The sequence below is a fragment of the Microcaecilia unicolor genome, chromosome 6 (genome assembly GCF_901765095.1).
Source record: "Microcaecilia unicolor chromosome 6, aMicUni1.1, whole genome shotgun sequence".
NCBI lineage: Eukaryota > Metazoa > Chordata > Amphibia > Gymnophiona > Siphonopidae > Microcaecilia > Microcaecilia unicolor.
Genome location: NC_044036.1, coordinates 147239091 through 147479438, shown reverse-complemented (window position 1 = coordinate 147479438; position 240348 = coordinate 147239091). Strand labels below are relative to the sequence as shown.

General features: G+C 44.1%; 4 protein-coding genes across 11 annotated transcripts; 1 reads left to right on the top strand and 3 right to left on the bottom strand.

Moving 5' to 3' along the window:
* Window positions 1-32544: 32544 nt before the first annotated feature.
* EOGT (EGF domain specific O-linked N-acetylglucosamine transferase) lies at window positions 32545-87672 on the bottom strand. Of its 3 annotated transcripts, XM_030206206.1 has the most exons (16): window positions 87594-87672; window positions 86844-87074; window positions 75190-75290; window positions 71429-71537; window positions 66288-66382; window positions 65076-65180; window positions 64717-64823; window positions 58722-58825; window positions 52834-52926; window positions 50972-51043; window positions 46804-46890; window positions 43961-44029; window positions 41557-41618; window positions 38011-38130; window positions 36704-36806; window positions 32545-33329 (listed from the first exon to the last, which is right to left on the bottom strand). In XM_030206206.1, the coding sequence occupies exons 2-16, from the start codon at window positions 87051-87053 to the stop codon at window positions 33183-33185; spliced, it is 1584 nt and encodes a 527-aa protein (XP_030062066.1). In that variant the 5' UTR covers window positions 87054-87074; window positions 87594-87672; the 3' UTR covers window positions 32545-33182. The 3 variants fall into 3 exon arrangements, with proteins under 3 accessions (XP_030062066.1, XP_030062067.1, XP_030062068.1); XM_030206207.1 differs by lacking the exon at window positions 65076-65180; XM_030206208.1 differs by lacking the exons at window positions 86844-87074; window positions 87594-87672 and having other exon boundaries at window positions 71429-71566; window positions 75190-75275.
* Window positions 87673-100676: 13004 nt separating this feature from the next.
* Window positions 100677-145347, bottom strand: TMF1 (TATA element modulatory factor 1). The gene is made up of 17 exons (XM_030208596.1): window positions 144954-145347; window positions 138625-139874; window positions 133757-133860; window positions 126033-126159; window positions 121092-121197; window positions 118566-118708; window positions 117180-117346; window positions 116522-116678; window positions 115712-115804; window positions 114164-114320; window positions 113038-113230; window positions 111847-111916; window positions 111669-111761; window positions 110452-110571; window positions 109664-109804; window positions 107223-107348; window positions 100677-101092 (listed from the first exon to the last, which is right to left on the bottom strand). Exons 1-17 carry the CDS (start codon window positions 145093-145095, stop codon window positions 100949-100951), a joined length of 3333 nt encoding a protein of 1110 aa, XP_030064456.1. The 5' UTR covers window positions 145096-145347; the 3' UTR covers window positions 100677-100948.
* A 12257-nt stretch (window positions 145348-157604) lies between these two features.
* On the bottom strand, window positions 157605-218624 carry UBA3 (ubiquitin like modifier activating enzyme 3). 6 transcript variants are annotated; one of them, XM_030205232.1, is made up of 19 exons: window positions 218550-218590; window positions 218365-218403; window positions 216975-217091; window positions 213423-213543; window positions 212087-212167; window positions 197329-197411; window positions 189140-189220; window positions 187525-187568; window positions 186720-186784; window positions 179610-179765; window positions 179421-179523; window positions 177286-177399; window positions 171906-171959; window positions 169909-169945; window positions 169737-169818; window positions 161948-162048; window positions 161007-161070; window positions 160859-160913; window positions 157605-158376 (listed from the first exon to the last, which is right to left on the bottom strand). In XM_030205232.1, exons 4-19 carry the CDS (start codon window positions 213540-213542, stop codon window positions 158288-158290), a joined length of 1329 nt encoding a protein of 442 aa, XP_030061092.1. In that variant the 5' UTR covers window position 213543; window positions 216975-217091; window positions 218365-218403; window positions 218550-218590; the 3' UTR covers window positions 157605-158287. The 6 variants fall into 6 exon arrangements, with proteins under 6 accessions (XP_030061092.1, XP_030061090.1, XP_030061093.1 ...); XM_030205230.1 differs by lacking the exon at window positions 216975-217091 and having other exon boundaries at window positions 218550-218613; XM_030205233.1 differs by lacking the exon at window positions 218365-218403 and having other exon boundaries at window positions 218550-218607.
* A 2802-nt stretch (window positions 218625-221426) lies between these two features.
* Window positions 221427-238478, top strand: ARL6IP5 (ADP ribosylation factor like GTPase 6 interacting protein 5). Its single transcript, XM_030206713.1, has 3 exons — window positions 221427-221746; window positions 235547-235764; window positions 236957-238478. Exons 1-3 carry the CDS (start codon window positions 221571-221573, stop codon window positions 237127-237129), a joined length of 567 nt encoding a protein of 188 aa, XP_030062573.1. The 5' UTR covers window positions 221427-221570; the 3' UTR covers window positions 237130-238478.
* The last annotated feature ends 1870 nt before the right edge of the window (window positions 238479-240348 follow it).

The following is a 240348-nucleotide window of genomic DNA, read 5'->3' as shown; positions in this document are numbered from 1 at the left end:
TACATACAAACAATTTGGACACAATCTGCTGGGTTCTATATATCGCATCTTGATTTCCGTGCGGAAATCCAAGTGTATTAAGTGTACAACTTGCTAAGCCTAGTCTATAATGTGGTGCGTGTAAATTCTAAGTTGTTTAGTTGAAAAGGGGGCATGGCCATGGGCATTTCTAAAATCTATGTGCGTTGTTATAGAATATACCTGCTCTGCACCTAATTTAGGCGTCGGGATTTGCATAAATGGCCGTGACTAAATTTGGTCGCGTGGAGAGGCACTCGGCGAATGGAAATTTAAGCCTATTCTATAAACTTTAGGAGTACTTTAGCGAATAAGCCTAGGTGTATTTTTTTCTGCATGGAATTTTCAGGTGCCATATATAGAATCCAGCCCTATATGTATATTTTTGATCCCGTTTCATGGTCGTCCTATTATTAGGTTTCAATTTGCTGTTTTCAAGTTTGCTTCATTTAATGTATTTATGTTTATACTTGCTCATTTTACGACTGTTACACTGTTAACAAAATTGTAAGTTTTATGTTAAACTTGTGAATCTCTTTGTTAAATTTGTATCCCACATTTTTGCAGGCTCAATGTGGCTTACATAGTACCGGAATTTACTGTTTCCGGTGTGAACAAATACATTGTGCTGTTGTGGTAAGATGAAGTTTATATGGCAAAGCCACAGAATAGTCGTAATGCGGAAGAGTAGAGTTATGATCATACGTGCTTTGGTTTTCTTGTGTAGCCTAGGTTAGTCTTTTATGTTGGATCGGGATGATATGCCTTAAATCCCCATTTTATAAAGTCAGGATATGCACATATGAAACTCAAATGGCAAGGGGCGTGGTCTGGGCACGTTCACAGACATTTATTCCCCACTAAACATCTACAGGTGAGAACGTAAGAACTCATAATGGCAGTTAATAAATCCCAATCAATCAATAAATACATCTGAATTCCTACGTCACAAAAGGAAACATAAAAAGCACACTCTGGATAATTCATTGTGTGAATTTGCGCGCCATATTTTTAATTCCGGTGTTAAATTAAGTTATCATATTAAGATATGACACAGACACTGCTACTTGAAGAAGGCTATTAAAACGTTACATTTAATTTGAGCATCCGCCTTTCCGCAAAGTGCACAAGACAAACATCCTGGTCATTTATTTTTCATTAGTCTGTTGCTTGATTTTGTTAATTGCTCTTTTATTGCTGCCTTCTTTCTTTTTCACGATACAAAACAATTAGAATGTTTGTTCTCTGCATAAATGGAATGCTTATATTTTCAATCTAACACCTTTCACAGAGGGCACATTCCCCAATAATTAATTTCAACCCATAGAGCTATAAAAATATACATTATTAATAGCAGTTACTGTACTGGGAAGATAACCTGGACCACTCAAATTTTGCTGATCTCTGCCTTGTCTTCATCTTGCTTCCAGAATAATTCTCCCTCCAGCAGAAATACTAGTATAGATTTTAAGAAGAAAGGCTTTTATTTGGCAATGCCTAGTAGATTCATACACTTTGAAACCATTATCTACTCTGAGAGCTGGCTGGTAAATGTACTTTAGATGTATTACTTAATAATACTTGCCCACAAAATGTGCCTAAAACCCTTCAGTTTTTGGAAAGATAAATCTAAATCTAATAAGTACACATGATTTTAATATCAGATAAGATATTGCATACAGATTGTGTTATGCTATAGATCCAGGAGGCTGTGGAAAGGTTTTGCAGCAGCCATCACTGCCCATTTTGTTTTTCACATTAAATCCCACAAAGAGATTTAATTGCAACATTAAAACCTTTTCATGCTCTCTGGCTAGACTTTTAACTATTAAAATATTCATCACATTCACTAAGACCCACTGCCAAGTCTTTTACAACCTTTTAAAGAAGAGGTTCTTTAAAAATAACCTTCAGACATAGATGTCAGTCCTGCACAGACTCCGAGAGAAACCAAGTTCATTGTAAACTTCTAATGGGACAAACCAGATTAGTCACAAGACAAAAAAAAAAAAAGAAGAAAAACATCAAGGGTGAATTTGGTAAACTAGATATGAAAAAAAAACAGAGCATTCCGCTTTAAAATTAAGGCGGGGCAACCGTTGTTGAGCTGTAATGAAGGTGAAATTCATGCAATATTTGGAAAACAGAAACCACCTACAGAGCGCTATGATAAATGGATGTCTCTAGTGTTTAGAACACGCTTATTTTTAGCGTGCACTGATAACAGTAGCGTGAAAGGGGTCCAAGTTTCTATAAAAGTGCCTAAGTGCAGTCCTGGTCCTATCACATATTGACTACTGCAGTGGTATTTATGGTGGTTGCCAAAATTTCATTCTGAAGAAACTCCACACTGCTCAAAACACGGTTGCAAGGCTAATATTAGGCAAATCACGCTTTGATCATGCTCAACCTCTTCGTTATAAACTACACTGGCTCCAGTGGCGTTCCTAGGGGGGGGCGGTGGGTGCACCCGGTGGGGGGTTCCTTCGCGGGGGTGTCCTTTCGCCAGGGGGGTCTGTGCTGCATCGGGGGGGCGCTGCACCCGGGGGGCGGGGCGCATCGGCAATCCGCCCCGGGTGCCAGCCCCCCCAGGAACGCCACTGACTGGCTCCCCATTATAGACCGTATTACCTTCAAAATCTGCTCATTGACTCACAAGATAATAATATGGGGAAGCCCCTGCCTACATGCTAGATTTGATAGATCTTCCATCGCAAAATGCTTCGGAGACGGCTCGATCCTATATTACCCAAGCTGCACGTCTGTTAAATACAAATTGCTCTTTTCATCTTCTTTCTCCTATGTCAACCCAAAGTCTTGGAACGTCCTACCAAGGCATCTAAAAGTGATTGACGACCATCAGCTATTCAAGAAATCCTTAAAAACATTTTTATTCAAGAAAGCATATCCCCCCCAATTAACGCTCAGTCTTCACCTTCCCCATATTATCTATACCCGTTTAGCCAACGTGTATTGCCCTCATGCTCTTTCCCGTCCTTCTGACTTTTGTGTCATTACCCTCTTTATATTGTAACCTTTTGTAACATTGTAAGCCACATTGTGCTCGCTCTAGTGAGAAAATGTGAGGTATAAATGTACCAAAAATAAATAAATAAACTACAAAATAGTGCCAATCAGAACACTAATTAACTTAAGGGTTCTTATTGGTGAGGCCAGTTGGTGCCTAATTTATTTATTTATTTGTTTCATTTGTATCCCACATTTTTCCACCTATTTGCTAGGCTCAATGTGGCTTACATTAGTACCACAATGGCGTTCACCAGTTGCGGTATGAACAAATACAGGTGTTATTGTGGTAAAAGAAGGTTCATGTTTGTAGTGTTTCCACAAGAGTGGATGTACGCTAAATCCCACGAGCGAAGATGCAAGAAAATAAAGTGGGAAGTGGACCAATGACTTCAGGACATAGAGATTGAGATGATATTCACGAAGTAAACTTTATTGTAGACTCGACACAGTACTATGTTTCGGCCACAGGCCTGCCTCAGGAGTCTTTAACTGTGTAAAAATGTTGTTTGAAAGGTTGTCCGTCTTGGGTAATGCACCAAGAGGATTAACACAGAAATGTCCAATGCTTTTTTGTCCCAACTCTCTTCTATTCTGGTCCTGGAACATTACCCAAGACGGACAACCTTTCAAGCAACATTTTTACACAGTTAAAGATTCCTGAGGCAGGCCTGTGGCCGAAACACAGTACTGTGTCGAGTCTACAATAAAGTTTACTTTGTGAATATCATCTCAGTCTCTATGTCCTGAAGTCATTGGTCCACTTCCCACTTTATTTTCTTTCATGTTTGGTAGATACATTAGGGAAGTTAGGGAGGGGGGATGAGGGTTAAGGTATGTCCATTACAGTCTTTGGTTTTGCAGTGTCGCAGGAACTTAGGTTTTTATGTTGGGTCGGTGGGGTATGCCTTTTTGAACAGGTTTGTTTTTAGTTCTTTCCGGAAACTTAGGTTGTCATTCGTTGTTTTAACAATGAAAGGCCCCTTTTTCCAAGCTGTGATAAAAGAGGCCCTGAGGTGGTGTCGGCTCATGGATTTGCTGTGCACTGAGGCCACCTTTTGCCACAGTGGATAAAAGGCTTATTTTAAAAAAAAAAACAAAAGGAAATGGCTATGCGGTAAGCTAAACACTTCCTGGGGGAGTCCTCTCTGCCACCTATTTAGGAGGTGGTAAAGGCTCCCATGCTAGCCCAGTTGTAACCAGTCAGCGTGTGGCACTGCCCAATTACTGCTGGGTAAGTCCCTGGTGCTAAAAATAGAAAAATATTTTTTAAGCACCGGAAATGGTGCATGGAGGGGGCAGAACTACTGCTGGGTTGCTGCAGTAGCTCAGCGGTAGTGCTGAATTGGTACACGGCCAGCCCATGGTAGGCTTGCAGGTCCTTTGTAAAACAGCCCCTAACTTAGGCATACAACTAACATTATCCTATAAATTGCATTCACAAATTTGCACAATAGTCTGAAATTTGAGCCTGCAACTTTATAGAAACCAGGGCTTAGTGCACGCAGTTTTGGAATACACTGCCGCGCAACTAAGAACGATCCACGACCAAGCTTCCTTCCGCAGATTACTGAAGACCCATCTTTTTGAAAAAATTTACAGAAAGAGCCAAAACACATAAAATCCACACTTACTGTTTATTAATGCACTATAAATCCACTTCTGAACTCTCATCCCCCGTAATCCCGCATCACTCATACCTTTACTCACAGAAATATGTATACCATATGTCTTTATGCCTTAGTATTGCCCTTTAAGCTCCCATTGTCTCCTTCCAATGTTCAATGTTTGTGTTCCATTGTTGCACTCCTTAACGACACTTCGATTGTCTCGCATAATTCTGCACAATGTAATCCATAACCAATCTGTAACAAATTGTACTTCCATCATTCATTTCTTATTGTAAGCCACACTGAACCCGCAAAAATGTGGGAAAATGTGGGATACAAATGCAATAAATAAATAAATAGTGTGTATGAAATCATTCTAGTTCACATTAACCTACGAATTAGCATACATGCAATACATTTTTATATGTAAAAAGAAATCTAATTTTTGTTTTAAAATACTTATTAAAATAAATGTTTGAAGCAAACTGAAAAAAATGCCCTGAGAGTGGGGGAAAGAAAACCAAACCATAAATGTTTGCTGTGCACATCCCTTGTAAATGGAAAATGTCTTGGGCTAAATGCTGACATTTCAGTAACGGTTTTGGGCATGTACCACTGAAGTGTAGAGTACCTCCATCAGTAGCCCGCATAGCCTGCATTGCTGAATGTACCTTTTAATTCCAGGAGAATCTAGATGACGCATTTCCCTTTAATAACCTATTCATCCTTCAAAATGCAAATAATTCAAGACGTTCCACTCAGGCCCATTCTGTTGATACCAGTATTTTCAGTGTCTCTTTTTTTCCTAACACATCAGTCATTCATATTGTTGATGTGGAAAATGGGGTACAAAAACGTATGATGGATGCTGGTCCTTCAAAAGAAAGCCATGTACTCAACGTCCTCTGCAGTATTTCATTACTACATTTGACAAGTATGTTCCCAGTGTCAGCTCAGAATGTACGGTGGAGTAACTGGATTTTTTTTTCAGTTCTGTTCAGTGGTTATCTCCAAATCTCTCTGACTAGGTACCTCTCAAACCTGTCCTGGGGGATCCCCACCCAGTCAGGTTGCCCAGATATCTCACAATGAATAATTATGAAAAAAAATGTACATGCAAATCTCTCTCATAGTTTTTTCCCCCACCCTAGATCTGACCCTGTTGCCCCCCCCCCCCCCGGACCCACGTAACTACGCCACTGGTTGTTAGCACCCAGTTATTGATGCTTCCAAGCTCATTAGTCAATTTATTTGCACACACATCTCTGATGCTCACACAAAGTTGGGTACATAAATTTGGGCGCAATATATGGAATCCAGCAGTATGCCATTTACACTCACCTTTACAGAATAGCACTTGGTGCTTTGCTGACACTTCTTACCTGCAAAAGTGACAGTATTCTGTCCACTTGCAGTACGTACTCAAGTAGAGCGTAAATGTGTACGCCCGTTTATAGAATTGCCTTTTATACCTAGGGAAAGGCCTCAGGAGGACCTACAAAAGAAAGCAGGAAAATTGAGAGTTGCAAGGGAGATGCTGCCTATTTGTCAGCCCAAAAGGCTACCTATTACTGTGAAGAGTAGCTACCTAATGCCTAAGCTTGTAGGGTGTGTAAATCTCTAGCGCCACCTTATGGCAGGGCTAAATAATTGCACAGTCATTTGAAGACTCAACTTAGTATACCATTGTATCTTTCCCTTCACACATGCATTTCTCATCTCTCCTCCCATGATTAGGAGTGTACATATTCTCCCCCCCCCCCCCTTCAGTTTTTGCAGCCCCTCCCAACAATGCCTTGACAATCTTTTGCTAGGGGCCATAAATTGCAGCTTCCTCCAGAAGCAAGCCAATGTGAATCATTAGTCTGATGATAGTCTAATAGCAAGTATGGTGGAGGGACCTTGGTTTGATTTACAGGCTAAGCTGACATTGGGATGGAGGGAGGGATATTTGGGAAACAGAGTTGATAGCTATCATTCAAAGGCAACACCTAATGATAACTGTGACTCCCCTTCCCCACCAGAGGGTCAATGAACTCTATCTCTACAGAATCCTCCAGACTTAACCTGCCTAAGGAAGACGAGCCCAGGCTGGGAATGAAACCCAGGTTCTTCTTCAGTGCTAACAGATCTGTCCTCCAAAACATTGTCCAAACTGTTTTTTAAAATTCAGCTATATCACTGTCCTTGACATAAATTCATAAGCATTGTCATACTGGGACAGATCAAAGGTCCATCTGCCCAGTATCCTATTTCCAACAGTGACCAATCTAGGTTGGAAGTATCTGATGAGATCCCGGAAGAGTAAAATAGCTTCCATTCTGCTTATCCCAAGTCCACCTTAATAATAGTTTATGGACTTTTTCTCCAGGAAGCAACCAACATTTTTTTAACCCTTGCTACTCTAACCGCTTTTACCATATTCTCTGGCAATGAATTTTTAAATTTTGGCACCAAATTCAACAGCTTAATTTTGCACTAACTGGAAAAAAATAGTATAAGCCTGCTACAATTTAGTTTTAGAGTTGTACCCTGCTCATAAAATGTATTTAAATGGATAAATAATTGTTCCACGAAAGTAGTTTGCTGAACCTGCAAGAATGTTTTCATTTATAACATTAAATTGGTGAAATTGTTCACAAAAAAGATAGATAGATAGATAGATAGATAGATAGATAGATAGATAGATAGATAGATAGATAGATAGATAGATAGATAGATAGATAGATAGAAAGCAGATTCATCAAAATGGTGAATGTCCATCTGATTTGTGGGGTTCACAGTTGTTCAGTTCAGTTTAGAATCTGACACGTTGGATTTGCCCCTAACTTTGTTGGGAAACATTTCAACAAACTTACCAAGAAAATATGAAGCAAATCCAGAAATTCTGTCAGCCCTGAAATTCTCCTAATTTGAATGTGGTGCTGAGTAGTTCACACATCCCTCCTTTATAATGTTGTTCAGGAAGTTCAAATACTTCAAATTCCTTATAGTTTACACTATGTAGTGGATGCCAACCTAAACCTTATAGCTACTTCTTAAATATTTATTTCACCTCATAACTTTGTGATCCCTAAATCTCATTCATTGTTATACAATTTTCTTATGTATGTAAGCCACATTGAACTGAAAGGACCAATAAATAAATAAATCTCTATTCTAAAGGAACAATTGAAATGACGGAAAGATGTGGTAATGTAGATACTTGTATAATTAAACTTTGGAATTCATTGCCAGAGAATGTGGTAAAAGCAGTTAGCATAGCGGGGTTTAAAAAAGGTTTTTGGATAATTTCCTAAAAGTCTATAAGCCATTATTAATACAGACTTGGGGAAATCCACAGCATATTCTAGGATAAGCAGCATAAAATCTGTTATACTGTTCTGGGATCTTGCCAAGTACTTGTGACCTGGATTGGCCACTACTGGAAACATGATACTGGGCTTGATGAACCTTCAGTCTGTCCCAGTACGTCAACACTTATGTTTTATATTCTTATGAAAACAAGTGGTGTACTGTATATGGTGTAGCCATTCTATTATCAAAAAGAAACTAGTCACAAACAGCAGCAGACAAAATCATTATCTAATGTTTGTATTTCAGAAAACTCAAATGCAAAAGACATTATGTCTAGCTGGGAACTGAGTCAGCAGAACCTCAGATCTGCTCCAATACCAGCCTAAGTTGGAGCCGCTCAAAGATCAAACTTCTGGAGGATTTGTGGGCACATGGATTTTCTGTTATTGCTGCTCAAGAGATAATATTTTTTTACACAGCTAATATGAAAAGCTGGTTCAGATCTAATCGATATGGCACAGATTACATCAACTGACGAAGAGCACTCTCAGTTTTTTTAAAAACCTATAATCAAGGATGTCAATGATCAAGAAAAGGCGTTAACATTGTTAAATAAATAGTGAGTGATGTATTACAAAGCATTCATAAATATTTTCTTTGAAGCACAGTGAAGTGGCCTGATATGACCAATGTTTCTGAAGGCTAGATGGTAAAATGAATACTATGTAGGTATTATTAAGAACCAGAAGTTATAAAGGACCTTTCACCTAAACGAGATCACTATAATGTAATACTTCAGAATAACATCAAGAGGAATGTTATAAAGCCAAGGGCATTGGGAAGGGCAGCTGGAACATCTGTGGCCCCTTTTTTAATGGAGAAGTTATCCTGGTGCATTAGCGGTTCTTCATAGATTTTTCCACCAAAGCAGTGTAGGGCAGTGGTTCTCTAAGGGGACCATCAACCAATCAGGTTTTCAGGATATCCACAATGAATATTCATGAGATAGATACTGCAAACTTTATATGCAAGTTTCAGTTATGCATTTTCATTGGGGATATCCTCAAAACCCAACTGGCTGGTGGTCCAGGAGGAAGAAGAGAAGGACAAGGTAAGGAAGACCTGCAACAGTTTACATGTTTTGAGGCTCTGTGGCCTGCACTGTTGCGAAGACTAGAGAGCATTTTTATTTATTTGGATTTTGCTCAAGGTGAGTTACATTCAGGTACACTGAGTGTTTCCCTGTCCCTGGAGGGCTCACATTCTACGTTTGTAAAGGTAATGAAGCGTTAAGTGACTTGCTCAAGATCACAAGGAGCCAGTGGTGAACCTAGGTCGACTGCCACCCGGGGCGGCTCAACACTGCGCCCCCCCCTCCCCCCCGGGTGCAGCGGCGTCCGTCCCCCCCTGAGTACAGCATGACACTCCCCCGGCGTATCAAGCCCCCCTCCCAGGTGCATTCTTGGCTGCTGGAGGGTGCAGAGAGCAGCCGCGCGCCTATCGGCTCCACTGGCTCCAGCGGAGCCGATAGGCGCGCAGCGGCTCTCTGCACCCTCCAGCAGCGTGCACCCGGGGTGCACTGCCCCCACTGCCACGCCCTTCCTACGCCACTGCAAGGAGCAGCAGTGGGATTTGAACTGGCCACCTCTGGATGTCAAGACTGGTGCTCTAACCACTAGGCCACTCCTCCTGAAGAAGCATTCTGCTCCACTTCCTCCTATGCCTGCTTGACCTACCTCAGTCCTTTGGGCTTCTTAACTGAGGCATATGGTGGGGCCCCGGTGCAGCTGCCCCCTAATACCTGGGCACTTCAGGATAAAAGAAGGAATCTGGCTCTGCACTGTACTGTGCCCCTTAGACAGCGGCAATCTCTGCATACCCTATTGCTTGTTGACAAACACCATCCTATCTAACCAGATGCACCCCCAGATTCTATAAGCGACACTAAAGATTGAATGGGGTCATTTACACACATAACTAAATTAGTTAATTGGCAGTACATTGGTACTAAGCAGTGGCGTAGCTATGTGGGGCCTGGGCCCCCATAGATTTGGCCCTGGACCCCCTGCCAATAACTCACCTGACCCCCCTCCCGCTGCCAACCTGCCATCGCCTGCCTTTGCTGGCGGGGGACCCCAACCCCCGCCAGCCAAGGTCCTCTTCTTCTCGCAAAAGGCTTCCTTCTGTTTCTGACGTCCTGCGGGTACAACGTGCAGGACGTCAGACTCACAGAATGAAGCCTTGCAGATCAGCTGATCTGTAATGCTTCATTTTGTGAGTCTGACGTCCTGCACGACGTCAGAAACAGAAGGAAGCCTTTTGCAAGAAGAAGAAGAAGACCTCGGCTGGCAGGGGTTGGGGTCCCCCGCCAGCAAAGACAGGCGACAGCAGGTTGGCGGGGGCAGGGGGGGTCGAGAGGGTCGGCGGCAGGGGGGGCTAAAATGTGCCCCCTCACCTCGGGCTCTGGACCCCCCTCCCGCCAAAGTCTGGCTACGCCCCTGGTACTAAGTGCCAATTTGTAATTACACACGTAAATGACTTACAGCCCTATTCTATAAACTTAATACCTAATTTCTAAGGCACACAATTGCAAGGGAGTATGGTCATGGGAGGGGCATCAGAGGCGTAGCTAGGTGGGTCACCAGGGGAGTGGCTTCTCCCCCAAACAGACTTACGACAGCGCCAGCACCTATTTTTCACGCAATCTGACACATTTAAAATACGCACCATCATCTGTCCGCTCCTCCCGCACCCTCACCCTGGCTATGCTACTGAGGGGCATGGGTGGGTAGGGGCACGCCAAGCAACTAGGCACTCAGTTATAGAATACTGTCAGTTACACACGTAACTGACAGAATTTGGGTTTGTGCATTGACACCAGCCAATCCTATGGTGTAACTGCTCACATCTAGAGTGATGCGCCACAACGCAGACTTACGCTAATATTCTGTAATGGCATTGTGTTATAGAATTGCGATTAGCACTCATATTTTTGGCACCAAAGGATTACTGCCCTTTATAGAACTGACCCCTACATGCATCAAATATTAAGTGATCACATCTCATGGAATGCTTAAGATTAGCATCATACTTGCACAAATTTACATGGGAAGGTTAAAGTACTCATGAAAGGTGCTCTTGGACCTTGTTTAGTATATGTGACCTAAATGTGCAATCCCTATGTTCAAATGCATGGCCATGGAGAACAGATTTTACTAGGACCCTCCTGTTTATCAACTTCTAAAGAAAGATGTCTGGTTACATCGACAAAGACAGAATGATAGGCATAAAACATAATTCATTACCCTCTCAAGCATCTGGCATGCATTTGGTAGAGAGAGAAAAAAATTGTGATCTATGTCAAGAACAATACACGGGCTTTTCATTGATGGATATGCCCAATCGGTGATTGAATAATGAATGATGCCCGCCAACTCTCATTGCTACTCTGTATCTTGGAAGCATGCACCCAGCCGGTCATTGACAATACTGTTTCAGAAGTCCTGAAACTAGATTGTTGGGTAGCCATGTGAAGGTCTTTGGGATTAGTGCCAAATAAATCAAGCCCAGTGTATGCTTTGATCTTTTCGGGCCACATGCAGAGCTGCTGCAATAACATTTTCCAGTAATACTACTTTAGTGCAGTAATGTATTACAAATGGCTGCACAATGTGTCCACCAGCAATTTGCAGAATATACAGGCATCATAAGACTAGTGCTGTAGGTGATTGCTTAATCTGATATACAAATTATTTCATCTAATTAACATGACAGTATATTGCACTCATATAGCACATTCAGATTAACACAAGCATGGCTTTTATGAGATGCAATTAAGCATTTTTAATCTGCCATAAATGTGCTATCAAAATATACAATACCACTATTTTCTAAGTGAATTCAGAGCCCCCCCCCCCCCCCCCCCCAGACAACACCTTTAAAAATTTAAAGGCTCCTTTATGGTATGGAATTGTAGCTTCTTAGGATGTGGTATTAGAGAATTTAAAAGAATTGTTTTCCAAGATCCTGGCTTCAATGGAAGACTACATCATCCATCAGGACAAAGGGATGCCCTTTACTGAAGTTTACCAAAATGTATACAGTTTGTGATTGTAAACGCAATCAAATGGCAAATCAGCAGCATACAGTATTCACTGCAAAAAGTGTGTGCATTTGTGTAGAAGTAATAATTTAAAACATGAACAAAAAACTAAAAGGGTTACAGAGTCTTCACTTTTAACAAAATTATACTTAGGAAAGCTTTCTTCTTATAGCAGTTCAGTGATTTCTATTATAATTATGTCTTAATGGACATTTTTAATTGGTCCCAGAGGTGTTTACTTGAGGGAAAGGAAAAGCATTTTTTTCCTCTCTAAAATTTGAGACATCTGCTCTGTTGCTCTAGGTATTCCATCGTGTATTTAATGTTAAAAGAGGAGAAAGACTCCAGTCATTTTGAGAACAATTTTTAAAGTGATTTATAAAAAGGTAAAAAGTACATTTATTCACTGGCAAAAGCTGCCCTCCCTTATTGTAGTTTGTTCACACCCTTCTTCCCAACATGCTTACCTTTTGACGCATTGAGTGGAGATGTTCCTGGGAGTGTGTTTAGAGCAGGGGAGAAAAAGAGCATGCATAGGTGACATTTTCAAAATGTTCACTCACTTTATTTTGAGGTTGATTTTGTACCTCATGGAGGGGCATTTTCGATATGACATCTAAGTCGGACTTTGGACGTTCTATGCTAAACTTCCCAAATCTGAATAGCAAATGTAATCATTTTGAAAAAAAAAGAAAAAAAAGTCTATTTTTGGTTTTGAAAATACCATTTTAAACAAGGTTTTGTGTTGGTGCATTTATCTTTTTAGGCCATTTTCGTTAAAAAAAGCACATGTTAAAAACACACAAAATCAAGTCACTGGGAATGTAAGGAGGGCGGCATTTTTAGTAGACTGGTCCCCCACACATCCCAGGAGAGCAATGGGGCACCCAAGGGGCCACTGCTGTGGACTTTATATAAATGCTCCCAGGTACACATCTCACCATTGCTCCCTTATCTTGTCTGCTGAGCCACCCTAAACCCACCCAAAACCTACTTACCCAACTGTACACCACTACTATAGCCCTTATGAGGAAAGGGGGCACCTATATGTGGGTACAGTGGGTTTCTGGTGAGTTTTGGAGGGATCACAGTTTCCACCACAAGTGTAACAGGTAGAAAGAGTCCACCTGTCTGCAGAGCACTGCACCCATCACTAGACTACTCCAGAGATCTGCATGCTGCTCTATTGGACCTGGCTGTAATATCTGAGGCTGTCATAGAGGCTGGTGAGCACTTTATTTATTCACATTTTTGGGGATGGGTAGAATCACTGACCACTAGGGGAGTAAGGGAGGGGTCATCCCTGAATCCTCCCAGTGGTCATTTAGGAAAATAGGTCTAGACCAAAACATTGAAGTTTTTGCTCTAGATGTTTTGGTTTTGTTCCATTATGGCTGTAAAACAGTCAAGTGTTACGCACACCCTATTCCCACCTTAACCCCCCCCCCCCCCCCCCCAACATGGCCCTCTTGTGATTTGGATGAAATGCATAAATAAACATCTACAAAATAGGCTTCAAAAACACCAATTTAGATGTTTTGAGAAGCAATTCATCCAAATACTGCTTTATGACATTTTTTGGATGTTTTTCTCTTTTGAAAATGAGCCAACAAAACTCTGTCTATACCAGGGATTCTCAACCCAGTTTTCTAGACACGATGAATATGTATGAGCTAGATTTGCATAGAATAAATTCATTGTGGATATCCTGAAAACCTGACTGGCTCAGTGTGTCCCATGGACTGGGTTAAGAACTCCAGTCTACATACATCTGTTCAAACCAAATGCATCAAACAATATTTTCACTCCTGTCCTCTAGAGGGCGCACTGTCCTCCATAGAGCTGTTTGGCAGCTTATTATCTGTATCACAACCTCCAGGGAGAGGTCCCTGCTTTTGGGAAAGCCATTCACAGTTATTTTCATGCAGATTTGTTAATCCAAAGTTTGCTCTGATTCAGGCCACTACTATAACACTTGTGGAGATATACTACCCTCAAAGAGGAACATATAATATTTTCTTCTCAATCATTTATTCACAGTTCCTATGTTACTTTTTTATGCTAATCTTGTGGGTGGAAACTTCAAGACTCTGACCTGCTTCTCTCCCTTCACCATCCAAGCAACTGCTCTCTTTCTTTCTCAGAACAAAACTCACTTTCCTACACAGGTCCTGGCTTAGGAGCAAGGTTCATTACTGCCATGATACATGCAAAATTAACCTTTTCGGAGACACTGCCTCCAAAAGAAGTCCTTGGGTGCAATTTTCTGGTAGAAACCAACCCAGAGGAATACACAGGATTGCATTATCAGACTTGTTTTAGGGTTTTGATTTGATTAGCTTTGATTTATGGTATAGTTTTGATACAGCAAGGGGCTAAAACATTCATAACTGTACAATTCTGCCTTTACAGAAAATGGTTATGGCTGTGTTTTGGCTTATACTTAAAAAAAACAGGTTTGTTTTTTATTCTGCGTCATGCTGATATTACTAGGGAAGTTCTTGGTATACAACTTCTGCTGAATTCTTCTTTCTCTTACAAAAGACCTGAGTGATCTACCAACCCTGCCTCCCACCACCAGAGCCGGTGGTGGGAGGCAGGGCTAGTGCTGGGCAGACTTCTATGGTCTGTGCCCTGAAAATGGCAGAAACAAATCAAGGTCAGATTTACACAAAAAGTAGCACATATGAGTTTATCGTGTTGGGCAGACTGGATGGACCGTGCAGGTCTTTTTCTGCCGTCATCTACTATGTTACTATGTATTATGATCCTACCAACCATATTATCAGTTTACACCCTCTGTGATCAGTTTCTACACAGATGACATTCTTCCTTTTCTGTCTGCTTTGCAGTGCCGTGAAATGACATTTGAAACAGTGGAGTCTGTAAAAGTTCTAAACAACAAGAGAGTCTCAATGACACCAACATAGCACCTCCCACCTCTATAAAAACAACAAGTAGGGCTCAGCAGCCCAAATACTGTACCTCCCACTCCAGCAAGTACACAAGTATTGCCATACTGGGACAGACCAAAGGTCCATCAAGCCCAGCATCCTGTTTCTAACAGTGGCCTGTCCAGGTCACAAATACCTTTTATGCAGCTTATCCCATAAATAAGCAGTGGGTTTTCCCCAAGTCCATTTTAATAATGGTCTATGGACTTTTCCTTTAGGAAGCTGTCCAAACCTTTTTTTAAACCCTGCTAAGCTAACTGCCTTTACCACATTCTCTGGCAACAAATTCCAGAGTTTAATTACATGCTGAGTGAAGAAACATTTTCTCCGATTCGTTTTAAATTTACTACTTTGTAGATTAATTCCATGCCCCCTAGTCCTAGAATTTTTGTAAAGAGTAAGAGCAAGAAGAACAAGAAGGGCTAGGGCTTGGTGGTCCCAACATAACTGTTCCCACCCCCAGCAGAGACAGTGGGACTCTGTGACCCCAACAAAGCATCACTCAACTTCACAATCATTTTCCCCCTATAAATTGTCCCCAACATATTCTCTCTTATTCCTTCCACGTCCCTTCCCTCTTGTCTCCCATCCCTTCACCCACACTCCCCTGACCCTTATCTTGATATTCCTTTACCCCTTCTCTGTTCCCCAACCTCTCAACCCTATCTTCTTTTCCTCTTGTGTTGCCATACCCTCTCGCTTTCTATCCTGACCCCATGCCACACTCCCCTCTCTGCCCCATCCCTTCCCTCTTCCCTTCTTGTGTCGGAACTCCCCTTAATCTGACCACCACACATCATTTGACACCAGACTCCCCTCTTCCTTTCTATGCTGCCCTGACCCTCTTACCACCATCAATGCTCTGCTTTGTACCCCTTGTTGGCTCCATTCCTTCTCTCATACAAGACCCAACCCACCTTGCTCTCATCTCTTTATGCCCCATTGCCCCCACCTCTTCTCTCTGTCATTTCACCAGACCAAAAAGGCACTGGGCTTAATAACAGGTCCCTTCTATCTCCATGATGATGATCCAACCTCTCCTTTTCTTCCTTCAGTGACCTGTGGAGATGTTGGGGCAGCAGGGGTGAAGTGGAGGGAGATGGAAATCTGTAAAGAAAATGCTACTTTGGCTTCTTCTCATGGGGCAGGAAGGGTTGTCAACGTTTTGAAAGAGAAAAACCCACCACCTGCCATAACCCCCCCCCCCCCCCCCACCAACACACACACACTCACTGCACACTGGCTTCTTCTCATGAGGCAGGAAGGGTTGTCAACTTTTTGAAAGAGAAAAACCCACTACCTGCAATACCCACTCTCCACCCTTTGTTTCTCCTCCCCCCCCCCCCAACACACACACACTCACTGCACACCCTGTCCGCAATACATAACTAAAGCAGTAGTACAGGATTCAGTACCTGAAAGCCACATTGAAGCCTAATTAAATGTACTTTTCCATTCAGATTCGGAAGATCAGTGCTATATTATACAGTTCTATGAATACTAAAAAAAAAAAAAAAATTATACATGAAAAATTGAAGAAAAATAAAATAAAGAGGAAGGTAAAGGAAAATAAGTACTGGAGTTTTTTTTAGCTGATGAAAAGCGGATGTTTTGTTGGTCATGAAACAACATTGATTGAATACAGACCGCAGACGTACAGAGGCTTTTTCCTCCAATGCACTCCATTTCCTCTTTGGGTTACTAAGACAATTGCATGTAGTTTATTTACAACCACATAGTTTTGCAACCACATCTATGTTTTAGAAAGTCGTTTTCACTTATTGGTGGTTGTGTTCTTCGTTCTTTTTGAAGTGGACTTTTAAATGTGTCAGCACAGCTGTAGACAGCGTCCTCTTGAATGAGGGAGACGGTTGCTGTGTTTCTATCTACCCTGTGAGATGCAAGTATGCATTTTGGCCATTTTGTTCTGGTTTTTGTGCCCTTATTTTGAATTTATCTTTTTAGATAAGGCTGTTGCTGCTTTCATTGGGTTTTAGCTCTATTGCCTGTTTGTGCCTTTTGGGACCGCAGTAGGTACATGTCTCTTCTCTTGTTCATTCAGATTCATTTGGTATCTGTGAGTTGTCACATTCAGTAGTATTATAGTTTGATTTTTGATTGGCTGTTATGAGTTCTAACATACTTCGGCTTGATGGTCTGTTTACAGTTTATTTATTTGTTACATTTGTATCCCACATTTTCCCACCTCTTTGTAGGCTCAATGCGGCTTACATAGTACGGGAGAGACGTTTGCAGACTCTGGTGTAAACAAATACAAAGTGATGTTGTGATAAGATAAAGTTCACACTAGGGAATCGTACAACGGAAGAGTTGTGTTATGTCCATTACGTTCTTTAGTTTTGTTGTGTTGATGTGTACTAGTTTGATCTAATGCAATATTACTGTGTTATTTTCAGTTATGCTTTTTTGCATATTATTTTAACTTATTAACAGTGTTCCTTATGAGTTTCTGCTTTAATAGTATGTCTTTAAACATTATATCTGTATGTTAGCCTTATCTTCTATGGGTTTGCTGTTCGACCCTGCCTCTAATAATGTATTGGTGGTTTGTTCCTAACTCATGTTTTATGAAGATGTTTTAATAGTTTTTAAGCATTCAGGATTGATGTTTTATGATTTATTGTTTGGTTTTATGTTTCGCCACACAGCTGTTTTAGCCCATAGGAGCCAACTTTTCAAAATGATTGGGGGTGCTTAATTTTTTTTTTTTTTTAACAGGTGGTGCATTTCTTCCCCCTGCCCCTCTCACCCCTTCTCCCCCTCCCCTCCCCTCGCCCCCTCTCCTCAGAGTTCCAGACCCCAATCCTTCCCTCCCTCCAAGTACCAGACCCTCCCTCCAAGTTCCAGACCCCCTCCCTCCGACTCGAGTTCCAGCCCAACCTGTTCTCCCACTCCCACAACAATCCTTTGCCTGCCCCTTGCCTTCCTGCATGCTGCCCATAACTTAAAAGTCATCTTACCGGGGTCCTGGCGGCAGCAGTAGTGAAATTCGAGCACGAGCAGGCTCGGCGAGTCAACGCAAAGTTCAGCCTGCCTTCCCTTCTCGTTGCTCTCAGCTTTGCCTCTGGTCCCGTCCTCATTTCCTGTTTCCGCAAGGGCGGGACCAGAGGCAGAGCTGAGAGCAACGAGAAGGGAAGGCAGGCTGAAGCGTCGACTCGCCAAGCCTGCTCGTGCTCGCCTTTCACTACTGCTGCTGCCGGGACCCCGGTAAGATGACTTTTAAGTTATGCACGGCCTTCAGGAAGGCGAGGGGCAGGCGAAGGACTGTTGTGGGAGTGGGAGAAGAGGTTGAGCAGTGGGCTGGCTCCTGGGGAACTTCCGGTTCCGGCGGGGAAATATTGGGGGTGATCGAGCACCCACAGCACCCACGGTGCCAATGTTTTAGCCCCTGACACAGCTTCTAGTGAGGCGAAACATGGCCATGTCTGGACTTTTTTTAACAGAATGGTAGAAATAAAGCATATTTATCATAATAAGACGTGTTGGACTGCTTTCTGCACTGCAGAACATTTTGTTCCTCTTCTGATGTTTCAGTACCTGAAGGGCACATTGAGGTCTTGAGAGTGGGGGAGTTACAGGGGGTTTCACTCTTCAATGTGCATTGAGCCACTGTTTTCCAACATTCTATAAAATGGTACCAAAAATTTGATGCTGATAAAATTTGGCGCTCAATGCTATTCAATAAAGGTGCTTTGGCACTCAACTGTGGGTGCGAGGATTCATGGCAGCCTGGTGTAAATCCTGGTGCACAAATTGGACGTGGAGCCCTGCTATTCTGTAACACTGCACACATCTTTTATGAACACTCCTGACCCCGCCTCTGCCCCTCCCTTGGCCACACCCACTTTTGAATGGCAGACAATCCAATTTAGGCACCTGTTACAGAATGGCGCATAGCTAGATTGACGCCCAAATCATAATTCGTGCCATTTAAGTGCTTGCCAGTTCCACTAATTAAATCAATGGAGTCCATTTGGGTGTCAATCTGGGATCTGCACACAATTTTGGGAGCCTAAATTTGAGCAATCTTTATAGAACCCAGGGCAGGGGCGTAGCCACGGGTGGACCTAGGCCCACCCAGTTTGGGCTCAGGCCCACCCAGCAGTGGAGCACCTTCATCAGCACAGCAGTGGAGGGAGCAGGCTGAGCTGCCACGATCCTGCATCTACCCTCCCTCTGTCTCAGCAGCAGCGGTAGCGATTCATACATGCTGCCTCCTGCTTCTAACCTGGAAGTGTCTCCTCTGCCGCGTCCCGCCCCAGCAGAAACAGGAAGTTGTGATAATGGGGGCGGGATGCGACAGAGGAGATGCTTCCGGGTTAGAAGCAGGAGGCAGCATGTATGAATCGCTATCGCTGCCGCTGAGACAGAGGGAGGTAGATGCTGGATCGTGGCGGCGGTAGGCACCGTCTGGGAATCGCTGCCATGAGAGAGAGGGAGGTAGATGCAGGATGGATCATGGTGGTGGTAGGCAGCGTCTTGGAAGCACTGCCACTGAGAGAAAGGGAGGCAGATGCAGGATCGGAGCTCAGCCAGCTTCCTCCAATACCGGGGCTGTTAAGGATGATGCCCCATTGAAGCGAGAGGGAGAGTTGGGGGGAGGTCTCCTTCCGAAAGATAGATGCTGCATGGGGGGCATGAGGTGGAGAGGGGCAAGAGAGAGAGAATTGTGGGACATAGGGTAGAGAGGGGTAAGAAAGGAAAAAATCTTGCATGGGGAGGGGAGAGGGACAAGAGAGGGAGAAATGTTGGACATAGGGGTAGTGGGGAGGGAGAGATGATAAATGTTGGACAGGGGGTGGTGAGGAGGGGAAGATGGTGAAAAATTGGACATGATGGTGGAGGGCAGGAAGAGATGCTGTAGGGGGAAGCGAGATATGTTGGATGGGGCACAAAGGAGGGAGAGAGGCAGAAATGTTGGACATGGCAGTGGAAGGGAGGAAGAGAGAAAATGCTGCATGGGGGAGGGGGGGGAAGAGAAGTGTTGGACCCATGGCACAAGAGAGGGAGAAATGGTAGAAAGTGGGAGAGAGGGAGATATATTGGACCTGGGGGTGAATGAGAGGGAGAGAGAAGTACAGGAGGTGGAGAGGGGAGAAAGGAGGAGATGTTGGATTCAGGAGCAGCAGGGTGATGGAGAGATGCTGGACAGTGGGAGTGAGGGAAGAGAGAGAGAGAGAGAAATGTTGGAACATGGGGGAGAGGGCAGGAGGGAAGAGAGATGTAAGGCTACAAGAGTGGGGTGGGGAGAAAGAGGGAACAGATGCTGGGCTAGAAGGGTGGAGGTAGGGAAGATAGTGGAACCATGTGGGAGAGGAAGAGGGTGGCAAGGAAATGAATAAAAAATAGATAGTGAACAAACTGTTAGACACCACACCAGTTACAAACAACGGCAAAGATATACCAGATGTCGATAACCTTGCGAAATACTTCAAGGAGAAAATTATACAACTATGACTCAAAATACCCGCTAGCCCTATAGAATACGCCACTCTTCTAGACTGTCTAGATCCAGAAGAAGGAACACACCCAGCAGATAGAACCTGGACAGAATTCGAACCACTATCAGAAGACCGCATCTGTAAAACTCTCAAAAGATATGCCAAATCCCACTACAAACTAGACATATGCCCAAATAACCTCAAGAAATCTGCTCTGCAACAATTCATAATAGACCTAACGAACCATGTAAATTACATGCTACAAAACGGACTTTTCCCAAAAGAAAAAGGAAAAATCTTACTCACCCCAATTCCTAAAGATACAAAGAAAAGCACGAGCGAAATAACCAACTACAGACCAGTAGCATCCATACCTCTAATAACCAAGATAACCGAAGGAATGGTAACTAAACAACTCACAAACTATCTAAACAAACATTCAATACTACATGATGCCCAATCAGGATTCTGGGCGAATCATAGCACAGAAACAGTATTAGTCACCCTTATGACCAAATTTAAACAATTAATTGCAACTGGCAACAATATACTCCTCCTACAATTTGACATGTCAAGCGCCTTCGACATGGTTGACCACGGAATCCTACTACACATACTTGAATACTTTGGCATTGGAGGAAATGTCTTGAACTGGTTCAAGGGGTTCCTAACCCTGCGTTCGTATCAAGTCACATCAAATTCAACCACGTCTAAAGCATGGACACCTGAATGTGGAGTTCCACAAGGATCACCCCTCTCACCAACCATTTTCAACCTAATGATGATCCCTCTGGCAAAACTCCTATCAAACCATAACCTCAACCCATATATATACGCCGATGATGTGACAATATACATCCCTTTCAAACAAGACATCAAAGAAATCTTCAACGAAATCAATCAAAGCCTATACATCATGAACACATGGGCAGATGCATTTCGTCTGAAATTAAATGCAGAAAAAACTCAATGCCTGATACTCACCTCCCAATACAACACAAATGAATTCACCGCGATAAATACACCAAACCTAAATCTTCCAATCTCAGAAACGCTAAAAATCCTTGGAGTCACTATCGACCGCCACCTAACACTCGAAACCCACGCAAACAACACAACTAAAAAGATGTTCTACTGCATGTGGAAATTGAAAAGGATAAGACCGTTCTTCCCAAGATTCGTCTTTCGCAGCCTAGTGCAATCCCTCGTCCTCAGCCATCTGGATTACTGCAACTCACTATACGCAGGTTGCAAAGAACAAATACTGAGGAAACTCCAAACAGCCCAGAATACAGCAGCCAGACTCATCTTCGGAAAACCAAAATATGAAAGGGCAAAACCACTATGAGAGAAACTACACTGGCTTCCACTTAAGGAACGCGTCACTTTTAAAGTATGCACCTTAGTCCACAAGATCATTTACGGCGAAGCCCCAGCCTACATGTCCGAGTTGATAGACCTGCCACCCAGAAACGCTAAAAGATCATCCCAAACATACCTCAACCTCCATGTCCCTAATTGCAAGGGCTTGAAATACAAGACTCTACACGCGTCAACCTTTTCCTACATGAGCATGCAGCTTTGGAATACACTGCCGCGCAACCTAAGAACAATTCACGAACAAGCTTCCTTCCACAAATTATTGAAGACCCATCTTTTCGAAAAAATTTACGGAAAGAGCCAAAACACATAGAGTCCACACTCACTAATCTTCAATGCACCATATATCCACTTCTGATCTCTCATCCCCCGTAATCTCACATCACTCATACATTTACTCACAGAAAGATGTACACCATATGTCTTTGTGTCTTAATTCTGCCCTTTAAGCTTCCCATTGTCTCCTTCAAATGTTTCAATGTCTATGTCCCATTGTTACATTCTTAACGATACTTCGATTGTCTCGCATAACTCTGCACAATGTAATCCATAACCAAGTTGTAACATATTGTATTTCCATTATTCATATCATATTGTAAGCCACACTGAGCCCGCAAAAAGGTGGGAAAATGTGGGATACAAATGCAATAAATAAATAAAATAAATAAATTACAGAGGATAGAAATATGGTAATGAAAGGGAATGCAGGGCTGAGGAAGGAGTGAGATGGGGAAATGGAAAAGCTAGTGAGAGAAGAAGATGAAAATCTGATAGGTAGCTGTAAAATAAAAAGGAGGAGAACAGTGAGAGGGTGAAATTTGAGTTGACAGCAAGGCAGAAAGAAGAAAAAAGAGAGGAAAGAGCTAAAAATAAGAACAGTCAATATGTCAGAAGCAGGTGTAGTGAAGGTAAAAGAAGACAAATGGACAGCAGCCGCTTGAAAGAGAATTAGAAGACGACAGACAGGAAAGCAGAAAAGAAACTGCAACCAACGTGATGGAAAAATACAATGTCCAGACCACAAAAGGTAAAAAAAAAAAAGCAATGTATTTTGAATGTTTTAAATGGAATATGTTGGCCTTGGGAAATCTACATAGCAAATGTGTTTGTATCGTGTTGAGGAGAAAGGAAATCCATTTCTATTTTTATTTCTCCAGTGTTGCAGTACATGCTAAGTTTAACTTTTTGGGGTTCTGAGTTCAATTTTTGTCTAAATATTTTTATTTCTGATATGTGATCCCATGTTCTGTATTTGGTGAGGGTCTGTTGGTGTGACAGTAATGGCAGGTTGGGAAATCGGAGGGCAGGCAGGGAGGAGAGAAGATCGGGGGGGGGGGCCTAGCATGTCTAACACCAGTTCTGACCGTTGCTGTATAGCTAGTAGGGATCCCAAGCCTCCCCAGCTGAGGACTTCCTCCAAAGATGGCCAGAACTTCCTTCTACCAAGTTCTGCAGTCAGTGACAGTATGCTTGAGTCACCGACAGCTAAGCACGCATAGGGTGCTGGCATCAGTGACTTACGGATGTTGCTGCTGCCTGCCAAGTTTGGTAAAAGGGAGTTCTGGCCACCTTCAGAGAAAGTCTTCAGCTGACAGAGCTTGAGGATCCTTATTAGCTAATGTATTTATATTTTGCAGTAGAGCAGGGCAGAGAAAATATTGTGCCCACTCACTTTGGGCTCAGGCCCAACCAAAATTGGCTGTCTGGCTATGCCACTGATCCAGGGGTGTGTGCGTGTGTACTTGCAAACTCTACACATGATCCACTCAGATTGCACCCCCGGCTATGCATGGCAGCAAATTGCGCCTGTTTTTCAAAAGACAAGTAGGAGTCCTTTTACTAAGCTGTGGCAAAGAGTGATGGGAATAAATATTTGTCTGCCCCTGCTTAACAAACTCTATGCCTGCAGTAACCTCAGCACTGAGAATAAAAAAATAAAAAAATAAACAACGTGTTTGGGGCTAATTGGAGCGCTCTGCTGTTGTAAAAGAGGCACAAGGCCCAGTCTCATGAGAAATTAAGGAAGAAAACTTAATTTGGCCATTTCCAAAACTCATCTCATTCAAATCAGTTAACAGCTTCTCCTGAAAGGAAACTTTGGCAAGTCCATATTTTGGAAGTTTACAACACTCTAAGTCTAAAATTTGTCCAACCAAACCCCCACCTCAGTACTTGCATGTTTCATAATAATAGACTTGATAGATCTTCCGACCAGAAACAGAACCAGAGCGTCACGTACCTATTTGAACCTCCATTATCCAAGCTGCATTGGACTGATACAAATCAACCCATGCATCCAATTTCTCCTACTTAGGTACACAAATGTGGAATGCACTACCAAAGAGTGTGAAAACGATCCATCACCATCTAAACTTCAGGCGATCATTAAAGACCTATCTGTTTTGCAAGGTCTACCCTACTGACCCAACTTAAATGCCTCAACTCTGCAATGCAACATCGTATTGGACATTATATATTCCTTATTTCCTTGACCCTTATTGTATACCCTTACCTTACCCTTATTTTATACTGTATTTAACATCTACCGGACCTGGCGATCGCCTTTACGGTATTATGTAAGCCACATTGAGCCTGCTAATGGGTGGGAAAATGTGGGATACAAATGTTACAAATAAATAAATAACAAGTTGTATTTTGAGGTGGGTATTGGAAGGACGCATCCCTTCAAATGTTGTAGGTACTAATGCTAAATTGGTCCCCTTCCTCCCACTGCTCATATGACTTCCTTAATCTTTGCTACTACCTGCCCCCCCCCCCCCCAAAAAAAAAAAATAAAAATACAGGGATGCATGCCATTCACAACACTACAAAAGTCAGATCACTGGCTTTCTTATAGGAACTGTTTGCTGTACCTAGGCAGCTTTATTCTGACAGATGCTGGTAATTTTCACAGGCACTCCCATGACTCCTGGGAGCTTGTGCGATATTTAAAGGTGTTCTGCTGCCATCTAGTGTTGCAATCAGGTATCTACACAGGCAACAGGCAAATCGGTTCAAAGGCAGTTCTAATTGCTCATATGCTTCATTTGCACGGTAATGAGACTGTTTTAAACTCCACCTTCTTGGAGATTTAGAAACATCTGTGTGTTGTGATTTGAGGACTGCTAGATGTCTTTTTATTTCCTAAAGGTTTCAAAAACGGTTTTAAATATGGAAAGCCCACCTCTTTACCACTGCTTTTGACTCCTAACCACTAGTCACTTGCCCTGTCCTTTTATCCTTACCTCTTTATTCCCTTACCCTTATTGTTCTGTCTTATCTAGATTGTAAGCTCTTTGAGCAGGGACTGTCATTTTGTGTATGGTGTACAACGCTGCCTATGCCTTGTAGTGCTATAGAAATGATAAGTAGTAGTAGTGCTATAGAAATGATAAGTAGTAGTAGTAGTAGTAATTGGTAGAGACAAGGCGAAGTGAATCAGTGCAGACATACCAGGTCAGTAGTGTTAACATGAAGGTGGGGTCTAAGGGTTTAGCAAAGAGATCCTTTGGAGTTTGCAGAAATTGGTCTATTATATTTCAATGCTATTAATGGCTTTTTCCTAAAAGTTTAATAGTTGGACCTGACAGCTGAAACTAAAGAAAACAGGTATACTAGCACTGCAACACTAATATACAACTCTCTGTTATGACACAAATGTTCATCAATAACTTATTTTTCAAGACATTTGCCTCACAATCAGCTCAGACCCTCACAGTACAATGTGATGACGTTTCTGAAACCCAGACTAGGTCTGCCTTTAGATAAACAGAACAGTGAGAAGGCTCCAGGGTACAACAAGGAAGTTGATGGAGAAAAGATACAAATGCATTTTGTTAAAATTTTAAAAAAACTGCAGTCAGTGCAGGATGCTGCAGTAAGACTGATTTACTCAAGTAGGAAATCTGATGGCGTGACCCCCTTTTTTTTTGTTCAGCTTCATTGGCCTCTATAGGTAACCAATAAAGCTGAACATACAAAGTACTCTTTAAATTATACTGCATGATTTTCAAGAGTCACAAGGAACAGCTCCTGTCTATATGATTCATTTACTTTGATTTTTCAAATGTCTTTACGATCTTTGAACCAACTATGTTTTCCAGATAGTAAAGGAATAAGATCAAACAGACTTTCTAATTCTCTCTTTTCCTTTGGGCAGCTAAAGCTTGGAATGTACTAGTAGAGAATTTAAGAACAGACTATAATTTTATGCTATATAGGAAAATGATATAAATTACTCTTTTTTTGTGAATACATGTTTCTTCTAAACTGATGTAATCTGGATTTTATTTGCAGAAGTGTTTTTAAAAAATTTTATATGGTCTTAGGTGTTTTATCTAGCTTTTCTTGTTTGTGATCCACTTTGAACTCATTAGATATTAGCAGAATACAAGAACAGCGTGTAACGTAATCTGTTTTTGCTCATCTTGAGGTCACTGCAGCCATCTCACAAGGGCACGTCAGACCAACATGCCAGGAGAGAGCCTCCATGTACAACAATGCAACACCCTGTGGTGAGTTAGCTACTGCTTGAATTATCTTCCATCTATACATACATAGGGGTCAGAAAGCTTATCTGTGGGTTTGCATTTAGATAGAGAATTTCAGGGGCCTGAAAAATCAACTAGCCCTCCTAGTGCCTACAACTACATCTACACAAGTAGCACATACGATGATAATATTTTTACCTGTTTGCATTTTTTAGTATCAATGCTGCATAGTCAGGGGTCTCCAAATAGGACAAAATGCTCACAGTGGGGGACCAGAGCACTGGGTAGCAAGGGAAAGCAAACTTTACAATTACATTTCCTTCAGCTATGTTCATGGCTTAGTTACTACTGAAAGCGAGGAGCAGCCACAGAAGGTGGAGGAACCCTCAATTCCTACGTCAAAGTAGTGCAGCAAAAGAAGATGATCTGGCCCTTTCAATAACCCATGGAGACGTATAACACTATATAGTCTTTATTAAGGAGCATCAAGTGACTGGACACAGCAGCTGTGTTTCAGCGCCTGTGCGCTTGCTTCAGGAGTCTCTGCTGGCGTATTTCCTGCTGAAGATCTAGACATTCTTCACTTTGGCAAAAAGTCTTTCCTTCAGACTGCCTTCAGGACAAAGTGAAGAACGTATAGATCTTCAGCAAGAAATACGCCAGCCAGGGGCGTAGCCAGACTTCAGCGGAAGGGGGGTCCAGAGCCCGAGGTGAGGGGGCACATGTTAGGCCCCCCCGGCGCCACTGACCCCCCCCCCCGCCATTGCCGACCCCGCCGCCAACTGTGTGACGACCCCCCCTCCCGCCGCCAACCCACCGTCGCCTACCTTTGCTGGCAGGGGACCCCAACCCTTGCCAGCCGAGGTCCTCTTCTTCCCACAAAAGGCTTCCTTCTGTTTCTGAAGTCCTGCCTTTTGCGGGAAGAAAAGGACCTCAGCTGGTGGAGGGGTTGGGGTCCCCTGCCAGCAAAGGCAGGTGACTGCGATGGCCGGGGGGGGGGGGGGTCGAGAGGGTCGTCAGCAGGGGGGCCAGGGCCAAATCTACAGGGGCCCAGGCCCCCCTGGCCCCACCTAGCTATGCCACTGATGCCAGCAGTGATTCCTGAAGCAGGCGCACAGGCGCTGAAACACAGCTGCAGTGTCCAGTCATTTGATGCTCCTTAATAAAGACTATATAGTGTTATACATCTCCCTGGGTTATTGAAAGGGCCAGATCATCCTGCTTAGTTACTACTGAAACTGAAGAAAACAGATATAGATGTCTTTAGTCTCCTTTTTAGGCATCAAATGTGAACTCCTACACATATATCCAGAATAGCCCTATGATATTTGCTTACTATACTACTATCATGCTCTATCATTATCATGTTACCCAAGATTCTGCAATACTAAATAACTATTTTCTTATGTACTTCCAATATTCATGATGTAGTGTAAGCCACATTGAGCCTGCAAAGAGGTGGGAAAATGTGGGATACAAATGCAATCAATAAATAAATAAATAAACCAGAAAGACCAATGACAATAAATGGGTCAGTTTAGTGCATCTGATTCTGGAGTACAAACTTGACCCATCGAGACCAAGCGTTCTATGAAGTTCTTTAGAAGAGCAATAGCAAGATATTGAACATTACCTACATCACATTTGGTTGAGCTTAAAATTAGCATATATCCAACCAAAGGCTCCTGAAGAAGGCCCTTGAGGGCCGAAACACGACTCGTGTCGAGCTGTGGATGTTTAATAAAAGGTGTAAGTTCGGACATCGTCTGCTGCCCTTTATTTTGTCACCCTTGTTGTGACTAATTCGTAAGGTTAAGGTTTATCATGTGTGCATAAACAAACTTTGCTTGGAAACCCTGAACCAGTAAGAAACTTAACGGTCCAGCAAAATCAAAGAGCTTTGCTTATAGAAGGATCAGTTTCAAGCAACCATTTCCTTTACTAGCTGAATTTACAAAGGCTCATCCAATATTAGGCTATTGGAGCCAGAGGCAAGGAAAATATGGTTGGGTGGGTTTGATTGTTTTTGGGGTTTTTTTTATATACACTGCTTTGATTGCCTCTTTGGAGGCAGGTAGGTTATATATATGAATTTTAATATTACCTATCACAATTATAAGCTTACCACGCAATGAAGCAGTGACTGACTTGGTTAAAAAACAGATGCAAATAGGTTAACGTGCTAACTTTATGTAAGAAGGGGTGGAAAAAAAAGGTTTTCTCCTATTCTTTTAGTCTGGAATCTAACAGCAAGAAAAATTAGTTGCAAAGTTTTCACCTCTTTTCCATCTCTCTCTCCCTCCCTCCCTTAACTTGTTTACTAAGGTACGCTAACGTTTTTAATGCACGCTAACCGTGTAGATGCCCATTATGGGTTGCTACATGGTTAGTGTGCATTACAAATGCTAGCACAGCTTAATAAACAGGGCCCTTGGCCAGTGGCCACCCATTTGAGTGCTCTTGGACACCTGCACGCATAGGATCTAAATGCAGGAATTTAGCTGCCACCATTGTACAACTGACCAATTCCCTCCCTCCCTGCCAAAGGGGTGTATGAATGCCCCAAGTGCACAGAAATCCTGACCTGAGAAATCAAACCCAAGTCCTCCACCTGGCAACATCAGCACTACCACTGAACCACTGGGCTGATCCACCAACAGTATTTTAAACATTTATGAAAAAAACGACAAAAAGGAGGAAAGGACCTCACAAAGCTGTGAAAAGCAAAAGAAAAACAGTGAGGTGAATCCAAGGAGGATAACAAAGAAGTCTTTATTGAAAATGCTTAAAAATGACCCAACACGGCTATTTTGCTGCACTTGCATCATTTACATTAGCCAACCATACGGCTACTGTTTTTCAGCGCATCTGCAAGATAATCGAAGGATTTCACAGCCAGATCCTTGGAACAAATTTTTCCTGTTGCCAAGCCCTACATTCCAACATCAGAGATTTATCAAGACCCCTGAGGCAGGCCTTCGGGCCGAAACACGGCCGTGTCAAAACATTTTATGAACACATGATAAGAAACATGACTTCTTAGAAAAACTATATATCCTTCAACTTATGCAATAACACAAGTAGAAAAAAAAACAGTAGTACTTCATTAACAAGGAATTTCATACTTCTCATCATTTTGATTACCTAAATTTGTTTTATACTGAAATATATATTTACCTCTGTGCAAAACCTAATATTTAAATACACATAACTTACATACCCTCACGGAAACAACTTCTGAATAACCCATTGCACTCAGTTTTCAAAGGGAAGCGACGTGTGTGTGTCTCCTTGACAAACGCAAAATGCATGCACCCGCTACATCTATCAATGATGGAAGAAGGGGGGAGGAGGATCTAAATAGCAAACAGACATTTGAAAAGGTCAAGCGCACGTGCTTTTTTTCCCCGGTGCTAAACACACCCACCTGAATGTTTTTTAATCCTGGCTAAAAGAGCAGGTGCTAAGGAGGGCCACAGTGGGCACTTTGCAGCCCAACCCTTTTGCCTGGATCAAATGCCATTCACTCGGCAAACTGATTTTCAAAATTGGCATCTGAAAGTCCCGACTGCACTTCAAAATTTAATCATTTCATCTTAATTTCTTTTACATAAATGTTTTAAAAATTACAAGGTAATAAATACAAAAATATATGCCTTTTACATATCTGAATTTAAAATGGCATGTTACCTTTAAAAAAATACAGCTTTTCACGTGTCATTCAGGTGATTCAAGAGCATTAAATATATTAAAAGTGTTAACTAACCACCTTTTCTAGGCATATTTAAGATATACATTCCATATACATATATAAAGTGGATATTTACAGTGTCATTTACTAATATTCAGCATGTTCTAATGCTATTACATGATATTTTCCATAGGGCCCAGTGCATAATGATCCCCTTAACATTTTACATCAATGACAGCATGAGGTTCAGGGTTTAGTAGGCAAGGATCCTACTTGTCAGTATGGACCCATTTTCCCTAATCCTCAACATGTCTTCCACATAGGCTATGTAGTGCTGGAATCCATACAACTTCATGTAAGTTATTCATCATACAGATGAGTCTGTCTGCTTCACAGACTTCATCATACAGTGTCAAAAGCACAGAAAAAAAATAAATTACAATCAAAAGTAATTAAGGCCTCTCTAGGGGACTCAGGATGATCATCATCCAGGTAAAAAGGCAAGAAGCAGAGTCAATTTCACAGTAGACATTCTCCCAAATATCTTTATCATCTTTTAAATTCAACTACACATTTAGGTTATTTTAAAATGCTTAAAAACTCTATTTTCTGATCACCTTTAAGAATCCAGCCTACAATCTAGATTTAACACCCTTTTTTTGGTTGCCAACCTGTTATTCTGAAGTCCTTTGTTAATATCTTCGCCACTCAGTGGGATAATACAAGCCACTACTAAGGGTCTGTAGATAATAAATGGGAAAGCATGGCACGGACAGAATTCTGGTGGGTTGACCTGAAGGATTCCGGAAGTTAGCGAGATTTCTAGTAGGAAGTGTGTGTTGTGAGCATATGCACAAATTAGCAAAAGGGAGGAGCAGGGCTTTGGGGAGGGGAGGAGGGAGAGAAGATCATCTCAATCATTTAGGGCAGGGGTGAGCAGCCACGGTCCTCAAGGGCCACAAACCAGTCGGGGTTTCAAGGATTTCCACAATGAATGTGCATGAAATCTATTTACATCCAAGAAAATCTGTGAACGTGGAGAACTCAAAAGTCCCACGGGAAAGCACTCGAAACAAACAAGCAAAAGTGGGAAGTGGAACACAGAAATCAGAGACTGGAGAACCTCAATCTTATGTGGAAAACGCTTATTGGTCCTTCACCAATAAACGTTTTCCACATAAGATTGAGGTTCTCCTGTCTGACTGCTGTGGTCCACTTCCCACTTTTGCTTGTCTGAAATCTATTTGCATACATGCAAATCAATCTCATGCATATTCATTGTGGAATCTTGAAAACTCAAGTGGGTTCTGGCCCTAGAGGACCGTGGTTGCTCACCCTTAGGATCTAAAGAAAGTAAAATTAGCCATAGCTGTGAAAAATACTGTATTTTCTTTTTTGGGGGGGGAGGGGGGAGGAAATAATTGCCATGAGGGGACTGCCGTTTGCCAGAACACAGAGAATTTTTCTGTGTCCAGCAACTTTCTCCTCCAACTTCAGGCTCCAAATGAACCCAAAGTTGTTCTAATAAGATAAAGACTTCAATCTCAGGTTGATAACATTTGTGAGAAAAACATCCAAATGCAGACATGCCCATTTTTGGACGTTTTTCTCTTTTGAAAATGAGCCCGATAGTAACCTATGTAACTTTGTAAGTCTATATGCTTTGAAAATAAGTCTCAAAGTTTCTCTGCATTTTAGCATGTGTTAATGAAATGAAGAAAAAAATACGTATATAGCAGATGAAATGGGGAAAAATGTTTTTTTTTCAAATGACACACTCAACTGTAGGGTGCAGTTCGAACCATCCTACTGGTCCTGAAGATTCTTTGCAGATCTTGGATCAACACAAAATCAATCCGGAGAATGATGTACATAAGTAATACCAAACTGGGAAAAGACCAAGGGTCCATCGAGCCCAGCATCCTGTCCACGACAGCGGCCAATCCAGGCCAAGGGAACCTGGCAAGCTTCCCAAATGTACAAACATTGTATACATGTTATTCCTGGAATTGTGGATTTTTCCCAAGTCCATTTAGTAGTGGTTTATGGACTTGTCCTTTAGGAAACCGTCTAACCCCTTTTTAAACTCTGCTAAGCTAACCACCTTCACCACGTTCTCCGGAAACAAATTCCAGAGTTTAATTATGCGTTGAAGAAACATTTTCTCCGATTTGTTTTAAATTTACTACACTGTAGTTTCATCGCATGCCCCCTAGTCCTAGTATTTTTGGAAAGCATGAACAGACGCTTCACATCCACCTGTTCCACTCCACTCATTATTTTATATACCTCTATCATGTCTCCCCTCAGCCGTCTCTTCTCCAAGCTGAAAAGCCCTAGCCTCCTTAGTCTTTCTTCATAGGGAAGTCATCCCATCCCCGCTACAAACATTCAAAGGGGCTTACGGCATGTGCATGAGTCCTTAAGAGGCAGTATCTGAACATAAACGAAGGGGCTTACGGGTTTTGAATGTTTGTAGCGGGGATGGGATGACTTCCCTATGAAGAAAGTCATCCCATCCCCGCTACAAACATTAAAAACCCGTAAGCCCCTTCGTTTATGTTCAGATACTGCCTCTTAAGGACTCATGCACATGCCATCACCTCAGTTAGGGTGACAACACTGAATCTATTTAAAAATAAACTAGATACGTATTTAAAGGGAAAAAATAAATAAAAAGACAGCGCTGACTATGCTGGGGTATCAGTTCTGAACCAACTGCCATACTTGGGGAGAAGGAATAAATTATAGTCATTGCTGAAGAATGGATAACAACTGCACAGTGGTTCTTGGCCTTGCCCTGGATTTACACATCTGGAAACAGCTGTGAGGCAAATCAGAATCGTTCTGAGCTTCTTTCAGCCTAAGCTACATAATTATCAGTCTTTGGCTAATTCTTACAATGATGCAATGAAATAACCTGTGAAGATATGAGAACTGTAGAAATTCTACTGGGAAATCCATGCAGAGCTTATTATGTTGGGTCCAAATTATATTGTAAATAGGGACCCGAAGGGAGGTGGCAGCAGTGGTGGCTGCAGCAGCTGATCAGTGCCAAAAGGGGCTTTCAGGTACAGATAAACTCTGAAAATTAAATGAGAAAAAAATGCCCTTTTTGAAAATTTAAAAAAAAAAAAAATCAGGTCCCTGCTTATAGCTCATCATGTTTTCTTTTAAATGGCCACTTGGAATGATTTGTCACATGATCTGCAGCTAGAAGCACTAGACGGACAAACTCTTCCACATCAAAAAAATAATTAGTAAACTTGGGGTGTTCTCCTAGCGTTGGATGATGACCCTGGGGGAGAAACAAAAATACACAAAAACGGCTTTGTTAAAGCAAGGTGACTTTTTTCTCATCTAGAAATAAGCAAATTAAAACAGTGTCTTCTCAAGGGGCAGGCTGTTTCAATATAGGTCTCACATGATCTATTGATCTCGTCCTGCCACAGTAGCAGCTGGTTCCATTCTAATGGAAGGCTTATTGGCAGATTTTGCTAATGGCCAATTAATTTAATTTCACTTCCTCCCCCAGCTATTAATATACAGCAGGTCCTTCATGCAGAACACTCAGCATGGGATGAAATACATTACACGAAACTGGTCAAAGAGTTATTCAATAAGGAACTTAACAGTCCAGCAAAAGCAAAAAACAAACAAACAAAAAAAAAAAAACTTTGAAACTTATCCTTCCATAAGCAAGCAACCAGTTCCTTTACTAGCTGAATTTACAGAGTATCATTAAATATTAGGATATTGGAGGCAAGGTTTTTATTTTATATATATATATATATATATATATATATATATATAAAACGCACCTCCAACGTTCTAATGAAGCCTCTGTTAGCCAACTTTCTAAGTGAAGAGGGTGAGATCGCATTGTGTCTGCCCCGCCCACGCGTCAAACGTGATGACGTCGAGGGCGGAGCAATGACACTCAACCAATCGCATCGCTCGGCAGCGAAGCGTCAGGGAAGGAGGCGGCGCTCTCGACGTCTAGCCTTCCCTTCGCTGTGTTCCGCCTTCTTCTGACGTCAAGGATGACGTCAAAAGAAGGCGGAACACAGCGAAGGGAAACCTAGACGTCGGGAGCACCGCCTCCTTCCCTGACGCTTCGCTGCCGGAACCGCCACGGAGGTAAATTTAAAAACAAGAAAAAAAAAAAAAAACACACATGTTGGGGGGAGAGAAGAGGGTGGCCACTAAAGTACAACAATGGGAGCGGGAGGGCAGGGGAGAAACGACAGCATGGATGCGAAGGGGGGGGGGGGGAGAAGAGGGCGGGCCAGGCTGGGACATGGCAGAGAGAGGAGCATGGATGCGAGGGGGGGACATGGAAGGGAGAGAGGGGACTTGCTCGAAAAGGATGAATGCAGGCGGCAGGGGACAGAGGAGCATGGATGGCCATGGATTGAGAGGGGAGGGCTCAGAGAGAGAGGGGAATTGCTGGAAAGGGATGAATGGAGGGGCAGGGGACAGAGGAGCATGGATGGGCATGGATTGGAAGGGCAGGACTCAGGAAGAGGGGAATTGCTGGAAAGGGATGAATGGAGGGGGCAGGGGACAGAGGAGCATGGATGGGCATGGATTGGAAGGGCAGGACTCAGGAAGAGGGGAATTGCTGGAAAGGGATGAATGGAGGGCACAGATGGCCATGGATGCATATGGATTGCAGGGCAGGCCTCAGGCAGAAAGGGGAATTGCTGGATAGGGATGAATGGAGGGGCCAGGTGACAGAGGAGCATGGATGGGCATGGATTGGAAGGGCAGGACTCAGGAAGAGGGGAATTGCTGGAAAGGGATGAATGGAGGGCACAGATGGGCATGGATGCATATGGATTGCAGGGCAGGCCTCAGGCAGAGAGGGGAATTGCTGGATAGGGATGAATGGAGGGGCCAGGTGACAGAGGAGCATGGATTGGAAGGGCAGGACTCAGGAAGAGGGGAATTGCTGGATAGGGATGAATGGAGGGCACAGATGGGCATGGATGCATATGGATTGCAGGGCAGGCCTCAGGCAGAGAGGGGAATTGCTGGATAGGGATGAATGGAGGGGCCAGGTGACAGAGGAGCATGGATTGGAAGGGCAGGACTCAGGGAGAGGGGAATTGCTGGATAGGGATGAATGGAGGGGACAGATGGCATGGATGGATATGGATTGCAGGGCAGGCCTCAGGGACAGATGGGAATTGCTGGATAGGGATGAATGGAGGGGCCAGGTGACAGAGGAGCATGGATTGGAAGGGCAGGACTCAGGAAGAGGGGAATTGCTGGATAGGGATGAATGGAGGGCACAGATGGGCATGGATGCATAAGGATTGCAGGGCAGGCCTCAGGCAGAGAGGGGAATTGCTGGATAGGGATGAATGGAGGGGCCAGGTGACAGAGGAGCATGGATTGGAAGGGCAGGACTCAGGGAGAGGGGAATTGCTGGATAGGGATGAATGGAGGGGACAGATGGGCATGGATGGGCATGGATTGGGAGGGCAGGGCTCAGGGAGAGAGGGGAATTGCTGGAAAAGGATGAATGGAGAGGGCAGGGCACAGATGGGCATGGATTGGGAGGGCAGGGCTCACACTCTCTCTCTCATATACAATGTCTTTCTGACTCTCACTCTCACACACTCTATCTCACACTGTATCACATTCACTCTCTATGTGCCACACACTCACTCACACACTCGCTTGGTCTCATACACTCACTCTCACAGAGAATCTGTGTCTCACACACACTCTCTCTCTCGCCCACACACACACACTCTCTCTCACACTGTGTCTCACATACACACTTGCACACACTCTCATTCTCACACACACACTCTGTCACAAACACACTCACACCCACACTCACTCTCTCTCTCACACACTCACACTTTCACTCTGACTCTCAAACAGTCACTCTCACATACACTCTCCCAAACATACACACTCCGAGGAAAACCTTGCTAGCGCCCATTTCATTTGTGTCAGAAACGGGCCTTTTTTACTAGCATATATATATATATATATATATATATATATATATATATACACACACACACACACACGTATACATATACACACACTGCTTCGACTGCCGCTTTGGAAGCAGGTAGGTGGTAAGAATTTTAGGGGGCCTTTTACTAAGCAGCGTAGGCGCTTACGTGTGCCCAACGCAAGTCAATTTGGAGTTACCATTCAGCTACCTCGCGGCCTTTGCGTTAATTTCCTTTTTGACACGCTTCCGCTACGCACGCTGGAAAATAATTTCTATTTTCTGGCACGTAGCAGAAACCGGGCATAGACGATTACCGCACAGTTATCACGTGAGACCTTACCGCTAAGTCAATGGCTGGCGGTAAGGTCTCAGACCCAAAATGGACGCGCGCCAATTTTTATTTTGCCGCACGTCCGTTTTCGGCAAAAATTTTAAAAAGGCCTTTTGTACAGGCGCGCTGAAAAATGGATCTGCGTGCGCCCAAAACACATGCCTACACTACCGCAGCCCATTTTTCGGCGCACCTTAGTAAAAGGGCCCCTATACAAATAATCCCTTTCCTTTCCCACTATCACACTCATAAGCTTACCATGCAATGTAGCAGCAACAGGCATGGTTAAGACAGATGCAAATAGGAGAAAGAAGATCAAAAAGAAAACATCAGAGAATGCATCTCTCTGCCTGCCCTATACCTTGTCCTGAGGGAAAACCTTGTTCCTTTTTTGCCAGGTGATGTAATGAACGCCCCTCAGCCGAGCCAGATCGGAATAGCAGTAACCATCTTCACAGTTATACCTAGAAAATATTCCAAAATCACGCATGTGAAGGCCCATTTTAGGCAAGTCACCGAGAAGGAAAATCGAGACATTAAGGCGGGGGACATGCTTCAATTCCCCACCAAGTCAAGTATGAGGAAGTGGCTGATGGTGGGAAGAAGTTACCCTCACCCCTTAGTCACATCACCACTTACCCTCACCCCTTAGTCACATCACCACTATCTTCTACCCCCCCCCCCCCCCCCACAAACAATTCTTACCAGGGGTCTCCCTGATATCTAATAGAAGGCAGAAGCATCCAGGGCCCTACCTGTTAGTGCCTGGGTTCAAAAGGACATCTCTGACACCCCTAGCAGCAGTCTCATGTCATTACTGCGAAGGGACAATTTACAAGAATGTTCAGCCCTTATTTGGCACCTTAACCTTTAGCAGTAATAAAGCTACGTAATTGAAGGAAAAATTAGGTCTTGCCTGATAGTTTTCTTTCCATTGGTCCTTCTCACTATTCCAGAAGTCCACCTGAGGCTTCTGAGATGTTTAGTCGGTGAAGTAATGGGTCAACAACAGTCACCTTGCATGGTGCTTCCTGCATATCTCTTGTTCTCTACTGAGATGAGACAGGCCCTCATATGTTTGCTCGTCTGGTTAGTTTAGGTTAGCGAGTTCAGGTTGTTGTCTTTATTCTGAGTTTCTCCTTAGTGCTTGTCTATGTAAATACTGAGGAGCTGGACTGAATGCCAAGAGAGATATATGTCTAAGGTCAGTTTTCAGTTCTCTGTCTCCACGTGCTGGTTGATGGACACAACTATCTCACAGGTTCTGGAACAATGGGAAGGACTATGGAAAGAAAATTATCAGGTAGGACCTAATTTCTCCTTCTCTCCAATATTAGTGGAAACACAATTTTACATGCTAAGCACAAAAATGTGTGCACGAGATTACAGAATGAGGGGGTTCATGTACTATAAACCAGTGCTTGTCAATATTTTTGTAGCCGTGACCCCATGGTGGTTGCCAAATAAGATTGTGTGACCTCCCGGAGATGTAGAATAATGATGACCCGATGGAGCGCCCACCTAAGTTGTGACCCCAAATGTGGGTTTTGTGACCCAAATTAGGGGTCCTGACCCACAGTTTGGGAAGTTCTGTTATAAATAGATGAGATTATAGTCTGTGTTACAACTGAATAGTTTCTAGAATACAGAAAATAATTGAAGACTTACAGTTCAAAAACCACTGCCCAGTCCGGTAGAAAGAGAAGGTGTGTGAGGCCTGCACCGTGAATCCCAATAAATATATCAGAACTGTGTGTGATTCTCAACTGCTCAAGAAAGCCAAGCTCTCTGTGGGTAACAGAAGCCACAGAAGAAAACAATTAATATGTGGAAAGGCAAGTTCCAATCAGAGCTTTCACACAGGCATCGGTCCCATCTGATTGTATAAAATATTCTGAGGAAATGCAAAGTGAGGGATAGGCAAAGAAAAAAAAAGTCTCCCCCCACCCCCCACCCCTCATTTGTTTTAGCAGGTGACATTTCATTTTACTGCGAGCCAAAATTTAGCAAGCACTAAAGGGGGGGCAATTTTATAACAAATTAGGCACCTAAGTTCAGTTATATAATGTAACTAGCTATTGATGTGCCTAAAATTTAGGTGCTCACACACCAGCCATGTGCAGGTGCCTCATAGGTCCTTTTACTAAGCTGCGAGGGAAAAAAGGCTACCTTTTTATATTGCTACCTCAAAGAAAAACAGTAGAAAACCCTTGAACACAATATTTCAGTGTCAATAGCAGAATTTGTTTTTTTTTTAAATATGCGTATGTGGTTTCTCCCTTTTAAAAAAAAACATTTATTAATATTCTAGCCTCTGAAAACAGAGCATAAAATTCAGTGCAGCACGTCAAGCCCCGAATCCACTGGGAGAAAGGAACTTTGTTTACAAATTCTAAAACAATCTGATCTCATGGTTAAGACAGCGAGCCTGTGACAGGAAACCTCAGAGATACTCCAAGATCTGAATGGTCTAGCCCAAAACACAGGAGTAAAATTAAAAGGAATTAATCCAGAGATTGTGGTATTCTGTACAGCAACAGAGAAAACAAACTCCCAGTGATTCACTTTTCCTTCGCTTCAGGACCCTGGGAAAAGGGAAATGCAACCCAAGACTGTGGTTTCCTGCCACAACAGTGAAGCTTGAACTCTGGGAGCTGCTGAGAAGGCCGAGAACCTTACATTGCATTTTTTTTTGTGTGGGTGGGTTCTTGGCCAAGGCAGAACTGACTGGCTGTGCCAATGCTTTCTGGCCGGGAATATTGGGCTTGAATGCTCAGCTAGGAGAATTGCCTCTCCTGGTACCACCTCCTAGTGTTTTATCAAGTAAAAGTAGGCACGTAATTGTCTTTCTAAAACACCATCTACATACGCAAGGTTCTAAAATTACCCTTGTTAGCTTTCCTTACTTTACATGGCTATGAAATAACATTTTTAACTGCAAAAGTATGCTTTAGGCATCTGCCTTCTCAAGCACTTCTGAGAACGTGGGTGAATTAGCCCCTGAATTCTATAAGTCACTAAATATTAGCGCCAATAATTGAGATCTTAACAAGCAATTATTGGTGGTTAGAGCACTGGTCTCCCAATCCAGAGGTGGCCGGTTCAAATCCCACTGCTGCTCCTTGTGATCTTGGGCAAGTCACTTAAATCTCCATTGCCTCAGGTACAAACTTAGATTGTGAGCCCTCCTGGGACAGAGAAATATCCAGTGTACCTGAAGGTAACTCACCTTGAGCTACTACTGAAAAAGGTGTGAGCAAAAATCTAATTAAATAATTGAATTTAATTAAAATTTACACACAGAAATTTAGGCAGACAATCCTTGTGTGAAATAAAGGATGGGGGATGGCCATGGGAGGTTCATGGGTGGATCAGGAACATTCCTTCAATTTACGCACATTGTTATAGAATAAAGGGGGTCAGCGCCTAATTTAGGCGCAGGGATTTCCATCAAGGTTTCATTGGTGTAAATGATCGCATCTAAATGTAGTCGTGATTCCTGGCGCCAAGCACTATTCTATAAAACAGTGTCCAACTTTAAGCACCGTTAATAGAATAGAAATTAAAGTGCTATTTTTTTGGTGCCATTTATAAAATTTAGTTCTAGATGTTTATTTATCAAGACAACACTCAGAGGGTGAAAACCAGGAGGCCTTGAGCATGCACAGACGCTCAAGGTCCCACACAGGCCCAGCTCGCTTTCTGTTTCCTGTCAGAAGCAGCAGCCAGGAGGGAGCGGTGAGAAATGCTGGTCAGCATGGTGGGGGCGGGGAAGGAACAAGAGAGAAGTGCCTGTCACCACAGGGGGATAGGGGGGAGGACAGAAATTTCTTCCAACTCGACTACGCCAAGATCACAATTTTTGATCTTTTTTTTTTTTAACATCGAAAAATCTCAGCTCACAGCAGGGCTGCCAAGAGGGGGTGGGGGGAGAGAAGATTCCTAGAGTCCAGCACCTGCAATTGAAACAGACTGCTCTGCCAGCCATGGGTCCTTCTTCCTGCTGCGCCTCACATCCTGTGAAGTAGCTTCACATTTCCGCATAGGGGCAGCAGGAAGGAGGACCTGTGACCAGCAGAACACACTCCCTTGATCGCTACAGGGGGAAGGGGGGCTGCGGCACTGGTGGTGGGGCCTGAAAATTGTTTGGCTCGGACCCAGCTTTGTCTTTCGGCGGCCCTGCTTAAAGTCGAGTATAAGTGAAGTGCTGCTAGTGCAGTGGACTTTGATCCTGGGGGACTGGGTTCAATTCCCACTGCAGCTCCTTGTGATTCTGGGCAAATCAGTTAACTCTCCATTGCCCCAGGTACAAATAAGTACCTGTATATACTATGTAAACCACTTTGAATGTAGTTGCAAAAACCACAGAATGTTGGTATATCGAGTCCAATTCCCTTTCCCTATTTGAGATTCTCCATGGAACGTTGTAACTATTTGAGGTTCTACATGGAACGTTGCTACTATTTGAGGTTCTACATGGAATGTTGCTAGTGGAGGAGTAGCCTAGTGGTTAGCGCAGTGGACGTTGATCCTTGGGAACTGGGTTTGATTCGCACTGTAGCTCCTTGTGACTCTGGGCAAGTCACTTAACCCTCCATTGTCCCAGGTACAAATAAGTACCTGTATATACTATGTAAACCGCTTTGAATGTAGTTGCAAAAACCACAGAAAGGCGGTATATCAAGTCCCATTAACAAGATTCCATGCATAATCTCGAAGAGTAGCAACATTCCATGTAGAACCCCAAAGAATAGCAGCATTCCGGAATCCCAAAGAGAAAGCAGTAGAGGAGTAGCTTAGTAGCTAGTGCAGTAGATGTTGATCCTTGGGAACAGGGTTCAATTCCCACTGTAGCTCCTTGGACTCTGGGCAAGTCACTTAACCCTCTATTGCCCCAGGTATAAATACTATGTAAACCGCTTTGAAGGTAGTTGCAAAGACCACAGAAAGACAGTATATCAAATCCCATTTGCCCTCTCATTATATCTAGAGTTACCATATGGCTCCAGAAAAACGAGGACAGATTGAGCCAGTCTGAGTTTTACTTCCATTGCTTTCAATGGAAGCAAAACCCGGACTGGATCAATGTGCCCTACTTTTTATGGACCCATATGGTAACCCTAATTATATCCCTGGACTTTCTCCTGAGCTCCCTTATTTTGTATTTGGGCCTTATGAAAGAGTTTAAAAACAGCTGAACACAGACAGACTTACTTGTATTTGTAATCGACTACTTGAACCTCCAGCATTGATATTGTTTTTAAAGCATTCACCAGCTAAAAAGGAAAAAAATCCAACATTAAAATGGTTTTGCATCCTTTACTTTCTGTTACTTTTGCATTTGCCTCTCACTAGCATCCCCAGGCCTGGCCGACCTGGGAAATAAAAAAGACCTAACTTAGCATTGAATTAGGGACCTTCCCATAACAGCACACAGTAGTAACACCAAGCTGGCCCAAAAGCATATATAGTTTCTTGTTTGTTTTTTTTAATACACAAGCAATCACTTTTCCTCCCCTTCTCTACCCCTTATTACCTCCTTGCACAGAATTATAGTACCAAAGGATGGCTCACTCTGCCATAACGATGCAAAAACAGAAGAAACAAATCTTCACAAAAAATAAATGACAAACAAAACAGCGAAGATGACTAAAAGTAAATGGACGATGCTCCAGATAAAAATCCAATATTTATTGATCGATGAACAAGACTCGACACAGCTGTGTTTCGGCCTAAAGGGCCTGCATAAGCAGTCTTTTGCGATCAGAACAATCAATCCTTGTATTCCGTCATACAATTGTTGATCTTGTAATGGAGCTGCAACGTCTCTTGCGTCAGAATGAAAACTACTCTTGTCGGCTTTCTAATCTCGATCTGGGTCTACACTCGAGATTATTTTTTATGCTTTGTATGACGTTTGGAAAATAAAAAAAATAAAGCCGACAAGAGTACTTTTTCATTCTAACACAAGAGTCATTGCAGCTCCATTACAAGATCAACGATTGTATGACGAATACAAGGATTGATTGTTCTGATCGCAAAAGACTCCTGATGCAGGCCCTTTAGGCCAAAACATGGCTGTGTCTTGTTCATCGATCAATAAATATTGGATTTTTATCTGGAGCATCGTCCATTTACTTTTAGTCATCTTCGCTGTTTTGTTTGTCCCTCTGCCATAATCCACTACAGGACCAAGGCTAGTGCAGGTCACATGCAATGGAACTCTGGAAACACGTGGGGAGAAGAAACAGAGGGAACTCTGTTCTTATGCTCAGGGGCATAACCAATAGTCCAATTTGGGGGGGGGGGGGGAGGGGGCTGAGATGGACTGGTAGGAGCCAAGCATTTCCTCTCATGTCATTTCTTCCTACTTCTCCCTCCTCCCCACACATTCATACTTTTGCTGATAGGGGTGCCTAAGAGATTCGCTGGCCGAGCCCCCACTCCTGCTGCCTCGGCAGCGAGAAAGCCAGCGGGGTGCTTCCACCAAGGAGGTTTAATGACAGGAGATGGCATGACGTCAAAAAGCTGAAGCCCATTCCCCCATCAGCTGCCATCTTGGTATATCCAAAACAAACTATCAGCGGCTGCATCCACGTTGTCGTTGTGCATTGTTTTACAAACATGCCGGCTTGTGCAACATGGGGATGTACAAAGAAAAACTACATATGGGAAGTTTTCAAATAAATAATCAAGCTGTCAGAGAGCTCATGGAGCAGTGAAAGGCTTCCAGGAAGAAGGGGGTCCTGTGTGCAAGACAATTAACAGAATCGCAGAGACAGAGGAAGATGGAAACTTGCCGGTCAATATTCAGCCAGGAGCCTTTCCTGCCCAGTTAAATCGCTTTGCATCAGGTAGTTGGAGTCTAATTCTAGGATAGACAGAGGCACCCGGGCCATGGGTTGCTGCTGTCGCTGTCTTTATGAGATGGAAAAAAAAAAGGCACATAGCACAGCACTGAAATCCACAATACAGCATTGCAAATAACAAGGGGGGGGGGGGGGGGGGCTTGCCAGAATCAACTTTTAAGGAGTACAAGAATGCTACGGGCTAGCAAGAGAGTCCAGGAGAACAGTCCACAGCATTAAAAATATCTAAAGGTATTTAAAAAAATAAATAAAGGTGCAATAAGTGTAATAAATCTGCATCTCAACAATTGTGGAACAAAAAAGTGAACTTTTAAAGGTATACTAAGGGGATCCAGGAGTATCCAGAGGATCCCACAGTATATTTTTGTTTACCATTTGCCACTCTGGAGCGCTGACAAACATTAGCCCTCCCCCCCACCCCCCCCAATCCCCTCATAACAGAGAGAATGCAACACCTAGGAGGTTTACTAAAACAATATAAACCTCACAAGTTTGCTATTGTTTTAGACAAACCAATATGGTAGCAAGCTCTGCACACTGCTTTCAGCCCAGATAATGGGCCAGACAGGCTCATGCTATCTCCTATCGTTAAACCTCCTTGGCTTTAAGCAGCAGATGCCGGCACTTCCACACATGCTCAGAGCGGAGCTCAGAGACCAGAATGGCAGAGCCACATAACAGCAACTGCCTTGAATAAAACAAAAATGTGCTTTCCTAAGCACTAGCTTTTCAAACATGTAATTGCCAACCTTGTCCTGGTTTAATATCCTGCGATACTCTGTACTGCGTGCTAGAATGGTGACTTGAATCTTCCCATCCTAAATAAAAAGGCAAAACAAGTCATTATCGCATTCTGTGCATCTGGCCCCACCTGCTTCTCCGGCATTTTCACAGACCTTCTGAAGAAAAGCAATGAGTCCCGTTACCCCTGTCACCGTGCAGAAGCAGTTGCCTGGATTCAGAAATTCAGGAATAGGGACAGAGAAAAACATGCATATTTAGTAGGGGTGGGCATTTAATGCATTATTAATGCGATTAATTTTATTTATTTATTTATTTATTTATTTTATTAATCATGGCCTCAATTTTTAACTCCTGTCCATTGTCCAGCATTTCTTTTTCTCCCCTGTCTATCCTATTTCACCTTGCCATAACGTAGCGGAGGGAAAGCATCAGCGTCAGATGCAAGTAGCATGTGGGATTTGCTGCCGGAGACTCTATGAAGAGCCAGATAAATGTTAAGATAAATATGGGGGATGGGAGATTCTGAACCTGTGTGTTGGGGTGGGGGGGGGGGAGGAGGGTAGCATCAGCAGGAGAGGACAGAAGAGAAATGGGCATATGTGTGTCAGGAGTAACAGGATTCCCCTGTACATACACCCAAGTGTATGTACCAGGGACGTAGCCAGACTTCGGCGGGAGGGGGGGGGGGTCCAGAGCCCGAAGTGAGGGGTACATTTTAGCATCCCCCCCCGCCGCCACCACCAACAACTTTGACCCCCTCCCCCCCACACACACACTGCCAACGACCCTCTCAACCTCCCCTCCCACCGCCACCTACCTTTGCTGGCAGGACGTCAGACTCAGAAACAGAACGAAGGAAGAAGAGGACCTCGGCTGGCGGGGTTCCCCGCCAGCAAAGGTAGGCGACGGCGGGTTGGCGGTGGGAGGGGGGGGTCGAGAGGGTCATCGGCAGGGGGTCCAGGGCCAAATCTACGGGGGCCCAGGCCCAGCGCCACTGGTATGTACAGGGGAATGGATGAACAGGAGAGGAGAAAGGTAGGTACCTGTATGGAAGGGAGGGGGAGCAATGTGCTGTGGGAAGGAAGTGTGTGTATGAAAATTTTCATTATACTCAGCAGGTTTGAAAACTTTCCACTTAGTGGGAATTTAGTACTACCAAGCCATCCAGACCAGAGGTACGACTAATCATATGATTAACATTTTTAATACCACAATGAATTTTGATTAAATGTTTTAATTGTTGCCCACCTCTAATTGAATAGCATGTTTTGAAGGATAATCAGCCACAATAAGCATCTGTTCAAAAAAAAATCGCTAAAGCATGTGCCCAAAATGCATGCCATGATTAAGCGTGATTAATCTTTCATTTTTAATCATTGCCCACCCCTAATATTTAACAGGGACTGCTCAGAGAACAAGGAGAGAAGCCTCAACCAGAAACAGTCAATACAAATTGTTCTCACTGTTTGTGAAAAGTAAGCACTACTCTTGTAATTGGTCCAATCACTTCTTTGATTTACATGCCACCCTCCTCCCCAAAAGGACTCAAGGACAATTTACTACAAAAAAATCAGATATATCAACATACAGTAAGAATCTAGATATTTCCCACTGAGGCATTTTAATTGAATCTTAGAGAAGAGATACAAGAGGTGTCTTTGCCTATATTAATCCCCTAGTGCAGGGATGAGCAGCCATGGATCCTCAAGGGCCACAACCCAGTTGTGTTTTCAAGATTTTCACAATGAATATGCACGAGATCTATTTTCATATAATGGAAGCAGTACATACAAATCAATCTCATGTATATTCATTGTGAATATCTTGAAAATGCGACTTGGATTTGGCTCTCGAGGACAATGGTTGCCCACCCTTGCTCTAGAGGGTGTTTGCAAGCTGTCGGCCATATAAGTTTGGACACCTACATTGCCCTAGCTATGATCATCACCTTTCATTTTTATCCTTACCCCTCTCACCATACTAAGGTGATCTCCCTGCTGTCAGGTGTACAAGCTCAACCACGTATAGGAAATTATTCCTTCTCCTTACTCAAGAAACATACCCGTCAGCCTGCTGCCTATGCTAAGAAAACGGTCACCTCCCTTGCTTAATTATAGCTATGAAACTATCAAAGACTTGTTCCAAGGTGAAAATTGAGAACTTGACACTTGTTCTGCTGCTCGATGAATGCTGACTTAATACAGGGTCAAAAAGGGGAGAAGGCACTTTCATATTTATTTATAACATTTATACCCCACATTTTCCCACCCATTGGCAGGCTCAATGTGGCTAACATCAGTCCGTATACGCAATTGCCAATCCGGTAAACAAACAGAAAGTATAGCAAGATGAATAGGAAGGACAGTAATTACAAGGGACGAGAGAAAAGAGGGGAAGGGTAATAGTCCATGAGGTCCATAAATTAGTCATGTTCCAGGAATTATGGATTTAAGACGGATACATTAGGGCAAGCCTTTCCAAATAAGCTGGTCTTAAGAGATTTTCTGAAGTTCAGATGATCATGAATGTAGCATCAAGGTTTGTATAACTGGATCAACACCCAGGCCCACCCTCATTCCTTTTTATCTACTGCTCCCCCATGTGTTCTTGCTTTACATTAAAGGATATAAGAAAACTAAATATTAACAATCCAGATCTAAGACTATTGAATCCAATTGTATAAGCAGTCCTTTTTATCATTAAATAATTCAATGAAAGTACAATAAGCTGAACAATCCATTGTCCAAAGCTCCATATTACTCTACAGAATGTGCCACATAAGTGTACGGAGAAATATTAATAAAGTTTACACTGATCAATTAAATCTCCCAAAAAAGGAACTTCATACCTTAGACTCATCTTGAGTAATATTTAATCTGTGTAACACATGTTGAGCAAAAGCTCTGAAAAGACCGGTACCATGACAATCGGCGATCTGAAATGGAAGAGAGATATTACGTCTTACCTGCTAATTTCCTTTTCTTTAATTCACCAAACCAGTCCAGAATCTGTGGGTTATGTCTATTGACCACAGATGGATGTAACCCACGGGTTCTCAATGGACATAACCCACAGGCTCTGGACTGGTTTAGATACTACTTAATAATGGTTTCTATTAGAAGGACTTCATAAACTGAATAAAAAAAGATAACTTTAGTCTACATACACGTTTTTTTTTTTTCTGGTCTCAGTATTTTTATTGTTTTAATAACAGCATAACAAAGTATAAATCATTGTAATAGCATAAATTATCAAAAAAGAAAAAAAAAGAGGGAGAAAAGGACTTCTCAACATGCATCACCTAAGTAGGTCAACAGCAAAGACCACTTCTCCTTGTAAGAGATACATCAATATGACTTTTTGGCTAGGAATGTTTCATATTTATAAATTTGAAATACTAAATTCCACCATTCCTGATATGTGGTTTGACTCAGATTCTTCCAGTGCCTAAAGATGACTTTCAAAGCTAAAGCGAGCAAAGTATTAACAAGCAAGCATTCATTATGACTTAATATAGATTGAAAACCCTGGTCTCGAAGCAACACATATTTGTACAACACAGGACCAGTGAAATGAAAGATATGTATTAAAGTGAGCCATACATCATTCCAAAATGATTTAAGACATACACAGTCAAAAATAAGGTGTTTGATAGTACCTTGCTGAGCCTGACAAGACCAACATAAACTAGGAATGGAAGAGTTTATGGAATGCAATCTGAGGGGCGTCCATAACGATCTGTGCATGAAAAAATGGAGGGACTGTGTGATGGCAGCAGACCTAGAACACTTAAGCATTGAGCTCCATAGCTGCTTCCAGCGTCTATCAGAAATGGATTGCTGAATGTCCTGCTCCCAACACCTACGCAGGCCCAGACATGTAATGGGAGATTTACTTAAAAAGAAAGTATAAATATGGGAAGCTTGCCAGGTGCCCTTGGCCTGGATTGGCTGCTGTCATGGACAGGATGCTGGGCTCGATGGACCCTTGGTCTTTTCCCAGTGTGGCATTACTTATGTACTTATGACTTGTAGATTGAAGGCTTTTGGCTACCGCAATAAGCTCTGGGGAATGGGGCATCTTGGTGAGCTGTAAAGTGCTTTTTTTTCAGCATGAAAAAAAAAAAAAAAAGATAACTTTAGTCTATATACACATTCAATAAAGGATGTGTGTCTGCAGTCGTGCACATGTCCAAGAAATACACGATACACAAGCTCTAGCAGTATCTTGAATAAGCCAAGAATATTTACAAAAAACATTAGCATACAATGAACTTACAAATGAGAATAGATTTCTGGAAAAATGGACCCAAAAAGGTATCTTGTTTTGATGACCATACACCGACTACTCAAGGAAGCACCAATTTTGTCGCTCCATCTAGGGTTTTATAGATGATTTCCTCTTTCAAGAGTTGCTTAATATGAAAGTCTGCTTTGCTTTGAAATGTGAACACAATTCTTTGTTTTTCTAGCATTCATTCTTATTGTAATACTGCAAGAATAGGAGACCCATCTTTTGAAGGAGAACCTTAGTCCCTTATTAGCCTCCTTAGGTGCAATTATGGTACTTGTAGTGCTGACTGGTAACGGAAGGAGGCAGTCATAAAACACCACAATGCGCCGAGGTACAAGTTCACAAATCAGGGCTGGTGCAAAAAGTAATTTCTTTCTGAAATCTAAATCACACAGTAATACACAACCAATGCTCTCTCTCCAATGCCTAGATGCTCAAAACTCTGATGCAATACAAAACAGCACTGCAAAATACCGCTACAGCACGACAAAAGAACTTGCCAATGCTCAGCGCTAGTGGCAAGCAAATTTTATGCGCACTGTTAGTGCTGAGCATTGGGAAGTAACGAGGGGGGGGGGGGGGTACATGCCCAGCACTTAGTGCAAAAGAGAGCCCTGCTTGGCCAGGGGGAGGAGGCACCAGCACGAAAGCCCCAATGTAAGAAAAGGCAGCATCATGGGTTGGGGGGGGGGGGAGAGTAAGGCTCACTTCTGGCCTCAAGGAGACCTCCTTGCCTTGCCTTCACTTGCGATGCTTTAGTGGACTGGAGAGGCAGCAAGTGGATGAACAGGTGGAAAGGCATCAACAGTACAAAATTCAGGTGGTTTCATGGTCTCTCTCTCTTTTTTTGGCCATCTTGTAAAATGCAACTTTTCCCAAGTTTCTTGCAGTCAACGTTGTTGTTACTGGGTTGTTCTTCAATGGAATTTGCTGGGCTGCTTACCTAACACCAGCTCTGAGCTGGTGTAAGGTTCCCGGTGCCAAGAGTACCCTTGTTCAGGGCAGTCTTCTATGAGCATCATGGTGCATCGCGAATGACCTAATTTTAATGTGATTTGCATACTACTTGCATTAACCTTTGCCGTGGTTGTTGTTCTTCGCACTGGAGCCCTCCCTTTCAATGCTAGCAAATGCAGGCACTAGTCTGGTGCTAAGGGCCTCTAGCACTCGCATCTGCTTCCGAGCATCTGGACTCAAGTCTTGTTACCTGGATAGATGCCTGCAAATGAAGGAGACAGAAGCGTCCGTTGGTTCTGAGGTGTGTTTCAAGACTATGAGGACAGGGATGCCACAAAGCTCCTCATTATCGGCCACCCTTTTCAATTTGTCTCCCATCTCTACTACAATTGCTTATTTACAAGCCATATTTGATAAGATTTCTGACTGGATGGGAAAGAATCGGTTATCGTTGAACAAATACCCAGTGTACCTGAATGTAACTCACCTTGAGCTACTACTGAAAAGAAGTGAGACTAAATTTCAAAAGCTGTGCTTTGGTGGCAACTGGTGACCACACTTTCGAGGTTCCTTTGAAATTTTTTTTTCTCCGGTAGCGCTATTATGGTTTCTTGACAGTTGTGCAGCCTGGGAGTTTTGTTAGACTCGGAGCGGACTTTTAGACCACAACTACAAACATACAGTCTATGGTTCTGAGTGGGATAGATTATTGTAATATGGATAGGTTTACCAGCTTCTTCTATTCATTTGCTGCAAGTCGTTCAAAACTTGACTACACACCTTAGTCCATTTGGCTCTGTATCATATTTCTTCATTTTATTTCCAAAATATTTTACAGCCTTATGTTCCTGTGAGATCGTGAAGATCCGAGAGTACATAGAGTATTGTCATTCCAGACTTGTGACAGCTGAGACTTGAGGAGATGAAAACGTAACATAATAATAACATTTATATTCCTCTATATACCTTCCGGTTCAATGTGGATCGCAGTAAAGAGACTGGTCATTCCCAGGAAATACATAAAATGATTGATACAAAGCAGACCTATTACACCTTATAAATCAGGTATGATTTAATACAAATTTCTTAAAATTGTATTAAAATTTATATTAAAAAGTGTTTTCTCTGTGGCTGGCCCAAGGGAGTGGAATCAATTACCATTATCGCTTAAAAACTGCAGTGTCTCATTTTTGAAAAAGAGGCAATTGAAGAGTTATTGATTTCGGTTGGCCTATGCGGAGGACTGGAATTGACCTTTGGATAGTAGTAGCTCTGTGTTTTTGAGGATGTGTCTTGTGATTTTGTGACCGGGGATGACTTGGGATAACTTGTTTGCTGTCTTGGACAATTGTAGGTTTATTTTTTTTGTTTATGTATTGTGTTTTTATGATTATGTATGCTTTTTGGATAAAGGCAGAATAAAAGTAATAAACTAAACCAAACCCACAAGATGGATTTTGCTTGATCATATTTTGCAAAAAATTATATTTTGGGAGCATATTGAGGTTTTACAAACAAATCCACTATATGTACTTTGAAATGAAATGAGAAAGTGTATTATTTGGTATCAATGAAATTTGAATTTCTTTGTTTCATTATTGCTATTTAGGACTAGCATAACTAAAAAAAATGAAATATAAAAAAGCTAGATATAGCAAAAATCTTGGCGTAAGGGAGGCTGAAACAACAAAATAAAGTAAATGCCTTTGGGCTACATACTAACTACACGCAAACAGCTTTGTGTTACTTTCTCAGGTTGAACTCACCAGTGGTGTGTTATAAAATAAGCCATATCGCATTCGGGGCAGCAAAGCAAAAACTGCATCTTTAAAACAGACCTGAAAATAAAAAAAGGTTAGGCAGGAGTTACTCCCAGGTTATAATTAAAGCATCCTCCTCCATACAGATAGCTGAATCAGGCCCAAAAGGTTCGACACATCAATTACAGGCATCATGGGGCCTCTCTCTCTACAATTAATGGAATATTCTGACACCACCAATAATCATTTTAAAAGTATGCCAACTACAAGAGGAGTTGATATGACATAAGCTACCATACTGGTAGAGAAAGAGGGAAAACTAACAGAAGGATTATCGTTTAAACCTTAGGGCCCTGTTTACTAAGGTTTGTTAGTGGGGGTTTTTTTTTCAACTTTAAAGTTTTTATTGAGAGTTTAACAATTTTAACACCTCAAAATTTTTAACATCATGGTACATTGCTTTTGTAACAGTTATTCAATAACTATAGGCACATACTTTTATGAGTATTCAGTACACTTTCTAATATAAACACTCTCTATTTTAATCCCCATCCTACTACTACTACTTAACATTTCTAGAGCGCTACTAGGGTTACGCAGCGCTGTACAGTTTAACAAAGAAGGACAGTCCCTGCTCGAAGGAGCTTACAATCTAAACGACGAAATGTCAAGTTGGGGCAGTCAAGATTTCTTGAAAAGAGGTGTAGTGGTTAGGTGCCGAAGGCGACATTGAAGAGGTGGGCTTTGAGCAAGGATTTGAAGATGGGCAGGGAGGGGGCCTGGCTTATGGGCTCAGGGAGTTTATTCCAAGCATGGGGTGAGGCGAGGCAGAAAGGGCGGAGCCTGGAGTTGGCGGTGGTGGAGAAGGGTACTGACAGGAGGGATTTGTCTTGAGAACGGAGGTTACGGGTAGGAATGTAAGGGGAGATGAGGGTAGAGAGGTAGGGAGGGGCTGTAGATCAAGTGCATTTGTAGGTTAAAAGGAGAAGCTTGAACTGTAGGTGGTAGGTTGGAGTGGCCTAGTGGTTAGGGTGGTGGACTTTGGTCCTGGGGAACTGAGGAACTGAGTTTGATTCCCACTTCAGGCACAGGCAGCTCCTTGTGACTCTGGGCAAGTCACTTAACCCTCCATTGCCCCATGTAAGCCGCATTGAGCCTGCCATGAGTGGGAAAGTGCGGGGTACAAATGTAACAACAACACCTGATCGGAAGCCAGTGAAGTGACTTGAGGAGAGGGGTGATATGAGTATATCGGTCCAGGCGGAAGATAAAACGTGCAGCCGAGTTCTGAATGGACTGAAGGGGGGATAGATGGCTAAGTGGGAGGCCAGTGAGGAGTAGGTTGCAGTAGTCAAGGTGAGAGGTAATAAGAGAGTGGACGAGAGTTCAGGTGGTGTGCTCAGAGAGGAAAGGGCGAATTTTGCTAATGTTATAGAGGAAGAAGCGACAGGTCTTGGCTATCTGCTGGATATGCGCAGAGAAGGAGAGGGAGGAGTCGAAGATGACTCCGAAGTTGCGGGCAGATGAGACAGGGACGATGAGGGTGTTATCAACTGAGACAGAGAGTGGAGGGAGAGGGGAAGTGGGTTTGGGTGGGAAGACAATAAGCTCGGTCTTGACCATGTTCAGTTTCAGGTGGCGGTTGGACATCCAGGCAGCAATGTCGGATAAGCAAGCCGATACTTTAGCCTGGGTTTCGGCAGTGATGTCTGGTATCCATTTATACCCCTCTTATATCCCCTCCCGAGTTAAGTGTTTTTAACGCACCTACAATTAGCGTGTAGGTGCGTACACGGTTAACAAGCCTATAACACAGCTTAGTAAACAGGGTCCTTACACTGTAGAATGTATTTAGTTTGACCTCATACCCTTTTATAATCATATGTTTTCAGATGTATAATTTCAAAGTCTGTGAATGCCTTCCACGTTTCACTGAACAAGTCACCATATTCATAGGAACTCTGTCAAAAAAAAAAAAAAGACAAGTAATAAAAATCAGTAAAGTATACATATTTTTCAAAATCCACCCAATTTTTAAAAAATGGAATTTATCTGGGATGAGATTCACTATATAATGCGAGGTCATAAGATCCTAGATATCTGAAATAAAAGAACACCTTTTGAATACTATTCTTACAAGCAATTACAATTTTGCTTTTTAATATCGGCGGATTGTTTTTTGGTAAATTGTAAGGACAGGTTTACAAAGTCCAAACCACCAGAAAAGAAGATTGAGAAATTCACATTAAGATGAGGATGTGTGTGAAATAAATTACACAAATAGAAAGAGGCTTGATTCGTCTCATTTCAAAATAAACTGAACCCCCCCCCCCAAAAAAAAAATCATTTACACTTTTTATTTTAGTGCACTCTTTGTACGAGCAGCATACAGTCTTTTTAAATAACAAGTGCTAAATACAAAACAATGAATCAACAAAAATTATGAAAAAAAAATTGAACAAAATAAAACCAAATAAGCCCCCCCCCAATCAAATGGAATGAAATAACTTGACAGGCATCTCTCTACATCAGAAAGCTGTAGAGTCCCAAGTTAAAGCCAGTGGCAGCCCTACCATTACGCCAACTGAGGCGAGGGCCTCATGTAGCACTCTTTATGGAGCAGCATTCCCCCCCCCCTTCATTCATCAACTCCCCTCCGTAAGCCTACCTTCTTTTTTGTTTTTCAAAAGGCAGCGGCAATCCCTATACCTGCCCTGCTGCTGGCACTGGCTTCTCCTTTATAGTGCAGCCCACCTTTTTGACGTAACTTCTTGTTTCCTTGGAGGTGGGCCACAGTACAGAAGAGAAGCTGGTGCAAGCGGCAGGGCAGCACGTACGGATCGCTGCCACTGCCGACTTTTGAAAACAACAAAAAAAGAAGGTAGGCTTGGGGGTGGGGTTGAGGAAGGAAGGGGGAGGGGAAAGGAGTTGGCAGAGAGAGTGTGGAAATATGTTGGACTTGGGGACGCCGGGGCGCTGGCTCATCCCTGCCTCAGGCAGCAGATTGCCTTGGGCCGCCCAGCCATAAACTAATGTAATCTATATATGTATGCATTCTTGCATGCAGAAGAGTGACTGTTTTACTGTTTTGTAGTCTATCTTTCTCTATATACTACTACTACTTAGCATTTCTATAGCGCTGCCAGGCTGGACTGAATTTGTGTAAATTCACGAATGCAGTGCACCTTATTTATGGGTAAGGTCTAACACGTGGTATGTACTACTACTACTACTTATCACTTCTATAGCGCTACAAGGCATACGCAGCGCTGTACATCATACATAAAAAGACAGTCCCTGCTCAAAGAGCTCACAATCTAAGTAGGACAGACAGAACAACTAAGAGGTAAGGGAATAAAAGAGGTGGGGATAAAAGGTACAGGGCAAGTGAGTAGTGGTTAGGAGTCAAAAGCAGCATTAAAGAGGTGGGCTTTTACAAACAATAAAGCCTGAAAGCTCAGCTATATAAGAATTTATTAAATACCCAACTAACTGATGTTTCAGTCCAAACCAATTGGACTGATGGTGGCCTGTGGTATGAAGCAAAAATGTTGGCCAATTAGGTATATAATAAATCAGTGCGTTTTTTCTAGCGAAAAAAGGTGCTGGTACTCAAATGCCAAACCACCCTTCAGGGGTGGGGTGATCACTGAGAGACCCACCCCACAATAGCCAGGCCCCCTCTTGCAACCAGTCAATGAATCTATGACAAGGCAGAATTGATGTGTAGAGCCTGAGCTCTTTCGTTAAAACTTGGGGTCCATGGGTCAATTTTAGCAGACAATGAAAAAGGTGCCGGTACTCAGTACCCCCAAGTACCCCCTCAAAAAAAGCCCTGTAATAAATACATTGCTATTTGTGTAACTGAATGCTCAATCTCCGTTATTGAACAGACTCGGGCTTTAAGCTAACATTTGCCTTCGCAGCACTGAATCCTTTTTAGGCCACAATATAGACTGCTGTTTTTTGGTATGTTTTTCACATTAGATTATGTAAACTGCGTTACACGTGCAGCTAAATTTTTTTTTAATGTGTCATGTATATACCATGCCAATGTAAAATATTGCTGAAACCAACAATGTGTATTATTTATAAAATGCTAAAAATATAGCTAACAGGTTGCTGTGACCCTGCTCCAAAGACTTCCAACACTCTAAAGTATCACCGACATGAAAAGAAACCTTCAGCTTGTCTTCCCCAGGCTCAAACGTTTCAATCTAACTAAAAGAAAGCTTACTTACTAAAGGCATCGTGCCACCTTAAACTGAAATAAATTCAAACTTATGCTGTCAGCAGCAGCTACAGAGCTTGAGTGATATTTTTAATCTTGGCCTCTTTTACAGTTTTTGAGATATGAATGCAAGATCTTATTCAATTTCCTGTTCTGCTCAATGGTGACTGCAAAACAAACTGTACTAACCAGTTTTGATTTATACTCAAGTATTCTATCTTAGCTCCATGTATTCTTCCTGTTCTCACGCCTGCATAAACAAGAAACTAAGTTAAGATCTAATTTCCTGGAATAAAACAAAGGGAAAAAAATAATAAAAAAAAATAAAAATAAAACAGAAAAAGACTATAGGAATATAGGTCAGGCTGCCACATCTGATAAAGGTATAGGACTTTAAAGAACTTACTTCAAAGAATTTCTGCCTTTGTTCTAAAATAATATTCATAGATTTATTTACTGGGCTTGTAATGTCTCGGACTGAAAAAGGGATTTGGATTTAACTCAAGCCTTTCTCAGGAGTTCGAAGCCAAAGTTCCATTCTGGTACTGTAGAAATTTTCCAATTTCTGAAGGGTTTACAGTCTACGGTCCCTGTTTACTAAGGTGTGGTAGCATTTTTAATGCGTGCTAACAGTGTAGACGCCCCATAGTATTATTATGGGTGTCTAGACGGTTAGCGCGTGCTAAAAATGCCAATGCGCCTCTAACGCAGCTTAGTAAAGAGGGCCCTAAGGCTGTACCCACAGAAAGCTGTAGGGTTGAAACCGAGGAATTAGTTTAATGGCTCGGCAGAAAAAAATAGACCTGATTTCAGTCCTAGACCCAGCTGCTGCTCTTTGCTTTGACAAGGGCTAGGAAGGAGAGGTACACATAGAGGGGCATAATCGAATGGGGCCGGCCATCTCTAACACCGGCCCTGTCAAGCGGCGTACCCGACTGTATTATCGAAACAAGATGGCCGGCCATCTTTCGTTTTGATAATACGGTCAAGGCTGGCCGAATCTCAACATTTCGCCTGCCCTTAGAGATCGCCGCCATTGATTTTTGCCGATAATGGAAACTAATGGCGGCCATCTCAAGCCCGGCCAAATCCAATGCATTTGGTCATGGAAGGAGCCAGCATTTGTAGTGCACTGGTCCCCCTCACATGCCAAGACACCAACCGGGCACCCTAGGGGGCACTGCAGTGGACTTCTCACATTGATCCCAGGTACATAGCTCCCTTACCTTGTGTGCTGAGCCCCCCAAAACCCACTCCCCACAACTGTACACCACTACCATAGCCCTTACGGGTGAAGGGGGACACCTAGATGTGGGATAGTGGGTTTCTGGTGGGTTTTGGAGGACTCCAATTTACGACCACAAGTGTAACAGGTACGGGGGGGATGGGCTTGGGTCCGCCTGCCTGAAGTGCACTGCAGTACCCACTAAAAACTGCTCCAGGGACCTGTATAGTGCTGTCATGGAGCTGGGTATGACATTTGAGGCTGGCATAGAGGCAGGCAAAAAAATGTTTTTAATTTTTTTTTTGGGTGGGAGGGTTGGTGACCACTGGGGGAGTAAGGGGAGGTCATCCCCGATTCCCTCCCGTGGTCATCTGGTCATTTAGGGCACATTTTTGAGGCTTGGTCGTGAACAAAAAAAGGACCAAGTCAAGTCGGCCAAATGCTCGTCAGAGCCGGCCTTCTTTTTTCCATTATCGGCCGAGTCCGGCCATCTCTTAACCACGCCCCCGTCCTGCCTTCGGTACACTTCCGACACACCCCCCCTTTAACTTTGGCTGACCCTGTGACGGAAAGCAGTTGAAGCCGGCCAAAATCGGCTTTCGATTATACCAATTTGGCCGGCCTTAGAAGAAGGTCGGCCATCTCCCGAAAATAAGCAGGATAGTCACAGCCTCCTAGGAGACAGGAAGCCTTGATAGTCATGCACCGATACTTACTAGCCAATACACAATTGTTATCAGGCTCTAAAAAATTGTGGTTCATCTCTCTCAGCCAATGCTGAAAAAACAATGTCCAGAAAAAAAGGCACCTAGTTCAACCCAACTTGGAAATACATTTTCAGATGAAAATTCACCAAATTTAGGAGCGTCTTTTACTAAAGTGCATTAAGCACGAACCACGGGTTTTAACATATGATAACTGGCCCAAGCTAATGGCTACCATGCAGTAAAATTTCCACAGCGTGCTTAGCTGGCACTGGATCTGGACACGGTTGGCACTGACAACTATACCATGGTAAGTTATCATGCAGTCGCATCACGATTCCCAATAGTGAGGTGGTGTATAGTGCAACCCTGTTGGCAGCAATGAGATAGCTTTGAGCAGCAGCCATATTTAAAAAAAAAAAATCAACAAAATTGCAGCCCAGGTTCTCCTCTGCCCTGACCAGTCCACACACCCTGACAGTAGTCCCCCCTTCCCCCAAGGATTCACGTGGGGGTCTCCCTGGTAGTTTAGTGAAGCAGTTCCCCTCCACTCCATTTTGAACCCTGGAGCAGCTCCCCTTCACTCCAGACCTGGAAACTACCACGGTTCGAAATGGTGGCTATGACCCCTAACGGTACTATCATTAAGGGGTCATCCTGCCATATAAATATTTCCTTATGTCAGAATGACCCCTAGTGGTAGCACCACAAAACTACCGTTAGGGGTCATAGCTGTCATTTTGAACCCTGGCAGTTTCCACGGCTGGAGTGGAGGGGAACTGCTCCAGGCCTGCTCCACTAAACTACCAGGGAGACTCCTCCATTTAAGTCCAAGAGGTGGTATAAGGTTGGGCGAGAGGAGGGAGGCTGGGTTGCACCATATGGCAGAGAACTTTATTCTTTTTGGTGCCAGAGAGTCTGCATTACATGCCTTGGAAGACAGCACAGAGGCATGTAATGCTGGCCTATATCATTAATGCAGGCCAGATCCTGGCCAATGTCCCTGCATTTACCACACAGGCTTTGCACTTAAGCCTTGGCCATAGGAGCCGACTCTGTGGGTGCTTGAGCACCCCCAATTATTGAGAAAATTCCTTGTATGTGTCCAGGGAGGGGTTATATCCACTGGGTTTAGCACCCCCAATAATTTTGAAAAGTTAGCTCCTATGGCTGTGGCAAGGGCACAAAAATAAACATCTTACAGCATGTTACTAACCAGCCCCCTTACTATCTTAAAACTTACAATCTTAAATTTAAGGTAGGCCTGTTATTCATTTGCCCAGATTCAGGCTTCTCAGTTATGCGCCTAGTACTGAAAAACAAAGCAAAACAAACCAAGCTCATAGCTGTCTCCCTTATCCTAAATTTTGATTTTGTCACACATCCATTTTCGGGGGGGGGGGGGGGGGGGGGCGGGGGAAGAGGTGTTTTTTACAGGTATGCTGAAAAATGATTCTGCGCGCGCCCAAACCCCATGCCTACACTACCGCAAGCCATTTTTCATTGCACCTTAGTAAAAGGACCCCATAGTAACAGATGGGGAAAAGTCCTTAAATGCTTCCTTGCACAGCGGTTACAAAGGGTGGCCTTACTTACCGTGTCCCACATAACGATGTTCACATCAGTGCTGAAGGAGTTGTTGACGTGCTGAGTAATATAAAGATTGACAAAATCACAGAAGTGGTGGTACATGTTTACACCTGACACAGAAATTAAAACAAGGACTTAGGAAAACAGGAAAAAAGTTATATATAATGTAAAACCAGTTTAAAAAGTAGCAATTTCCTTTAAACATTGCTAAACCACATTTCTTCTTCACTGCAAAGCAAATAGAAGCAGTGTTGAAAAGCAGAAAAAAGAACAGCAAACTAAATTCAGTCCATTAGACAATGAGAAGCTGATTTTAAAAGCATTTCAGCGAATAATGAAGTGTGTTATGTGTCCTGCTGGAGGTGTTCCCAGGGGCAGGGTTAGTATTTACACACATATACCTCAAAATATATGCATACGCAAGAGAAGGTCTAAACACATTCACATAAATTCCCCAGGGCTCTTCTTAAAAGCAGAAACACGCACACACTTTTGTTTTGAAAACTCACCGTTACCCACAGAGGGAAAAGTATGCACATACTATCTGTGCAAGACTCTAGATATAAAATTATCCCCAAGCGATTATAAAACACCAGCATTAAAAAAAAAAAACAGTGCAGAAAAAAATGACAAATGGTTCATTCTTTTATTTGATTTGTCGGCGACGTTTTTCATTGCATTCCTTTACTTCTCTTTCCATTTTAGTATGCATTAGACTGTTTAACATACGATAAAAACTATTCAACACACACTAAAATGAAACAACAAAAAAAATTATTTGCCTTCATTTTGAAAATGACACAAAATGAAGCAAATATTGTTTGTGTGTCGTGTTCAGCCAAAATAAAGGATAACCAGCAGAACTTAAGTTTTTCAGGGGTCCTTTTATTAAGGTGCACTGAAAAATGGCCTGTGGTAGGCACATGTTTTGGGCGCGCACAGATCCATTTTTCAGCACGCCTGCAAAAAAAAAAAAAGCCTTTTTTAAAAAATTTTGCCGAAAATGGACATGCAGCAAAATCAAAATTGCCGCACGTCCATTTTGGGTCTGAGACCTTACCGCCAGCCATTAGTGGTTAGTGCAGTGGACTTCGATCATAGGGAACTGAGTTCGATTCCCACTGCAGCTCCTTGTGACTCTGGGCAAGTCACTTAACCCTCCATTGCCCCTGGTACAAAAATAAGTACCTGAATATACTATGAGGCTTATTTTCAAAGCACTTAGCCTCCCAAAGTTCCATAGAAACCTATGGAACTTAGCCTCCCAAAGTGCTTTGAAAATATGCCTCTATGTAAACCACTTTGAATGTAGTTGCAAAAACCTCAGAAAGGCAGTATATCAAGTCCCATTTCCCTTTCCCTATTTGAGATTCTAAATGGAATGTAGAGATTCTGTTGTTACTATTGGAGATTCGAGATGGAATGTTGCTACTATTGAGATTCTGTTGCTAGTATTTGAGATTCTACATGGAATGTTGCTATTCCACTAGCAACATTCCATGTAGAAGCCTGCCCTTGCAGATCAGCAACGCAGCTGCGCAGGCTTCTGTTTCTGTGAGTCTGACGTCCTGCACGTATGTGCAGGATGTCAGACTCACAGAAACAGAAGCCTGCGCAGCTGCGTTGCTGATCTGCAAGGGCAGGCTACTACATGGAACATTGCTAGTGGAGGAGTAGCCTAGTGCTTACTGCAGTTGACTTTGATCTTGGGGAACTGAGTTCGATTCCCACTGCAACTCCTTGTGACTCTGGGCAAGTCACTTAACTCTCCATTGCCCCTGGTACAAAATAAGTACCTAAATATATGTAAACCGCTTTGAATGTAGTTGCAAAAACTTCAGAAAGGCAGTATATCAAGTCCCATTTCCCTTTCCCTTTCCCCACTGACCTAGCAATAAAGACTCACATGGTAAACGGGCGGTAATGACCTTCGCACGACCAAAAATAAAAATTATTTTTCGGACGCGTGTATCAGACACGCGTCAAAAATGAAATTACCGCAAGAACCACATGGTAACTCCATTTTGGTGCACATTGAGCATGCATAGACGCTTACACGGCTTAGTAAAAGGGTCCCTCAGTAACCTGTAAGGCTTTTGCCTTACCTGTCTTTATCAGTTTTCTAATAGCAAACTTGTTGGTCCAAGTCTTCCTGATACTTTTGCAGCCACATGACAATATAACTGGTCCAAAATGCTGATTTAAGCGTTTCCAGTAACCACTTCTAAGAGCCACTGCAGATTTTTTGAGTATACAAGTCACATGGGGGTCCTTTTACTAAGGTGCGCCGAAAAATGGGCTGTGCTATTGTAGACACGTGTGTTGGGCGCATGCAGATCCATTTTCCAACGTGCCTGTAAAAAAAATGCCTTGATTTACATTTTGCCGAAAATGGACATGCGGCAAAATCAAAATTGCCACGCATCCATTTTGGGTCTGAGACGTTACCGCCAGCCATTGACTTAGCAGTAAGGTCTCACGTGTTAAACCGTGCGGTAATCGTCTACCTGCGTAGAATGACGATTACTGACCGGTTTCTGCTGCGCCAGATGTAGGTTGTGTAGGTTTTATTGTTATCTGCCAAGAATCACAGATGATAAGAAGTATAATTTTTTTTTCTAAATAAACAAACTGAGCTGGAAGCCCAAAAGAGCAGGAGGAAACAAAACGTTTCACGGATGTCTTTATAAACTAATTCCACTGCCAACTGGCCATCTGATCCTCACTGGATAGCATCAGAAACTGTTCAGTTTTTGACAGCTGAAAAATGTGACCATCTCTGGGAAAAGGTGACCAATTTCACCAGAAAGGGGGGGAAAAATGAGGTTTTCTGTGACAGCAAAACAATTTTGTAATACTACAGTCCAAACCCCCATCCTTTTATGTGGAAAAAAATGTTTTAAAAAGCTGCAGAAGCTCAAACACGTAACATTTTCAGACTGCTTATGGACCCATGACATGAACATTTGGCCACTGTCAACGTTTTGGATCCGAGACTTCAGTCACCTTTTCTCACAGATGGTCACAAATAATAACTGGGAACTGATCAACCGACTCGTATACCTGTTCTCTCTGAAAGGCACTGGAGGATTAGAAGCAGGATGAGAGTAACCACAGAGGCAAAAGAGCAAATATCAAACAGCCGTTCAGTAAACATAAAAGAAATAACTATTTAAGCTTCTCTGAGCAATTTTTTTTCCTTTCAAGACAGTGTGCCGGTGTGTGTACACACACAGAAACATCACATACTGAATCTACACACAGTTTACAGCCGGTTCCAAGCTTGCGCCTATGCTAAGGTGCGCTATGGGTGCGTTACAGTTTTTTAACACACGTAAATGGTTTACAAGTGTTAAACACTAATGTGCCCATAGAAATGTATAGGCATGTTAGCATTTTGAGGGGGTAAGCAAACATGTGGACAATGGGGAGCCGGTTGATATTGTATATCTGGATTTTCAGAAGGCGTTTGACAAAGTGCCGCACGAAAGACTCCTGAAGAAATTGCAGAGTCATGGAATCGGAGGTAGGGTATTATTATGGATTAAGAACTGGTTGAAAGATAGGAAGCAGAGAGTAGGATTGCGTGGCCAGTATTCTCAGTGGAGGAGGGTAGTTAGTGGGGTCCCGCAGGGGTCTGTGCTGGGTCCGTTGCTTTTTAATGTATTTATAAATGACCTAGAGATGGGAATAACTAGTGAGGTAATTAAATTCGCCGATGACACAAAATTATTCAGGGTCGTCAAGTCGCAGGAGGAATGTGAACGATTACAGGAGGACCTTGCGAGACTGGGAGAATGGGCGTGCAAGTGGCAGATGAAGTTCAATGTTGACAAGTGCAAAGTGATGCATGTGGGTAAGAGGAACCCGAATTATAGCTACGTCTTGCAAGGTTCCGCGTTAGGAGTTACGGATCAAGAAAGGGATCTGGGTGTCGTCGTCAATGATACGCTGAAACCTTCTGCTCAGTGTGCTGCTGCGGCTAGGAAAGCGAATAGAATGTTGGGTGTTATTAGGAAGGGTATGGAGTCCAGGTGTGCGGATGTTATAATGCCGTTGTATCGCTCCATGGTGCGACCGCACCTGGAGTATTGTGTTCAGTACTGGTCTCCGTATCTCAAAAAAGATATAGTAGAATTGGAAAAGGTACAGCGAAGGGCGACGAAAATGATAGTGGGGATGGGACGACTTTCCTATGAAGAGAGGCTGAGAAGGCTAGGGCTTTTCAGCTTGGAGAAGAGACGGCTGAGGGGAGATATGATAGAAGTGTATAAAATAATGAGTGGAATGGATCGGGTGGATGTGAAGCGACTGTTCACGCTATCCAAAAATACTAGGACTAGAGGGCATGAGTTGAAGCTACAGTGTGGTAAATTTAAAACGAATCGGAGAAAATTTTTCTTCACCCAACGTGTAATTAGACTCTGGAATTCATTGCCGGAGAACGTGGTACGGGCGGTTAGCTTGACGGAGTTTAAAAAGGGGTTAGATAGATTCCTAAAGGACAAGTCCATAGACCGCTATTAAATGGACTGGAAAAATTCCTCATTTTTAGGTATAACTTGTCTGGAATGTTTTTACGTTTGGGGAGCGTGCCAGGTGCCCTTGACCTGGATTGGCCACTGTCGGTGACAGGATGCTGGGCTAGATGGACCTTTGGTCTTTCCCAGTATGGCACTACTTATGTACTTATGTACATTTAACACGCCTTAAATTTAAAGGTGCATTAGAAACGTTAACGGACCTTAGTAAACATACCCCTTAGTCTCATTATATGGATGCTTCAACTTTTACTTTTAAATAAACAGAAAGATTGGGGGGGGGGGGGGGGTTCCTTTTACTGAGCTGCAGTAAGCATCAAGTCATGCATACCATGGCAAAAAAGGGCTTACTGCGAGGCACGGGGTAACTTTTGCATGTACTCGTTCTACCCATGCGTTAAAAAATAAATAAAATTTGCACTGGAAGGCAGGTCTGGAGGTGGACTGTGGACATGATCTATGCTTATCGGTTAGCGCTGCTACATTGCCGCGAGCTGATTTGCGCATGAGTCCTTACCACCTATATAATGAGCGGTGATAGGGGTCATGCGTTAATGGCCATGCACTAATGGGAAAATTAGCACGTGACCATTAATGGAAGGGGAGGGGGTGAACATAAATCAGCCATTTTATCCCAGCAGTGAAAATGGCCTTGGCGCGCAGGAACGGCCCATGTAAGGACGCGTTAAGGCTGCTTTTTACTGCACTTTGGTAAGTTAGCCTGTATCTTAGAAACACGACAGCAGATAAAGGCCATATGACCCACCCAGTCTGCCCATCCTCTGTAACCCCTAACTCTTCCTTTTCCTAAGCGATCCCACATGTTTATCCCATGTCTTTTCAAATTCTGAAACAGTCCTTGACTCCACAACCTCCACCGGGGGCCATTCCACACCTCCACCACCCTTTCTGTGAAATAATACTTCCTTAGGTTACTCCTAAGCCTATTCCCTCTTAACTTTGTCATATGCCCCCTCATTCCAGAGCTCTCCTTCATTTGAAAAAGGCTCTCTTCCTGTACATAAATGCCCTTGAGATATTTAAACGTTTCTATCATGTCTCCTCTCTTCCAGCGTATACATGTTGAGGTTCATAAGCCTGTCCCTATAATTTTTGCGTTCAACACCGCTTACTAATTTCGTAGCCGCCCTCTGGACTGACTCCATCCTGTTTATATCTTTCTGTAGGTGCGGTCTCCAGAACTGCACGCAGTACTCCAAATGAGGCCTCACCAGAGACTTATACAAGGGCACTATCACCTCCTTTTTCCTGCTGGTCATGCCTCTCTTTATGCACCCAAGCATCCTTCTGGCTTGGACCGTTGCTTTTTCTACCTGTTTGGAAGCTTTAAGGTCATTAGACACAATCATTCTCAAAGTCCCGCTCTTCCTTCGTACACTGAAGCACTTCACTCCCTATACTGTAACGTTCCCTCTATCGGAGAAAATAACGTGACTTACCTGCATCTAATTTCATGAAGTAAGTTGGTTTTTCAATAACGATGTCGCATTTTCCATCTTCCAACGGTCGAAAGTTTAAGGCAGTGTATGTCTGCAGTTCTGCAAACCTATTTGTAAATTACAAAACATTTTTATTTTTTAAATACCGTGACTTGAGTTCCTGGTAACAGGAATGTGCTAGAGGTTTGAAAGCATGTATTAACAGACCAGCATGCAACTATTAGGTACCAGCGTCCAATTCATTCCAGTCAATATATTCTAGCATGCCAGGCCAATTGATAGTTACAGGGATCAAGAGATAGCAAGCTGATCAACTGCTCTAAACAGGGACAGAGAGAGATAATTAAACCAAGTCCTACCAAGACTGCAAAGGGCTTTTACGTTGACCCTGAGCCAGGAGTGCATGTTTGTCCAGCTTACAGTGACCTCCAATTTCATTATTTTGGAAAAAATCTTCCCTAAATCTGATATAAGGAGAAAAATCTAAGAGCATGGAGTTGCATTGTGGTAAATGCAGTATAATGAAAGAACATTCAGAAAGGAAGTTTAAAAAAAATGTCTACATTTGCATGCATTTCCTAGCACTTTTCACCATCTTGGAAAATTCTCAACCTCACTAGCTTCAGGTCGACTTCAAATAGCACGCCATGCAGGACTACGGAGTACTTCCCCTCTCAAGTTTGAACCCGACCAGTGCACATTAAAAGAAGTTGCTGGGCCTCCAAAGGAATGAATTGAACCAGGCCCCATGTGCCTTTCACACATACTGAAAAGCATTAAAAACTGGTCCAGTGCTTCAGTGTCACCAGGCCTCGAGATATAGTTGGTCATTCCTTAGTCTATCAGGAAGAGCCCTCCCCTTGCTTTCCCATTTTTGAGTGGGGGGGAAGGGGAAAGAATCCACTATTTATTTTTTATTTTTTTTTGTTAAATTTGTACCCCGCACTTTCCCACTCATGGCAGGCTCAATGCGGCTTACATGGGGAATGGAGGGTTCAGTGACTTGCCCAGAGTCACAAGGAGCTGCCTGTGCCTGAGGTGGGAATTGAACTCAGTTCCTCAGTTCCCCAGGACCAAAGTCCACCACCCTAACCACTAGGCCACTCCTCCACTCTATGGCTCAAGTGCCCTGAGCAATCTCTAGGATCAGTCCTGGCTGGAGACTGGGGCGTAGCCAGACCTCGTGGTGGGAGGGGGCACATTTTGGTCTGCCACCCCACCGCTGCCCACCCACTTCTGGAGCAAATACCTTGGCTGGCGGGGTCCCCAACCCCAGCTAGCTGAAGTGTCCAGCGCCGGTCTCCAGCACCACCGTGTTGCCTGCTCTGCTCTGTCTTCCCCTCACGTCCTTTTTGGTGAGGGGAAGACAGAGCAGGGAAGGCAGCAACAGAGACCGGCACTGGACAATGCTTCAGCTAGCGGAGGTTGGGGACTCCCACCGGCAAAATCAGGAGCCCACAGAAAATGTTTGGGGGGCCCAGGCTCCCGTGGCCCCACATAGCTACACCACTGGCTGGAGAAGACTTTCATGCTGCTGCCTGGCCTTGCAACAAAAATGGAATCGCACAAACCTGTCCTGGCTCCTTTTCGGCTTTCTCAGATCAATGTACAAGTTTGTGGCCCTGCAATGCTGGAGGTTACTTGAGCAAGAAAGAAGTGAGTCTCCCTGAAAAAGAAAACAAGGTCAAAAGCAAGCTGAGTTAAAGTTTTACAAATAAAGATTTCTATTCTACACGGCCTTCAGGCTTAGAGGATCGGATGGATCAGTAGACTGGCAGATACAGAGCCTTTCACCCCTAGATCATAAATTCATTTGGTGGGCTCTATGAAATCAATTAATGGACTTCGTTTACTTTCAGTGGATAAGTTTCTACATTACATTACAATTTGATACTAACTTGCAACTTCATTAGCAGTCTTAGCAAAGGCTGACCAAACAAGAAAGGCCAAAATGACCCTCCTCGGCATTAGAGGGACTTAAGGTCAGGGATGAGATGTATAGAGCATGGATAGCAGCTTCCCTGGTGTCTCTCTTCTTTCAACAAATGAAAGATTTCACTTCCTGGCAATCTAGCTAAATTCAGTGCCAAGAGTAGGTTGAAACAAAAGGAAGCAGCTCTGCTGGTCATCAAATCCGGGGTGGGGGGGGAATCAGCAGGGCTGCTTTTACCTATGCATAACAATGGACCTATTTCTTTTCTGCAGGAAATGGTCGCGCAGCAAGGTGGCATTTGGGGAGGGGGGGGGAGTTCTTACCGCCACCCATTGAGATGACAGTAAGGGCTCCCGTGCTAACGTGGCACTACTAAAATATGACGGCGCTCTAGGGATGGGAAGTACCATCGGGCTGCTGCGGTAGCCCGGTGGTACGTCCTGTTTAGCGAGCAGTAAGCCTGTGTTGGGCTTACCACTGCTTTGTAAAGAGGCCCTTGGTTTGGCATGTAATGGGGCAGAGCAAGGGAAGGGGTACCAATCGATGCACATAAATTACAGAATCCTGTAGGTTATGCGCCCCTGCCTCATTAATGTGCCATCAGTAACACTATGGGGCTCATTTTCAAAGCACTTAGTAACCTATGTAACTTTGTAAGTCTAAGTGCTTTGAAAATACACCTCTATTTCTACAGCAGGCGCAACTGATGGTGTTACAGTTTTGGTGCGCCAACGGTGGCTGGCTTGCCCTAGCATTCTATAATGGAATCTTGACGCCAAGATCCCATTATACAACTGGAACCCAGCATGCAACTTTGTGGAACTGTCCCCAAAATTAGCATATGCAGCTCTGCCCCAGTGACTATTGGTCAATGCCCTAAAATCAGGTAGCAGAAAACTGCCCTCTGCTTATTGCTCCAATCTCTCCCTTATCAGACAACTTCAAACAGGATAAAAGGGATGACCTGGAGCACAGAATTGCTCTGCTCCTAAATAAACTCCCTTCCCTCTGTCTGCAATGAACAGAACATTTGGAAAGATGCTGAAGTGGACAGCAAAGAAGAATCCAGTTTTGTCTCTATATATTCAGATTTGTAATTTATGGTCACTTATTCTGTATTTGGTGAGGGTCTGTGTTCTATGTATGTAACCAAGATAAGATATTCTGCAAGCAAGTGCAATAATTTCCACATAGGTGGAAAACAGACAAAGCAGATACGTATATGAAAAAAACAGTATTTAATAGAAATTTGATGAAAATAAATGATTTTATTTTCATCAAATTTCTATTACTGTTTTTTTCATATACGTATCTGCTTTGTCTGTTTTCCATCTTGGAGTTTGCAGATCGGTTACCCTGTTGTTTTCTTGGACCATAATTTCCACATAGGCAGGAATCCATTAGTAATCCCGTTAGATGTTTTCTCAATAGAAAAAATTGGTGTTTCAGGGCCCAGTATAACATTAATGAAGCTGCCTTTTTAGATAGGATTATAAATGTTTAAGTTCTAGGAGTCAGTGCTGTTTTGGTATAGCAAGTTCGTTAAAATAATTCAAATGTATATAATGTATTGCATTAATTCACAAAGAATCTGGTAATAGAATTTGTAACACCGTTACCAAAGTGAGAACCAAATTAGAATTTTTTTTACAGTGCATAGTATAATGAGTGAGAAAAGATGTACTGAGCAGAGATGGGAGGCACAGAAAGGGGGCTGCTACTGGGGGGAGGGGGCAACTAGAGGGCATGGGTAGGTGGTAAAAGGGAGAACTGATGCTGGACAAGGAGACTGGAGGGAGAGAAAAAGGTAAAACCTAAAGAGAATCCACGTGCGTGGAGAACTCAGTAGATCCCACGGAGCATAAAATTGAAATAAAAAGAGGTGGGAATATGAACCAGGCTATCCAAAAAAGGGGCAGCATGACGAGGAATATTTAAAGGAAAGAACAAATGAGAAATGCATGGCAAGAAGAGAAAAAGGGAGGGGGGGGGGGGGGGAGAGAGAGGATGTTATACAGAGTAGCAGCCTACCAAAACAGCTTTTTAATGTTTCAGCCAAAACCAAACATTTTTAAACGTTTTGGCTGAAACCAAAATTACTCCCAAAAGTCACTAACTTGTTGTTTCAGCCATAACCGAACTGAAAAACTCTGCCCACCCCCTGAAAGGAGTAGCCTTCTATCTGAACCCCTCTCCTCCCCCCAGGGCGTACCTTACAATCCCTGGTGGTCTAGGAACAAAGTCATGGCAAGAACAATCTCCATTTGCTCTTTCCCATGCTGGCTCCATTACCAATATGGCTGCCCTAGTGGCAGTCTCATGAGAGGTTGCGGCAGCTACTTTGCAATCATAAGGTAAACCCAGCTCTGCTCTCAACACGGCTGCCGCAACCTTTACCTTACAACAGCTGCTGTGACCTTTCATAAGACAGCCACTATGAGGGGCATAATCGAAAGGGACGCCCACGTTTTGTCGAGGACGTCCTCGCAAAACGTCCCGATGGAGGGGTGGGGAAACCCATATTATCGAAACAAGATGGACATCCATCTTTCGTTTCGATAATACGGTCGGGGACGTCCAAATTTTGAAATTTTGGTCGTCCTTAGAGATGGTCGACCCTAGACTTGGTCGTTTATGATTTTCGGTGATAATGGAAACAAAGGACGCCCATCTCAGAAACGACCAAATGCAAGCCATTTGGTCATGGGAGGAGCAAGCATTTGTAACGCACTGGTCCACCTGACATGCCAGGACACCAACCAGGCACCCTAGGGAACACTACAGTGGACTTCATAAAATGCTCCCAGGAACACAGCTCCCTTACCTTCTCTGCTGAGCCCCCCAAACCCCCCCCCCCCCTCCTAAAACCAACTACCCACAACTGTACACCACTACTACAGCCCTTATAGGTGAAGGGGGGCACCTAGATGTCGTGTGTCATTATGCTCATATTAGCCCTCTCCTCAAGTCACTTCACTGGCTTCCTATCCGTTTCCGCATACAGTTCAAACTCCTCTTATTGACCTATACGTGTATTCACTCTGCAGCTCCTCAGTACCTCTCATCTCTCACTACATTCCTCCCCGGGAACTCCATTTATTGGCTAAATCTCTCTTATCTGCACCCTTCTCCTCCACCGCTAACTCCAGACTCTGTTCCTTTTATCTTGCTGCACCATATACCTGGAATAGACTTCCTGAGCCGGTACATCAAGCTCCATCTCTGGCCATCTTCAAATTTAAGCTAAAAGCCCACCTTTTTGATGCTGCTTTTAACTCCTAACCCTTATTCACTTGTTTCTTATTTTATCATCCTCACTTTAATATTCCCTTATCTCTTGTTTGTCCTGTTTGTCTGTCCTAATTAGATTGTAAGCTCTGTCGAGCCGGGACTGTCTCTTCATGTTCAAGTGTACAGCGCTGCGTACATCTAGTAGCGCTATAGAAATGATAAGTAGTAGTAGTAGTAGTCTTGGGATTCCGGAATCTTGCTACTTTTTGGGATTCTGCATGGAATCCTGTTACTCTCTGGAATTCTGGAATCTTGCTACTCTTTGGGGTTCTACATGGAATGTTGCTACTCTTTGGGATTCTGCATGGAATCCTGTTACTCTTTGGGATTCCGGAATCTTGCTACTCTTTGTCCTTATCTATTTGTTCTGTTTGTCTGTTCTAATTAGATTGTAAGCTCTGTCGAGCAGGGACTATCTCTTCATGTTCAAGTGTACAGCACTGCGTACGTCTAGTAGTGCTTTAGAAATGACAAGTAGTAGTAGATGTGGGTACAGTGGGTTTCTGGTGGGTTTTGGAGGGCTCGCTGTTTCCTCCACAAACGTAACAGGTATAGAGGGGTATGGGCCTGGGTCCACCTGTCTGAAGTGCACTGCACCCACTAAAACTGCTCCAGGTACCTGCATATTGCTGTGATGGACCTGAGAATGATATCTGAGGCTGGCATAGAGGCTGGCACAACATATTTTTAAAGATGTTTTTTGAGGGTGGGAGGGAGTTAGTGACCACTGGGGGAGTAAGGGAAGGTCATCCCCGATTCTCTCCGGTGGTCATCTGGTCATTTCGGCCACCTTTTTGTGCCCTGGTCGTAAGAAAAACAGGACCAGGTAAAGTCATCCAAGTGCTCGTCAGGGACACCCTTTTTTTCCCATTATGGGTCGAGGACGTCCATGTGTTAGGCACGCCCAAGTCCCTCCTTCACTATGCCTCCGATACGCCCCCTTGAACTTTGGCCGTCCCTGCGATGGAAAGCAGTTGGGGATGTCCAAAATCGGCTTTCGATTATACCGATTTGGACGGTCCTGGGAGAAGGACGCCCATCTTCCTATTTGTGTCGAAAGATGGGAGTCTTTCTCTTTCAAAAATGAGCCTGTATGGGTCACGGCAGCCATTTTGATAGTGAAACTGGTATGAGAAAGTGCAAATAAGGATCATTCCTGCCCTGACTACACCAATAGACCATCAGGGACTGTATGCAGGCCTGAGGGGAAGGGGGAGGCCTACAGTGGGTGGGTGGCAAAAAAACAATTTTGGTGTGGTTTTGGTCAGCCTCTAGGGTAGAGAGAGAAAGGTTCCACACAACAGCTGTGCATTTGCCACCAAAGGAGGAACACTATACTAGAGAAGTCACCAGTAAGTCAAAAGAGGGAGCATGGGTGTAATTCTTCCCTAGTGCAGAAAATATTCATTCCAGCCCTATCTTCTACCAAACTTAAAAATAAAGAAAAAAAGGTGCAGCTTCTACATTAATAGGATGAAAAGCACCTACCGCTGTCCCAGGTCTGCAAAAAGTATGAATTTCCTCCATCCTCTGTTTCACATAACCAAAGTCAGCTTGTTTCCAGAAAACCTGCTGAGCTGCTTCCATGTCTTTAGCCCTGGTGTAAAAAGAGGGCCAGCATCTTACCTAAGAGGAAGTAGTTCACTTTTTTTACAGTCTTTAATATCTGTAGCTTCTTTTATGGCTCAAGTTACAGCAAGGTTTTTGATTGCTCTAGGATAAAGAAAGCCTACAAAGTCCTCTAGAATTCTAGCTACTTTCATATACTTTAGCATAATTTAATAAAGTTTCTTCCTCATTCTCTCTATGGGGCAAAATCAAGCTCAGTAAATCTGAGCTTTAGCATCCAAGAAGGACAAGAACATTTTCATTGTAGACTTTTGGTCCTCACTCCAAGTCCTTGAGGGCTGGAAAAGGTCAAACTTTCTGGCTATCCTTAATAAATATGCAAATGAAAAATTTGCAAGCCACTGCCTCCCATTGTATGCAAATCACTTCACGCATATTCATTTGAGATATCCTAAAAGGAGAAATTAGGTTTTACCTGATACATTTCTTTCCATTAGTCCTTTCCACTACTCCAGAACCTGTGAGATAGTTATGTACATCAACCAGGTGAACTGAAAACTGAGCTAAGAAATGTCTCTTAGCATCCAATCCAGCTCGTCACTATTTACATAGACAAGCTGTAAGAAGAAACTTAGAATATTTAAAAAAAAAAAACACCTCACTAACCTAACACTAACCAGACGAGCAAACATGTGTAGACCTTGCTCATCTCTGGACAACTTGTAGAGAACAAGAGATATGCAGAAAGCACCATGTAAGGTGACAGTCATTATCTGACCCATTACTTCGCACCAACTAATCACCTCAGAAACCTCTGGAATAGTGGAAAGAACTAATAGAAAGAAAATTATCAGATAAAACCTAATCTCACCTTCCATTATGTAGCTTCCCACTCTTCCAGAACCTGTGGGATAGTCAAAACTGGCTTCCAAGCATACTGCAACACCCACCCTGTAGTGCGTGGCAAAAGGTATGCAGTGTCAACCACGTCGCTGACTTGCAAATATCCACCGGAGACAGTAAGGTAGTCTCTGCATGCTGCATCCCCACAAGCAAATGAGCTGAAGCGATAGTCTCCTTCAGTCATCTAGCAATTATGGGCTTGGAAGCCACGAGACCAAGCCTCCATTTACCAAAAAGCACAAATAGTCTGTCCAATTTGCGAAAAATCATTCATGACTTCCAGATATCTAAGGAGGACTCTATGCACATCGAGAAGCTAAGCTTCAAGGAATACCAAGCCTCTTCCTCTTTGCAAAAGGACGAAAGCTCCTCAGATTGGATGATATGAAATGCCAATTATCACTTTCAGAAGGGATATCCCCACCTCTGAAAAGCGAAGACATGGATCTCAACAAGAGTAAGCCTGAAACTCCAAAACTCTATGTGATGATGCAACAGCCACCAAGAATGCTGTCTTTAGCGCAAGACCTTCAAGGTCTTCCACAGTGGCTCAAAAAGGAGGCTTCTGAAGCAGACAGCTGCACGGGAATGGGGTTAGCGGGAAGAAAGGGATTAACACGGGAATCCCCTCCAGGTCCTGCAGAGTTCCCTTGGAAGTGCAGGCAAGCCTCCCCCCACCCCACCGAGCCTCAAGGCACCCTCCCTCAAAGTACCCTCAAGGCACCCTGGTGGTCTAGTAGCCTCTTCAGGGTTGAAATGATCCCCACTCTTTCCTGCCCGCTGCCGCTGATCCACTTGCTGCTGCCGCTTCATCAAAATGGTTGCTGAGACTTCTGTTTGAAGTCTCAGCAGTCATTTTGATGAAGCGGCGGCAGCGAGTGGATCAGCGGCAGCAGGGAGGAAAGAGTGGGGATCTTTCCTGCCCCGGAGAGGCCACTAGACCACCAGGGTGCATTGAGGTATGTTCGGGGGGGGGGGGGGGGGGCCACCCTGACACAGTACTGGAGGGGAGGGGACTGTAAAAAGGGTGGATGGAGTGTGGGGTGCTGGGAGGGAGGGGCTGGAAAAAAAAAGATTAGTAAGGGGGGCATACATGAAGGGGGGAAGGGAAAGGGGGGAAATAGAGCATATGGGATAGAAGAGAATGAGAGGAGAGGGGGACATGCTGCTCATGGTTGGGAGGGAAAGGAAAGGGCTGACATGCTACTCATGGATGTTTGCTTTTTTGAAAATGTGCATCTTTTTAAAAATTTTGTATTTCACAGAGAATGGATCAAAACGCATTTGTTACTTTTACCAGTAATTTTCACTGTTTATAGAATCTGACTTTCTTGTGGGGAGGTCAAGGTGACTGTGCAGCAGAGTGCAATGCATTGTGGCAGGGGGACAGGTTAGATTTCTGTCCCTGTGCAACTCTCTATTCTAAGAGAGTAATGGTGGGGGTGGGGGTTAATATTGTTTTCTATTTGTGATTTATAAACAACAGTTGCACAGCATATTGTTCCTTTTTATATAAAAAGATCCTATCTAATAAAACGCACCTCCAACGTTCTGAAGTTGACTGCGTGGCTGTCTGGCTGATGCATTCGTGCACTGCTCTGCTGTAAGGCTAGGCTACTGAACGTCACGTAGTTCCGGGAACGTCAGCCGCAGCACTGACCAACCGCACAAGGCCCCGCCGCAACGCCACGCACCCCCAGGTCGCTGCCATCAGGCGTGCAGGCTTGGCCCTTCTCTCTCTGTTAGCTCTGGTCCCGCCCTCATTTCCTCTTTCCGCAATGAGGGCGGGACCAGAGCTAACACAGAGAGAAGGACCGAGGCTGCACGTCTTTAAACGCTGCTTTCCTGGGAAGATGATTTTTAAAACTTGGAGCGAGTGCGGCTGGAACTGGGAGGGAGGGAGAAAGGGAGGGACGACGACCCTAGAACTGGGAGGGAGGGGGACCCTGAAATTCGGAGGGAGGGGGGGCGACCCTGGAACTCGGAGGGAGGGAGGGCGACCCTGGAACTCGGAGGGAGGAAGGAGGAAGGGAGGGGCGACCCTGCAACCTGGAGGGAGGGGGCGACCCTGGAACTCGGAGGGAGGAAGGGGGGGCGACCCTGGAACTAGGAGGGAGGAAGGGGGGGCGACCCTGGAACTAGGAGGGAGGAAGGGAGGCGACCCTGGAAATCGGAGGGAAGGGAGGGGATGACCCTGGAACTCGGAAGGAGGGAGGGGGACGGCCCTGAAACTCGGAGGGAGGGGGGCCCATGGCACACACTCTTATTCTCACACACACACTCTCTCACAGACACACTCGCACCCAGTCTCACTCTCTCTCTCTGTCACACACACACACACTCGCACATTCACTCTCTCTCTCTCACACAGTCAGTCTCACACACACTCTCTCAAACATACATACTCCGAGGACAACCTTGCTAGCGCCCGTTTCATTTGTGTCAGAAACGGGCCTGTTTTACTAGTTTAAATATAAAACAAGTGTTTTGAGGCTTCTCTAGATAAGGATAGAGCTCACGGGGATGGAGACAGGGCCCGCGGGGACAGGACGGGGATGGAGACAGAACCCAAAGGGACGGAGGGGGGTGGGGGGTGGGGATGGGAACAAACTTTGTCCCCGTGACATTCTGTAATCTTAAGGGTAAACCACCTTTCCCAATTTACCCCTATCATATCTCCTCTCAGACGTTCCCTCTCCAATACAGTGTGATACTAGTTGCATTTCTGTCAGATACCAGACTTAAGGCAGCTATTCTCCTTGACACATTAAACTCACCATCCAACATCAACTCGAGTACACACAGGGTACTGGAACCTATTCTCTTTCTTACAGGACTTCTCATAACCCCAACAGGACTTAATCTTCTTCAAGTGCTTCTGTAATGCAAACATGTTCATTAAAAACAGTCCAACCAGCCTTTCTACTTGAGACTGCAACAGACTTCAACAAATTGCCTTATATTGCTTCAGGAAACAAAATATCCTGGCACAATAAGTTTCCTTACAGAGCCAAGCATTGTACTCTAGTGCTGAGAGACAGTAGCAACGTTTCACTTGTTATACAAAAGTACAATTCCTCTTTTATTATCAATAACAAACAGTAGAATGTGTGATATTCTAGATAATCTGTTCAACCCTCTTCACCCCATTTTTTTCAGGGCAGAATAATTCAGTCTGGGTTTTACCCCACTCCGTACATGGGCTTGTAGTTCTGAGTCTCTTAGGAAATGCAAGGTTACCAGGTTAAATAGGCTGGATTTATTCTTGCCTGGGAAAAAAATGGAAGTCAGTCGGCAGCTCTAGATAGTGGATCTCAGAGGAAACCCATGGAAAGTCATCAGGATCAAGGTACCAATGCAGAAAAAATGCATTAGAGCTGTGTACTGACAATTTAACACAAGTTGAACACACAATTTTTGCTTGCCATGCAGTAAACAAATTATGTGCAAATGAAATCTGCATATAGCTAGAGTGTTAAAAATCAGGGAGAAGACACAGGTTGCACGCGTACAAGGTTCTGTGCTCAGAGCTGCTACAGCTGTGTACAGCTCTGAGCAGAAAAAGCATCAGCACATCTGCAAAACCACACCTGTGATCAGGGGCGTAGCTAGGTGGGGCCACGGGGGCATGGGCCCCCACGGATTTAGCCCTGGCCCCCCTTCTGCCGTCACCACCACCAGGTACCCTTGCTGGCGGGGGTCCCCAACGTGCAGGACGTCAGTCAGGACTCACAGTACAGATCAGCGAACGCGCCGGAGACCGGCTGAAGAAGACTAAAGCTGGCGGGGGTTAGGGTGTACCAGGCGGTGGCAGTTGAAAATAGCAGGGGAGGGGGGCTTAAATGTGCCCCCCCTCACCTTGGGCTCTGGATCCCCCCTCCCGCTGAGGTCTGGTTACGCCCCTGCCTGTGATAGAATGTTTTTCTGTGCATCATTAACAACATTGCAAAAACGTTCTGTGCATAACATTTTTGCAAAGCTAATCTTTATGCACAGAACAACGTTGCAGGCCCATGCACAGATATATGCTACCGTGTTTCCCCGAATATAAGACACTGTCTTATATTAATTTTTCCTCCCCAAGACCCGCTAGGTCTTATTTTCAGGGGAGGTCTTATTTTTTTTCGGGGAAACATCGGGGTTGCCACCCCCACCCGAGGTCGCCGGGCCCCCCCTCCACCTGCCCTCCGTCGCTCCCAACCTGAAACGCCTCCTTTCACCTTCCTTCGCAAGTTCGGAGCAAGCAGCAGGGCAGACCTCTCCTTCCTTCTGTGCCTCGCCTTCGCCTGACGTTACGTTACGTCAGGCGAGGGCGGGACACGGAAGGAAGGAGTGGCCTGCCCTGCTGCTGCTTGCTCCGAACTTGCAAAGGAAGGTGAAAGGGTATGATACATACCTGTAGCAGTTGTTCTCCGAGGACAGCAGGCTGATTGTTCTCACGACTGGGTTGACGTCCGCGGCAGCCCCCACCAACCGGAAAAAGCTTCGCGGGACGGTCGGCACGCAGGGCACGCCCACCGCGCATGCGCGGCCGTCTTCCCGCCCGTGCGCGACCGCTCCCGCCAGTTGAATGACAAGCAATAAAGTATAAAACACAACTCCAAAGGGGAGGAGGGAGGGTAGGTGAGAACAATCAGCCTGCTGTCCTCGGAGAACAACTGCTACAGGTATGTATCATACCCTTTCTCCGAGGACAAGCAGGCTGCTTGTTCTCACGACTGGGGTATCCCTAGCTCTCAGGCTCACTCAAAACAAGAACCCAGGTCAATGGAACCTCGCAACGGCGAGGAAACAACAGAAATTGACCTACGAAGAACAACTAACTGAGAGTGCAGCCTGACCAGAATAAATTCGGGTCCTGGAGGGTGGAGTTGGATTACACCCCAAACAGATTCTGCAGCACCGACTGCCCGAACCGACTATCGCGTCGGGTATCCTGCTGGAGGCAGTAATGAGATGTGAATGTGTGGACAGATGACCACGTCGCAGCCTTGCAGATCTCTTCAATAGTGGCTGACTTCAAGTGGGCCACCGACGCTGCCATGGCTCTGACACTATGAGCCGTGACATGACCCTCAAGAGTCAGCCCAGCCTGGGCGTAAGTGAAGGAAATGCAATCTGCTAGCCAATTAGAGATGGTGCGTTTCCCGACAGCGACCCCTAGCCTGTTAGGGTCGAAAGAAATAAACAATTGGGCGGACTGTCTGTTGGGCTGTGTCCGCTCCAAGTAGAAGGCCAATGCTCTCTTGCAGTCCAATGTGTGCAACTGACGTTCAGCAGGGCGGGTATGCGGCCTGGGGAAGAATGTTGGCAAGACAATTGACTGGTTAAGATGGAACTCCGACACCACCTTCGGCAGGAACTTTGGGTGAGTGCGGAGCACTACTCTGTTGTGATGAAATTTAGTATATGGAGCATGAGCTACTAGGGCTTGAAGCTCACTGACCCTACGAGCTGAAGTAACTGCCACCAAGAAAATGACCTTCCAGGTCAAGTACTTCGGATGGCAGGTATTCAGTGGCTCAAAAGGAGGTTTCATCAGCTGGGTGAGGACGACGTTGAGATCCCATGACACAGTAGGAGGCTTGATAGGGGGCTTTGACAAAAGCAAGCCTCTCATGAATCGAACGACTAAAGGCTCTCCAGAGATGGCTTTACCTTCCACACGATAATGGTAAGCACTAATCGCACTAAGGTGATTCCTTACTGAGTTGGTCTTGAGGCCAGACTCTGATAAGTGCAGAAGGTATTCAAGCAGGTTCTGTGCAGGGCAAGAACGAGGTTCTAGGGCCATGCTCTCACACCACACGACAAACCTCCTCCACTTGAAAAGTAACTCTTTTTAGTGGAATCCTTCCTAGAGGCAAGCAAGACCCGGGAGACACCCTCAGACAGACCCAACGCAGTGAAGTCTACGCCCTCAACATCCAGGCCGTGAGAGCCAGAGACTGAAGGTTGGGGTGCAGCAACGCTCCGTCGTTCTGCGAAATGAGAGTCGGAAAACACTCCAATCTCCACGGTTCTTCGGAGGACAACTCCAGAAGAAGAGGGAACCAGATCTGACGGGGCCAAAAGGGCGCTATCAGAATCATGGTGCCGCGGTCTTGCTTGAGCTTCAGTAAGGTCTTCCCCACCAAAGGTATGGGAGGATAAGCATACAGGAGGCCGGTCCCCCAATGGAGGAGAAAGGCATCCGACGCTAGCCTGCCGTGTGCCTGAAGTCTGGAACAGAACAGAGGCAGCTTGTGGTTGGTCTGAGAGGCGAAAAGGTCCACCGAGGGGGTGCCCCACGCTCGGAAGATCTTGCGTACCACTCTGGCATGGAGCGACCACTCGTGCGGTTGCATGACTCTGCTCAGTCTGTCGGCCAGACTGTTGTTTACGCCTGCCAGGTATGTGGCTTGGAGGAGCATGCCGAACCGACACGCCCAACGCCACATCCCGACGGCCTCCTGGCACAGGGGGCGAGATCCGGTGCCCCCCTGCTTGTTGACGTAATACATTGCAACCTGATTGTCTGTCCGAATTTGGATAATTTGACAGGACAGCCGATCTCTGAAAGCCTTCAGTGCGTTCCAGATCGCTCGGAGCTCCAGGAGGTTGATCTGCAGATCCTTTTCCTGGAGGGACCACAGACCCTGAGTGTGGAGCCCATCGACATGGGCTCCCCACCCCAGGCGAGATGCATCCGTCGTCAGCACTTTCGTGGGCTGCGGAATTTGGAATGGACGTCCCAGGGTCAAATTGGTCCGGATGGTCCACCAGAGCAGTGAAGTGCGACAACTGGTGGAGAGGCGGATGACATCTTCTAGATTCCCGGTGGCTTGGAACCACTGGGAAGCTAGGGTCCATTGAGCAGATCTCATGTGAAGACGAGCCATGGGAGTCACATGAACTGTGGAGGCCATATGACCCAGAAGTCTCAACATCTGCCGAGCTGTGATCTGCTGAGACGCTCTGGTCTGCGAAGCCAGGGCCAAGAGATTGGTGGCCCTCGCTTCGGGAAGGTAGGCCTGAGCTGTCTGGGAATTCAGCAGCGCTCCTATGAATTCCAGAGATTGAGTTGGCTGGAGATGGGACTTTGGGTAATTTATCACAAACCCCAGCAGCTCCAGAAGTTGAATAGTGCACTGCATGGACCGGAGGGCTCCTGCCTCCGAGGTGTTCTTGACCAGCCAATCGTCGAGATATGGGAACACGTGCACTCCCAGCTTGCGTAGGTAGGCCGCTACCACCACGAGGCACTTTGTAAACACTCGTGGGGCAGAGGCGAGCCCAAAGGGCAGCACACAATACTGAAAGTGCCGTGCGCCCAGGCGGAATCTGAGATACTGTCTGTGAGCTGGCAGTATCGGGATGTGAGTGTATGCGTCCTTTAAATCCAGGGAACATAGCCAATCGTTTTTCTGAATCATTGGCAGAAGGGTGCCCAAGGAAAGCATCCTGAACTTTTCTTTGACCAGGAATTTGTTCAGGCCTCTCAGGTCTAGGATGGGACGCATCCCCCCTGTTTTCTTTTCCACAAGGAAGTACCTGGAATAGAATCCCTGCCCTTCCTGCCCGGGTGGTACGGGCTCGACCGCATTGGCGCTGAGAAGGGCGGAGAGTTCCTCTGCAAGTACCTGCTTGTGATGGGAGCTGAAAGACTGAGCTCCTGGAGGACAATTTGGAGGCAGGGAGGCCAAATTCAGGGCGTATCCGCACCGCACTATTTGGAGAACCCACTGGTCGGAGGTTATGAGAGGCCACCTTTGGTGAAAAAATTTTAACCTCCCTCCGACCGGCAGATCGTCCGGTACGGACACTTGTAGGGCGGCTATGTTCCCGTGGATCCAGTCAAAAGCCCGTCCCCGGCTTTTGCTGTGGAGGCGCAGGGGGCTGCTTAGGCGCACGCTGTTGACGAGAACGAGCGCGCTGGGGCTGTCCCTGTGCCTGACGAGGCCTTCGGGCCGGCTGGTTGTACCTACGCTTTGCAAAAGAATAGGGTGCAGCCTGCCGTGCCCGGGAAAAACGCCCACCCGTGGGGGCGGGTGCTGAAGGCGCCCGGTGGGAGAGCTTGTCGAGAGCGGTTTCCCGCTGATGCAGTTGGTCCACCATCTGCTCGACCTTCTCACCGAAAATGTTATCCCCCCGGCAAGGGACGTCAGCCAGTCTCTGCTGGGTGCGGTTGTCCAGGTCAGAGGCACGCAGCCATGAGAGCCTGCGCATCACTATACCTTGGGCCGCAGCACGAGATGCCACGTCACAGGTGTCAAAAATCCCCCTGGACAGGAACTTTCTGCACGCCTTCAGCTGCCTGACCACCTCCTGATAAGGCCTGGACTGCTCCGGCGGGAGCTTATCGACCAGGTCCGCCAGCTGTTGCACATTGGTCCGCATGTGGATGCTCATATAGAGCAGGTAAGATTGGATGCGGGTCACGAGCATGGAGGACTGGTAGGCCTTCCTCCCAAATGAGTCCAGAGTGCGAGACTCCCGCCCCGGGGGCGCCGAGGCGGTATCCCTCGAACTCCGTGCCCTCTTGAGAGCAGAATCCACGACCGCTGAGTCATGGGGCAACTGGGGCCGCATGAGCTCTGGGTCAGAGTGGATCCTGTACTGGGACTCTGCTTTCTTGGGAATGGTGGGATTAGTTAATGGTCGCACCCAGTTCCGGAGCAGCGTCTCCTTCAGGACATTGTGCAGCGGTACCGTGGAGGACTCTCTAGGTGGTGATGGATAGTCGAGGACCTCGAGCATCTCGGCCCTCGGCTCTTCCACAGAGACCACGGGAAAGGGAATGCTTATAGACATATCCCGCACAAAGGAGGCAAAGGAGAGACTCTCAGGAGGTGAGAGCTTCCTCTCCGGTGACGGCGTGGGGTCCGAGGGAAGGCCCGTAGACTCCTCTGAGGAGAAATATCTCGGGTCCTCCTCTTCCCCCCACGAGTCCTCATCCTCGGTATCGGACATTAGCTCATGTAGCTGAGTCCGGTACCGGGCCCGGCTCGACGTCGAGGCACCGAGGCCTCGGTGTCGTCGAGCGGTGGACTCCCGCGCCGGCGGGGACGGAGCTCCCTCCATCGACGTCGACGGGGACTCCACCTGCGTGGCTGTCGAGACCGGCACCGCAAGCGGCGGCGGTGTCGACTGCCCCGGCGCCGGGCTAGAGCTCGCCGGCGCCACAGTCATCGGCGCCGAGGGCGCAAGCACCCCCGGCGCCGGCACAGCCTGGCGCATCAGCCCTTCCAGGAGCCCCGGAAGGATGGCTCTGAGGCACTCGTCCAGGCCCGCTGCCGAGAAAGGCGGTGGGGCCGGTAAGGGTGTCGGTGCCAGAAGCTGCTGGGGGCCAGGAGACGGCACCGAGGTGCCGGAACCCCGACGCGTCGGTACCTCCACCACCGACGGAGATCTCTCCTCTCTGTGATGACGCTTCGGCGTCGACTCCTCTTCAGGCACCGAGGGCTCCCGGTGACGGCGCTTCTTGTCCTTCTTCCGGTGCACGTCACCGGTGCCGGAGGGCATGGAGGAGGAGGAGGTCGATCCCCCTCGGTCTCGAGGTACCGGGTCCGACAGGGTTCGGTCCCGTGGCTCACGAGTTGAGGGAGTGACCGGGGCCGACTGCCCACGCGGTCTCTCTACCCCACTCTCGCCGGCGGACCGGCGGGCCGACGGGACCTGTTCTCCTGGGGTCGCTGCCATCGGTGCCGATGTCTCGGGCATCGATACCGGTACCGAAGAACCGGCCTTCGATACCGATGCCGTCGAGGTCGACGTCGAGGGGCCGGCGCAAGTTCCAAAAAGACGGTCCCGCAGAACTTGCCTCGCAACCTGAGTCCGTTTCCGGAGACCGAGACACAAAGCACACGACTTGAGATTGTGCTCCGGCCCGAGGCACTGGAGGCACCAAGCGTGGGTGTCGGTCTGCGAGATCGGCCGGCCGCAGCGACCACACTTTTTAAATCCACTCGGGACCTTCGAGGACATCGACGGAAAAATCGCGTCGGCGAAGTCAAAGTCGGCAATGGTGGCTAAAATCACACCACGAAAATTGAAACCGACCGAGCGGCCACTAGGCCGCAACGAGGCGTCCCCGCTAGAAAGCGAGGGAAAAGGGAGGAGCGCGTGCTCCACACGCGCAAAATTCTTTTTTTTTTTTTTTTTTTTTTGGATAACAAAACGAAACGAAAGAAGAAGAGGCCGAAAAGGCCAAGAGCGACGACCCGCGTAAACGCGGTCGAAAATTCCGGCGGCTGAAACGAGAGAGTTGCAAAAACACGACTCTCTCAGTCGCGGAAAAAAAGTAACTGGCGGGAGCGGTCGCGCACGGGCGGGAAGACGGCCGCGCATGCGCGGTGGGCGTGCCCTGCGTGCCGACCGTCCCGCGAAGCTTTTTCCGGTTGGTGGGGGCTGCCGCGGACGTCAACCCAGTCGTGAGAACAAGCAGCCTGCTTGTCCTCGGAGAAAGGAGGCGTTTCAGGTACCAGTAGTTCTGGGAGCGATGGAGGGCAGGTGGAGGGGGGGGGGGGGCCCGGCGACCTCGGGCGGGGGGGGGGGGGGGGGGGCGGCAGCCTTTGTCCGGCTCTTGGCGGCCCTGCTTCAGGTAGGTCTTACTTTCGGGGGGAGGCCTTATAATACAAATTTGCAGCAAAACCTCGGTAGGCCTTATTTTCGGGAAAACACAGTAATAATACCTTTTCCTGCTCAGATCCGTGCAAACTGTAGCAACCTTTAGCCCAGAACAGTCACCTCCCCCATTCTGTCTTTTTTTTTTATCCACGCCCTTCACAAAGGCCACAAAAAACCTTGCCGGTACTGTTAATACCCGTTTCTTCTTTTTTAATTCTTCACGGACACTACTGCAGAAGAACCAGCTAAACCTTCTACGCCTCCTCAGACATGGGTGTTAAAGCTCCTACATTGTGCTCAGCCTTAAAGTCTCTTGTGCACTTCTCTGCATCACGACAGAATAGCTAAGTAGCCTCATGTAGATATGGGACATGCTGGACATGAACCCAAACGACAGGACTGCTATGGCAGCCTGACAATTGTGAGTAAAGCTAGGCCTCACAGTACAGGTCAAGAGGGCAAGTCACTGAGAAGCTAGTTAACAAGAGTGGCACAAAATCTCATGTCCTTTTTTCCTTATGAAAGGGCAAAATAAGCTAGAGAGATTCCACAAAAGTGGAGAACTCAATAGATCCCACAAGGCGTAAGGATAAAAACAAAACAAGGTGGGAATATAAAAGCCAGGCTATCCAAAGATTGGAACCAAACTGAACTTAAAATAACCAGTGTTTAATATTTTCAAACAAGTGATAATAAAACAATTACACATAAAAACAGACTCAGTTTTTATGTGTAATTGTTTTATCATCACTTGTTTGAAAATATTAAACGCTGGTTATTTTAAGTTCAGTTTGGTTCCAATCTTTGGATAGCCTGGCTTTTATATTCCCACCTTTTTTGTTTTTAGGGCAAAATAAGCTGACATGTAGAAATAATAAAAATATGCTTTGCAGGAGAATATGGTTAATAACTTTGCTTATCTAAGGGGAATTTTCCGTTAACCTCTGTTAACCATGGAAGCAGGTGGGTGGAGAAATACAAATATGGTTACTGGGAAGATGATTTCGCAAACAAGAATGATTTAGCTGATGTAAACAAAATGATATTGATGATAATAAGTAAAAATGCTATAACATGATGATTCTGCAATTATAGTTCAATGAACCTTGATGAACCTGTAACCCCAATGAAATATGCTTTGACATGATGATTTTGCATTTCCAATGATAAGTATGTGGGACATGAAGTTATAAAAGTTACAGCCATGGACCAAAGCAGCCAGTGGTTACGTTTGTGTCCCGGTTAGTCTCTCATATGAGAATTGATTGTACTACTCAGCTTCACTGATTTTATCCTGTATCCTTGCTTGGTAAGTGAAATAAATAATTATTCTCATATATCCGTAGCCTTCTGAATCTTTTTGTCTCCCCACATAGTGGGCGATATTTACATTATTGCCTGGAGAGGTGGACACTCTAGGCGATGGGTAATTTGTAGTTTATTACTTGGGGAGGGCAAAAACATTTACACTCATTACCACTGGTTTTAATTATTATTATTATTACATTTGTACCCTGCGCTTTCCCACACAATGCAGGCTCAATGCGGCTTACATAGTAATTTGAAATACAAAGTTAATAGAATTTTAATAAAACAGTAGTAAAACAATGTAAAGTTGGGCTTAGTAGTGTATGTTAAGTTGAGCTAGATAATATATGACTAGGATAAAAGAGGGTAGACAGGATAGGATAGTGTAATTAGGGAGAAAGGGTAAGGAGGGATAAAATTAAGGAGAGATGGAAAGAGAAGGATGGGAGGTTGGTATTTAAGTCAGAACAGAATTGGGGGTGGAAGTTGGTGAGATTAGGTTGGGCATATTCCATGCACTAGCGTTAACATCCATGCAAAACCCTTTTCTGCCTATTGTGCCCACAAACATCATGCTAACCCCACACCATCTGTGCACTTTTCCTGTATCAGCTCCCACATAAGGAGTTTTGTCCTTTCTTGTAAATTGCTCTATCATCTTAGCATCTTCAACCTGATAAAATAATCCATTAACTTAACTTGGACACCTACTTCCTACTAACCAACACCTAGAATAGCATAATTGAAACACTAATCACAAAGTAACCACCGAGGGCTAGATGCACAAAGGCACTGGTTAAGGGATAAGGATAGGGAACAGGACTTGATATACCACCTTTCTGTGGTTACAATCAAAGCCGTTTGCATATTATATTTAGGTACTTTTGTAACTGGGGCAATAGAGAGTTAGTGGCCCTTTTACTAAGCCGTGTAGGCGCGCACACGTGTCCTACATGAGTCAATTTTGAACTACCGCGTGGCCAGGGTAGTAATTTCATTTTTTTGCGCGCGTCCACTAAGTGCACCGGAAATTTTCCATTGCGTGGCACTAACCAGATGGTAATTGGAATTATACATGCATAGACCATTACCACCTGGTTAATGCGTGAAATTTTACGTCTAGGTCAATGGATGGCAGTAAGGTCTCAGGCCCAAAATGGACACACGTCAATTTTTATTTTTCCGTACATCCATTTTCAGCCAAAAAAAAGGCACGCTGAAAAATGGACCTGCTGAACGTCCAATACACGCGTCTACACCAGCGCAGGCCATTTTTCAGCGCACCTTAGTAAAAGGATCCCTAAGTGACTTGCTCAGAGTCACAAAGAGCTGCTCACCCAAAATTTGCTGTCTGGCTACACTACTTGTCAACCTACTGCCCAAAAGAGAAAGAGGCAAAATTATTTTCTTTTTAAACAACAGTAACAGGCCCAACTGGAAAATCAGGTTGAATTGATACACTTGCTAAGCAAATAATACCTCCTTAGCAGCTTTGTGAGAACGTTAAAACTTCTGTAACTTTATCCAGACTGATCAAAACAAAAAGATGAGGCTGTGAACTGACTGTTTTTTTCCCCCAAGCAGGTAATCCAGTCCGGACACAACAATATTAGGAACATAAGAACAGCCATTACTGGGTCAGGCCAATGGTCCATCTAGCCCAATATCTCATTTCCAACTGTGGTCAATTCAGGTCACAAGTACCTGGAACAAGCTCAAATCGTGGCAACATTCCATGCTATAAATCCGAGGAAAAGCAGTTGCTTCCCCATGTCTGTCTCAATAGCAGACTACAGACTTTTCCTCCAGGAACCTGTCCAAACCTTTTTTTTTAAACCCAGATACACTAACCGCTGTTACCACCAGTGGCGTAGCTAGGTGGGGCCACGAGGGCCTGGGCTCCCCCCCCCAATTTGATCTAGGCCCCTGGTTGGCTGGGGAGGGTCCCCAACCCCCGCCAGCTGAAGACTTTGTTCAACGCTTTTGTCCAGCACTGCTGCATTGCCTGCCCTGCCAGCCAAGGTATTTGCAGCGGCAGTGGTGGTGCTTTAGCTGGAGGGGGTTGGGGACCCTCACCATCCAAGATGTAAAGCGGCAGAGGGGGGGCAGAGGGGGGGGATGAAAATGCACAGACGTCAGGTGCATAATTCCAATAGAGTAATACCTCAGTTTTTGTTGACTTCGGTTATTGTCGGTTTCGGTTTTCGTCGAAAAATTTGTCTCGGATTTCGTCAGCGTGCCCACATGACCTCGCTGATAATTTTGTGAAAACAAAGGGCGGCCCATGCGTTCTCCTGCTCAATGGAAATAATTGCCTCGGTTTTCGTCGGTTTCAGATTTTGCCGATTGTTTTCGGATGGATTATCAATGAAAACCGAGGTATCACTGTATATCCCATCCAGCACAACTGCATTCACTACTAGGGCCGCAAAGCAGAAACAACATTGCTAATCCATTTCAGTCTAGTAGTACAACTGGTACTGCCATCACAACCATAAACAGCAAGTTGACTGACCTTATACGGACAACGGGCATCCTGCTTGCAGACTTTGGCAATGTGCCTGTTGTTGTTAAAAAAATAAGCCATGTGCTCTTCAGGCAAGTTAATATTTTGATAGCGATACTGTGGGAGTTCTGAAAAGCTTTCGACTTCAGGAGCCATTTCATCGTGGGAGCCGGCCAGCATTTCATAAAAAAGCAGCCCAAACGTGAGCAGCACCAGCATGACAACTGCCAAATCCTACAGCTGCAAAATAAACGAGAGAGACAGGAGAAATAAAATGTTTACTTTTCAAAGCCAACTAAAACAAGGGACTAAGCTGGTAAAAAGTCAAAGCTACAAATATTAAACCAGCTTAACTAAAGAGCAGTTTATCTTGCAATTACAATTGTTCCCAATATATATAAACTTTTAAACAAGACCTCAAAGCTTTGAGGTATTATTATTGCTTTAAAGTTTATATATATTGGGAACGATTGTGATTGCAAGATAAACTGCTCTTTAGTTAAGCTGGTTTTATGTTTGTACTTGGTATGCCTCGTTCACCTTTTGCCCAAAGCAACTTTTCTACTAGTCTCTCTCCGAACAGCTGATACACAGTTGTTGCACCACACAGACACCTGCACTCCAGCGCTGCTCTCTCGAGATTGTGCAGAACTACGTGAGGTTACTGAAGCGTGGTCAGCTGAGCGACCCCCCCCCCCCCCTCTCAACTTAAGCTCCTCTCTTTTAAGTGTGGCTGTTATTTTTATGCACTTACTGTACCTGTGCCTCTGACACTGCCCCCGTTCTTCCTCCCCGCTTCTGCATTCAGCAGCTACCACTAACGGGTCCCCGGGGCGCCCGACTCTTTGCTGCGCATGCGCATCAAAACGGAAGCGTCATAGCCTTTAAAGGAGGTGCCGCCGCTTCCGGTCTCTTCTTGTCCCGCACACAGTCACACCCTAGAACAGAATGCGCACGCTGTTGCGTCCTTGCTGGCATCTACTGGGGAAAAAAGGATTCGGGGGTTCGTGCGGTTGGGGAGGGAGAGGTTCCAGGTAAAGGGCAGATTCCGCAGCCGCCTTTAGTGCACTTTGTTAGAATCATGCCATCAGTAAAGACTTTTGGTAATACATATCACTTTTAGCCTTCTACCTGCAAATATCTCATAACTCCAATCTGTGGCCCTCCAGGATTGTCATTGGAGAGCCTGGTCTAAAGTATTGAAGGCTGTGGCCAATTTGAGAAATTATACAGAATCCTCCCCTCAATAATTTTGTGCCATGTTGAATGGGGCTTCAGTGATCCAGGCAGGAGCATGGCTTAATTCATTTGCCTTGTCTCTCCACTATTGTTCCCAATCAGAAGGGCAGTCTGCAGGCCATTCTGAAAGAAATAGCTTTGTAACACACCATATGAAGTTAGAAGCCACTGCTTCGCTAGAGCGTTATTGTTCATTGGTTTTTGTTTTTGCATCACACACGGTAATTGCCCGCAGACTAGGAGCAAGTCAGTAATTTGTACAGAATGCAGCTCGGAATTTACCATAGCCAGTGGAACGCCTGCTTTCTAGGTATCCGGCTAGCTTCCATCCTTTTCTGGTGACAAGAAATTTCCTGTAAAATACACCATACTTGTACGACTAGAATACTTGATGTTCTGTGAACTTACTGTTAAGAACAGCATACTACAACCCACAATCAGGCTTTGTCAATAACTATCCCAAATAAAGAGGGCATTTACTGAAACATAATACCCTGGCTGTATGTTAGGCCCTGAATAATTAAGTAATAACTTCAAAAGAGGAAACGTTGTAGGTGTCATTCTCCAGTAACAGTTGCACATATGCATTTGACAGTCAATACATGTGATGCTGATCCACTGATCTATCATGTGTGCAAGTACCATTAAGTCTGCTTTTGAGCATCATTCCTGATGAAGGCACCTCAATGAAGTCATACATTGACCTTAAATATTGAATTTCATTTTCTACCAGGCAAAATAATGCATGTCTCAAAGAAAAAAAAAATACAGTCTGGAAATTGCCCTCATTCAATCAAGTTGGCTAAAAATAGAGGTGGGGTATCATACCAAATGTTCTGGAAAAAAAAATCTTACAAAATTAAAAACTAAATTTTAATATAACCAATTTGTCTCTAAAATACAAAATTCAGCAACTGTTTAACTGTTTTTTTTTTTTACACAGCATGAGTGTCATAGCTTGAGTTAAGCTACCAAACCTTGAACTGTCAAGCAGAAAAACATACACACCACCCCATATGTATGTAGTAGATGCAGAAAAAGACCTGCACAGTCCATCCAGTCTGCCCAAGATAAACTCATATGTGCTACTTTTTGTGTATACCTTATCTTAATTTGTATCTGCCATTCTCAGGGCACAGACCGTAGAAGTCTGCCCAGCACTAGCCCCACCTCCCACCACCGTTCTGCCACCCAATCTGTTAAGCTTTGAGGATCCATTCCTTCTGAACAGGATTCCTTTATGTATGATTGAGCATTTTATGTTTGATGCTGACTATATCTGACCCCATCCACACCAACCTACTTAACACCATCACACCTACCATCACCCCCACCATCTGTCATATACTTAACCTCTCTCTCTCCACTGCATCTGTCCCGGACACCTTCAAACATGCTGTGGTCACTCCACTCCTCAAAAAACCATCACGACCCTACCTGTCCCTCCAACTACCGCCCCATTTCCCTCCTACCCTTCCTCTCCAAGATACTTGAACGCGCCATTCACAGCCGCTGTATTGATTTTCTCTCCTCTCATGCCATCCTTGATCCGCTCCAATCCGGCTTTCGCCCCCTACACTCAACAGAAACGGCACTATCTAAAGTCTGCAATGACCTATTCCTCGCCAAATCCAAAGGTCACTACTCCATCCTCATCCTCCTCGACCTCTCCGCCGCTTTTGACACTGTCAATCACAACCTACTTCTTGACACACTGTCCTCCCTTGGGTTCCGGGGCTCTGTCCTCTCCTGGTTCTCATCTTATCTCTCCCATTGTACCTTCAGAGTATACTCTCATGGTTCGTCCTCCTCCCCTATCCCGCTCTCTGTTGGAGTTCCTCAGGGATCTGTCCTTGGGCCCCTTCTTTTTTTCAATCTACACCTCTTCCTTAGGCTCCCTGATTTCTTCTCATGGTTTCCACTATCATCTTTATGCCGACGACACCGAGCTTTATCTCTCCACACCAGAAATCACCGCGGATACCCAGGCCAAAGTCTCGGCCTGCTTATCCGACATTGCTGCCTGGATGTCCAACCGCCACCTGAAACTGAATATGTCTAAGACTGAACTTATTGTCTTCCCACCCAAACCCACTTCCCCTCTCCCTTCACTCTCTATCTCAGTTGAGAACACCCTCATCATCCCCGTCTCATCTGCCCGCAACCTCGGTGTTATCTTCGACTCCTCCCTCTCCTTTTCTGCGCACATCCAGCAGATAGCCAAGACCTGTCGCTTCTTCCTCTATAACATCAGCAAAATTCGCCCCTTCCTCTCCGAGCACACCACCCGAACTCTCATCCACTCTCTCATTACCTCTCGCCTTGACTACTGCAACCTACTCCTGACCGGCCTCCCACGTAGCCATCTACTCCCCCTTCAGTGCATCCAGAACTCTGCCGCACGTCTTATCTTCCGCCTTAACCAATATACTCATATCACCCCTCTCCTCAAGTCACTTCACTGGCTCCCAATCAGATACTGCATACAGTTCAAGCTTCTCTTACTCACCTACAAATGCACTCGATCTGCGGCCCCTCCGTACCTCTCTACCCTCATCTCCCCTTACGTCCCTACCCGTAACCTCCGCTCTCAAGGCAAATCCCTCCTTTCAGTACCCTTCTCCACCACCTCCAACTCCAGGCTCCGTCCCTTCTGTCTCGCCTCACCCCATGCCTGGAACAAACTCCCTGAGCCCATACGCCGTGCCCCCTCCCTACCCATCTTCAAATCAATGCTCAAAGCCCACCTCTTCGATGTCGCCTTCGGCACCTAATCACTACACCTCCTCTCAGAAAACTTATCTACCCCAACTTGACATTTCGTCCTTTAGATTGTAAGCTCTTCCGAGCAGGGACCGTCCTTATTGTTAATTTGTACAGCGCTGCGTAACCCTAGTAGCGCTCTAGAAATGTTAAGTAGTAGTAGTAATTGCATGAAAAATGCACATACCAAGACCTGTGGTATTTGTCCTGTGATAACCAAGTGATCAACTAATCTTTTGATCTGCTAAAATTATCTATAATCTGTTCCTATAGGAGCCCCAGTTCTCTGTATTTATGACCATAGACACTGCATTTGATAACAATGGTAGATGAAATTAAACAGCTTTATAAAAATCAATTCTGATTTATACATGTTCAGAATAGATTGTGATTATTTTTAACAGTTTTCTCAGATTAGATACATCATTTGGCGCTCGCTGATTTATTGTCATCTTCCCAACAGAGGCGGAAGTTTACATAGATAGAAAGAACATATTCCTTTGAAAAACTTTATTTAATGCAGCCCCATGCTTTTTACAGATTGTACAATAATGTACATAACCAAGATAAAAGTATTAACAAGGCAAGTTCCATAATTATATATGTATTACCAGATTGTATTAGCCTTTCACAAGAAAGTTTTGTGGCAAGAGAAAAAAAAATTTGAGTGGATGTAGAGTGAAATATTACCTAAAAAAGATCTAGTACCTGCTTAAAATCCAGTAATTCTGCTATAACAACAACAACAACAAAAAAAAAAGATATTGGATCACAGTCAGAAGTGCTGGGCCACCAAACACATTTGGGAGGGGGAATAATACACTCCCCATCCGTAGCCTCAGGCTGGCTGGAGGCGAGTACAGCCCAATTATTCCTAAGCAATGCTGCTTGCCGATCTCTTCCTTCAGTTGAATTAGCCAATATTATCTGACTGGCCTAGAACCAAAGTGTTTAATTGCATCATCTCTTGGTGTTGCAGGGCCAAGTCTTGAACCAAGAGCTGCAGAATAACATGGGTCTTACTATAAGACTTAGCCTCTACAGCAGGATATAATATACTACAGAGCAGGATGGAATAATTCAAACACAAGTCAGCAAAAGCAATACAGGAACACTGCTGGGACATACAATGTTTGCTTTGCTCTGTCTTTGCAGTTCATGGGTCACTGGACCTCTTTTAGACTAGTCCCCCACCCTGCACTGCTGGAACTGCTGGGATAGCATTTAAACCATTAGTCACAGTTTATGATTATAGGGAGGCATGAAATAAGTAGAAGCAAATTCCCAGATCATATGAAAAAGTCCAAGACAAAGCATCTATTTTTCTCTAAGTGTAAACCATTGTGTATGTGCCTGCTTACCTATCAGCAATACGATAGCCTATCATCTGAACACATACTTGGAGTTCAAAAGCTCTTCCCTACTACTTCTGGTTAAAGACTGAAGCAAACTAATTGCAATAAGAATGGAGTGGAGGAGTGGCCTAGTGGTTAGGGTGGTGGACTTTGGTCCTGGGGAACTGAGGAACTGAGTTCGATTCCCGGCACAGGCAGCTCCTTGTGACTCTGGGCAAGTCACTTAACCCTCCATTGCCTGCCGCATAGAGCCTGCCATGAGTGGGAAGGCGCGGGCTACAAATGTAACTAAAATAAATAAAAATAAAATAAGAGTTTTATAAAAGGTCTTTACCACTGGTGTGGAAAATGCAGATCAGGATGGTAAAATTATGTATAATCATACCTGATAATTTTCTTTCCATTAATCATAGCTGATCAATCCATAGACTGGTGGGTTGTGTCCATCTACCAGCAGGTGGAGATAGAGAGCAAACTTTTGCCTCCCTATATGTGGTAATGTGCTGCCGGAAACTCCTCAGTATGTCGATATCAAAGCTCCATCCGCAGGACTCAGCACTTAGAGAATTACACCCACGAAGGGACACTCTGCCCAGCTCACCACCGCCGAAACGGGGGAGGGGAATTAACCCAGCTCATCCCCACACAAGTGGGGGAGGGGAATCCGTCCAGCTCATCCCCGCGGAGCGGGGGAGGGACACCACACCCGCCGATGCGGGGGGATCTGGCTTATCCTGCAACCGCAACCGCGGGAGGAGCTGACTGACCCTAGCACCGCCGAAGCGGGAGGGGTACAAAGCTGCCCTACAGCCGCACGAAGCGGGAGGGAGTGCCGGCAGAATTTATGTCTCAATCCAGCCCCGTAAAACGGAGGGGAGAGGAATGCAGCAGCTCACTGTAACACAAAGTCGTCTCAACTCTTGAAGAATCCAAGTGAAAGAAGAACTTGAACACGAAGTCCTCCTGAAGTAACTGAAGGCTAAACTTGAACCTAAAATTCAACCAGAATATAAACAGTACAGATATCTGGGAGGGGCTATGGATTGATCAGCTATGATTAATGGAAAGAAAATTATCAGGTATGATTATACATAATTTTACCTTCCATATCATCAAGCTGATCAATCCATAGACTGGTGGGATGTACCGAAGCAGTACTCACCCAGGGCGGGACATAGAAATCCCTGACCTCAACACTGAAGCTCCAAACCGGGCCTCCGCCCGTGCAGCCACAGTCAAACGGTAATGCTTGGAGAATGTATGAGCCGAAGCCCAAGTTGCCGCCTTGCATATCTCTTCCAAGGAGACGGATCCGGCCTCTGCCATCGAGGCCGCCTGAGCTCTCGTGGAGTGAGCCTTCAGCTGGATAGGCGGCACCTTCCCCGCGGCCACATAAGCCGCTGCAATGGCTTCCTGGACCCATCTTGCCACTGTAGGCTTAGCAGCCTGCAGACCCTTACGAGGACCTGCAAACAGGACAAACAGATGATCCGATTTCCGGAAATCATTGGTCACTTCCAAGTATCTGATGATGACTCGTCTCACATCCAGATATTCAAGAGCGGAGTACTCCTCTGGGTAGTCCTCCCTACGAAAGGAAGGGAGACCGAGCTGCTGATTCACATGGAAGCGAGAACCAATCTTGGGCAGGAAGGAAGGCACTGTGCGAATAGTCACTCCTGCCTCAGTGAACTGCAGAAAAGGCTCTCGACATGAGAGCGCCTGGAGCTCGGAAACTCTTCTGTCTGAAGTGATAGCCACCAAAAAGACTGCTTTCAACGTCAGGTCTTTCAGAGATGCCCTCGACAAGGGTTCCAAAGGCGGCTTCTGCAATGCTCTTAGCACCAGGTTGAGATTCCACGCAGGCACCACTGAGTGCAGAGGAGGGCGCAGGTGATTAACTCCCTTGAGAAAGCGCACCACATCTGGCTGCGAAGCCAGGGAAGCACCCTTCAGGCGGCCCCTGAAGCAAGCCAGAGCCGCTACCTGGACTTTAAGGGAACTGAGCGACAGGCCTTTCTCCAGACCTTCTTGCAGGAACGCCAACACTGAAGAAATTGGAGCAGTGAAGGGAGAAAGTGAGCCTGCTTCACACCATGCTGCAAAGATACGCCAAACCCTGGCGTAAGCAGTAGAAGTAGAGCGCTTCCTCGCTCTCAGCATAGTGGCGATGACCTTGTCTGAGAAGCCCTTCTTCCTCAGACGCTGCCGCTCAATAGCCAGGCCGTAAGACCAAAGGGAGAGGGATCCTCCATCACCACGGGACCCTGATGTAACAGGCCCTGCTCCACTGACAGCCGCAGAGGATCGTCGACTGAGAGCCTGAACAAGTCCGCATACCAGGGACGTCTGGGCCAATCCGGACCCACCAGGATTACCCTGCCGGGATGCTTTGCCACCCGGTCTAGCACCCTGCCCAACATGGGCCAGGGCGGGAACACATAGAGGAGCTCTTGTGTCGGCCACTGTTGGAGAAGAGCATCTACTCCCAGGGATCGAGGGTCCCGTCCTCTGCTGAAAAAGCGCGGCACTTGGCCATTGGCCGATGACGCCAGCAGATCTAGGCTCGGCTGGCCCCAGCGCTTCGTGATGTCCAAGAACGCCTGAGCAGATAGTTGCCACTCTCCGGGCTCCAAGGTATGGCGACTGAGAAAGTCCGCCTTGACATTCATGACTCCGGCAATGTGGGCCGCTGAAAGCTGCTCCAGGTTCGCTTCCGCCCACTGGCAAAGACTCATAGCCTCCTTGGCTAGAGGGGCGCTCTGGTACCTCCCTGGCGGTTGACATAGGCCACAGCCATGGCATTGTCCGACAGGACCCGTACAGGCTTCAACACCAGTACCGGGATGAACTCCAATAACACCAACCGAATGGCTCTGAGTTTCAGGAGGTTGATAGACCACTTGCCTCTGCAGGAGACTAGAGCCCCTGCGCTGTCCTTCCCAAGCAGTGGGCTCCCCAGCCCATCAAAGAGGCGTCTGTCGTGACGACAATCCACTCCGGGGTCACCAGAGGCAATCCTGCAGACAACTTGTCTGTCTGCGTCCACCAGCTCAGCGCCTTGCGCACTGCTGGGTCCACGGGAAGGTGCACAGCATAATCCTCCGACATCGGAGTCCAGCGCAGCAGCAGAGATAGCTGTAGTGGTCTCATATGAGCCCTGGCCCAGGGCACTACTTCCATCGTGGCCGTCATAGAGCCCAACAGCTGCACGTAGTCCCAAGCCCGAATAGGAGAGGCTACTAGGAACTACTCCACCTGAGCCTGAAGCTTGACAATCCGATTGTCTGGCAGGAACACTCTGCCCACTTGGGTGTCGAATCGAACTCCCAGATACACCAGGGACTGAGTCGGGCGCAGCTGGCTCTTCTTCCAGTTGATGATCCATCCCAGGGAGCTCAAAAGAGCAACTACCCGGTCCATAGCTTTGCCGCACTCTGCATAAGAGGGGGCTCAGATCAACCAGTCGTCCAGATAAGGATGGACTTGTACTCCTTCCTTTAGCAGGAAGGCCGCTATGACCCCCATTACTTTGGAAAAGGTCCGCGGAGCAGTAGCCAACCCGAAAGGGAGGGCTCTGAACTGGAAGTGTCGTCTCAGGACTGTAAAACGCAGAAAGCGTTGGAGAGGAGGCCAGATGGGAATATGCAGGTACGCTTCCTTGATGTCCAAGGAAGCCAAGAACTCTCCTGCCTTCACTGCCGCTATAACAGAGCGGAGAGTCTCCATGCGAAAGTGCCTCACTTTCCAGGCCCGATTGACCCCTTTGAGGTCGAGGATAGGCCGGACAGAACCTCCTTTCTTTGGAACCACAAAGGAAATGGAGTAACGTCCCTTGCCAATCTGATTTTTTGGCACCGGAACGACCGCACCCAGGCGGATCAGGTTGTCCAAGGTCTGCTGCACTACCACAGCTTGACCGGAGACTTGCAGGGAGAGAGTACAAACCCGTCTCTTAAGGGTTGGCAGAACTCTAGCTTGTAGCCGTCTCTGATGACTTCCAGCACCCACGCGTCTGAAGTTATAGTGGTCCACTCGCCCAGAAACGAGGACAGCCGTCCTCCAATCTGCACTGGGGCGTGGACCAAGGCCCCGTCATTGGGTACGAGACCCTGGGGGAGGACCGGAGGGAGCACCTCCGGGACGGCGGTCTCTGCGAAAGGAATGCTGCTTGGGGGAGAAATTCCTCTTGAAGGAAGAGGGGGCAGAGGAACCCGACTTGCCCGGGCGGTATGGAGGTATCGGGACGAGTACTAACCCGAGCCCTGACCTCTGGTAATTTCTTGCCCTTAGACGCGCCGAGATCGGTCACGATTTTGTCCAGCTCGACCCCAAAGAGCAGCTTGCCTTTAAAAGGCAATCTAGCCAGGCGGGATTTAGAGGCGTGGTCAGCAGACCAATGTTTCAGCCAAAGCCACCGCCGCGCAGAGACTGTCTGAGCCATGCCTTTAGCTGAGGCTCTCCAGACATCATACAGCAAGTCTGCCAAATAGGCTAAGCCCGATTCCAGGGCCGGCCAATCAGCCCTCAAGGAATGATCCGAGGGGGAAGCCCGCTGCACCATAGTCCGGCACGCCCTGGCCACATAGGAGCCGCAAACTGAGGCCTGCAAACTTAAAGCAGCTGCCTCCAAGGACGACCTTAAGGCCGCCTCCAATCTTCTGTCTTGGGCGTCCTTTAGGGCCGTGCCACCTTCCACCGGCAACGCCGTTTTCTTAGTCACCGCAGTGATTAAAGAATCCACGGTAGGCCACAGATAGGCCTCACGTTCACTCACAGCCAAAGGATAGAGGCGGGACATAGCCCTAGCCACTTTAAGGCTCGTTTCCGGGACATCCCATTGAGCCGCAATTAAGGTGTGCATGGCATCATGCACGTGGAAGGTTCTAGGCGGGCGCTTCGTCCCCAGCATAATGGCAGAGCCAACAGGGGCTGAGGGAGAGACGTCCTCCGGAGAGGAAATCTTCAAAGTGTCCATGGCCTGTAACAACAGGTTGGGCAAATCCTCTGGGCTAAAAAGCCGCGCTGCAGAGGGGTCATCCGCTCCATCCGAGCGGGGATCTATCTCCTCCAAGGAATCCGCAAAGGATCGTTGGGAGACCTCAGACACGCTGCCCTCATCTACATCGGAGGAGACAAAAGTCCTCCAAGGCCTGGAAATCAACCCGAGGGCGTTTACCTCTGGGAACCTCAACCTCTTTATCAGAAGAGGGAGCAGGGGCAGCGTTTTGCATGAGGAAAGCCTGATGCAGCAGCAAAACAAACTCGGGGGAGAAACCCCCCAGACTGTGCACTTCCGCAGCCTGGGCAACAGCCCTAGACGCACTCTCAACCGGCGCTCGCAATAGCGGGGGAGAGACATGCTGCGCATCCAAAATGGCGTCCGGCGCGAAACTCCGTGAAGGAGCCGCGCGGGAAGAACGGCGCTTAACTTTAGCCGCTTTTGTGCCGTCGCCCAAATTAAGGGCGTTCATGGCATTAATGTCTCCAACCTCAAGGGCGGCCCCGAAGAAGCCGTCCGAGCCGCGTGGCCGGCCAAGATGGCGGAGGCGAGGAGCGGGGGATGGGCGTTATGGCGGGAAAAAACCGCCACGCCGGAGGAACGACCGGGACATTCATCGGTCACTAAACTATCACCCATCAAGGGCGAATCCGGTTGTAAAACCCCCGCATCCCCTCTAGAAGCGCTCCAGCGATCCGGGGAGCGACCCTTTGCGCCCTCGCCCTCTGACGCCATTGCCACGAGGAGAAGAATCGGGGAACCCCCTGCCCGCTATAAAAAGGTAAAATTACCTGCTTGCCGCTCCGAGCTGTAACGAACTGGTGTCCCAGTGAGTAGCTGCAATGAACGTTTAAAGAAACGTCGAATTAAACGCCTTTAAAGACGTTTAAAAATATATATATATTTTTTTTTTTTTAAACGGAGCCAGCGGGAGGGGGGAGAAAAGGAGGGACCTGGCACCACCAGGTTTGCACTTGCTCAAAAGAGCCCTCAACCCCAGGCCTCAACAAAACCTAAGGATTAGGCTTGGAGGCCTAGCCAGAGCTGCTGCTGTGTGTGACCACCACCTGCTGAGATAGAGAACATACTGGGGAGTTTCCGGCAGCACATGACCACATATAGGGAGGCAAAAGTTTGCTCTCTATCTCCACCTGCTGGTAGATGGACACAACCCACCAGTCTATGGATTGATCAGCTTGATGATATGGAATACAGTTTTCACAAATCAATGAAACTAAACATAGGTAGAGGCTGGCTCACAGGATTACCAGCTCCTGCTGCTAAAGGCACTGTTCTCTTGAGGAGAGGGAGGTTTCTTTTTTTGGTGGTGGTGGGGGGGGGGGGGGTTGGTCTGTACAAATAGCAGGCTAAATTATGATGGTATTCTAAAATGTGCAGATTAGTTTTCAGTCTGGTGACCTGACTGTAAACAGAAAATGTTGTGTCATACATATGCAGAGGCATAAACCATAGTCTGTAACAGCACTTTGAACTGATGCACATATGACAGTAGGACTCAAGATATAATGATCTATTGCTGTTTAAGGGAGGTTTCTACTTCATAATATCAAACTCCAAATGTCTGCATTTTCCAAATCTTCCACTTCCTACTATCACTAGAGCCTGCCAACTTACGTAATATGGGCCCCTTGGAAGAGAACAACTCCACCCTGCAATGGCAAAAAGAATCAAATGTCTATCTTTATCGAAGCACTTGCTTCTTTCTGCCATTGCAGGGCAGATCTGCCAAAAATACAATATTGTGCAAACTTGCCATTAGTCACTATTCTCTCACTTGAGGCCACTCTTTTCAACTACTATTCTCTCCCTTGAGGCCACTCTTTTCAACTAAAGACCCAGGCACTTCTCCTGTGTCTCACATATGGGGAAGCAGAAATACCTTCTGTGGTCCTTAATGATAAATTAACACTTTCTCCACTTGTGTCTGGTACAGCAGCCTCACACAAAATCCATTACTTGAAGGGGGGGAAAAAAGGCCTGATGGCTTGTCCCTTTTTCTAACAGAGGTAAATGCCTCTTCTTGACCCCCTCAATGGTTAAGAACCTGAAAGCATTCAAGCAAATTGCAAGACAAACTTTGGCTCCTTAAATTATTTTTAAGTTAAATCTTTTACCTGGCTAGTCACTGGTTTCTTGAAATTGGATGGCCTTAAGTAGGTGAAATTCAAACTTCCAGAATATTCTACAAAGAGGTCAGCAATCCAAGATCAGAGCAAGACAGTATGTATACATACCAGACACAGAAGCTTTAATTTGCAGATGGAAAGACACAAATTGCTTTATTCAGTTCATATTCTCCCCATCCTGTACCCTGGGGCATGATATCTAAACTTAAGATATTAGAGCTCAAAGTTTGTACCCGGAAGTATTTACAAACATGTATCTGCATTTAATATATAATTAATGCAATTACTGTGAGGTATTACTAAATAAGCCTCATTAACAATAATGGGGCTTATTTAGTACTAACCCCATGTTAGTAAATACAGCCTTAGACTGTAAGTCACCTTAGGCTTTATGCAATCACACCCTGAGCATAGATTTGGAATGGCAAGTAGTTCAATCTAAAATCCAAAGTCAAATAACATGGACTACAAACAGAAGAAAACCCCTAAGCAAATCTGACAAGATTTTCAATTTTGGATGTTTTGTATACTTGTAGGTAGATGAATTGTCTGGTAAAAGATGCTACTTACAGATTTCAAACTTGAAACGTGTTTTAAGTATTACTCTGATGTACTGAAGAAAGTTTTAAATAAAGATCCTAAAGAATATTACCATTTTTCACTCTTACACCTTTTCATTGATATACTTTTTTTTTAAATATGAAAAAACATGGAAAAAAATTACAAGCATGTTTTATGTAATTCTCACTAGTCAGATATGCATTAGTTACTTTATCTCTGTGCTATTCAAGTACAGATGGTGGACCTCATATTTTTCCACATCCTATATAATAATTTGCAGCTCTGCACATCCGTCTGGATGCCTGGGTTCGTAACACAGTTCCCATTGGTCCGCCCTGGGGGTGATGTCACAGGGCGGACCAATGGGAAGTGAGAAGGAAGAGAACCCAGCAGCAGCCACTGGAAGCTCCAGTCCGACGGCCCGACTCCCGTCCGAGTTCGACGCCCCCCCCCCCCCCCGCCGATTTCCTCCGCCCAAAAACGTTTTACCTCCTGCTCCGCGGTCCGCCGGCCACAGTGAAGCCCTGCACGCTTGGATGCTGCTTCACACTGCCTTTGCTTTCGCTTCTGTTTCAGCTGTTCCTGTGATCCCGCCCTTCCGCAAACAGGAAATGAGGGCGGGACCAAAGGAACAGCTGAAACAGAAGCAAAAGCAAAGGCAGTGTGGGGGGAGGAGGGGGAGGGAGGGGGCTCCTGGAGCTCTGAGGATGGAGGGAGAGAGGGAGGGGGCCCTGGAACCTCGCTAGCGCCCATTTCCTTTCTACTAGTTACTAGTATAACATAAAAGCAAGGGATTTGTATTCCAAAAAAATAGTAATTTAAATATTGCACAAAATAAATTAACTGCAGGCAGGTAGGTACTGCTGTTACACAACATAATGATTTTATCCAACAAATATGCTCTAAAATAAAACCTTATTTTCCAATTTACACTAAGATTATTTTTTATACAAAATTTATGAGTGCTCCATTTACATATTGAACATCTTTTAAATTTTTACATCTTTTTAATAAGTGAATCTCATGAACACAGAATTGCAATAGGAACTAGCTATGCCTTTGCTTTAAAAGTTCATCTATTTGAGTTTTGTACATATTTTTTACATCTTCCAGGTCAAGACGAAGTTCCTCGGCCTTTTCTGCTTTTTCTCCGTACATCTGTAAAATTGTATTATACCTCTGGTCCAAATCCTGCAAAACAGATAAGTTCTTGGTGATCTGTGCTGAAAACAAGGATTGAAATTCCACTCCCCCCCCCCCCCCCCAACACAAGTTATTGGGTAACGCCTCCTGCCACAAGTACATGGATAGGGCTGAATTTTAACAAGACTCGCGTAAGAAATCCAACAGACCTATTTTATAAAGGCGACATGGGCACTTATGTACCCATTATATAAAAACAGGCTCCCAGAAACCAGCCACTATAGCACGCAAATATCGACATACATAATTTATACCTGATCAGAAGCTGCTATAAATGTGCATTATTTTAGCCGTGTACTGATCTCTTTTATAAAATACACACAAATGACTTCACCCCTAGAACGCCAACATACAGCAGGCATACAAGTATGCATTATCTTGTAACTGTGAATACTTGTGTGTGTGTACTATAGGGTACATTTCATAAAAGACCTTTTCTGCATGTAAAACAGGATTTACAAGTACAAACACTACTACTACTTAACATTTCTAAAGTGCTACTAGGGTTACGCAGCGCTGTATAATTTAACATGGAAGGACAGTCCCTGCTCAAGGAGCTTACAATCTAAAAGACAGGTGTACAATCTAAAGACAAGTGTAGAATCTAAAAGACAGGTGTACAATCTAAAGACAAGTGTAGAATCTAAAAGACAAGTGTAGAGTCAATCTGATAGGGCATACTATATTTCTCGAGAGCTTAGGTGCCAAAGGCAGCATTGAAGAGGTGAGTTTTAAGCAGAGATTTGAAGATGGGTAGGGAGGGGGCTTGGCGTAGGGGTTGAGGAAGATTGTTCCAGGCATAGGGTGAGGCAAGGCAGAATGAGCGGAGCCTGGAGTTGGCAGTGGTGGAGAAGGGTACTGAAAGTAGGGATTTGTCCTGTGAGCGGAGGTTACGGGCAGGAACATAGGGGGAGATGAGGGTAGAGAGGTAGTGAGGCGCCGCAGACCGGGTGCATTTGTAGGTAAGGAGTAGAAGCTTGAATTGTATGCGGTATCTGATCGGAAGCCAGTGAAGTGACTTGAGGAGAGGGGTGATATGAGTATATCGGTTCTGGCGGAATATAAGACGTGCGGCAGCGTTCTGAACAGACTGAAGGGGGGATAGATGGCTAAGTGGGAGGCCGGTGAGGAGTAAGTTGCAGTAGTCAAGGCGAGAGGTAATGAGAGCATGGACGAGAGTTCGTGTGGTGTGCTCAGAGAGGAAAGGGCGAATTTTGCTGATGTTAAAGAGGAAGAAGCGACAGGTCTTGGCAGTCTGTTGGATATGCGCAGAGAAGGAGAGGGAGGAGTCGAAGATGACTCCGAGGTTGCGGGCAGATGGGACGGGGAGGATGAAGGTGTTATCAACTGAGATAGAGAGTGGAGGAAGAGGAGAAGTGGATTTAGGTGGAAAGACGAGGAGCTCGGTTTTGGACAAGTTCAGCTTCAGGTGGCGGTTGGACATCCAGGCAGCAATGTCGGATAAGCAGGCTGATACCTTGGCCTGGGTCTCAGCGGTGATGTCTGGTGTGGAGAGATATAGCTGGGTGTCATCAGCATAAAGATGATACTGAAAACCATGAGATGAGATCAGTGAGCCTAGGGAAGAGGTGTAGATTGAGAAGAGAAGGGGTCCGAGGACAGATCCCTGGGGAACTTCAACAGATAGTGGGATGGGAGTGGAGGAAGATCCATGAGAGTGTACCCTGAAGGTGCGGTGGGAAAGATAAGAGGAGAACCAGGAGAGGACAGAGCCTTGGAACCCAAAAGAGGACAGTGTGGCAAGAAGTAAATCATGATTGACAGTGTCAAACGCAGCGGATAGATCGAGGAGGATGAGGATGGAATAGGGGCCTCTGGATTTGGCAAGGAGCAGGTCGTTGCAGACTTTAGAGAGTGCTGTTTCTGTGTCGAGTGAAGAGGGCAAAAACCGGATTGAAGTGGATCGAGGATGGCATGAGAGGAGAGAAAATCAAGGCAGCGACTGTGAACGGCGCAAGTATTTTGGAGAGGAAGGGTAGGAGAGAGATGGGGCGGTAGTTGGAGGGGCAGGTAGGGTCAAGTGATGTTTTTTTTAGGAGAGGTGTGACTACGGCGTGCTTGAAGGTGTCAGGGACAGTTGCAGTGGAGAGAGAAAGGTTAAGGATGCGACAGATGGAGGGGGTGACAGTATGGGAGATGGTGTTAAGTAGGTTGGTGGGGATGGGATCGGAGGAACAGGTGGTGCATTTCGAGGCGGAAAGAAGGCGAGAGATTTCATCCTCGGTGATCTCAGGAAAGGAGGAGAAAGAGGCCATGGTTGGTTGGTTGTTGGATGGGGCTACAGGCTGAAGAGGAGGTGGTGGCTTGGTAGTGAACTCAAGGTTGACCTTTTGCACCTTGTCGCAGAAGTAGTCAGCCAGTGATTGAGGAGATAGTGAAGGGGAAGTGGAAGCGGGGGGCACTTTGAGGAGGGAGTTAAGGGTGGTGAAGAGACAACGAGGGTTGGAGCTGAGAGAATTGGTCAATTGGGTGTAATAGTCCTGTTTTGCAAGGAATAGGGAGGAATGGAAGGAGGATAGCATGAATTTGTAGTGAAGGAAGTCTGAATGGGTACGAGATTTCCTCCAGAGGCGTTCAGCGGATCGGGTGCAGGAGCGAAGGTAACGGATGCAAGGGGTCAGCCAAGGCTGGGGATTAGCACGCTTTGTGGGACGGGAGGTGGATGGGGCGAGGGTGTCCAAAGCAGAGGAGAGAGCGGCATTGCAAGCGGAGACCGCTTTGTCTACAGTCTCGGAGGACATGATGGAGGGGAGGAGATTAGAGATACTAGAGGATAAAGTGGGGGGGTCAATAGCCTGGAGATTCCTAGAGGTGGTGGTTAAAGTTGGACGGGGCGGGGGGGGGGGGGTGAAGAAGTATAAATGTGGTCAGGTGATGATCGGAGAGAGGTAGAGCAGAAACGTGGAAATTGGAGGGTGAGCCGGAGGAGGAGAGGACGAGGTCAAGACAATGGCCGTCACGGTGAGTAGGGGTGGTGGAGCACAGCTGGAGGTTGAAGGAGGATATTAGGGTGAGGAACTTAGAAGCGTTAGGGTCGGATGGGTCATCAGCGTGTATGTTAAAGTCTCCAAGAATGAGGGACGGAGATGAGGGTTCAAGAAAGACGGAAAGCCAAGCATCAAAGTCGGTGAGGAAGGAAGAGAAGGATTTATCAGGGGGGCGGTAGACGACTGCGACTCTGAGTGGCAGCGGGTAGAATAGCCGGATGGAGTGGGCTTCAAAGGATGAGAAGCAATGAGACTGCGGTAGGGGGAGGGGTTGGAAACTACAGGAGGGCGAGAGTAGTAGCCCAACGCCTCCACCGCGGCCAACTGTGCGGGGAGTGTGGGAGAAGAGATAACCTCCATGGCAGAGGGCCATGACTGAGGCCGAGTCTTTACATCTTTACAAAACTACCATAGCTGAGACTCATAGTACCCAAACACTAATAGTCCTGTAAGCTGCACTGAGCATTAGCTGGAAGTGCTAGCTAACTATTTTTTTAAAATGTACAGAATTGAAAGCCATGTGTTATTTTGTTATTGTTAAAATATCACTCATCTCTACAAGTACTGATAAATAAATTACCAGAAACACCATGTGGGGAGCAGAGGTTAGTGCCACAATGGTGATGCAACTTTCAATCTAGTGCGATGGGTTGCCTTTTTTTTTTGGTTAGGGAAGAATATATGTTAGCTTTACATATGGGCATAGTGACCAGGATAACGGAAAAATGGAAGAGCAGCCTACTAGTTAGAGCAGGAGGCTGACAACCAGGCTACAATAACTCACACTGAGAAAGTCACTTGATCCTCTGCTGCCACAAAACAACTTAGACTATGAGTCCCTTTGGACAGGGAAATAACTAATATCTGAACTGTGACTTGCTTTGGGTGACGAATCCAACAAAAATCCAAAAACTACAAACAGTCACTCTGCACAAAATTATCCTGGTGGAATTTACTTACTCTTCCATATAAATATGAGCTTACCGTCATGAGGCACAGTGGTACTCTTGACTGCTATAAGTATAAACCATTAAGGGATTATCTTAAATTGAAGTTCCGTGTCATTTCAATCTGCTTAAACTCTGCCAAGTGTGTGCTCTCAGTATTGTTTGTTTGTTGAATCTAATAGTATATTGGCATTCATACTGCTTATATATGTAAAAAAAACATTTGTATTTCTTTCTTTCTGCTACTCATAACCTTATACATTTGTATTTTATTTATTGTATTGTACTAAAGTTTCATAAAATATGTGAACAAATACAGTCACACTAGAGATTGCAGCTGCCATTTTGAACCCAGAGCCAGTACCAACAAGAGCAACTTGGGATCGCTCTGGGAGGGGGGGGGGGGAGGAGGGACAAAAGGCCAATTCAGGCTACAGTGGTCAGCGTTAATGGCATTAATAATTTTAATTACATAAAGGTGAAGTGGAAGATGTGCTCAGAAAGGCAGGGGTCAATGACATTACACTAACACACCACATTCAGAGCAGTCCTAAAGAGATTGAACAATCCAAAACATTTAAAAAACTAAAAGGTCAAGTAAATTCTTTAAAAATCCTTAAATACATCTCCATATCATACTTTTAGATGCATTTTGCTTAAGTGATAGCTCCTGTTGGAGAAGATCTATATGCATTCATTTGCACATCACTGGATGCATAGCAGGCCAAGCCCCACCCCATCAAACTCCTGATGAGAAACCAGTAGGTGAATTGCCAATGAGGGCCCAATCCATATCAGCCCAAGAAGAGTGGAGCAGAAATGCTGATGGGGATCCAACTGCTGCTAACATGGGAAAAATCAGTGCTGTTGTGGCCACAACAAAACTTACAGGAGGTACCAGGTAGAAAGGAGAGGGGGGTGGATACAGTGCAGAAGGGAGAGTGTCATAAGGCAGGGAGAGGAAGTGGGGATGGGAGGGACAAGAAGGATGGTTTGGTGGTGCGTTAGGAAGAAAGCCAAAAGACACACCTTCTACCCAATGACACCCCCCCCCCCAAACATTCATCCCGAGAGATAGATATACACACACCCCCATGTCCTGCACTCAGTCACCCCAACACAAAACACAAAGTCCTCATATATCCCCAAAGATACATAGCTAAATTCTCCCCACAGAAATATACATATAATACCACTGCTAGATAAACACATGCACATCATATACCATCACACCCCATATATATACTCTCTTCCTCTACTGAGAGACACTTTACCATGGCTCCTCTACCAAATCCCCCAATTATATCTAAATCTGCAAATGAAGGAATGGGAAACATGCCATTGTGTCAGTAACAGTTTGAGGGTGGGGGTTTCTTACAGTAGGATAGCATAAAGTTTTAACTCAAATAATTTATGCTATGTAACGTCGTATGTATATGTGCATTCAGATGAAATTATAATTTGACAACTTAATCTATATTTTAACTTATCTGTACTTATGTTGAAATGATTGTCTAATCTGCCTACAGTTTTATTATGATATAAAAAATACAATACAAAAATGTATATCCAGAGCCCATTCTTCCTGTTGCTACACATCTTAAGTATAGAGGTGTTTTAGCCGTGTTAGTCCACTCTTAAAGGTTATCAATAGAAATCAAACAAAATAAAAAATGGAAAAGAAAATAAGATGATACCTTTTTTATTGGACATAATAGATTAGCTTTCGAAGGTTGCCCTTCTTCGTCAGATCGGAAATAAGCAAATGTGTTAGCAGATAGTATATATAAGAGAAACATCAAAGCATTGAAATTCTCTGTTACCCTCCTCTCACCTACCAACACCCATCCTGTTAGAACATCAATGAAATGCTTTGATGTCCCCATGCATACCCCCACCCTCCCACTCTGTCAGACTGTCAAAGTAATGCTTTGATGTTTCTCTTATATATACTATCTGCTACCACATTTGCTTATTTCCGATCTGACGAAGAAGGGCAACCTTCGAAAGCTAATCAAGAAATGTATTAAGTTGTCCAATAAAAAAGGTATCATCTTATTTTCTTTTCCATGTTTTATTTTGTTTGATTTCTATTGATAACCTGTTGCTACACACAAAGTTCCACAATAATAATTTTGAAGCATTGCACTGCAATCAGCTTACCCGTAACTGTGCACGCAGTTTGGGAATCTCCTTCACCTTTTCCTCCAGCTCATCATTGAGGTTGGTCAGTTTAACCAGTTCTTCAGCCATGATTGCTCGGGTTTTCTCCAAGTGTCCGATTTCCAGCTGTTTTACATACAGATAAATGTAACTGCAAAATTCTTCCCACAAGCCATGCAAATTAAGTATGAAATTCACAGGAAATGACCAGATGCACATATTTAAGACTCTGCATTTTCCAAGTAAACAGCACAAAATGGAAGATCTACAACAAGATATACAGAAACACATTTCCATGAAGCAACCCCACTTTTGAACAAATTACACTCGCTCAAAGTAAAGTCATGTCTTCATTTTAAAACAGCTTGTATGATTTTTTAAAAGCTTTTATGGACTTAATTCCAAAAATATAGGGCAGCTTTTAATATTTCCTATTAATAGGTTGAATTTGAAAGTGTACATAAATTAAACTTACATTGTCCATCAATGAAAAAGAAGTCAAAAGTCTATTTGGGAGAGATCTTTTGTATATCTAAGTGCCAAAATCTGGAATAATATTCCTTACCAGATTCGCCAGAGTTCATCTTATCATCTTTTTTGAAAGGCACTCCTTACTAATTTTTAAATCTAGTGATTGTAAATTTTATTTGGCTTTTTAATAATGAAGATTGTTGTAAATTTTCTTCAAATGTGAAGGTCTCTTTCATTTGTAATCCACTTTGCCTCCTTAATGTTAAAGGTGGAATATAAACTGTGGGCGCCCCATATTCAACCAAGTTTTGTGCATGAGCTGTGTGCAAACACTTGCACAGACATCAGCACACAGCTCATTTAAAACCCCCGATGCAAAGAAGTGCATAAAAGATCTGAAGTCTGAACATGGACTTTTTTTTTTTTTTTATTTTATTTCAGGTCTGAAGGAGGAAAAAGTTAGCTTCAATCTACTGTGATCAGCATTAGTGAGGCATTTCATGCCTGCTTCATCTCTTTACTGTGAGCATGGGGGATCCACAACTTTTGTCTGGCTTTGCTGAAAGGGATGGGTCAAAAAACAAGAGTTGCTGAAAACACAGTAAAGTGCTGAACTGCTGACATAATACAATATTTCAGTACAGAATATTGTGTTTATGCATGAAATAGCATTCAAGCACATACATATAATGTATGCCCATTAAAACCCTGTGCACCGCTACAATTTTCCTGATACCACGAATATTTATGCAAAGAATAGCATGCTAGCACATGCATTTATTCATATGCAAGCAGCTCCAAGTGCCAATACAATTTATGCACAAAACCATTTGTGCATACTTCCAGCACATTCTCCTGTACTGGCATACATTTTTTTTTTTTTTTTACATACAACTTATCTGCATACTATACTAAACCAACCTCTCCTCCTCCCCCATTCTCTATTTCTGTGGATAACACTCTCATCCTTCCTGTCTCATCAGCTCGTAATCTTGGGGTCATTTTCGACTCCTCCCTCTCCTTCTCTGCACATATTCAGCAGACTGCTAAAACCTGTCATTTCTTTCTCTATAACATCAGCAAAATTCGCCCTTTCCTTTCCGAGCACACTACCAGAACCCTCATCCACACTCTTATCACCTCTCGCTTAGACTATTGCAACTTGCTTCTCACAGGTCTCCCACTTAGCCATCTCTCTCCTCTTCAAAATTCTGCTGCACGACTAATATTCCACCAGTGTCGTTATGCTCATATTAGCCCCCTCCTCAAGTCACTTCACTGGCTTCCTATCCGTTTCCGCATACAGTTCAAACTCCTCTTATTGACCTATAAATGCATTCACTCTGCAGCTCCTCAGTACCTCTCCACTATCATCTCTCCCTACATTCCTCCCCGGGAACTCCGTTCACTGGGTAAATCTTTCTTATCTGCACCCTTCTCCTCCACTGCTAACTCCAGACTCCATTCCTTTTATCTTGCTGCACCATATGCCTGGAATAGACTTCCTGAGCCGGTACGTCAAGCTCCATCTCTGGCCGTCTTCAAATCTAAGCTAAAAGACCACCTTTTTGATGCAGCTTTTAACTCCTAACCCTTATTCACTTGTTCAGAACCCTTATCATCCTCACTTTAATATTCCCTTATCTCTTGTTTGTCCTGTTTGTCTGTCCTAATTAGACTGTAAGCTCTGTCGAGCAGGGACTGTCCCTTCATGTTCAAGTGTACAGCGCTGCGTACGTCTAGTAGCGCTTCAGAAATGATAAGTAGTAGTAGTAGTAGGTTAGTGAATTGGGAAGCAACATATTTTTGGGTGCGCACATTAAGAAACCATGCACTGAACCCTGGTGTACATCTCTAAAGCACAGTGTTCTTCTGCATTATTTCTCTTTGGGTCTCAAGCACTAGTAAACTTGGACGGACTATTCTGAAAATCGCCCTCCCCCCCCCCCAAGTGCTAAGGTTTATAGTACCTGTAACTGAGCAATCTCCCCTTCCCTCAGCTTTAACTGAGACTGAAGGTTTTCAATAATACTGGATCCTGCTCCCATCCTTACAGCATCATAAAGGTTACTTCCACTGATGGACATGTTCATGGAGGCAAAGGAATCATCCTACAAGAGAAAAATAAAATGTATAACTATTACCAATCAAGTTCTTTAAAAGGTACCAGAACATGAAAGACAAAGTATCTAAATTCAAGGATTTCACTAAAACTGGCAAGTTAGCATCAGCTCAATCAAATGTCTTTCATAAAAATCCAAATTTGCATATTCAGTCTTTATAGAGTTAACACTGATAAACAGAATCCCCTATAGAAAAATCTCAGGTGCTGAAGAACACTATTAAATAGGAAAAACATTTACATAGAAGACTATAGATAACCACGAGAGCAGAGCAAAAATATCAACTTGTTAAATATGTGCTCTACACGCTCTAGAGTAGAATTGTTGGTAGAACAAAAACGATCTACAAAGGACAATTACAAAAAAAAAAAAAAATCATAAAGAACTCCTGGATTATTATAAATTTCTGTCCTGTGCCCTTACCCAACCCCCAAAAACTACTACTGTATGAATTCCAAAGTTTCCTCAGAGGAGCTGAGGAAAAGCAGATTACCCTTCTCTGGTAGGCCAATGAGAGTAGGGCACGCGTGAAAGTTTGGCCTCTGGGATAAACAGCCAAAGACCAGCTTTAAAAGCTAACTACATTCATGAGCAGTTAGGTTTCTGGAAACACAGCAGTAATCTGTATCACTTACTTGAGAAAGAAAGGATGTTTGCAGTCCTGCCATATCAACCCCGCTAACAGAACTTGAACGTGACAATGATGGCGTGCTAGGAATAGTCTCTGCTGTGGGAAACACATAGGGCTTGCGTTCCTTCAAAGGAAAAATGGAAAGGTTGAATAAAAAGAACACTGGAGCTCTTTGCATCGGGAGGTAAATCATACATTTAGAACTTGCACCGGAATACATGACCATACTAACTGATCTACCCATAAGAAACTTGATAAATACAACAAGAGCATACCTAACCCTCCACTACTCCAGATGCAAAGGCCTGAAATACAAATCATCGTACGCTTCCAGCTTCTCCTTCATAGGCACCCAACTCTGGAACTCATTGCCAAAAGACCTGAAACTCATACACAACTACCTAAACTTCCAAAAAAAACTAAAAACACAGCTTTTCAGAAAGTCCCTTCCTTCTACGTCATCATAACCTCTCAACCACAAAAAAAAAATTGCATGGAACCACCTCATAAATGAAAACTACGATGCATTCCTCACTCCTGCAAATGCTACTTATTCTTCCTATCCATCACGTAAACGCATTCTATGCTACTACTGATCATTTAAGACTCAAATTTTGCAATTGTCTCTCTTGTACTATGTACGCCACATTGAACCTACCTAAGGGTGGGAAAATGTGAGACACAAATGCAATAAATAAATATTGCATGCTATTTCATGTTTGCTTCAAGATGAACTGCAAAGACCTAGAGAAATAATCTAGTCCTAAGAGCTAACCACTTGCTTATGAAGATGCCCAATTAATTATTCAGATGAAAAAAAAAGTTTCCCTCCTATTCTCTTAAGTAGTTTAACAGCCTATAAATCAAAGATTGATTCCCACCTTCCATCCCAGGCTCAAACACTGAACAGAAAGTTTCTGCAGCTATGCTAGCCTTCACCTGTAACCCCTCCTCACATAAAATGCCAACCTACCACCTCATTCTCCTTATCATCCATAAGAAAAATCACCCAACTAACCATATAATCCTCTTCCACATGTTTCAACAGCATCACTCATGTAAACATCAGAAAAGAGGGAACCTTAAAACGTCACTTATTTCTGGATTGGTAGGTTAGTAGGTATGGTACGTTCCCTACTAATCACTTTACTACAGACAAGCACCAACACATTTCTGCACGTTGATAAAAGTTGATTTTAAACTCATAATACCATAAAATACCTTTTCTTTAATCATTTCCTGTGCCAGAATGACTTTCTTTTTTTCTTGTTCAACCCTCATTTTCTCCATTTCCAACTGGCTACTTAACAACGTCTAGAAAATAAAAACACAACTATGGATTAAACAGACTGTAATAGGAAGTCAGAAGGAATCTATAATGTTGCAACAATAACAATACCTTCTCTCTCCTCGCCTCTTCGCAAGATTTAGTATGCTCAAGTCTAAGACATTCCAGTTCCACCTGGTATCTGTGCGAAATAGAACAGAAATTTATATTACCACTATTTTTGGATGCAGAGTACTAAATCATCAGTAACATACATAGTAACATAACATAGTAGATGACGGCAGAAAAAGACCTGCACGTAACAACTTGTTTATTCTGTAAAGCATTTTGGTTTTGGTGCAGCAAAATGAGAACCAAGGCTGGGCCTCTAGTGCCATGAGTCTTCATTTGCAACCACACAGAGGAACTGTACATCATGGGCCCTAAATCTGACCACCACGTAACACCCTGCACCAGAGATATCAGATCTCCGGGGGACGAGCTGAACTGATAAGCAACTGTTTGAAGTCTCTGTCCAGATACGTTTGGTCCACGTCTGTGATCTCCACTGTGGAAAGTGAACTGGTCGTGGGGAATAAACTTCCTGACCCCTGATGCAGGCGTTTGTATGCCGAAACACGGACCGTGTCGGGTCTCCATTATAAATAAAGAACTACATTTTTCTCAATCCTGAAGGCCCAGTGTTTGCTTTGTTTGTTTGTTTGGTTGTTCTTGTATGCTGTATTCCCTCTCTTTTGTGACTGTATACCCTAAATCTGACCACCACGTAACACCCTTCACCAGAGATATCAGATCTCCGGGGTGCTTGAGCATCCCCAATATTAAGAAAGCTTCTTCACTGTATTCAGGGAGGGGGTAAGCTGTACTGCATTTAAGCACCCCCAATTTGTTTTTTTAATAGTTTGCTCCTGTGCCTTAAACAATGACCACGATTTCTTCCGCAAAGGGGTTCTCAATGTTGCATCTAGTAACCCTAGATGCAGCTCTCCCTACAAACAAATGAAACTGAAGTTCCTCTGCATGGCAGTGCCACTAAGTCACCCAGCCACATTTTAATTATACCTTATATGGCATTAAAAGAAATGAACATGCAACATTATATCTGGATAATTTTTCATGCTACTCCAATTCTATCTCTTGAGTTTTCATAAATAATTATAAATAAAAAATTTAAAAAAATAAAGATCCAGTTCAACAGCCTAGATACTAATTGGTTCTGTGTATGAATTTTTGTTTTCTTAAATATTTTTCAAAACCATGATACGATGTAGCCACACAGAACCTTTCAGAAATGATACTCACCTACTGTTGTCCTCTTCTATTTTGATCAGTCGGGATTTTTCAACCTCTAGCCGTGCCTGCAGCCTGTTCCTTTCTTGTCTCAGCAGGTTGTTCTGTGATTCCACAGAAGAAATTTGAGTTTTAAAAGTAAGAAGCTCCTCCGTAGCAGCCCGCTCCTTCTCTAATGCTGCTGCCAACAAAGTCTGGGATTCAGCTATTAAAAAAAGAAAGATTATGACGGTTCCTTTTTTAAAATCATTCATTGTTATTAAATTATCATAAATCTGTGGCACTCAAGACGCATTTCATTGCTAAATATTTTTGTAAGTACTATTTATTTGGCATTATTTTTTTTAATGCTGAGATTTAATTACTCACCTTTACAAATCTGAAAAGGCAAGTTATAAACAAGTACACAAGTCATTTCCCTGTCTAAGTGGACTTTCAGCCTAAGTTGCACCTGAGGTAATGGAGGGTGAAATAACCTGCCCAAAGTCCTCCACTAGGGTACCAATTAAACAAAAACTAGTGCACAAGTGCAAACTTGGGAAAATAGTACACCTTCTTTCTACACTGCACAGTTTTGCCAAAGAGTGTAAATTATCATCAGAAACTAACAAAATAGCCAAGTGGAGGAGTGGCCTAGTGCTTAGGGTGGTGGACTTTGGTCCTGGGGAACTGAGTTCTATTCCCACTTCAGGCACAGGCAGCTCCTTGTCACTCTGGGCAAGTCACTTAACCCTCCATTGCCCCATGTAAGCCGCATTGAGCCTGCCATGAGTGGGAAAGCGCGGGGTACAAATGTAACAAAAAAAACAAAAACAAAAAAATAAAATAAAATGAAAATTCCCGTAAATGACACCAAACAAATATGTTCTGACCGCCTATGCCTAGAAAAAAATATCCAAAAACACTGCACTAAAAGGTTGATTCATCAGTTATTCCAAGAAAGATTTTCTACATACATTTCAACACATATGGCAAATTTTGAATGCTATGGAAAAATGCTGCATCCAAAGGAATAACTGACAAAAATTTCTGTTACCCAACTACAGGTGTAGAAACGTAACAGGTCTTTTACCAACCTTTATTTGAACTGCCAAACTCAAGGGTGGAGGTATATATGAGGAAGAGTGGAAGCTCTTACCAAGTCTATCCGACAGAGTCTTCTCCAGTTTTTCCCAAGATGATGTTTGTGCTCCCAATGTTGCCTGTAGATTTTCTATCTGTCGCAGCAACGGTCTTGTGGCAGACGTGACACTTTGATTCAGCTCCTGGTTCCGATTCTCTGCTTCCTGAAGTCTCTGTATTAATTGTTTTTTTATGTCAACCATAAATACATTTGCAACATCCAAACATTACAGGTTTCAAAAGCCCTGATTTAATGAATGCTAGCTATATTAACCAATATTTTTACCTAGTTCACAAAGTTTTCCAAATTCAGATATAATGTGTGTGTTAGCATTTATGAAAGTAACCTTCACAACTGATGGCTTCAAAATCTACAGAGTGGAATTTATCTCTACACTCATTCTGCCTTGTGAGTCTGGGAATTTCAAAGAATGGCTTTCTGGTCAGCAGCAGAGGAGCCTTCCTAGCAGCAGGAGCTTAACACACACAAAATGTCTTAAGAAACAAATGGTGCGAGTATCTCCAGATATCTGCCTTTTCCACAGCCTTGCACCCTGGCAGAACCAGAATGCAACTTGCCTTGAGCTAGGTAAGTAAAAATTTTAAAATGCATTTCACCAAATTGTTGTCCTAAGACCACATACTTATCCAACCAATACTATCGTTTATTGTTTATTCATTTACTATACCGTTTCAAATTGTATTCACAAAACAGAACAGTTTACATAGAAATATAAAAATCATAATAAAAACAAACAGAAAAGAACTCCATCAAAATGATAGGAAAGCACAGCAAGCTAAAACAACCATTCTAAAAGATAACAACACCTACACATACTGGACAACCATTCATAACTAGGGCAACTAAAATGATAGCGGGGATGGGACGACTTCCCTATGAAGAAAGACTAAGGAGGCTAGAGCTTTTCAGCTTGGAGAAGAGACGGCTGAGGGGAGACATGATAGAGGTATATAAAATAATGAGTGGTGTGGAACAGGTGGATGTGAAGTGTCTGTTCACGCTTTCCAAAAATACTAGGACTAGGGGGCATGCAATGAAACTACAGTGTAGTAAATTTAAAACAAATCGGAGAAAAGCTTTCTTCACCCAACGTGTAATTAAACTCTGGAATTCGTTGCCGGAGGAAGTGGTGAAGGCGGTTAAGCTTAGCAGAGTTTAAAAAGGGGTTGGACGGTTTCCTAAAGGACAAGTCCATAAACCACTACTAAACGGACTTGGAAAAATCCACAATTCCAGGAATAACATGTATAGAATGTTTGTACGTTTGGGAAGCTTGCCAGGTGCCCTTGGCCTGGATTGGCCGCTGTCGTGGACAGGATGCTGGGCTCGATGGACCCTTGGTCTTTTCCCAGTATAGCATTACTTATGTACTTAGTACATAAACTGTTATATTATTTTACTGCATATTCATTCTACCTAATTCTGCCTTTTATCACAGATTATTTTCGAACGTATTCTGAAACAATTAGGTATTCTAAAATTTACGAAATTGAATGTAGGATCCTTGTTTTTAAAACATATGCAAAGCTAACACATAAACACCTGTTGCAATTCACTGATCTCTTGACGCAGGTAATCTTCTTTTCTTGCTGCTTGCTGTTCTGCACGTTGTAATGCCAGCCTCAGGTCCGCTACCTGAATCAGAAAAATTTTTGTTCATTACATTCCAAGGACAGAGTGCCTGATGTTAGCATTAATGCCAAGTGCATTTTCCCCAAAACATTATTTTTAATTTATGTGCACTGTAGACACAAAAGAGTTATACTGTTAGCATACATGCAGCAGGTCAGTGTAGAACATCAAAATCAATATTTTTAGTTCCATATTGTACATATTCATATTGGACTGTAGGTTTTCGACCAGTTTTGCAAGGTAAAAATATTTTATAGATAAGGATTCCCGCTTTATGAAATTTATTTCAGTATTCTGACTCTGTATATCATCAGCAATCTTATCAAGCACCTTTATCCACAAATTCCATCTATTAACAGTAGGGTGCGCCAGCCTAATGGCAGCGTCTTCTGCTACTGCGATATGCAGAAGGTCCCAGGGTTCAATCCCAGATGTGGGTCTTCTGCATCGCAAGTTGGGTAATGCTTTGGCGGTAGCGTTTGCAACACTAAACAGTGGAATCATGGTACCTGCTACATGGGGATATTCCGTCTTTCTGAGAAATGAACAGATTCTACATGCACAGCAAGTACATGCATCCAGAAACTTAAAATGTTAAGATAAATGTGCAGAAACATGAATATTTCAGTATAAAAAGGTTATCTCTGTCATATCTTCTTTGACAGCAGAAGCAGAACATTTAAAAACCTTTGCAGATTTTAAAAGGGAATAAAAGCCAACCTGAATTACTAAAGCCTCCTGTTGCTGCTGGGCCTCATCCTGCACCTTCTCCAATGCTACACAAAGATCCTCCTTCGCTCTCATCTCACGGCTTAACGCTGCTTCTTGAGCTTCACTGTCTTTTGCAGCATTGGTTTTGTGCAGCTCTGTAAGTTCTCTATAAAGAAACAGAAGTGTTCAAATTTTCATACTGGACAAAGACAGTATAGCCAAAAGAAACCAAATGCTGCCTGGCACTAAATAGGACAAGCTACAATATTTAAGTGTCACAGGTGCGTGCTTTATATTGCAATTTTGCTATTATTTATACTAGGGATGGGCAACCACAGTTGAGGCCACAACCCATTCAGGTTTCCAAGATTTCCACAATGAATATGCATGAGATCTATTTGAATAGAATGGAAGCAGTACATGCAAATCAATCTTATGTAATCTCATGCATATTCATTGTGGAAATCTTGAAAACCTGAATGGGGTTATGGTCCTCGAGGACTGTGGTTGCCCACCCCTGATTTATACAGCATTAATCATAATAAAAACAGGTTTCATTTTATTTGTATTAAACTTAAAGCACATTGTGCTGCTGACAACAAAAGGAGTTAATACACCCTACTGTATTGGTAAGTTTTACTTTTGTTGCTTTGACAGATTTGCTCACTTGTATGAGCCGTCGAGTGCTGCCTGCAGACTTCGATTCTTTTCCTGAAGCTCTTCCAAATCAGCCTGAAACCGACTGAGATTCCTTTCTTCCCGATCAACCACACTGTTCAGTTTTTTTATGTTCTCTCGATGTTGTTTCTCCAGCTCCTCCTTTCCATCAAGCACCTAAAGATAAATACAAGTTATTAACCAATTTTACAGTTTTCCCTAATTTACACTACTCTAGAACATTAGTAACTAAAAATCAGCACTTTTTGCTCATCTCCGTCTTTAGTATGTAATTACATTACTACTCTCTATATAACTAAAGACCAATGTGGTCTTCAAAGCTCACGTACAACCTCAAGAATTACATCAAACACCTGCTGACATTTAAATTTATTTGCATGAGCTGCTGACAGTACCAGGGGCGTAGCCAGACTTTTGCGGGAGGGGGGTCCAGAGCTCGAGGTGAGGGGGCACATTTTAAACCCCCCCCCCCCCCCCCGGCGGCGCCAACCCCTCCCTTCCCCCGCCACCGCCAGGTACCTTTGCTGGCGGGGTTCCCCTTCAGCACCAGTCTCCGAGTCCGGCGCGTTTGCTGATCTGGATTCTGTTTCTGTGAGTCCTGACGTCCTGCCCGGTGCTGAAGAGGACTTCGGCTGGCGGGGGTTGGGGACCCCTGCCAGCAAAGGTACCTGATGGCGGGGGAGGGTCAGCAGCGGGGGGGGGGGGGGGGGGATGAAAGCAGGGGGCCAGGGCCCATGCCCCCACCTAGCTACACCCCTGGCCAGTACTCTACAGGCATCTCTGTCCCTCACTGTCCCAGAAAACACAGTGCTCCAAAACACGGCATCTCCAAGAACCTTCTGCTCTCAGTCACTGCCCTATAAGCCCCTCAATCTCTCCCCCCCCCCCCCCCCCGTCTCCTTCAACAACTCACTCCACCTATCTGTTTTCCTTGCACTGACTTGTGTCTATAATCCCCCACTAGCTTCCTTTCCTACTACCACCATTTATCTGCACCCCCTAGTGGAGGAGTAGCCTACTGTTTAGTGCAGAACCTAGGAAACTGGGTTCAAGTCCCACTGCAACTCCTTGTCCCAAATACAACACTTAGATTGTTAGCCCACTAGGGACAGAGAAAGTACCTGCATATAATAATTGCAGACCACTTTGACTGTACCTCAGAAAGGCGGTATATCAAATCTCATTACTACCCTTCCCCCCTCCCTACTACCCCTTGTTCCGTGAGAAAGCCAGAACTTGCAAAGAGGATTTAGTTATTTCTAATGGTACATATTTCCTCCTACCACAATCCTAATCCTAGAGCACTGTATGCTAGTTTTCGAGATCTACTCTGGATGAACTATATGGTGACCACTGATGATTTACTTATATCAACCTGTCTTAAATGTTGCAACTCTTCTTCAAGTTCTTTAATCTTTTTACTCTGTTTTGCATTGATGTTTTCATTGTCCTTCTCCTTGGCTCTTAACTTTTTAATTATATTGGAGTTGCGTAGCTGCTGTTTTGAAAGCTTTTCACCTGCAAAGCAAAACACAGCTGCTATTTTCAAAAATGAATTCTATGATTCAGACTAGTAATTCTGTATTTATTAATTCTTCTCGGGAATAAGAGATGAAAAATTATTTTTCTACATTTACATGCTTTTTTCCCATAAATGCTAATCTTTCGTACAATATTAGTAAATTGTTTATCACAAACAGTAAAATCTATTATATTACACACTTTATAACTATAATGTAAAAAAAAAAAAAAAAAGAATTGACAAAACATTCTGAATATGAAAAGGTCTTGCCTCCGGAATGAGTTTTGGACCTTTATAATCTATACCCCCCAATATTCAGCCGGCAACGATCAGCATTTTTTTTTAAACGCTGGTCGTCACCGGCTAAATTATCCCCCAATATTCAGTGCCAGGCCATGTCCAGCACTGAATATTGGGGATAATTTCGACAGACAGGCAGGCTGCCAGAAGTTATGCAGGCCTGGCCGATATTCAGCCGGCTGAATATCATGACATTTCGGCCTGCATAACATTTTTTTTTGTTGTTTATAAGGGGGAGAAAAAAAAGCAGACTCTGAGCCCCCTCCCACCCCAATGTCCCCTCTTCCCCCCCCCCCCCCCCCCGCAAGTCCCCCCCAACCCCCGCCTCCCCCCTACATTCCTGGTGCTCCAACAGGGTCGCTGGGGGCAGGAGCACAGCTCCCTCGCTCCTGCCCCTTGTGGCGCCTCGGTAAAATGGCAGCTTATGGTAAAAGTACTGTGAGCTGCAGTGAGAGGTCACGGCAGCCATTTTTCCGAGGAACTGCAAGAGCGAGGGAGCTGCGCTCCTGCCCCCAACGACTCTGCACAACCAACAGGTATGTTCACCACTGGGAGGAGGTAGGAGATTTCAGGGGCTTTTTTTCCTTCTAAGAAAAACAAAAAATATGTGGGTGCCAGACTGTCTTGCATAGCTAAGCAGCCTTATTTAGGACAGCACTTGAGCACTGAATATGGCCGGCACCCGCATAAACTGGGGCTCCTCCTAAGTGCCGCCCCTGACTTGCCCACTTTTTCTTTGGGCGAGCTCAGGAGATATTCGTTGGCACATCCGGTTAAGTGCCACTGAATATCCCCAGTTAGGCTTCTGCCCGCTTAAATCGCTTTGAATATCAGCCACTCTGTCTCTTGATGGCTAGATCTGTGATTCAAAGGTCAATTTAGAATATAAAATAACTCCCAAAACTCTTGGGCTTTTTTTATTCAAATTTTAATATGTCACCTGTATCCAAAATTAGTTCGTAGGCTGGCAGAGAGTCAAAATTACCAAACCATAAAATTTTGGTTTTTATTTTATTCAATTTCAATAAACTGGCACGAGACCATCTGTCAACCAGATTAATATTTTGTCGCAGGTTATAAAGGGTGTCTTCAGAAGAACTCCGGACATACCAAGAAAATATCATCTGAGTATGGCGGACAGAATACTCCTAAGCCAGATAAATTACCTAAAGGGCTGAGGAAAATACTGAAAAGCGAGGGAGAAAGCGGTGAACCCTGGGGAACGCCACAAACAGTGCCAGAGCGCAGAGGTGACACCATTCTTCCTAACACAGTATACCCGCTTGGTTAAAAATTCACTAAATCAATTTAGCACAGTACCTCACATACTCAGCTCACTAAGTCTATATAATAATGTTGGATGGTCTACAGCATCAAACGCAGCTGAGATATCAGTCCAGCTCCTCAGTATTTTCTATCTCCACCTGCTGGTTGATGGACACAACTATCCCACAGGTTCTGGAATAATGAGAAGCTACGTAATGGAAGGAAACATTTACCATGAAAACATATCCAGGAGGAGAAAGAGCAGTGGTAGCACCTTCAGCTGCTTGCTCCCTCTCTGGGGTCTCGCTAGGGTTGTGTGGCTCAAATAGTTCATTCAGTAGCAAGAAAGGAAGCAGCTTGAGGTACTGCTGCATGTTAACTGTGGGAAGTAGGGAATTAAAATGAACAGCCACTAGAATCCTCCGCTTATGATTCAGCTCAGACACCTGGTCTTCCATGGCAACTGTGCAGCCACCAGCCACTTCCACAGGAAGGGCCAAGATTTGTGGCTATTCCCACAGCTGTTAAATTACAGTCGATCAGGGACCCTGCCCATAATCATGCCACACCTGCATTCTACAGATTTCAACATGCCACAGAATTGACATCTCAACACTTGCAAAGAAAATAGTTAGAAGCATTTGCAAAATGGGAAATGTTTCACATTTAAGTACCATAAGATAAGAAACAGAGAATAGTCTATGCATTTCATGTCATAAAATTTTAGGAAGTTGGTCAAATACAACAAAATGTTCATAATTTGTAAAAAAAAAAAAAAAAGAGGGGGGAAGTAAAAAGTTAACCCATGCCCACCTTCTTCCAGCAATTCGTTGATCTGTGCATCCTTTTCTTTCAACAGTTCAAGTGTTTCATTACTATTTAATCTAGTAGCTAATTCTTCTTTGAGTATCTTTACTTCCTAAAACCAAGATCAAAAGTTCTTCTAGTCAAGAAATGTAAATATTACAAAGCATTTTTCACATTTAATATTTTGATATTATTATTTAGAAGTCATATTTCTATGGATTAAAGCACATCTAATAAATAAATCATTCAAAATTATGTAACAAAAAAAAGGACAGGAAAAGTGACATTTAAGATGAGAACATGAAGACATGCAAACAATTAAAATGTAAAAACCTATACCCATTTCTCACTTTAGAAGAAATAAAGTTATTATAGATATCTACCCACAGTAATCATCAGCACCAATATTAATGGAGTGCATTTGAACCAATCATAGGTAAACAAGGTCTGGGGTCAAGCTACAGACTTATGTAAAATCTACCAAAAAATATGTATTCACCCAATAAAGGCCTTTAAAGAGTAATACAGTGATCCGTGAACTATGTACCACACAAAAGCAAGATGTATGACATTTGAAGACACAATGCCTTAATATGATGACCACTCACTCACTCCTTATATCCTCACTGCTTTACATTTTTTAGCATATTTAAGTAATATCGAGCCATACCTAATCAGAAAATGTTGATGATAGCCAAAAAGTGCATCTTGACCAGCTGGGTCAAAAATTCTAGTGCTTATTCAGCTCACTGAACAACAGTGATGGAATGGATAACAGCTAAGAGAAACCCTGCAAATTCTCCATGTCAGCGGGCAAATTTCCACTGTATCCGGGAGCCCTTCATGTCACTGACAAAGCAAACTCACACCTTGTTTAGAAAACATGTTTTGACAGCTTCCTAGCTATAAAGGAGCTAATACTGCACACCTCAAATATCGTGAGGTCAATATTCAACTGACGTGATAGCTTTGTAATCAGGCGAGTGGTAGAAGTTAAAAGGGACTGAAGGGATGGAGGGATGGGAGAATTTCCAGAAGCTCAATAAGAAAATGTCTGTACGTGGAGTTGGTATCTGATATTTCATTATCTGAACATCTCTATACAAGCACTATTTCAAAAAGTGTCTCATTCTTGTGTGATATTTATGCTGATTGTTCTTATGTTCTCAGGAACTAAGATTTTCATAAACCTTTTTATTTAACATCTGCACAATTTGCTGGTGTATCATATAACCAAATATTCAAATTGAACACCACAATATTCTCTAGCTTTAATAAGATTTCAGCCAGTTAAGAGAATAAAGTAAAAAATGATTTAAAAGAACAAAAATGTTTTTTTTTTTAATTTCATGATATTTTACAAGTTCAACACACTTGTTTGCTCATTTAGGGGTTAACGCAGCACCTCTGCAGGTAAAACAGGGCTTTATGCAAAACACTGGCTTTGAACAAATTTGTTCATATATGTCAACTGAGGCAATTTATAAAATAGCACCTAATAGGAGTCTATTCTATAAATGGTTTTGCTTACTTTATTATGACATTATGTTTTATACTTTTGTCCGTTCTTTTCTCTTTTTATATGGTTAGTGATCCTTTCCATGGTTGATTTTGATTTTATTACTCTTTTTATTTTTTAATGTACCTTGCTTTAATAGTTGTCCTGAAGTCGGTTTCCAAAAAAGATAACCTTGAAAGGAACGTAGGGCACCTACTTTCCTTTATCAAATACTGGTGTAACAGGTCAGCTATGAGCCTACATATTCTACGCGCAAGTGCTTTTGGCAGCCATAGAGCTGGTGTAAATGCTCATGCAGAAGCTACATACCTAACTTATACATGTGTGCCCCGCATATGTAAACGCCCACCTTCTATTTATGCGCTATAGGGGATATATGTGTATTTGTAGAATAGCATGTAAGCCATCTACTTATCATTTATGCATGTATTTGCTCATGTACAAAAGGTAAACACCAGCATTCTATAACTTATGCACATATATAGCACCTAAGTATAGGCACCCTTCTTGTAGAATTGCACCTCCTCCCACCCGAACACACACAAAATATCTCTCAAAAAATATCCTGTGCATACTTAGAGGTGACTTTGGTGTAGGGAAAGTGCAGGCAGAGTTGCAATTTTGTGTGCTTTTTAAAAGTACATGCAATCTTGCATACTGTACATGTGTATATTTCCATCTGCTTTCAAATCCATTTCAGTATTTGTGGGATCATTAAAGGCATGATTTCTGCAGGACTTGTATTCAGATTTTATGTCTTTCTAAATTAGATTACAAATAAGCATCTCACATGTTCATGCAAATCCTTCCACATAACCACAACACAGAAAAAGGAGTATTAATTGTAATGTGATTTATTCACTGCTTTGAAGATGAGAGAGATCTGCAAATATGTTAAATACGTACATCCATGTACAGTTAACTTTCCAGACACCATAAGTACAGTACAGTGGTCCTTTTTCATAAATTTGTTCACAAAGTCGTCATTAAGGCATTACAGAATATGACACTTCCACTAAATATTATACATTAACTACCCAAATGGCTGGGTCTCTTATCCACCAGCTACAGACAGATGCAGGGGTGGAAAAACTCACCTGCAAATGCGCAGTAGAGACTTCCCTCTCTGTCCCGCCCCCTCCCCCCGTCATCACGTCATCGTACAATATTAGTATATTGTTTATCACAAACAGTAAAATCTATTATATTACACACTTTATAACTATAATGTAAAAAAAAAGAATTGACAAAACATTCTGAATATGAAAAGGTCTTGCCTCCGGAATGAGTTTTGGACCTTTATAATCTATACCCCCCAATATTCAGCCGGCACCGATCAGCATTTTTTTTTTAAACGCTGGTCGTCACCGGCTAAATTATCCCCCAATATTCAGTGCCAGGCCATGTCCAGCACTGAATATTGGGGATAATTTCGACAGACAGGCAGGCTGCCAGAAGTTATGCAGGCCTGGCCGATATTCAGCCGGCTGAATATCGTGACATTTCGGCCTGCATAACATTTTTTTTGTTGTTTATAAGGGGGAGAAAAAAAAGCAGACTCTGAGCCCCCTCCCACCCCAATGTCCCCTCTTCCCCCCCCCCCCCTGCAAGTCCCCCCCAACCCCCGCCTCCCCCCTACATTCCTGGTGCTCCAACGGGGTCGCTGGGGGCAGGAGCACAGCTCCCTCGCTCCTGCCCCTTGTGGCGCCTCGGTAAAATGGCAGCTTATGGTAAAAGTACTGTGAGCTGCAGTGAGAGGTCACGGCAGCCATTTTTCCGAGACGTGATGACGGGGGGGAGGGGGCGGGACAGAGAGGGAAACTGCGCGGAAGGGGAGGGAGGGAACCGCTGAGGTCGCTACCGCTCCCCCCCCCCAAGGTAGCCGCTACCGCCCCCCCCCCCCCTGGAGTCGCCACCCCCCCCCCTTCACCCGGCCCGGGCCCTCTCTTCGTTATTCAACTTACAGCAGCGCCAAAACAGCAGCAAGCAGCTCAGCTTCAGCTCCCGTCGGCCTTCCTTCCCTGCCTGTGCCCCGCCCTCGCCGACGTGACGTCACACGAGGGCGAGGCACAGGCAGTGAAGGAAGGCCAACGGGAGCTGCTGCTTGCTGCTGTTTTGGCGCTGCTGTAAGTTGAATAACGAAGAGAGGGCCCGGGCCGGGTGAAGGGGGGGCGGGGGCGACTCCGGGGTGGGGGGGCGGTAGCGGCTACCTTGGGTGGGGGGAGGAGACATGGGAGGTCTCAGAAGGATGGGGGGCCTTGGAGCTGGGAGGGCTGGACTGAAGGGGGCCTTCCAGCTGGCTGGGAAGAAGGCACGGGGGGGAGGGGGCCTTGGAACTGGGAGGGAGGGAGGGCAGGGGGGCCCTTTCAGTTGTGAGTGAATGGGGCCCTTACAGTTGTGAGGGAGAGCAGGGGGCCTTGGAACTGGGAGGGAGGGAAGGGGGGCCCTTACAGTTGTGAGGGAATGGGGCCCTTACAGTTGTGAGGGAGAGCAGGGGCCTTGGAACTGGGAGGGAGGGAAGGGGGCCTTGGGAGTTGGGGGGGAGGGCCTGGGGCCTTGGAACTGGGAGGGAGGGAGGGAGGGCGGGCAGGGGGCCTTGCAGCTGGGAAGGGGGGAGGACTGGAGCCTTGGAGCTGGGAGGGAGGGACAGAGGGGGCCTTGGAGCTGGCAGGGAAGGAGGATGGCAGGGGGCCTTGCAGCTGCAACGGGAGGGGGGCCTTGGGAAAAAAAAACATTCCAATATGCGCCCGTTTTAACGGGCTTAACAGCTAATGAGCATATAAAACAGAAGATAACTTACACAGGAAAAAAACCAGCTGGCGCCCAAGTTATTAAAATATTTCTTCAGTCCTGGGGTACACTTATTTGGCCATTAGTGGTCATAGCCAGAAAGTTTCAATACAAAGACTACAGATCACCTTCACAACAACCCACTAAACTTTACACGTTTACACTAAATGCTTCTTAGTTTATTCCTTCTAACAAGTACTCTTGTGAAATCATTTCATGACCCTCCATGTTGATTTTCACATAGCAAAGTAGGCATACCCTAATGATCCAACTTAAACGCCTGAACCCTGCAACATAATGAAACTATACTAGAACTGGACAAAACCTAACTCTTCCTCCTTGATTACTTAATGTGTTCTCACTAATGAACTTTAACACACTACCACTCTGTATCTGTCATACCGGAATTGGCAATCACCATCACTGTACTATGTAAGCCACACTGAGCCTGCAAATAGGTGGGAAAATGTGGGATACAAATGCAACAAATAAATAAATAAATATGTATCTGTCCCATCTTAAAATATTTTTACTTCTGTTGGCAAAAATCAAAAAGCAACACATATTTGATACTAGACCTAGCAAGTTTCCCATGGTTACAAGTTAAGGATTTCACTACAATACTGTCCATTAAGTACCTTTTTAGCCGCATCTCGATCTTTGCAAGCTAGATGCACTTTCTTCTCGGCTTCTGCTATCCGCTGTGTAAATTCTTCTCTGAGAGATGAAATGTTACTGCTTTCTTCTTTAAGCCTAAGCATTTCACTAAATTTAAAAGCAGATTTATTAGTGATAACAGAGTTATTTCTATATTTCCAAAACAGTGCATTCTAGATGGAAACTCTACAAGAGGTTACATTGTCTACTTGAAAGAATATTAAAAAAAAACCCTGTATATTTGACTGTAATTGTATTAATACCATTAAATATAATGCATCCTGCTAGCCAGTCATGCTAGTGGTTTGTCTCCACACACAACTTTTTTTCAGTCCAATACATTTAACATTCTTAGAAGCTCCACTTTGCTCTTTTTGGCCACAGAAATGGGAAAATTAGGTTCTTACCATGATAATTTTCTTTCCTTTAGTCATAGCAGATGAAGCCATTACGTATGGGTTGTGTCCATCAACCAGCAGGGGGAGATAGAGAGCACTCAACCTTTCACAGTGCCTCATGGCCAGCTAGCGCCACTGCCTCTTCAGTATTTGAAGCTTCCAAAGCAGTATGGCAAACCGCAATGGGAATAACATGAACTTTCCTCACAGCGAACGTTGGCCCCTTAACAAGGGCATGAACTCAAAAAAGGAGGGAATGAACTCATCCTCCTGGAGGGAATAAACTCGTCCTCCACTTTGTATAAACGGAGGGAATACTTGCATCCTCCTGGAGGGAATAAACTCATCCTCCCAAAACATGAACTGGAGGGAATGAACTCATCCTCCTATAACTGTAACAAGAATCCTGAAGACTGTTTTCCGACTCCCCAAGGAAGGAATATAACTTCAGGAAACAAGAACAGCACCTAAAATCAGAATCACTGCAATACAGACAATCATACAGGGAGGGCTCATGGCTTTATCTGCTATGACTAAAGGAAAGAAAATTATCATGGTAAGAACCTAATTTTCCCTTCCTTGTCATCAAGCAGATGAAGCCATTACGTATGGGATGTAACAAAGCAATCCCTAAATAGGGTGGGAACAAGCCACACCACGCGCTAGCACCTGTGCTCCAAAACGCGCATCCCTCCTGGCAGCCACATCCAGCCTGTAATGTCGGGCGAAAGAGAGCTTAGAAGCCCATGTTGCAGCACTGCAAATCTCATGAAGAGATAGTGCTCCAGTTTCCGCCCAAGAAGAGGAAATCGCTCTTGTGGAATGTGCCTTAAAGGCTTCAGGCGGAGCCCGGCCAGACAGCAGATATGCTGAAAAGATAGCTTCTTTGAGCCAACTGGCAATAGTGGCTTTAGACGCTGAAGACCCTCTGCGAGGACCTGCAAGCAGCACAAAAAGATGATCAGAGGTCCTGAAAGAATTTGTAATTCACAGATACTGCAACAGAGTCCTGCGCACATCCAAAAGGTGCAACTGCCCAAATGAATCTGGAAACTCCTCCTCAACAAAGGAGGGAAGAAAAACAGGCTGGTTTAGGTGAAACGCTGAAACCACCTTAGGCATGAAGGAAGGCACAGTCCGAACCGTGACCCCTGACTCTGAGAATTGCAGAAAAGGGTCTCTACAGGACAGCGCCTGGAGCTCTGACACCCGTCTCGCCGAGGTAATGGCCACTAAAAAGACGGCCTTCAGTGTCAAATCTTTCTCTGAAGTACGCCAAAGTGGTTCAAAGGGAGCCCCCTGAAGGGCCTTCAATACTAACCCCAGGTTCCAAGCTGGACAAGGTGCCCGCACGGGAGGACTGAGCCGAAGCACCCCTCTAAGAAACCGTGCCACATCTGGATGAGCAGCTAAGGACACAGCTTCAACCTTGCCACGCAGGGAGGCCAATGCTGCCACTTGCACCCGCAGGGAATTATAGGCCAAGCCTTTCTGTACACCATCCTGCAAAAAATCCAGAATCAGCGAGACAGGAGCCCGCAACGGAGAAAGCGCTCTTGAAACACACCAGACTTCAAACTGGCGCCAAATCCTGGCATAAACCACGGAAGTGGAGAGCTTACGGGCCTGCAGGAGAGTGGAAATTACCTTATTTGAATAGCCTTTATCTCTCAATTGCGCCCTCTCAATCGCCATGCCATAAGACCAAAGCGGCAGGCGTCCTCCATAGCCACCGGACCCTGTGACAACAGGTGCAGAACCAGAGGTAACGGAAAGGTAGCCTCCAACAGCATCTGTCAGAGGTCCGCATACCAAGGCCTCCTGGGCCAATCCGGGGCGATGAGCACCACTTCTCCTGGATGCAGCCGAATCCGCAGGAGCACTCGCTCTATCAAGGGCCACGGAGGGAACAGCAAGCCCAGGGGCCAGGGTTGAGCCAAGGCATCCAACCCGGCAGAGTGAGGATCCCTCCATCTGCTGAAGAAGCACGGGACTTTGGCATTGGAACTGGTCGCCATAAGATCCATCACTGGCTTGCCCCATTTGGCACATATCTGCAGGAATACATCGTCTGCTAGTTCCCACTCCGCTGGATCGATCTGATGCCTGCTTAGATAGTCGGCTTGCACGTTGCTCTGACCTGCAATGTGAGCTGCTGACAGGGACTGTAGATGCAGCTCGGCCCAGTGGCAAATTTGTTCGGCCTGCGCGGCTAGAGCTCTGCACCGAGTGCCGCCTTGTCGATTTATGTAGGCCACTGCTGTTGTGTTGTCCGACATCACTCGGACAGCCAATCCTTCCAGGGTCACTTGAAAGGCCAGAAGAGCCAGAAACACCGCTTTCAACTCCAGGCGGTTGATAGACCATTCTGACTCGTCGGGCGTCCACAGACCCTGGGCATGCTTCCCCTGGCAATGTGCGCCCCAGCCCTTCAGGCTGGCATCTGTCACCACTAGGCACCAATCGTGGAGCGCCAGCAGCATTCCCTGCCGCAACATGCTGTCCGAGAGCCACCACTCCATACTGAGGCGGGCCGCAGGAGCCAAGAAAATCTGCACTGATAATCCTGAGATACTGGAGACCATTGTTGAAGTAGAGAATACTGTAGAGGTCTCAGGTGCGCTCTCGCCCAGGGCACCACTTCCAAGGTGGCTGTCATCGATCCCATCAGCTGGACAATGTCCCAAGCTCGCTGGTGGGGCATCCTCAGGAGCAGACGGACCGGATTCTAAAGCTTGCACCACCTTTGCTCGGGAAGAAACACATAGCCCGAGCCTGTGTCGAACCTGGCCCCCAAATATTCTAGAGATTGCGAGGGGGTCAGGTAACTTTTGGCCATATTGACGACCCAGCCCAGAGATTGAAGGGCTGAAACCACTCTCTTTTTCTGAGTCTGCTCTGATGAGTCAGTTGCCTAGGTACGGGTGAACCCGGATACCCTCTCGCCTGAGAAAGGCAGCTACTACCACCATTACCTTGGAGAAGGTTCGGGGAGCTGTGGCGAGGCCAAAAGGCAAGGCCCGAAACTGGAAATGTTTTCCCAACACCACAAACCGCAGAAACTTCTAGTGCGGGGGCCAAATTGGTATGTGCAAGTAAGATTCTTTCAGGTCCAGAGACGTGAGAAACTCTCCTGGCTGTACCGCCGCAATGACGGAGCGCAGGGTTTCCATGTGAAAATGCCGCACTCTTAAGGACTTGTTTAGCTCTTTTAAGTCCAGGATCAGGCGAAAAGACCCTCCTTTTCGTGGCACCACAAAGTAAATGGAGTAGCGGCCTAGACCTTGTTCGGCGGGAGGCACCAGGGTCACAGCCCCTATCCGGCACAGACTGTGCAAAGTCTCCTCTACCGCCACCCGTTTGGCGGCAGAACCGCATCGGGACTCCACAAACACGTCTCTTACCGGGGCATCGAATTCTATTCAGTATCCGTCTCTGATCAGGTCCAAGACCCACTGATCTGCGGAGATTTTGGCCCACTCCTCGAAAAAGAGGAAAAGTCTTCCTCCGATGACAGGAAACGAGGAGGGGGCCGGCGCACCATCATTGAGAGGGTCGCCCCTGAACTCCAGGCCTTGAACCGGCAGCTGCGGAACGTTTGTCTGAGCGAAAGGAGTTTCTCCGCTGAAAGTGGGCACGCGAAGTAAACCCAGCAGCACGCCCCGGGCGGTACCTTCTAGCTTCACGGAAGCGAGGTCTGTAAGAGGAGCAGACCGCCTGGCCCTTAGAGGAAGGCTTCGGCCTATCTTCGGGCAAGCGCTGAGGTTTGGAATCCCCCAGGCCTTTAACAATGCTTTCCAGCTCCCCACCAAACAGGAGAAGGCCTTGAAAGGGCAACTTCACCAACCTTTGCTTAGAGGCCATGTCCGCCGCCCAATGTCGTAGCCAAAGAGTGCGGCGAGCCGCCACTGCTACCGCCATTTGTTTAGCCGAAACTCTGACCATATCATAAAGGGCGTCAGCCAAAAAGGACAAGGCCGACTCCATCCGCGGAGCCACTTCAGATAAAGTCTCCGCTCCATCACCGGGCTGTTCCACTGCCTGCTGTAACCAAGCCAGGCAGGCTCTAGCAGCATAACAACTGCATGCAGACGCCCAAACAGTGAGACCTGCCAAATCAAAGGACCGCTTCAGAGCTGAATCAAGCCTGCGGTCTTGAATATCCTTCAGGGCAACACCTCCTTCAACAGGGAGGGTAGTTCTCTTTGTCACAGCCGTGACCAGGGCATCCACTTTAGGCATTACAAAGCGAGCCAAATGTTCCTCACTCAGAGGGTATAATTGACCCATAGCCCTGGCAACCTTCAAAGGTCCCTCGGGGTCAGCCCATTGAGCCGAAATAAGCTCTTGGATGGAGTCATGCAAAGGAAGGATCGAGCAGGCTTTCTGGTACTAACCATCCTTGGATTAACAGAGGAGGCTGTGCCACTCCCAGGATCTTCAATCGAGAGGGCTTGTAAGGCATCTGAAATAAGCGCTGGCAGCTCCTCGCGGTGGAAAATCCTCACCGCAGATGGATCATCAAGCTCCTGTGGCAATTCTGCACCCGACTCTGGCTCCTCAGCCCAAGAAGTTCTGCCAGACCCCTCAGAATCCTCATAGCCCGACCACGGGGGGGGGGGGGGGGGGGGGGGGGAAGGGGGGTGCGCCACACTCAGAAGGGGAATTAGCCCTTCTGAGTTTATCAGGAGGATAAGAAACAGGCAAAGCCAACTCCAAAAGGCCAGGATCCACCGGGGGGGGGGGGGGGGGGGCAGGCAGAGGGTCCGAAGATCCCTGCGGAAGAGCTCTTTTAAGCATGTATGCCCTACGCAGCATTAAAACAAAATCAGGGGAGAAAACCGCTCCCTGACCGCCCGGATCCTGCCCAGGGCTATCAGCTCTATTATTAGCCTCACTCAGAGGACACCCCCCCCTGGATTCAGGGCTCTCCGTCGCAACGGAGGCCGCGCCATGTGGAAAATCCAAAATGTGTCCACTGCCAGCTCAGAGCGCAAAAGATCACCGCTCGCTATGCTCGGGACGGCTCTACCGTCTGTACAGCACGAATTACAGAGCCCCACTGCTGATTTGCACTTGCCACATTTAGAACAGCGCTTTACAGTCTCCGCAGCCATCGCCGAAAACAGCGGTAAAATTCAAAAATGGCGATTCGCGACAAAAACTTCCCGATCGCGGGCCCACCCCGGAGGAGTCAAAACACTCTTACCTCACTAGACTGAGTATCACAGCTCCGGTCCTGCAGAAGAATCTCAAGAAAAAAACCTCTTTTCCAAGATTGCTGCGCTAAAGCGCTTTTTTTTTTTTTTTTTTTAACGCTGTGAGGAAAGCAGAGGCAAAAGAGGTAAATAAAATCACTCCGGAGGCTCAGATAAGTGGGAAAGGCAGGGAAAGGCAAACCAATGTGCCTGCATCCACTGAGTGGGAAAGGACAGGGAAAAGCAAGCTAATATGTCCACATCCACGGGGGCATGGGTAAGGCAGGGAAAGGGCTGACCTATGTGCCTTCAAAGTGAAGCTGCTATAGCCTCTAACACCCCGGCTAACAACTGGCAAGCCAGGAGCCACCCCCAGGCAGATTTTTGATGGAGCTCAAAGAAGCTGCAGCCACCCTGCTTGGGGAGATAGAGAATACTGAAGAAGCAGTGGAGCTAGCTGGCCATGAGGCACTGTTAAAAGTTGAGTGCTCTCTATCTCCCCCTGCTGGTTGATGGACACAACCCATACGTAATGGCTTCATCTGCTTGATGACAAGGAACTAAAATTACAGACTGATGAAAGAATGGTATTGATATAAATTAGAAGAATAGGAGTACAAAGAGGTGGCCACGTTTAACACGTTACCTCAAAACTGCTTAAAATTCTTTTTTTTTTAATTTTCTAAAAGCCAAGACTATTTAAGAAACTGTGAGATTAAATAGACAAAGAAGCTGATGAGAAATGTGATCAGAATGAGTCAATGGTACCTAATTGTACATTTTTGCCCATGGATACAACATGGAAAATCCCTTGTATGTATATTGGATGCCATGCATCAACGCTGCTTTATGGTTCAAACAGCAAATTCTTTGGAAATTCTGCATTCTTTGAACTTTACGTATTGAACAAGCAGCTTACTGATGCCTTTTCTACAACTTGAGAAAAACAGCCCTGATTATGGCTCTCAGTCAGTGTGTGTATTCAGAGAACCTTTGTGGAGATCTTTATTCTCAAAACAGTACAAATATAATACCAAATACTACTGAACCCTATATTGTGTATATTAAACTGCAGACTAAGCATCTTCCAGGATTTAAAAAATAAAATACTAAACATTCTGTGCTTTTTTTTTTTTTTTTTAAATTGAAGATAAGTATGACTACCTTGCTTATATAAGTACTTCACAATTCAAAAAAACAGCAAGCATTTCTGATTTTACTTTAATCACAAATTATATTTTGATATGGGAGGAAAAGACCTCAGAAGCTCAGCCTGTGGAGTCTATGTTTTACCACAGTGGCTGGGTGAACCTCCTCATAGGTCTAAAAAACCCCTCCTTTTTATTTAAATTTTTTCTTTTTTACTTTCCAAATATTTATTATGTTGCTTAACTTTAGCTCTATTTCTTTTTTCCACCAGTGTTGTCTTTAGACATTAGAAGTCACTTATCTGAACGTGTTGTTTCTTTTTCGGTTAGCTCAACAGAGTGCCTCTGTTTCAGTTTGCTTCATCGGGAGCTGAACCGCTGATTGTTTTATCAGAAAATCCTGACAGAAGTGCCTACGTGGTCCTGCTTTTTTTTTTTTTTTTAGAAACTACTTGAATCTTAGTAGTGCAGCACAACAAGCCTTCACCTGCAACTACCCAGGGATTTTTCTCCTTATGTCCATCTTCCAGCTCAGCCCAGCTATCAACACACCTGCCCTTGGTCTAAGGGCCAAAAACCACAAACACAGCTTCAAACAACCTAGCTAATGTGTATCTTGTCAGGCCACTGGATGCCTCTACTGTGCAGTTGCAAAGACTATCACCCCCTCCCTAGGACTATGAATACTGCACCATTCCACGTGTCCAAGCAACAGAAACAAGACCCAAGTTACCTGCCCAGGACACTACTACCAAATCAATTACTACAAACATCCATTAAAAATACAGAAAGTTGTTTCTGCTCGCTCTGAATAGGAATTACAAGAATTATTTATAGAGATATTTCAGATAAAAAGAATAGAAGAGCAGTCAACCATAAGGATTGCTGCTCGAAACATCTCATTCTCTACAGAAACCTATGTGCGGTCACTTGTAAAAAATAAAATAAAAATCACACTTACTCACTGAGGTTGTCAAAAGCTTCCTCCAGTCGTGCCTTTTCTTTACTAACAATCAATAATTGTGCCTCCCTCTTTTCTAAATTTTCGGTCAGTTCATTCATCCTCTAAAATTAAAAATACATAAAGAAAGAAAATATTAAGATCTACCAGTGGTGTGGTAGCCGTGTCAGTCCACTTTTAAAGGTAATCAATAGAAATCAAACAAAATAAAACATGGAAAAGAAAATATGATACCTTTTTTATTGGACATAACTTAATACATTTCTTGATTAGCTTTCGAAGGTTGCCCTTCTTCGTCAGATCGGAAATAAGCAAATGTGGTAGATGGCAGTATATATAAGTATATATATATAAGATCTACCACAAAGAGCAATCAAGGATATGGAAAAATATTTTTCAAATTTAAAAAAAAAAAAATTTCACCAGCATAAGCAAAAAGGAGAAATTAGGTCTCACCTGAAAATTTTCTTTCTATTAAGACCCTGTTTACTAAGGTGTACTAGAGTTTTTAGAGCATGCACAAAATTAGCACATGCTGTGTAGGCGCCCATAGCAATATTGTGGGCGCCAACAGTTAGCGCACGCTAAAAGCACTAACGTGGCTTAGTAAACAGGGCCATTAGTCCTTCTCACTATTCCAGAATCTGTGGGATAGCGTGTCCATCAACCAGAAGGTGGTGAAAGAAAACTGAAAACTGAGCTGAGACATCTCTCTCTTGGCATCCAGTCCAGCTCCTCAGTATTTATGTAGACAAGCACTACTACTACTACTACTATTTAGCATTTCTATAGCGCTACAAGGCGTACGCAGCGCTGCACAAACATAGAAGAAAGACAGTCCCTGCTCAAAGAGCTTACAATCTAATAGACAAAAAAAAAAGTAAGCAAATCAAATCAATTAATGTGTACAGGAAGGAGGAGAGGAGGGTAGGTGGAGGCGAGTGGTTACAAGTGGTTACGAGTCAAAAGCAATGTTAAAGAGGTGGGCTTTCAGTCTAGATTTAAAGGTGGCCAAGGATGGGGCAAGACCTAGGGGCTCAGGAAGTTTATTCCAGGCGTAGGGTGCAGCGAGACAGAAGGCGCAAAGTCTGGAGTTGGCAGTAGTGGAGAAGGGAACAGATAAGAAGGATTTATCCATGGAGCGGAGTGCACGGGAAGGGGTGTAGGGAAGGACGAGTGTGGAGAGATACTGGGGAGCAGCAGAGTGAGTACATTTATAGGTTAGTAGAAGAAGTTTGAACAGGATGCGAAAACGTATAGGGAGCCAGTGAAGCGACTTGAGGAGAGGGGTAGTATGAGTAAAGCAACCCTGGCGGAAGACGAGACGGGCAGCAGAGTTTTGAACCGATTGGAGAGGGGAGAGGTGACTAAGTGGGAGGCCAGCAAGAAGCAGATTGCAGTAGTCTAAACGAGAGGTGACAAGGGTGTGGATGAGGGTTTTGGTAGAGTGCTCGGAAAGAAAGGGGCGGATTTTACAGATGTTGTAAAGAAAGAAACGACAGGTCTTGGTGATTTGCTGGATATGATCAGAGAAGGAGAGAGAAGAGTCAAAGATGACCCCAAGGTTTCGAGCTGAGGAGACAGGGAGAATGAGAGAGCCATCAACAGAAGCAATAAGGAGAAACTCAAAATAAATATAACCTTAAACAACTCACTAACCTAACACTAACCAGATGAGCAAACCATGCATGGACCTCTCATCTCTGGGCAATGTGTAGAGAACAAGATATAAGTGAGAGGAAATCCGCTGGTAAGCGGAGAACTCAAACGCCCCACGGAAAGACAACAGAACACAAAAAGTGGGAGAGCAACCAAGGATACCAGAGACTGGTATCCTTGGTCGCTCTCCCACTTTTTGTGTTGTTGTCTTTACCGTGGGACGTTTGAGTTCTCCGCTTACCAGCGGATTTCCTCTCACATTTACCCCTGAACTCGACCATGGCTTTCCAGAACTGGGATGATGTCCTCACCTATAGTGAACATCTTCCAGTCTCTGGTATCCTTGGTCGCTCTCCCACTTTTTGTGTTGTTGTCTTTACCGTGGGACGTTTGAGTTCTCCGCTTACCAGCGGATTTCCTCTCACATTTACCCCTGAACTCTACCATGGCTTTCCAGAACTGGGATGATGTCCTCACCTACAGTGAACATCTTCCAGTCTCTGGTATCCTTGGTCGCTCTCCCACTTTTTGTGTTCTGAGAACAAGATATATACAGCAAGCACCATGCAAGGTGACAGTCATTATTTGGCCCATTACTTCACACTGACTAAACATCTCAGAAACCTCAGGTGTGCCACTAGACTAGTGGGGAAGGTCTAATGGAAAGAAATTTATTTGGTAAGACCTAATTTCCTTCCATTATGTAGCTTCCCACTATTAGCAGCTCGAAAGAAGGCTGAGTCAAGACACTAAGGACGAGATTTAAATCTAACTCCAGAAAAGGACTGTGCAGCTGAGGCCGAATGTGAAAGTCACCTTTAAGGAATCTCACCATATCCAGATGTGCTGCTATGGAGGACCTCTGTAGGAGACCTTGAAAACAAGATTAGGCTACCACTTGTACCCTTCATGAGCCTAAAACCAGACCCCGGGATAGGCCATACTGAAGAAACGCTAAAATAGAACCCAAGGATGCCAATGAGGGAAAAAATTGTTTTCACATTATGACTCAGATGCCTTATTCTTGCCTACTCCCTGATAGTTGAACACTTTCTAGCTTGCATAAGTGTCGCAATTACTTCCTGGGAATATCCCGTTTACTCTAATCATGCTCTTTCAATAGCCAATGTAAAACAGAAGGGAGTTGGATCCTCCAAGGCTACTGGATCCTACCCAAGGAGACCTTTCTTCTGCGGAAAGCACAATGGCTGTCAAAGAATAAAGTCCTCAAACCAAGGTCTTCTGGGCCAATTCAGAGCTACAAAAATCAGTCGCCTAAATGAGACAACACCTTTTGAAGAATCCAATCCAGCAGCAGAAGGGGAGGAAACATCTAGAACAGCTCATCCTGTGGTCACAGCTGCAACAATGTGTCCAGACTGCTGGACGATTGCTCTGCGGATTAAACATCTTCTGCACTGTCAGCTGCCCCCAATGTAAGCAGTCTGAAGTAGAGGAACTTCTATTCCTTCTCCTGTTTTATTTCTACTTTTTTTTGGAGGGGGGGGGGAAGCAGAGGGGGAAGCTATTACCTTCACAGCTTTCAGAAATCTCTCTCTCTTGTTTGTTTTGGGTGTTATTTAAAGCTGGTGCTTCGATGGTTACCTCCTGCTATACTGAGTGTTGCATGGGGACAGAATTTCACTTATCCCCACCCATCTCAAATGGAATATAACCCATACTTGCTAAGATCCATTCCGTCCCCACTTGTAACCACAAAAGTCAACTCTATTATTTACTTGCTCGCAGCCCTCTTCCTCCCAACCTCAACAGCCTCCCATGGTTTTTTGGATGGTATTCACTATTCAACCAAACAGTGTTCTAAGTCTCAGTCTGGTGTTCCAGCTTCCTCCCTGGGCATTTCAAATCTCATTATGGTGCTCCAATTGCCTCTTTCAGTGCAATCCAAGCCTCATTTTGGAGCCACCAGACTTTAGCCAAACTCCTGCAGGAATCCCACGGTAACTTCTTCCACCCTCGTGGAAAGCCTCTAACAACGTCTTTCATACCCATGGGAATCCCACAATTCCCATTCCCATGCAACTCTCTACTCCGTGATCTGGTTCTCCGACCAGGACATGAGCCAAGTGCAGAGCGCACCAGAAGCTATATGGTTCTGCCCATCCCTGTTTGCTACAGACAAAGAAATACTAAAAGACCTATGGCTGAACAGTGCTCTTATCACAAGTCATTAATCCCTGTCTCCACCTACTGGTTGACAGATCTAACCTATAGATTCTGGACTGGTCTGGAATGGATGCTAAGGAAATATCTTTACAAGCAGAATGAACAGTAAAACCAATTTTGGAGTAGATACAGAGTTGAGAAGCTAGCTAAGAGACATGTGGCTAAGGTGGGCAAACTGGTGCTGCACTAAGATGTCAGAGTACAGAGGAGGAAGACAGACTAAACTAGATAAAGAGAGATGCCTGGCAAGCAATCTCATATATATTGTGGCTAGTATCTGGCATGAATCAACAACTGTGTGAACAGGATAACTGACAAGTCGAGGATGTGGCAACTAGTCCTTAACTGCCATTATCTACTCTGTAAAACTGTGCTGGATTTCTAACCTAAAACCTGGTACTTGGATTTCTCATCTTCTGTATTTCAGTTAATACTGGAAAGACAGCAATCAGTACTAAAAAAAATTTAGAAAATACAAAAGCCACCAGCATAACACTTTTTCTTTAAGCATATCTAATTACAGCTCTGATATGACTTCTGAACTATATTTTAACAATACAACCCTACCAGCAAACCTTCATATAAAGGACAAGCTGTTCCACAAATGATTACATCAGAGGTCAAGTTGAATGCTGGAACAAATTAATTACAATGTCACAGTGTATTTAGTTATTTGGAGGGCAGGATTGATGGTGCTGTGAATTACTTTAAAGCCCCAGCCATTCTCTTTTCTACACAGGATGGCAGAAATACAGAGTAGTTCACTGCCTTCAATCGTAACTGCAAAATGCTGGATCCTCTGAAAAGTGCAAAATAAGGCATGTGCATATAATCACCTGAAATAAGGTGACTTTCTTCTTATAACCAAAGCCAAGTTACACACAGCAAGGAATCAGATGCATATGACAAATTATACCTCTATTTCCCCCCCCCCTCCCCCCAATTAGATTGAATAATATCATTATCTTCAAACCAGGCTGTGTAACTATATGATAACCCTGCTTTGTATTTTGCATTATTACCTTACAAATATCTTCACGCTCGCACTCAGCTCCTGGCTGGTTTTCTGTATCTTGCAAAGGACTGTCCTGTTGTATCGGTAAACCTTGTCCCTCATTCATTGCTAATGCAGTGATCAAGACATCAGGTTGTTCCAAGTTAACTGGGGTTGCGCTTCGGCCACTCTCTTCCATTTCCGTTTCTTCAACTGTATGAACAACCAGTGTATCATTCAACTCTTCTTCCAATTTACTTTCCAAAGAATCATTTGCATCTGCCTTTGGTGTTGGAGAGCTGACAGCAACTGACACCAAAGCACAACCCCTTCCTGAGAGCTCATCATCTGAATTAATTTCACTCACACTTCGGCTGTCCAACGACTGCACACTAAGAGAGTCTATTCTTTCAAAGGCATCTGACGAGCTGCAGCTCTCTGTGAGCTTCTGATAATCATCTAAGCGATTATACTCAGGGCAGGAGGATGCAGACAAAAGCTGAAAGGATGTCTGCATCAGGTGGAGGCTTGCTTTTGAATCAGTGGCCTCTTGCCGCGAGCTTGCCGAACTCTCACTAATTACACTTTCATGATCTAAAATCTCAATATCACTAGTTGTAGAGGTCCCTGATGAAAATGTGCTAATAGGGGGTGAAGGTGTATTGCTTTGCCTGTCTTCAGGTTTTTGTTCCTTTGCATCCAAAGCTACACCCTTGGTTTCTGGGGAAGTACACTGAGAAGGGATTTTAAGGATGGTCTGTGTCTCATTCTTTCCTGCAGTAGTTTCTATGCCAGCATCAGCTTTCGGTGTGGGGGAATTCAGAGACAGTGCAATTTCAACAGATCCTTCCTTTGTTTTTATTTCCTCTTGGCCATGAGGCACAAGTGCTTTGCTTTGCTCTGCCAAGTCCTCTTGAGGGACATCAGGCTGTTTTAATTCATTTAGAAGACTTGGAGATTCTTCTTTCGTCTCTTGCTCTGCAACAGAGCAAGAGTCTGGTAGATCATTGTGTACAGATTTCTCCAAAGTACTTTTCACTACCTCCTTAGGTCGGTGGGATTTGGCTGGAGGTTTGGATACCACAGAACTGTTTGCGATAGACTGAACATCTTGAGACAGAAAGGCACTGAAGAAGTTTTCTGTTTCGTCTATAACAGTTCTTCTGACTGGCTTGGTTATTGCTGTAGGTGATGGTGATGGTTGAGTTTGTGGCTCTTCATTTGAATTCAATCCCCAGGTGGAAGTATCCCAACTGCCAATTATAGAGGAACTTTTTCCTATCAAAAAAAAAAAAAAGTTAAGGAGGAAAATACCAAAAGAAAACAAACATATATAAAAAATCATACATATAGTACAGATGTGTGAAGGGTCTATTTATGAGTGGAGTGTTCCTATGACATTTTTAAGGTAACTAAAAGCTATTTTTTTTTCTCTTTAGCCTTCAATAGGGCAATTAGCACCTACCACTTCCTCAGCACTATCAATCAAGTTCATGTTCTTCCCCTTCTGTGAGTAGACTGCTTTAGATAGGATATCTCAGAATCAGTGAGTCAAGTTTTAGACTTAGTAGCAAGTTCCGTGTCTGGTATTGTTTGCTTCTAATAGAGTGGGCATTGGTAACACCTATATGAAGAAAATTTGAAGTTGTCAATCAGATTTTAATGGTAGAAGTAATACAGGGTGGTGGTTTACATTTCTTTACACTGACCACTCCCACAAGAAAAGGAGGCAGCTTAGCGGTACTCTAACTCTTCTCTCTTTTCAATTACTCTCCTTCCCAGCAATCTCTCCCTTTTAAGTCCTAGCCTTTCATCTAAATCTACCTTCTCTTTTAGATTTTTTACTGCTCTATTTACGCCCCACCCCCAATTTACTGCTCAAACCTCTCAATCTCTTATAGCTCAAACCAGTACTCTATCCCACAATCTTACAATTCTTGGGGGTCTTAACACATATCTGGAGTCCCACAGAGCTCCCTTTGCCTCAGATTTTCTAAATCTTGTCTGTGATCTCTCTGAGTTAATAAATTGGTTAAGATGGTGCGTTGTATGTTGTACTTGTTCTAGTGCCTATTGTATTTGGTCATCTAGCCTACCCACGATGGGGCTCTTATATTCTATTTTATTATACTCTTTTTTTTGTATTTTGTTCTCCTTTGAATCAGTTTGTTCTAGTTGGCTACTCAAATTTAGGCGAATTCGTCTAGTCCTTTACTGAGCTGTCTTTTGTCAGTTTATAAATAATGTTTTGACTTGATTTGAATAAACATTTACACTAAAAAAAAAAAAAGTTGGTACCATTTTAAAGGGCCAGATGCTTGTTGATACCACCACAACTAGAGGAGAAGCTCTCCCCCTCTCGACAGCAACCCAATAACAATCCAGTCTGAAGTGGTAGCTTTACAGGGAACAGCCTAAACATTTTGGCAAGCATTGCTGCAGTTTCTCCTCAGTAAAATCAAATAACTTTAAGCTTTTCTATTAATATATACTATTTGTGCCTTTGAATGTAAAATATATCACCTCTTCTTGATGTTCTGGCAAACCGAATTGAGAATCCTGTTAATTATTTTTCCTCTGTACATGTCCTACCAACCAGCCTACCTTTAATCCCAATTGATTTATCATCAACTAGTAAAAAAGCCCCGTTTCTGATGCAAATGAAACGGGGGCTAGCAATGTTTTCTTCTGTGTGCATGTGGGAGTGGTGTGTGTCCCTGCCCTCTGGCCTCTCTCCCCTCCCCCCTCTGAGTCCTTCACTGTTACAGAGCCAGCGATTTGATTTCGTGCTCTGCTGTTTTCCTTCACTGACTGTGTTACAGAGAGGGCAGGGCAGACACTCATAGGGAAACCGGATATCTCGCCCCCTTCACACTTCTGGCTGGAGGCTTCATAGAACGTTGGTGTTGCTTTTTATATAGAGAGATTAAAGAAAAAATAAAACGGAAAAAGGTAGATGTCTTGGCATGCATTTTCAATAAAATTACTGATAAAGGAGTTGACTACAGATACCTTTAAAAAGCTAAACGAATGTTTCATAATGTGAACTTCTGGAAATACTAAGACCCCTTTCTCGGAAGAGGACATAATTTTGTAGTATAAGCCTGCATTCTCTCCTCTTCTGAAATACAATGGCTCGTTCAACAAGGTTAAATAATATTTAAGTCCTCACTGCTCCGTCAACAAAATAAAACTTTGGAGGGCCAAAAACTATTTTTACTATGAGTAAAAGGTCAAGAACTAAACATTAAGGGGGTAATTTTATAAGGAATTTTTACGCATATGACCAGTGTGTAACTGTGTTTAGAGGCACAGCAGGGTGAGAGTTAAAATTTGCATACATTGTTGCTAGTATACACCCGTATGCACATATTCTACGTGTTTACATGCAAACATTTATGCTTGCTTGGAGCAGGAGTAAATGTCCACAACTTCAATCTAGGTGCAATTTCTGCCGCTTTACACTGGTATTATACACAATGGGCTCAAAGTTACAAGATTACTAAGTGAAGCCCAATCTTCCATAGGGCAGCTAGGCAGGAAATGGGATGTCCATAATTTTACAAAGAGCTCTGCTAAATGTGGAGTCTTTTGTAAAATATATAAAGAGGACATGTGGGAATACAGGTGCAAATGTGAACATATCCAATAGCAACACCCATTTCAGTATGAAAAACATTCAAAAAAGAGCACCATCAGATTTTGCCTATATAAAAGTCAACACTGACCTGGGTACTTTGCAGATGACATGTATAAATATCAGCACTCAGAGGGAAGTGGACCAATGACTCCAGGGAGACGGGATACTGATGTACAAAGTACCACTTTATTCACAGACTCGACACAGTACCATGTTTCAGCCACAGGCCTGCCTCAGGAGTCTTAAATGATTCTGGTACTAGGAATTAGTCTGGAGGTTAAATGGTCTGGAGATAGGAATCGGTCTGAAGGTTAAATGGTCTTTAGAAAGACCTTTAAGATTTGTAACCCTTTATGGAACGTCTCTCTAAAGTCTGTTATAAACAGAACAGCGTGTAAACTGCTAGTCAGTTGAAAACAAAACAGCGTGTAACCACTTGTCGGGAGATCATATACATTTGAATGTATATCATCTCCCGACAAGCGCTTACACGCTGTTTTGTTTTCAACCGACTAGCAGTTTACACGCTGTTCTGTTTACAACAGACTATACAGAGACGTTCCATAAAGGGTTATAAATCTTTAAAGGTCTTTCTAAAGACCATTTAACCTTCAGACCGATTCCTATCTCCAGACCGATTCCTAGTACCAGAATCATTTAAGACTCCTGAGGCAGGCCTGTGGCCGAAACATGGTACTGTGTCGAGTCTGTGAATAAAGTGGTACTTTGTACATCAATATCCCGTCTCCCTGGAGTCATTGGTCCACTTCCCACTTCCCTCTGACTGTTGATTTCTCATGGGAGTTAGCGTTCATCCACCTCAGTGGATCACCTCCTCCTTAAATATCAGCACTTACATATACATGTGCTAGGTTTTATAGAACTATGTCCAGGTAAGCCAATTAAGGAGCCAGGCAATATAATCATTTTAGGGAATTCTTAAGTTGGGAGGAGCAACTTAAATACCAGAAAGGTACCCTCTAGCACTGATGCAAATCTTTAATCAAAAAAAGGAACAATTAGCTGACTCTTGCATCTGCTTTAGAGCGAGTGTAAATGCCAACCAATGTCTTTATTGTTTAAAAGTATACACGAAATATCAGTGTTATGGAAACTACATGCATACTTTTCTGGCCTGGCCAAAACATGCCCCTTTCAAACTATGTGAATGTTAATGTCATGCAAGTTTCCTAAAATAACCTGATCAAAAAGGTACTGCCTTTAAAAGCTAATAAAATTGAGAAAGAAACATTGATACGGCAAATTAAGTTCTACAGGAATAGGAAATGGTTAAGATTTCGAAGATGATAATAGACCAGAAAATTTTGAACAAAATGAATATTATTACAGATGATTAATATCGAGATTGTTGTTTTCCCAGAGTTCCGGGTATGACTCCTAAAGTTTTTTCCTCTGAAATGATTCCTCTTCGTATATTTATTCAAAAGGAGTGAAGCCTGTGAAACTGGGATTACCTTAATCAGTGGGAATTGGATTAGAGACTCAAGTGTTTGTATTGTTAAATAATTTCTGGTTTTAAAAGAGAAAAAATGAAATCAGTTGTATTATTTCCACTAATACTGGACAATAAGTATGTTTCCAACGAAATAAATTGACTATACACTGTTTTGGGTTTGAAGAAGCCAACCAGACGATCAATGTGGAATAATGATTCAGATAATAAATAACTGGGGATAATCAGGTTTAATACCACGTTTTCTTTGTTTACTGTTGTTTAATTGATCTCCTTGTCTTGTTTCACTCTCCCTATTTTGTGGTCTAAGGAAGAGTTTATAATTACCTGATTGAAATAATTCTTGTATTATTTTGTCTGTATTTCTGGCAAGTTATTTTAGTGCTTGTTATCAATAGAAATCAAACAAAATAAAACATGGAAAAGAAAATAAGATGATACCTTTTTTATTGGACATAACTTAATGTATTAAGTTATGTCCAATAAAAAAGGTATCATCTTATTTTCTTTTCCATGTTTTATTTTGTTTGATTTCTATTGATAACCTTAAGAGTGGACTAACACGGCTACCACACTCCTCTACTTTAGTGCTTGTAAAATTAAATTCTTACAAATAAAATTTAAAAAAAAAAGCTAATAAAAAATGTATTAAGTTAGTCTAATAAAAGGGTATCATCTTATTTTCTTTTCTATGTTTTGTTTCTATTTATTACCTTTTAAAAGCAGACTAACAAGGCTTCCACACCATTTCACTAAAATAACCTCCAAAGCATCTCTGAAGACAAAAGTGCAAGATTACATTTTAGCAAATTAATTTCAAACACATATGCTTTAAAGTCAAGTTGCCTTCATCACTGCTGCCAATTCTATTCTGGGGCTTCATAAACTTCTGCTTCCATTACCAAAAAAAAATGAAAATAAAGATCCTAGCTTTGTATTTTCTCCATCAGATCAGTGTAATGATGGAACTGATATCCTGTAACAACAACAAATATACTGAGTTGGTGGAAACATGTTAGCAGCACCCACAAAATCATGCCATTTTCATAAAATGAGAAAAACCTCCAAGGCACGAGCAAATGGAAGCAAATCTGCCAACAAATATATCGGTACAATCCAATACCACATACTGTCTACCAAACAGTATACAAGGGGGCTTGACGTGCTAGGTGTAGTAAAAGCCACACTAGCCAACATCAAGCTGCAAAATCCGTGTCAGCCGAGCAGGGGCCGGGCCACTCACCATCTTCAAAGGTAGGAATAACGGTGTCGGCCCACGGGTTCTCGTCTTCCGAAATGTCCAAAACCCGGTCGATGGACTTCTGCGCCTGAGTCAGCGCCTGCTTAGCGAAGACGGACAGCTGAGACGCGTTAAACCAGCTCATGACCGACTCGGCCGTGGGGCCTGGGCTCAGCGTCCCCTCTCCGGCGCCGCGGGCCTCTTAATGCCCTCGCTCGGTCGCGCGCGTTCTCGTTCCCTCTTTTGTGCCTCCTCGGCTCGGCCGACACCACCGCTTCCTAAGGACCCGGCGCAGTCATAGCTCGGGGTTTCCGGGACCGCCAGCGGTTCCGGTTCAGCCTCTCCGTCCGTCTTTCTCGCTCTTCTTCCACGTAGCAGTAAACAAACCCGTACAGTGACATCATAAGCCTGCGCCACTTCGACGGGGAATTTTTTTTTCTTCTTCCGGTATAGAGTGATAGGGTAGCTGTGTTAAATCCACTTTTAAAGGTAATCAAGAAAAAAGAAAAAGCATAAGACAACACCTTTTCTTTTTTTTTTTTTTTTGTTATTAGACAAACTTAAAGGTAACCCTTCTTCATCAGATCAGAAATAAGCAAATGCTGATAAATAACAGGATGTAGATAAGTAAAACATCAAAGCATTCTAATGACAGACAGTCTCACACCAGGAAGAGGGTGGGGGGAGGTGAACGACAGGGATAGCCTATCCCTGTCTTTCACCTTCCCCACCCTCTTCCATATCTCCCAGATAGGTGGATGATGAGGGACAGGGCGATATGCAGTCATGCATCAGCCATAGCTCCCTGTCCCTCATCCACCCAGATCTCCTCTCACCTAACCTTCCCCACCCCTCTTCCTGTGAGACTGTCATTAGAATGCTTTGATGTTTTACTTATATATACTGTTATTTATCAACATTTGCTTATTTCTGATCTGATAAAGAAGGATTACCTTATAAAGCTAATCAAAACATGTATTAAGCTAGTCCAATTAAAAAATGACATTCTCTTTTCTATGCTTTATTTCTATTGATTACCTTCTTCAGGTAAGGAAGTGTTCCTTTGTTTTAGCTGAAGGTATAATTAAAAGGAGTGATGATTTTGTCAAGTCACTAACCTAGCAAACCCTTCCCCACTAAAGTGCAGTCTTCAGCTGTCCCGCATTTTTTCATATGCATCAAAGTGTTCAAAAAGAATAGCTAATGTGCAGTAACAAAAAAAGGGGATTTTTTTCCCAAAGTTGGAAAGGATTACAGCAAACACATTCTGACCTGTTGTTGGCTAAATGAAAAGTCAGATAATACAGAAAAAAATGGTAACCCCTCAAACAATGCAGAAACAAAGGCAGTAAAAGCATTGTCCCAACCAATGATGCGGTTTTGCGCTAAAAGTAGGCAGTAAAAACAGGCTCCTGGAGCACAGGCATGCAGTTTTGCAGTAAGAGTATTAAATAGAAATAAATTAAAACACAGAAAAGAAAATAATATACGACCTTTTTTATTAGACTAACAATACATTTTTTGATTAGCCCTCAAAGGTAAACCTTCCTCTTCAGATCAGAAAATGTAAAGTAGGATGCTGGTTCAGAAAACAGAAAGAGAAGCTCCTGCCGTCACCGTGGTCAGTCAGATAATCGAGACAGTACTGTATTAGAATTCAGCACATGCCTTTTCAGTCCTAACTCAAGGCAAGCTATGGGTACAGTAGACATTTTCTTAGCCATTTGAGTATTTACATTCTTAAATCTGTATGAGGCAATTGAGAGCTATGTCTTGCTCAAGATTAGAAGGCATATCAACCAGCATTCCAATCTATTGCCTAATTTCAGGGAACACCCCTGACCCACTCATGGCCCTATGACCACACCCTATTTAGACACAAATGTTACAGAATAGTGACTAGGGCAGATGCAGATACAAATTCAAATTGTTGCCAAATGGCAATTAACTGCAATTAAACCCCCAAATTGACTGAGCACCTAACTGACCAATTAGTTTGCACACACATTTGGGATCTGTACCCAACTTTCTGCAACCTATATAGAGATAGTGTTTAAAGCAATACAGTTAAAAGCAGAGAAGTGTTCAATGGCAGCCCTTATGGGGCAGGGACTTAGCATATCTGAATACGTAATTATACTGTATCCTATAATCCAGTGCTAGAAAAATACCCCTTCCATTTAGCATATTGTGATTTGCCAAAACCTATTTCATGAATTGTCAAGCATGGTTCTGACATCACCAAACAGGCTGATCCAGTCCTAGTTATGTAGGGATAGCTCTAAAAAGGTCACAACTGCAAGTAAGTGCATGCAATGAAGCAAAACCTGGAATGGATCAGCTTGTTTGGTTGGCCAACCAAAGTGGTCCTTTTAAGTGTACTCTAACTTAGAAAAAAGGTTTCACACAGGTTATAATTATATTGAAATACTTGCTAAATCTAATTACACTTTTAAAGCTTGACATTTTTTTTTAATTTGCTCTCATGGCATGCTGCTATTTGTATACTGTCACTTGGAAACTTTAAAATGCTTTCACTTCATAATTGAAAACTGTTTCGGTTTGACCTACCTTTCAGAAGAACAGTTTCTCCCTTAAGAAGTCTTCTCTGTTCTTTTGGAAGACACAGGCATTTCACCTTTTATTGGGAAGACTAAGGGCATGAAGCTTTGCTCTGAGCTCCTAGCTATGCAAAAGAAGTTACAGTGCCATGGAAACAGCAGGTTACTTCGATCAAATTGAATACACACGCACCAAAAATACAGGAATTTTTCCAAATGCATTCTTCTCTGCCATTGTGTACACCTTTATACACCATGGACAAAAACACATTTCTGCTTAATAACTCCAGATAGCTTTTTGAGAAGCTGTTAGTCAGTCATTAACTTCCTTCCTTCCTAATACGGTCAGTCGAATAAGGCTCTCAGTCACTCTATAGATCAGTGTTCGCCATGCCTTCCAATCTCTCACAACTTCTTTCAATTCTGCTATGTTCATTCCAGTATCTCCTTGATAGTATCTATCCAGCAAATTCTTGGGCAGCCTCTTTTTCTTTTGCCACTAATCATTCCAACCATGATGTATTTTTCAAGGGACTTGCTTCTTATGATGTGACAAAAATAAGAGAGCTTTTGTTTTGCTACCATGGCCTCCAGCGAGATTTTTGGTTTGATACGTTCCAGAACTAAGGTGAAATTAGGTTTTACCTGCTAATTTTCTTTCCTCTAGACCGGTCAAGATGCTTGGGTTATGCACGCCTACCAGCAGAGGGAGACTGAGAACAGTAAAACTTAAACAAGTATAAGCCAGCAGCCATCCCCCAAGCAGCCAGTAAATCGCTATCAAAGCAGAACACAAACAAAGCATTAACCAATAGAACAAAGAACCCTGTACTCAGAAACAAAGCATAGAAACGTGCTTCTACTGACCGAACGCCACAGCACTGCGGTCCTTCTCTGAAAACCTGAGGAAATAGAACAGAACTTACTCCAAAGTCCAAATTTAGATATCTGTCAGCCATAGGAACATAGACCAATCCATTCCAGAAATCTGCCAGACATAGTAAAACAAAAAGAAACAAGTACACAGCGGGCGGGTTCTTGACCGGTCTGGAGGGTCTAGAGGAAAGAAAATTAGCAGGTAAGACCTAATTTCACCTTCCTCAGCGACCCTCCAGACCGGTCAAGATGCTTGGGAAGTACCAAAGCAGTATAGAACCTAAGGGCGGGAACCTTGCATTCCAGAAGTCAAAACTGCCACACCAAAACTGGCATCCTCCTTAGCCTGCACATCAATTCTATAATGCTTCACAAAAGAATGCAACGAAGACCAAACCGCAGCCCTGCAAATATCTTGAGGCGGAACCAAACCACTCTCAGCCCAGGAAGAAGCTACCCCCCTGGTCGAATGCGCCTTTAGCTCCTCAGGCACTCTACAGCCCTTGATCAAATATGCCGAAGAAACAGCCTCCTTCAACCATCTGGAGATTGTTGCCTTAGAAGCTGCAACTCCCTTCTTAGGTCCTCCATATAACACAAACAACCTGTCCAAAGAACAAAACTCCCGAGTCCTGGCCAAATAAGAACGCAAGACTCGACGGACATCCAGCTTGCCAAACGGCGCTGAGAAGAATCTCCTAACTTATCCCCCAGAACTGGCAAAGAAATGTCCTGATTCACGTGGTAAGAAGACACTACTTTAAGTAAAAACGAAGGAACCGGCTTCAAAGACACCTTTTCCTTGGAAAAAATCAGAAAAGGCGCACAACAGGACAAATCCTGTAACTCCAAAACCCGCTGAGCCGAAGTAATAGCCACCAAAAATACTGCCTTCAAAGTAAGATCTTTAAGAGTACTTGTGACCAAAGGTTCAAAAGGAGAACTCACCAAGACCTCCAACACCAAGTTCAAATCCCGTGGCGGGACCACTGGATGACGTGGAGGACGAATCAATTTCACTGCTCGTAAAAAATGAACCACATCCGGAGAAGAAGCCAAGGAAATCCCCCGTATCCTTCCCCGGAAACAAGCCAAAGCCGCAACCTGCACCTTCAACGAGGAAAGAGCAAGACCTCGGTCTACAACATCCTGTAAAAACTCCAACACCTCTGGAATAGAAGAGGTCCAAGGAGAGCAAGAACGATCCTCACACCAACTTTCAAAAATCCGCCACACGCGAACATAAGCAAAGGACGTGGACTGCTTACGGGACTTCAACATAGTATCAATCAGTTTAGATGAAAAACCTTTCTTCCTCAACCTGTCCCTTTCAAGAGCCATGCCGTAAGCGAGAACGGAGCCGGATCGGGCATTATGATTGGACCCTGCACCAACACCACCGACTCCTCGAAGCTGAGCGGACCTATCGCCAGCCTCACTAGATCGCCAAACCACGGACGACAAGGCCAATTCGGCGCCACGAGAATCACCGTACCTACATACCGCTCTATTCTTTGAACTAACCGCCCTATCAAGGGCCAAGGGGGAAACACATACAACAGCTGATGGGGCGGTAATGGAAGTACCAGGGCATCGATCCCCTCGGACCTCGGATCTCGCCGCCGACTGAAAAACCTGGGCACTTGAGCATTGCTTGACGAGGCCATGAGATCTTTCAACGGAAGACCCCACTCCCTCACTAGACGATGGAACAACGGACGATGTAGCGACCACTCTCCTGGATCCAATGTGTGTCTGCTCAGAAAGTCCGCACTGACGTTGTCCACTCCGGCTACGTGACCTGCCGAGAGACTCTGAAGATGAAGTTCCGCCCAACGCATTAACTCTGCAGTCTCTTCGGCCACCTCTCGACTCTTGGTGCCCCCCTGATGGTTTACGTACGCCACCGCCGTGGCGTTGTCGGACAGCACTCGAACCGCCTTGCCTTCTAGAAGATACTGAAGAGACTGCAAAGCCAACCTTATCGCCCGAGTCTCTAATCGATTTATGGACCATAAGGCCTCCTCCTCCGACCAGCGACCCTGGGTCACCTCTCCGAGACAATGCGCCCCCCCCCCCCCCAACCTGCTAGGCTGGCATCCGTAGTCAGAACAATCCAATCTGGCGGATCCAAAGGCATGCCTCGCTCCAGATTCGGCGTATGAAGCCACCATCGCAGGCTGAGACGAACAGCTTCCGGCAAGAACAGTCTTTTCTCCAAGGGCTGAGTCTGAGGAGACCAACGCTCCAACAGCGCCGACTGCAGCTGTCTATGTGAGCCCTGGCCCAGGGCACCACCTCTATCGATGCCGCCATGAGCCCCAAGATCTGAAAGTAAGAGTGAACTGATGGAAACCGCTTGGTACAAAACTGACGAATCAACCTCTGCAGCTTGGCAATCCGAACTGCTGTTAAAAACACCAGGCCCTTCGCTGTGTCGAACCGAACTCCCAAATATTCCAGGGACTGAGACAGAACTAGATGACTCTTGACCACGTTCACCACCCAGCCAAGCGACTCCAAGAAGGCCACCACCTTCGCAGTTGCCTCCACACTCTCCTGTCGGGACTTGGCTCGAATTAGCCAATCGTCGAGATACGGGTGAACTAATACTCCTTGCTTTCTCAAAGCCGCCGCCACGACCACCATAACCTTGGAAAAGGTACGAGGCGCCGTAGCCAGACCGAACAGCAGAGCACAAAATTGAAAATGCTGTCCTAGAACCGCAAAACGGAAAAACCGGTGATGCGCCGCCCAGATGGGAATATGAAGATAGGCTTCCGTCAGGTCCAGCGAAGTGAGGAACTCTCCCGTTTGCACAGCTACTATGACCGAACGCAACATTTCCATGCGAAAGGAGGGAACTTCAAAGCCCCGTTGAACCTTTTGAGATCTAAAATAGGCCAGAAGGAATCCTCCTTTTTGGGGACCACAAAATAAATTGAACAACCTGTCCCCTTTCGGAAACCAGAACGGGAACTACCGCCCCCAGATCTATGAGACGACGGAGAGTCTGCCGAATTGCCCTGGCCTTGATACGAGAGCGGCACAGAGAGGCGAGGAAGAAATCTGGAAGAAAGTCTTCGAACTCTAAGGTGTACCCGTCTCGCACTACTTCGAGTACCCACTGATCTGACGTAATATGGGTCCACCTCTGATAAAACTGGCTCAAACGAGCACCTACCCTCACCAGAGGTTGGACCCGCACACCTTCATTGTGAGGCACGCCCGGCGGAGAGACTTCCCCCAGGTGCCTCGCGCCCCCCTTGCCGACCTCTGCGAAAGGGCTGAGTGCGCTGAAAATATCGTCCTCTAGGCGCAACACTGAACCTACCTGGCCTATAGCGCCGTGCCTCTCTAAAACGAGCATGACCTGCCATTCCTCGACCTCCAGCTCTAGACCGCAATTCAGGCAAGCGCGGAATCTTGGCATCCCCAAGGCCACATACCAACTTATCCAACTCTTCTCCAAACAGCAAGACTCCCTTGAAGGGAAGAGAACATAACTTGGATTTGGAAGCCGCATCCGTATTCCAACCACGAAGCCAAAGAGCCCGACGAGCTCCAACCGCCAAAGCCATATTCTTAGCCGAAGCTCTCAGTAAATCATAACTAGAATCCGCCAAGAAGGAAGAGCCCATCTCCAGCTTGGCTAACTCCTGCACCAAGGCCGATCTATCTAAGCTCGGACCATCCAGGAGCTTTTCAGCCCAACGGAAACAAGCCCGGGCTACTAAGCCCCCACATAGAGTGGCCTGAAGCGACAAGGCCAAGAGATCAAAATTGCGCCTGATGAAGGATTCCAATTTCCTATCCTGCGGGTCTCTAAGAGCAGCCCCCCCATCAACCGGAATAGCAGTAGCCTTGGTAACTGCGGTCACTACCGCATCCACTGTAGGTGACTTAAAGGAGTCCCTATCCCCTTGGGGAATAGGATAAAGTCTCACCATAGCTCTGCCCACCTTACAAGGAGAATCTGGGGAGGACCACTCCTGCAAAATCATCTCTCTAAGATCTGAATTCATGGGAAAAGTAGGCGAAGTCCGACGAATTCCCTTAACTAAGGGGTCTATCTGCTTAGCCTCCACTACCACTGGCTCAGAAGAATCAAACCTAAGCGTGGCCACTACCTGCTCAATCAGCTCTGGAAGCTCATCCCTAGGGAAGATCCGCACAATCGAGGGGTCCTCACCTGGTAAGGGCCTCTCCTCCTCAGGGGCATTGTCCCCAGAAACTCGTCCCCCAGCAGACTCCCCTCGTCATCTGAGGGAGGCAAAGAAAACAATTCCGGATCCTCTGATCACTCCAGGCGCTGACGCTTAGCCACCACAGGCCCTACCCCCTTTCTGAGAATCTGACTGGATAGGGCCTGACTGCCAGGCCTGAAACATGGACCAGATAAATTATGGAGGAAACCCCATGGCCCCCGATCCTTCTGGAAGCCTACCAACATTCTGCCCCGGACCCTCTAACACCGATCGTGAAGACACCCCCCGGGGCGGCCGAATCCAAGATGGCGGCGGTTCCCGCCAAATTCAGAACCGCAGCTACGGCCCCAGAAGGAGTGTCAGAAGCAGGCAAGCCCTTACCGACACCTGAAACCTCCGCTGCCAACACCGGAGGAGAAGAAACAGACTGCTTAGGCTCCCCGCAAAACCTGCACTGAGCTCCCGGCGCGTCTATCCCTCTTCGCGCACAGAAGCGGCAACGCAACGCTTTTCCCGCCGACATCGCGAAATTAAAGCGCTACACACACCAATCTGGAAAAGCGCCCCAGCTCTCCAAATTTCGCTCAAACCCCACAGGCCTCCTTGTCAGCCTCCCAGGCAAATAATCCAGGCACTGCAATTCGGACAAACGCTGTCTGAGGCTTTTTTTTTTTTCAACACACACACCACAAAAGCCCAGTTGCTATACGCTGACAGGGGCTATGGCACTCAAGGTTCCTGCCAGCGCAGGAGCCGAGGCACAAGACTGACTGTTCAAAGACCAGTTGCCCAGTACTTAAATGCTGACAGGGGCTAAGGCTCTCAAGGTTCCTGCCACCGCAGGAGCCGAGGCACAAGGCTGACTTTTCCAAGACCAGCCAGGGAAAGGGCCACACACCGGCCCAAATCCCCAGAGGAAAGTGAACCCCACTGGACCCGCTTCCCTGAACCACAAAAATTTCTAAGTACAGGGAGCTAAGCAAAGAATCCTAATCCTACCAGACCAGTCTGACTGCTCAGGCTGCACGTCTAGCCTCTGCTGGAGACTGAGATTTACTGGCTGCTTGGGGGATGGCTGCTGGCTTATACTTGTTTAAGTTTTACTGTTCTCAGTCTCCCTCTGCTGGTAGGCGTGCATAACCCAAACGTCTTGACCGGTCTGGAGGGTCGCTGAGGAAATGGTTTGTTATTTTGTCTGTCCATAGGATGTGTAACAGTTGAAAAATTGATGCATTTGAATTATGGTGCTGGAGACAACTGTCTGCATTAAAACTGTCAATTTACCAAGTTGGCATCCATACTAATACTTAAGTAATTATGGATGCACACAGGAAAGGTTGATTTTGGAATGTAGTGAATTTCTTTGCATTTTACATGCTCTACATTTTGACAGCACATCTCTATTACATTTCTTCAGGCATTTTACGAGTAATTTAAAAAAAATATTCCTTCATGTAAATCTTTTTTCTTTAACTGGATGCTACACTAAAGCTCCCAGAGGCCCCTCTTGTTAATGACAATGGTCCCAGAGATCTTAAAGGGATACAAATAGCCCCAAAATACAGAGCCCACCACAGAAAGAAGGCCCAAAACAGTAACTGTTCCCAAAGACACACTGTCCAGAGTGATAGCCAGGGTTGCTTACTCCTCCAACTCTCCCCTATAACTGCTTCTGGCTTGCCAACACAAGGAGGACTAAAAGAACCCACTGCACCACTGATGCATGGGCCCCTGCAATTCCCACAGTATCAGCTGCAGTCCGCTTCATGTTGCCACTGCTGCCCAAAGTCTTTCACGATAGGCAAGGTTGTAGAGAAGGGAATAAGGGTACTGGCTAAAAGAAAAGCTACTGCCAGTACAGGCTAGAACCTGCTGCCTAGAGTTCCTTCTCTGATGCTCAACCAGGACACCCCCAGAGGACAGGAGTTCTTGGAGCTTGCCAAACTGGCCCTTCCCCACCATGGGGCTGCACCACCAAAGTCTTGGGAGACCTAGTGGAAACTTGCTCAATCACAGAAACAGCCCTGGGAGACCAAGATCAATTCCAATAATGGAAGCAGACCCAAGACTGCTTCCCTGGAACAGAGATGCTAAGTTACTCAGTTCAAGGCTGGGGCAGTGCTGAATTTCTGACCACCCCATCCTAGTGCATTATGGTACTTGTGCAGCACTGATTTTAACGTGCAGATCAGACACTACAAATCCCACAATGTTTTAGGATGCAAGTTCGAAATCAGGATTGTCCCATAATCTTCAGCCCAGAAATAGGTAACTTGACATCTCTGCTGGGAGTAGAAATGTTGACATGAGAGCTAACTTTGACCCTGCTCTACCAGGGAAGGCCTGCTGCACCAGTCCTATATGTACCCACCATCTGCTGGAAAAGAGACTACTGACCAGTACCTAGTCCACTGGTATTCACTCCCAGTCTTCAAGGGCCCCCAATAGGTCAGGTGTTCAGGATAACCCTAATATGCAGGAGACATAGTTTCATAGTGCTTTTGAAAAAAGTCTTTGTTGACAGTACCTATTTAAAATTAGGTTTTTCTGTGTGTTTATAAGTGTTTTCATAGAGATACTGGAAATCAGAATGGTCTGTTTCAATTTGGAAAATTTTATTTCAGTTCAAAATCCAAAAAACCCTAAAATTTGTAAATGGTTACAGATGAGAACTTTTGCTGAGCAAGGACGGGATCAGTTAGGATCAATGAAAAGCAAAGATTGTTTGAAAACAAGGTGCTTGAATCCTTTAAGCTCAACTTTTCCTCTTGAGCATTTGAGAGCACTATTCATTACAAGCAAGCAGATTTTATAAGTTTTCATAAATTTTAAAATCAAGATTAATTTTTTTTATGCAGACTGGGTCAATATCGTAATTTAGGAAAAATCTTTGGCTATAAAGAACTTAAATTAAAAAGTAAAGACTTACAACAAATGATCTATAAGAAGTGACAGTGTTGCTCCAGTCATATATTTTTGAGATTTTTTGGATATTTGAGTTTTTTTGTTTTTGTTAACCAGTTGGGACTAATATATGAGCAATTAAATGCAAACATCTACTATTCAGTATCATTCTGTTGCCATATATATTGAGTAAAGTATAAGCGGGTTTGGTGTAATAAAGTTAAGGAATGAAGCTTGTGTGAATCAAAGCTGTAATGAAATATTAGATGAATATTCTAAACTTTAGTTTTGCAGATTTTGTTTAGATAATTAAAAAAAATTGTTCTTACAGATGAAAATAAAATAGAATAGAAACTCTGTATCAAGCCACACATGTATGAACTGCATGTAAACAGTGCAGTCAACATGAATGTAAATTACACCCAATTAACATGCTTATCAAGAACATCCTTTCAACATTCCAGCATGATGGGAATGTTGACAGAAACTTTACCTTTACAGCTATTAGTTTTCTGATAAATCAAAGAAGCATGTTATCAGAATGCATATTTGCAAAAGGTGATACTGTTTTACAGTTTGCATAAACTTACTAGAATTTACTTAAGACTGAAGCATAAAAGGGGGGGGCGTGTCAAGATGGCGGCGGAGTCGGACGTTGAGTGAAACGCTCCTGAGAAGCTGTTACGGGAGTATACTTTTCTGCCTTAGAGATGCCACATACAAAACGAAAAGCGGTGGTGAGGACAGTTCCCCCACCTCCCTCCACCTCTACCCCAATACAGCCAAACATCGAGCGATTCCTCACCGCTTCCTTGACGAGAAGGGAGCCGGATCCCATAGTGTTGCCAACTAGAGAAGAGGAGTCAACGCTGGGAGAGGAAGTCTCCCTGTCACCGCCATCGAATATACTGCCTCCATGTCCGGCGTCGACTGCGGAGCTGGGGGCGATCCAACAACCCACCGGAAGTGTGAGGAGTGAGACACCAAGCGAGAGACCAACTCTGCAATACACGCTGTGCTCCGAGGAGATTCCCCGTGAGAAAATGGAGATAAACCTAGAATTGATTTGGTGGATGCTGAATAAAATGGACAAGACATTACAAAAGACATCAGGTGAGGTAGCTACCTGTAAAAGTTACCAAAGTGCAACAGGAAGTAGAAATGCTTCAAAAGTTTAGAGACGTTGTGATAAAAGATAATATAGAGTCTCGTCGAAGGATTGAAATATTAGAAAATTATAATCGACAATTAAATATCAGGTGCTTAAACTTTCCTAAAATCCCAAGCTGCACTTCATTGGATCTTTTCAAGAGATATTTAACCGAAAATTTGAAATTTCCTCAAGAAGCGATACCGCCTATAAATAAATTGTATTACATTCCTAGTGCAAAAAAGGAAGAAGGAGAGACTATGTTACCAAAAGATATAAATTTGGAAAATCTTTCAGACTTGTTGGAACACTCAGACGAGAACTCTGAAAGAGCTACTCTTATTGTCTCGTTAGTATTTGAACAAGATCTTAATACTATAATGAAGATGTACTTTAAAAATAACAAAACCCTCTTTGGAGGTGGAAAAGTTTGGATCTATCCTGACGTCACAAAACAAACTCAGCAAAAAAGAGGAAGATTTTTCTAGCAATGAGAAAGAGAACTGTGGAGTTGGGGGGTTCTTTTCTATTGGCTTACCCATGTAAATGTTTAGTAAGGCTGAATAATACTAAATATATATTTTATTCACCAGAACAGCTAAAATCTTTTCTGGACTCGAAGCAAGTATAAAATAACAACGAAATAGAAATGTCAGGAAACGCCGTATTGTTTATTATATTGATTTTCCTTAATAGTCTTCTCATTTATAAACGCCCCCCCCCCCCCCCCCCCAGGCTTATTGGGGTCTAAGGAAGCCTCTAAACATGATATACTTATTTTTCCATTATATTAGTTAGAAATTGGGATTATGTATAACTTGTTTGTATAAGATTGTTGGAAATAAATTTTAAAATGTTTCCTTTAACTATGGCTGTATCTCTGAGACAAGTAATTCTTGTTCTCAAATTATAAAATTCAATAAATAAATAAATAAAAAGACTGAAGCATAAAGTACAAGATTTCTTTATGTCTTATTAATAAATACTTTAACCACAGAAGTGATGATGATTTAGGAATTTAGCACCATGCTTGAGAGTCAGTGGGCTTTCAGCTAGAATACTTTACACACTAGCCCCTATGAGACCAGTGAAAATATCTTGTATGCTTTTCATATACAGATGTCTTTTCAGCTTAATTACACTGTTTAAGAGATAGGATATGTCAAGAGTCTAATTATGTATGATCATTGAAATCCAATCAATACAGGGAAAATATTCATATCTTATACCTGTCTAATTGCTCCTGATTTTTGACAAGATTCAGCTCATTTATAAAAATGCACTTTTCTTAAATTTCATTAAAAGGGATTTTCCCTGAGGAGGAGGTTTCTAATCACAAGTAGAACCGTGAACATCTCTGACTGCCACAGAATTACAGGTGCTGCATAAAATGACAAGTTAATTTAACAGTAATGTCCACTGTACTGGATTTTCAGTTTTACAATATATCAGTACATTAATGAACATTCTTCTACATCTGGTTCTTAGATTACAGATCATGTGTTAAATATTTGTTAAAATAGCAACACTAATGTTAAAATATAAAATCAGCTAAGGATACATCACGCATCCTTTCAGTGCCAACATGTGTGTTACAAGCTCTGCAGATGTGTTTCTTCGTAACCGTTTGTGGAAGGATTAGGTAGTAAAATGAAGCTTGAATAGCACAGTCTGTGGTGTGGTAATATCAGCTACTGCAAGCTCCTGTCCATTCACAAGACCCAACTCTGTGAGAGAGAGAGAGAGAGACAGCAAATGACACAATCTGTTTATCAAAACAAGTGTTTACATTAGATAAAAATGTAGCTATAATCCTGTGCTTAAAATGCCAGTAAATCTGATAATGACATAATCTAAAGATCAATTAAAAAACTAAACAAAAGTTTTTTTCAATCTCAAAAGCACAAGTTTATATAAAACCATGAGACAGGCTCACTAAAAACATTCAGAGGTTTGAAAATCTATTAGCCAGCAAGAGGAATTTCATGGAAGGGAGGCTGTTCTGCATGAGGCTAGCAGGAAGGTGACCCTCAGAGTCTTTGGCCTCAATCTGATGTTTAACAAAGCCATTTTAAGTACAGCAAAAAATGTTTGACCTGTTACATTCATACATTTTTTAAGAATGATAATACAGTAGCAGGTCACTGGAGAAACAGAAGTTTAGCATAAAGTCAAGTATTTCATAGATCATCTTGCATTCGCTCTGGAACCTCTAGACCACGCAGTTTTAGAGGCGTAGCCAGACCTTGATTTTTTTTTTTTTTGGGGGGGGGGGGGCACACTTTGCACCGCTTCCCTGCCGCTCTCCACCCCCACCACAACCACACATACCTGGGTTGGCAGGAGTCCCCAAGCCCCACCAACAGAACTCTTCCTGTGATGATACTCGGTGCTGCGCTGCCTGCCCTGCTTTCCCGTCCCAGTGCGAATGCTCGATTTCGGTGAAATTGAGTATGCGTGAAGTCGTATAGTGGCTATAGCAGTGGGAAGCCAATCTTCAAATCCTGCTTTGCCAACTGACGCTCTATGTTACCCTGAAGAGGTCATGTCACCCTCCACTGTTTCAAGTACAAAACTTAGGGTCCTGTTTACTAAGAGGCATATTTTCAAAGCACTTAGCCTTCTAAAGTTCCATAGGTTTCTATGGAATTTTGGAAGGCTAAGTGCTTTGAAAATATGCCTCAGTCACTCTAGTATTTTTAGCGTGCACTAAAAACTCTAATGCGTCCTTAGCACTGCTTAGTAAACAGGGCCCTTAGTATGTTAACATATGTTAATAAATTAGTCCCTAATGTACAATATGGTGAGTTATGTGCTCAATAGGTCATTTACTAAAAGTTATATGCTAACACAAGAACCACTTTATGTAACAAGCCTTGCAGTAGGCCACCTGTGATGTTAGTAAATAGGCCCCTTTAACAATAATGCTTGCATTAAATTCTGTTATTACACGTTAGTAAATGAGGACCTTAAACTGCACTACTGACTGTACCTCATCACGAACATTCCTGAATCTCCACTACCCAAACTGTAAGGGACTGAAATATAAATTAACATATGCATCCAGCTTCTCTTACATATGCACGCAAATTTGGAATGAATTACCAAAATCCATAAAAATAACAATCACGACCTTCCGTAAACTATTGAAAACTTATTTAAGAAAGCATACAATAACAACTCCTCATAAATTCAAATTAACAAAACGCAATTATACAACATGTGTTCTCTATATCTCAACTGTTTTGCTAATTATCTTGATTTCCAGTTTAATGATCCTAATTGTTCAAGCTATTTTTTTTGTCATGATTGAACTTTAACCTATTACCTTTAGCTCTCATCGTAGGACGAACTTTCCTCTTGTAACCTAACCTAATCTATCCCTTTGCCCCAACTATGTATTTCTCCTATCCGGAACTGGTAATCACCACTTGCGGAATTATGTAAGCCACATTGAGCCTGCAAATAGGTGGGAAAATGTGGGATAAATAAATAAATACCTTACATAACTTACCTTGATGTTGGATTTAGAAGAGCAAGAAAGGCCATTAAACCTGGGTTTTAGATTAGAAAGTTGACTGAATTTTGGATTCAGTGCTGAAACCGGCCTGAAATTCGGATTTGGCCTAGTTTCAGCCGAAAATGCACCGGGATTTTCAACTGAAACTGAATCTGTGTAGCCCACAGCCCTGCTTACCATCACTGGTGGTCTAGTGACTAATCGGGGGAAGAAGCAATCTCCCAGCCACTCCTGCTCATGCTGATTCCACTGACAAAATGGCAATTTCGACTGGAGATTTGGTTTCAGCCAAAAACAAAAAAATGGTTTCACCCTTTGTTTTAGATTTATGTATGTAAACTGATGTATGCTTGCACCATTTATAATTATTATTTTTATAATACTAATAGATACACGCAGCACTGTAATATGGTGATAAGCATTCAGGTAAGAAAAATTAACCTTTAAGTGCTGCTACCATCGTTAATGAGAAATTTGTACACATCAACCCCTTTAAGGTGCTTGGGATGAAACTATTCCTCAGTAGCTAATTCTCATGAGAACCTGTTTTCCACTTCCAGTATCCCACTGTGATCCTGAGCAACCTCAAAATGTATGTGACCTCAAAAAATTTCATTGGCAAGCATCCAGTGGTATAATTACTTCCATAAAACTTTCAATTTGATTTAAACCAGTTTCACAATAAGTACCTTTCAATGTTTTAGACAGATTTGGCCTTGTTCGTTCTTCAATTGAGGCTACGGTCTGTAAAAGAGAACAATTTATTTTAAACCAATATTTGTTCAAGCACAGAAATTACACATTTTAATTTGCAAAGAATAAAGGCGTATTGCTCACCTGTAAATAAAGTGTTTTATTCTTCCCATCCAAAGTTGCTGTGATAGCTGGAGATTTCATCTGCCTGTAAAATATGCAAAATGTTGGCAGGCAGAAAAGGACCACTTGCTTCACCAACTCAGCCCACTGGTACCTGCACACTGTGTTGCTACAGATCCAATTTGATCTGTGATTCCCTTTAATCAAATAAGTTTAGATGAAATTACCCCTTCCTTATAAACTGGATAAGTGATGATATATTTTTAGTCTGGTCTGCAAAGAAGTTTGGTCATAATGCATATGTTTTAAATGCAACTGAAAAATAATAAAACAAAATACAGACAATTTATAGGAATTGGGGTAGTGATGAAATCTGAACTACATAAATTATTGTCCCTGGTTGGGATATTTGAATGAATGGTGAAATGTAAGATTGGAGACCATTTCCTTCATCAAACAACAATATTCAAGTATCCAACAGATACATCCACATGAACTTTTATCAGAAAAAGTAGGACTGTACCAAATAATTGGTACTCTAGGCCCCTGAATGCATTATCCATATTCGGCCGAATATTCAATACAGCCCTAGTCAAAATACCATCATAGTAAACTCTGTGGATCGAAGTCCTTATATTTATACAGATACAATAATATGATATGAAACAAGCACTAATTGTGAAAATCTATAATTCCCCATTAAGGTCCCTTTTATAGCTATCTCATGCACACTTAATTTCTGACACCGTTTTATCCCCTCTAATCTGAGCTGCGGTACATACCAGCAGTCTACTATCTTTTTGACTCCCCACCCCCTTCCTTCAGAGTTTTTCTATGAAGAATCATTTCAATCTAATGTTAACACTAAATCATCATTTCATCAATATACAAAAGTTTATATGTAATGAGATTAAATTTCTAGCAAATACATCTCAAACAAAAGTATAATTTTAAATACTCACAATGAAGTATTATTTGTCAAATAATCTACAACTTCCTGAAGTTTAGCCGATGGTGAAAACTCTATATTTTGGGGGAGCTGGCTACAAGCTGCACAATTATCCTACAAAAAATTTAGAAGCAAATTTAACCAGCATAGTAGATAACAGCAGTCTGCCAAATTATTTTAGTCCACATAGGATAGCATTCTCTTTCCTAATGAGTAAAAACAGTGATCATGATTTTATTCTTGAAGGTGTTAAGAATAATGTGTCCAGTGCACAAATATCAGTAAGTGAAAAAAAATAATAAAATTACATAAATACTGCATATTAAATATAAACATACATATCAAGGGCCCTGTTTACTAAGCAGCATTATAGGCACTTTAACATTTTTAACGCGTGTTAACCATTTACGTGCGTTAACCATTTACGTGCGTTAACCTGTATGTGCCTACAATATCCCTATAGGCGCCTACATAGTTAGTGCACTCGCTAAGTGTAGGCACGCTAAAAACACTAACACACCTTGGTAAACAGGGCCCTAAGTACCTTCTGCCAACTACAGAAATAGCCTTCAAAGGACAGGAAACAAATCACTGTCAGGGCTGGAAAAATAATCTAGAAGTATTTCCAAAGTAATGTATCCTAGATTTTTTTTTTTTCTTAAAGAAAAAAAACTCCATAAATTACATTGAGTGATGATGTCATGTTCTGACACTCAGGAAAGCAGAAGCATCTTGTCTGACAGAGATCTGAAGACCTTCAGATATGACTCTGTAGACTCAAGCCACCTGCAAAGTTCAACTGGGGACCAGCTGACCAACTGGACCAGGAACAAATCACTCAGAAGTAGAGGCTGAAAAGTATGTCCATCCACCTGCTGGAGGTAAAAAACACTGAGGAGCTAGACTGGATGCCAAGAGAGCTTTGCCTCAGCTCAGTTTTCTGTTCTCAATCTCCACCTGCTGGTTGATGGACACAACTATCCTACAGTTTCTGGAATAGTGGGAAGCTATATAAATGGAAGGTGTGTTTTAGGCAAAAGTTTCCAGGATATGCTACCTTTAAAATGTCAGGTCAATAATCCTTCCTTGTTAAGTTGCTTTCAAAAGCTTGTATTCAAACTGTTTGAGAAATTAATTGCATTCACCAACATTAGAAAAAAAATACGGTAGCTCAACTCTCCCCCCCCCCCCCCCCCCCTTATTCACAGCAATAAATGGGATACTTTATTTATGAAGCACTATGGGGCTCATTTTCAAAGCACTTAGACTTACAAAGTTCCATTGGTTACTATGCAACTTTGTAAGTCTAAGTGCTTTGAAAATACTCCTCTATGAATGCTAGTCAAATTCACAGGAATATAAAGGTTTTGAACATGTATTCTATTCAGTACAAGCTTTTTAATTAAAACATTATTTTCTCTGTTTGCTATGCATTAGAGCTATAGTATTTTCTCAGTCTCTACCTGCTGGAAGGCGAGCACAACCCATCAGTCCAATCCTGGTATGATCCGGAGGGACGCTAAGGAATTGAACATTATCAGCAAGGCTAGTCCCAAAGCCACTGAGGTCTGATGCCCCGAAGCCATGGCCAAGGACATTAAAAGTCTTGGACACTAAAGGGTGAGCTCTCCAGGGACAGGGAAATATGTAGCGTACCTGAATGTAGCCCACCTTGCTCTCCTACTGAAAAGGTACAAGCAGAAAAACCAAATAAATAAAATTCCCAATCCTCCTAGATATCCCACCATGGTCTCTTCATGGTCTCTGCAGACTCAGGTCTCTGATGGCTCTGAGGAAAAGCAGGAAGGCTTTGTGAAACAGCATAATTCTGAGGGGGGGGGGGAGAAAAAAAAAAAAAAAAGATTCCTATGGATCTTGCATCCCTCTGAAAACAGCACGTGCAGAATTTGTCCTCGGAGCCTGCAGCATCAGGAAATGCAAAAACAGTCCTGACTCCATTATCTGCAGATTTCCAGGATGTGAGACAAAATGGCCGCCATTCCCACGTTTTCTGTGGGGAAAACAAAGGACTAAAAGGCCACCCCCAAAGTCTCCCCTTCTGAGGAAATGAGGGCTGAGAAGCCTCTCATGGATAGCAGAAAGGGCTTTCCATGGATTACAGGAACATTAAACTTCCCCTGCACCATGACCCAACATCAAACAGCAACTGCCATAATACAAGCAGATCTTGACATACTCCGCCAGAAACTCAGTTTAGCTCCACTGATTACAAAGCCACCAGTGAAGAAAAACTGCAGGCAACAAAAGGATTTCAACACAGCTAAAGGCCTGAGCTGCTGCTGATCCCAGTTGCTGTCCAACCAGAGATCTCCTCCCTCACTCAAGCTGTGGAGAAATAAATTTAAGCCTCTCTCCTGAGCGCAGCACAGCTCAGCGCCTTGCTAAACACAACACTACCATGCATACTGTCCCTGTGATTCCAGCGAGCCGACTCTTAAGAATATCTGCAAGGAAGATAGTCTTCAATGTAAGATCCTTTAAGATGGGCCAATCCAAGGGCTCAAATTAAACTCTGGAAGCCCTGGAACACCAGGTTAAAACTCCAAGATGAAAAGATGGACCATCTGAGGGAACACAAATGGTTAAACCCCCCCCCCCTCCCCCAAAGAAACTGAACATCTGGATGGGCTGCTAAAGACGACTTCTGGATGTGACCCTGAAAGTATAGTAAGGCTGCCACTTGCACTTTCAGGGAACTCAAGGCCATCCTGCAAAAACGACAGAATGTGCCGATGAGGGCACCACCCCTCTGGAGATGCACCAGGCCTCAAAAGTTCTCCAAATTCTCGCATAAGCCACTGAGGTCAACCTCTTCTTTGTCTGGAATAACGTCGTAATTACCCTCTCCAGATAATCTTTCTTCCTCCATTGCGACCCCTCAAGAGCCAAGCTGTAACACCAAACAGAGAAGGATCCTCCATGAGCACTGGACCCTGCATCAGCAAAATCCCTCTGGCCTGACAGCCAAAGTCAACCTGCAAACTTATCAGGTCCGCACACCATGGCCTTCTGGGCCAATTCGGCATCACCAGAATGCCTGGCTCCAGATGACAAAAGATGCAGCCAAGAACCCGACTGATCATTGGCCATGGTGGGAAGACAAAGGCGCGTGTTGGTCGACCAAGGCTGAAGAAGAGCATCTAAGGCCTCTATAACACATTCCTTCCTTCTACTGAAGAATCTGAAAACCCTGGCACTGCCCCTCCTGGCTATCAGATCCAACATTGGTACTCCCCATAGATCTGCGATCTGAAGGCAGGCATCTAATGAGAGCTCCCATTCTCCCAGGTCCAACATGTTCTGTCAGAGAAAATACACCTGAATATTCAAGCTCTATGTGCGCCAACAGCACGGCAAGATGAACCTCTGCCCACTGACAGGAGGGAAGACTCCCAAGCCAGGGGAGCACTCTGTGGCCCCCCTCTGTTGATGAATGCCACTACCATTGCCAGATAGGATACGAACTGCCTGGCCTCACAACATAAATGCAAAGGGCCTGCAGTGCGTACCGAACCGCCCTCAGCTCTAGGCGGTTCATAAACCAAGCAGATTCTGCCTGCAACCAAAGATACTGGGCTCTCTGGCCCCAACAGTGTGATGCTCAACCACCACTGAATGCTGAATTTGGCTTGAGCAGTACACGGGAGTCAAACCAGGTAATTGCCCAACATGAGAGACTAACAACCGAGAAGCGACAGCTACAGAGTTCTCATGTGGCATTGAGCCCATGTCAGGACGTCCAAGGTGGAGGCCATTAAGCCCAACACTTACATGTAATCCCGTGCCCGCAGGGCCAGAAGACACAGAAGGTCAGAAACTTGAGAGCAGATTTTCAGCTGTCAAGCCTCCGGAAGGAAAACCTTCCCTGCCTCAGTATCGATCACCCTGGGATACTCGAGAGATTGAGAGGGAGTCAATCAACTCTTCTCTAGGTTGACTACCCACCCACGTGAGCGTAGGAGACCAACAACTCTGTTTGTCGCTTGCATGCTTTCCTGCCAGGAAGAGGACCTGATCAGCTAATCGCCCAGGAAAGGATGGACCCAAATGCCTTCTCGCCAAAGAAAGGCAGCAACCACAACCACCATCTTGGAGAAGGTTCTTGGAGCTATCGCAAGCCCAAAGGACATGGATCCAAACTGAAAGTGCTCCCCGAGCGAGCACAGAGAAGCACAGGAAATGCTGATGAGGCCGCCAAATCAGAATATGCAGCAAAATATGTCTCCTTTAGGTCCAGTGAGGTGACAAATTTTCCAAGTTGAATGGACGTGATGACTGACCGCCAAGTTTCCATGCGGAAGTGCCTGACACCGAGAGCCTTGTTGACATACTTGAGATCAAGCATGGGAAGAAAGAAATCACCCTTCTTTGGCACCATGAAATAGATGGAATAATGGCCCTGTCCTGCCTCCGAGGGAGGCACTTCTTGCACAGCACCCACGCACACCAGATTGCTGAGGGTGGACTGAACTGCGACAACTTTGGCAGAGGCCTTGCATAGGTACTCTAGAAAACAATCCGACAAAGGACGAGTAAATTCTAACTTGTAACTGTCTCTGATCACCTCCAAGACCAACTTGTCTGATGCAATCTTGGTCCATTCCTCCAGAGAGAGAGACAGCTGTCCCCTGATGCTGACCTCTTGAGGAATGGGCCGAGACCATATTATTGGGAAGTGCGAGCGGCTGGGGCCACCCAAAAAGTGGAGGTAGAAGCACGTCTGTCTCCCCGAAAGGACTGCCGTTTCTGCTGGAAATGGGACCTCTGAAACGAACTTGATTTCCCCATTCTGTACCATCTTGCATCCTGGAATCTGGACCATGACTGAAGAATGGAATAAAGCTTTTGGCTTATATTTTGGCAGGTGCGGGCCTTCCGAATCACCTAGATCCTTCACAATCTTTTCCAAGTCCTCTCCAAAAAGGCATGCGCTTTCCAAAGTCAGAGCCAGCATCACACAGTAACCACCAAGAAGAGCTCCTCAGCCAAAGCTCACAGACGGTCATACAATAAGTTTGCTAAATAGGCCATATTCACCTCTAACAATGCAGAGATTGAATTAACTCCTCAGGAGAGGAAGCCTTCTGGACCCAACTTAAGAAGCGCAGGTCCATAAAAGTCACAAACCATGGCCTGCAAGCACAAGGCCACCACTTCAAAGAACAGCTTTAAGAAGGACTCCAACTTCCTCTCCTGGACATCCTTGAGGGCTGTAACGCACTCCACTGGCAGTGTAGTCTTCTTGCACACAACTGTGACCAAATAATCCACATTAGAAAGCCGCAACGATTCCAACTCCTCTGACATAAGAGGGTACAGACGAGATATATCTTGTGCTACCTGCAATCCAGCCTCAGGAGTATCCCACTGAGCCAATAAGAACCCTCATCACAGCATGAATATGGAAAGTCCTAGGTGGACTATTAGTACCCCAAATCATAGGATGCGAGGTAGCTTCCAAAGGGAGAGGATCAGATGCAGAAATATTAAGCACCTCCAATGCCTTAGAAATTAGAGCAGACAATTGCTCTTTCCTGACCAGCCAAGCGGTCATGGGATAATCACCCTCCTCCAACAGGCGCTTCTCTTCCTCCAATGAATCCGATAGCGACTGGCACGAGACCCCAGAGAGGTGGTCTTCTGAGTCATGATCTGAGGAGCTGGCCTAGTGGTTAGAGCACCGGTCTTGCAATCCAGAGCTGGCTGGTTCAAATCCCGCTGCTGCTCCTTGTGATCTTGGGCAAGTCACTTAACCCTCCATTGCCTCAGGTACAAACTTAGATTGTGAGCCCTCCTGGGACAGAGAAATATCCAGTGTACCTGAATGTAACTCACCTTGAGCTACTACTGAAAAAGGTATGAGCAAAATCCAAATAAATAAATAAGCTCTCTGTGGAGCTCCAAATGTGCCATTTTTGACACCTGGGCAACAGAAGCCCCCAGGGGAGGAGAGGAGGCCTGAGAAGCCAGAAATCTCTTCAGCAAAAAAGCCTGGTGCATCCAAAGTACAAACTCCAGAGAGAATTGAGTTTCAGCTGCCACAAAAGAGAAATCTCCTAAATTGGCCCCAGGGAGAAAACTGACCTACAGGAGAGAAAACTGCGGGTGGCTGACTGAATTAGAGTGCACCAGCACTTCAAAGATGGCAGCTGCTGATGCACAGGATGAGGGTAGTACCACGGAACCCGCCAAAACTTCCCCCATCAAGCTTGCCAAAATCCCTAAGCCAGCCGGCAGAAACCTCAGTCCATAGTGGACTGTGTGAAGAAGTGTGAACACACGCTGCAAGTCCCCAGCACTGCTCTCTGGTTCCCACACCATGAGCAGTGCTCGACTGTTTCAGTGGGAGTGGCCATAAGGTCAGAAAGCAAAGAAAAACAGGTATTCACACTTAGACGAATCAAATTTAGCAGAGGCAGAGCAATTACTGGAAATTCAACCCCCAACTGCTCAAATATAGCACTGCTGGCACTTTTAAAGTGGCTTTAGCCAGATTCTGTTTGGGATTTTTGTTTTTTTACAGAGGCAGAAGATATTGTGATGGTGGTTTTTTTTTTTTTAATCCAACAAGCACAACAGCAGCAGCAATAGAGGGAAGGGGGAGGGACATGGCACCACCAGGTATGATCCGGAGTCTAATGACTCTTACACCTCAAAGTTCAACTGAACCTGTGGGATAGGCTAGGAGCCAGTATCAATCCAGCGATGCACAGGTTAAAATCATCCACCTGCTACATAGAGAGAATACTGGCTGCTGAACAGGGTCTTGTATGACAGAGCTCTGGCCTTCTCTCTACCTCCACCTGCTGGTAGATGGGTATAACCCACCGCAAGTCTCTGGATTGATCTGCGGGACGACATGGAAATACAGAATTAAAAAAGAATAGTTTGGGCATTCCATGATATACTTTTGATAGTGCTTTGTTAACAGCTGGATGAACGAACTCTGAGCAAATTAACTCTGCTAATTCTACTTGCTAATCAACAGAAGAATCAACACAAAATACTAACACATAGGACCAGATTCACTAAACGGTGCTCAAAAATTGGCATGCAGTGCTATTCTATAAAGGACGCTCCAGGTTGTGTCCTTTATAGGACAGCGCGTAGCCCCAGTTCCCATGCCCAACTTTAAGCACTAGGACTTACGCCTGCTGAAAACTGGTATAAATCGTGGCATGCAAGTTGGGTGCACATCCCCAGTATTCTTTAACAGTGTACCCAAATTTTCAGAATGCCCCTGATCCGCCCATGCCCCTCCATGCCACGCCCCTATCTGGGCTGCACATTATGGGATTTAGGCACCTAGTGTTATTAGCGTACAGGCAGATGTGCACGCAATTACTGATTGCTAATGTCTCATTAATTAACTTGCATGTGCATCACAGGATCGCACCTAAATCTGAGCAAACTTTATAAAATCCAGGGGTTGTCTGTTGTACTTAGAAGGCTCCACAGGAGCAACAAAAGTTTTTGATCATCCTATGTACAAATAATTACATATTTTCCTGAATTATCATTTTTTGCTCAAAGTCTACACATTCACTGAAGATAAGTTTCTGCTTTATGAAGTTCTAATTTCTGAAATCAAGGCATTTATGTTTACTTATATATTTTAACTTTGGCTGTACTATTAACTGTATGTCAGAATACCACATGCTGCGCATTAATAGTATAACTGGATACAATCTTTGAACTATAGTACACTCTCAAGAATTGAAATTTCCAAAAATAAAGCAGCCCAAAGCCACACATATCCATCACTCTTTAGTGAAACTGACCTTTCTTTCAGCTTCAAACGTGTATGTGTACAGTCCATCCACATCATTGAAAACAAAGTAATTGTTCAGAGGAATGTATGCACTGTGGATAAAATTATATATTTATTTTCACCTGTAAGCCTACGCCTCTAAAGATGTATACAACTGAACTGAAAAATATAAAACACGGTACCTTGTGGCTATTTTAAAAACTTCTGTGGCACATGCAGCTGGAAAAAGAATAAAAACACATTGCTTTTGTTGAATGAAAGCCAATGAGAGACAACATGCGTTGTTTTAACTTTTGAGTTGTTTTTTCATATGTCTTTACTTTGTCATTAAAAAAAAAAATTTTGTTCTATATTGTTTTATGCAGTGTTTACATGTGATGTAATTTGACCTGTGCACTCCAACTGAGTGAAAGCAAAGGACTAGAAATACTTATGTAATGATACCATTGGGATATCATATGTATTTCTATAAAATCTCATCACAGCTTATTACTCCCACCAGAAATAGTATTTTATTCTTCCTTAGTACAAAGGACAAAATAGTGTGGTAGCTGTGTTACTCCACTTTTAAAGGTAATAAATATAAATGAAACAATAAAAGATGACTTTTTATTGGACTAACGTTTTAATACATTTTTTGATCAGCTTTCAAAGGTATTGCCTTCAGAAGCTAGTCAAAAATGTATTAAGTTAGCTCCATAAAAGGTATCATCTTATCTTCTTTTTTGTTCTATTTTATTTCTATTTATTACCTTAGCAAAAGGAAAAATTGTGTTACCCTACCAAAATCACAGTCAACATTAAATGAAAGAAAAGCAACAAATTATATGGGCGGAGATGATACGTCTCCGAGATTTACACATGTTTAAGCATGCACATTTTTTTAAAGACTGTTAAAAGTCTATTTCTCAAGCAACCAGAGATCTCCTCCCTCACTCAAGCTGTGGAGGATATTTAAAAGGAGAAATACCTAAAGTCTTTAAACAATGGCTTAGTCCACTACATACAGTAAGTCATTTTGTATAGCATTTTCTGTGTTAAAAAGCAGGTTTCACATGAGGAAAATAGCTATTATAAAAGTTGCAATAGACACACATATTCTCTTTATATAAAACAGGCATATTTTTCAACTTTAAAGTTCACGGTTATAAATTGTGAATTGCAGCATAAGTGCTTTAAAAAAAAAACCCTCTTCCTTTTTCAACAGAGACTGAGCCAAAAATATGCACATCACTTACTCCAGAAGCATTTCTAAAAAAATAAAACTTAGCATTGAGACCAATGAAAGAAGCAAGAAAGTTCAGTTAGCATCAAATAGTTTGGCTTTTTGTGAATAAAAAAAAGCAAAAATGTTACAAAGGTTTTTGAAGATTACAGAAATTTTACTTCACACCCTGGGCCAGGTTCAAGAACATTCCTGAGAAAAGATGTAACCAGTTTGTATGTGGAATCATAGGGAAACCTTTTATCAGAGACCCATACTGGATCAGAAAAAACACACAGAAATATCATATGAAAGAAGAAATTGAGGGGTCCTTTTACTAAGATGCGCTGAAAAATGGATCTGCGCGTGCCCAAAACACGCGCCTACACTAGCGCAGTCCATTTTTCAGCACGCCTGTAAAAAAGGCCTTTTTTAATTTTTTGCTGAAAATGGAAAAGCGGCAAAGTAAAAATTGGTGCACATACATTTTGAATCTGAGAACTCACCGCCACCCATTGACTTAGCTGTAAGGTCTCATGCGCTAACCATGCAGTAATCGTCTACGTATGTAGAATGACGATTACCGCACGGTTTCTGCCACACGTATGAAAATAAAAATTACTTTCCGGCGCTCATAGCGGACGTGTGTAAAAAAAACAAAATTACCATCCGGGCCACGTGGTAGCCAGGTGGTAACTCCAAATTGACACGCGTAGGCGCCTATGCGGCTTAGTAAAAGGGCCCCTGAGGTAGTAGGTGAATATAAGTGTGGCATCACTACGCACGAATAAGGTCTAATCCGCTCTCTCCTGTAGTTCTGCTTCTGAATGTGACTGCTAGAGTCACTACATGATCCACAGTACAGGTAAAGGTAAAGCAAAATAAAAAGCACACACTCACAAAAAAACAAACAAAAAAAAACAGACCAAACGTCTACCAGTTCATGTTGCCATTTTTTTTTTCTTTCAGGGCTACCTGCAATAACAGCATTTGTTGAAGCCACAGCTGGAATGATTCGCTTCACAACACCTGCAGAGAAATGAAATGATATTCTAATTACAAACAACAATATAACATGATTAACTGTTTTCACGAGGAAGAAAATTTGTATTCTCTTCATAGTTCTTCCAGTTCAGTCATACATGCCTTTCTACAATATTAGATTACACATTAAGGGGCAGATTCCACATTTGGTTCCGAAAAAAAATCGATTCCGATGGAAAACGCACCTAGGCATATTTTATAAACTGTGCCTAAAGTTAGGTGTGATTTCTAGAATACACATAGTGCCATGCATGTGACTAAAATTTAGGCACAGACATTTTAGGAACGCCCACAACCCACCCATGCTCCTATGGCCATGCCCACTTGAGATCCACAAGTAGAATACGCAAGTAATGCACGTAAATTCAAACTAGTGCCAATTCATGGTGATAACTGTTAACATGAAATTATCAGTGCTGATTGGCTTGTCAACCAATTGTGTTGTGCATGTAAATCAGAATACACCCAACTTTGCACGCACAACTCTAGATGCACTATATAGAATTTGGAGGTAAGAAGGTAATTTTAAAATGGGTCATCTGGTTTCAGAGGCCAGGAAGGTGTCTACTTAGGCATTATTTTATAGAGACACATAGGTACCTATGAGGCATATTTTCAAAGCACTTAGCCTTCCAAAGTTCCATAGGTTTCTATGGAACTTTGGAAGGCTAGGTGCTTTGAAAATATGCCTCTATGTGTCTTCATAAAAAAAACTAAAATTAAGTGGCAGAGATCATGCCTACCTTGCTTGGTGCAGACATTTACACCTGCTTTCTCTTTCTAAACTAAGACAAAGAGTATCATATTTTTGGTCCCAAAAAAGGACAAAGTCTATCTTGTGCTGATTTTCTTTCCTCAAGTCCCTCTAGACCAGTCCAGATGCTGGTTTGTATTTTCCTGCCTACAGATGGAGACTGAGAACTACTGAACTAGTGTCATCATTTTTAGTACCCTGTGCAGTCCTCCACTAGTCAGTATTTCAATAATAAAGCAGTAAAAGGGACCAGATCTTCCCCAAAATTTCTGGCAACAAGACACAACCTTAATTCAACACCACCTTATCAAGAAACCAAGGCCATACTCTCAAAATATAAACAAAAAGGAATAGAATTCTTCAGACTACCTACAATAGGTAAAGCAAACTTATGGCAGGGTCTAATTTCTCCTTCCTTATCGTCCCACCAGACCTGTTCAGACATTTGAGAATACCAAACCAGTAATCCTCAAGGGCAGGAAAAAGAGAGGCCAGAACTCAAAGTTTTAGCCCCAAAATCTGCATCCTGTGAAGCCTGAACATCCAACCTGTAGTGGCATACAAAGGAATACAATGAGGACCAAATAGCCACCTTGCATATTTCTTATGGTAGAATCAGGCTATGCACTGCCTAGGACAAGGCTTGTCTCCTCACACAATGGCTTTCAGCAGTGGAGAAATTGGATAACCCCTCAATATGTAGGCAAATGCCATTACCGCCTTAATCCAACGGGCCACCGCTGCCTTAGAAGCCAACCTTGCCTTTCTTGTTTACTCCACACAGAACAAAAAGTCTATCTGACCTGCAAAAGTCTTCCATCATTTTCAAATAGCAGCAACCCTCCTAATGTCCGACCAATGAAGTTTATATGAATCATTTCAACCTGTGGGCTCGCAAAACACTGAAATGAAGACACCACCTTAGGAAGAAAGGAAAAACCAAATTACTACCTTCTCACGAGAAAAAAAAGTAGAACACCTAACACGGTAAGGCCTGCAAGTCGCTGAACACATAGCCACTAAGAGCACCATCTTCAAAGTAACATCCATAACAGAGGAAAACTTTAGAGGCTCAAAGGGCACTTCCACTAGACAGACAGACTGCACGAGATTCAGATCTCAGGGAGACAACTACCTGACGCCTAGGAGGTCTCAATAGCCTCCTCAGAGCAGAAATCAACCACAATTAAAACCTCTGTATCAATAAATCACTGCTACAGGCACCTTCAGGGAGGCTAAGGCCAATCCCTTATTCAAACTGTTCTGCAAAAATCTGTTCAAAAATTATCCACACTCAAACTATATGCAAAGGAGTGGAGTTCAAAATGGCCGCCGTGTAGGTCAGACGCATTTTTTGAGCTCCTGTAATTTTCTTCATATATTTACTGGCTCCTTTGGTTAAGCGCCACTAAATTCTTCTAAAATGTCGAAGCGACGGGGGAAGGCGGCTGCCGTTGCCCACCAGCGCCTGGGAACCCCTGTTCGAAGCGGTCCGATTGATACTTTTGTACAGCGGGCACATCAGGACACTAGTACGCCGGTGAGCGGCTCGCTGAATATCCCTGCTGCGGTTGAAGGCTCGCCGGGATCTCTAGAGCTGGAAGTTTCTTTAAGCCCCGACACTCGAACGCCTCCACCACCTCCAGGACAAAGTAGGCCTGCCCCTTCACTATCAGCGTCTCCTAATCCACACCCGGAAGGGCAGAAGGATGAAGGAAGACAGAGGGCAAATGGAGATCAGGAAGGAGCGGCAACTACACAACCCGGAATATCTGTAGAAGGTGGAAACTCTCCTATGGGGGTAGGACTTTCTTCACAACAATCGGAGGTACGAACTTTCTCACTTGATTTATTTCAAAGTAAACCCCCTGAAGTAAACCCCCTGAAGTTACACTGGACTGCCTTTGGAATTTGATTGTAGATTTGGGCAAAGCTATGATACCACAGATACAAACTCTTAAACAAGATGTTGCTGAAGTTCAAGATAAGGTAAAAGGATTAACGGCACAGGTGGAAAATCAAGCAAAGGCAATAAAACAAACTCAAGAAACCCAAAACGTAATGTTAAGAGATTTGGCTAATTTGAGAAGAAAGGCAGAAATTATGAAAAATTTTACCAGAAATAATAACTTGTGTTTTATAAACTTCCTATATATGTCAAGTATAGCGCCGAAAGAAATGCTAAATCTGTATTTAAAGCAAATTCTTCAGATAAATGAACAAAATATGCCTCCTTTTACACAAGTATTTTATATTCCTTCTTTGAAATTACAGCAGCAAGAGAGTCAACCCCTAGATGTTTCTGCTCTTTTGGAAAGCTCAGAGACAGAACTAGTGCTACCAGCTACACTGGTGGCAACTGTAGTCCTTCTACCAGACAAACAATGGATACTGAGGCTTTTCTATAAAAATCGAACTAAAATGTTTAAGGGACTAAAAATCAATATATTCCCGGATGTATCAAGGGAAACACAGCTGCGCCGGAGAAAATTCTTACAAAAGAAGCAAGAAGTGATTAACCTGGGAGCTACTTTTTTCCTTAAATTTCCCTGGAAGTGTCAAATTTCATACCGTAATGAGAAATTTACCTTTTTTGATCCATCCCAATTGGAGTTGTTTATAACATCTAGGAAGACAGATGGAGCAGTGGCCCCACCTGTTGTTAATGTTTGATATAAATGTTTATTCGTCTGGCCTATAAGTTGTATTGTAATATTTCCTTAACTTCTTCACTTCAACAATGTTTGTAAATTTTTGAACTCCCCATAGTGGACTTATATCGGACCGGAAGAAATATTGCTTTAAAAAAAAATTTTTTCCTTTAAAAAAAACATTTTCTGTTTATCCGATTTTACCTGTTGCAAGATATTATGCTTGTAAAATGTTAAAATTTAATAAATAAAAATTAAAAAAAAAAACATATGCAAAGGAGACTGGCATCTTCCTGGAATGCAAGAGAGTAACCTCTTTTCCACAACCTTGCCCTCTCAAAAGCCATGCAGACCCTTCTTCAAAAAACACTGGGAGATCATCAACTCACTGCTGCATAACCAATCCAATGCCACTAACACTAGCAGACCCCAATGTGTTTCTATCCTCTGAATGACTTGGCCCTGCAGAAGCCACAGAGGGAACACATATAGCAACTTCTCCTGAAGCTACCGCTAAACCTACCACTCATTTCTTCAACTGAAAAGCGTGGGAACTTTACCATTCCTGCTCATAGCATGAGCTCCATCACTTGTGTTCCCCACTGTCAATCAAGAGCAAACACCACTGGTGCCAAACTCCACTCCTCTGGGTCTAGAATGTGCTTGTTCAAAATGTCAGCTTGTATATTCTCCAGTACAGGATAATTGAAACAGTCTTTTCGGTTGAAACCAAATCTGTGGCCAAAACTAGCCCAAATTCCCATTCCCTCCCTCCTCACCCCCCCAAACCAAAGGAGCTCCTTCTCTCACTCCACCCACCCAAATAGAAGCCCCATTCCAGACCTACGTGTAGGTCCCTTCTCCTTCCCCCAAGGCCTACATCCCCTAGTGGTCTAGTCGGGGCAGGAGCAAACCCCAGTCACTTCTATCCATGCCATCTCCAGAGTCAAAACGGCTGAACCAATTTCCAGCACCTTGTGGCCAAATCAAGAGTGCAAAATATTTCGCAATCTGGTACAATCTATGGTACTAAGCCATCTAGACTACTGTAACTGTATCTATGCGGGATGCAAAGAACAAATCATAAAGAAACTCCAAACTGCTCAAAACACAGCAGCCAGACATATTTGGAAAAACGAAATTCGAAAGAGCCAAACCCCTACAAAAAACTGCACTGGCTCCCAATCAAAGAACGCATCGCGTTCAAAATCTGCACCCTGGTTCACAAAATCATTTAAGGAGAAGCCCCGGGATACATGACAGACCTCATACACCTACCAACCAGAAACACATCAAGATCAACATGAACATACCTAAATCTCCATTACCCAACCTGCAAAGGACTAAAATACAAATCAACCTATGCATCCAGCTTCTCCTATATAATCACACAACTATGGAACGCATTACCAAAAGCCGTGAAAACATATAACCACCTGAAATTCCAGAAATTACTAAAAACTAACTTGTTCAAAAAGGCATACCCAAATGATCCAACTTAAATGCCTTAACCCAGCAACACAACAAAACCTAAGCTCATACTGGACATTACCTAACTCTTCTTCTTACGATTCCCCAATGTGTCTGTCACACATGAACTTTACTTTACCACAACCACACTTTGTATTTGTTATAACCAGTATTGGCGATCGCCTCTACGGTACCATATAAGCCACATTGAGCCTGCAAATAGGTGGGAAAATGTGGGATACAAATATAACAAATAAAATAAAAAAATAAATAAAAAGTAGGTCAAACTATTTTTTTGTACTTAACAGGCCATGATTCCCCCTACTCCACAGACTACAGGAATCCTCAGTTCCAGCTGAACTGTGGATACAAAAGTTCTGACCTAGTAATCTAACCACCCAGCATTGCACTCTTGCTGATCCCGAGGATGCCTTACCTTGTGTAAGTCTATATGTGACACCTCCAATATTGAACTGTGATGCTCTCTTTAATGACTGCTGAAAAATCCACTGAATGTGATCTGGGTCATCTCCATCTAACGAAACACCCTCTGTAAAAAGAAACATGTATATAAAAAAAAAATAAAAACAATTACTGTATTCTTAACTGCCCAACCAACACCAGTTCTCTTCTGTTATGGCAGAAATGCAGGATACTGCCTCAGAAGAAAACATGCCAGAAGTACACTTTAACACAGCTGGTTTACAGACACAAATTTCTTAAACAAATCACAAATTTCAGGAGTGTTTGAAGAAATCTAATAAACTCAAGGAGCATCAATTTTTTGGTGCCGTTTTCTAAAAAAATTGTATTACATTTGATATTTGTTCGTTTATGAGATTGTCAACATACAGAACAGTCTCGATTATCCAACCTTCGCTAATCCTACCATCTGGCATATATGACAGACCTCCCGGTGACCTCATCGCATTTATTTCTATTATAAATCTTTGTTTTAGAACAATTTTTGAAAATCAGGAACTCTATGCCTTTGTTTATGCATTGTTTTACATATTATCCAACAATGGGTCGGTCCCATTTACATTGGATACTCGAGACTGTACTGAACTATCTTTATGTAGTACAATCAAAGTAGTTTACATATTACACACAGGTTCTTTCTTCTACGCTTTTTACACAATCCACTCTGAAAAGCATCTAAAATCAGTATTTTTCACTATTTTTCATGAAGGAGCCACTCTAGCAACCAAAAAAATGAAAACTTAAGACAAGGGGGGCACTCTTTTTAATAATGAAACAGGCCTGGAGATGAGGGGATCATCTTCTAATGATGCATTTAGCTCAGCTACTGAAGAACATTCAGAACCAGCACCCCAACAGACACTCTTCTCCCCCCCCCCAGGACAGCCCCAGAAAGGGGCAGCTCCCTGCTCGAGTGGTGGACCCACTGATGAGCGAGAAGGGCTCACCACAGCAGTGGCATGCGACATGCTCAACGCAGTGTTGGCTCCTCCCAAAAGGGAAACCGGCTCCACATCGCCAACTCCACCCTCAGGAACACTGGAGGGCCCCTCAGTTCCAGTCCCGTCTGACTCCTGCCTGCCCGGGGAAATTGGATTCCCACAAACTTTACACCACACTGTTGGAGACTCCAGGTCGCGGCAGCAACACACCTTACAGCAGAGGAGGCGGGAAGACATGTCACGCCCCTGCACAAACTTTCCGAAACTCCAAATCCCCCTCCCCTCCAGACTGCTCAAAACGAGAGGACATCTACTACACGGATAAGACCAAAGGAAAAGCCTCATCAAAAAGACATGTTTTCCTCACCGGCTCCCGAAAAGACTAAACAGAAATTGTTTCCTTATTTTTTTTTTAAGAAGTGGTTGCATCAATACGCAGGAAGGCACCCAAAAGAAAATGGGGCCGAGACCCAACAGTCGTAGGTATCAGGGGATGGACCCAGCAACCCAGGTTTGCACCCCAGGGAAACATGTGGCCCCCCACGGACCACTACTCCCCAAGTAGGTTCCCCACAGGAGAGAACAGACAAGGAAAAATCGCTAAAAATTCTTCATTTTTTTTCTTTTTACTTTAATGGAAGAGAAAAGGGCAAATTCTCTTCAGGCCTACCGGACTGGCTGCAGACTGCACAGATTGCTTGACCACCATCTGCTGGAGACTGAGAACATGGCTATTATACAGGCTTAGAAATTGTGTTCTCTGTCTCCATCTGCTGGTAGGCGAGCATATAACCCACGTGTCAGCAGCTAGACCGGTTCTGGAGGGCTGACAAGGAAGCATACATTTCTGCTGTCTTTAACATATCATCTACTCTTCCCCTTCCACATCATAATTCTAAAGTATTCCACTATTCATTTTTACATTCAAGCAACATCATCCTTCACTTCATTTTGTTTGACCTGATAAAGGAAGCACAGCTTCCAAATTTCAGCCAGGAAACACACTGAATTAGTCTAATAGACAACACCTACTATTTTTTGTTGGCCTTTAACATAGATAGATAGATAGATAGATAGATAGATAGATAGATAGATAGATAGATAGATAGATAGATAGATAGATAGATAGATAGAATTCAGTTATTACCTCCAAAAGGTTTCTCTTTGGGCCACTGTAATATCCTGACATACTCAATGCAGTGTTCTGGTAGTCTGGGCATTGACGCAATAGTACACATAGGAAAATTGATCTGTGAAAATACAGCATGAGAATAAACAACAATTTTGTGACACAAAGCTAGAATACGAAATGTACATGAACAATGGTTCTGGTTACTTGAGGTGGGTAAAGTTCAAGTGTGCATTCAACACAAGCAGTCATTCCAGGGAGAATAACCCGAGCATTGCCTTTAAATCCTTCAGTTCCACCATCTATCAAAGGAATTAGGGAGCTTGGGTCTAGCACGCCATCTTCATAGTTCAGAAGCGACATCTAGCAAAGCAAATAAAATTCAGATAATAATCATTCATAGTTAAACTCCAAAAAGTCCGAAATTTCACTAACTTATCTGTTTGGAACATGTACATATTTTATTTAAAAAAAATAAAATAACTCTAGAAATTCTGACCACACTTTAGCTGGTATGGTTTCAGTCATGGGGGAGAGATGGGGGGGAGAGAACTAGCTTTCTACAGACCCTGTAACTAAGATCAGATCCTCATATCTTATTCAACTGTATATATAATTTGCTTTCTTTAACCACCCCTCTATTTTATTACAATGTCTTTGTCCTACCTATATATGTCTCAACTGCATTTGCTTCCTGTACTACCCATTGTACAACTAACTGTGTGAAGCTCTTCATAAATTCAGTGAATCCCAATAAGTAAATAAAATCCCAGTTACAAAGCATGCAGCTGTATTTTACACCTGTTGCTGTCTCTGAAGTTGACACTTGGAAAAACCAAAGTACAAGTTGCAATAATCTAATTGCATGGTAATCAAGAGCATGAGTTCTAGTAACTGAAACTTTTCCAGGAAAGAGCAAAAATACTGGATATGCCACAAATGAGCTTATCTGCCTCCACCATGTCATTTAGCAGTTTATCCAAACATCTTAACCTCTTCCTGAGAGGGTCGACAATTTGTCACCAAAGGTAATCTGTGGACACTGCAAAGATATGAGACCTACAAACGTGCGTAGCTAGGTGGGGCCATGGGCCCCCACAGATTTCGTCTGGGCCCCCTCCACTTTCGACCCCCCCCCCCCCCCCCGCCGCAAGATACCTTAGCTGGCAGTGGTCCCCAACTCCCGCCAGCTTTAGTCTTCTTCAGCGCCTGTCTCCGGCGCACTCGCTCATTTCGCTGATCTGTGCTGTGAGTCCTGACGTCCTGCACGTCCCCACTTAAAGGAATATGCAGGACGTGCTGGACGTCAGGACTCACAGCACAGATCAGCGAAGTGAGCGAACGCGCTGAAGACCGGCACTGAAGAAGACTACGGCTGGCGGGGGCTGGGGACCCCTGCCAGCAAAGGTACCTTGCGGCAGCCGGGGGGGGGGGAGGGTTGAAAGTGGCGCGGGGGTCGGCGGCTGGGGGAAGCAGACTAAAATGTGTCCCCCCACCTTGAGCTCTGGACCCCCCCCTCCAGCCAAGGTCTGTCTATGCCCCTGCCTACAAATCCAAAGCATTTCTGTCTTATACTGGCTAACTCATTTTGAGTTAGCCAGCAGTTAATTTCTTTCAGATGCCAATTCAATTTCTAAATGGCCTGTACTTAATTCTCTTCGAGTATGCAATATAGATAATCTGCACTTTATATATTTAACCTAGAATTTATCAAAAATCTGAGTGCGAAGGAGAAATTAGGTCATACTTGATCATTTTCTTTCCATTAGTCCTTCCCACTATTCCAGAACCTGTGGGACAGTTGTGTCCAACAACCAGTAGGTGGACATAGAGAACTGAAAACTGAGCTGAGACATATCTCTCTTGGCATCCAGTCCAGCTCTGTCGCATTGTCAGAAAAAAGTCGAACAGGGAGCAAAGTTGAATAAGGCATTCCGCACTGCCCCAAGTGATTTATCGACCACTTTCCATCCAGGTGCCCTGTGCCAGATGGAACTTGTAAAGAGTTCCTCAACACGACTTGCTGGCATCCATTGTCACCAGCTCCCACTGTGTTACTGGAAAGGGAGCTCCAGTGGTCAAATTCCTGGGCAACAACCACCACTGCATACTCTGTCTGGCAACCAGAGTCCAAGGAAAATGAAGGTTGTACTTCTGTGACACCAGAGACTAGCAGCTGAGAAGAAATTCCTGTTACAGCCGCATATGAGTCCTTGCCCACGGCACCATTTCCACCGCCGCAGTCACTGACCCCAGAACCTGGACGTAGTCCCAAACCCTGGGTCTGCCTTGACTGAGAAGATTTGTTACATTTGTATCCCACATTTTCCCACCTATTTGCAGGCTCAATGTGGCTTACATATTACCGTTAACGGCGTTAATCTGTTGAACCAGCTTTGATCTCCTGTGCTCTAAGAGGAAGATCCTCTCCCATGCTGTGTCGAATAGAACGTCAAGATACTCCAGCAACTACAATGGAGTTAGTCTGCTCTTCTCAAAATTGATCACCCAACCCAATGACTGCAGAAGATGGACAACTTTGTTGCTGCCACAAAGTCCGAACAGGACAACACATGAATGAGCCAGTTGTCAATATATGGGTGAACTCGGATGCCCTAGTGCGAAAGGAAGGCGGTCACCATCATCATAACCTTGGAAAACATTCTTGGAGCCATGGCAAAAATGAAGGGCAAAGCTCTGAACTGGAAACCACAGTCCAGCACCACAACACAAAACGTAGCAACCTTTGATGTGGCAACCACATGGGTATATGCAAGTATGCCTCCTTGAGATCGAAGGCAGTAAGAAATTCTCCCACTTGAACTGAGGCTATGACTGCTCTCAGTGTCTCCATGTGAAAGCGGTAGAAAACAGCACAGAGCAAACCCATTAGATGTAGAAAAAAAGTGCAATTTTGTTCAAAACAGAGCACCCGAAGTGGTCACAGTTTGCCTCAACAGAGCACAAAAACCGTGTACCCGAATGTAACTCACCTTGAGCTACTACTGAAAAAGGTGTGAGCAAAATCCAAAAAAATCCAAATTAAAAAAAAAAAAAACATCAAAATGAAAAAGATAAAAGCAACATATTTGTAGAAGGGGGTCCCAAAAAGTGTCATAAATATATGTTGGTTGTATCATTTTCATTTTGATGTCTTATATGTTTGGTGCTCTTATTTATTGTTTTAATCATAAACCATTGCACAAGTCACATATCTAGGCGAAATGTTGTCACATCAGGTGCTCTGTTTTGAATAAAATTGCACTTTTTTCTACATCCACTGGTCTGCTCTGTGCAGTTTTCTACTCAACAGTTTGCAGATCCTCAACTCTCGTTCATACAAAAGCGGAATACTCAGAGGCAGTGGGTTAGACCTTAGAGATCTAAGACTGGACAAAAGGTGCCTTCCTTCTTAGGGACAATGAAGTAGATGGCATATCTGCCTTGTCCCTGTTTGGCCTGGGGAACTGTAACAATGGACCGGAGCACCAGCAAGGAATCTACGGTGGCCTGAACCTCACTGCCTTGGTTCCCTTTCGACAAGGAGACTGCAAGAAGAGAGGAGTGACCATGCAGGAGAACTCCAACTTGCAGCCTTCTACAAGAATATCCAGAACTCAATGGTCTGATTTGATTTTGGCCCACTATTCATGAAACGACTGAAGACATCCTCCCAACGGAGGAAGAGAAAGAGTAGACCAGCCTCGCATCACTGTAAAGCTCTGGAGGCACTGGGTGCTTTAGCTGAGAGGATGACTTTCTGCCTGCTTGAAAGGAAGATTGGCATGCCTGAAAGCGGGACTTCTGGCCATTATGCTGACAACCAGGCCGGTACCGTTTGCTGTCTCAAAATCGAGATCAAGATCCCAACTGAAGATGGACGACCAAAGGATTTTGTCTTATTCTCCAGCAACTGCCGTGGCTTAGCTTCCATCAGTTCTTTCACCAAGTTACTGAGATCCTCTCCAAACAGCCACTTGTCCCAAAAGGGCAGTTTAACTAGACATCACTTTGACGCTGCATCCACTACCCAGTGACGCACCCAGGAGAAGCGACGCGACGTGCCGTGACAGCCAAAGGCATACTGCGGGCCGCAATCCGTAACATGTCAAACAGAATCCACCAAGTAGGCCAACCCTGCTTCCAGTTGGGCATTATGGCACCAGTCTTGTGTTGCCGACTGCTGATGCCACTTCAGGCATGCTCTTGCGACGAACGAGCTGCACATTGTCGCTTAAAGGCTCAAACTGGTCACTTCAAAGGCTTGTTTCAGCAAGCTTTCTAGCTTCCTATCTTGTAGGTCTTTTAGGACAGTATCCCCTTCCACCATAAAGGTAGTCCTCTTAGTCACCACCGTAACCAGGGAGTCTACAATTTATTTCTCCTATGGAACTAATGGGTAAAGGAGAGCCATGGCCCTTCCCACTCTTAGCGCTGTCTGGTGAGACCCATTCAGCTGTAATCAGGTCCTGAACATCTGTTTGAGAATCCTGAATCCTGTTCCAGCCAAGCCTGTTTGAGAATCCTATCTACAGCTTCAACTCCAGTCCGGTAGTTCCAATCCTGCTCATCTACAGCTTCAGTTCCCATCCTGCTAGTTCCGGTCCTGCTTGTACCAGCCTCTCCGTGTTCAGCATCGCTTCCTGTTTGGGTGGTTCACCTGCTGCTGCCGGTCACTGGCAGTGGCCCAAGGGCTCACTACTCCAGACTCCTTGACACAAGGCCACATCAGAAAGGAGGGAGAAGCAGAGATAGCCTCATCTGCCCATTCCTGGAGATCTAAACAAGATCTCTTAGGAGACAGAGGGACAAAGGGGCAAGAAACTGAAGCACCTTGCAGCAATTTTGACTGTCCCTGCTTCAGTAAATAGGCCTGGTGTAAGAACAATATAAACTCCAGAGAAGACAAAAGATCTCAATGCAGCTGAATGTTGTCGGGTCTTGAGGCTGTAAAATAGTGTCTGTGCTCCAAACATGGACAAGAGGCTGCTCCTCACTGACAGTTGGCCCCAAAAATATAGCAACCATTTATGCATTCTCCTGAATCAAACTGCACACTAGCCCTGCTGGAGAGCCCAAAGACCCCGGCATATTTGGATGCTGCACCAAATCTGAAGATGTGCTGCCACCAACCATTTCCTCCACATCCTGTGGGATTCTCTGCTTGCACGCACTGAAATGCTCCAATGCCAGCCAGAGGGTCCCACAATGGGAACACCATTTTAACGGCCTCTATGGGAGTCGCCATTCACCCAAACTGTCACCAGTGCAGCACACAACATGTCCCAAGCGGTGAGTCTGGATCCCTCCCCTGCACCAAGTAGAACTTGCAGCCCTGTCTCCACAAGTCTTACCACAGATGAGAAAGGCTCAGGACTGATACTCTGTCCAACGCTCTCCAGCAAATCTCTTTCCTTTTTATATATATATATATGTATATATATATATATATATATATACACACACTACTACTACTAAGCATTTCTATAGCGCTGCCAGGGTTACGCAGCGCTGTACAAGTTTAAACATGGGGAAGGACACCGCCAACATTCTGAAGCTGACTGCATGGCTGAGGCATTCCTGCTCTCTGTATCCATCTCCTGAATTGACATCACGTACTTCCGGGTTCGTCACAAGCAGAAGTGACCAACCACACGAGGTTTCTCGGCTTCAGAATGTTGGAGGTGCATTCTATTAAATAGGATTGGTCAGTTCCTTGAAGCACAGCCAGAGCTCAGCGTCCTGCACAGTAACGCTCAGACACCAGAGAGAGGGGGGGGGCCTGACACCAGAGAAGGGGGGGAGGTATCTCTGTCACACACACACTCTCTCTCACTCACACACTGTCTCTCCACACTCTATGTCTCACACTGTATCACATTCACTCTCTGTCACACAGTCACTCACACACTCTCTTGGTCTCATACACTCAGTCTCACAGAGAGTCTGTGTCTCACATAGCACTTGCACACACTCTCATTCTCACACACACACTCGCACCCAGACTCTCTCACACACTCGCACATTCACTCTCACATACACTCTCTCAAACATACACACTCTGAGGAAAACCTTGCTAGCGCCCATTTCATTTGTGTCAGAAAAGGGCCTTTTTTACTAGTATATATATATATAGATAGATAGATAGATAGATAGAGAGAGAGAGAGAGAGAGAGAGAGAGGACAGCTCCATAGGAAACACGGGAGACGCAAAGGGAGGGAAGAAGTAAATTCACAGGGCACCACAGACAGGGATCTGAAGACCTCCAGATATGACTCTGCAGACTCAAGCTACCTGCAAAGCTCAAATGGGGACCAGCAGCAATGCCTTCAAACCAGAGGCTGAAAAGTGTTCCCATCTACCTGCTGGAGATAGAAAATACTGAGGAGCTGGACTGGATGTCAAGAGAAGTCTCAGCTCAGTTTTTAGTTCTCTATCTCCACCTACTGGTTGATGGACATAACTATCCCACAGGTTCTGGAACAGTAGGAAGCTACATAATGGAATGGATGATTTTTGTGTTTCATGGTTCCATACGCAGTCAGCAAAGTTACATGTTTGAAAGTCTGTATCTTACACGAACTTAAAAGACCCATGAGGGCATACCCTTATGAGCAAGGAATATAATTTTCAACAGCCCATGCACCTGTTTAAATGACTTTTAGACATTACCTAAATAAGTAACTTAAATACGATGTCCCAATATGCATTTTTACAGGATCTTTCTGGGAAGGTTGGTGTTGGGGGTGATCCTAATTATGTTTATGATCAAAATCTTAAGGGTGAGGCAGGAGGGTGGAGTAGCTAAGAGCCTGAAAGTTTGCCTAGTTTATCTAATACCTCTGCACTGGCCCTGCACATCTGTCTCACCCCACACATTCTAGTCTAGACATGGACTAATTTTTGGACTGCAACAACCACAGTCCTATAAAATAAAGATCACACAGGGGCATGGAGTTCTAGGAGCAATCACAATCAGAATGCTGTGATTTGGAAACCATCTGGCTAACACACCTGATCCTAGTAAAGATTCTTCTGCTGAACTGATTTCAACATCACAATTATGATTATGGATATCATACAGATCTGATTTGTGCACTTTGATTAGGTTCATGTCATTCTAAAACTTAGCCCTTTGCAACTTTATATAATATTCTGTCAGTTTAATCTTTGAACAAGCTTAGCAAAGCCTGGACTAGGCAAGGCTTCTCCATGATAGATGCGTTACAAGTTTTCACTCCAGCTCAGCTGTCACACTAAAGCTTATAGATCTTACAATTATATCAACTATCAATCCAAATATATAATTTTTTTACCAGCATGCCATTTATCCATCGTCTTGCAATTACAGAATCCAATCCACACACAATAATATGAAATTCTGTGAAAAGAAAACAATTTGCATAATATTTACAGAAGCCCAGTGTTTATCAATGATTCCATAAACAATCTAAATTGGAGTTAAACAAAGGTAAAATTACCATCTCTCCCCCCCCCCCCCCCCCCCCCCCCAATACAGACAGAATGGGTCAAATGCCTTAGCAGACTAGATTATAAAACATTGTCAGTCATGTTCAAAAAAAGCACATTTGCGTTGTAGGCTAAGAATGACTTTGCTTCCTTTGTGCTCCACTCAAAATTGTCCCTAATTATGTGGGAAATAATAAAAATGAGTTCTGCCTTTTGGGCTCAAAAATGCATATTTATGCTGCCCTTTTAGGGCAGTTGATGATAGTTTCTTAGGCTCTCCTCTCGAGACCTCACCCAAAATTGTCCCTTAGGAATCATAATTACAGGGAAAATACAATTAAAATGAGTTTTGCCTTTCCCTATTTTACCACAGGTACAATATCAGTACACACATACACAACACTTCAGAGTCTAGCCTCTCTGCGGGTGAAAATGCACTATTGTATGTATAAACGTATCAGTTGTGAAAAGTAGGTGTACCTGAAAAGTGGATTCCCGGGGATAGAGGGAGGCTGGAGTACTGAATATACACTTGGACATGCCATCCTTGGTTGTCGATTCTGACAGGCCCTTCCACTAGTTCTAACATATTTGTCTCCAGAGTCACATTCACAGCAAACTATAGTACAAGCTGGCAAATTAACCACTTACGTCTATAAAAAGTGTCATCAAGATCTTGAATCTTTTTAAAATGTCTAAGTCAAACAGTAAAGGAAAAGTGAATAATGTATTGAAAAAAAGTTGTTTGAAATAGGTCAAATTCCAGGAAACTGCAGGTTCCTGAAGGAAGAGACTATTTAGGCAATTCCTCTAATATACAGCCATTGCAATTACTTCAAGGCCATTCTGAAGATTTGTACATAAGGATTGCAATTTTTAGATCATCCTATATAATAATTCTCACCTCCAACGTTCTGAGGCTGCCTGGAACCGCAGGTCCGTCGGAGGTGGTCTGCTAGATGGAGTAGATAGTAGTGACGTCATAGAGAGGGGAGGAGCCACGATGCAGGGAGCAGCGAATCGGCTGCGGAGAGTGTCCAATGGGAGGGGGAGGAGTAGGGAAACACGCGGAGCGTATTTCCCTACTCCTCCAACCCAGCCAGCAGCGACCCAGGCAGGCGGAAGAGTAAGGAAACACGCAGACTGTGTTTCCCTACTCCTCCGACCCAGCCAGCAGCAAACAGCGACCTAGAGTGAGGAGGAGACGGAGGAAGCTGGCGCACAGGACACTGCCTGCAGCGATCACAAGGACGGCCAAAGTTACTCAGGGGAGGGAGTGGAGGAAGACGACGGTACAGACGAAACGCATGACCCCCAGGAAGAGCACAGTGATCCCGAGGAGTCTGGAGGAGAGCTACAAGATCAGCTAAATGATAGCAGGACTAAAGACTCCTCTGGAGAAGGGAAGGTATGATGGCTCACAGACACATCTCTGTCTGTCTCACAGTCACACTCACACACACGAGCTACTGCTTCACATTGTCGTTTTTAAATTGTTGTTCCATCTGAAACAAGTCTAAAGCTGTTTCAACTGCATAGACAGTGCCTTAAAACGTGGAGGACACAAGGAGGGCGGGGGAGACAGAAACTGGGAGGGCGGGAGGGACCCTGCAACTGGGAGGGAGGGAAGGGGGGTGACCCTGCAACTGGGAGGGAGGGGGGACCCTGGCACATACTCTCATTCTCACACACACACACACACGCACCCAGTCTCACTCTCTGTCACACACACACTCGCACATTCACTCTCTCTCACACAGTCACTCTAAGACACACTCTCTCAAGCACACGCACTCCGAGGAAAACCTTGCTAGCGCCCGTTTCCTTTAAAACAGAAACGGGCCTTTTTTACTAGTATGTACAGAATTCCAACAATACACTACTAATCTTACAATGTCAAATGAGGGACTCAAAAATAACCTGATAACCCAAGTTCCCAAATTCCATAAAATTCATTTTTTTCTTGAAAGCTGTGGTTTTCAACCCAGTCCTAAGGATACACCTACCCCATCTGGTTTTCAGGATACCCACAATAAATATGTATGAGATAGATTTGCATATAATGGAAGAAGTGCATGCAAATTTCTCTCATACATATTCATTCCGGATCTCTTGAAAACACGGCAAGCTGGATGTATCTTGAGGACTGTGAGAACCCCTGCTTTAAAGAAAAACCCATGCTTGACCAATGACTACTGGAATTTGATGTGACACCAAATTCATGAGCAGGATAAGTGGCAGTTATTAGTGGTTTATAAAAGGATACGGAACAACAAAACAATCAGGAATTCGATTATTTATGAATTCTGCAGCAACTTCTGCTTTGGGTCTTCCAACATCTTTAGCTCTACAAAAAACACTTAAAGCTGTCATTAAATCCAGTGTACCAGTGGAGGCCCACATTCAATTTAAAGTCTATATTATAGTATACAAAATTATTTATGGACAGTCTCTTGAATATATGCTTGGTTGGGGCCAAAAGTCCACTTGCACTAAAGATCGAGATAATTTTTTACTCCATTATCCTAGTCTTGCCAAACTGAAAAGTAAATCCATTTATTCGGCAAGTCTTATGTTTCAAGCTCCACAAATATGGAATTCTCTTACTGTACAATTAAGAAAAATGCAAAATCTTTCGAAAAGCTCTGAAAACTGTTCTTTTTAAGAAGTTTTTATGTTAAACTATGCTGCTTTTTTTAATTGACTATTTGCGAGTTCTCGGATTTGCCCGTTTCTTCTTGTTGTGATCTGCACTGAACTCTTGTGGGTGTTTGCGGAATATAAGTAAAGAAGTAAAAGAAATGATTTTTGTAATCTAATGCATCGTATCTAGCAAATCTCACTATACCGTACTCACTGACACGTACACTTCATTCACTTACAGAAAACAGATCAGTAATTCAGTCACCCTTAAGGACTAGATGGGAACTTTGAGGGAAGCTAGTGCCAAGCCCTTATTGTAAGTAATCCTGCAAAAATTCTAAACTCTCCAAGACAGATGCCCACAAGGCACCACTTGCTGGTCCAGGGACCACACCACAAAGATTTGCACCACCTTAATATCCTTAGGGTGCTGAAGTCTTTCTAGAATGCAGAATGGTGGTTATAATCCAGACAGCTATTAATAACAATACAATCCAGATTGAATTTTCTTTAGACCCTTTTGATCTTAAGTATAATGAAGTCCTTTTACAAAAGCACAACTTATAGCACAGATACTTCAAAATCGGAGATTGATCATATATTTATCTCGTATTTTTATCTCAGAACCTCAGTGATGTTAATCGCTATTCTTTAAATAAAAGCGATTTCAGTAACATCAAACTCTTCACCGGTTCTTTTTCTAAATTCTAATTTCTTAATTTAAATATATATATATCTTTAACATCACTTATCTTTTCAATTTATCATACTTGTCGGACCCAGGGGATCATCTGCCCGACATGCACGTTTCATCCAGACAGAACATCCTTTCTCAAGCAACCTTGCCCTCTAAAGAGCCATGCTGTAAGATGGAACTAAGATGCAAGAGGCATCCAAATTGTCCCTTCAACTAACATGCTGGACAACACTAAAGATCTCCAAATTCAATCTCGTGAGATCCCTGTTTCATAGTTTCCTTGGCCAGTCTGAGACCACCAGAATGACTAATTCCCAATGACTCTCCTCTGACTCTGCTCTGCAGGGACCACAGCGGACCACCAAGGCCTTCCTGACCAGAACCAGGCTGCACAGATCTCTCCCCTACCATACACTGGAGTTCTCAACTAGCTGGCAGAAAACTGTACAGGATATTTATAGGGTGATGTCATGATCCTGTAGTTCAGTCTCCATCTGCTAGGAGAGAATATATCCACGCATCTGGACTGGTCCAGAGAGATATTGAGGAAATAATTTGTTTTAGCAAATTAGATGAAAGAGGAAGAGACTGAATATTTCTGCAGTAATGATATATATAACTAATACTTCTATAGCAAACGCTATGATCCTACACAGTCTATTGTCTTGTCTCTTTTGTATATCTCTTATATTTTATTTTTAAGGTAAAACGACTTCAGATCCCTGGTGCTGTTCTTTTTCTTTTGAACTGCTCCAGTCCGCTATGCCGCTAAATGTTTTTACACCTGCTCAAAGTGATGTCATGCGTGAATCCTCAGTCACTTTACCTCTATTTTTTATATATATACATATATATATATCCCTTTTTCTAATAAATTTCTCATATATTCTTTATATTCTTGTACTTATCTCTTTCTTTGGGCAATCTTTTCTTTTCGGTTCAGTTCACTGTGAATTGAGTTAGCAAAGCACAAGTGGAAGTAAAGGGTATGATACATACCTGTAGCAGTTGTTCTCCGAGGACAGCAGGCTGATTGTTCTCACGACTGGGTGACGTCCGCGGCAGCCCCCACCAACCGGAAATAAGCTTCGCGGGACGGTCGACACGCAGGGCACGCCCACCGCGCATGCGCGGCCGTCTTCCCGCCCGTGCGCGACCGCTCCCGCCAGTTGAATGACTAGCAAAAAATATGAAATACACAACTCCAAAGGGGAGGAGGGAGGGAAGGTGAGAACAATCAGCCTGCTGTCCTCGGAGAACAACTGCTACAGGTATGTATCATACCCTTTCTCCGAGGACAAGCAGGCTGCTTGTTCTCACGACTGGGGTATCCCTAGCTCTCAGGCTCACTCAAAACAAGAACCCAGGTCAATTGAACCTCGCAACGGCGAGGAAACAACAGAAATTGACCTACGAAGAACAACTAACTGAGAGTGCAGCCTGACCAGAATAAATTCGGGTCCTGGAGGGTGGAGTTGGATTTACACCCCAAACAGATTCTGCAGCACCGACTGCCCGAACCGACTGTCGCGTCGGGTATCCTGCTGGAGGCAGTAATGTGATGTGAATGTGTGGACAGATGACCACGTCGCAGCCTTGCAAATCTCTTCAATAGTGGCTGACTTCAAGTGGGCCACTGACGCTGCCATGGCTCTAACACTATGAGCCGTGACATGACCCTCAAGAGTCAGCCCAGCCTGGGCGTAAGTGAAGGAAATGCAATCTGCTAGCCAATTGGAGATGGTGCGTTTCCCGACAGCGACCCCTAGCCTGTTAGGGTCGAAAGAAACAAACAATTGGGCGGACTGTCTGTGGGGCTGTGTCCGCTCCAAGTAGAAGGCCAATGCTCTCTTGCAGTCCAATGTGTGCAACTGACGTTCAGCAGGGCGGGTATGCGGCCTGGGGAAGAATGTTGGCAAGACAATTGACTGGTTAAGATGGAACTCCGACACCACCTTCGGCAGGAACTTTGGGTGGGTGCGGAGCACTACTCTGTTGTGATGAAATTTGGTATATGGAGCATGAGCTACTAGGGCTTGAAGCTCACTGACCCTACGAGCTGAAGTAACTGCCACCAAGAAAATGACCTTCCAGGTCAAGTACTTCAGATGGCAGGTATTCAGTGGCTCAAAAGGAGGTTTCATCAGCTGGGTGAGGACGACGTTGAGATCCCATGACACAACAGGAGGCTTGATAGGGGGCTTTGACAAAAGCAAGCCTCTCATGAATCGAACGACTAAAGGCTCTCCAGAGATGGCTTTTCCTTCCACACGATAATGGTAAGCACTAATCGCACTAAGGTGATTCCTTACTGAGTTGGTCTTGAGGCCAGACTCTGATAAGTGCAGAAGGTATTCAAGCAGGTTCTGTGCAGGGCAAGAACGAGGTTCTAGGGCCATGCTCTCACACCACACGACAAACCTCCTCCACTTGAAAAAGTAACTCTTTTTAGTGGAATCCTTCCTAGAGGCAAGCAAGACCCGGGAGACACCCTCAGACAGACCCAACGCAGTGAAGTCTACGCCCTCAACATCCAGGCCGTGAGAGCCAGAGACTGGAGGTTGGGGTGCAGCAACGCTCCGTCGTTCTGCGAAATGAGAGTCGGAAAACACTCCAATCTCCACGGCTCTTCGGAGGACAACTCCAGAAGAAGAGGGAACCAGATCTGGCGGGGCCAAAAGGGCGCGATCAGAATCATGGTGCCGCGGTCTTGCTTGAGCTTCAGTAAGGTCTTCCCCACCAAAGGTATGGGAGGATAAGCATACAGGAGGCCGGTCCCCCAATGGAGGAGAAAGGCATCCGACGCTAGCCTGCCGTGTGCCTGAAGTCTGGAACAGAACAGAGGCAGCTTGTGGTTGGTCTGAGAGGCGAAAAGGTCCACCGAGGGGGTGCCCCACGCTCGGAAGATCTTGCGTACCACTCTGGCATGGAGCGACCACTCGTGCGGTTGCATGACTCTGCTCAGTCTGTCGGCCAGACTGTTGTTTATGCCTGCCAGGTACGTGGCTTGGAGGAGCATGCCGAACCGACACGCCCAACGCCACATCCCGACGGCCTCCTGGCACAGGGGGCGAGATCCGGTGCCCCCCTGCTTGTTGACGTAATACATTGCAACCTGATTGTCTGTCCGAATTTGGATAATTTGACAGGACAGCCGATCTCTGAAAGCCTTCAGTGCGTTCCAGATCGCTCGGAGCTCCAGGAGGTTGATCTGCAGATCCTTTTCCTGGAGGGACCACAGACCCTGAGTGTGGAGCCCATCGACATGGGCTCCCCACCCCAGGCGAGATGCATCCGTCGTCAGCACTTTCGTGGGCTGCGGAATTTGGAATGGACGTCCCAGGGTCAAATTGGTCCGGATGGTCCACCAGAGCAGTAAAGTGCGGCAACTGGTGGAGAGGCGGATGACATCTTCTAGATTCCCGGTGGCTTGAAACCACTGGGAAGCTAGGGTCCATTGAGCAGATCTCATGTGAAGACGAGCCATGGGAGTCACATGAACTGTGGAGGCCATATGACCCAGAAGTCTCAACATCTGCCGAGCTGTGACCTGCTGAGACGCTCTGGTCTGCGAAGCCAGGGCCAAGAGATTGGTAGCCCTCGCTTCGGGAAGGTAGGCCTGAGCCGTCTGGGTATTCAGCAGCGCTCCTATGAATTCCAGAGACTGAGTAGGCTGGAGATGGGACTTTGGGTAATTTATCACAAACCCCAGCAGCTCCAGAAGTTGAATAGTGCACTGCATGGACCGGAGGGCTCCTGCCTCCGAGGTGCTCTTGACCAGCCAATCGTCGAGATATGGGAACACGTGCACTCCCAGCTTGCGTAGATACGCCGCCACCACCACGAGGCACTTTGTAAACACTCGTGGGGCAGAGGCGAGCCCAAAGGGCAGCACACAATACTGAAAGTGCCGTGCGCCCAGGCGGAATCTGAGATACTGTCTGTGAGCTGGCAGTATCGGGATGTGAGTGTATGCGTCCTTTAAATCCAGGGAACATAGCCAATCGTTTTTCTGAATCATTGGCAGAAGGGTGCCCAAGGAAAGCATCCTGAACTTTTCTTTGACCAGGAATTTGTTCAGGCCTCTCAGGTCTAGGATGGGACGCATCCCCCCTGTTTTCTTTTCCACAAGGAAGTACCTGGAATAGAATCCCTGCCCTTCCTGCCCGGGTGGTACGGGCTCGACCGCATTGGCGCTGAGAAGGGCGGAGAGTTCCTCTGCAAGTACCTGCTTGTGAAGGGAGCTGAAAGACTGAGCTCCCGAAGGACAATTTGGAGGCAGGGAGGCCAAATTCAGGGCGTATCCGCACCGCACTATTTGGAGAACCCACTGGTCGGAGGTTATGAGAGGCCACCTTTGGTGAAAAAATTTTAACCTCCCTCCGACCGGCAGATCGTCCGGTACGGACACTTGTAGGGCGGCTATGTTCCCGTGGATCCAGTCAAAAGCCCGTCCCCGGCTTTTGCTGTGGAGGCGCAGGGGGCTGCTTAGGCGCACGCTGTTGACGAGAACGAGCGCGCTGGGGCTGTCCCTGTGCCTGGCGAGGCCTTCGGGCCGGCTGGTTGTACCTACGCTTTGCAAAAGAATAGGGTGCAGCCTGCCGTGCCCGGGAAAAAACGCCCACCCGTGGGGGCGGGTGCTGAAGGCGCCCGGTGGGAGAGCTTGTCGAGAGCGGTTTCCCGCTGATGCAGTTGGTCCACCATCTGCTCGACCTTCTCACCGAAAATGTTATCCCCCCGGCAAGGGACGTCAGCCAGTCTCTGCTGGGTGCGGTTGTCCAGGTCAGAGGCACGCAGCCATGAGAGCCTGCGCATCACTATACCTTGGGCCGCAGCACGAGATGCCACGTCACAGGTGTCAAAAATCCCCCTGGACAGGAACTTTCTGCACGCCTTCAGCTGCCTGACCACCTCCTGATAAGGCCTGGACTGCTCCGGCGGGAGCTTATCGACCAGGTCCGCCAGCTGTTGCACATTGGTCCGCATGTGGATGCTCATATAGAGCAGGTAAGATTGGATGCGGGTCACGAGCATGGAGGATTGGTAGGCCTTCCTCCCAAATGAGTCCAGAGTGCGAGACTCCCGCCCCGGGGGCGCCGAGGCGGTATCCCTCGAACTCCGTGCCCTCTTGAGAGCAGAATCCACGACCGCTGAGTCATGGGGCAACTGGGGCCGCATGAGCTCTGGGTCAGAGTGGATCCTGTACTGGGACTCTGCTTTCTTGGGAATGGTGGGATTAGTTAGTGGTCGCACCCAGTTCCGGAGCAGCGTCTCCTTCAGGACATTGTGCAGCGGTACCGTGGAGGACTCTCTAGGTGGTGATGGATAGTCGAGGACCTCGAGCATCTCGGCCCTCGGCTCTTCCACAGAGACCACGGGAAAGGGAATGCTTATAGACATATCCCGCACAAAGGAGGCAAAGGAGAGACTCTCAGGAGGTGAGAGCTTCCTCTCCGGTGACGGCGTGGGGTCCGAGGGAAGGCCCGTAGACTCCTCTGAGGAGAAATATCTCGGGTCCTCCTCTTCCCCCCACGAGTCCTCATCCTCGGTATCGGACATTAGCTCATGTAGCTGCGTCCGGTACCGGGCCCGGCTCGACGTCGAGGCACCGAGGTCTCGGTGTCGTCGAGCGGTGGACTCCCGCGCCGGCGGGGACGGAGCTCCCTCCATCGACGTCGACGGGGACTCCACCTGCGTGGCTGTCGAGACCGGCACCGCAAGCGGCGGCGGTGTCGACTGCCCCGGCGCCGGGCTAGAGCTCGCCGGCGCCACAGTCACCGGCGCCGAGGGCGCAAGCCCCCCCGGCGCCGGCACAGCCTGGCGCATCAGCCCTTCCAGGATCCCCGGAAGGATGGCTCTGAGGCACTCGTCCAGGCCCGCTGCCGGGAAAGGCGGTGGGGCCGGTAAGGGTGTCGGTGCCGGAAGCTGCTGGGGGCCAGGAGACGGCACCGAGGTGCCGGAACCCCGACGCGTCGGTACCTCCACCACCGACGGAGATCTCTCCTCTCTGCGATGACGCTTCGGCGTCGACTCCTCTTCAGGGTGCACCGAGGGCTCCCGGTGACGGCGCTTCTTGTCTTTTTTCCGGTGCACGTCACCGGTGCCGGAGGGCATGGAGGAGGAGGAGGTCGATCCCCCTCGGTCTCGGGGTACCGGGTCCGACAGGGTTCGGTCCCGTGGCTCACGAGTTGAGGGAGTGACCGGGGCCGACTGCCCACGCGGTCTCTCTACCCCACTCTCGCCGGCGGACCGGCGGGCCGACGGGACCTGTTCTCCTGGGGTCGCTGCCATCGGTGCCGATGTCTCGGGCATCGATACCGGTACCGAAGAACCGGTCTTCGATACCGATGCCGTCGAGGTCGACGTCGAGGGGCCGGCGCAAGTTCCAAAAAGACGGTCCCGCAGAACTTGCCTCGCAACCTGAGTCCGTTTCCGGAGACCGAGACACAAAACACACGACTTGAGATTGTGCTCCGGCCCGAGGCACTGGAGGCACCAAGCGTGGGTGTCGGTCTGCGAGATCGGCCGGCCGCAGCGACCACACTTTTTAAATCCACTCGGGACCTTCGAGGACATCGACGGAAAAATCGCGTCGGCGAAGTCAAAGTCGGCAATGGTGGCTAAAATCACACCACGAAAACTGAAACCGACCGAGCGGCCACTAGGCCGCAACGAGGCGTCCCCGCTAGAAAGCGAGGGAAAAGAAGGAGCGCGTGCTCCACACGCGCAAAATTCTTTTTTTTTTTTTTTTTTTTTTTAATAAAAGAGAAAGAAGAAGAAGAAGAGGCCGAACAGGCCAAAAGCGACGATCCGCGTAAACGCGGTCGAAAAAATCCGGCGGCTGAAACGAGAGAGAGGGGAAAACACAACTCTCTCAGTCGCGGAAAAAAAGTAACTGGCGGGAGCGGTCGCGCACGGGCGGGAAGACGGCCGCGCATGCGCGGTGGGCGTGCCCTGCGTGTCGACCGTCCCGCGAAGCTTATTTCCGGTTGGTGGGGGCTGCCGCGGACGTCACCCAGTCGTGAGAACAAGCAGCCTGCTTGTCCTCGGAGAATGATATGTATACAACGTATAAATAAATAACACCTAAATTTAATGAAAATAGCATCACTTACCGAAATAAGAATTGCCTATTCAGATTAGAAACATCTATTGTATCCATATCAATAACATGGATCTGTCTGAAGCCAGATAATGCCTGTAATAAAAAATAAATAAAAGTACTGAGGAAACATATCCACAGCTGTTTACTCCGTATCAAGTACTAATATTAAAGATTCTACAATTATCACACCACAGACCAGTAGGGGAGATTGAATTCAATGTGACCTATGAAACTGTTTTATTTATTTTATTGTATCCACAATTGTCCAAAACAAGTTTTGGTTCAATGTGGCTTACAGTTGATGATCAAAAGTTGTTTACATTGTTGTTTTACAGCTTCAAACTGGACAGGTTGTGTTGAAAAGCAATATAGAAAATAATAAAACAAAAAAACCTACGATGCTCTAAGGTTACTTCATATATTTATTCAGTTCATATGTACTGTAGACTGGATTCTTTAAAAAGCCAAACTGAGGGCCTCACCCTCCAAAAATCGCATATTTCCTTAGTATCTTCCACCACAAGGAGAAATTAGGTCTTACCTGCTTATTTTCTTTCCTTGAGTTCCTCCAGACCAGTTAAGACACATGGGTACATGATCTCCTACCAGTAGATGGAGACTAAGAAATACTGACCTGTGACATCACTCTATAAGTATCCTGCACAGCCTTTCTTAAAGCAGTAACAAGGGAACTTCCCTCTTCTAAAACCTGGAACAACTGACAACAAACATCCAAGAATTATCTGAATCTGGAACAGAATTAAAAGAACAGATGGAGAACAGAGTGCCCATTTCCAGCCTCTACTGCAGATAGAATCTGTTTCACTCCACTTTAAATATCAACCCAGGTGAGCACTGGATTGGTCTGGATGGACTCAAGAAAAGTAACTGAGAAGGTAAGACCTAATTTCTCCATCCTCATCATCCCTCCAGACCAATCCAGGTGCAAGGGACATATCAAAGGAATACTTATTCAGGATGGAATTCAGATAAAGCGGTAGATAATACTCTCACCCCAAAGATTACATCCTGAGCTTAACATCAAACCCTATGACACACAATGGAATGCAAGGATGACCAGATTGCTGCCCTACAAATGTCCTGCAGCAGAACCAATCTATGCTCTGCCCAAGACCAAGCCTGACCCCGGTGGAATGTGCTTCTACTGCGGGGACCAAGTGACCCTAGACAATGTTCACAGATGCTATGGCATCCTTAACCTATACTGTGACAATTGCCTTAGACCCACTTCTCCCTTCCTGGCTTGTTTGAACGTAGGGAGAGCGTTACGATACCATCTGAAGAAGACCGGGGAGTTTCAACAATCAATCTATGCAGATGTTTTGCCTCCTCACCACCTTCAGTTTCCTGAAGCACCAGTAGAGGAGTGTGGTAGCCAGATATGTAAGCATTTATAGATGAATAACTCTTCTGGGCAAAGCTACCCAATGAGTAATTCCCAGGTTCCGTTTACAGGAGTCTGGCTAAACCAACTTCCTAGCTCTGTCCAGGGGTTATATATTATAAAGGAACCTGGCTGTTCTGGGCCTACACCATAACTTTTCTTCTGTTAGAGAGAACTGGAATAAAAGTAAAGTCACTGCTGTGAAATATATTAATTTATTATATAGGTAAGAAAATAGAATAATACACCCTACACTACAGCTCAGCTGTACAAATGTAGCTCCCTTATGCTGATAAGCAGCTGTAGAATGTATTGTCTAACTAAAACACTGATATCACTGGTTACTAGGTTATTACACAATCCTGATTAGTAATACTGACTAGGTCATGAAGTAATACAGTTAGCAGCACATCTTCCTGATCACAAAGTTCTGACTAACCCGCCTTTGCTGAGGTAAGAACCCACTGGCTAATCCCCGACTATAGGAAATAAATCCCCGTAATTCTCACCGAGCTGACTCTAGGTGGTCTCTCAGATGAAGTGGATACAGGTTTTTCCCTTTAGACTCCAGCTGTTTTCCACAGTGAGTCCCCGTCTTAGGAAACAGCACAGGCTCTCTGCAGCATGCAGGATTACAGTCTCTCTGGCCGGTAGAGCTGAACCAACAGGTACTTTCTTCAGATGATCAGTTCACAAGGTTGTGGACCACTTCAGGTCTCGCTGGTCTTTTTGCCAGCTACCCTTCTTCCAGTAGAACCAGACAAATTCTCCCTTAATGATATCTATCTACAAATAATGGGCACCAGGACAGCACCCCAATATACCAACCTTTTTATGGCTGAGCTGGAAGAGACATTTCTGAATACACATCAGACCAAACCTCTAAAATACTACCGGTACATCGATGATATTTTTATGATTTGGACGGAGGGTGAAAAAACTCTGAAACAATTTTATTCTGCCTTCAATACATACCATCCTACAATCAGATTCAAAATTGACTACTCCCCAGAAAAAGTCAATTTTTTTGGACACCACGGTCTCAATCAGTGATGGCTGTATACAAACATCTATATACAAGAAACCCACAGACAGATGGAGCTACCTCCACAACTCCAGCTTCCATCCTTCACATACAAAAAGTTCCATCATTTACAGCCAAGCCACAAGATACCACCGTATCTGCTCTGACCCAGGGGACAGAGACAGACACCTTAAAAGCCTGACTGCATCCTTCAAACAGAAAGGCTACAACCCCAAAATAATCTCCAAGAATATTGCCTCCTCCCTCAAAACACCCAGGGAGAATCTGCTACAGTACAAGGAGAAAAAAATCCACAGACAGAATCCCCCTTGTAGTGACATACAATCCAGAGCTTGAAAAACTGAGGAAAATCATAAGAGATCTACAACCTATACTCCAGGAGGATGAATTACTGAAAAAGATATTCCCATCCCCACCAGACTGGCCTTCCGACAGCCACCCAACTTAAAACACAAGCTAATCAGAAGTAAACTTCCATCACAGACTGAAAAGGAACAGAAGGGCACACGTCCCTGTAATTTATCCAGTTGCAAATTATGCCAAAATATTTCACAGGACCCCACAGTTATCCACAAAGGAAAGATATTCAACATAAAGGGATCTTTCACTTGCTCATCTTCCAATGTGGTATATATCATTCAGTGTAAAAAATGTAACGAAGGATGCTATATTGGAGAAACAGGCCAGATACTTAAGAAAAGATTCAATTTACATAGACATCACATGAACAATACAGCCAGTAGGGCCCCCACCCCGGTGGGACAGCACTTCACAGAACCAGGACACTGTACCAGTGATTTCACAGTGAGAATACTGAAAGGTAACTTTAAAACCATACAAGAACGTAAGACCTTTGAAGTCAGAATGATTGAATATTTTAACACCCAACAGAAAGGACTTAACAAGAATCTGGGGTTCCTAGCCCATTATAAACCATAAAGCTATATGTCTCTGTTGATCACCCCACCCCTCACCTATCCACACCCATCCTGTTAGAATATCAATGATATGCTTTGATGTCCCCATGCACACCTCCTACCCACCCCCATCTTCCCACCCTGTCAGACTGTCATAGTAATGCTTGAATGTTTTCACTTATATACACTGTCAGCTAGCACATTTGCTTATTTCCGATCTGACGAAGAAGGGCAACTTTCGAAAGCTAATCAAGAAATGTATTAAGTTATGTCCAATAAAAAAGGTATCATCTTATTTTCTTTTCCATGTTTTATTTTGTTTGATTTCTATTGATAACCTGAAGCACCAGGATAGCAATGGACTGATTAATGTGAAATAAAGAAAGCACCTTTGGAAGGAAGGAACTGGACAAATTACCATCTCCTCCTGTGAAATCAACAGAAAGGGCTCTCGACAGGACACAGCCTGAGCCTGTAATTCCAAAGTAATTACCTAACAAATGGCCACCAGGAATACTGCTTTCAGGGTAACAACCCTCAAGAAAGCTTTCTTAAGAGGCTCAAAGGGCACCTTCACCAAGGCTGAAGAATCAGATTCCAGGAAGTACCGTGGGATGCCTCCAGGGCCTCAACAGCCTCACACCTCGCAGAAAACGTACAACATCCCCAAAGATCTACTACATATCACGCCTCTGTAGCATGGAGGAGTGTTACTCTGTACTTTCAGAGTAGCTAGGGCCAAGCTCTTATCCAATCCATCACACAGAAAATCCCAAACCTCAGAAACCGATAACCTCAAGGGCACAACCTACCCTTCTCAACACCAGACCTCAAAAACATACCACACTTGCAAATACACCAAGGAGACAGATGTCTTCCTGGAATGCAAAAGGTTGGTTATTTGAGTACCTTCTCTTTCAGAGTCGTTCCCTCTCAACAGCCATGCCTTAAGAGAGAACAGACATGTCCTGCATGTGCACTGGTCCCTGCCAGACCAGTGATCTCCTACTGTTAAACTCATCAGGTCCCTATACCAAGGCCTCTGTGGCCAATCCTGGGCCACCAGAATTATTAGACCCTGATGGGCCTCTATACTACTACTACTTAACATTTATAAAGCGCTACTAGGGTTACGCAGCGCTGTACAGTTTAACATAGAAGGATGGTCCCTGCTCAAGGAGCTTATAATCTATCCTCCGAAATGATTATGGCCACTGCTACACCAGCACGCCTGTTCCCGCACAGACATGTTCCCTTCTGCAACTGAAGAACTGAGGAACCTTTGCAATCTTGGCCGTCACCATGAGATCCATCACTAGTCTCTTCCAGCCCTGCAATATGCAGTAGAAGGCATTTACTGTGAGACTCCACTATCCCAGATCTAACATGTTCCTGCTCAGAAAGTCTACCAGAGAGCCTGACTGAAGTTTGGTTCTGGTACCTAAACCGACTGGAAATCCAGGTTGAGGTTCCAGCTGAAAATGCAAGTGCATTTCCAACTGAAACTGAAAGCCCCTCCGCACCGCTGCCCCCCACCTCCCCAAGAACCTCCCCCCCCCCCCCCCCCCCCCCGGGCCTACCTTTATATCTACTGGTATACTGGATCTTCAGGGCGAGTGATCCCCAGTCGCTCTTGCCCCCACTGAATTTGCAGCAAAAATGGAGCTGGGACTTCCTGTGGCAGGCTCATAAGATTGCCGTGGGAGGTTCTGGCAGTTATTTTGAGATTGGAAACAGCATAAGCAGGAGCAACTGGAGACCACCAGGAGGTTAAAGGTAGGCCCAAGGAGGGACTTCAGCTAGGGTGGGCTGCAGCGGCAAGAGTGATTGCAAGGGAGATGGAAGCCACCGAAAGTGATCGCCAGAGAGGGGGGTTCAGTTTCAGTTGAAACCAAACTGCAAATATCGGCTGCTGGTTTGGTGTCGGTTGGCCTCTGGTCTACCTGGATATTTTCCACTCCAGCAACATGCATAGCTGACAAGTTTAGATGTTTTTCCTCCATTTCCTTCTACAACCTACAAACTTTTGGTTCCTCCCTGACAATTTACATAGGCCACTGTCATTGCCTTGTCCAACATGCATGTTGCTTGTGTGGAGGAGTGGCCTAGTGGTTAGGGTGGTGGACTTTGGTCCTGGGGAACTGAGGAACTGAGTTCGATTCCTAGCACAGGCAGCTCCTTGTGACTCTGGGCAAGTCACTTAACCCTCCATTGCCCGCCGCATTGAGCCTGCCATGAGTGGGAAAGCGCGGGATACAAATGTAACAAAAATAAATAAAAAAAATAAACATCACCTGAACTGCCTTTCCCCACAGCAGAGGCAAGAACACTTGTAGTACCAGATGAATGGCTTGTCTCAAAGCGACTGATTGTTCATGCTGCTTCTTCCACCGACCTCCAGCCTTCTGCCAGCTCATCCACTAACGTAACCCCAGCTGTTGAGACTGGCAACCATCATTACCATTATCCAATCCAAGGTTTCCAGACGCATCCCTCAACTAAGATGGTCCGAGCAGATACAATACCAGACTGTTCTTTGCAACACTGCCTCAAGACTAAGATGGGTGACCACCAGGATACCAGAGCTTTCTACAGAGGATACATGTTCCATGGCTCCAGTTCCAGAGTCGCTGCCATAGAACCAAGGCCTGTAGATAATCCCAGGCCCCCAATCTCACCATATGAAACTAGCCCCCGACTTCATAATTTCTTTCTTCAGGCAGGAACACGGTCCTCTTCTGGTTTCTGAACAGTGCCCCAAGTAATCTAGGGTCTACGATGACGGCTGGTTGCTCTTGGATAGAATGACTACCCATCCCAACTCTTCTAGAAGCTGAACTACCCTTCTTGTGGCTTTCTTATTCTCCCTGTACAACTTTGCTCAGATCAACCACTTATTAAAGTAGGGATGAACCATCACTCCTTCCTTGCGCAGGCCAGCGACTACAACCACCATGACTCTGGAAAGCATCCTTGGTGCTGTTGCCAACCTAACAGGATACCACAAAATTGAAAATGCCTCCCAAGACCTCAAACCAAAGAAAATGCTGGCGGCTCCACCTGTCCGTCAGCTCCAGGGAAGTAAGAAACTGTCCTCGACACACTGCCACAATCACGGACCTTATAGTCTCTAACTTGATCTTTGGCACCAAGCAAAGGTCCTGTTTACATGCTCGAAACCCGAGATAGAAACATTGTCCTGCCCTATCTCCGGCACCACAAAATAGATGGAGTATTGGCCTATGCCTCTTTCAACAGAAGGAAATAGAACCACTGCCTGGAGCAACAACCTGTCCAGAGTTGACCTGATAGATGAAGCCTTTAGATAGGACCAACAGGGGACTGCGTGTTGATCTCCAAATAAGAATCGGGAAGCTCTTGTGCAAATTCTAGAAAGTAATAATTTTGAATGACTCTGAGGACCCACTGGTCCAAGATTATCAGAATCCACATCCGAAAAAAAACAAACAACCTTCCTCCCATTGGAGTTCCCAAAACCTCATTGCAACCTTCAGGGGCCAGCTGAACTTCCAAGCCCTGATTACAGCTACTCCTGCAACTACACTGAAAGGCCTGTCCAAACAGTTTTCCTAAGTAATGCTCACGACACCATCTATATCTCCCAGAGCACTCCCAGTTTTCAAAGAGTGGCAACCCAATCCAGGCTTTTCCCCTATACTGGGGCTGAGTCAAGCCTTATCTTAAGGTAAAAATCCTAGTTACTCTTGTTTTTCCCAGACCTAACCTAGACCAGTCTCTCTCTCAAGCCTACCAGACCAGCCCAGTTTGCAAAGGATAGCTCACCTTCCATCTGCTGGAGACTGAGAACTACATTATACCAGAGGGCTGTACAGGACTCTTATAGAGTGATGTCACAAGTCATTGGTTCTCACTCTCTATCTGCTGGTAATTTCAAAATCACAGCATCCCATACACAGTAAATGTGATACATTGAGATCAAACCCTACATAGCCTAGCTTAGAAATGCGGTTCATTACTCTCATGGCATGTGCAGAATGTTAATAATAATGAACATGCTGCAGAAATATAATGAGAAACTGTTGAGCAGTGTGAAGTTCCTATGGTCAAAGAATTAAGGCAAACGAGATATGAGTCACAGGCCTGTGAAAGCAATGGGGAAGTCATAGAGCTGAGCAGCCTGGTGTAAAGCAGAGAAAGTTTGTGCTGGGAACAGAATGGAATGTTGATTGCAGACATTTGTAGATAAGAAATGAATGTGAAAACAAGCTTCAAAGGAAAGGGTTGATGACGTGCACACATTGGGTGCAGTGTGTTTGTAAGTGTATTTAAACTGAGAGAGAGATAGGTATCTTAAGCAAAGCAAAGCAAGAGCAAAGCTGAGCAAGCATATATTTCTGTATTACTGCTAAGCAAATATATATCTCTGTATTATTGCTAAAAATATAGATTTTGCTTCCAGCTGGGTGTTCCCCCGCTGCCTCTGTTCGACGGAGAACAGTTGAAAAAAATAAAAATTTTTTGATTATTCTTTTTATAACAGGTGTCAGTTTCTTTGTTTACACACATATAGGGTGTAAATCAACAAATTGGCGACCTGCGGCAGGACGCGGCTGCCGTCGTTTGGATTAAGTTTTTGGATTTGTTATCGTGTGACTTTCTTTCCTATGATCTCCAGAAATGGCCAGCCTGGATTGAGTAGGTTATAGACTGTCAGTCAGCTGAACCGTGAGTATATCTTGAAGCAAAGTCTTTTGAAAAATTGCTTCTTTATTTTTATTCTTGTATCTTTCATTATTTATATTATTGTTTGCTGTGTATTTTGCTAGCTTAGGCATTGTTTGTTATTATATCATGAGACCTTTTCAGTCTAAGAACGAACCTTCCCCTAAACCCGCTGCAGAGGGTCAGGGAGAAACATCTATCACTCCTTATGTTTTGTATGTAGATAGCCGAAAGAATTGCTCACCCCTTGTGCATGTTAAAGATACTTTTCCCTTTGAAGCACCCGTTATTCAAAAGGTCTGTGAGAAATGGGCAGGATATGCAACTAAAGATCCATTCCTGGCATGGCCAAGCACGGGTTCTTTTGCTCGTCCCCAAATATTGTCAGTTCAAAAGTACATTCAACAGCACAAAAAGGGTAAATCCCTTCAGAAACATCTGCATGTCCTTAATCTCTTTATGGTAACAGCAGATTTGTTTCACTCTGATAAAATGAAAACAGATACACAAGCACATGAAACCGCACGCATGCAGGCAAACGAGGACAGCCATAAGCTGCCCCCACCTTATCAAACTTCGCTGACTACACATCTTTTCTATTACTGACCATACAAATACTTGGGCTGCTTTTATCAATCAAGAAAATGATCTGACTTTCCCAGTCTGCTTTTTGTCAGGGACTTTCTCAGCAGTTGAAAGGGGTTTTCCTCCCTTTTCCAAACATTTAGTTGCGGTTTGTGCTGCCATTTCCAAATGGAGATCTATTATGCCACATTCATCTATCATTCTTCACACCCAACATTCAGTTCATCATATGATGTCTGCTAGTCAGGCCGCACTCACTAGTACCCGGTATGGAAAATATCAGGCTATTTTACTAGGTCAAGATATTACTACAAAGCCAGTAACAGAGCAACAGTCAAAACAATTAGCATTGTTGTTTCCCCCCTCAGTACTGTTAACTCATCCCGACTCTAAGCCACCGTGGCTCACTTTACAGTTTACCCCGGTGGAGGGAGGATTTATATGGTTTACAGATGGTGCCAGCCATGAAGGTATTTCTGCACTTGCAGCATTACAAGTCAACACTGATTTAAAAATAGTACAGAAACACCAACTACTGTGTCCACCTCAGCACACAGCACAGCATGCAGAATTACTAGCAGTTATAACCGCCATACAACACACGCCGCGGCAAACGTCAGCTACAATATATTCTGACAGTTCTTATGTTATTAGCTCATTGCAGTACCATCTCCTGAAATGGCAACGTAGAGGTTTTATTACATCTAATGGTAAAACTTTACAGCACCTCCGTTATTGGGAATTGCTTTTTGATTTACTTCAGGCTCGTGAGGCTTTAGGGGTTAAGACAGCTTTTATTTGGGTCCCTGCACATACAGGAGCTAATAGTTTTGAAGCCCGTGGTAATCAGCTTGCTGATACAGCGGCTACGGAAGTTGTTAGTTCTCAGGCTATTCCCTTATGCATGGTTGTTACACGCACTGGTAAAAGTACTGCCCAGACTATTTTACCCCCCACACCATTGGAGCAAGCAATCTGGAAAAATACAGGGTGTATCTCTACTTCTACCGGATGGATACATCCTTCTGGAAAAGCTTGTTTGTCCACAGCTGAAGCTATCACTAAACTTACTGCAATACATAATGAGCACCATGACTCTATTTCAGCTTTGGTTGATTCTTTATCTTTACTGTATTGGAACCCCAATCTTAGAGAATTGGCGGAATCTATTGTTAAAACATGTCTTTCTTGTGCTGTGACCATTCCCCGTAGAGGTCCAGCCATACCCACGGGATGTTTGCCTACTCCAATAGGACCCGGTATTGAATGGCATATTGACTTTACTGATATGATTCACCCCATCCAAGGTAAACGCTATATCCTTTTATGGGTCAATGCTTTCTCAAGATGGGTGGAAGCATTTCCCTGTACTAAGGAGACAGCTCATGTGGTTGTACAATCTTTAATTCGACATATCATGCCAGCACATGGTTGTCCACATAAAATTGTTTCAGATAATGGTTCACATTTTAATAATGTACTTATGCAGGAATTGCAGACTATCTTGAATATTACTCACCGCAAGGTGTCAGTATATAGCCCGACCTCTAATGGTCTGGTTGAACGATACAATGGTATACTGAAAACTAAATTGAGAACATTGTTGCATGACTTGGAGTCTGTGGCTCCACATAATAAGTACAATTGGTATGATCTACTTCCAGTGGCTCTCATGTCTATACGTAACTCGCCACTGAGTAAATTGAAAATTTCACCTTTTCAATTACAAACAGGCAGACATATGAGAACGCCTGTTGTTACTCCGTTGCATACGCCTCAAGTCTACTGGCAGCAATTGCAACCTGTTATGGAACTGGTTCAGTCTTTAGCTAACCCAACTCAGAAACAGTCTCGTTGGGACAGAGGTGATGATCTCTCTCTTTCCTTTTCCATAGGACAGCAGGTCTTAAGAAAAAACTTCACTCACAAAACTTGGAAGGATCCAGTTTATGTGGGACCATTCACTATCACTGATTTAACTCGCACAGCAGCAAAATTGTCAGACCATACCACCTGGATACATCTATCTGATTTACGCAAGGCTCCTGATCCAGGACCACCTGAGCAAATAGAAACCACCATTGTACCCCCAGAAGGCATTGATTAACAACATCATCAGTGCAGAAGAATTATGAAGGTTTTTGTAATCTGTCTGCTGGTAGGACTTACTTATGGACTCAATACATATGTTGAAAGAATTCAACATGCCTTAAAGACTCTTAATCTGACTAACTGTATTGTTTGCACTCCACTTGTCACTTCTGTAACTACCATTCCAGCACATGTTCACCCTTATTCTATGATTAAGTTGCAAGGTCTTCATAACTGTTTCAGTAATGGTACCTGCTATTTGGGTCAGGGTCATGAGCACAGGCAATATTGGATCAATGTTACTGGTCAACGCCTGCCTTCCTTATTTGCTCATACTATTCCTGCATTAAACTATTGGTGTCTGATAAATTCTAGTTCACTTCAGGGTGAGAAACCTAATGTTTTATGTAATTATACTTATGACATACAATCCCGGAATTGGACTGTGTTACAGGGATCCTATGTCATAAATCAGACTGCAACATCTATGGCCTGTGCTAACAAAACAACTTGTAACCGGACACTGACAACCTCTTATGTTACCTCTACTAACCTTACTCTCACAAATTTGACTTTCTTCTTTTCATTATGTCAATTTAATGCCTCTTCCATGCAAGCTATTACTGCTGTGCCTACTGCTTGTTCTTCAGTTAAGGAACCAAATAATCCTATTTTTCCTTTTTCTCAAACATATGCTTTATATCATAACCTAACTTCTCTACAGTCTTTACGGTTAGGGGATTATTTGTTATGTGATAATATCCTGTACACTTATCTTCCATCATGTTATAAGTTCTGCACTCTTGTTCAACTAAATTTATTTGATTTGATCATTCCATTAAACGCCACATCACATGGTTCTAATAGTCAGAAACGAAGTAAAAGAGATGTTTCCAGTACCTCCTTTAGTGCTTTAACAGGAGATGATCAAGCTTTACAATTAGCATTAGATTATATTAACAGTACCTATCCTATGACCAAGAAACGTCTAGATGCCTTGTCAGCCACTGGATGGATTCCATTTGCAGGATCTGCCATTGCAGCTGAAATGGGTATGTCAATTAGAAGCTTACAATCACTATTACATGTTGTAACACATGAATTAGACATAGCTATAACAGCAATTCAAGAGGAAATTGATGATACAGCGAGATATGCAATGCACACACGCATGGCAGTTGATTTTATGTTAGCCCAATCTGGAGGAGTATGCGGCATAGTGAATGATACATCATGTTGTTCAGTTATTAGAAATCAATCAATAATTGTTAAAAATGCAATGCAGCGCATTCTTTCTCTAGCAAGAATTCAAGTAAGTGATTATGAAGGGATATTGGACACGTCATGGTGGGATACCATAAAAAATTGGTTTGGAGGATTAGGTCCATGGTTAAGAGGGATTGTGACTGGATGTATTGTTTTCATATGTGTTGCAGGACTCTTATTACGTTGTTTGCCTTGTTTACTTAGTTGCTGGAGACGAACATGTCAAGATTCATTGAAAATGACCATGGTAACTCAGATACAAAATATAATGCCTGACACCAGTGACTATGAACCAAACTGTCCTGGGTTACTGATGACTCCCGAAAATTCTGTGGTTTGATAGAAAATGTTTGTCATTGCCATGACGGCCTGAGGTGTTACCTATTTATAGGATGATGCCCAGTCTAACAGTGATGAAAACTATAACCATGAAATTTTTGGTGAACCTTGCTCTACAAGGTTCAAGGGAGGATTTGTTAATAATAATGAACATGCTGCAGAAATATAATGAGAAACTGTTGAGCAGTGTGAAGTTCCTATGGTCAAAGAATTAAGGCAAACGAGATATGAGTCACAGGCCTGTGAAAGCAATGGGAGAGTCATAGAGCTGAGCAGCCTGGTGTAAAGCAGAGAAAGTTTGTGCTGGGAACAAAATGGAATGTTGATTGCAGACATTTGTAGATAAGAAATTAATGTGAAAACAAGCTTCAAAGGAAAGGGTTGATGACGTGCACACATTGGGTGCAGTGTGTTTGTAAGTGTATTTAAACTGAGAGAGAGATAGGTATCTTAAGCAAAGCAAAGCAAGAGCAAAGCTGAGCAAGCATATATTTCTGTATTACTGCTAAGCAAATATATATCTCTGTATTATTGCTAAAAATATAGATTTTGCTTCCAGCTGGGTGTTCCCCTGCTGCCTCTGTTCGACGGAGAACAGTTGAAAAAAATAAAAAATTTTTTATTATTCTTTTTATAACAGGTGTCAGTTTCTTTGTTTACACACATATAGGGTGTAAATCAACAAGAACTAACCCGTCTGAGGCACTGCCCCCAGGATACTGCAAGACATATACTGATGTGTTGTCAGAATCAGCCAAAGTACTTCTCTGTTGCTAGAACCATTAAGACAAATTTCAAATTATCTTCTTTAATTGCAAAACTGTACCTCATAAATACATCAGATGAAAACAAAAAGTACTTAATAAATGCGTTCAATAAAATGTTTGCAAGATTGCATAAAAATTAATAAATATGTTTACACATTTTAGGGACATTAAACTGACAGTCTTAACAGTGATCTACTTTATTTATCCCCAAAATAAGCACAGCATCACCCATAAAAGTTCTAACAGCTATATTGGTCAGTGAGAAAACCAGATTCTTTGCAGGCTGTGATTCCTATATTGATCCAATAAGAGTTCTCATATTCAGATGAGGTGCTGTGTAGTATATTTTATTCCTCATAGTTTATTACCTGTTATGTATAGCTATACCATCTATAGATAGATGTGTTTTATGTAAATACTAGTAAGAAAGGCCCGTTTCTGAAACAAATGAAACGGGCGCTAGCAAGGTTTTCCTGCTCTCACCTCTCATGTTGCTGCGGTCCTCCAGGATTCTACGGCAGGGGCAGTGTGACTTGAGAGGAGTAGAGGATGCAGAGGTGAGAGGCGATGGCTGCCTGCGGTGCCCCGCTTCCTTTTTAACACAGCTGACGTCGGACGGAGGGGGAGGAGAGGCGGTGATCTGTGGTGGAGGCTTGAGTACTGGGTGCGGTGACGTTGGGGGGGGGGGGTGGAGGGTGGTAGCGGTGGCAACATGGGGGGGGGTGTAGGGCTGAGCGATGCGATCCGCTGAGTGTCATAGCCATGCCCTCGACGTCATCACGTTGTGACGCGAGGGCGCTGCAGACACTCATGGGGAAAAATTCTGATCTATGCCACCTCGGAAGTTGCAGCTTCATTAAAACGTTGGGGTTGCGAATTATGTGCAGAAGGGGCGTGGCTGAGGGCGGGTCTATGAGTGACAGTGAGTAGTGCTGACTGCCTAGCCTACCAACAGTGCAGGGCTTCAGTGTTTCCCTGCCACAGAGTGAGCTTCAGAATGTTTGAGGTGAGAATTATTTATATAGATAATTATTTAAAGTTAATTAACATAAAAATAAAATAATAAGATGATGGCATATGTAAGCTTTCAAAGTTACTTATGTTCCCTCTTTGGATAGACCTACAAGGTTTTGAAGACTCATGTACATCACCATCTTTTTACATTTCACAGTATCCCAACCTGCAAAGTACAAAGATCAGAATGTACTTTTCCCTGTTTTGTTTTGGGAGGTAAGGTTAAAATTCTGAATGTAGATGTTAAAAGTTCAAATTGTGACAATCCGCTAATCCAGCCACTCTCAATCCAGTTCTTGGGGCACACCTAGTCCCATCGGGTTTTCATGATATCCACAATGAATATTCATGAGGTAGGTCTGCATGCAATTGAGGCAGTGCATGCAAATTTCCCTCATGCATATTCACTGTGGGTATCCTGAAAACCCAATGGGACTAGGTGTACCCCAAAGACTGGGTTGGAAATGGCTGAACTAATTCTGACGCTTACAGACTCAAAGTAGACTAATTTTATCAAGCTGAACTCTTTTTCCTTGTCGATTTGAGAAATATCAGGCCAGATGCAAAAGAGAACAAAACAGAATGAATACCATTTGAGGTCTCAAGACACAAAAAGGTGAGAGTAATGTAATTACCAGATTTTTTAGGAGCTCACATCCCAATCCTCCTGCTCCAATAACCAGAATTTTACAGGTATCTAACAAAAATTGGAGGGACTGAAAAACATTAGAAAAATTATATTAGGTATTGTTAGTATACATACAAAATAAGTGCAATAAACCTGTTGTAACCTCTATATGACATGACAAAAAATGAATATCTTATGTGAAATAAGTTACGTGAAACTTATAGCATGGAACATTACATCTGGACTTATATCCCACTACCAGCTTTCAGTTCTAAGTGGGTTACAGATATAAAAAAAAAAAAAGAGACCAGTGCAAACCTCTGGGAATTAAATAAACCACTTAAAAGCTAATAAAGCCTGCTTATGATACATATTTCTTAAATAAGCAAGTTTTAATATTCTTTCTAAATAGAAGATATGATTGTGAGAAAGAAAACATTTCTGCAATATCCATCCACAGTCTAGCAGCTTGAACAGCCAAAATTTTCTCAAAGAGCAATAGTCTTCTTTTTCCCTTGACTGAAGGGAAGGTGAAAAAATTAGCATCACGTCTCCTAGCTCTAAAAGGGGCTGCAAAGCAAAACTGAGCAAGCTTTTAACTAGGAACCAGGCCTTCAGCAAACCTTCCACTGAGGAATACTCATATTTTTATATCTATATATAGATACATATAGATAGGTAAATATATAAGTGGATAGGGTCCAAACAGGTCAATTTTAGTGCAATGGGGACAGGGGGGGCAAACCTGCGCACAGTAGTACAGCCTGTCAGCTGGCTTAGAGGCCCCATCCCAAATATCTGCCCTTTCTTCTACTTAAGATCAGTTCTGGGGCCCCCTGTGGCATGGGGTGCAGGGCAATTACTCTCTTTAAACCCACCTAATGCCAGTGGCCCTGCGTGTATGTATCTCTCTCTATATAGATCTAACTACTATTACAACTAGACAATTTCCAGTGCCAACTCTACTTAAAACTGCCTTCTAATAGTTTGTTTTCTACGTAAAGAAAGCAAACAGATTTAAAATTAATAGGTTTGTAGTAAGAAAAAGAAAAAGATGTAACTTGTAAATATGTTAGTTTTCAAAAGTTAAGTTATGTGCAGTAAGGGCCCTATTCCACAAGGTCATTTACTGCAAAGTACAAAATGGGAAAGAAACCTTATTGAATCAGGCTCCTAAGTGTTTTAATTGTACGTACATTTATCTATTTTGCAGTTCTGAAATTTAAGTATAGTAGATATTAATATTTCAGGTACACAGAAAAAGTTTAATACAGTCACAATTTTTCCCTGTCTGCAACAACACTATATATAGTACAAACATTGTCAAACTAAATACTTCTCACTTCAGTGCTGGGCTCGAAATCAGGGTGTGTGAAAGGTCCTGATCGCTCCAGGAACTTCTTTACATGGTTCCAGCGACCCTCCCAGTCTCCAGTGTCCCCATACCCACCATCAACAGCCATTCTGCATAGAACATAGTAAATCAAGCTGCAGCATCAGTAGGAAAATAAATTATGTCCACAAGCTTTCATGTTCTTCAACAACTGTGGCCTTTAGAACTTCTTTACTTCAACAGCGAGGTTAGCAATGAACATTACTGCACCAGAACATCAAAAAGAAATCACAAGCAAGACAGTTTAAGAAGTGGAGTAGCCTAACAGTTAGTACAGTAGCCTGAGAACCAGTGGAACCAATTCTTTGTGACTCTGGGCAAGTCACTTAACCCTTCACTGCCTCGGGTATAAAAGTACAAAATAAGTACCTGTATATAATATGTAAACTGCTTTGATTGTAACCACAGAAAAGCAGTATATCAAATCGCATCCCCTTTATTCTCCAGCCTTATTAAAGTATCTCTATGGCTGAGCAATACATTTTAGACACAAACATATTTTGAGCTGGCTTACCTCAAAGAGGGCTCCACCCTGCTACTGGAAGTGTGCGTGTCAACACTCACCCCCAAACTGGGCAACATGAATATACAAGCCTTCAGCTATACAAATGCTAAATAGTAGTAGTAGTACTGCTTTTGCCAGTATAAACTATATGCTCTCCAGAGGGGCAAAGAGCCTTTTTAAAGGTAAGAACCTGCTCACAGTGCACTTGTACCCAAAACTTCGTTCCCTAAACAGCAAGAGTACTTTCAAATTCCCAGATCAATATGCTGTTTCTAAATTTTAAGTAACCAAAGTGGCTCAATAATTTAACAGTTGCTATTCATGTTATGTGAGGAGGAAAAAAGCCTCTGTATTCCCGTTTCAGTACATACTTGTGTCTGTTAAACCGGGATGGAATCGTCATAGGCTAAAAAAACCTCTTCATAACTTTAATCAACAAAACACATCAATCACATCACATTTGATGAACACTTATCTTTAGTGCCGCCCATGCAGTTGCAATTTAGCTTCACTCTGATATGATTCACATATCATGAATAGCAACTGTTAAATTACTGAGCCACTTTGGTTGGTAAAATTGTATTTGTTTCAAACGTAGTGGTATTGTCCTATTTTTGATCTAAATTTTAAGTGACAAGAACAGCAAGTAACATACTCAATTTTCATATCCTAAACATTTGTTCCTATTTTATGATTAAAACTGATTATTAATATATTTAATATGAAATACTCTCTGAAAATTCTTATTGGCCTCAGTACAAAATATTCAAATCATCATTCCTAAATTAAGGTCAAAGAATTTTATCAAGTATCTCCAAGAGTACAGTAATGAGGAATGACCTCCAATCCCTTTTAAAAATCTTCCTTATACCACCACTAAATTTAAAAAACAATGAGGAATAAACACAGAAAACTGTAAAATGTAAAGTTTATATTTATTTTCAGACTTGATATACCACTCTTTGGCAGTTTACAATCAAAATTTTAAATACATAAATACAAAAGAAAAAGTTTTCTTTTCACACAGCACTCATCAACTCTCATTCCCACCTTCTCTAAAGTCAATCCCTTTGTTAACTGCGCATTTCAAACTCATCTGTCATTTTTTTTTAATTCTCAAGCAGCAAGGAGGCAAAAATTCTTTCAGCATTTGAAGATCAAGTATCAGTGGACAAATTTCCTGAACCAGAGCCATTGAATGGGTGATTTACAACAACAACAAAAAACCTGAGCTTGTGGCCATATGATCAACTGCTGAATTAATGGACAAATTACATTCTGGGTTCATGACAACACCAAATTTCCACCACCCTGTTCATAACAGGGCTCTAGAACATTGCTCATATCTTTAGACCCTTTGCCATATCTCAAAAATACATACTGTAAAGAGCGGTGCTGAAACCTGTATCAGATTAACAACCTGTTGTCAGAAGTTTGTTAGGTACTTAGAAAATTCTAGGTTATTCTTGCTCCCCCCCCCCCCCCCCCCACACACACACACACACACACTTACTATGTCTTTCCCCCTTCCTATCACTGGCAGAAAAGAGCATCTGCTAGCTTCAATCTGAAGTCTAAATCGAGGGGTCAGTGGGCCCCAGGAAACTACAAGGCCCTGCATAGTTCTGAGTGAAACTAGCAGAGGAAATAGATACATGAAAAACAAGCTCTTCTCTCCTCCTGCCAACATTAGACAGTAAACATGTGTGTTAAAACAGGATATGGAGAACTGTGCTGAAAGGAGCAGAGTGCTTGCTGATAATGTTGATGCACAGGATTAATTCATCCTGTCCTAGGGATGACCAAAGATTCAGGGCACTATCAAGAAGAATTGGCACACAGACCACATATCTCAGTGCCTAATAACACTCCTGTCTGTTGTGCATACTCAGCAGGTCAGGAACAATTGTAATGAGAAAACAGGGTAGAAAAGGCTATATTAACTAGCCATCTGCCCAAAATTACTTATATCGGTGCATTATATAGTCTCCAGAATGAGTTATCAAACCTATAAATGGCAAGTGACCGACTCACCTGCAAATGCGCAGTAGAGACTTCCCTCTCTGTCCCGCCCCCGCGTCAAGACGTGATGACGGGGGGAGGGGGGCGGGACAGAGAGGGAAACTGCGCGGAAGGGGAGGGAGGGAACCGCTGACGTCGCTACCGCCCCCCCCCCCCCCCGGAGTCGCCACCACCCCCCCTTCACCCGGCCCGGGCCCTCTCTTCGTTATTCAACTTACAGCAGCGCCGAAACAGCAGCAAGCAGCTCAGCTTCAGCTCCCGTCGGCCTTCCTTCCCTGCCTGTGCCCCACCCTCGCCGACGTGACGTCACACGAGGGCGAGGCACAGGCAGTGAAGTAAGGCCAACGGGAGCTGCTGCTTGCTGCTGTTTTGGCGCTGCTGTAAGCTGAATAACGAAGAGAGGGCCCGGGCCGGGTGAAGGGGGGGGCGGTTGCGGCTACCTTGGGGGGGGGGGAGGGGACATGGGGGGCCTTGGAGCTGGGAGGGCTGGACTGAAGAAGGCCTTCCAGCTGGCTGGGAAGAAGGCACGGGGGGGCAGGGGGCCTTGGAACTGGGAGGGAGGGCAGGGGGCCCCTTACAGTTGTGAGGGAATGGGGCCCCTTACAGTTGTGAGGGAGAGCAGGGGGCCTTGGAACTGGGAGGGAGAGAAGGGGGCCTTGGGAGCTGGGGGGGAGGGCCTGGGGCCTTGGAACTGGGAGGGAGGGAGGGCGGGCAGGGGGCCTTGCAGCTGGGAAGGGGGGAGGACTGGAGCCTTGGAGCTGGGAGGGAGGGACAGAGGGGTCCTTGGAGCTGGCAAGGAAGGAGGATGGCAGGGGGCCTTGCAGCTGCAACGGGAGGGGGGCCTTGGGAAAAAAAACATTCCAATACGCGCCCGTTTTAACAGGCTTAACAGCTAGTTAGTAACATAAAAAGTCTTATTCAAGGGACTAGGTAAAACAGTACTAAGAAAAATTGAACAAAAATGGATCATCTCACCACTAGTACAGCCACTCTGGAGGCAGACAAGAAATCTAGGCACCTGGAGAAAGCATCCCAGGACTGGCATTTCAACAGTCAATGGGTGTTTGGATAATCAGTATCCATGTCAAGAATCTGAATATTTTAAATGTAAAAAACAATGCCTGTAATTACTATTTCAGATGTCCTAATGCTCTCATGTCTCATTCAATTGTGGGCCCTGATTTGGACTTATCAGATTCATTACAGTTCTTTTATGATATTACAATTTTAAATCATGCTACACCAAAGGTCTTCTCACTGCCTAGAAATCTATCTATAGGATTCAAATAGCCTGGGGCAGGTTATGCAGAATTCTGCTGTAAATGATTGCTTCCCCTCAGAGATCTCATGAAGGGTAGGCAAACAAGGTAACCAACCTAGTCATGGGAGCTGCCACCATTCAACCCTTTTGAGTCAGTCTGTTAGTCTGCAAACACAGAAATCTCAAAGGGAAGGAGGTATCAAAAATCCCTTGCCCAGCCAGCTTCCCCTTCTGATATGTTCATTCGTGTTTACACTTCAGTTGTGAGTCTTATTTACCATTTCACATAGTTATAAAATACTTACAAAAACAATAATAAAGAACGCCCCTAATTATAACTACAAAATTATTATAACCGGTGTTCTCTACTGAACCTCAATTTGGACATTCCTATTTTAAAAAACTACATTATTTTTGTTCCCTAAAAAACAAACTTTTTAAATTAACTTTTCTGGTACATGCCTAGTTCCAACTTTGGATACCTTGGAGTTTTTGCAGTTGCAACTCTTGACTCACATCGCTTTAAAAAAAAACCTAAACTAAACTGAATAAAAAAAAAAGCAAAGCAAACCTGGGGATTACCTCAGTTTTTTGTTTCTGGTATGTGGTTTACAAGGCGGATATAGACATTTTCAGCAGCTCATGAAAAGAGCAATTACGTTCTTGAATTTAACAGTTTGTATTTCCACGTGAATTATATAATTTATTAGGATTTATTTACCGCCTTTTTGAAGGAATTCACTCAAGGCGGTGTACAGTAAGAACAGATCAAACATGAGCAGGGGGAATGTTTAAATAAAGAATAATTATTTGGCCACTGCTCCCTACCTCAGCTTCAATTATGTTTTTCACGTTTAAGCTATTTGTCCTCCCTTCTCTCTCTGCCTGTTACATATAACAACACTAATGAGGGGGGCGGGGAGGGAAAGGAAGTTAATAAGCTTTACAGGAGCTAGGCGGAAAAGTGTTATTTTAAATTTTATTCTACAGGCTTAAGACTCCACCAGCCATGCGCACTCTTTCAGGGTTTTGTTTTTTTTCTTTTCTTTCTCTCTCAGACCTGCCAGAGGCTGAGCCTATTAACCCCGCCACGCCAGCACTAACTTGTCAGCCGGCTCTTCTACTCTCCTTCTTTTCTTCTCCCTAAAAAAGACAGAGAGAATAAAAGAAGGTTTCAGTGATACTACGCCGGCAGGTAAGGGCGGGAGGTAGGGAAAACGGAGGTTGTAAAAAACAAACCCCCAAAAATTTCATCCCCACCCGAGGCCCGGCGCAGAACAGATACTTACGGTTCCACCGCATCCGCCATATTTGCTTCCTCTCTTCCCACAATGCCCTGCGATCGAGGGGAAGGACGCGCGCTGGAGGTGGGCTTCTGTCATGGCTGCCGGGCCTTGGGACGTCACAAAGGCCTGACCACTTGACGTCATAATCCTTATGCTAATAAGATTTTAATTATTGATTTATGCCTTCTGTGCTGCATGGTTGCTTTAGGATTAAACAGCTAGCCTTCTTGTTTTGTTTCATATTTTTATGCAAGCATTTGGCTCATGCCTTTTTAATCCAAAGTAGTTTACAGTAGATAATTCACAGTCTAAGGGGTCCTCTTACAAATCTGCATTAAACCCTAATTGGGAGTGTGCTCACATTTTTGTGGGCAATTTTGAGCACCATGTATAGAATTTGGGGGTGTATGACCTGCCTGTTTTTCCTTTATATTTTTTTTCTTTTTGTTCTTTTCTTACTTTTTTCCTTCTTCCTTTCATTCTGTCCTCAGTTACCCAATGTTACTAAAATGATTGCAAACAGCTTAGTGTGATTGATGGTATATCTGTAAATAAAAATAATATACACAATATGTACTACTACTTATCATTTCTATAGCGCTACTAGATGTACGCAGCACTGTACACTGGACATAAAGAGACAGTCCCTGCTCAAAAGAGCTTACAATCTAACTAGGACAAATAAGGGATAAGGGAATTACAAAGAAATAGAAATGGGTGCTGAACAAGTGAGTAAGGGTTAGGAGTTAAAAGCGACACCAAAAAGGTGGGCTTTTAGCCTAGATTTGAAGACAGCCAGAGGTGAGCTTGATGTACAGGCTCAGGAAGTCTATTCCAGGCTTATGGTGCAGCAAGATAAAAGGCACATAGTCTTTTATCTTGCTGCATGTTTATTTTAATTATTCAGGCCCCTCAATACACATTCCTCTCCCCCCTCCCCCACACACATGATCCAAACACATATCTTCACATACACACACACAAACACACAGCCTGCCCATACACTCTCCTCATGCACACACACACACCCCTATGCACATCTTTAAAATAGTACCTGTCAGTCCATACTTATATACCCCTGCATCCCTACACACCATACATACCCCAGACATGCTCACACAAGCCCTCTACACCTGCACAGACCTCTCCAAGTGAAAGCTCACATCGTCCTGCAGGATGTAAAATAATGCACATTTCATGAGTGATCAGTCTTGCACCACTTCTCTTCTCTGAAAAGAATGTACATTTCCCAACCACAACAAGGTGTGCAAATAATTTGATGTCCAACTTCATCTAATCAGGGTCCCCAGAAAGGTTCATCTGGCCAAGCAACAGACAGAGTAGCACTTCAAATACTGCAGTTTCTCCCAGATGGTGGGTTCAGATCTTGGGCAGGATATGAGCGCATCACAGGCATTGTTTTTCCCTACCAGATAGCAATTCGAGGATTCAGGGTACTACCTCAAAATACTGTACACGTCACAACGTGTGCATATGCACACAGGTACAGTTTAGAGGGAAATTGGAACCCTAACTCCAAATGTTGTGGGTGATAATGCTGTGGTCTCTTCCCCCCCCCCCCCCCCCCACTGCCAATATGTCTTCCTTACCATTTTGTTGCTGCAAAATAACAGGCAAACTACACCTATGCTCCCTCTTCCTCATTAATTTCACAAGTGGATGGATGAGTCAAGGGGTATCCAAAGGATACTACTATCATTCTTGTATGGAATGAAGCTTACCAGGGCACACTTTTCTTACATTTTGCTCTGGTCCTGGGAGGGTGGGGGAGAGAGAGGAATTACTATTGGGCACCTAGCCCACAGGGATTTCAGGGCTCCCTTCCAGGAGGCTCCTTGACACAGGGTGAGGGAGCACCAGTACACCAGGAATTTACAGTTTCATTGGGGGCACTGCAGGTAAGGGTTGATTTTTTTTGCAATGCTGGTGGGGTTGTCATCATGCCTCGCTACACCCAGGAATGCAAGGCACAAGCACTCAGGCATTAATGTGCAAAACTGATGTGGATATCAGACAAAACTACTTTACAACTTTGGCAACTTAGATTATTATTATTTTTTAACTAGTAAAATAGTTACATTGGAGTGAATGAAGACATAGGATAAGTGAATATTACACACAAAATAATTTTTGGTTCAATATTTGGGGCACTCATGAGATGTAAGCTGCTAGAGACTGAGATGTTTATACACCCTTTAACATCTTGGCGTTATTAAGATAATAAATGATTTGGGGTGTTCTGTTCACCTGATTGGTTTGTTAGATAAGAGAACGTTTCAAGTGTCACTGAGGGCTCAACTCATACTCTACATATGATTGATAATATATACCTTATGTTGTATAATATTGTGATTATACTGCATTCACTTGTTCAAATATTTCTAAAGAGGTATTATTATTAATACTATTATTATCATCATCAACTGGGTTTTTGTTCTTTGATTTAAGTAAGTTAAACGCAACAGGGCCAATATAAGAAGTGATTTATGATTAACATGTAATCAATAGCAGGAAAAGGAACTATAGCTATGTGATGCATTTTATTGACTCTGTGCATCGGAATTATCCTCATAGCTGCAGATAACCTGCATAAAATGGTGAATATCAAAGCCTTTTACGCTAAACTCTTTCAGCAAAACTCCTAGGGCCTCATTAATAAAATCAACTGAGATGCGTGAGTTTAAAATTGTCCTACTTTTTTTTCACTTCAACACTTTTTATTATTTTGAAATTAACAAATACAATTTAAAAAAGACAGTGCTAGCAAAAATAATAATTTGTTGGTTAAAGAGCTTCCTTGAAAGGATTATTAAAACTGAGATGCGGAGAAATAAAAGACAGCCCTCCATCACTCTTCCCCTCTATGGTACGCTAAGCAGGGCGGAGCCCGGAGCTCGCGCTACTCAGCTGATCCAACGCGCGCGCCGTGCCTGTGCTGCTGCTAGAGTGATTGCTGCGCTTAGCTACCATCCAGGAGGCTTAGAAAAAAAACCGCTGCTTATCATGGAGGTTCAATTTGCTCCTTTCCGAACCTGGGCCGACTTCTTCCCGGGCTCTGATCGCTTCTCCAGGCCTGATTTCAAGGATATCAACAAATGGAACAACCGAGTCGTCAGCAACCTGCTCTACTATCAGACTAATTACCTGGCAATGGCGGCGCTGATTATCTTGGTGGTGGGGTAAGTGAGATCGCGCTGATTCCGGTACCCGGGGAGTCGTCATCCACCACGCCCTGGGAGCTCAGGGCGAGGGCAAGTTCTGCCAGCTTGCGGAACATTTCGTATGCTATTAATACTCTTATTTTTTTTTAAGCCACGAGTCATCATACTACCTTCTTTGTTCTGTTCCGTATCCATTTTTTATCTTAGTTTGAAGGGTTTTCTGGTTTGTGGAAGGGATAGGTTTGTGGGTAACTTTAGCATATGGATGACATATTTCTAAGAGGCTTTCAGTTCCAGCAAAATAAGTACGGGGATTTCTAATAATAAATATCAAAATCAGGGGGCGCTAAAAAAATTTGGGGTTTTTACTTCGTATGTTTAACTACGGGGTTTTTTTTTGGGGGGGGGGGGGGGGAGGAGTATTTGGGTCTCTTTGCTTTGCTGAACAGCAGAGGGTGGTAGATATTGCAAACGAGAATCCTAGGAGGAGATTTAACGCATGGTAAGGCCTGGTCACCCGAAAATGTTAGTTATTTTATTTGTTACATTTATATCCCACATGTTCCTATTTGTAGGCGCAATGTGGCTTACATACTACTACTACTATTTAACATTTCTATAGCATTTCTAGAGCGCTACAAAGTGTACGCAGCGCTGTACAAACACAGAAGAAAGACAGTCCCTGCTCAGAGCTTACAATCTAATAGACAAAAAGTAAAGCATTTAAATTTAAAATATTTAAGCAGTCAAGCACAAGAGAACAGTCACAGAATGACTGAATATGTTGAAGGGTGGTCAGTGTGATTAGGTGTAACTCTGGTTGGAGTAGTGGGAGAAGGTGATAGAAGAATAGAAATGGGTGATGTAAAAGTAATGAGTGGGTTGATAGGGAGGTTATATAAGACATGTTACTCTAGGGGTAGGTGGGTAGAGGGGTAGGGTGGGCGGGATTAAGTCTAAAGCAGGAGAAGGTATTCTCTGCAGCCTATCAGTGAGATGGAAAATGCTCTCTGAAGCTGCTGCTATAAGTTGTTAGTTAGTACCGGAGAGGCGTTACAGACTCGAAACTAATAGCTGTTTCAGCAATTCGTAAGACTTTTTGTGTGTGTGTGAAACGAACAGCATTTGAAAGTATTTGTTTTCCAGCCACATACTACTTTTTTTTTTTTTTTTTTTACTCGCTGTCATTGGTTTCTGTGGTATGGTAAGCTGTTTTTAACTGAAAATAGCAATATAGCTCCAACAGTAACTCGTTTTGGGCTCTTATGTTAACATTCAGTCGGATAGTGTTGCATTCCCCCTAGCCAGCTACTTCCACTAGGTAGGTGTCTTTCTGCAATATGGGGAGTGTGGTAGCCATGTTAGTCCACTCTTAAGGTTATCAATAGAAATCAAACAAAATAAAACATGGAAAAGAAAATAAGATACCTTTTTTTTATTGGACATAACTTAATACATTTCTTGATTTTTTTTTTTTTTTTTTTTTTTTAATTACATTTGTACCCCGCGCTTTCCCACTCATGGCAGGCTCAATGCGGCTTACATGGGGCAATGGAGGGTTAAGTGACTTGCCCAAAGTCACAAGGAGCTGCCTGTGCCTGAAGTGGGAATCGAACTCGGTTCCACAGTTCCCCGGGACCAAAGTCCACCACCCTAACCACTAGGCCACTCCTCCACTTAGCTTTTGAAGGTTGCCCTTCGTCAGATCGGAAATAAGCAAATGTGCTAGCTGACAGTGTATATAAGTGAAAACATTCAAGCATTACTATGACAGTCTGATAGGGTGGGAGGATGGAGGTGGGTCGGAGGTATGCATGGGGACATCAAAGTTAGATGCAATATGGGGCAAATAATTGCAGGTCTGCTTTAGCTCCAAATAGTAATGTATTCAGAGCTGGGTTTTGCCCTCTTTTGGGCCCACGGGCAAAATTCTGCTTAACACGCTTTTCTAGGAGGCAGCTCAGAGCCTGCAGAAGGAAGGCCTAGGTGCACAGATACTTGAGTCTAAACTGTTTGATTCCTCCCTGTTGTGCAGCATTCAGTAAAATACAACCAAACACACATAATAGAGGAATAACTGAAACCGTTTTGTGGAAGGTTTTCTTATTTGTTATTGACTGAACTTTATAAAATCAGATATGTAATACATTCAGAGATTAAACTGGAAACTATATTCAAATTTCAAGCTAAAGCTATTTATTTAGGAACAATCCGCAAACAAACCTTTTCCGGAGACGGGAAGGCGGTAGAACTAGAGGACATGAATTGAGGGTGAAGGGGGGGGCAGACTCAGGACTAATGTCAGGAAGTATTTTTTCAGGGAGAGTGGTGGGTATATAGAGTGCCCTCCCGCGGGAGGTGGTGGAGATGAAAATGGTAATGGAATTCAAACATGCGGTGGGATAAACTCACAAAGGAATCCTGTTTAGAAGGAATGGTTCCATGGAATCTTAGCAGAGATTGGGTGGTAATGCCGGTAATTAGAAACACAGCGGAAGCTGGGCAGAGTTCTATGGTCTGTGCCCTGATTGTGACTGAATAGATAGGGATGGGCTGGAGTGTAAATTTTAAGGGGCTTCGACATTAGCTTCAGAACTTAGTATGAGAACAGTGCTGGGCAGTCTTCTACGGTCTGTGCCCTGAGAAAGACAAGGACAAATCAAACTCGGGTATACATATAAAGTATCACATACCATTGAGTTTATCTTATTGGGCAGACTGGATGGACCGTACAGGTCTTTATCTGCCGTCATTTACTATGTTACTATGAATATTTTAAATACATACTTGTTAAATTTGAGGGCATTCTCTGTCACTTGAAGCAAGTTACAATATCCTGTATAATAATTTCCAACTCCAACGTTCTGAAGCTGACTCCCCGTGGCATTGAAGGGTTTGTAGGGTTCGTGCTGCCTGCAACCATCTGTCTCACTGTCCTGCCCTCGCGTCAAAACGTTATGACATCGAGAGGTGAACACTGAGAGGAAGGGGACGCAGCATAGTTGCCAGGCAAAGCAACACAATGCCACAAACATGAGGGACCTATCACAGACAGAAGAACTGAACACCAGCAGCACGAGGCAAAAACCAACTGCCTCAAACAATCAAGCAAGTCGCGTGCCCGGGCCCACAATCCCACAAACATCTTCACATCACAGAAGTGAGGAAGATCCGCCATCAACAAAAAAAAAAAGTTGCAATACGAAGCAAAATCGTAAGCGCGTTACCCGGCTGACACGGCCCATGCCTGTGGACCTGGACCCCACAGTCTCCCTTCTCACTTCTGAGTTGCTGCTTGATCCGCTGCTCTCTTTCTCGCCCCTCCCGAGTTGCCGCTGGAACCCGTCCCCTGCCCAGAGCCGCAGTCACTCACCCTCCTCCCCGATGGACACTCCCCGCAGCTGCACGCAAGCCGTCCCGCCGACCTCCCTCTCCTCTTCCAGTTCGGACCCCTGCCCGACTCCCTCCCGAGTCGCTGTTGGACCCCCCCATCCTCTACCCCCTCCCGTCCCAACTCGCCTCGCCACTGGACCTGAAGGACCCCATCCTCTTCCCCCCTCCCACACAGACTGTCTCTCTGCCTATGACTCAGACTCTGAATCTCTCACTAACACACATACTCTCCCTCTCACATATATATACACATATTGTATCAATTGTCACATGTACTCACTTTCTGTCTTAAGAATACAACTGTTGAAACATTCATGGCAGAAAGTCATTACCTTGCTAGCACCAGTTTCATTGGTTTCAGAAACGGGCCTTTTTTACTAGTAAAAATATAAAAATCAGACTTCTTTCTAGCCAACATAAACAAGTTTTGTTTCTTAAATTTGGTTTAACAAGCACCACAAAACCATTCAGAATACATTTCAGTACCACAAAAACCCTGTTACCCTGACAGCATACACATCTGTTAATTATATCTATAGCCCTCTGAGTTTATTAAGTAGATTGGCGATCTGTTTTCTTTTCACACTTTTTATTGCTGTGTCTGTAAGATGACTCTCTTGCTAGGTTCCTCCATACCCTAACTTTTGTGAAACTGCCAGTTAATGATGGTAGCTATTTACCTTAGGATGTTTGCTTATCCTGAGTCTGCAGGCTGAATTGAGATCCTTTTTTTATTGTCCTCTCCATGGGCTGAAAGCCCATTTGGAGAAAATAGTGGAAAATAAAACATAACAGATGAGACAGACTGACTGGACCTCAGTGTTCCCATTTTATTTTCAGGTGCAAAGCTGTAGACTCCAGTTGATCCCTGGCTTTGTGTGAATTCTTTTCCTACTTTTCTAATATATAGAGGCTATTATTAAAAACAAAATTTACAGAGCACATCCGAGGACATGGATTACTGAGACCAAGTCAAGCACGGCTTTTGTGTGGGGAAATCTTGCCTGACCAATTGACTTCAATTCTTTGAAGGAGTAAACAATGTAGACATAGGGGAACCGGTTGATATTCTGTATCTGGATTTTCAAAAGGCGTTTGACAATGTACCTCATGAAAGGCTACAGAGGAAATTGGAGGGTCATGGGATAGGAGGAAATGTCCTATTGTGGATTAAAAACTGGTTGAAGGATAGGAAACAGAGAGTGGGGTTAAATGGGCAGTATTCACAATGGAGAAGGGTAGTTAGTGGGGTTCCTCAGGGGTCTGTGCAAGGACCGCTGCTTTTTAATATATTTATAAATGATTTAGAGATGGGAGTAACTAGCGAGGTAATTAAATTTGCTGATGACACAAAATTATTCAAAGTCGTTAACTCGCGACAGGATTGTGAAAAATTACAAGAGGACCTTACGAGACTGGGAGACTGGGCGGCTAAATGGCAGATGACGTTTAATGTGAGCAAGTGCAAGGTGATGCATGTGGGGAAAAAAGAACCCGAATTATAGCTACGTCATGCAAGGTTCCACATTAGGAGTTACGGACCAAGAAAGGGATCTGGGTGTCGTCGTCGATAACACGCTGAAACCTTCTGCTCAGTGTGCTGCTGCGGCTAGGAAAGCGAATAGAATGTTGGGTATTAGGAAAGGTATGGAAAACAGGTGTGAGGATGTTATAATGCTGTTGTATCGCTCCATGGTGCGACCGCACCTTGAGTATTGTGTTCAGTTCTGGTCGCCGCATCTCAAGAAAGATATAGTAGAATTGGAAAAGGTGCAGCGAAGGGCGACTAAAATGATAGCGGGGATGGGACGACTTACCTATGAAGAAAGATTAAGGAGGCTAGGGCTATTCAGCTTGGTGAAGAGACGGCTGAGGGGAGACATGATAGAGGTATATAAAATGAGTGGAGTGGAATAGGTGGATGTGAAGCGTCTGTTCACGCTTTCCAAAAATACTAGGACTAGGGGGCATGCGATGAAACTACAGTGTAGTAAATTTAAGACAAATCGGAGAAAATGTTTCTTCACCCAACGTATAATTAAACTCTGGAATTCGTTGCCAGAGAAAGTGGTGAAGGCGGTTAGCTTAGCAGAGTTTAAAAAGGGGCTGGACGGTTTCCTAAAGGACAAGTCCATAAACCGCTACTAAATGGACTTGGGAAAAATCCACAATTCCAGGAATAACATGTATAGAATGTTTGTACGTTTGGGAAGCTTGCCAGGTGCCCTTGGCCTGGATTGGCCGCTGTCGTGGACAGGATGCTGGGCTCGATGGACCCTTGGTCTTTTTCCAGTATGGCATTACTTATGTACATCATCCATGATGTATTGTAAGCCACATTGAGCCTGCAAAGAGGTGGGAAAATGTAGGATGGGATACAAATGCAATAAATAAATACTTTTTAGCTCTGTGACCTGTCCTGGTTCTAGAACATCATTTCCACAAAACGCTGCTTGTGTGTTATCTGTACATCTTGAGGTATCTAAATGTTTCACTTTGTTTGAACTGTTACCTGTTTTTACTCCCAGTATGTAGTCTACCAGATCTGTGTTTTTTTTTTTTTTTTTTTTTTTTTCTTTCCTGCTGCCTACAGAGTTGTCCTCCCATGGCAATCATGTTCTAAAATTAAGCTAAACTTGGCAGATTTGCTATGCTCAGGGGCGGGCTGACCGTGATCTGGGACTTCCGGCAGAAAGGGTCACGGGGCCCCCAACCACCTATCAAAAATGATTAAATTAGATAGAAGTAAGGGCACAGTGGGCCTGTTGCCTAGACTAGTTCAAACTAAAGGGTTGTCACACCTAGAGTGGATATGTTATTTCCTGTTTTTGCTACACATTCTGGGTATAGCATTTAAAAGGATTTGTATTTATTGCTTGCCTTTTCTGTATTGGCTCGAGCTCAGCTACGAGTTCAGGTACCCAGTAGGTATTTCTCAGTCTGTGGTGGGTTTTTTTTTTTAATCTAAGGGACCCTTTTTCTAAAGCCCATTACATAGTAGATGACGGCAGAAAAAGACCTGCACGGTCCATCTAGTCTGCCCAACAAGATAAACTCATGTGCTACTTCTTGTGTATACCTTACCTTGATTTGTATCTGCCATTTTCAGGGCACAGACCGTAGAAGTCTTGCCCAGCACTAGCCCCGCCTCCCAATCTCGGCTAAGCAGTTAGGCAGTTAATGTGTAAATCGGTGCATGGTAACTGTTACTGTAAGGGGGTCTTTTACAAAGGCGTGTTCACATTTTTAGCGCACACTAAAAATAGGCACGTGCTAAATGTTAGAGACGCCAATGTATTCCTCTGGGCGTCTCTAACATTTAGCACGCGCTAAAAACGTGAGCGCGCCTTAGTAAAAAGACCCCCCCCCCCCCTCCAAATGACTTGGCACATGCTAGGGCTAACCACTAAAATTAATGCAGACTTGTATGTTGAGGAGCATTTTGTGTTGGGCAGTAATTAGGCGGGATACGGGCGGAGAGTGGACATAGCAAAATGCAGGTGGCATGCGGCACATACTGCATGCCAACTGGCACCTGTACAGTTAACACGGGTCCACTTAGCACCTCATATATATAGGCACTAACCCCTGGATTCTGTAAAGGTTGCTCAATTTGGGTTGCAGTCCCGGGATGTGCGTGCAACCTAATCGATGATCTGATCAGCATCAATTATTGATAACTGGTACCAGTTAAAACTTGCAAGCACTTCTGGTGGCGTGCTGTTCTGTAATCCTGGGCACCAAAATCCTATAGCGTGCAATCCAAAAGGGGGCACGGCCACAGGAGGGACGTGGTCGGGGTGTTCTCAAAAGATGCGCGCAGTGTTGTAGAATTCTGTGGATCTGCGCCCAACTTGCGTGCCAGGAATTAAATCTGGTTTTAGTGTAAGTCTTCATGCTCAACGTTTTCGGCATGGAAATCCCCGCTAGGCACTATTCTATAAAGGGCACTTGTCCCATAGCAACTTTTTTCGGATAGTGCTGACCTGGGCCACCGAGAGACTGAACCAGGGCAGGGCTGCTGCTGCCGCCCCCCCCCCCCCCCCCCCCCCATGGCTGCTTTTCCTCTCAGGTGTGCATGCTCAGTTTCGAGCGTGTGCGCCCGAGAGGAAAAACAGCTGCTCAGCAGAGCAGCTCTGGAGGAAGCTCCGGGTCCTCCCCAGCCTACCAAGGGTGGCCCGGCACCGGAGTTCTCTCTCCTGCTGGGACGCGATCACTCGGGTCCCGTCAGGAGCAGGAAAAAGAGAGAGACCCTGGTGCTGGGCCCCGGGAATTTTGCCCCTTCTCTCGGCGGCCCTGGCGCTGACTTTTTTTTATTTTTTTTTTATTTTTTTTTATTTGGCGTTGTATACTGAATCCAGCCTTTAAGTGCCTCTGCATTGGTGTCGAGTACCGCATGCTGTTGGACATTTTAACACAGGAACAGCAAAATGACATGCTAGTATACCGCAATACATTTGCACCTTCCACGCTAAGGGGCCCTTTTACTAAAGGGTTGGCTGCGCCAATCCAGAGCTACCTCCAGGCTACCGCAGGAACCCAGCAGTAGAGCCCACCCCCAGTGGGTGCCATTTCCGGTGCTTACTCAGTGGTAATCGGGCAGCGCTGGGTTAGCATTGGAAGCCCTTACCACCACCTCAGTGGGTGACGATAAGTGCTTCCAACCCTGAAATGGCCGTGCAGCATGTGGTGGTTCACTTATCGCACGGCTGTTTTTGTGAGAAAAAAAAAGCCTTTTACCCGCTGTCGTACGCTCTGCAGTCTACTGCGTCCCCACGAAACCTTTGACGCTGGCAACCACGCACATGCGCAGGTCAGGGAGACGCAGCAGACTGTAGAGCTATGATCTGCGGACTGTGTGCTTGCTGGCCTACCCAATGTGTTATCTGTGTGCAGTGCTGGGCCTGGCCAATCCAACGGTCTCTATTTTAAAAAAAGAAAGCTAGAACTGAAATTATTTGTTGTGAGATTCCTAAACTGAATAAGAACTAAGAGGATCTTTTACAAAGCTGCTCTAGCGTTTTTAGCGTGCACTAAATGCTGAGCTGCCCATTATATTTCTTTGGGTGTCAAAAGCGTTTAGCACATGCTGGTTTATAGCGTGCACTAAAAACGCTAGCACGGCTTTGTAAAAGGTCCACTAAAATGTCTGAGAGAGAACTAAAATTTGTTGTGAGATTCCTCAACTGAATAAGAACTAAACTTTTAGGGAGAGGACTGGAATAAACTATCTAAAATGTATTTTCTGGATTAAAATTAACTCTGGTTTTTAGAGGAAGTGTATAAGAACCGGTGCATATGCAGAACTGCCCATCTGTTCTCCCACTTTCTAGCAACCGTATGTTAAGGGAGCAGCTCTGATCTTCTTTTTTTTTTTTTTTTTTTGTTGTGGGAGGAAATACCATATGGGTAAACATTGTATGAAGTACAAAAATAAACCACTGAGTTTGTGTTTGGTTTTCAAACATGCAGTGCGATATTAACTTTTTTTTTCATCTGGGGCTGTGATCTAGTGCCATGAGCCTTTACAGCTAGCTGGAGATTTTTCCCCACCTATTCTTCACTCCCCCCATCCCCCTGACAGTTCTGAGGGGCCATGCAATTGGTCTCCTCCTGCAACCCTGAAGATGTTGGCCCTGAATCCAATGATTTGGTTTTACACTTAAGCTATGACTATAGTGCCTCTCCCCCTCCTTCCAGGGCTATGAACACTGGCTTCACAGCTTCCCCCTACCCTAATACCAAGCTTTGGGCTCAGACTGGGGTCTTTCCCCAGTGCTGCTATGAAGTCTGTCCTGCTTTCTGATGCTGGAAGGTATTAGGAGATGAGGAGCTTTCTGTCAACCAGAGGGTAGTGTCTGTGCGGATTTACTTGGGAAGTTGCTGCAGTGACACATACATGAGACTGGCTTCTGCCTGTTCACTTTTTCCATTCTGGAAATGTAGCGGACTCTAAATATAGGTTTGGGTTGGTTGAAGTAAGCACCGCAAATATGCTGCCAGCTGCAAATGCACCAATCCAGATTTCCAGTCTGCTTGAAGCATGAGAAGCAGAAGCAGGTGGGCAGCAAACTTGAGGTAGAAAAAAAATTGTGGTTTTAAAATCGCTCCTGCAGTGCTGTCGCTCAAGTGATGAGCTGGTCTGATTTATTCTGAGAGTCACGAGTGTTCTTTGCTCCTCCAGTGATCTTTTCTGTCATCTGAGTCGGACATGAAAATGCTTAAGAGTACAATTGTTTCTTGTTCCAAGGCCGACATAGTTGTAAGTCCCTTATTTTCAAAGAAACAGGAGGGGGGAGGGGAAGACTGCCAGTGGAGCCTGCTGAAAATTTGCTATGTACACTTTTGTAGATGTATTTGTTAGTTCTGCCCCTCTTAGAGGTCAAATGTCATGGCTGATACACGAGCTTTGACTCGGGTATTTGGTGATTTGTAGTATTTTCCATGTTGTGTCGGGTGTATAATATATACACGCAAACTCCCACTCAGAAGCTTCTTCCTCTGGTTTACAGTTCAGTTGGAACTGCAGCTCGTGCTTCTTCCCAGGGGGTTTCTTCCATTTCAGTTCCCCCACCTGAAACACAGCCAGTACTTAGTGACGTAAGAGGGAGTTTTGTTCTTGTTGCTAACACAACTGCTACTGGCAGTCTAGGGGTGTGTGGGATTGTGTATTAAGCTGTGTGGTTGCATTTACTTCATACATTCCTCATATGTGGAGGAGTAGCCTAATGCTTAGAGCACTGGGCTTGTCATCCAGAGGTGCCCACTTCAAATCCCACCGCTGCCTCTTATTAACTTGAGCAAGTCACTTTATTGCCTCAGGTATAAAATTAGATTACCAGGAACAGTGTTACCCCCTCCCCCCCCTTCTGTTCTGCTTCTCTTTCTCTCTACCACATTTAGTTACCTGGGTCCACCCCTTCACCTCAGTCCTTTTAAGGCTTGTCTGAAAACACTTCCCTTCTCCTCCTCTGCTACTTAACTCCTTTCTCCTTTGCTGACCCTACCTTCTCCCATTGTCCTTTTTCTTTCTTAGCCCTTCTATCAGTATGGAATATTTGATTAGTTAACTGCTTAGTTGCCAGTGACTAGATTAATTCTGCGGTATATCAAGTGCAGGAAATAAATACCTGAATAACTCACCATGAGCTACTACTGAAAAAACTGTGAGCAAAATCCAAATAAATATAACAAGCAAAATGGTAACTGCAGATTTTGCACTAACAAGCTTAAGTGATAGAAGTCAAATATTAGTGTGTGTGTGTGTATATATATATATATGTATATATATATATATGTATATATACAGTGGGGGAAATAAGTATTTGATCCCTTGCTGATTTTGTAAGTTTGCCCACTGACAAAGACATGAGCAGCCCATAATTGAAGGGTAGGTTATTGGTAACAGTGAGAGATAGCACATCACAAATTAAATCCGGAAAATCACATTGTGGAAAGTATATGAATTTATTTGCATTCTGCAGAGGGAAATAAGTATTTGATCCCTCTGGCAAACAAGACCTAATACTTGGTGGCAAAACCCTTGTTGGCAAGCACAGCGGTCAGACGTCTTCTGTAGTTGATGATGAGGTTTGCACACATGTCAGGAGGAATTTTGGTCCACTCCTCTTTGCAGATCATCTCTAAATCATTAAGAGTTCTGGGCTGTCGCTTGGCAACTCGCAGCTTCAGCTCCCTCCATAAGTTTTCAATGGGATTAAGGTCTGGTGACTGGCTAGGCCACTCCATGACCCTAATGTGCTTCTTCCTGAGCCACTCCTTTGTTGCCTTGGCTGTATGTTTTGGGTCATTGTCGTGCTGGAAGACCCAGCCACGACCCATTTTTAAGGCCCTGGCGGAGGGAAGGAGGTTGTCACTCAGAATTGTACGGTACATGGCCCCATCCATTCTCCCATTGATGCGGTGAAGTAGTCCTGTGCCCTTAGCAGAGAAACACCCCCAAAACATAACATTTCCACCTCCATGCTTGACAGTGGGGACGGTGTTCTTTGGGTCATAGGCAGCATTTCTCTTCCTCCAAACACGGCGAGTTGAGTTCATGCCAAAGAGCTCAATTTTTGTCTCATCTGACCACAGCACCTTCTCCCAATCACTCTCGGCATCATCCAGGTGTTCACTGGCAAACTTCAGACGGGTCGTCACATGTGCCTTCCGGAGCAGGGGGACCTTGCGGGCACTGCAGGATTGCAATCCGTTATGTCGTAATGTGTTACCAATGGTTTTCGTGGTGACAGTGGTCCCAGCTGCCTTGAGATCATTGACAAGTTCCCCCCTTGTAGTTGTAGGCTGATTTCTAACCTTCCTCATGATCAAGGATACCCCACGAGGTGAGTTTTTGCGTGGAGCCCCAGATCTTTGTCGATTGACAGTCATTTTGTACTTCTTCCATTTTCTTACTATGGCACCAACAGTTGTCTCCTTCTCGCCCAGCGTCTTACTGATGGTTTTGTAGCCCATTCCAGCCTTGTGCAGGTGTATGATCTTGTCCCTGACATCCTTAGACAGCTCCTTGCTCTTGGCCATTTTGTAGAGGTTAGAGTCTGACTGATTCACTGAGTCTGTGGACAGGTGTCTTTCATACAGGTGACCATTGCCGACAGCTGTCTGTCATGCAGGTAACGAGTTGATTTGGAGCATCTACCTGGTCTGTAGGGGCCAGATCTCTTACTGGTTGGTGGGGGATCAAATACTTATTTCCCTCTGCAGAATGCAAATAAATTCATATACTTTCCACAATGTGATTTTCCGGATTTAATTTGTGATGTGCTATCTCTCACTGTTACCAATAACCTACCCTTCAATTATGGGATGCTCATGTCTTTGTCAGTGGGCAAACTTACAAAATCAGCAAGGGATCAAATACTTATTTCCCCCACTGTATATATAATGTATATATATATAATGTATATATAAATAAAATCCCCCCATCAGAAGTTCTGAAGCTCACTCCATCTGTCCTGAACTCCTGTCCTCCTGGTAGGCTAGGCTATTCGGACTACTCACCCTCAGTCTCAGCCACGCCCCATCTGCACATAAAAAGCACACTCTGAGGCTTCAACAGTTCGAATGTTCAAAGCTCTGTAACCATTTTTAAGCACACTACATCTCTGCCCCGCCCTGACCTATCAGAGAAGGGAGGAGTGTCACAGCTGCACCGCTCTGACCTATCAAAGGGAACTGAAACAGGAAAAGGGAGGAGCGTCACACCGAATGACGGACCTATCAGAGGGAAGTCAAATAGAAGAAGGGAGGAGCGTCAGAGGCCAAGGGGATGGCCGTATCTACGTCTCATAGGTTTCCTTGCTTTCTTTTCAGTGTATTGCAGCTGCAGCCACTTAAGTAAGTCTAGCAAGCCTGTCAGCTACTGAATACAGAAAGCAAAAGATAGCATGTGGGAACTTGCTCCATTTTGTTCTCTGGAATGCAGTGATTATTATACAAATGGTCTTGCTTTCATTATTTTGGTAGGGGCTGCCTTCATGACTGTCCACAGTCCCCCCCAGTCCTGACACCTGACAGGGAAGGACACTCACTGTCTCACATACGCACTCGCACTCTGTCACACACACACACACTTGCACATTCTCACTCTCACACAGACACTCTCTCAAACATACACACTCCGCGCAAAACCTTGCTAGCGCCCGTTTCATTTCAGCCAGAAACTGGCCTTTTTTTACTTGTGTGTGTATATATATATATATATATATATATATATATAAAATATGGTGAATCCCTTGGCTACATGAATGAATTGATAGACCTCCCTGCTAGAAACAGATCTATTTCTTCACGAACTTATCTTAACCTACACCTTCCCAATTGTAGAGTAATTAAGTACAAGACCTACTACGCATCCAGTTTCTCCTTTTTGGGCAGCCAGCTTTGGAACGCTATACCCAGACCAATCCGATTAATAAACGACTTCTTGCCCTCTAGAAAAATGCTGAAAGCTCATCTCTTTAAGCAAGCCTACCCAAATGCCCCAACCTAATCTCGCCAGCTTCCACCCCCAATTCTGTTCTGACTTAAATACCAACCTCCCATCCTTCTCTTTCCATCTCTCCTTAATTTTATCCCTCCTTACCCTTTCTCCCAAATTACACTATCCTATCCTGTCTACCCTCTTTTATCCTAGTCGTATATTATTTAGCCCAACTTTACATTGTTTTACTACTGTTTTATTAAAATTCTATTAACTTTGTATTTCAAATTACTATGTAAGCCGCAGTGAGCCTGCATTATGTGGGAAAGCGCGGGGTACAAATGTAATAATAATAATGCTACATAGATTTAAAAAAACAATTACACTGCTGGTGAACCCTGTTGCACTTCTTAAAAATATTCGTAAAAGAGGATTACCCTGACATAATGCTCTGACTTATTTTTGCTTCTCTATTTCAGATTTATGAGTCCTTTCAACATGCTCCTTGGTGCCACAGTGGTGGTACTGGTATTTGTTGGGTTTGTGTGGGCATCGCACAACAAGGACACCCTTCGCAAGTTTAAAAAGCAATATCCAGTAGTATTTGTGATGACGGTCATGTTGGCAAGTTACTGTGTGATATCCCTCTGCGGAGGAGTGATGGTCTTCATATTCGGTATCACCTTTCCTTTACTATGTAAGTATCTTATTTTATTAAGAACTAACTTTTAAAAACTGATATTGAGATGTGTGTAGAGGAAAAGCCTCGCAGTACTGGTGATTTGAGTCTGTTCAGGAAGAGAGGCATAACTATTTGATGTGACATTAAAAAAAATTAAGGGGGTGCTGTGTATTTTGAAATATAAAATATATGGAAGGGGAGATGTTTGAGCAGTTTTTTTTTTTTTAATGGGAGTCTTAAGGCATTACTGTTTTAAAACAAAATTCAGGCCGGGTAGGGTTTCATGGTTACATGCATAATTCGCAAATTGTGTGCATATCTCCAGGTACAAGCGTGTAAATGCTCACATCTTAACACAAATGTGTGTGTGTGTATATATATATATATGTATATGTATATATGTATATATATGTATATCCAGTTACACTAATCTTGTATAAAAGAAAGTAGGTTCCCAAACAGTTGTGTTGCTGAGAGTCTCTCTCTGTCTCTCTCTCCCTCTCCTTGTGACCTAGTACAAAATGCAGAAATATGTGATGAACAGTACCATGGTGTATAGTACTTAAAAGGAAAAAAAAACTCGCAAATGGATTTTAAGATCCCAAACATATGAGTTCCTATTTTTGGAATATTACTTTTGTTTTCAAGCAGATCTTCTGTTTGGTAAAGGCGGTTAGCTTAGCGGGGTTTAAACAAGGGTCTGGACAGCTTCCATTATTAAATTGACTTGGGAAAATCCACTGCTTATTTCTGGGATAAGCATCATAAAATGTGTTGAGCTGTTCTGGGATCTTGCCAGGTATTTGTGTCCTGGATTGGCCACTGTTGGAAACAGGATACTGGGTTTGATTGACCTTCAGTCTGTCCCAGTGTGGCAATACTTAGTACTTAAGAGAAAAGACACTCCTCTTCAGCCCTCAAAAACCTGCTGTTCATTAGCTCTATTACCGCAGGGCTTCCTAAACTTTTCAAGGTCACTCCATAGTCTAGTTTCTAGAATACATGCAGTGAGTACAAGTGAGAAGGTGCATGTCAAAGGTTCTTTGAATGCAGATATCCTGAGAAACTGATGACCTGATCACCTGACAGCCAGGAACCACCAGCTTACATGTTGGCTAAATTATTATTTTTTATTAATGGGCCCTGGTCTCTTGCCGTTCTAGAATTTGAATGTCTTTATCCATTTTGGCATTTCTTGTCTCTTCAGTGATCTTCATTCACGCTTCATTGAGACTTCGCAACATCAAGAACAAACTTGAAAATACAATGGAAGGAGCTGGTCTGAAGAAAACCCCAATGGGAATTATCCTTGATGCACTTGAGCAGCAGGAAGAAAAAATTAACAAAATAGCGGATTATCTTGCCAAAGCCACGGAATAATACTTTGCTGCGCTACTGCTATGGACAGAAACAGAAATTGCTGTTTTGCTCTGGTCCACTTCTGTTTACTGTGTATATATGAAGAAATAGCCACAAAAGCTAGAAAAATTCACGGCTAGGCTTATGAAAGTGTGGTACTGAATTAGCATAGCATTGACCAAATGTCCCTTTTTATGTGTTAGAACCTCATCACTAACAGTGCACGTTGACATGGTAGCCAACACTTTAATAAGGCTAGTCTGAATTTTTGCCCAGTATAAAAGAAAATGTATCTGTACATGGTTGCTTTATATTTTGGAAAACTGTCAGCTCATAGTCTTTTTAAAGATTTTCTACTACGTAAATAAAAGCTTTCAATATTTTATGCAGGAACCCATAGTCTGCATGTACATAACCTGTGCTTGATTTGTTAAGAGACCAGTATTGGATTATCGGTAATGTGCTCTCTCATATCAGGCTGTTGTATAATGGATATGAAACAAAGTTCATGTTGCACTTTAGAGCTTTGTGCTTGCTTTCTAAGACAGAGTAGTCTGCTAACTATTGAGTCTTTACAAACTGATCTGTAAGGAGGTTATGCTGTAGTACAGGGTTTGACCAAGGCAGTTTTTTTGTTTTTTTTTTAAGATCATGAACTACAGTGTAGCTGAAAGGTTCCAGTGTCTTAGAATTTCACTGCCCTCTGCCTTCATGTGTTTTCAGTTTCACAGCCCATGGTTAGTTCATTTGAGTTAAAATGTCAACCTTGTATTAGTATTTATTGAGTTAAAGTAGTTGTCTGCATAAGTTGTGCGTTTGAAATTTTATTCGTAAAAAAAACAAGGCATATTAAGAGCACCATAAGCCTACATTGCTTTCGCTATGTTTTGGCCGTATGTGCCACAAATGTCGAACCTTTTCTGTAGTGTTGGTTTGGAAATGTATTTGCATCTTGTACATTTAGAATTCCTGAAGTTAGCGTAGTGAATTCTCTGCATGGGCCTTGTTTGTCAGCATAACCAAAAGATGCAAATGCCAAATTATGTACATACACGTCATTCGTATTCACTGTGGTTTTCCTGAAAGATCAGATTTGGGGTTCAGAAGGACTGGAATCGAAATCCAGTGGCCTGCGATGATTCCAGTTGTGGTGCACTATACTATACAGGGAAACATTTTGTTGACAAGGAATCTTTCATGTCTAAGATTAGTTTTGATTTTTTTGGGAGGAGTGGCACTTGTTAAAGCACTGTTGTCATCCTAGTTTTTCTATGTACGGAAAACAAATGAATTCAGCCTTAAACCATTTTGGGTTTACCATACCTATCCTGAGTATTAATCCATAATATGAAATTTTTTTTCACAGTCTTGTCTTTTTTTTTTTTTTTTACATATTTTAAAAGGATGTGCAATGACAGCAACAGGCATTTTTGAAGGTGTAACTTTAGGGTACTGCAATATTAAGACTATAAAAATTCCTGGTAAGAGTTGTTCAAATTATCTACTAGCGGAAAGCTTCTGTCCAGATGAGTTTGAAAGAATTAGAAGTCAATAAATAGCTGCTTTTGTGCAAAAAAAGATCGGACAGCATTGTTCTAGGGTGCCTTTGTCTGTACACACTATTCTGTAAGCACTTGTATATCTCTGATAGTGTGTACTTTGCAGGTCAGTGTTCATATGGATGGAACACACATTTACTTGCATAATTTATACAAAACTACCAGTTGCACGCTTCTGAATCTAGTACAAGCGTTTGCAGCACTGTAGGTGGCGTAAGTGCATGCGCCTAAACACAATCTCCCCCCCCCCCCCCCCCGGATTCTATATAGCGCCCATATGTATGTGCAGATTAATTGGTTAATGAGCTCTTATCAAAGTGCTAACAACCAGTTATTGATTTGCACACACCTCTCTAAGGCATGGCACCTAACTCCAGTGGTGTGTCGGGGATGTTCCGAAAAGGTGTGTGCGTAGTTAAAGTATACAGCCTCAGTGTGCCTAACTTGGGCACCAACTTTTACATCAGATTGAGTAGGCGTAAGTCTGGTTCTTAAGCCTAGGCATGTCGATTGGCATGAAATACTTTTCTATAAAGCAGGGGCATAGCTAGGTGGGACCACGGGCGCATGGGCCCCCCACAGATTTAGCCCTGGCCCCCTCTACTTTTGCCCCCCCTTGCCACCGCTGACCCGCCGCTGCCAGGTACCTTTGCTGGCGGGGGTCCCCAACCCCTGACAGCCGCAGTCTTCTTCAGCGCCAGTGTCTCCGGCGCGTTCGCTGATCTGTGCTATGAGTCCTGACTCCTGGCATCCTGCATGCACGTCCTTCACCTTCCTTTTAAGGAACGTGCAGGATGTGCATGCAGGACATCAAGTCAGGACATGCAGCACAGATCAGCGAACGCGCCGGATACCGGCGCTGAAGAAGACTTCGTCTGACGGGGGTTGGGGACCCCTGCCGGCAAAGGTACCTGATGGCGGCGGGGAAGGGGGGTCAAAAGTGGCGGGGGGTCAGCGGGCTAAAATGTGCCCCCCACCTTGGGCTCGGGACCCCCCTCCTGCCAAGGTCTGGCTACGCCCCTGCTATAAAGGGTGCAGAGTCTTCCTAGAATAGCGCTGAACTCTGATATTTTTTTTTTTGGTGCCCATTTTTGAGCACCATTTACTGAATCTCTATATAGACCTAGTATTCTGTAAAGGAAAGTAGGCTCCCATTAAGCACCTTATAGAGGCTTAAATCAAGGCGTCTCTTTGTACAATTGTTCGCTTATTACTTGTATTGAACTGGCTGTATTGTTTCATCACCTCATATAGGGTCTGGTGTATTAAAAGGCTGATCCTGCCTCTGTCTGTGGTAGCATAGCATAGGCTAGGAAGATTAAGACAGTCTTAGTGTTAAGTGATTAATTGGAAACGCTACGTTTCAACCTGGGGACTCTGATTATATCTCATGAAGAGACCAAATGCAAAGTATTTCTAAAAGCCATGAATGTCTTATTTCAGGTTCATATTTTTTTTTTTTGTATGTTTGTATAGCTGAAGCCTAGGTCCTGGAGAATAGAAACCTATCAACATCTGGGCTCCTCGAAAATGTATTTCCCCTCCATTCATTCTTTGCCCACTAGAGGCACTGTAGCCACAGTTTATTCTTTTTTCGTAATCTTTTCTCACTACTGGTGCAAATTATTTGAGCCAGTTTCAGCCATTTTGTTTCTATACATATGTTTTGGACAGTAACTGA

Excerpts from the sequence above, each read along its gene's own strand:
- EOGT (XM_030206206.1), bottom strand. The coding sequence starts at position 87,053 with ATGCTGGTGCTGCTCACGTTTGGGCTGCTTTTTTATGAAATGCTGGCC. Across the intron at positions 44,030-46,803 it reads TTACTCAAGATGAGTCTAAG|GATGGGAAGATTCAAGTCAC; the intron begins GTATGAAGTTCC and ends CTTTTTATTTAG. Across the intron at positions 41,619-43,960 it reads GGATATTAAACCAGGACAAG|CTGGTGAATGCTTTAAAAAC; the intron begins GTTGGCAATTAC and ends TTTCCTTTTTAG.
- TMF1 (XM_030208596.1), bottom strand. The coding sequence starts at position 145,095 with ATGAGCTGGTTTAACGCGTCTCAGCTGTCCGTCTTCGCTAAGCAGGCG. Across the intron at positions 139,875-144,953 it reads TATTCCTACCTTTGAAGATG|GAAAAAGTTCCTCTATAATT; the intron begins GTGAGTGGCCCG and ends TTTTTTTGATAG. Across the intron at positions 117,347-118,565 it reads AGTTGCAACATTTAAGACAG|GTGCTTGATGGAAAGGAGGA; the intron begins GTTGATATAAGT and ends ATTTATCTTTAG.
- UBA3 (XM_030205230.1), bottom strand. The coding sequence starts at position 218,569 with ATGGCGGATGCGGTGGAACC. Across the intron at positions 187,569-189,139 it reads CCTGATTGTTTTGTTGTTCC|ACATTTTAAAAAGATTCAAG; the intron begins GTATCCTTTTAT and ends TGTTTGACTTAG. Across the intron at positions 177,400-179,420 it reads CAAAGAGAAACCTTTTGGAG|AGGGTGTTTCGTTAGATGGA; the intron begins GTAATAACTGAA and ends TTCTTTTTACAG.
- ARL6IP5 (XM_030206713.1), top strand. The coding sequence starts at position 221,571 with ATGGAGGTTCAATTTGCTCCTTTCCGAACCTGGGCCGACTTCTTCCCG. Across the intron at positions 221,747-235,546 it reads CTGATTATCTTGGTGGTGGG|ATTTATGAGTCCTTTCAACA; the intron begins GTAAGTGAGATC and ends TCTCTATTTCAG. Across the intron at positions 235,765-236,956 it reads TATCACCTTTCCTTTACTAT|TGATCTTCATTCACGCTTCA; the intron begins GTAAGTATCTTA and ends TTGTCTCTTCAG.